This window comes from Bos taurus, chromosome 20, assembly GCF_002263795.3.
Source record: "Bos taurus isolate L1 Dominette 01449 registration number 42190680 breed Hereford chromosome 20, ARS-UCD2.0, whole genome shotgun sequence".
NCBI lineage: Eukaryota > Metazoa > Chordata > Mammalia > Artiodactyla > Bovidae > Bos > Bos taurus.
In genome coordinates, this window is record NC_037347.1 from 60,000,937 (window position 1) to 60,289,294 (window position 288,358).

General features: G+C 37.2%; 1 long non-coding RNA gene and 1 other non-coding gene across 2 annotated transcripts; one reads left to right on the forward strand and one right to left on the reverse strand.

The window, feature by feature from the left end:
* The first annotated feature begins 45,033 nt into the window (after window positions 1–45,033).
* On the forward strand, window positions 45,034–45,140 carry LOC112443051 (U6 spliceosomal RNA). The gene has a single exon (XR_003031326.1). It is a non-coding gene; the product is annotated as a U6 spliceosomal RNA (small nuclear RNA).
* Window positions 45,141–216,732: 171,592 nt separating this feature from the next.
* LOC101902130 (uncharacterized) lies at window positions 216,733–218,024 on the reverse strand. The gene is made up of 2 exons (XR_239007.5): window positions 217,817–218,024; window positions 216,733–216,979 (listed from the first exon to the last, which is right to left on the reverse strand). It is a non-coding gene; the product is annotated as an uncharacterized lncRNA (long non-coding RNA).
* Between the last annotated feature and the right edge of the window lie 70,334 nt (window positions 218,025–288,358).

Genomic DNA, 288,358 nt, shown 5'->3' on the forward strand with positions numbered 1-288,358 from the left:
AGTTTCAGGTGTAAAGCAAAGTGATGCAGCTATATACATACATATCTCATCATCTTTTTTTTAGATTATTATTTCATATGTGAAATATTGGTTTTAGATTTTCAACATGTTGAATACTCAGGAGCTCTCCATTTTTTCCCAAGAACTAAAATATGCCCAGTATTTGAAGGAGGTCTGATTATTCAGGCCAGACAAGACTAAATATATTAAATAAAAGGAAACTAAATAAAAGCTCAGGAAACAAAAAGAAAGAAATATTGACTGATTTTCTTGTTGTTCAATCATTAAGTTGTGTCTGACTCTTTGTGACTACAAGGACTATAGACTATCAGGGTCCTCTGTCCTCCTATCTCTTAAAGTTTGCACAAATTCATACCCAAAGAGTTGGTGATGCTATCCAACCATCCCATCCTCTGTCACTTCCTTTTCCTTTGGCCTTCAATCATTCCCAGTATCAGAGTCTTTTCCAATGAGTGGCCTTTTCCCATCAGGTGGCCAAAGTATGGGAGCTTCAGTTTCAGCATCAATCCTTTCAATGAATATTCATGGTCAATTTCCTTTAGGATTCACTGCTTTGATATCCTTGCTGTACAAGAGACTCTCCACACCACAGTTTGAAAGTATAAATTCTTCGGGCCTCAGCCTTCTTTATGATCCAACTCTCACATCCATACATGACTACTGGAAAAACCATAGCTTTGACTATACAGAGTTTTTTCTGCAAAATGATATCTCAGTCAGTGATGACTGACATTCTAGACAAAATTAATAGCATTAAGACAACAGAAAAGAATGCATGCCTGTGTTTGTCATTTGAAGGGTTGTCTGAGGCTATGGTTTTTCCAGTAGTCATGTATGGATGTGAGAGTTGGACTATAAAGAAGGCTGAGCTCCGAAGAATTGATGCTTTTGAACTGTGGTGTTGGAGAAGACTCTTGAGAGTCCTTTGGGCTGCAAGGAGATCCAACCAGTCCATCCTAAAAGAAATCAGTCCTGAATATACATTGGAAGGACTGATGCTGAAGCTGAAGCTCCAACACTTTGGCCACCTGATGCAAAGAGCTGACTCATTTGAAAAGACCCTGATGCTGGGAAAGATTGAAGGCAGGAGGAGAAGGGGATGACAGAGGATGAGATGGTTGGATCGCATCACTGACTCAGTGGAGATGAGTTTGAGTTAACTCCGGGAGTTAGTAATGGACAGGGAGGCCTGGTGTGCTGTGGTCCATGGGGTCACAGAGTCAGACACGACTGAGAGACTGAACTGAACTGAACTGAACTAGTCATGAAAGCAACATTTTAAGGATGTTATGAATATGCATGCTTTTTTTCACAGATGCATCTATTTTATCCTTTAAAATTTACATTTCACCATTTGTAAAACACTGTAGCCAGCAGAGAAATCTATACTCTCCTGCACTAATAAATATTTGTGAAGTTGGAATGTAGCGATTAGTCAATAAGCAAATGAATACCAACATAATTCACTCGTCATCAGACTCTGGATATGAATTTCTCACAGACTGAATTGCCTGAAATTTCTCTGGTATTAGTTTTTCTTTGTGGTTTCAGAGCTCAAGTATTGTCATTTTTCAGGAGAAGTATGAAGTATATTTTCTATTCAACTTTTGACCTCATTGTATTTTTCCCTTTTTTGTTAAACAAATCAATGCTTCCTTGGATGTAAGGGATTGATTTCATGGTTCACCTACTGTCCGTGACCTATATTTCAGATGGATTGTAGTTTTATCCATTTGAAAACTGTCATGCATTTATCAGTTGAGATAAAGCAAGAAAATACATGCAGATATATTAAAGACAATAGCTTTCTTTCTCTTTGGAAGAAGCATTATTTTCTCATTACTCCCTGATGGGTTATTTTCTAGGCATATTTACTTCAATTTCTGGTATTGATTACAGACTTTATGAGCTGCTGACCCATATGCCTGCATGATCAACTTCATTGTCTGTTACATTCCTAGTTCTCTGTATGCTTCTATATGGAGAACTATTATCTAGGAATTTCTCTGATGGATGAAGGTAACAACTATGAAGTATGTCCCAGAGACTTCAAAATTCAGATAAATTTGGCTCACTCTTTTCTCTGCCTAATATTTTACTTGCACATTTTCTAGACTACCTAGTTCCCTGTGTCTTTTAGTGTAGTTAGCTTTATACTTTTTGGGCTAAATCAATTAAATTGCAAACTCAGACTCAGGGGTCAAATGTTGTTTATTTTTGTGTCACCTAAATTGCCCAGACAGTGACTGACATTTGGGCACTGATGCACAAATGTTGATTGGAAAAAAAATAATGATTTTTTTCTATCTAATGAAGTTTGTTTCTATGAAATGAGGTTTGTTAAAGCAAAGTGTTCTGTTATGTGCTACCTGTCTTTCCATAGTATCTTGTGCATTGTGGTCAAGAAGTGAATATTAATGAGTGAAGTTGGTAAATTTTACTGTGATCTGCTTTTCTAAATGAGCAGTCATTAATTTTTGATTTTGAAAAGATCATTCCTTCAAAATATGTTTTCCTGATCTGCCATGAAATTTATTGTTGTTCAGTTGCTTAGTCTCATCCAACTCTTTGTGACCCCATCGAGCCCATGGACTACTACCACAAAAGAACACCAGGCTTCCCTATCCTTCACCATAGCCAGGAGCTTGCCCAAACAAATGTCCATTGAGTCAGTGATGCCATCCAACCATCTCATCCTGTCGTCACCTTTTCCTCCTGCCTTAAATCTTTTCCAGCATCAGGGTATTTTCTAAGGAGTCAGTTCTTTGCATCAGGTGGCCAAAGTATTGGAGCTTCAGCCTCAGCATCAGTCCTTTCCATGAATATTTAGGACTGATTTTCTCTAGGATTGACTGGTTGGACCTCCTTGCAGTTCAAGGGACTCTCAAGAGTCTTCTTCAATACCACAGTTCAAAAGCATCAATTCTTTGGCACTCAGCCTTATTTGTGGTCCAACTCTCCCATCCATACATGACTACCAGAAAAAAACACAGTTTTAATTATACAGACCACCTTTGGCAAATTAATGTCTCTGCTTTTTAATACACTGTCTTAGTTTGTCATAGTTTCCCTTCCAAGGAGAAAGCGTCTTTTAATTGCATGGCTGCAGTCACTGTCTGCAGTGATTTTGGAGCCCCCCCAAAATAAAATCTGTCACTATCTCTATTGTTTCCCCATCTATTTGCCATGAAGTGATGGGACCAGATGCCATGATCTTTGTTTTTTTTTTTTTTTTTTGATTGTTGAGTTTTAAGCCAGCTTTTTCATTTTCTTTTTTCACCTTCATCAAGAGACTCTTTAGTTCCTCTTTTCTTTCTGCCTAAGGGTGGTGTCATCTGCATATCTGAGGTTATTTTTGTTTTTCCCAGCAATATTGATTCCAGCTTGTGTTTCATCCAGCCTGGCATTTCACAAATGTACTCTGCATATAAATTAAGTAAACAGGGTGAAAATATGCAAACTTGACATACTGCTTTCCCAATTTGGAACCAGTCTGTTGTCCCATGTCCGGTTCTAACTATTGCTTCTTGACATGCATACAGATTTCTCAGGAGGCAGGTAAGGTGCTCTGGTATTCCCATCTCTTGAAGAATTTTCCACAGTTTGTTGTGATCCATACAGTGAAAGGCTTTGGCGTAGTCAATAAAACAGAAATAGATGTTTTTCTGGAACTCTCTTGCTTTTTTGATGATCCAGTGGATGTTGACAATTTGATCTCTAGTTCCTCTGATTTGTCTAAATCCAGCTTGAACATCTGAAAGTTCTCAGTTCACATACTCTTGAAGCCTGGCTTGGAGAGTTTTGAGTACTACTTTGCTAGTGTGTAAGATGAGTGCAATTGTGCGGTAGTTTGAGCATTCTTTGGCACTGCCTTTCTTAGGTATTGGAATGAAAACTGACCTTTTCCAGTCCTGTGGCCACTGCTGAGTTTTCCAAATTTGCTGGCATACTGAGTGTAGTCCTTTCACAGCATCATCTTTTAGGATGTGAAATAGCTTAGCTAGAATTCCATCACCCTCACTAGCTTTCTTCATAGTGATGTTTCCTAAAGCTCACTTGACTTAGGACTCCAGGATGTCTGGCTCCAGGTGAGTGATCACACCATGGTTACCTGGGTCATTGAGAATTCATTTGTATAGCTCTTCTGTGTATTCTCACCATGTCTTCTTAATATCTTCTGCTTCTGTTAGGTCCATACTGTTTCTGTCCTTTTGTCCCTATCTTTGCATGAAATGTTTCCTTCATATCTCTAAGTTTGTGAAAAGATCTCTAGTATTTCTCTTTCTATTGTTTTCCCCTATTTATTTGCATTGATCATTTAGGAATGTTTTCTTATCTCTCCTTACTATTCTTTGCAACTTTGCATTCAAATGGGTTTATCTTTCCTTTTCTCCTTTGGCTTTCACTTCTCTTCTTTAATAACCTTGAAATTGAAGACCATGAAATCATGAGACTGTCTTTAAAGTATATAACCGCAAGATCCCTGGGTCAGGAAGATCCCCTGGAGAAGGAAATGGCAACCCTCTCCAATATTCCTGCCTGGAAAATCCTATAGACAAAGAAGACTGGCAGACTACAGTCCATGAGGTTGTAAACAATTGGATACGACTGAGCACACCTGAAGAATAATTATGCTCTATCCGGTCCAATGCTTCATTGTAAATACATGGGGAAACAATGGAAACAGTGACAGACATTCTTTTCTTGGGCTCCAAATCACTGCAGATGATGACTGCAGACATGAAATTAAAAGTTGCTTGCTCCTTGGAAGAAAAGCTATGACAAACCTAGTGTTAGTGTTAGTCGCTCAGTCATGTCCAACTCTCTGATACCCCATAGACTGGGACCCACCAGGCTCCTCTGTCTATGGTATTCTCCAGGCAAAAATACTTGAGTGGGTTGTCATTTCCTTCTCCAAGTGTTCTTCCTGGCCTGGGGATTGAACCCAGGTCTCCTGCAAGGCAGGCAGATTCTTTACTGTCTGAGCCACCAGGGAAGCCCATGATAAAATTAGACTGTGTATTAAAAAGCAGAGACACTACTTTGCCAACAAAGGTCCATATAGTTAAAGTTATGGTTTTTCCATTAGTCATGTATGGATGTGAGATTTGGACCATAAAAAGGGCTGAACACCAAAGAATTGATGCTTTTGAACTGTGGTGTTGGAGAAGACTCTTGAGAGTCCCTTGGACTGCAAGGAGATCAAACTAGTTAATCCTAAAGAAAATCAGTCCTGAATATTCCTTGGAAGGACTGAGGCTGAAGTTGAAGCTCCTATACTTTGACCACTTGATGCAAAGAACCCACTGATTAGAAAAGACTCTGATGCTGTGAAAGATTTATGGAAGGAGGAGAAGGGGACGACAGAGAATGAGACGGTGGATGGCATCACTGACTCAATGGACATGAATTTGAGCAAGCTTCTGGGGATGGTGAAGGACAGGGAAGCTTGGCATGTGGAGTCCGTGATATTGCAAAGAGTTGGAGACAACAGAGGGACTGACCAACAACAGCAAGAAATGTCTATCTATTTTAGTCTCTCTAGGTTTTGGTAAATTAAATTTCTCAAGTGGTGCTAAATTAAATTAGGTGATGGAAGTTTATTAAGCAGTTAGATCACTGTCAATATAATAAGATACTGAAACATTAATTACTGAACATTGTCTTCGTCTTACAGAGAAACTAAAGATCTTTTATACCATTAATGAATATATTGGTGCCAACTGGAGATGTTCAAGTGGTAGAAATCCATTAAATCTTAATCAGCTAATATTCTTCATTGGAGCTTTCATAGGCACTAAATTGATATTTTCTTTACATTCTATTTGTTCAGTTTATCAAGAGAAGACAGTAGGGGGTCAAAAACTTGTATTTCGCTGTGTCAAGACAGTTTTGGGAGTAAAAAAGTGATATGGGTTCTACATAAGAGGTTTTAAAGGGGATAAATGAGCTTAACCGTTAGCAAAGTGACTGCTGCTGCTGCTGCTGCTAAGTCGCTTCAGTCGTGTCTGACTCTGTGCGACCCCATAGACGGCAGCCCACCAGGCTCTGCCGTCTCTGGGATTCTCCAGGCAAGAACACTGGAGTGGGTTGCCATTTCCTTCTCCATTGTGTGAAAGTGAAAATGAAAATGAAGTCACTCAGTCGCATCCAACTCGTAGCCACCCCATGGACTGCAGCCTACCAGGCTCTTCCATCCATGGGGTTATCTAGGCAAGAGTACTGGAGTGGCTTGCCATTGAGTGAGGACTTTATCCTGGTATGTACTTTTCTTCAAATACTGAGCATGAATTCTGATAGCTGCTGGTAGTCTTGTCTACTGAATGCTGGTATCCCAGTTCTTCTCCAGGAACTGCCCTTGGCTGAGGGAAGCTCTATTTCCCAAGTTAAATTCACTTTCTGGAGTCAGCCTGTATTCAACGACTTGATGTAGGAGTAAAAAGTCATGGTGTTCTGGCCTCATTTTGAACAGGACAAGAACCTTCCCAGCTCCAGTTTCCATAATATCCAATTGAATTCTCTGCTGAAAGTTCCTCACTGTTCAATCTATCTGCACAGTCCTGAAGCACTAACTACTTTCTCCTTTATAAACCACTTGCATGCAAACTTTAGACCTAGCATCTATTTCCTGGTGTGTGTGTGCATGTGCATGTGTTTCTGTGTGTGTTAGTCAGTCAGTCGTGTCCAGCTCTTTGTGACCCCATGGATGGTAGGCTGCCAGGCTCCTCTCCATGGAATTCTCCGGCAAGAATACTGGAGTAACTTGCCATTTCCTTCTCCAGACTATTTCCTGGGACTCTTATTAAGATAATTGGTGCCAGTTATTGGCATAAGAAGGTAAGTTTCCATCCCTGAGTTGGAAAGATCCTCTGGAAAAGGGAATGGCAATCCATTCTAGTATTTTTGCCTGGAGAATTCCTCTGAGCCAGGTGGGCTACAGTGCATAGGGTCACAAAGAATTGAACATTCAGTTCAGTTCAGAGGCTCAGTCATGTCCAACTCTTTGTGACCCCATGAATCGCAGCACTTCAGACCTCCCTGTCCATCACCAACTGCCAGAGTTTACTCAAACTCATGTCCATCCAATCGGTGATGCCATCCAGCCATCTCATCCTCTGTCGTCCCCTTCCCCTCCTGCCTCCAATCCCTCCCAGCATCAGAGTCTTTTCCAATGAGTCAACTCTTCGCGTGAGGTGGCCAAAGTATTGGAGTTTCAGCTTTAGCATGAGTCCTTCCAATGAATACCCAGGACTGATCACCTTTAGAATGAACTGGTTGGATCTCCTTGCAGTCCAAGGGACTCTCAAGAGTCTTCTCCAACACCACAGTTCAAAAGCATCAATTCTTCGGCACTCAGCTTTCTTCACAGTCCATCTCTCACATCCATACATGACCACTGGAAAAACCATAGCCTTGACTAGATAGACTTTTGTTGGCAAAGTAATGTCTCTGTTTTTTAATATGCTGTCTAGGTTGGTCATAACTTTCGAACGTTACTAAACAACTATTCATTTTCACTTTCATTGGCATAAGAAGGTGAGTTTATAATGGGATTTTCAAGCTGGTTTATCCAGTGATCAGTTGGCAGTAGAAGTCTCATTCCTTTGGGAATACGGAGCCCTGATGGGTGGTGGCATGTGGTTGTGGTATGAACATTCAACTTTCACTGGTGCTGAACTGCAGTGCAATAGAAAGGTAATGTGCTGGTTGCATGATAGGTTTGGAAGATGTGGTGATTATATGAAATAGGATTGTTATTTCTGAGAATCATCAATGTATTGATGAAAGATAGCCAAAGGCTCAAGGTAAATAACTCCTACATAAAAGGCAAAGAATGTATGAGGCTGTTAAGACTCCCAGAGCATTTTGATCCTTCCTTATAGAAGTTAACATTTTCTGCCTTAGGGTTTAGGTCTATTTTATTCATTATTTGACTTTGTACGTGTGGGTAGTTTTTCTCTTAAAGGCAGAAACTATGCCTGCCTTATTCTTAATTTTTCATGCGGTCCCATGTCCAATGTAGATGATTGTGACATATTATTTGAAGTTAATATTGTCACTCTTCCCATGGCTCTAAGTCAGTTCTCTGCTTAAAAATTGTCAGTTGATGTTTTATGTATAGTTTGAGTTTTGGTTTCCTCAGCCTGGCTGTCAATACTTTCTAGAATCTGGTACCAATCTGAATTGCCAGATTTATTTCCTGCTTCATGCAATAACAACTCAGTCAAACTTAACTGTTTGGTGTTCGTTGCACATGTTTGCTCTGATTTCTTTGAATCTCATTTTGACATATCTCTTGGTCTTTCTCCCCATACACTGTAGTCAGCTGGCTCTTCCCACACTCTTCATGTCGGTCTCCCATGGAATTATTCATTTTAGAGTCTGGGTGCTCATACTGTTTGGCTCTCAACAGGTAGAAACAGACTTATGTCTGGGTAAGTTTGTTAACTGACTGTATGTTTCTAGGCATGGAGATCAGTGGTAGCATGTTATGGATCAGGTCACTGAGCTAGTGCTGTGGTAGTGAGGAGCTCAGGGTCAGGAAGATAATTCTGCCATCTTTTAAACATGAGTTTTCCTGGAAAAATATACAGTGATAACTGCACGGACAGAATTAGTATTTTGAATGAAGCTATGAGAGGCTTTTCCAAGCATTTTAGGCAGCTAAGGCTGTTGTGTCACATAAATATAATGTTGGGTTTCTCTGGTGGCTCAGATCGTAAAGAATCTGTCTGTAATGCAGGAGACCCAGGTTCAATCCCTGGGTCAGGAAGATCCCCTGGAGTAAGAAATGGCAACCCACTCCAATATTCTTGCCTGGAGAATCCCAAGGACAGAGAAGCCTGGTGGGCTACAGTCCACTGGAGTGCAAAGAGTCAGACACTACTGAGCAACTAATACTTTACTTCATGTGTACTTAGGAGACATAGTCTATAGCTGATTAACAGGAGAAAGAAAAGAACTGAATGAGTTAGAAAGGAACCAAATGAATTACATTTCAAAATTTCAAAGTGTGTTTTTTTCCAACCTTTAGCTACTATAATTTAATTGAGAAGTTCTTATGCAGTCAACATGAAAGGGTTACTAAGATGTAATGATAAATGTTTATTGAGTTCTTCGCAATGTACTGTCTTTCCAGTTTCTGTCCCTTGGGTCTGTATCGACTGGGCCAAGGCCTTGTACCAAGTTTTCTATATTTACATATGCTCAGAAAATCTTGTAAATTTTGATGGGAAAGCTACTTTAACATATTCAGATGAAAGAATTTAAAATTATGATATTAAATTTTTCATGTGAGACAGATTTCTGTAGATATAAAAACGACAGGTGTTCCATGCACATGGATTAGAAAAACCTATTCAAGCTTAATTTTGAGTTCATGAATGTTATTTGGAAGGATCCCAGAGTGAAAGAAGTAAAGTCTCATGCTGTATGAATGCAAAGAGCTAAAAAAGTGAATTTGAAAGGGGTCTACACCAATTCAACTTCAAACATCTAGGTGAAAACTAAAGAATGCTATGAATATCTAGGTAAGTCTCTCCTTTGTGATAAAATATCTGGGAACTTAGAAATACTTGGCTAATTGAACATTATAGTTTTTATCAAAGTGACTGGTATCATGGTAGGATCACAAAAGTTGAGGGATAAGAGGGTTAAAGGAAATCACCTGGTTCAGCATCATTTACTCATAAGCAGAGAAACTCAGATGATACTCCCAGCCTGTGGTAGAGCTGCAACTAGAGTCCGAGTCCCTCAGCAGTTAAAATACCCTCAGTTGTTGCTGTGGTTAAATTGCTCAGTTATGTTCAACATTCTTGCAACCCTATGGACTCCAACCTGCCAGGTTCCTCTGTCCGTGGGATTTCCCAGGCAAGAATATTGGAGTGGGTTGCTACTTCCTTCTCCAAGGGATCTTTCCAAACCAGGGAGGAACCCACATCTCCTGCATTACAGGTGGATTCTTCTATTGCTGAGGCACTAAGGTAGCCCCAAAATACCCTCAATGTCTTCTCAAGTAAGTCTCTATTACATAATTTTAATTGAGTATTTTAAGTTAGTAAAATGTCTGTGCTGATACAGTAACAGGAAACCCTGAAGACTAGCTTATTGTCTCTCAGGACACATTCATGGAAACAGGGTAGAATATGAGCCAACTTCTCAAGCAATTAGAAGCAGGCCAGCATAAGGGCCTGGTGCAAACTTCTCCATCCTTGCCCCTTAACTGTCTTCCCTTGACCTTTGCTCCATCTGTCTCTCTCTGCACACACACTCTCTCTCTCTTTCTCTGCTCCTCAGAGCCATCATGCTTGAGAGTTGTTCCATATGTAGCCATGGTAGCATGTGGCTATCCTAGCCCTGCAGTTCTCTGCACCCACATGCTTTCATTGCCGTAATGTACTCCAGTGCCACCAAGGAGTATCCCAGCAGGAATACGGCTGGCTCTGGCCGGCCAGTTGTGTACTAAATGCGCATAGGTCCAATCAGTTATGGCAAAAATGGAGGGGACATTACTGCCTATGGAATTCACCTTTGGTTAGGGAGGAAGGAGTCAAGGAAAAAAATGAATGTGGACTAGGAAGCATCCCGGAAGTTATCCAATAAAACCCACTTTCTTCATTCAGTAAGCATTTATGTAGGGCCTATACCACGTGACAGGTTGCAGAGGTGAATGAAAGCATCAACATCCGTGCCAGGACATGGAAGCAACCTGAACATCTGTCAATAGAGGAATGGATAAAGAAGGTGTGGTACATATATACAATGCGATATTACTCAGCCACAGAAAAGAATGAAATAATATCATTGGCAGGAATGTGGACGAACCTAAAAATTGTCATACCAAGTGAAGTCAAAGAAAGACAAGTAATGTATGAAATCGCTTACATGTGGAATCTAAAATAGGGTACAAATGAGCTTATTTATAAAACAGAAGCAGAATCTCAAATGTAGAAAACAAACTTACAGTGACCAGGCTGTAAGAGGGGAGGATAAATTGGGAGGTTGGTATTGACATATACACACTACTATATACAAAACAGATAACTAATAAAAACCCATTTGTATAGCCCAGGGAACTCTAGTCAATACTCTGTAATGAACTATATGGGAAAAGAATCTTAAAAAAAAGAGTGGACACATGTATAAGTATAACTGATTTACTTTGGAATAACCCTGAAACAAATACAACATGGTAAATCAATTATACTCCAAAAACAATTTAAAAAATAGTCAGCATACCTGGCTTCATCTAAGTTACAGTCTAACTTCAAGAACACTGAGATAGGTGCTGAGGGGGTGCATATGTCAACAGGATGCATTCTCTGATTTCTGGAAAAATGTTTATACTTACAAGCTAGAACTCAAGTCTAGAAAACTAACAGTTGAAGAGATTCAATATTCTTTATAATTTCCCTTTTATGATGTTACTAAATCAAATCTATCCACATTTTCAAGTACCTACTGAGTAGTATTCTAGGCACTTCATGGGAAACAGAGGAAAAATAATATAGGTCCTACCGACTAGAAGATTAAACACTCTTGGGGAAATAATTTACTCAGAGAACAACTAAAGAATTTAAATATGTGTAATTAAGTTTATGCTGGAAGCCAGAGATGCAAACTGCACTCAGAGAAAAGACAAAATGTCTCTAAGTTAGGGTCCCCAAGGAAAACCATCACAGGACATGTGAACCATTGTGAATTTGAATATGACAACCATTTTATATCCTATAATTTGTGGTCTTCTCTAGTGAACCATTAAAAAATGGTATGCTTTTCTATTAGTACTAATGGAAATACATTAATCATGAATAAACGTAATCTGTAAAGCCTTGGGATGAGAAATGGTGACAAACAGAGCCGACATAGAATTGCAAGATTGTGTGATATTCTAGTTCAGTAAGGATTCATCTCAAAGAGATTTACTGATGGATGAAGGTGGTATACCAAAGGCAGATGATGGAGATTATTTTCACAGGTTAGTGCTGAGTTACCACTTACAGAGGAATAAGTAAATATTTTTCCATTGAGATAGTTGAAAGCAATATATGGGTATTAGGCAGTATTTGGGTAAGAATAAATAACAGCAACAGAGGAGCCTGGCCGGCTACAGTCCATAGGGTCGCAGAGTCAGACATGACTGAAGCAACTTAGCATACACATATACAAGCAAAACAACATGCTCCCTGCTAGGCCTGCCTTCTGGGAAGTTAGGGGCTACCAAGGTAGCTTAGTGGTAAAGAACTCACCTGCCAATGCAGAAGACAAGATGTGGATTCAATCCCTGATTTGGGAAGATTCAGCTGGAGAAGGAAATGGCAATCCACTCCAGTATTTTTGCCTGGGAAATCCCATGGACAGAGGAGTTTGGCAGACTACAGTCCATGGGGTTGCAAAAGAGTCAGACATGACTAAGCAACAACAACAAACACTTAAATGATCCTATGGTCCTTATGTTTCTTGATGCTCTTACTGGTCATTTATGATCTAAATTATAAGTAAAAAATAGCACAAAATTAGATATTATGGAACAGAAGTTGTATATTAAAATAAAAATTTATTTAACAAAAATCTTAAGATGCCCCAGGAGTTCACTTTTCCTTACCAAGAAACATAATATAAATATATATCACATGTGATACAACATATTATTATTGTTATCTGTATCCTTTTAGAATTTGGGTTCATATGCTTCCCATTTAATGAAGCCGGTGCCATGTAACTTTAGCTATATTTCCTTGTTAAGAATTACAAAAAAAATTTTTTCCCTGGTCCTTAGTTTGTTTTCACTTAATAGCTTTGTGAGATGATTGCCTTTTAGGTAACTTTCTGGAGTTCTCAGAGTTTCCAGCAACCTACCTTGGGGACAGAAGAGGAGAAAATGCCATTACCACGACATAAGGGGACTCCTGAGGACTAGAGAGCTTAAGGCTCGTATGATCAGAAGTCTTCCAAGGAGAATGTAGTCTGGATATTGGCTGATTAACACTTGGCACACAGTCCCTAAACCCAGCATCTTGCTCTGGCTTCCCCTTCCCAAATGATGCAGCCTGAAAGTATTTTTCTGATCACTAATTACTGTTCCTGCAGTGTGACTTTTATGACTAATTATCGCCTCAAAAGTAAGTCTCAGCATTCTGTAGCATGGTTATGTTGCTCCCTGGTAAGCCTTGGGCAGAGCTCAGGCTGTTGCGAGTATTCTGATTGACTGGAGCAGTGAATAAAGTCATTTGCCTCCCAGTGAAACCCTCTTCGATTAAATTCATCCATGGGGATTCTCACCAACACTGCACAGACAGACAAATACTCTTCTAAATTAACTCCCTAGCCAATAATTCAGTAAAATAATAAATTATTTATAACTATTAGCTTAAAGTAACCTCTGTTGCTCTTTGCCCTTGCTGCTATGCCTTCAAAGAAATGTATTCTGTATTTAACCTGATGTGATTTAAGTCTTTTAAGAGGAAAAAATATTGAATTGTTTTCTGATTACTTTTTTTTCTTACTTTCCACCTATTTGTTTCTATTAACCCTAGAACGGCAGCTTCCCTGGTGGCTCAGATGGTAAAGAATCTGCCTGCAGTGCAGCAGACCTGGGGTTGACCCCTGGATTTGGAAAAATCTCCTGGGGAAGGAAATGGCAACCTACTCCAGAATTCTTGCCTAGAGAATTCCGTGGACAAAGGAGCCTGGCAGACTGCAGTCCAGGGGGTTGCAGAGTCGGATGTGACTGAGTGACTAAGCACCTTAGCACATGGTAGGAGAAGTTTCTTGCTTTTTTCCTTTAAGTCCATAGTCAGAATTATACAAATCCTGGCATCCCTCCTGGTTTCCCAGGTGGCTCAGTGGTAAAGAATCTGCCTGCAATGCAGAAGACTCAGGAGAGGAGGGTTGGATGTCTGGGTATGGAAGCACCCCTGCAAAAGGAAATGGCAACCCACTCCAGTATTCTTGCCTGGAAAATCCCACGGACAGAGGAGCCTGGCGATTACACTCTGTGGGGTCTTAAAAGAGTCCAGTGAGACTCAGCAACTATACAGCAACTCTCTTCCACCTACACTTCCTACCTAAGATAACTTATCTGTGAACTTTTCTCTAACTCATTATCTGATTTCAACTCTTTACTTTTTCTCAAGAATATAATTTTGCATTTTTGTCATATTCTATGTGAACTGAAACACTGACCATTGTATGACAGAAATGGATATTTTGAACCAACTAACAAAGTTATAACAAATGACTCTATTGCCCTGTGTTCAACACAATTAATGCAGTGGACTATGACCTTATGTTTATTTTACACATTTATTTTATTCATTTTATCTCAGCATAAATCTGAGGACTTCTATACATTTTATTCTTTAAAAAGAATTCAAATTAAGCAATTAATCAAATAGATTGTGAAAGAACTGTGAAGATATTCATACGATATTTTTTTGAATACTGATGAAATTCTTTAGTGAATTTTGGCTTCAGTTGAAGGTAGCTGGAAAATTAATGCTAATTAGAAATATTTGCTTATTCTCAACATTTAATCTCATACATTCAGGTCTTAAAATGTGCAAAGACAATATAAATTATATGTATAATATGACCCAGAGGACTAAATAATATTTGTGATAAATGGCTAATATAAAAATCAGACCTACATTCTATGGTCCAGGTAAAGAAGAATTAAATCACTTTAAGAAATGGAGTATTTATTCCATTAACATGATAGACAATTGAGCAATTCTGATAAAATTTAAAAATTTAAATTTCCTTGAATAAAGCTAGGTTTCAGAAACACATTTTGACAAAGTAGGAACCAAAGGTATTGTATAAAGTAGTGAAGTGAGATGTAAAGAAAACTTCACTTTATGAAATAATATTTTACCATGTTTTGACTCTGCTTTATTAGAAGCTTCCTTTTTATTCTCTTTACTATTCTTGAGAGTAACACTTGGGCAACCCTTGAGAACATGTCTTTTCAAAATTCTGTGTGATAAAATGGAAAGTACAGACTAAGCACAGTTGTTACAAAATGAAATATGATGCTTGTCTTGAATAGAAGTATTTATGCAACTGTTTGAGATTTGAGGCTACACTAGCTTCTTTTTCATGAAAAAATACTTTTATTTCAAACAATGACTGACATGGAACGTAAGATATATTTAAAATAAAGACTAACACAATAATTATTCAGACTTGGGTGTTCAAAAGGTAGTTTCTTGAAATCATCAGGAAAATGAGGTTGCCACTTCAAGGACAATAACTGACAATATTTGTTGCCAAATGATTATGCTGGACATTTCCAGTGAAAATTAGAATTTCCCCAAGTTGGTATCCATCATCATGTGCTTGAGAGGTTTTTAGTCTCAAAGACTTTTCTGATGAGGTCATTGGTGATATTAACAAATGTGATGTCTTGATATTGTATAATAAAATGCATCAACATTTTGATCACCTGTATAATTCAGTGAACCAGTACATTTCAAATGACCAATAACATCCAATAATCATGGATGTTATCCATGATTTAGTACATGGGTAAATGACTCATTTGGAGCTCAGAAAAATGAATTTAATATCAGTTCAGTTCAATCGCTTAGTTGTGTCCGACTCTTTGTGACCCCATGGACTGCAGCATGCCAGGCTTCCCTGTCCATCACCAACTCCCAGAGCTTGCTCAAACTCTTGTAGTAGAGTACAAAAAGTACATTGATCAAATTCAGATTCCACATTGCAGTTAATCTTTAAAAAAACACAACTTTGTTGTAAAAGCAAGCAAAAATACCCACAATTATCTAAAAATTGTTTAAAACACTCTTCCAGGTACGTCTGAGTGGAAGCAACAGATGGAATGCACCAGCAGATATGATAACCCTGCTGTTGTCTGTTAATCCAGACTTTAAAGAGATGTGCAAACTTGTGAAATCATTTCCCCCTCTTTTTTTGAGACGGTTTTATGGTACTTTTAAATAAAGATACATTATTTACACTAAACTCAAATGTATTTTATTGTTATTTAAATTGAATTAATAAATAAATGTATTTTAATTTCTCAGTTTTTATTTCTAATATGGTAGATAATAATATACATAATCCATGTAAACAAAAGCCTTTTGGATTCTCAGTCTCAATATGTTTTAATTATATAGTATTCCTGAAGTTGAAAAAGTATGCTTTAGAGCAGATGGTCCAGTCAGATAAGTAGCATTTCTGGGCTGTTAGATTACTTTTAAATTAATGTTTTTGAAAACATATGAAAATTTTTGTTTTCTCAAAAATCTATTTTAAACATAATTCCCTTTTCTGTGGGGAGTGAAGTTCCAGAGAAGAAAAAATAAGTAAATTTCTGTTTGGATCAATATAAAGTGAATTCAATTGTTTCAGGGAGCATTAAACTGTGAGCAATAAGTATTGTCTCTCTCTTTTGTATAAAATTTCTTTAAAATAGAATGATGAACTATGGTCCATGTAAGAGCTTATTTTCAAGTCTCTTTTCCTCCAGGGCCAATGGTTGCTCAATGCATTACAATGTCGATGAAGTTGCACAAATGAGCTCTTGTAAGACCTGATGTAATTGAAAACTTGCATTAAATTGTGCTGTCTTCCGAAATCATGGTAAATCAAGTTGAACATTTTTTTTTCTAAGTTAGATGTACTACTTGGTTTCATAAAGAGGCAATTGATCAAACAGCAGTTCAGTGAAGTCTGTAAAAAATGTTAATTCTGTTACCTAAAACATAATATCTGTAGGTGCTCTCATCTGGTTATCTGGATTATCTAGTCTACTTTGTGGTCTGTAATGCAAAACTCTCCTACTCATATCTCAAGGTTCCAGTGCAGCAAGTAAGATTGGTGATTCTTAGGAGGCGTCTGTAGCCTACAGAGAGATATGATGGCTACTTTTGTAGAAATCCACAAGAGAGCAATTAGGTCAAGTTCAGCAGAGGGAAAGCATTTTTATCAGAATACACACAAAAAATAAATCTATTTGTGAATGGTGTCTGGGAGCAGTAGGCAAGAACCTTGGGGTGATCTTAGTATACAAAAGTCACTATGCAACAGAGGGTAGCTTAAATTTGTTTGCAAAAGTGTTTCTCTTAGAAATATTCCCAAATTAAATCAAGCTCTACTTATCTTGATTGAGGAGCTCATTTGTTCCATGTAGAGTCTTCCTTCCCTGACATCTATGTGTTTCCATGGACATTCCTCACTACTCTCACTCAGCACATGCAGGTAACACTTTTATTTCTGTTTGTAAAGTTCTTATTGTAAAAAACTTAACTTAAAATCTACAAATTCTGAGAAATAATTCTAAATATCTTATAAGTAAATATCAAATATAACTGTTTGCTTCTATTTTCTCTTTCTTTAAACATAAGGGTATTACATTATGCATATTATTATTTAACTTTTTTTCTTTAAAATAAATTCTGAAGCTCATTCTCTATTATTAGTAGCTTTCCACAGAGTTGAGATCAGATTTTTATTTAAGAACATCGTTTTCAGCACAATATTTGCAAATTATTCATCACTGAGATAATTTCCATAGACTTTTCATTCATTCACTTATTTTATTCATTCATTTATAAAATGCTTATGAATACTCACCATTTTTCAGTATTGTACTAAAAGTTGGAAATACACTGAAGAACTAGAGGTTTTATATTGTCAGTGTGATATAGTCTAACAGGGGCCCCAAAGAGATAGGCCTCTCAGTAGAGCCTGCTAAGGGTTGGATGACTATGTATTGTTTTTGTTTTAAGAAAATGGACATGAGCAGAAGAGAATTTCATTGTGTATGTGGACTATATTTCAAAGCATTTAGATGTGTCCTAATTTGATAGGCATTGTACCAAATGTTTATTTTATAACTATAGAATTTATTTTTCCAACTTTTGAAAACAGGGTACTTATTTATATCAAAAAGAGTCATAGGAAAGATTTTTCTTTTTTGTTTGAAAGGTGATGATCTGTACTAAAAGGAAGTACATGATTTTAGAAATATATGTAGACTCTAAAGCAAAATGTCCTTTAGCCATCAGAAGGAGATGTGAGATTTCAAGCAAACATATTTATCAACATGACTAACACGAATTGGATCCTGGCCAAGACACAATGTTGTTATTGAAAAAACAAAAATGACATCACATTTTTATTCATTTGACTCTTAATTTCATAATGTTTAGAGTTATATCTTTTATATAATTTTCATGGCTTTTACTTGGTTTCTTATACCCATAAAACTTAAAATGATGAAATATAATTGGATGGCATTTCCTCTGTAAGGTTTACATTGATTCTCCTTTTTAAAAAAATGATCATGTTCCCCATCCTGAACCCCACTCCCTCTCCCAATACAATATTGTAAAGTAAAAAAAATAAATAAATAAAATAAAAATAATTAAAAAAGCAAAAAAAAATGATCGTAACTTCTGAGAGAGTAAAGGTATAATTTTTCTAACAGCAAAACAAGGCAACTGGTGGAGATTTATCCCTTTATTAAACATTTTCAACAGTGGAGAGAAAGTTATTACTATAAATATTATAAGACAATATCCTTGTACAAGTGGGGATTAGAAACTAGAAGTTCTCCTGATCCCCAGTGTTAGTTTGAGCTTCATTGATGAGGGGATTAAGAAACTTGAATTGCTATCTCAGTGCAAGCATTCAGTGTAGGCATTCCCAGCTACAGATTCTGACCTGCAATTTCACTTCTCTAATCAGATATCCTCATCTTACTGAAATCTTAATGACTTCTTTTATCCTTTCTTAAAGAATCCATGTGTGTGTGCTCAGTAATGTCTGACTCTTTGCAACCCAATAGACTGTAGCCCACCAGGCTCCTCTGTTCATGGGATTTTTCCAGCAAGAATAATTGCTGGAGAAATATCAATAACCTCAGATATGCAGATGACACCACCCTTATGGCAGAAAGTGAAGAGGAACTAAAAAGCCTCTTCATGAAAGTGAAAGAGGAGAGTGAAAAAGTTGGCTTCAAGCTCAACATTCAGAAAACGAAGATCATGGCATCCGGTCCCATCACTTCATGGGAAATAGTTGGGGAAACAGTAGAAACAGTGTCAGACTTTATTTTTTGGGGCTCCAAAATCACTGCAGATGGTGACTGCAGCCATGAAATTAAAAGATGCTTACTCCTTGGAAGAAAAGTTATGACCAACTTAGATAGCATATTGAAAAGCAGAGACATTACTTTGCCAACAAAGGTCCGTCTAGTCAAGGCTATGGTTTTTCCTGTGGTCATGTATGGATGTGAGAGTTGGACTGTGAAGAAGGCTGAGTGCTGAAGAATTGATGCTTTTGAACTGTGGTGTTGGAGAAGACTCTTGAGAGTCCCTTGGACTGCAAGGAGATCCAACCAGTCCATTCTGAAGGAGATCAGCCCTGGGATTTCTTTGGAAGGAATGATGCTAAAGCTGGAACTCCAGTACTTTGGCCACCTCATGCAAAGAGTTGACTCATTGGAAAAGACTCTGATGCTGGGAGGGATTGGGGGCAAGAGGAGAAGGGGACGACAGAGGATGAGATGGCTAGATGGCATCACTGACTCGAAGGACGTGAGTCTGAGTGAACTCCGGGAGTTGGTGATGGACAGGGAGGCCTGGCGTGCTGCGATTCATGGGGCCGCAAAGAGTCATGGGGACAGGACTGAGTGACTGAACTGAACTGAACTGAACCTGCACCTCCTGCATCTCCTGCATTGGCAGGTGGATCCTTTACCACTGAGGCAGTTGCGAAGGAAATAGCCTTTCTATATAACTTGGAAACAAGTATGCAGATAGTTGCAGTCATATGGGAATTTCAATTTAGTACTATTTTTGGAGATGGAAGTTTGCATTAGTAATGAGAAGGCGACTCAAGCACAGAGTCTTGAGTTTTCTAAAAGTCTTATATATGAGATCAATTAAGCAACATATGTTATAGTACACATGCATATAGCATTTGTTGGGTGATTTAACTTTCAGTTTCAAAAATCACTTCCTCTGGGTGGCCTTTCATGATTGTAATGTTAGTCTCAAGGCCTGCTATATTATGATAGTAATAAAACAATAAAAATACCTTTTTTTTTTTTTACCAAATACAAGACACCATTTTAAGAACTTTATATCTACTAATTCATTTAATTCTCAGACAAGTCCCATGAGATTTTTGCTATCATTATCATTAGCAAATGATGAAAAATGTGAGACTCAAAGAATGTAAACATTTTCCCAAACTCAACTGCTACAGAGAGAGAGTCGGGATTTAAACCCTAGCAGTTTCTCAAGTATTTGTCTCTCAAGTACATTTTGCTTAATTTTATAAAAACTATGTACCCTGCTCTCCAGTCTCATGGTTCAAGGAAACAATAATATAGATGAATTAGTGTAATTATTTTTTTGCATGAATATTGCCTAAAACTTAGAATCTTATTTGTAAATTTTTATGTACATAGGAATGTAGGATGTTTCATGGGATAACTTTTCCTTTATGCTGCTCATTGATTATAGATTTTCTATTCAAATTCTACAGTAATTTTAATTCAGTATATTGTATTTACATATTTTTAATGATAAAAATTCCTTCCTGAACAGAAGAAACAAGTTTCTATTTTAGAAAATTTTCTTCCTTGGTTAATTCATGTTTACTGTGCTATTATTTCAAACAAAGGATAAGTTATTGAAAGTGTTAGACATTTTGCTTTCCTGAGACTTGAAATTTCACTATAATTTAAACAAAATATCTGTTTAAATTTGTCCACTCTGTCTCCCTGTCCTACATGGAGACATTCTCTTATGGTTATCCTTTGAAAATAGCACAAATGTTTTTTGAATTGTCTCTTGATGTTGATTACTTGTGCAATCTGATTAGCTAAATTTTTTTCCTGTGGGTCACAAAAATATGCATCAATTTAATAATTAAGAAGGACTTCCTAATAGAAGCTATGCCCACATGGATTATGTAGATTTGAATTTTAGGAGGATTTTATCTATGTTCATACAGGCCAAAAACCTCTCCAAGCTCAATTTATAAAGTATTGGATTGGCCTGTGTGTATTTTACTGTAGAATAAATGCTAATGGGCTTGCTAGGTGGCACAGTGGTAAAGAAATCTGCCTGCCAATGCAGGAGACTCAGGAGAAGAGATGCGAGTTTGATCCCTGAGTTGGGAAAATCCCCTGGAGGAAGAAATGGCAACCCACTCCAGTATTCTTGCGTGGAAAATCACATGGACAGAAGAGCATGGCAAGTTATAGTTCATGGGGTCTCAAAGAATCAGACACAACTGAGGGACTGAGCGCGCGCGTGCACACACACACACACACACACACACACACACCCTAGTTTGCTCAACAATATGGTCCTCTCATGCAAGAATCTGATTTCCTTCCCCTGGTAGGGATGGAGTGCCCCTCCAAAACCTGCAAGTCCTTGGGCTCAAATTCTTTCTCTTTGATTAATTTCGTTGTGAATCTGTTCTCACCGTACACATGCTCACTTTCTTTTTCTCCAGGTTTAGTTCTTTTCTGTACTAATTATTTTGTCATACTTAGTACATTTTCTATGTGTAAATAGGCTTAGAAGTATTTGTGACTTTGAATATACCAAGAGTTATTGCTTAAACTTTTAGACATATGCTTACCAAGTATAAGTTTACATTGGGAGAAAGGTAAACACAATATTTGAATTAATTTTATTACCTGAATGTAGAGCAGGTTACAGTGCAAAAGGAAAATATGAAGCCCTTTTTAATAAATTATTAAGAGTTCCAATGCAAAACAGGTAGATCATCCAACCAAGCACAAAGGACTTCTGAGCAGGAGGCCCTGTGTGACTGTGCAAGTCACATGTCCATGAAGCCAGCTCTGCTTGGACGTCACCAAGATGGTAGCCACCAAATGAAAAACACTTCAAGGGTGTTTGATTTTTAGGTGTGAGGTTTAACTGATGCTACATTTCCTACATATTCTGTGTTTTATGAAAAATCAATCTTCCTTTCTTCTTTTTCCTTCCTTTCTTCTTTTCAGATGATGTTTCCTGCAAGTGCCTAAGAGCTCTCAGTAAGAACGAGCTCTCACTAAAGATAAAGCAAATGAGCCAGTGTGGTACTATAGTAGTAAAAGTCATAAAGACCAACTAAGAAAACTTAATTTTGAGTATTTTGAAGAAATATCAGGCTTAAATACTGTAAGGCAAGCACAGAGGAAAAGATAGTGAGTCAGGTATGCAGGCCGAGAAAGATTTATTATAGGAAGAAAGAAAGGGACTGACTTTAGAGAGAAACCAGTGCTCTACCTTTGAAGCCAACCCTTTTTATACCCTATCAATGGGAAATTGTGTCCCGAAGGGAGGGGCCTAGTTTATCTTTAGCCCGCAGCTGGGGTCTTGTGATCACGTAGTCAGAGGGGTCTCACAGTCAGGTGATTGAATAGTCTTGAGAAGCTGGCACCAGCAGGGAAAAATAGGATATTGCCTTAAGGAAGAAACAGGATGCCACCAGGGTAATGTGGCCACTGTGACATCATCCCTTGTCAGGTCACCACAATGGGCCATTTTTAAACAATAAACTATGAGCCCCTTGTGGCCCCTAACGAATACAATGGTTTGGATGATCTGAATTTTCATGTATTTGTTATTCCTCATAAATATCAAAGAATCTCATGATCAAATACTGAATCCATTTATCTCAAAATTTGAGTGACTTAAGAGAAACCTAAATTCCTTCAACATTTTTAAATACCAAACTAGTTAGGATTCCCTGTCTAATATAAATTTCATCTGGCACAGAGATTACAGAGATAGATATTATAATTCTAGATTAATGTCTAATGTTAAAAGGTATGTATGCTCAGTTGCATCTAACATGTAGCCCATCAGGCTCTTCTGTCAATGGGATTTCCCAGGTTATAATACTGGAGTGGGTTGCCATCTCCTTCTCCAGGGGATCTTCCAGACACAGGAATCGAACTTGTGTCTCCTGCATCTCTGGCCTTAGCAGATGGAACCTGTACCACTGAGCCACCTGGGAATAGACCCCAATGTTAAAATGACTTGTTCTGAAAACAAAAACAAAAATGTGTTTCATTATAAAGTCTTAAGGTGTCAACTAAAATATACAGTTACAACCTGAAAGTAGAGTTATTTTATCTGGTGGAGATAGATGTTTAGGACTCCGAGACCACGAGATAGCATCTTAGTACTTTTGAGAAAACTGCTTCAAGGAGGCCAGAGGGGTCAGTTCAGTCAGTCAGTTCAGTCGCTCAGTTGTGTCCCAGTCTTTGTGACCCCATGAACCGCAGCATGCCAGCCTCCCTGTCCATCACCAACTCTTGGAGTCTACCCAAACCCATGTCCATTGAGTCAGTGATGCCATCCAACCAACTCATCCTCTGTCGTCCCCTTCTCTTCCTGCCCTCAATACTTCCTAGCATCAGGGCCTTTTCCAGTGAGTCAAATCTTTGCATGAGGTGGCCAAAGTATTGGAGTTTCAGCTTCAGCATCAGTCCTTCCAATGAACACCCAGGACTGATCTCCTTTAGGATGGACTGGTTGGATGTCCCTGCAGTCCAAGGGGGCTAGTCAGGCTGTATACAACTTTGCAACAAAGGGAGCAAGCAGTCTGAACATCAAAGATCAGATATCAAGTTAAGGAACTTGGCATTCTGTGTATGGGAAGATGCAAGCCTCTGGGCTCAGTGAATTCAATCCTTTCATAGGCACCTCAGCTGTTTGGGGCCAAATCCTGTTTCATTTTTCAACTTAAGGAATGTCAGATGGCTACTTCCCAAGAGCTCCTCAGCAATCATAGTGGAGGTTGGTGGCATCTGCTGAATTGAAGTTTAGGGAGCCCTAGCTTCGCTTGTTGGAGAAGGCAATGGCACCCCACTCCAGCACTCTTGCCTGGAAAATCCCTTGGACAGAGGAGCCTTGTAGGCTGCGGTCCATGGGGTCGCTGAGAGTCGGACACGACTGAGGGACTTCACTTTCACTTTTCACTTTCATGCATTGGAGAAGGAAATGACAACCCACTCCAGTGTTCTTCTCTGGAGAATCCCAAGGATGGGGGAGCCTGGTGGGCTGCCGTCTATGAGGTCGCACAGAGTAGGACACAACTGACGTGACTTAGCAGCAGCAGCAGCATCTTCCCTGTGTCTCAGATGGTAAAGAAACCAGCTGCAATTGCAGGAGACCCAGGTTAGATCCTTGAGCCAGGAAGATCCTCTGGAGAAGGGAATGGCAACCCACTACAGTATTCTTGCCTGGAGAATATCATGGAAAGAGCGGCCTGACAGGCTACAGTCTGTGGGGTCGCAAAGAGTCGAACACAACTGAATGACTAACACACACACATTCAGAGGCCAGAGATCGCTCGTGGCTGTGACATTTCTTGTTTATTGATATGGTAGGAGATATTTTCATTTTATAAAGGCAAACTTTTAATTATACTAATCCAGTGTTCTTAAAGTTTGAAGCCGAGGTCAGCAGCATCAGAATCTCTCACAGTTTGGGAAAAATTCACACTCTCAGTTTCCACCCCAAATCTACTGAATGAGACATTTTGGCAGTGGGCTCCAGCAGTCTGAGCTTTGACAAGCAGGGAATACACTCTATAAAGTTGGAGAACATAACTCTAATCTATACTGCTTCTCTCCTGAGACTTTTAAATGAATATTTAATTTCTTTGATAGAATAGTCAAAGTATCATTTAAGTTAACTCACACTTCAGATATAACTTTTTTCTTTAATTAAAGGCAAATAGAAATAAACCTTATATGATAATTGTCATTTAATAAGTGTCATATTAGTAGAGATAGTAAACAAAATAAATTATATTCATATTTTTTCCTGCAGTGAATTAAAAACTAGATATGTTTATTAATAGCATAAATGATTTAACTTTTTGTTTTGACTGGTTATCTTGTGCAAAGACATACCTCTTTATCAAATTACCATTCCATACTGAAATTTGCTCTTGCAAAATTCTCTCTTTTCTCTTCAAGTTGGTAAGGAAGTCCTATTACGGATTGCTTACATTTTGCTAGATGTAGAAATCTAAATTGCAATAAAGATTCAAACCAGAAATAGAAGACTGTTCTGAGAAGAAATTTGGAGCCAATGAATAGCCTTTAAAAAACTTTTTTAGTAAGTTTTATAAAGAAACATCACATACTTTTCTTTATGTGGTGGTTATAATATCAAATATTTCATATTATATATTAACTAGACTAACATAATTTTCTATGCATAGGCAAATCAAATAACATATAATTACAGAATTAAACTTCATTGACAAATTTGAGCTCAGATCTGATCAGATCAGATCAGATCAGTCAGTTGTGTCCGACTTTTTGCAACCCCATGAATTGCAGCACTCATCTTATAGTCCCAATATTTGTAAAAATTTCCTTTGAAAGACAAGAATTTATAAACATGCATATTTAGAGCACTATATCAGATCAGATCAGATCAGTCGCTCAGTCGTGTCCAACTCTTTGCGACCCCATGAATCTCAGCACTCCAGGCCTCCCTGTCCATCACCAACTCCCAGAGTTCACTCAGACTCACGTCCTTTGAGTGATGCCATCCAGCCATCTCATCCTCTGTCATCCCCTTCTCCTCCTGCCCCTAATCCCTCCCAGCATCAGAGTCTTTTCCAATGAGTCAACTCTTCGCATGAGGTGGCCAAAGTACTGGAGTTCCAGCTTTAGCATCAGTCCTTCCAAAGAAATCCCAGGGCTGCTCTCCTTCAGAATGGACTGGTTGGATCTCCTTGCAGTCCAAGGGACTCTCAAGAGTCTTCTCCAACACCACAGTTCAAAAGCATCAATTCTTCGGTGCTCAGCCTTCTTCACAGTCCAACTCTCACATCCATACATGACCACAGAAAAAACCATAGCCTTGACTAGACGAATCTCTGTTGGCAAAGTAATGTCTCTGCTTTTGAATATGCTATCTAGGTTGGTCATAACTTTCCTTCCAAGGAGTAAGCATCTTTTAATTTCATGGCTGCAGTCACCATCTGAAGTGATCTTGGAGCCCAAAAAAATAAAGTCTGACACTGTTTCCACTGTTTCCCCATCTATTTCCCATGAAGTGATGGGACCAGATGCCATGATCTTCATTTTCTGAATGTTGAGCTTTAAGCCAACTTTTTCACTCTCTACTTTCACTTTCATCAAGAGGCTTTTGAGTTTCTCTTCACTTTCTGCCATAAGGGTGGTGTCATCTGCATATCTGAGGTTATTTATATTTCTCCTGGCAATCTTGATTCCAGCTTGTGTTTCTTCCAGTCCAGCGTTTCTCATGATGCACTCCACATATAAGTTAAATAAACAGGGTGACAATATACAGCCTTGACGAACTCCTTTTCCTATAGATAATATTATTTATTGGGAATAATCATAATATTAATATTACATTTAATATATTGATATAATTAGCTCAGACTTCCCTGGTGGCTCAGATGGTAAAAAATCTGCCTGCAAGGCCATGGACCTTGGTTAAATTCCTGGATCTCCTGGAGAAGAGAATGGCAACTCACTCCAGTACTCTTGCCTGGGAAATCTCATGGACAGAGGAGCCTGGCGTCCACTGCATCACAAAGAATTGGACACGATTGAGAGACTAAAGCTTGCTTGCAGTTGCATATTAGCATAATATACATTAATATACGTATATAACATTTAGGCTGTAGTTATAGTATCTGGATATGTTTATTATATCACAAAAGCAACATACCCTGAAAAAATATTTTTTATCTCTCTGAAAATAATTCAATAATCTTCCGGTAATTAAATCCAATTTTGAGCCATACTTTTTTTAGAATAAAAAGGTTAAGATGTCATGTCCTTTTTTTCAATGTTGCTTTTTCGATCAAGGTAAACTTTTAAAAATAATATCAAATGACAGATTCATTGGTAATGCTTAACTATCTAGGATTCATGAAGCAAAGCTTTATTCTAAGCCTTCAGATGCAATAAGAATATCTAAGGTCTTGAAACTTAGATAGTTTGAAATAATTTCCACAAGCACTTACTGCTTTATGGCAGCTCTACAGCAGTGCCGTATTAGTTCCACTGTTTACCAGTACATGCTTATCTTCTAGGTTTTTCTTTTAAAATATTTTGCTTTCTCCACATCATAGCTATTATTAATTAATTGTATGAATCTAACATCTGTATTCTGAATTTTTATTGTGTGAACAAAAACCACTAATTAAAGTAGCAGGGAGGTGTTTGAAGACTATATGCAAATAACTTTTAGGAATAATGAGGATTGTCAAGGAAACATTGCTGGAAATCTGTCAAACAAGAGGAACAATCTGGGACTTTTCCCATATTGAAATGGAAGAACTTATTCTACTTCTAATATTCAGCAATAATTTATTCATCATTGGTCACTACATAAAAAGATTGAGATGTAGACCATTAACTTTAGGCCCAGTTGATGGGATATTAAGATGACGCTTCTGAGACATCAGTACAATATTCACTGAAGTGGGCATTGTGATGTGAAAGTCATTCAGTCGTGTCTGACTCTTGGCCACCCCATGGCCTATACAGTCCATGGAATTATCCAGGCCAGAATACTAGAGTGGATAGCCTTTCCTTTCTCTATGGGATCTTCCCAATCCAGGAATCAAACCCAGGTCTCCCACATTGCAGGCAGATTCTTGACCTGCTGAGCCACCAGGGAAGCCCAAGTGGGCAATGATGTAGCTAATAAGATTGCTTTTGTTCATGCTGATAAACATTTCCAGTAAGAGCAATGCTTATACCTTTGAGGCAGAAACTCAATGGGAATGGGGCCACTGAACAAATGACTAGATCAATCCTGTTTATGCTGATGAACACATCCAACAAAATAAAAAAAAAAAACAGAAAGTACTTTATTTCTTGAATTGAGGTGCAAGCACATCTAGAAGGATCTATATAAGTTTATTTTGAGCAAATTAAAAACTTTGGAAGAAACAACGTAATTCACTTTTTTTTTTTTTTCAATTCAGTGGACACTAATTTAAGACCATGGCCTGTAGTTTACAAAACTTGAGTGAAGGCAGATTCTTTTGTGCCAAATAAATGAGTTAAATGATTGATTTTTCAATCTAGAGCTTTGGGTGGTAGGATGGAGTAGGAGCTATACATGTGGAGATTTTATCAACTATTGAATGTGGACCTAAGTGACTGAAGGAAAAGGAAGGAAAATGGAAAGTTAAGAAAAATATAGTTTCTATTTATAGGAAATATCTAGAATAGCAAATTCATTATATGATTGTAATCTCTAATAAGAAATACATATTTTGTCTTCCATTAGAACACAGCGCTCTTAAAATCCTTGAAAAAAGAAAGTCACTCAGCATGTCCAAGTCCTTGGAATGTCCTAAATGTGGAGAGCAATAAAACTGTACTTTGCTATGTTAATAAGATCACTTATGGACCTCACCTCAGGATGGAATCTGATCGCCAGAGCCCTATGGTTTGAGGATTGGAACTTTCAGTCCTGCACTAACCTTCCTGAGGCAAGAGAGGCTGGAGCCTGAATCAGTGGCTAATGATTTAATGAGTTATGCTTATGTAGTGAAGCTTCAATAGAAACACAAATAGCAGAATCCAGGTTGCTGAACAGGAAGACTTGGGAAAAGTGGAGCATGGAATTTTCATGGTTCTTCCCATTTACTTCACCTTGTGTATCTCTTCCAGCTAACTCTTCTTGTGTTATATTCTTTTATATTTATATAAAATATATAATAATATTTATATATAATAAAATATATATACATATTAATATTTTAGTAAGTAAAGTGTTTCTTTGAGTCTGTAAGGTGTTCTTGTTGCAGAAACCAAGCACAACACTTGGAGAGTTGAAGAACTCGGGTTTATTACGCCGGCGGGCCCAGAGGAGTTAACACTCCAAGCTCTGAGCCTCAAACAAAGGGATTACAGAGTTTTAATAGACAGACTGTAGTGGGCAACACTAGCTGTTAATAGGCTGGTTTAAACTAAGGGATTTCATGCAGGGGAACAGCAGTCATGATGGGGAGGGGGATGCTTGACCTGGACAGGCATGATTAAGCAGGTTTGCAGGGGCTGGGTGATTGCAAAGAGCAGGACAAGGGTGAGTGAGATGAGCTCCAGTTCCTAATATTTGCAAGTCCCCACTTTCTGCGACTAGGTGACCGATGTGATCTAGACTTTGCAAGGGGCAAGCTGAGTTACAGAGGCAGAAGGAGAAGGAGGTTATGTAAAATTTTAACTTTTCCTCTTCACTCTAGCGTATTAATCAAACCCAAGGGAGATGTTATGGGAAGTTTTGATTTACAGCTATTTGGCTAGTACAGGTGACATGGTGGATTTGCAAATGGAGTCTGAAGTCCAAAGAGAATGTTGTTAGCATCTCTGATCTGGACCCCATAAGTCAAAGGCACAGGGGTAAGTTGCCCTGGGGACTGGTATCTGAAGTGGTGTGTGTGTGGGGTTTGGATAGTCTTGTACTGAACCCTTAATCTGTCATGCCTGATAGGTTGCCCAGGTAGACAGCAAGAGAATTGAGCAAACTTGTAGGGTTTCCACCCAGTATCAGAGAAGAGCTTGTTACAGGTTTGGATTAGCTTATTACACTGTGAGGAGAGGAAACCCTTTCCTCACACTGGAAATTGGATCCATGAATCTAAAGAAATAGGAATTTAGGTTAGAGGCTGTCAGGAGCTAGGAGTACAGGAAATGGAGAATTATTTTTAGTGGGGTGTAACTTTCTTTTCAGTGGGATAAAAATTCTTGAAATAGTGATGATGGTGGCACAAGATTGTGAATATCATCTTCAGTGTCACTGAATTTTACACTTGAATGTATAAGGTGGCGAATTTTATGTTACAGACAGCTTTCCAGTATTAAAAAAATAAAAAATGAAGGTAGGAGAGGTAGTAAGACAAACTAGATGCCCTATATAATTTAGCCTAGGGTCAGCCTGAGGTTCTCTCATGTTGGGGTTCTATTCTAAAATCCATGTCAGCAAATGTTGGTTGATGCCTCTTTTCTTTCTCGGCACTGACAATACACAGATTATCTTGTTCTTATATACAGAGGTCTTGTATCCATGTAGATTATTAAAGTATATGAAATAAACATAATCCTGTAATCTGGTATTTGAAATATTGCCTCAGATTTTAATGTCTACATATTATTGAATTTAATAGACAAAGAATATAAAATATTTTAAATACATTATACCAGCATAAATTATTTCTATTCTATCAATAAATTTCAACATTTCTCTGCCTTCAACAATTTATATCTTTATGTTTTTGCTATTATTAAAATATATTTTTTTATCTTAAGTGTTTTTTTATATTAAGTGTTTTGGTATATCTTTTTCACAACATCTGAAGAAATCATTTGTATGTTACACTTTGCTCAGTATTTGATTCCTGAAATACCTCAATTTCTACCTTATTTCCTGGTTATGGGTACAGATTTTGCACACCAGTGTCTGAATACATATTCACATAGATAATCATGACTGAGAAAAAATTAAATTGACATGTTATCTATATATGAAAACTGAAATGAAGATTTGAAGCCACTGTCTGAATAATTCACCATATACTTTCACCAAAATATTGTAGATGTGTGATTTTTAAAGTGAAAATTTGTATGAGTCTTAGGTTGTGTTCATTATTTTTATTGTCCAGGAAGCCACTGCATTCTTGAAACATTTATATATGATATATTCCAAATTAGTCAATAGCCTGAAACTTTGAGGTATTTTGATTTTTTTGTGTCATGATTAGAAACAAGAAATAATACAGTATGCACATATTTCCTTGCCCTCAATACACTACATAACATCTTTCATGTAATTTAGTTATGGTTCCAAATTTAATTCCATATACATTTACAGAAAAAAAATATATATGACAACCTCTGTAAAGTATTCCAGTAATTAGAAGCATCATTTTTTTACCATGTTTTGAAGAATTGGATTATAACAATTCAATTCTGTTTACTTTTTGAGGTGTGAATTCTTTAGGACTCATCTAAGTTGTAAAGAGGAACTGATTTTTTTTTTTTTTTTAAGTTGCTCAGTTGTGTCTGGCTCTTTGCAACCCCATGGATTCCATGGAATTCTCCAGCCCAGAATACTGGAGTGGATAGCCTTTCCCTTCTCCAGGGGATCTTCCCAACCCAGGGATCAAACCCAGGTCTCCCACATTGTGGGCAGATTCTTTCCCAACTGAGCCACAACGAAACAAGAGGAATCGATAGTTAGAATTTATTAATTGTCCAGATGATTCAGCCTTTTGAATACTGTAAAAAATACATTAGTATTTCTCCCTTCATTCCTCTCTCCCTCACTATTTCCATCCCTCCTTCCTTCCCTTCTTCCTTCCTTCTTTCTGCCTTTTAATAAGAACTAGTTTATAACTTAACCTGGAGAAAAACTTGAGAATTATTGAAAAATGATGGGAAGAGTTTTGAGAACCAATAAAGTAGACTAAATTACAAAGTTACAGCTTGAGAATAGTTTGTAAGCCTTTCTCATTTCTTAAAATTGCAGTTTTGAGATATGAGAATTTTAGACTTTATTTCTGACTCTTAAGTCTCAGTTTAGAAATGTCTTAATACCGTTGAGGCTATCAGTGTAGATTATGTTGATGATGATTCAGTGATGTGCAGACCTGGTGATTGTAACCTAAATTGAAATCACAATCTCATTTTTGAAAAGAAGCATTAAATATAGGTTAATATGTTGTACTCATTAACTATCCTCACCTCAGAGTAATTTTCTAGGCTTCTGAGCAAACCAATCATGAAAATAATTATAGATTGCTGGTTAGTGCAGGCTTAGGATCAACTGACTGAGCTTCGGAAAGATAAAAGAGGTTTTCCCACTTTTAAAAACAATGTCATGGTTATATGTAGAGACTTGAAGCTTCCAGTAGAAACTTACAAAAACACCAAGTAGTATTTGCTATATTTATGCAACAAAATAAATATAACCTTTGCTGAAATAACTAGACCTTTCTTTCCCCAGAAAGAATGGGCAGCCATTTCATCCTGTGGCAGGTCTTCCTGACCCAGGGATTGAACCCCTATCCTTTTGAGTCTCCTGCATTGGCAGGTGGATTCTTTCCACTGCAGTACCTGGGAAGCCCTTCTTGATCAAATGGCAGGTGCTACACGGGCCAGTGCTGGAGTGTCATGAGATGAAGATGTTGCTGGGACATACAGGGCACCTTATACTGCATCACGCAATAGTGTCCAATTTCCTTATTAGATTTTGGGGAAACTAACAACAACAACAAAAACTTTCCCATAAAAATTTATGTTGGCAGTCTTCTTAAAATCAAATAGTTGCTTTTTATGGCATAGTGGTTAATTCTGTTAAAATAAATTGCTACATTCTTTGAGGACTTAGCCCTGTTCTGAAGACTTAGCTCTCTCTCTCTCTTCTTAGCTCTCACAGTACAGGATATAGTTATAGAAATGAAAGTGATCAGGTCACATAGGTACCATCCACAAGATATATTGTGAAATTATTTGTGGAAATAAATCTTGATCCATGATTTTCAGTGAATTGCCTTCTACTATTTAAATGAAAGATTAAAAATAAATTGCTCATAGAATTTGTATTCTAGAAAGTTAGCTATTAAAGTATTTAAATAAAAATAATATTAATGCTATCATCAAGTACATAAGTGATATAGTACTTTATATGTTTGGTTGACTTTATTAATGTAATCATACTTTTTTATAATTTCATTTCCTTTAGCTTACAGTTATACGAAATATGCTATAGAAATTATTCATGCATTTACAAAAATGGAAGCATCCTTATAAATGTGGTATAGTTCTCACAAAGCTTAAGACATAGTAAGCAAATATTTACCTAAATTTAGTACTGTCCAATTTTAAAATTGATAATAAAAAATGATATACCTTTGCAATTACCCAAACAAAATTATCAACAGAAATTTCCATTCTTTGTTTGAAAAAAAAATGTTTTTCGCTTGGTTTAAAGTTTTTAAATATTATATGTAAAAATAAATGGTATTTTCTGTTTACTTTTTATGCTAATATATTCCAAGACCTCAATATGGCTTAATTTTTTCTCTAAGCAAAAAGAAGACAGTAAGTGCAAAATACTGCATTTAAAGGCAAACATCTGATTGAATAGAACCGGACATGAAACAACAAACTGATTCCAAATAGGGAAAGGAGTATATATCAAGGTTGTATATTGTCACCCTGCTTATTTAACTTACATGAAGAGTATATCATGCGAAATGCCAGGCTGGATGAAGCACAAGCTGGAATCAAGATTGCGGGGAGAAATATCAATAACCTAAGGTATGAAGATGACACGATCCTTATGGCAGAAAATGAAGAAGTACAGAGCTCTTGACGAAAGTGAAAGAGGAGAGAGAGCAAAAAAGTTGGTTTAAAACTCAACATTCTAAAAGCTAAGATCACGGCATCTGGTCCCATCACTTCGTGGCAAATAGATGGGAAAACAATGGAAATAGTGAGAGACTTTATTATTTTGGGTTCCAAAATCACTGCAGATGGTGACTGTAGCCATGAAATTCAAAGACGCTTGCTCCTTGGAAGAAAAGCTATGACCAACCTAGACAGTATATTAAAAAGCAAAGACATTATTTTTTCAACAAAGACATTAATTTGCCATCTAGTCAAAGCTATGGTTTTTCCAGTAGTCTTGTATAGATGTGAGAATTGGACTATAAAGAAAGCTGAGTGCCAGAAGAATTGATGCTGTTGAATTGTGTTGCAGAAGACTTTTGAGAGTCCCTTGGAGTGTAAGGAGATCAAAACAGTCCATCCTAAAGGAAATCAGTCCTGAATATTCATTGAAAGGACTGATGCTGAAGTTAAAACTCCAATACTTTGGCCACTTGATGCAAAGAACTGACTTATTGGAAAAGACCCTGATGCTGGGAAAGATTGAAGGTGGGAAGAGAAGGGGATGACAGAGGATGAGCTGGTTGGATGGCATTACCAACTCAATGGACATGAGTTTGAGCAATCTCCAGGAGATGGTGAGGGACAGGGAACTCTGGTGTGCTGCAGTCCATGGGGTCTCAAAGAATTGGACATGACTAAGCGACTGAACTGAACTGAACAAAAGACTTGGAGAAATAATTTGCATAGATTCTTTGAATGAGGTCATTAAAACTGAAGAAGTATGGGTAGTATAATTTAGAGTTTCATTTAAGAAGTTACAACAAATATTCAGGTACTTCTTTATGTTTGATCTTCAGTCCAGTCAGTTTAGTTGCTCAGTCGTGTCTAACACTGTGACCCCATGGACTGCAGCATGCCAGGCTTCCCTGTCTATCACCAACTCTCAGAGCTTGCTCAAACTCATGTCCATCGAGTCAGTGATGCCATCCAACCATCTCATCCTCTGTAAATTAAATTATGTAAATTTATATAAATGTATAAAGTTTTATAAATTAAATTATATATGTATAAAATAAGTTTATAATTTATAAATTAAATTATATAAATTTATATAAATGATCTTATATATCTATTAATGTAAAAGTATAAGCATAATGCCTTTACAAAAATATAACACCAGTGATAGTACAAATTTATCTGTACATTTATATTGCAATTTTGCAAATTAATACTTAGAAAAGTAAAAAGTAAAATGAAAATTTGCATCATTTTGTAATCCCAGAAGCTTATATTTCAATTTACTAGCATCTCTTCAGAAATGGACTCTGAGAGTCATTCTACCATGCAATGAAAACATCATGCTGATTCTCAGTTGGTGCCTTCTTTGATTTTAATATTAATACTGTTTCCTTCAGGTGTAAGAAGAAGGTAACAGGTGTATCCCCATATAGTTGTATTTCTCAAATCTTGTAATCCTCAAAATTCCTGGGATTCTTTGAATTTCACTCTAATGGAAACAGAATTCCCCATTCCACATGGCAACAGGCCTGCTAGGACATATTAGTTCTGTGATTCAGAAATTTATCTGTAGATGCCCACAATGATGAATGTTCCATCTAATGTTCATAACTTAAGAGGGAAGGATTCTTTTATTTGTTTTACCCAAAGCCTCCATATATTCTTGAGATTCTCCCAATTATCCCAGCACATGATAGTCTCATAAATCAAATACCCAGAGTGGTCCAAGATATTCCATTTAATGTGACATGTAATCCCCCCAAGACAATGAGATGGGGTAGCTTTTGTATAGCTACTTAAAACAAGGTTTCTCATTGTCATTTCAGAGGTATGATCCTTCTAAACATTTTCAACAGTTTTTGGTTCTGATAACAAATCATCTTAGTGTTTTGCTTCTATGGCTACTTTGTAAAAGTCAATTTCAATAACCTTGGGACTAACTCTCTTTTGCCTGGCTTCCTCTAACCCAAGGGACTATAAGTAGCCTATTTGCTTCTAGCTGGCTCTCCTAAATCTTTCATTCAGCTGTGAAGGTAAGAGTCTTTATCTAGATAGGTGATTGCTGAGGTTGTAGGGGGCAGGCAGGTAATCCAGGGACACATTACATCATATGAATATTTCCACTGGGTCAAGTTTAACAATGGCAGTTTTTTCATACCTTTATGGTTTCAATTATGATCAAACTTCCCAAGACTGCAGGGACTTGAAACATCATTAAGTAGATTCCAAAGGATCTTGGTCATAAAACATGCTGCTTCTGTGATGTGAAATATTAAGATTTTCTTAATTATTCAAAAACTATTTTGTATATTCTTCTGTAGCAATTACATTCAAGTCACTGAGAGATATGAACACGAAGAACAATTTCCTTAAGACTGCCATGTTGTAATGAATCATGACTACATATGCTGTAATCACCAGCTAACTGTAAGAAAATTTAATGTCTGGTGAGCTGACACTTCAGTTCTACAGTCTGACTGTTTACCGTCTAAAAGGAAGCATTTGTTCAGCCAATTATCTCCCTGGTGTCTTCTATCCCATACCTCTAAATGGCAACAGAGTTGTATTTGCACTACCAAAATGAATTTTTTCCTTTTCATGTGTCAGATATATAGCATATGAAATGAACAAGGGGGCAAATCACAGTGACACAATCTAAAGGATGAATGTTCTAATTAAATTTCAGATGTTTGTGGTACAAATCTCAAGAAGCATCTGGCATAAAATGACATATTCCAAAAATAAACGGGAGCTAACTTGCTCTCTCTTTCTCTCTCTGACTAATTAGCAAAGAAAAAGTACAGTCATTTGCTTCTGGAGAGATAAAACTAAGAGTGGAGCAAAGATTTGCATGAAACTGCATATGATTGAGAGTGACCTTTAAATGAAGAGCAATGTTGCCAGTCGGTCTAACTGCAGGCACTGCATATGAGTTGTAGGTTCTGAATGATGTTTAAAAATCACTGTATGTCTGATTTTCATTCTTTTTTGATATCCTCTCCAGATTTCAGAAATCGTATTCAAGCATTAAGGTCTTGCCTTAAAAAATCCTTAGAATAGGAAAAAAATTCTCTCGTGAATCATCATGGTTTATTATTTCAAGTTATTTAACAAAAATGTAAAATCATTTCTCTCAATTTATCACTTGTGAAAATTATAAATTTTATCTACCTTGACTTGTCACTGAGCAAATATACCATGTTAATTTCAAAAAAGAAAATTAAATATGTGAATATATAGGTATAAAACTAGAAATTTAAAATTAAAACTGAAATGTATGCTGTGGTCGTTTAATAGGTTGCATTCATGCTAAGTTGCTTTCGTGATGTTGGACTGTTTGCAGCCCTGTGGATTGTAGCCTGCCAGGCTCCTCTGTCCATGGGATTCTTCAGGCAAGAAAACGAGTGGGTTGCCATTTCCTTCTCCAGGGGATCTTCCTGACCCAGGGATGAACCTGCTTCTGCGGCAGGCAGGTCCTTTGCCAGTGGCGCCATCCAGGAAGCGTGCACTCGAGGACTCCACGTTAAAGTAAAAACAAAAACTCAAAAAACCCAGAATTCCTAAGAAATTGAAGGTCTTCAGTTGGTTTGAATTGTCTTCAAAAAGTCAATTGTTACAGTCAAAGGACTACAGATTTCAAATCAAGAGACTGTGAAAGCCCAAGATTTAGGGTAGAAAGGCAATAATTAAGTTGCATTTCATTTAAATTGTTCAGTTAAAGACAGCTTCCCAGCTAGTGGCAAAGAGTCCACCTGCCAATATAGGAGACTTAAAAGACTTGGTGGCTTATTCTGTAAAGAATCTACCTACAATGTGGGAGACCTGGGTTCAATCCTTGGGTAGGGAATATTCCCTGGGGAGGGCATGGCTCCACTCCATTATTCTTGCCTTGGAGAATCCCATGGCCAGAGGAGCCTGGAGGGCTACAGTTCATAGGATGTCAATGAGTTGGACACAGCTGAAGCGACTTGGCATGCATGCACAAAGAACTCTTTCCATACTGAACTAGAAGCCTATAAAGTATCCTAGAACGTGGCTTGTCACTATGTCAGGATTCTCTTTCCACTAGAACTCTGCCTACTAGAAACCATACCATTGTCTGTAGTTATTTTTGGCATGAATACAGATACTGTTATTTATATACTAGTTAAAGTAGTGTTTTCTTTTTCATGATCATATGTTAAATTTTGGGGTTATATACCTAAGTATTTTCACAAGTACTATTTGACTTTTAAAGAAACCACTTCCTTGTTTTTCTCTATATTTTATAATAGGGTTCCATTTTAACTATTATAGAATCATGCAAGTGGAAACATATAAAGTATTTAATTTTTTACTAAACCTTAAGGCAATGGCACCCCACGCCAGTACTCTTGCCTGGAAAATCTCATGGACAAAGGAGCCTGGTAGGCTTCAGTCCATGGGGTCGAGCAGAGTCAGACAAGACTGAGCAACTTCACTTTCACTTTTCACTTTCATGCATTAAAGAAGGAAATGGCAACCCACTCCAGTGTTCTTGCCTGGAGAATCCCAGGGACAGGGGAGCCTGGTGGGCTGCCGTCTACGGGGTCGCACAGAGTCGGACACGACTGAAGTGAGTTAGTAGTAGTAAGGCTTTTACAATTCATTGGGTTGTTTTCTATAGCTTTGGTCTGTTCATAATTGTGATTATATAATATTTTATTATATAGACATTCTACAAATTTTACATTTTATTATTGTGGACATATTGTTTGGTCCTTGTTGGTCCTATGATAAAAATGATGCTCTGAACTTGCTAGTATGTTTCCTTGTGCACATTTTCATACTTTGCAACCATAAAGTATGATTGGAAAAATGTCCCATTGGTGAATACTTCACAATATAGCCATTCTACTGAACATCAGATAAACTGCGGTGGTTCCAGTTTTAGACTTTACAATTTGTTACACTTGAACATTTTTAACATTTTTTTTGTTGAGCAAATATATGCACTTCTTTTGAGTTATACACAGGAGTGATGGGACAGAGTACAGAGATCAAATGTACAGCTTATACAAGATCCGGATTCTTCTCTACTATTGTCCCCAATTATAATCTCATTCTTTATTCATTGCAAAAATCCATTCTGTAATATTCTATAGGTCTACCTCAAAATAGGAGTCTTTCCATGTCTTTTAAATGCGAATTTTTAAAATTTTAAAATGATAAAATAAGATTTTTGACAACCAGGATGGACATCACACATACCAATGTCAAATGGATTCTTACTACACATACTTAAACTTCAGTTGTGATCCCAAATCACTTCACTCTTGTGTTAGCAAGTAAGGACTATTCTGAAGTTTTTCTGATTCATTTGCTGGTTTCTTTACAAAGTTCTTCTGATAATGGACGTCTCTCTGAATTTACTAAATTAGAATGTTTTACTTACAACAACTAGTATACTATCCTTTAACCCTCCATTATAGCAATCAGTATTACCCATTTAACATTTACCTTCTGCTTTCTATTCTTGGGTCTGAATATGGGAACTTGGACTGTCCATTTGGGACTGTAGCCAATAAAGACACTTTCTGATTTTATATTGATTTTTGGATTTAGTCTGTGACCTTCCACCATAACTTTGTTTACTTCCTTAACTAAAGTTTTCTGTGACTCTGAAACCTCTACTATACATCTCTTCTTATCTACATGATCTTGTTTAAAATTTATGAATCATATTTATTAGTTAGTTTGTGATATTTCTATTTTTTAGTGAAGTTCAGCTTCTTGACGGAGAAGGCAATGACACCCCACTCCAGTACTCTTGCCTGGAAAATCCCATGGACGGAGGAGCCTGGTAGGCTGCAGTCCATGGGGTCGCTAAGAGTCAGACACGACTGAGCAACTTCACTTTTACTTTTCACTTTCATGCATTGGAGAAGGAAATGGCAACCCACTCCAGTGTTCTCGCCTGGAGAATCCCAGGGACAGGGGAGTCTGGTTGGCTGCCGTCTATGGGGTCGCACAGAGTCGGACACGACTGAAGCGACTTAGCAGCAGCAGCAGCAGCTTCTTGACCCAGACTTATGACAGGCTTTCTTAGGGATGGAAATAATGAAAAGATAATAATTACTTATTATAACTTACAGAGTGGTGAAGTGACTTTTATTCCAAGTTGTTACAAATATATGCATACCTTTACAATGACTATGTAGCCCAAATGTGAAACACTATCTTTACTTGCTCTTTATATTGTGTCTTTTTCTTACAATTTTCCAAAAGAGGAGCTTTCTTTTAAGTTCTTATTTTAAAATGTGTATAGTATTTTGATCCTTTACTAACAGTGAATTTAAAAGAAATGCATGCTTTGCATATATATATAATTTTATGGTTTAACTAATTCTAGAGAATATTGTTCTGACTTTAACAAATGCCTGATATTTTGACTTTTACCAAGATGCATTTTGCATTAATTAATAATATAATAATAAACATTATTAAAATATTATTTTAATTCCCTCAGAGAAACAGAGTATTTTATTAGACTGTAGTATACTTGATAAAGGACAAAAATCCTATAGCATTTTTTTTTTTTCCTGAGACACCATCATGGCAAGTAAATAGAAGAATGCCAGTGACATCTACTATTGGACATAGTAAAGTGTAAAATTCAGTAATTCTAATCTCTGATGAGTGATTGCTTTTATGATCTTAGACTTGTCATTTCTGTCTTTTTTATCTTTTATCCTCACACAGAGCTTTTCATGATTCTAATCACACTCGCCTATTTCACTGTAGCTCCACAAGATTAATTGCTAAATGTCTGCCTAGAGCTCAGGGAAAAAATATTAATAAAGAAAAGCTGCCAAAAATGTTGCACTGTCAATTTTTTAAAATATCAGAATATCTAGTAGGCTTTTCCACCCATTTTCATCTGTCAAAATCTGACTTGTCTTCTAAAGCTAGCTTAAATTTTACCCATTTGGAGTGAAGGGCTTCCCTTGTAGCTCAGCTGGTAAAGAATCTCCCCGCAATGCAGGAGACCTGGGTTTGATCCCTGGGTTGGGAAGATCCCCTGGAGAAGAGAAAGGCTACCCACTCCAGTATTCTGGCCTGGAGAATTCCTTGGAATTTATAGTCCATGGTGTCACAAAGACTTGGACACGACTGAGTGACTTTCATACTTCATACTGTCCTTGTCTTCGATCAGAATAAATCAGTCTCCTCCTCAGTACTCTCCAAAACTTTGTTTTCACTTTTGATGCAAGCCTGTTTTTTCAGTCCTTTTGCACCATAGTTGTGCATGTGTTTATACAGAAACACTTTTTTTTTCTATTTAAAATATACTTCTTAAGGTTTGTTACTGAACAAATAAGAAATACCAAAACATTCTGGGCTTCCCAGGTGACACTAGTGGAAAGAACCTGCCTGCCAATGCAGGAGACATGAGACAGGGATTTGATCCCTGGGTTAGGAAGACCCCTGGAATGGGAAATGGCAACTCACTCCAGTATTTTTACCTGGAGAACCCTGTGGACCAAGGAGTCTGGTGGGCTACGACTGAAGCAACTTAGCATGCACTCATGAAACATTCTAGGTCATATTTAGAACTCCAGTTATATTTATCATTTAGTAAATCCCATAAAGTAAATAAAGGCCTCTCGTTATAGCATCAGAGATATGTCCCCTAGCTCAGTGTACACCAAAGTGACATAAGCCGGACTGAGGAAAACATCTGGCAACAGACAGCAATGAAGGTGAAATAAGAGCAATCATTGCTTGTGACTGAGGTGACGAAGGTGGTCTCCTATAGATGTTTCCTGAGGAGTTATATTATTATACTAGCTTTATCCTTTATTTCATTACTTATCTCATAGGAATTGAGTTTAGCAAAAGTAACCAGTAGGGAAAATTAGATTTGTAAACTATTGAAATAAGCACATAAGAATGGCTATTCAAAGTCATATCTAGGACTTACTCTGTTTCCTTATTACAAAGACACTGTAAGATAGTGTTTATCCTTCCTGATGTTAACATTTACTGCCCCACCAAATCTCCATTGTAGACTTTGAATAATTTCTTTTTCTCAAAGTGAATCTTTCCCAAATCTAACACAAACCTATTACCTTTTCAGGAATCTTTCCAGATACAGTAAAACTGGGAACGTTGTATAGTGATTGGAAATATCATGTTTATTAATTATTAATATTTCCTTCATTACATTGTTAGAATAAGAAGAGTATATGTAAAGAAATTAATAAATCTCTAAAGTGCATCTTTTAAATATTCAGATTTAGCCATCAGCTTTTTTTAGTGCCATATGTATTGTTCAACATTAATGTCCTGACATTGCAATCTAACTTGAAATAATAATTTTGTTCTGCATAAGAATAAAAGGAACCCAAAATTATTCAATAGTAAGACACAGACATTGTGTTAAACACTCATAGTACTCTGACAGGAAGTTAAGAATGTTAAGAATGAATTAATGAGTAATATTTAAAAGGAAACTATAAAAATAACATTTAAATATTTTCATAAGTAATTATTGGTATACAATCTCCTTCCCCCCTGGTGAAATCCCACAAAACATTTTTCTTGTCCAATCTGTTTTGACTGATCCTCTAAGTTTATATGATCAATGGTGCTTTTATATGAAAAAAAATGCAGCATATATTTGTGGAAAGTCACTTCTTCAATATTGATAACTTTTTAAAAGAAGACAGAAACAATTTAAAAGAATCTCAATCAAGCAGGAATTATTAGCAGCTAAAGTTAGATACATTTATTGAATTCTATTAAAGTCAAATAGTATGTAATCACATATCATGAATAACTAAGAGGGGAAGTTTAAAAACTCCACAAATAGAAATTGTTATTAAATAAATGAATGTCAAAGTGAAATGTTTAGTAAGGTAAAGTGATGCTAAATTTTAATGTGGTTTTATATTTGGGAGGAGATATAGCTATTCATGATGATGATTATTTCATTTAACATTCTCCCAGTGAAATTGTCTTATTTTATTTGACAAATAATACCAAACCACCTGACCTGCCTCTTGAGAAATCTGTATGCAGGTCAGGAAGAACTGGATGTGGAACAACAGACTCGTTCAAAATAAGGAAAGGAGTGCATCAAGGCTGTATATTGTCACCCTGCTTATTTAACTTAAATGTAGAGTACATCATGAGAAACCTAGGGCTGGATGAAGCACAAACTGGAATCAAGATTGCCGGGAGAAATATCAATAACCTCAGATATGCAGATGATACCACACTTATGGCAGAAAGTGAAGAAGAACTAAAAGAGCTTCTTGATGAAAGCGAAAGAGGAGAGTGAAAAAGTTGGATTAAAACTCAACATTCAGAAAACTAAGATCATGGCATCTGGTCCCATCACTTCATGGCAAATAGATGGGAAACAGTGGAAACAGTGACAGATCTTATTTTGGGTGGGCTCCAAAAATCACTGCAGATGGTGACAGCAGCCATGAAATTAAAAGATGCTTATGACTTGAAAGTAAAGTTATGACCAAACTAGACAGTATATTAAAAAGCAGACATTATTTTTCCAACAAAGGTCCATCTAGTCAAGGCTATGGTTTTTCCAGTAGTCATGTATGGATAGGAGAGTTGGACTATAAAGAAAGCTAAGCACAGAAGAATTGATGCTTTTGAACTGTGGTGTTGGAGAAGACTCTTAAGAGTCCCTTGGACTGCAGGGAGATCCAATCAGTCCATCCTCAAGGAAATCAGTCCTGAATATTCATTGGAAGGACTGATGCTGAAGCTGAAACTCCAATACTTTGGCCACCTGATGTGAATAACTGACCTGTTTGAAAAGTCCCTGATGTTGGGAAAGACTGAAGGCAGGAGGAGACGGGGATGACAGAGGATGAGATGGTTGGATGGCATCACTGACTCAATGGACATGAATTTGAGTAAACTCTGGGAGTCGACAATAGACAGGGAGGCTGGCATGCTGCAGTTCATGGGGTTGCAAAGTGTCAGACACGACTGAGTGATTGAACTGAACTGATTTTGACAAAATTGTGAAGTGGTTATCCTTGGAATTCATAAAACCTTATAAAGCTTGAGTTCTGGGTGACTTAGTTTATACTTACTCAAATAAAGCAAATGGAAATCTTATTCTTATTCACATAACTAAACAAAAATTCTATAATCAGTACATTTAATATTTTATTTGTTCCATCCAAGTTCAATGTTTTGTTAGCTTTATGCAATATTCTATCTTACCTTCAGCAGATTCATAGTCTTGTTTTTTCCTTCCCCCCATGATATCATACCAGTGAGTATTTTTTCCTTTTCTTTTGATTCCAAAGTTATAAGACATTAAAAGTAAGTTTAGCTTACTGGGTTTATATTTAGCATAAAAAATAAATGAAGAATTAATGATTTTTCTTAGAACTCAAGGAAAATCTTACAGTTACTAGAGAATCAGTAAGGGTAACAATCTTTTACAGGTTTATTTTCGGGTTTCCAATCTGTATTTGTGAGGGCTTCCCAGGTGGCACTAGTGGTAAAGAACCCAGTTGCCAATTCTGGAAACATAAGGGATGTGGGTTTGATCCCGGGCTTGGGAAGATCCCCTGGAGGAGCGCATGGCAACCCACTCCAGTATTCTTGCCTGGGAAATCCCATGGGTAGGGGAGCCTGGGGACTACAGTCCATGGGGTCGCAAAGAGTCAGGCACAACTGAAGCGAATTAGCACACTCACACTTTTCTGAAGTGGGTCAGTAAGCTTCTTTGTAAACAATGTGTATTCATTCAACACTTTCTTATTATTTTAGGTAAATAATATAAATATTTGCTTTAGAGTACTGGTTTGTTTTGGGTTGTGCGTCTTTGGGGAGGGGGAGAATGGGGAGAATATTTTGATCGCATTTTAAGCATCTTATTGTATCTCTGTCCCAGGGAATCTCACCCTTTTTCTTGAATCCATCTGCATTTCACAAGGAGCAGCTTTCATCACTTCTTTTCCTCCTCACTTCCTGTCTCTGAGGTGTTCATCCCTTTGCCTCTTATTCCAGTTCTCACATCTCTCCACTTAAACCTATCAGATTATTTGGGCATAGGCTTCTGTCTCCAACATTCTCTCACTCATTTCACTGATTTCTTTTTTTTTAAAATAAATTTATTTGTTTTAATTGGAAGCTAATTACTTCACAATATTGTATTGGTTTTGCCATACATCAACATGAATCTGGCACTGGTATACACTTGCTCCCCATCCTGAACCCCCCTCCCACCTCCCTCCAGCTGTGGTACATACACAATGGAGTGTTGCTGCTGCTGCTGCTAAGTCGCTTCAGTCGTGTCCAACCCTGTGCGACCCCATAGACGGCAGCCCACCAGGCTCCCCCGTCCCTGGGATTCTCCAGGCAAGAACACTGGAGTGGGGTGCTATTTCCTTCTCCAATGCATGAAAGTGAAAAGTGAAAGTGAAGTCGCTCAGTCGTGTCTGACTCTTAGCGACCCCATGGACTGCAGCCTACCAGGCTCCTCCATCTGTGGGATTTTCCAAGCAAGAGTACTGAAGTGGGGTGCCATTGCCAATACAGTATACTAACGCATATATATGGAATTTAGAAAGATGGTAACAGTGCTCACTTCAGCAGCACATATACTAAAATTGGAACGATACAGAGAAGATTAGCATGGCCCTTGTGCAAGGATGACACGCAAATTCGTGAAGCGTTCCCTATTTTTAACACGTGTATACCTGTGGTGGATTCATATTGATATATGGCAAAACCAATACAATATTGTAAAGTTAAAAAATAAAATTAAAAAAAAGAAAAAGAAAACAAACAGTTAATCATAAAAAAAAAAAGAAAGATGGTAACAATAACCCTGTATGCGAGACAGCAAAAGAGACACAGATATATAGAACAGTTTTGGACTCTGTGGGAGAGGGAGAGGGTGGGATGATCTGGGAGAATGGCAATGAAACATGTATAATATCATTGATTTCTATACAGAATATTCACAGCTATGCTTTGTTAAATTTTATCCTGATGCCAATACCAGCTATTCTAACAAATCAGCACCCTTCTAATATGTATATGCTCCCAAATTGTCTAAATCTAATAACTGAGAGAATTGCAAGTATTAGAATCATAATTGATAGACTTATTGTCCTTTATTCTGGAAACTCAACTTTACTTTCTATCCTTGTCCAAAGTAGAGAGAGGGTGGTGAGTTTTCTTCTCACTTACTGTCAATTGAAGTCAAAGGATTATTCAAATATGGGCCATGCAATCACAGTCTAATTTTGACTTGCCATCACAGAAATCATATTTTGTTTACTTTTATAACATGTGTGCACACTGTGTGTGCTGACATTGATGTTGGTAAAAATCTTACCTGACAGAGGGAGATGTATTCTAATGAATAGATAACCATGTACGTTTATCCAGTGACCAAGAGAACAATCAGTCAGTTCAGTTCAGTTCAGTTGCTCAGTCGTGTCTGACTCTTTGCAACCCCATGAATCGCAGCACGCCAGGCCTCCCTGTCCATCACCAACTCCCAGAGTTCACCAAGACTCACGTCCATCGAGTCAGTGATGCCATCCAGCCATCTCATCCTCTGTCGTCCCCTTCTCCTCTTGCCCCCAATCCCTCCCAGCATCAGAGTCTTTTCCAGTGAGTCAACTCTTCGCATGAGGTGGCCAAAGTACTGGACTTTCAGCTTCAGCATCATTCCTTCCAAAGAAATCCCAGAGCTGGTCTCCTTTAGAATGGACTGGTTGGATCTCCTTGCAGTCCAAGGGACTCTCAAGAGTCTTCTCCAACACCACAGTTCAAAAGCACCAATTCTTCGGCGCTCAACCTTCTTCACAGTCCAACTCTCACATCCATACATGACCACTGGAAAAACAATAGATGGAGTAAATACAGACATAAAATAAACCTAATACAAAAGCACTTTAACATAAGTAAGCATAAATTAATTTAGAAAAAATCACAGTGATTGTTTGCCAAAGTATATTTTCCTAAAATTATTAGGTTGCTGTATGAAGGACATCTGTATTAAGGTGAGTTTATAAAAACTGAATTAAATGGATTATGCATGAGATAGTCAAATACCATTACAGTTGAATTTGTCAAAATCTTTAGTTTACTGATTAGTGTGACTGACTCTCCATGTTAGATACAAAACTGTATTTATAAAGGTTATTCACCCATGGATTTCTATGCTTTAGAAAATATCCCATAGAATTTATGTCCCTCAATGTCCACATTTTGGAGTTCTAGTTCAATTAATTAGTTTGAAGAGATACTTGTTTAAATTTGAGAAGTCATTATAGATGCTGATTTCATTTTTAAAAATGTGAACTCTCCCTATTGGAAAACTTCAGGACAAAAGTAGTAGTCTTTTAAAAAAATTCTAGCCTTTCCCTTCCACTATCCTTGGAGAAAAAAAAAATAGAATTTGAGGAAAAGATAGGTTGTAAACATTGTTTTGGAAGAACCCTTTTCTTTAATATAAAAATTAAGCTAAAAATTATATACATGCCATCCATGGTTGAAATACTAGACTGAAATGATACAACAGGGTCTGAATTTACTGCAAAAATACAGAGTGTAAAATTCACCATAAATCCTGCAATCTAACATTGATGTCAAGCATATTGACCTCAGCTGTCTTAACATAAAGGTTTTCATTGTAAATCTTAGGAAAAGTCATTTTACTTTAAATATATATTCATGCAAAAGTCACCTCATTGTCAATGTCATCCTTATTCAATTTAAACACTTTTTCCAGTTAAATGGCTTATTTCATACATCGACTGTGACAAAGGCAAATAACAGAAAATAAGTCTTGAGAGAGAGGTTTCATGTGAATATAAATGAATGTGTATAAAGCAAAGCTAACTGCAAGACTTTTATAGGTGAAATGGACTTGAAGTAACTACTGAAAATTGAAACCAAAATAATTTTGGAAAAAATAAAAACAAAAATGCATTTGGTGAAAATATATTTATAATTTTGTTTTCAAAGGTAATATTATACTAACCCAAAAGGATATTTTGTGGATATTTAAACTCAAAATAATTTTACTGAATTCCATGTTTGTTCATTTTTACAATTTTAAATAAGTGATACTTATTTTGCATTCATATAACTCTCTACATAATATCTTTCATTTTTTTGCCTTTATTAATATTATCTTATACTGCTACTGCTAAGTCACTTCAGTCGTGTCCAACTCTGTGGGACCCCATAGACAGCAGCCCACCAGGCTCCCCCGTCCCTGGGATTCTCCAGGCAAGAACACTGGAGTGGGTTGCCATTTCCTTCTCCAATGCATAAAAGTGAAAAGTGAGGGTGAAGTCGCTCAGTCGTGTCCGACTCTTCACGACCCCGTGGACTGCAGCCTACCAGGCTCCTCCGTCCATGGGATTTTCCAGGCAAGAGGACTGGAGTGGGGTGCCATTAGTAATACTAAAAAATGGCATCGATTTTGAGATACAACCTCATTAAATGGTGAGGATACAAGTCTATTTATATATGAGTTTATATATACTATACTTGTACTTTGATTTTATTTTGACTACTATTATGAATTTTTATGTTAATGAATTCGTTTTCAATACTGAAACTCCATGATGTTAATTGGTTCTTATAAAGCTCTAACCATGACCTTGGTCTTAATATGATGATGCTTTCTGTGTTAAAAAAATATATTTATTTTGTTATTTATTTATGATTCATTCATTCATTCATTTATTCTGTCACCTATGCTGTTATTTACTATATGCCAGATCATGAAGAGAGACAAGGCCTCCACTCAAATGTAGACTGCTTTTAATTGGATGAAAGTGAAAGTGAAAGTCACTCAGTTGTGTCCGACTCTTTGCATCCCATGGAAGATACAGTCCATGTAATTCTTGAGGACAGAATTCTGGAGTGGGTAGCTGTTCCCTTCTCCAGGGGATCTTCCCAACCCAGGGATGGAACCCAGGTGATCCACATTGCAGGAGGATTTTTACCAGCTGAGCCACAAGGGAAGCCCTTTTAACTGGATGAAATGAAATATAAAGTATTGAAAAATGGAATATGAAGTAGTGGTCTGTAGAATAAACAAGGTAATATACTAGGACTTTGACTGAGTAGCTACTTTAGATTAAGAGGTCAAATAAGAACCTCTGAGGAAATGATTCAAATACAAGAAGGTGCTGCCCATGGGGAGATCAAGGGAAATGCCTTATCGGCAGACAGAATTGTCAAGACAGAATTGAGCTTATACTTTTATGAGACTTCTTTTTTTTAAATATAAATTTATTTATTTTAATTGGAGGTTAATTACTTTACAATATTGTATTGGTTTTACCATACATCAACAAGAATCCGCCACAGGTATACACGTGTTCCCAATCCCAACCCCCGCTACCTCCTCCCGGATTTTAAAAAGATGGTAAGGATAACCATGTATGCAAGGCAGCAAAAGAGACACAGATGTATAGAATTGAGCTTATATTTTTAAAGACTAGCATAAAGGACCCTTTAAAAACCGTGGGCCAGGGAAAGATATTCAGTGGTAATATTAGTAAGGTAGCTGGGACCAATTTAGGTAGAGATTGTTAAGTTAGGGTAAATGCTTAGAAATTATTCTAAATCCCATGGGAATTCACTGTCCATCTTTACTCTGGTGTACAGCGTGGTTGGACAGTGTCTTCTGTGTAATCATATTGTTCAAAGATGTCATCAAGTTTGATTTTCATCATAATATTTCAAGAGATACTTAATAGAATAACCTTTAGTATTTTGTGATATTTTCTCCTCTAGTTATGAATTACAATGATAGTTTATGTATGTATAGAATTGTATACTTCATGGAGATTTTCACATATAAATGTGATGTATGATCTTCATGGCTTCCTTGGTGGCTCAGACTGTAAAGAATCTGCCTGCAAGGCAGGAGACCTGGGTTCAATCCCTGGGTAGGGATGATTCCTTGGAGAAGAGAATGGCAACCCAATCCAGTATTCTTGTCTGGAGAATTCCATGGACAGAGTAGCCTGGCAAGTTACAGTGCATGGGGTCACAAAAAATCGGACATGACTGAGCAACTACCATACATACACACAATGGTAAAGAACCTACCTGCCAATGCAGGAGACTTAAGAGACTCAATGGCTTGTTCTATTAAGAATCCACCTACCATGCAGGAGACTTGGGTTCAATCCCTCCGTCAGGAAGATCCCCTGGAGGAGGGTAAGACAGTCCACTCCATTGTTCTTGCCTGGAGAATCCCATGGACAGAGAGGCCTGGTGGGCTACTGTCCATAGTATCACAGAGTCAGACAGTACAGAAGTGACTTTGCACGCATGCGTGCACCATGAATTCCTGAAGACTGTCTTTACCTTCCCTCATAGCTCAGTCGGTAAAGAATCTGCCTGCAGTGCAGGAGACCCAGGTTCAATCCCTGGGTCGGGAAGATCTCCTGGGGAAGGAAATGGCTACCCACTCCGGTATTCTTGCCTGGAAAATCCCAAGCCAGAGGAGCCTGGTGGGCTGCAATTCATGGCATTGCAAAGAGTCAGGCACGACTGAGCGACTAACACTTCAATGAATTCTAATGAATAAGAGGTAAATTCACCTGGCAGTTCAAATTTGACTTTGACAGGGAACACCAGCAATGTCAGAATTACTAGGAGTGCATTAGAGCAAAATGCACGAAATGGGGCTTGATTGGAGAAAATGACTAAGCTGAATGAATTAGGCTACAATAGATTTTCTCCCCTATTAACATTTTTTATTACTTTTTGATCTTTTTTCCCTTTCCTTAGCCTATTCACAGAATGTAAGAGGAAAATACATTGAAAAAATACCTAGTGATGCTTCTTGTCTACTTTCATTAGAAGGCACAGAGATATCTAATGATCAACAAGGTTCTAGAATATATTAATGTAAGATAATCTTAATTAATCAACATATCCTTACTTTATGAATGCAAATAGAATTCTTTCTTTTTTTTTTTACATTTACCTTTACTTGAAATGTTGAGTGACATTTAATTTTGTTTTCAAGTTAGAGTTGCTATTTAATAAATGTAATCAAGTTTTATTCTAATTTAATTATGCCATTTTTTATGGCAATCATACTTAAAGAAAATGAAGAAACTGTTGTTCTGGTAATCACGGGGTATTAATTTTGAGATATTACAAAAAAAACATGCCCCTGGGCATACAGAGCACACATGCCCTGGCTCTCCTGCAATAGAGCTTGAGAAAGTCATTATTATATTGTAATCTGTTTCCTTGTACTCTCATTTTGCTCACTGCCTGTTTACTCTCAGATCCAGTCCTCTATTAATCAATTATTTTCTTACCAGTTAACCAATGAAAGTTATTAGAAAAAAATGTAGGATTAGAGCATGAGGGACTCACCCAAGCTCTTTTTCTGCTTCAGGAATATTTCTGGAAGTAGCCAGATCTCATCTGTGGTTCTTATTTTCACTGGAAGCCCTGGATCCAAGGCTTGTGTTGCTCCACCTCCTCCAATAACTGATAGCAGCTTCCTGCTTTCTTATTACTAAATTGCCTCACCATATGCTCTTTTTAATCTTTCAGCTTTTTAACTGCTTTGTAGCTACTTCACTCTATTGAAATATCTGATGTGAGCTGTTTTTTCCTGAGTGATACACGGAGTTACTACCTAATTGCCCTAGAGTTAATATCTATGTATTTGGCATGTAACAATGCTAAAATCATATTGATTCGGAATACTTATATTTCAGACAAAATATGCTTGCAATAATTTGACAAAAATTCCACAACTTAAACTCACAGTACAGAATTTTCAAGTTAAAATAAACATAAAATTGCCTGAGCTTTTAATGACAGCTGGAAATTGGCGTCTTTATTTTGTTCCTCAAGAATTTGTGTCTGCTTGCATTTGCATTGTTTTAAAAATCAAGACTGCTGCATTAACTAGCATTTTTTGAGTGTTCTGTCTTGTATTCTTCAGCAGGTAAAGGATGTTGCATTTAATGCCCTTAGGAGAATAAAAACATGTCTACTGAATATGAAGGAAGATTACCTTCTCGAAAATCAATGTCATCTGAATCTCTTTCCTACGGGCCAAACAATCCCATCTTTTACGGAATTATAGGTCTGCTATTCATCATGGTTGGAGAAGGAAATGGCAACCCACTCCAGTGTTCTTGCCTGGAGAATCCGAGGGATGGGGGAGCCTGGTGGGCTGCCATCTATGGGGTCGCACAGAGTTGGACACGACTGAAGTGACTTAGCAGCATTCATCACAGGGCTTTGTCATCAATGACATAAAGAGGACCCTAACCTGAACCTTCAGGAGAGGCTAAACTACAGTCACTTATTCTGATCAATAAGGTAGGAAGTTATGCAGAAATCTTTAATCTTGCAGGGCAAAATTCTTTGATGCTTTAAATAATAACCTTCCCATTTTAAAAAAAGTCATCTGATAAATATGCTTTTCTTAGGAAAAATTGATAGCTTGCATTTATTTAGTATATGTTGGTTATGTACTGGATATTATTATAAACATGGCAATTCATTTTTGTATTTAAACGTCTCAAAATCCCTAAAAGGTAAGGACAATTACTACCCAAGTTACAGATGAGAAACTGAAGCATGCAGTTAAGCAGCATGCCCAAGTTCACTGAGCTGGCAAGTGGCAGCCTGACTCCGGAGACCATGCTTTTAACTTCTCCAGTGTCCTTCCTCTCAATGTCCTGGTAAGTTGTTAACAGTCACAACTGAGGCTGGACAAATTCAGGTCATGCTAAACAGCAGGGAAGAAATAGTTCAATAAATACAAATTCAAATCATTATGTTGAACCCATGAAACCAATATAGTTTAACCCATGAAACACAACGATACACAACTATTTATACACACTATATAGTGTGTATATACTATAATACACAACTATTAAAGTGTAGTATAAATACTACACTTTAATATAAGTAGGCTGCTGCTGCTGTGCTGCTCAGTCGCTTCAGTCATGTCTGATTCTTTGTGAGCCCATGGACTGTAGCCCGCCAGGCTGCTCTGTGCATGGGGATTCTCCAGGCAAGAATGCTGGAGTGGGTTGGGGGATCTTCCCAATCCAGGGATCGAACCTGAATCTGCTGCAGCTCCTGCACTGAAGGCAGATTCTTTACCTCTGAGCCACAGGAGAAGCCCTAATAAAAGTATATATAAGTATTTTATATAATATAAGTATTTTGTCCTAGAGACTGCTGAATATGAGTTGCATCAGCCTCATATACAAAAAATCAGGCTTCCCAAAGTATCTACTTAAAATAGTCACATTCTCCTCTCCAATAAATAATGGTAAATGTTCCTTTAACAGTCTTTACCTTAAAAACTCTTGTGAACTAACTGTATACATTAAAATATAAATTTCAAAGTGAAACTAGGAATTTCAGGAAAAGAAAATTTTTGTACTTACATGCATGAGAAAGTTGCTCAGTTGTGTCTGACTCTTTGCAACCCCAAGGAATATTGGCTGCTAGGCTCTTCTGTCCATGGAATTCTCCAGACCAAAATATTGGAGTGGATTGCCATTCCCTTCTCCAGGGGCTCTTCCCAATCCAGGGATTGAACCTGAGTCTCTTGCACTGCAGGCGGATTCTTTATGATCTGAGCCACCAGAGAAGCATGCTGCTGCTGCTGCTAAGTCGCTTCAGTTGTGTCTGACTCTGTTCGACCCCATAGACCACAGCCCACCAGGCCCCACCATCACTGGGATTCTCCAGGCAAGAACACTGGAGTGGGTTGCCATTTCCTCCTCCAATGCATGAAAGTGAAAAGTGAAAATGAAGTCACTCAGTCGTGTCCAACTCTTAGAGATCCCATGGATTGCAGCCTACCAGGCTACTCTGTCCATGGGATTTTCCAGGCAAGAGTACTGGAGTAGGGTGTCATTTCCTTCTCCCAGAGAAGCATGAACCTACTTCAAAACCAAAGCAGCTGTAGAATACTTCAAAGTGCTGAAGATTTTTTATGTTTCCTTTGAGACTGCCATTATTTCAGGTAAAACAAAAATATGTCTTCCTTATAAGCCTTGGAGCTGTGACACCTTTTGTCCTACCTGGAGTACATGGGGTTGAGATGGGATAATTAATTACCCAGTGGCAGTGATTCAACATCCATCACTAGGAGTCAGCCTTTTCATACTGTTCATGTGCTGGAATCAAGATTGCTGGGAGAAATATCAATAACCACCGATATGCAGACGACACCACACGTACGGCAAAAAGTGAAAAAGAACTAAAGAGGTTCTTGATGAAAGTGAAAGAGGAGACTGAAAAAGTTGGCTTAAAACTCAACATTCAGAAAACTAAGATTATGGCATCTGGTCCCATCACTTCATGGCAAATAGATGGGGAAACAATGGAAACAGTGACAGACTTCATTTTGGGGAGCTCCAAAAATCAATGCAGATGGTGACTTCAGCCATGAAATTAAAAGACACTTGCTCCTTGGAAGAAGTTATGACCAACCTAGACAGCATATTAAAAAGCAGAGACATTACTTTACTAACAAAGGTCCATTCAAAGCTATGGCTTTTCCAGTAGTATAGTATGGATGTGAGAGTTGGACTATAAAGAAAGCTGATCACCGAAGATTTGATGCTTTTGAACTGTGGTGTTGGAGAAGACTCTTGAGAGTCCCTTGGATTGCAAGGAGATCCAAACAGTCCATCTTAAAGGAAATCAACCCTGAATATTCATTGGAAGGACTGATGCTGAAGCTGAAACTCCAATACTTTGGCCACCTGCTGTGAAGAACTGACTCATTTGAAAAGACCCTGATGATGGGAATGACTGAAGGCAGGAGGAGAAGGGGACAGTAAAAGATAAGATTGTTGGATGGCATAACTGACTCGATGGACATGAGTTTGATAAAGCTCCAGAAGTTGGTGATGGACAGGGAAGCCTGGCGTACTGTAGTCCGTGAGGTCACAAAGAGTTGGACATGACTGAGTGACTGAACTGAACTGACATGAGGTTCTCAAGGCAAGAACACTGAAGTGATTTGCCATTCCCTTCTCCAGTGGACTACATTTTGTCAGAACTCTCCACCATGAGCCATGTGTCTTGAGTGGCCCTACACTGCATGGCTCATTGTTTCATTGAGTTAGACAAGGCTGTGGTCCATGTGATCAGTTTGATTAGTTTTTTGTCTTTGTGGTTTTCACTCTGCCTGCCCTTACCAAAGTGAAGAAATTAAGTCACTTAGTCATATCCGACTCTTTGCGACCCCATGGACTGTAGCCTACCAGGCTCCTCTGTCCATGGGATTTTCCAGACAATAGTACTGGAGTGGATTGCCATTTCCTTCTCCAGCAGATCTTCCCAACCCAGGGATGGAACCCAGGTCTCCCGCATTGTAGACAGACACTTTACTGTCTGAGCCACCAGGGAAGCCCTCACCAAAAGGTGTGGGAAATTGAGCCATGGTTCTGTTACTTTTACCTTGCTAATCTACACCTCAAGAATTGATGCTTTTGAACTGTGATGTTGGGGAAGACTCTTGAGAGTTGCTGGGACTGCAAGGAGATCAAACCAGTCAATCCTAAAGGAAATCAGTCCTGAATATTCATTGTAAAAATTGATTCTGAAGCTGAAGCTCCAATAATTTGGCCACCTGATGTGAAGAATTGACTCATTGGAAAAGACCCTGAAGCTGGGAAGGAATGAAGGCAGGAGGAAAAGGGGATGACAGAGGATGAGGTGGTTGGATGGCATCACTGACTTGATGAACATGAATTTGAACAAGCTCCGGGAGTTTGGTGATGGACAGAAAGGCTTGGTGTGCTGCAGTCCATGGGGTCACAAAGAGTTGACTGAGCAGCTGAACTGAACTGAACACCTTAATAAAAAAAGAAAGTGTTCAAGACTAATTTGAGAGTTGCTTCAATCTTCAGTGCCTTAGTTATCATGAATAAGCTATCTTGGTGATGGTTTAGTTGCTATGTCGTATCCCACTCTTGCGACCCCATGGACATAGCCCGCCAGGCTCCTCTGTCCTTGGGATTTGCTAGGCAAAGATACTGGAGTGGGTAGCTATTTTCTTCTCATTGCAAGGAAGTTTCCTGCATTGCCAGGGGATTCTTTGTAATCTGATGAATAGCAGATTCACTTGGAGTACTTTTTCTTTTACAGTTTCCTGCTCATTTTCTTTGGTTTACAGATTCCTTGGTTTTATGGGATTAAAATGCCTAAGTGTCAGGTCAAGGAATCTGCATTTTTAAAGCACTCATTATACATTGTCAAGGGCTAGAACCATTGTAGTGCGCTTTGACGTCCTTGAAGGGAGAAACTGTATGTTAACACTGGCCTCAGTATAGATAGTTCTCCATAAATGTGTGTTGAATATAGGAAGTTAGCCTCGGGATATATTCAAGGATTTGGCATCATATCAGATCAGGCAAGGGGGTAACTGTCTTTAGGAAACCATCTCAACTCTAGCAACAGGGATCTATTTGAAGGCCTCACAAGGGGATAATTCTAGTATCTGGGATAATTTGTCAGCTCTCCCTAGGGCGTAGTGAAAAAGCCATCAGGGCTGGAATAAATTCCATAACCTAAAAGTGAATTAGAATTAACAATGGCGCTGATATCAGCGGATAAGGAGACAGATGAATGCATACCACAAGAAGTAGAAGAATAGACAGAAAAGATGACCACAGGTCAAGGAAAGAAGGTTCTGCATATCAGGAGATACCAAAAACCGAGGTCCCCAGGGACTGGCCTTGCACCAAATTTCAAACATGTGAACTCTGCTTACAAACGTGTAATCTCTGTGCCTGTGGGGAAAACCTCTTCCAACCTCACTCCACTGAGTTCCACAGGTGACCAGAAAATCAGAAATAGCTCCCAGTCAGATGAAATGGTGAGAGACAATTCAGGAGATTTGGAATATTTATAATATTAGACAAAAGACAGACTTGATCTCAGTAACATTTGTTAAACAATCTTCTGATTTTATTAGCAATCTTTTAAATACAAGCCAAATGTTCTTATGATTCCTTCTATTTGATTCTGTCTCTGAGTTACATAAACTTGTTTAAAGGAAGGTGTCAGCTGTGGATCATAGAAGTGAAAAAAAGTTACATTTCTCCAATATTCATTTTGTGATATTAAATAATAGAGTTTCAGTGGAATTTCAGTTTTTCCCAGAAGGCCCAATATATTTATTTATATATTACATGCATTAGTAAGAATAGGTATAAATTGAGCTTTCTAATTCATGGCCCTATAAAATTGAGTGCCTTAATACATAAAATGTACAAAAGTGTAAGAAAAATACTGGTTTCAAAACTGGCAAATGGTGCTTTTTTATCCTCTCAATGTGCATTATGTAGATTAACCTAAAATTCCTGCATTTTCCAAATTATGACATAAACTAAGATTACTGGAAATGACAGCTGGGATAATAATGATCCTACTTCAGTTTATTTTATATGAGAAACATTTGGCTATTTTTTAAAGACTTTGCCCATGACAGAGATGATCTTAAATCTAGCTGAAGTAAGGTAACACTATTTCTAACTGGAGGGAAAGCTATACTTTCTTACTGTTATTGGAGTATTTATTTGTTGGTTTCTGAATTTGGAACATTTATTTAGAATATTATCATCTGAAGATTCAGTCTGAGTTCACTGATATGATTAATTTGACCTTCAGTAGTAGAGTCCAGAGGAATGCTCTCTGTCTCTTTGTGTTCATCTCCTGATTCATCTTGTAATACTGCATTTTCTCATATCAGCTTTTTCTCTTTGTCATTGTGCATAAAATATTTAAAATTCTGAATTCTCAGCTACGTTCAATACATTATAAAAATAGATTACAAAGATGTTTCCAATTTGTTTTAATACCTTCTTGACAGAAGCTGCAGTACTTTGGGTAACATAATAAAACACTGAAAGGTAATAATGTATTTTAATATTTTATCTTCCTCGTAGCTATTGCATCCTTCTAAGGCTTACTTATTCTTTTAATTTTTGGTGACTTGGTTAGAAACAATTATGAGTAATGAGTTATAATGAAAAAAAGTTAATACAGGAAAACAATGTCACTGATAAGCCATAGTGTGGATAAGATACATAAAAATAATGGAGTTTTAGCTTATATTGTATTTTTAAGACAAAATGATTTTTTAATTAAGTAATGTTTATAATTTTTCTTTTAATTGCCCTGACACAGAATGAAAGCCTTTAAACAACAATACAGACGATTATTTGTAACTGCTTAAAAAGACTGTTTGCAAATTGGTGCCAATGGACCCTGTTACAGAGAATTAACAGGGTCATCATGAACTCCAGCTTCAACATTATCCTCATGTTTATACAGCTCTTTGAGGCTACTCTTGATTAGATTTGGGGAATAAATATCTTTCTTCCCTCCTGAATCATGATTTAATACACCACCAATTTTTGACTGTTGCATGGTTGTAGCCTAGTTCAGTTCAGTTCAGTTCAGTCGCTCAGTCATGTCTGATCCTTTGTGACCCGATTGACTGCAGTACACTCAGCCCTCCCTGTCTATGATTGTCTCCTGAAGTTTGCTCAAGTTCATGATTGCATCAGTGATGCCATCCAACCATCCCATCCTCTGTTGCCCCCATCTCCTCCTGCCTTCAATCTTTCCCAGCATCAGGGTCTTTTCTAATGAGTCAGTTCTTTCCATCAGGAGGCCAAAGTAGCTAGATGTAAATTCTGATTTCTACAATATGGATCCAAAAGAACATGTTTTTTTTCTTTCCTGTTCTGTAGAAAAGTCAGCAAGAGAAGTAGAATTCTTAGATTTTCATATATGTGAAGTCCTAAAGATCACAATTATACTAAGGGAAAATAATAAAGTAGACCTACTTGTCTTATCCTTCATCCAATGATTCATAATAATTTTGCCCCTGAGTGATGAAGAAAAAGAAAAATCTTGAAAGCACATAATCCCAAATGGTTTTGCAAGTTTTCATTATAAATTCCTACAACTTGGTTAATATAAAACACCTGAAATCCAATATTTACTTTAAAATGTGCCAAGTAATACTGATAAATGCCTGGTAGAAATAAAAAGTAAAAGTCTGCAGAAACTCAATTTGAAACCTGGTTCAAAGAATTCCCATGGAAAACTTCTGTGAATATACTAAGTGAACAATCACAAAACACAAAAGATAAAAAGTAAATGGTATTATTCAGAACCAGCAGATAAAGTAGAAAACAGAATGAGGTCCATAACAAATCAGATATTGTAATTACTAAATGAAATAAAAGTATATAAAATACTTAAAAAATAAAAGTAATTGAAAGTATGTTTATAGGGCAGGACCTATATAAAACAAGTGGATTTGAAAGGAAACTCAAGAGAAAGAAAGAAATCAGTAGTTGTACAGGTTTAATAGAAGATGAGGAACATCTGAAGATGATGTTAATGCGTTTAAAGATAAATCTAAAGAAATTATACAGGATACAATACAATGGGATAAAAAGTTTTAAAAAATAAAGAAAATTGAAAGTTAAAGTAAGAAATATAGCATATCTAACCAATGTTTTCAAACAAATAGATAGTGGGGAAGAGGCACAGTTAGAAGAAGTTTCCATGACTAAGAATTTTCCATAACTGATTATATAAACCAGTATACACGCTTTGGGAAACCCAAGAATAGCAAGCAAGACAAAGTAAACAGAATGCTTCTCCTAAATATATGTCAAGTAAAATTCGGATCAGCATTGAAAGAACTAAAGTCTTAAAGCATCTATCACCAGAAGACAATTTTCAAAGGCATAAGTTATATCCTGACAGCTGAACCACACAACGAATGGTTTCTCAACAACAAAAATGAACAGTGAGAAAAAAGTCATACCGTGCTTAGAGAAGGAAAAAAGCAGAACTCAGAGCTGTATATCAACTGAAAATATCTAATGCAAATGAAAACAATATAAACACATTTTCAGACATAAAAAAGCTTTAGTGTTTACCACCACAAGACACTCTCTCAGTTTGGTTCAGTCGCTCAGTCATATCCAACTCTTTACAATCCCATACACTGCAGCATGCCAGGCTCCCCTGTCCATCACCAACTCCTGAAGCTTGCTCGAATTCATGTCCATTGAGTCGGTGATGCCATCCAACCAGCTCATCCTCTGTCATTCACTTCTCCTTCCATCTTCAATCTTTCTTGACATCAGGGTCTTTTCCAGAAAGTCAGTTCATTACATCAGGCGGACAAAGTATTGGAGTTTGTTTCAGCATCAATCCTTCCAGTGAACATTTAGGACTGATCTCCTTTAGGATGGACTGGTTGGATCTTCTTGGTGTTCAAGGGACTCTCAAGAGTCTTCTCCAATACCACAGTTCAAAAGCATCAATTCTTTGGCGCTCAGCTTTCTTTATAGTCCAACTCTCACATCCATATATGACTATATGACCACATATGACATATATGACATCCATATATGATATTAGCTTTGACTAGATGGACTTTTATTGGCAAAGTAACATCTCTGCTTTTTAATATGCTGTCTAGGTTGGTCATAACTTTTCTTCCAAGGAGCAAGCATCTTTTAATTTCATGGCTGCAGTCTAATCTACTGTGATTTTGGAGCTCAAAAAAATTAAGTCTGTCACTGTTTCCATTGTTTCCCCATCTATTTGCCATGAATTGATGGGACCAGATGTCATGATCTTAGTTTTCTGAATGTTTAGTTTTAAGCTTTTTCACTCTCCTCTTCCACTTTCATCAAGAGGCTCTTTAGTTCTTCATATTCTGTTGAAAGTGTGTGTCATCTACATATCTGAGGTTATTGATATTTCTCCATGCTATCTTGATTCCAGCTTGTGCTTTATCCAGCCCAGCATTTCTCATGATGTACTCTGCATTTAAGTTAAACAAGCAGGGTGACAATATACAGACTTGATGTACTCCTTTCCCAGTTTGGAACCAGTCTGTTCCACATCCAGTTCTAACTGTTGCTTCTTGACCTGCATACAGATTTCTCAAGAAGCAGGTCAGGTGGTCTGGCATTCCCTTCTCTTGAAGAATTTTCCAGAATTTTTTGTGATCCACACAACCAAAAGTTTTGGCATAGTCAATAAAGCAGAAATAGATGTTTTTCTGGAACTCTCTTGCTTTTTCCATGATCCAAGGGATGTGGGCAATTTGGTCTTTGGTTCCTTTGCCTTTTATAAATCCAGCTTGAACATCTGGAAGTTCACGGTTCATGTATGGTTGAAGCCTGACTTGGAGAATTTTGAGCATTACTTTGCCAGCGTGTAAGATGAGTGTAATTGTACAGTAGTTTGAGCATTCTTTGGCATTTCCTTTGTTTGGGATTGGAATGAAAATTGACTTTTGCCAGTCCTGTGGCCACTGCTGAGATTTCCAAATTTGCTGGTATATTGAGTGAAGCACTTTCACAGCATCATCTTCCAGGATTTGAAATAGCTCAGCTGGAATTCCATCACCTCCACTAGCTTTCTTCATAGTGATACTTCCTAGGCTTTCTTGACTTCACATTCTAGGATGTCTGGTTCTAGGTGAGTGATCACACCATTGTGGTTATCTGGGTCATGAAGATTTTTTTCTACAGTTCTTCTGTGTATTCTTGCCATCACTTCTTAACATCTTCTACTTCTATTAAGATCCATACCATTTCTGTCCTTTTTGTGCCCATCTTTGCATGACATGTTCCCTTGGTATTTCTAATTTTCTTGAACAGATCTTTAGTCTTTTCCATTCTATTGTTTAGGGCAAAATTTAAGTAATTCACTTAATGCAAATTGATCAGTATTTGCCCTGTATTTTTTTCAATTTATCCATTAGATTCACCAATATTTTCTTGTTCTCCCACTCAAATTTCTTTTTTCACTTTAGGCACTCCATATAAGATTAGTTTCATTTTTGCATTAAGTGAATTACTTAAATTTTGCCCTAAACAATAGAATGGAAAAGACTAAAGATCTGTTCAAGAAAATTAGAAATACCAAGGGAACATGTCATGCAAAGATGGGCACAAAAAGGAAACTAATCTTATATGGAGTGCCTAAAGTGAAAAAAGAAATTTGAGTGGGAGAACAAGAAAATATTGGTGAATCTAATGGATAAATTGAAAAAAATACAGGGCAAATACTGATCAATTTTACACCAAAAGAATGCTGATAAAACTATGAGAAAAAGTGACTTTGGGGGCACAAATACATCACTGGAGATGTTCAGTGTACAATAGGTTTCATTTCATCAGACACATGTAGCAAGTTCTTACCTAAGAACATAGCTTACCCATATATAACAAAATGTATGAAAACAAGTAAATTGATGAATCACCATCACAGTGAGGGAATTTTGACTTACTCTCTTAATAATAAGGCCTCCCCAAACATTCCTGAGTTAAGAATATCCCAAGATGAAAGAAATGACAACCGACTTCTTAATAACTGGTAGAAAAAAAGGAGACTAAAAATATCAATAGAATCATTGTTGTTGTTCAGTTGCTCAGTAGTGTCTGACACTTTGCAACCCCATGGACTGCAACACACCAGGCTTCCTTGTCCTTCACCAGCTCCTGGAGCTTACTCAAACTCATGTCCATCAAGTTGGTGATGCCATCCAACCATCTCATCCTCTGTTATCCCCTTCTCCTCCTGCCTTCAATCTTTCCCAGCATTAGTGTCTTTTCTGATGATGAGTTGGTTCTTTGCATCAGGTGGCCAAAATATTGGAGCTTCAGTTTAGCATCAGTACTTTCAATGAATATTCAGGATTTATTTCCTTTAGGATTGACTGGTTTGATCTCCTTGCAGTCCAAGGGACTCTTAAGAGTCTTCTCCAACATCACAGTTCAAAAGCATCAATTCTCCAGCGCTCAGCTTCCTTTATAATCCAAATCTCATATCCATACATAACTACTGGAAAAACCATAGCCTTGACTATATGGACCTTTGTCAGCAAAGTAATGTCTCTGCTTTTCAGTATGATGCCTAATTTGTCATAGCTTTTTTCCAAGGAGTAAGTGTCTTTTCATTTCATGGCTTCAGTCACTATCTGCAGTGATTTTTGAACACAAGAAAATAAAATCTGTCACTCTTTCCATTGTTTCCCTATCTATTTGCCATGGAGTGATGGGACCAGATGCCATCAGATTTTTAAATGTTGAGTTTGAAGCTAGCTTTTTCACTCTCCTCTTTCACTTTTATCAAGAGGCTCTTTAGTTCCTCTTTGCCTTCTGCCATAAGGGTGGTGTCACCTGCATATCTGAGATTATTGATATTTCTCCTTGCAATCTTGATTCCAGCTTAGGCTTCATCCAGCCTAACATGTCACATGATGTACTCTGCATGTAAGTTAAATAAACAGGATAACAGTGTACAGCCTTAACATACTCCTTTCCCAATTTGGAACCAGTCTGCTGTTCCATATATGGATATAACTGTTGCTTCTTGATTGCGTACATATTTCTCAGGAGGCAGGTAAAATGGTCTGGTATTCCCATCTCTTTGAGAATTTTCTACAGTTTATTGTGATCTACACAGTCAAAGGCTTTATTATAGTCAATGAAGCAGAAGTAGATGCTTTTCTGAAATTCTCTTGATTTTTCCATGATCCAACAGATGTTGGCAATTTGATCTCTGGCTCCTCTGCCTTTTCTAAATCCAGCTTGAACATCTGAAAGTTCTTGGTTCATGTACTGTTGAAGTCTAGCTTAGAGAATTTTTAGTATTACTTTACTAATGGGTGAGATGAGTGGAATTGTGCTATAGTTTTAAAATTCTTTGGCACTTCCTTTCTTTTGGATTGGAATGAAAGCTGATCTTTTCCAGTCCTGTAGCCACTGCTAAGTTTTTCAAATTTGCTGGTATATTGAGTGTGGCACTTTAAGAGCATCATCTTTTAAGATTTGAAATAGCTCAGCTGGAATTCCATCACTTTCACTAGCTTCATTCATAGTGAAACATCCTAAGGCCCGCTTGACTTCACACTCCAAGATATATGGCTCCAGGTAAGTGATCACACCATAGTGGTTAAAAAGTTCAAATAAACCAGTACATAAGCCAGATATATTAAATAAACATACACCTTAAGCATAGTGAGAACTGACCACATCCTAGGACTTAAAAGCAAGTCTCAAATATTTTTAAGGAGTAAAATATTCTGTGATTACAATACATCTAGCTTATAAAACAAAACGAAAAAAGAACTAGGGAAATAATGTGTTTTAAAATTCAGGAAAAAATAAGCTAATGATCAATAACTCCTGGGTAAATACAGAATTACAGTGTGATTAGAAAATTTTGGGACATCAATGCCAAAATTGCTCTTGTGAAAACTTGTAGCACGCAGTTAAAGTGATACTTAGATGGAAATTCATTGTCTTAAATTATTAAACTAGAGAAGAAGAAAAGGTTAAAATTGATGATCAAAGCATCTAGCTCCAGGTGTTATAAGGAAATAGTAGCAAAATGAATCCAAATAAATCAGAACTCCATATGTAGAAATAGGACATGTGTGTATGTTAACATTTAAGCTTTTGTAAGGTAGGTCTCTATGATTCACATTTGTGAACCTGAGCAGACCAACGGAAGAAATTGTCCTATTTCAGTCACTATTCTATACTCTCATTTCAGACAATGTAGAGATAAATAAAAGTTTAATGAATAGAAAACAAGATGGAAATTGAATCACATCTAACACTGACTGTACTAAACCAGTTAGAGTTATAATCTCCACTGGATTCCACACACCGGTTTAGTACAAGTTTTTCTGGATGCAAAGTGAACTAAACCATGAAGGACCAAATAGCATAGATTTTGAGATTTTCAGATATCAGGACCCAAGGAAGGACATAACAGACTGATATTCCCAGCTGTAAAGCTTGGATAATGATAGAGAAACTACCTTATTTTATTAACTTGGGTATTAATTGGGACAAACTATATATAATTCATAATAAATGTCAGGCTCACTAATATACTACATGATGATAAGTTGCTTTAACTTGCTACACATGAATTACTACTGAAAAACAGTCAGTGAGCAGTTTTTCATTCCAGTTCTAGTTACTTTTGCTTCTTTTCATTAATTCCATTTTAACTTTTGAATATTTTTTATATTCAGTTATAATCAAAGTATTTATATTTAAAAAATAATTGATTCTAGAAGAGGGTGTGAGACAGACTGTGATCTGGGACTCTTTGCTGCAATGCTGCAGTTCTTGCACCTGGACACATCTCTCCTCCAGCAACAGAACACAAAGAAATTATGTGGAACTAAAAGTAAGTGGGTGCATGCTGCAATTCGGTTAAATTCCGGACAAAGATATCAGAAAACCCAACAGCCATTTTTGAAGAGCATAGAGCAAAAACGGGGTGTTGGAAACAAAAATAGGGTACTGAGTATGCCTCCTGCACTCAATACCACCAGAGGGGTGGGAGAAACACCTAAGCCACCCCTCTGGTTCAACCCCTGTACACGCCCTTACACTCATCCCATATAAGGAACATGCTTGCCTTTCCCACCTCCAAGAAGACAGGAAGCAAGTAAGGGAAACTGTTGTTTGTTCTTGCTGCCTCTTGCTGCAGCAGGGTCCCTATAAAACCTTGCCTGATTTTCTTCTCTGGCATCTGTGCTATACACTGTACTCATTCATTTCAGTCATGTCCGACTCTCAGTGACCCTATAGACTGTAGCCTGCCAGGCTCATTTGTCCATGGAATTTTCCAGGCAAGAATACTGGAGTAGGTTGCTATGATCTGCTCCAGGGGATCTTCCCCACCCAGAGATCAAACCCGAATGTCCTGCATCTCCTGCACTGTAGGTGGATTCTTTACTCACCAAGCCACCTGGGAAGCCTTAGTCAATTTCTATGGATTGGGGAAAGCCAAGAACCCTGGTCAGTATTAGCTGGGTTGATATATCATTAACATCTTAGGGCCAGTAGTTTGACTTTTTTTTTTTTTTCTTATTATAATAACCATAGCTGAATTCACATTCCTTTAGAGCAGATTTTGTAACCTAATGAGCTCTGTAAGTCTGTGGTTCAGTTGCTTAGTCATATCCGACTCTTTGCAATCCCATGGTCTGCAGCATATCAGGTTTCCCTGTTATTCACTATTTCATGGAATTTGCTCAAACTCATGTCAATTTAGTTGGTGATGCCATCCAACCATCTTTTCCTCTGTAGTCCCCTTCTCCTCCCACCTTCACTCTTTCCCAACATCAGGGTCTTTTCCAATGAGTTGACTCTGTGCATCAAGTAGCCAAGGTATTGGAGCTTCAGCTTTAGCATCAGTGATAGAAGACTACTACCATTTTAAGCTTCTTTTAAGTCAAATAATACTTTGAGATTATTCTTCCTTGACTGATGAGAATGTAATTTTATTTCTCATGCTATTTTGAATTGCATACATCAATGAGGCATTATTAAATATGTTATACCTTGATTGCTATCTTCATTTTCAGGGGCTCTGGTTGTTTCTTTAAATCAACAAAGATTATTTATTCTTCTGCTCATGACAGGAAAATATTTCACAAGTGCTTGTAAACAAATTACAATATAATATTGAATTGGGAAAATATTCATATAGATTTTAATAGAAAATGTTAAGAAGAACTACTCATTTTTCTGGCAAAGTAGCTTTATACAGAAAGTCAAAATGAGGTGCTTCATCTTTTACATGAACAAGGATACTATTTTGTAGATAACTATGAAATATAGTGTGATTCCCCATTCCTATTGCTTCTTTTTCTAATGCTTAGTTCTCAGAATTGATGTAAAAGTGTAATCTGATATCTCTTCAAATAACCTCACAACCACACTCTGATCCTTAAGATTCATGGAGGCAGTTCGCCCAATACATGTCAGATCTTTATTCTTCCCATGATGATGGCTCCAATTTAAAATCCTTCTCCAAATTTTCCCCTATGTATAAACTGGCCCACAGTTGTCATGGCCATTTTCTTTTGTTGCATGGGTGAGTGTTCAGTCATTCAGTCATGTCTCTTTGCAACCCCATGGACTGTAGCCCTCCAGGCTCCTCTGTCCATGGAATTTTTCCAGGCAAGAATACTGGAGTGAGTTGCCATTTCCTCCTCCTCAGGATATTCCCAACCCAGGGATTGAAGCTGCATCTCTTGAGTCTCCTGTATTGGAAGGTGGAATCTTTACCACTACTACCACCTGGGAAGCCCATTTTTCTATTGTTAAGGCTGCCTAAAGATTTGACTAACAGTACTTTAGCCTTTTCATGTTATGATTCCAGACATTACCTTTATATCATAATGCCTAAGTTGACACGTTATGTTGACCCACAATGTTTTTCTTTTTTTGTTGCTGTTGTTCAGGTATGATTTATATACAATAAAAGTCATCCCTTGTAGTAAATCATTTTGTGAGTTAAAAAATGTATCAGTTATATAATCACTATACTACAAATCAAAGTGTAGTTCTAAAAACCAAACATTTTCCCTAGCCTTATATTTGCAAAATACTCATCTCCCATCTCTTGGCACAGTGATCTGTTATATGTCCTGACAATTCTGTATTTGCAAGAATGTCAAGTAAATGGAAAAACATTAGGTAGCCTTTCAAATCTGTCTTCTTTCCATAAGCATAATGCATTTGTGCTTCATTCAAGTTGTTGGTTTATCAATAGCCCATTTCTTCTCATTGCTGAGTACTGTTTCACATTGGAATTACCTGTTTGTTGATTTCCAAGCTGAAGTGTCATTCAGATTTTTTTGGATGTGTAACATTTACAAATAAAGCCACTATTAACATTCTTATATAGATTATTTGTATAAACTTATACTGTCAGTCTACTTGGAAAAAGTACGTGTATGCTTAAGTGCTTCTTTGTCAGTAAAATGTTTATTTTAAATCAATTCTAGATTAGCAGAAACACTGCAAAGAAAGTATAGGGTTTCCACATGCCTCAAACTCAGTTTTTCCTGGTATTAACATCTCTAGTCAGGTACATGTGTAGCAATTAATGAATGCGATATTGACAGCGTATAGTTATTTATTTATTTATGTTTTTGTTACAGAATCCCATTCAGGATACCACATTGTGGTTAATTTACCTGACTTCTTCTTCTTCTTCTTTTTTATTTTTTTGAGTGCAGCTATGAAATTATTTTTATTTATTTATTTTTATCTTAATTGGAGGCTAATTACTTTACAATATTGTGATGGTTTTTGCCATTCACTTAAGCTCCTTTTAGCTGAAATAGTTTCTCAGACTCTCCTTGCTTTTAATGATCTTGACAATTTTGAAGAGTAATGGACAGATATGTAGATGGTCTTTCAATTGGGATAGGTCTTATGATTTTCCCAAGATTAAACTACATGATTAAAATACATGATTTATGGGAAGAAGACCACAGCAGTAAGTTTCTGTTTTCATCATACCATAGCACACAATTAACATACTTTATCACAAGTGCAATAGATACAATGTTTTTCTCTAACACATTTACTAGATAACATTTTTCAGAAAACCAACATTTTGGAATCTTTAAGAAAAATAAATCAATTTGAAAATGCTTTGTTAATACAGAATTATAACATTATTAGGTCTTAAATCGTAGCTCTTGAAAGTTTTAATTTTTATGTGCTGCTTCTGCTGCTGCTGCTGTGCTTCAGTCGTGTCCGACTTTGTGCGACCCCATAGACAGCAGCCCACCAGGCTCCCCCGTCCCTGGGATTCTCCAGGCAAGAACACTGGAGTGGGTCGCCATTTCCTTCTCCAATGCATGAAAGTGAAAAGTGAAAGTGAAGTCGCTCAGTCGTGTCTGACTCTTAGCGACCCCATGGACTGGAGCTACCAATAACGAAATTTGATCTTCGGTTTTCCTATTTATAAACACTATGTCAGCTAAGATCATTTGACTCAACTCTTGCAAGTGTTGAGGATACTTAAACTAGCACTCGTAACTTAATCTTTCTGAGACTCCTTTTTTAATATGCAAAGTTTAGTTATTTTGGCCGGAGAAGGCAATGGCACCCCACTCCAGTACTCCTGCTTGGAAAATCCCAAGGACAGAGGAGCCTGGTAGGCTGCAGTCCATGGGGTCGCTAAGAGTCGGACACAACTGAGCAACTTCACTTTCACTTTTCACTTTCCTGCATTGGAGAAGGAAATAGCAACCCACTCCAGTGTTCTTGCCTGGAGAATCCCAGGGATGGGGGAGCCTGGTGGGCTGCCGTCTCTGGGGTCACACAGAGTCAGACACGACTGAAGTGACTTAGCAGCAACAGCAGCAGCAGTTACTTTGGTAAGGAAATGTAAACAGTCACTTTAGTATTTAGCATTTACAAGTGTATAGTGAAAAAGTGGTTGAGAAAATGTCAGGTAAATTATGTAGCACTGTAAAAAATGTTATAATTATTTTCACTGAAATTTTTGAAACTCACAGACTTATTTGAATATAAGATATGCATTAGAGTGACTACATACAATATTTGATAGGTTTAAAATCCCTATGAAATATGTTTGGGTTTATCCATCTCTCTAAGCTACTTTTCTAGCATAATGTTGATTTGATAGATTTGATGTACCTGGCACTTGCTGTTTACTTCAAAAAGAAATGAAAAGCATAAATATCCTGTCACAAGGATGCTGAGACTCTGCAGCCTATAGGGAGGAGGGAACCCACAAAGGTTTGTTGTCACAGAGGGTACAAGTTGGGTATCAGTTAAAGAGGGAGTCAGTCAACACTGTCAACAAAGGGAGAGAGTTCCGGTGAGCAGTATGGGAAGGATGCTGTTGCTGCTGCTGTTTAGTTGCTCAGTTGTGTCCAACTCTTACAACCCGATGGATTGTAGCCCTCCAGGCCCCTCTGTCCATGGGATTCTCCAGGCAAAAATACTGGAGTAGGTTTCCATTTCCTTCTCCAGAGTATCTCCCCGACTCAGGGATCGAACCCCTGTCTCCTGCATTGCAGGCAGATTCTTTACCACTGAGCCACCAGGGAAGCCCTGGTACTAAATTAGAGAAAATCCCCTGAAATGTGGGCCAGACATCCTACAGCAGTGGAGAGAGAGGAGTGAACAGGGAATGGCAACTAAAGGTCACGTTTTTAAATACAGGCACATGAAGATAACATTTTCTTCCTCTTTTTCGTCTTCCCCTTCCTCTTACTTCCACTGCTTCTCCTCCTCCTACTCCTTTTTCTTGAAGTTCAACAACCACTGAGCATCTCTCATGTCCTTTGACAAATTCGCTCAGTACTAACTTTCTGGTCCTATGTTGCTGAAGACAGGTATTGTCGAACATTTAAATTCTCCTGGGCCAAAAGGCGTAAGTTCATACTGTTGGTGGTTTAAGTAGTCACCTTTACTTTTCTTGTTGCCTACTTTTTTATGAAAACCTATTTGATTTGACAGTTTAGTCTCTTCAAAATGGATTCCCAACACCCTAGGCAATGTTCTTAAGACTATAAACAGCATTGAAGAGGTGGTTGAACCCTGTTGACTCATATGCTAAGGTGTTGAATTTATCCTTCAAGGCTATGTAGGAAATGCATATAAAAGTAACACTGTCTGTGGATGAGCAGGATCTTGGTTTATTCAAGGCTTCCAAAACTGGAATTAGAAAGTAAAATGTAAAATTACTGAAGCAAGATGGATTTGCGTGATAATAAATCGGGATACATCTATTCACAGCATTTGAAGCTAAGTCAGAACTCACGATTCTCTGTGCAAGCAGCCCTGCATGCTTACTGACCTGTCCATTTTGATGCATATTGTATTATTTTCAAATGGACTAAAAGAAGATTGTCTGCTCTCAAAAATGTTATTACAATCTTTCATATTTTCATTTATGAAAGAGAAAAAAAATGCCACTGAAAGCGTCTGTCTAGTCCTTAACTGCTTATAGGAAAATAAAGCAAAGCCAAAGATTTGAGGGCTAAAATTGCCAAAGTACAATTTCCAGAAGAAATGTTATTTCTAACTTTTTTTTTTACTTTATTGAAATCATATTGGGAATGTTTTACAAATAGGATTTGTGGCTCCCAGGTGGCACTAGTGGTAAAGAACCCACGTGCCAATGTAGGAAGCATAAGAGATGCAAGTTTGATCTCTGGGTTGGGAACATCCCTTGGAGGAGGGCATGGTAACCTACTCTACTATTCTTACCTGGAGAATCCCATGGACAGAGGAGCCTGGTGGGCTACAGTCCAGGGCGTTGCAAAGAGTCAGACAGGACTGAAGCAACACAGCATACATGAGTAGATTAATATTGACTGGTACTTTGCTGTGACTGTGATGAGGTCAGCTACTGGGTAGACTTTGATGAAAAGAACAAATTTGGTTTTGTGCTCATTTCCCCTTAATAGAAGCTTAGGGTTCACACATAGCAAAAATGTTCTGAGAGTGTTCAAAATTTTATCTTACACAACAATCTAAGTCAAACAAAAATATTTTGTGTGACATAGTGAGACTGAATATTGCTTTTAATATTTAAAGAATTGTTGGTCAAACAAGAGGTAGAGAATCCAGGACACTTCTTCACTTGTTTACTTAAAGCTTCCTAATTCGGAACCTTCTGTAAGTCATTTTTGTGTCTATTGGCAGAAAGACTGCTGGTTTTCCAGCTTTAAGACCTCCAACTTTAAGATTAAAAATCACAGCACCAATACCATCAAAGCCTACTGTATGTTGTCTTTTTCTTTTTTTTTAATTTTATTTTATTTTTAAACTTTACATAATTGTATTAGTTTTGCCAAATATCAAAATGAATCCATCACAGGTATACATGTGCTCCCCATCCTGAACCCTCCTCCCTCCTCCCTCCCCATACCATCCCTCTGGGTCGTCCCAGTGCACTACCCCCAAGCATCCAGTATCGTGCATTGAACCTGGACTGGCATCTCGTTTCATACATGATATTTTACATGTTTCAATGCCATTCTCCCAAATCTTCCCACCCTCTCCCTCTCCCACAGAGTCCATAAGACTGTTCCATACATCAGCGTCACTTTTGCTGTCTCGTACACAGGGTTATTGTTATCATCTTTCTAAATTCCATATATATGCGTTAGTATACGGTATGTTGTCTTTTTCTGTGATTATTGTGTTTTAGTTTTTGTGGGACAGTGCAAATCAGAATGCATCAGGGAGGAATGGAGGGAGGTGGAATAAGTTTAAAAGAGTCAAAAGGAACCTTAAAGTTTGGACCTGATAAGCATTTTAATTTTTCTCCTGGGATGATTCTTTGAATCAATTAGTAATATTTTGAATGGATCAGAAGAGATTTTTAAGTTTCTTATTTGATTTCCTTTCAAAGATTTATCTAAGAACTTAGATTTGCCTAGTATTTAAGTTTGCTAATGACTGGATTGATAACTTTCTCTAGAAATTGAGTTTTACAACTTTCCTAGTGATCATTATATTTGTTTCTAATCCAAAATATCATAGTCACAGGTAAATAGGGCCGTATTTTTTTTCTTCCAATTTTGCAGTGTACAAAAATGTACCTTTCACTACCTCATGTCTCAGTGACAAGTAAACAGAAAAAAATAAAAAGGGAAAAAAAACATTCAATGAGAAGAGAAAACTACCTGATCTTTCTGCAAAATGAAGTTAAACCCTCCAATCATACCAAATAATTTCATTCACTAAAAGTATCAGTGGGCTCTGGTTTTATATACATTTTCTTTTCATCATTAGAAGTTTTCTTTCTTTTTTTAAATCACTACCAGTCCCTCTTTCCCACATTGTCTTTTCTAAACTCCGAAGAGTCTGTAATTCATTACCATTTTCTTCTGAAATGATTATGGTTTCTTATAATTCATTTATAATCAAATATAATGGAGTACTGATATTGACTACTATGCATTACTTACTATATTTTACAAATACTAAAACATTTTAAGAACTTTTAAGAACACAAAATGTCAGAAAACAATATATTTCAAACCATACATTTCATCCGACTGTCTTGCAAATAGAATGAACTTGGAAATCAGAATATTGAGGAAGCACTGTTTATTTCAATATTTTGACTTTCCAAGTATGTTGACCCTGCCTTAGAAGAAACATAATGCTTCTAGTCTGCTCTCTGCATTATATGTAATGTTCTCAGCATCCAGAGAGGAAGAAACAAGATTTTCATTAATTACTTAACTTTGTAAAAGTCAAAACAAATCTCAGGCAGGGAGAAGCAGTACAACTTAAGATAGATCTGGTGATGTGAGAGCAGAGTTGAGTAGGATCCCAGCAATCATCACAAGAAAGTGAGGTATCAACATAAATGTAATATATTTAGGCTTATCACAGTATTTATCAGCATATGGTTTTCATGACACAGCTTCAACCAGTGAGGGTTCTGATAGCTATAATTCTGTGAAAATTCTGCCTCTAATTTTTAAGTAAGTCTATATTACAATATAGATTATGAACAATTGCTAGTGACTTATTTTTTTGCATTTATGTTTGTTGTGATTTTTGTTGCAGTGTACTCAGTCATATCGGACTCTTTGTGACCCCATGGTCTATAGCCTGCCAGGCTTCTCTGTACATGGAATTTTCTAGGCAAGAATACTGAAGTGGGTTGCTATTTCCTACTCCAAGAGATCTTCCTGACCCAGGGATCAAACCCCCATCTCTTGTGTCTCCTGCATTCAGGCGGATTCTTTACCACTAGTGCCACCTGGAAAACCCTGTGAGCTTATGAGAGTTCATTTTTTTTTTATTTTTAAAATATTTATGCTTGTAATCTCTGCCGTATATAAATTTATACGTCTGCTAACACCTTTCAATAAAGGAACAAATTTATGCCTTTCTCTAATTATGGTCTCTTTTTGTGTTTCAGCTTTTTTTGATATTTAAAAATGGCTAGATTATGGATCAGAGAAGGCAATGGCACCCCACTCCAGTACTCTTGCCTGGAAAATCCCATGGATGGAGGAGCCTGGTGGGCTGCAGTCCACAGGGTCACTAAGAGTCAGGCACAACTGAGCGACTTCACTTTCACTTTTTCACTTCCATGCATTGGAGAAGGAAATGACAACCCACTCCAGTGTTCTTGCCTGGAGAATCCCAGGGGCAGGAGAGCCCGGTGGGCTGATGTCTATGGGGTCATGCAGAGTTGGACACAACTGAAGTGACTTAACAGCAACAGCAACAGATTATGGATGCTGAAATGTCATCAAAATGGTCATTAAGAGGAGGATCAAATTATTTTGACACACAGAATTTTATAATACTCCATGGAGATAGAGATAGTCACAGATAATGAATCCAATACTGGATCTGAATAATATATCGTCTTCATTTGAAATGAAAAGTCATGGAATGAGAAGTAAATACTTCCATAGGAACTGCAGAGGAGCCAGCTGTTACCAGAGGTAAACGTTTTGAATAGTCAGAATGTGTGAGTTTAAGATGGAAATGTTTTACTCATCCCACCTGCTGTACTTCCTGTTTATTCTGAAAGCAACTTTAAAGGAGTATATCAGATTCCCCAAAGTACCAAATCAATGCAGTATATAGCTTAATAATAAGTCTTTCATTAAACTTTCAGGCTTCCCTTGGTGACTCAGATGGTAAAGAATCTGCCAGCAATGCAGGAGACCTGGATTCGATCAATGGGTCAGGAAGATCCCTTGGAGGAGCAGATGGAAACCCACTCCGGTATTCTTGCCTGGAGAATTCCATGGACAGAGGAGTCTGATGGGCTACAGTCCACAGGGTCACAAAGAGTCAGACAGGACTGAGTGACTTTCACTTCACTTTCACTTGGACTTACTATGCATTTGTGTCTTATGAGAGATGCTCCCTAAATATAACCTAAATGTCAGTCAAAATTTGGGTATTTCTTCTCTTTAAAAAAAAAAAAAAATGTCTCCCACACCTGTGACCAGACTGCTATGCTTCTCAGAAACAATAAAAAGAAACTCTCCTAACCATTGGGAACAGATCTATCCACAGGACCAAGGGGAATCCTGCTCAGGCAGCAGCTGCTCTGTTTAAATCTATCTGGCCCTACAATCCATGTCCAACAAGTTCTCCTGAAAGTGATGCTTACGTCGTTTATTTGCAAACATGTTTCTTTTGTTGGATTATAAAATCACAGTGTGATATTTCCAGTTCAAAATTTCCCATCAAAGTTATAGAGGCTATGAATTTGCAACTACAAACTCCAAGCACTGGGAGGCTATTGATCTTGGTTGAATATTCATTCTCTCTCAGAAGTGAATATTTCCCCTCACACTACAAAATAAAAAAGACAGAAAGATTTCTATCAAAGAAATGAAGCTGAAGGTTTTATCTCTTCCTGGCAGGATGTTTGATCCTGACCCAAGAATCTGCTGAGATCAAAATAAATTCAACTTTTTTGAATATGTATTCCAAATCCTATTTGAAATTCAAATGATCTTCATTCTAGGTAGAATTTGAATATGTTGAAACTGACCTGATTGATTAATATTTGCATTTGAATAGAATGGAGAGAAATTGGTAGATTGGTTTCCTTGATAAAAGGGAGTGCACTGGAAGACACAAGAAGGTCATTGCCAAATTACTTTACCAATTATCATTTCATGTAATTCGGCTAAAAGAAGAGAAAAGCAAATTAAAATCTGAATATTTTGTGCTTTTTCAATTTTTGTTCTAAATGTTTACAAAAGTGGTTTTTTAACACATTTTTGCACACATAGCTTGAAAAAGGAAAACGAAAAAGAACTCAAAGCTGAAAGGTAAGTAATGTTGTATTTTATTTAAAATATAAATCCTTCTGGGCATTTATTTAAGGAGAATTTTATGTATGCATGTCCATTAAAAAAATAAATTGTACATTTACATACCTTTTGGTGGTAATATAGGTTCAGTTCAGTTCAGTTTCAGTTCAGTTCAGTCGCTCAGTCGTGTCCGACTCTTTTCGACCCCATGAATCGAAGCACGCCAGGCCTCCCTGTCCATCAACAACTCCCGGACTTCACTCAGACTCATGTCCATTGAGTCAGTGATGCCATCCAGCCATCTCATCCTCTGTTGTCCCCTTCTCCTCTTGCCCCCAATCCTTCCCAGCATCAGAGTCTTTTCCAATGAGTCAACTCTTCGCATGAGGTGGCCAAAGTACTGGAGGTTCAGCTTTAGCATCAGTCCTTCCAAAGAAATCCCAGGGCTGATCTCCTTGCAGTCCAAGGGACTCTCTAGAGTCTTCTCCAACATCACAGTTCAGAAGCATCAATTCTTTGGTGCTCAGCCTTCTTCACAGTCCAACTCTCACATCCATACATGACCACAGGAAAAATCATAGCCTTGACTAGACGGACCTTTGTTGGCAAAGTAATGCCTCTGCTTTTGAATATGCTAGGTTGGTCATAACTTTTCTTCCAAGGAGTAAGCATCTTTTAATTTCATGGCTGCAGTCACCATCTGCAGTGATTTTGGAGCCCCCCAAAATAAAGTCTGACATTGTTTCAACTGTTTCCCCATCTATTTTCCATGAAGTGATGGGACCGGATGCCATGATCTTCATTTTCTGAATGTTGAGCTTGAAGCCAACTTTTTCACTCTCCTCTTTCACCTTCATCAAGAGGCTTTTTAGTTCCTCTTCACTTTCTGTCATAAGGGTGGTGTCATCTGCATAACTGAGATTATTGATATTTCTCCCGGCAATCTTGATTCCAGTTTGTGCTTCTTCCAGCCCGGCGTTTCTCATGATGTACTCTGCATATAAGTAAAATAAGCAGGGAGACAATATACAGCCTTGATGTACTCCTTTTCCTATTTGGAACCAGTCTGTTGTTCCATGTCCAGTTCTAACTGTTGCTTCCTGACCTGCATGTAGGTTTCTTACGAGGCAGGTCAGGTGGTCTGGTATTCCCATCTCTCTCAGAATTTTCCACAATTTATTGTGATCCACGCAGTCAAATATAGGTTAATAAGATCTATTCATTATAAATGTCAACATGTGAATTTATTTTACACATATATGAAACGAATCGCCAGTCCAGGTTCTATGCATGAGACAGGATGCTTAGGACTGGTGCACTGGGATGACCCAGAGGGATGGTACGGGTAGGGAGGAGGGAGGGGGTTCAGGATGGGGGACACGTGTATACCTGTAGCGGATTCATGTTGATATATGGCAAAACCAATACAATATTGTAAAGTAATTAACCTCCAATTAAAATAAATAAATTTTTATTTAAAAAAAAACGTGTAATAGAGTATATCACGGCATGGTATTGTGTGTTTTTTAAATTCCAGTGTTAAGATTAAAAAAAAAAAAAAAACTAGATCACTCAAAAATAAACAACTAAAAGTATGGCACTATTAAGAATGTATAATCATTTAAATTTCCAAATTATTATTTTAAAGTCTTACTTGTTCCCCATCCTCGGTGTGTATAAAGTAAAAAAATAAAAATAAAAAAATTTATAAAAAAAGAAAAAGAGATGTAAAGTCTTACTTGTTTAATTTCTTTAGGTTTATTCACTACTGACAGTCAAATACTTTACAAATGGTAACAGATGGATTGAAAATAGTGTTTGATTGTGTGCTTTTATGTATGTTAGTCAGTTTTTAGAGTTGAAATAAAACCTTACTGCAGATGACTCCCTTGCTTGGAATTCAAGCATTAGCTTTCTTTTAAAAACAAGATGCTAAAGCACTTAACAAATTATTCAAAATTTAAAGGTCAAATTTCTTTGGAAACTATATTTTAAAAAGAAACTATATTTATTTTTTTCAAGTTATATTTTTTAAAATATTTATTTATTTTTAATTGATTGATGATTGGTTTACAATATTGGTTTGATTTCTGTCATGCATCCACATGAATTAGCCATAGGCGTATATATGTTCCCTCCCTCCTGAAACTCCCTCCCAAGTCCTGCCCATTCCCATCTCTCTAGGTTATTATGGACCCTGTTTGTGTTCCCTGAGTCTTAGAGCAAATTCCCACTGGCTATCTATTTACATATGCTAGTGTATGTGCATCCATGCTACTCTCACCGTCTCCTTCTTCTCCCTGGCGCTTGTCCATAAGTCTGTTCTCTGTGTCTGCACCTCCACTGCTGCTCTGCAAACAGATTCATCAGTACTATCCCAGATTCCATATACATGCGTTAAAATACTAAATTTATTAACATTTAAAATGTCTAAAAGGTTGCTAATTTTCAAAGTACATATACTAAAATGCAATAAAGCTAAATACAATTTAAACTTTAGAAATAAAAGGTTTATTCTCCAATTGAAATCATATTAGAATTTGGCTTTTAATTAAGTTGTTGTTCAGAAACTAAGTTGAGTCTTACAGGCACTTTACGACTCCTTGAACTGCAGCATGTCAGGCTTCCCTGTCCTTCACTGTCTCCTGGAGTTTGCACAGATTCATGTCCATTGAGTCATTGATGCCATCCAACCGTCTCATCCTCTGTCACCCATTCTCCTTTTGCCTTCAAGCTTTCCCAGCATCAGAGCCTTTTCCAATGAGCCAATTCTTCACATCAGGTGACCTAAATATTGGAGCATTAGTACTTTCAGTGAATATTCAGGGTTAATTTCTTTTAGGATTGACTGGTTTGATCTCTGTGCTATCCAAGGGACTCTCAAGAGTCTTATCCAGCACCACAGGTCCAAAGCATCAATTCTTCAGCACTCAGCCTTCTTTATTGTCCACCTCTTATGTCTGTACATGACTACTGGAAAAGCCATGGTTAATTAAATAAGTCAGTTAAAATCATGATGATACTAAGGATAGCTAACATGCATTTGGTGATATTTATGTACTATAAGAACTTTCCGTATATTTTCTCCTTTATTCCTTATGACTCAGAGAGATGTGTACTATTTCTAATCTATTTTATAGATGAGGAACTGAGTGATGGGAAAGTTAAATAACTTGACTAAAGTCACATAGAAGTAACGCATTCAACCAAACATCATCTCACTATTCTTTAATTCATGGTATATTACCTGAGTTAAACATTTTATCTTAAATAATGCTCATTTATAAATATAATATAAGATCAAGGCTCTTTCTTTTAATATGAGTCTATTTGAAGTTTTACTGTGTTTCTTATTTTTCATACAACTTGCAGAAATAACTGCAGTGCTTCATTATTATTATCTGCTTTTTAAAGAAAATTAATGAGAAGTTGGCTTCCCTGGTGGTTCAGTGGTAAAGATCCACCTGCCAATGCCAGAGATGCAGAAGATGTGCATTTGATCCCTGAGTTGGGAAGATCCCCTGGAGGAGAGTATGGCCACCCGCTTGAGTATTCTTGATGGGAAAGTACCATGGACAGAGGAGCCTGGTGAGCTACAGTCCATGGGGATGCAAAGAGTCTGACAGGACTGAGTGAGCACAGAGTGAGAAGTTAAAGTCTCTTACTTTGATTTTAGTGTCTTTTCCTTATAGTTATTTATTTATTTATTTTACCTAACACAACTGGGCTGTATGCTTTTTTAAATTAATTAAACTTTATCAAGGTGCTTCAAAATGGCTCTGTTTTGATAACTATACCTCATTTTTTTCACTCCTATTTAATATATATATATCTTAAAATTAGTTTAAATGATGTAATGCCCATAGAAGAAGCATTTAATGAGCATAAAATATCCTTGTATTTGTCACAACCTCCTCAGAAGTTTGTATGGTACTATAGCTCTGGACCGGAGAAGGCAATGGCACCCCACTCCAGTACTTTTGCCTGGAAAATCCCATGGATGGAGGAGCCTGGTGGGCTGTAGTCCATGGGGTCACTAAGAGTCGGATACGACTGAGTGACTTCACTGTCACTTTTCACTTTCATGCATTGGAGAAGGAAATGGCAACCCACTCCGGTGTTCTTGCCTGGAGAATCCCAGGGACTGGGGAGCCTGGTGGGCTGCCATCTATGGGGTCACACCGAGTCGGACATGACTGAAGTGACTTAGCAGCAGCAGCAGCATAGCTCTGGACAATGATTTTCGGGAGAAATTGTGTAGACACCTGTGGGAAGCCTAGAAGCTCTATTTGTTCTCCACATTTTCTCTTTTCTTGCCTCAAGAATATCAAAGGCACATGTTGAAAAGATAACACAAATGACATGATGGCAACTTGTGCTATCTTGGTGGAATCTAGATTTTTTATGGAGTAGTGCAGTTGACCTTGAATATGCTAGCAAAAGACTTTTGTGTTAAGATTGTGGGCTTCCCCAGTGGCTCAGCAGTAATGAATCTGCCTGCAATGCATGAAACACAGGAGATGCAGGTTTGATCTCTGGACTGGAAAGATACCCTGGAGGAGGAAATGGCAACCCACTCCAGTATTCTTGCCTGAAAAATCTCATGGACAAAGAAGCTTGGTGGGTGGGCTACAGTCCGTGGGGTGGCAAAGAGTCGGATGCAACTGAGTACACACGCACTAAGATTTTAGGCTTGTTTCCACAAAAACTTCCCAGCTTACCATAAGCGATACAAGAAGATTAGAAGCTAATATGGTTAATTTTTGTTAGCCATATCAGTTCACCTGGTGGGAATACATGTATGTCATCACACTTCATTAAAAGAAAGTTCTCAGCCTATCCAGGTACTAGACATCATGTTTTGTAGAAGGAATGAACTATATTGATTAAGAAAGTTCTGTTGCATGCTTTCCCAAATTCATAGATTTACAAGATTTAGTCTATTTAAGTAAGTATTTTAAGTATATTTAATTGAGTTTCTTGGGATAAATCTCCCACACATTTTGCAAATACATTCTCCTTATTCACTTGGTATAATAAACTTTTGAATTATGGTTTGCCACACAGTGAGAAAAAATACTTTAAGCAGCAAGAGATGAATAAAGGAATCCTACTATTTAAAATCTAAGTCAGCTGTGTGAGGTTTTGATGACTGTTTGGAAAGCCCTAATAGTTTTATTATATCCCTTACAGCAATGAATTATGTACTAAGAATGAATAAAGGCAACAATAACACATTTTAATAAACTACATTAATTAACATATGTTGAATGTTAACTAATCTCTTATTCTGGCAGCAAGTTTTATCAGCCAGAGGGCAGTAGAATATAAAGTGAACACAGCGTGCCTCCATCACTAGAGTTTACTTGGAGAAGACAGGCAGTGACTCACAGGCCATGTTAACACATTAATTTCTAAATTGAAATTATTCAACCAGAGTAAGCTCTCATTTATTTATTTAAGGGGTGTTTCTCACCTTAATACAATTTAATGTATGATCAGTAAAAGTGGAATTACAACTGCCATATATCAAAAGTCTCTGAGATCTACTCTATTAATGTGTATTATAATTCAGAACAATTTAGCTCATGGCATTCAGGCACCGTAGTTGAATACCTGCTGATTAATGTTTGCTGTGGAAATGGTAATGTGTGAGTTACGGCTTGGGTAAAGAATGAGTGTTGCTGATTGACTGTACAAGTGGAGTAAATAATAATTCCACCTAGTAACTCATCAAAATGATGAGTGATTCCATGGAGACTTTGCCTGTGAAAGTTAATCACCATTGAATGCAAAAGTATGTGCCAAGTTATAAAGACAAAGATGTTAAAATTCTTAGATTTCTCCATTCTTTTCATCTTTTAGTATCCATGGTAAGTTTTACTCTCTGTGTTATGTTTTTGTTTCTCTCATTCTTTCACCCTCACTGTATTATGCAGTCATTAGCAATGTAAAGAACTAGTTGATTAATTAAATAACTATTTTGACACTGTGTTAAATGTAGTGAAAGTGCAATAATATTTAGTATCTTCTTCAAATATTTTGTAGTTTAGTGGGAGGAAACAAATTTATAATTTTAACATGCCTAAATGCTTGCTAAATGCATGTTTTGGTATATGTAGACATATACAGCTGTGAGGACAAGGAAAGCTTCAAATATACCTTTCGAGATGACGATGATAGAAAAAAGCCAGCAAAAATTAAGCAATTTTTGCTACAGTTCTAGTTGTTGAATACTGAAAAAATTAAGAAGTATCTTCTTCTACTGCTGCTGCTGCTGCTAAGTCGCTTCAGTTGTGTCCAACTCTATGCGACCCCATAGATGGCAGCCCACCAGGCTTCCTCATCCCTGGGATTCTCCAGGCTTCTAGTCCCCTAAAATTGTATTGTTTGTGTTACATTCTATTGCTCAGACTTTTATTGCAGTATCTCTCTGATTAAGAGATGAAGAAAAAAGTTCATTTCCTGAATAACTTTAGCCATGACAGCTAAGCTTAGTCCACTAGGATATGTGCCCCTGTGAGGCATGTATTCTATTGGTATATTTATCAAACTTATTTTTACTACAATTGCTTTCTAATATCTATGTAATCTTGATGATGAAAGGCATTCATTTAATTAATTGTTTTGTACTTCGTATGAAATTATATCAGTTATGGTTGTTCTTCCTAGTTTCGATTTTTAGTCCTCTTAATTTCACATTTCTGTCTTATTGTGGGTCTGTTCTTACATGCAGGGTAAATTTTATATATAGATTTGTCTAAGTCTATAACTTTGCCTGGAGAATCCCAGGGACAGGGGAGCCTGGTGGGCTGCCGTCTATGGGGTCGCACAGAGTCGGACATGACTGAAGTAACTTAGCATAACTTAAGACTATTTGCTGTATACTAGGTTTTAATAAACATCTTTGGCTATTGGGGAAAATAAATACCTTTAATGTCTTATGATATAGAATATACAACAGAATGTCAGATGTGAAAAACCACTCAATATTATTCAAGAAGTAGGTAGAGAACCATACAAATAATCGGTGTGCAATAACTATGTATGGATTGCAGGATGTGTAACAGAATTAAAAACCCAGCAATCCCACTCCTGGGCACATATCCAAAGAAAATCATAATTCAAAAAGACATATATACCCCAGTGTTCATAGTAGCACTGTTTACAATAGCCCAGGACATGGAAGCAGCCTAAATGCCCATCAACATAAGAACGGAAAAAGGATATGTGGGACATGTATACACTGCAATATTATTCAGCCATAAAAAGGAATTAAATTGTGCTATCTGGAGAGACAAGGATGGACATAGAGACTGCATACAAAATGAAGTAAGTCAGAAAAAAGAAAACAAAATATTGTTTGTAACACATATATGTGGAATCTAGAAAAAAAAATGGTACAGATGGAGTCATTTGCAAAGTGGAGATGGAAACACAGAAATAGAGAACAAATGTGGGTACTCTAAGGGAGGAAAAGGTGGGTGAGATGAATGGGAGATTGGGATTAATATATACATATATATCCTATTGATACTATGTATAAAATAGATAACTGATGAGAACCTTGCGTATAACACAGGAAAACCTACTCAGTGCTCTGTGGTGACCTAAATGGGATGCAAATACAAAACAGAAGTTGATTCACTTTGGTGTACAGCAGAAACTAACACAACACTGTAACTATACTCCAATAAAAATTTAAAACATTAAAGAATAAAAGAAATTACATCTAAGCAGATAATGTAGGAATTATTTACTTCTCTATAATCCTACTGCAACTGAAGGGTCTCTATTTAATACTAGTCTGAAGGTTCTTCTGTGTCTGTGGAAAGGAAGCAAAGTGTGTTACTAAGAGTATTTTCAACATGGATTATTGCATGTTAACACAATGCTTGTCACTCAATACACTTAAATTAAGTTGTTTTCTTATGTCAGTTCTTCAAGTCAAACAATAAATGAGGTTTAAATTTGTTCTGTCTTTTTAATATGGAATTCCTGAACACATATATAATCTGAATTCTTTATTACAGCTTGTGGTTTAAAACAATGTACAGATGAAAAGCTTGAGACAGCTACAACTGCTCTTAAAAGCAGAGATGAAGCATTTTCCCCTTCATACCACATTCATCAAATTACTGATTTTGAGACACCAGCTTCCCATGTGGATGACCAGTGCGTGTTCATGCCTGCACCTTTAGTCAAAATATATCAATGATATCTATCAGCTCTTGCTTATCTTCCTCCTCTTGCAGGTTACATATCTTTCAAAGGCAAAGTTTTACTTCGAAGATAGGCATAAAGAAAAAGCAGTGCTGACTTGGTGTAGCTCTGTGACAACTAAGCATTCATTGTCTGAATTTAGACCTCAGTCATGCTCTGTATGTATAACCTGTTCTTTGAATCCTAATCTCAAGTCTAGAAAATGCTAATGAATACTTTAGCTCGAGGGGCTTAGATAGAGACTTTGTTGATTTGGATCAATCAGATCAAGGGGATTTATGCAGACCCAAATCATACTAACAACTAAAAGAAACATACATCCACAGCACTGTACTCAAATCGAACTTAGAAAGATCTGATTAAGGTTGTTCTCTGAAGGTAGGTTGGACATGAGTGAGGGTCATTGATCTTTGAATTGAACAGAGTAGTAACAGTCCTCTGTAATACTAATAAATTTTCACCAAGAAATGAAACAGTGGAAGAACTTGGATAATGTAGCAATTCATCTCAATATATCAAAGGCATAAAGAGTATATTATTTTTTCTTTTTTTTGAAATATGATTAAACTTTAATTATGCTAACTTTATATTAAATGGAAGTTTGTTACCTTGATTCTTAAAACTTTTTTTTTTAAATACAGTTTAGTGTTAATTCCAAAGTACTACCCAGAAGTCTCATAAAATAGTTGTTATTTTTTTCTAAACTTCTATATGTGACTTCCTTGTAGAGTAAATCTTATTCCTAAAATCAGTTGAAATAGCTTTCATAGTTCTATATTCTGCAAATGGAACAAAAATATGTTTAAGAAAACTAAATAAATGGAAAATAAACATAGGAATTAGTTAATAATCAAGTCTGGGAGAAGATTTATTTGGGAAATGGCCTATCCCTTAACAATTTAAATGGTTCTTAGAAGTTGGCTTAAAATCTATCAATCAAGATTCCTAGATTCTAAATTAAAAAAAAAAAAAAAGCCTACAATATTAGACGAAATATTAATTAGTTCTTACCCAGAAGTTCTTTCACATGGATGTTACTCAGTGAGATGTATACAATATGAAGTACTGGGAAAGATGTTGAAGTCATGCATATCATTACCATAAATTCTTCAAAATATTTCCTTGTGATCATTCCTTAGGTTTTTATACTTATGTTGAGGTAATATAATAAAATGCAATTCAATTAAAATACTTCTGTGAAGGGCAAAAATAACAAGATGAAAATTTTATCTGACATAAAAAAAGATTGAAAAATATATTATCCAGGAAAAAAATGTATTATTTTGCTGGTTTTTTGACATATGTAGCACTGCATTTCAGACTAAATTCAACTTGAAACCCACACAATTTTGAGAAAACTTGAAGAGTTAGTAAAACCTGCAAAGACTGCAAGCAGAGTATAAAAAGCATAAAGACATGGAGGGGGATCTCGGTTGACAGAATGAAAGAAAGAATGTAAACTGGAAGCTGGAGGAAAGAAGATCTTTACTATTTCATGTATATTTTGGTAACACTGTAACATGCAGTAACATGAAAAATAAAATATCTACCCAATGAACTGGAATGTAGCTAAGAAGAATTCTGGGCAGAATCAACTCCTTTTTGCTGTGTAGGAAAGATACGGACACAGACAGATGAGCTAAACATAAAAAAAGTCAGGATTTCTCAAATTAAGTAATAAAACTCTTTTTCATTTCCATTGTCCTCAGGTGGCAGAGAATTCCATAATTAAATAACAGCTTCTCAGGCAAAGATCTAATCTAGGTTACTATCAGGGAAAATATGATAAAGATAAAACCAAGGATGGGATGTAAAACAATGTGTTAGGACCTCAGAAATATCTAAGCTGCTTACTTGAAAACATGAGCTACTTTTCATGGAAAAAGATGGCTCAGAGAACAGAGTCCAAGAGGCAGAGAGAACAACTGCCAGGAGCAAGGTTGGAGCCCTAATCAAGGAACTAGGAACATATGCCTAGCTCAATTGGAGATTGTCTATAGTTGAAAACAAACATAAAATCAAACAAAAAATGCTGCTTCACTTTAAACCTTATTCAAGGTTTAGCTATATGTCAAACTCTGGGTTGATGGTTTATTGGCCATTTACATCAAGAATTTGCTGTTATTGATGGAATCCATAAACTGATCTATCTCCCTACCCTCTGGATAGCATGAGCCTTGCAACTTCCAACACTGTCAAGTATTTCTCTAGGTAGAGAAATGTCTGCTCCTCATACCTACAGGTTTGGCATTCCCTACTGCTTTCCTTGACTTATATAAATATATATATTTTTTTAGACACATCATGCACAGAAAAAAATCTTATCAGAAACTCTTATTTTACTAAGGATGGTTGATTTACAGTATTGTGTTAGTTTCTGCTGTATGGCAAAGTGATTCAGTTATATATACAAACACACAAATGTTATGTGCATTCTTTTTCATATTCTTTTCCATTATAGCTTATTATAAGATATTGAATACAGTTTTCTGTGCTATACTGTAGGACTTTCTTGTTAATCCATTCTATATGAAATTGAATGCATCTGCTAATCCATAACTCCCAATCCTTCCTTCCCACACTATCCCTTCCCCCGCTGGCAACTACACATCTGCTTTCTATGTATTGAACACTCTTGAGTTTGAACCTCAGCTTTACTGTGTAGTGAGATGCATGTGGCAACTTACTTAAATCCTGTATGCCTGTGCTTTTAAAAATTTGTTTATCTATTTTTGGCTGTCCTGGGTCTTCATTGCTGCATGGGCTTTTTTCTAGTTGCAGTAATTGGGAGCTACTCTTGGGCTTCTCTGCAGAGGCTTCTCTTGTTGCAGAGCATGGGCTCTGGGCTGCCTGGGCTTCAGTAGCTGCGGCATGTGGGCTCAGTAGTTGCCATTCCTGGGCTCTAGAGCACAGTCTCAATAGGTGTGGCAAAGGGGCTTAGATGCTCTGAGGCATGTGGGACCTTCCCAGGTCAGGGAATGAACCCATGTCTCCTGCATTGACAGGCTGATTCTTTATTACTGAGCCATCTGGGAATCCCTGGCTGTGTATTCTTCTCTATAAACTATTGATTTTTAAAGTCTAAAGAATAACTGTTTTAGAGAAGTGAATAGAATTCATTGTCATTGAAAATTACACCTCAGTTCACTCGCTCACTCCTGTCCATCTCTTTGTGACCCCATGGACTGCAGCACACCAGGCTACCCTGTCCATCACCAACTCCTGGAGCTTGCTCAAACTCATGTCCATCGAGTCAGTGATGCTATCCAACCATCTCATCCTCTGTCATCCTCTTCTCCTTCTGCCTTCAGTCTTTCCCAGCATCAGGGTCTATTAAAATGAGTCAGTTCTTCGCAACAGGTGGCCAAAGTACTGGAGTTTCAGCTTCAGCATCAGTCCTTCCAATGAATATTCAGGGTTGATTTCCTTTAGGATTGACGGGTTTGATCTCCTTGCAGTCCAAGGGACTCTCAAGAGTCTTATCCAACACCACAGTTCAAAAGCATCAGTTCTTCAGCACTCAGCTTTCTTTATGGTCCAGTTCTCACATCCACACATGATTAGTGGAAAAGCCATAGCTTTGACCAGAAAGATCTTTGTTGGCAAAATAATGTCTCTGCTTTTTAATATGCTTTATAGGTTGTTCACAGCTTTTCTTCCAAGGAGCAAGAGTCTTTTAATTTCATGGCTGCAGTCACCATCTACAGTGATTTTGGTGACCCCCCAAAATAAAGTCTTTCACTATTTCCATTGTTTCCCCATCTATTTGCCATGAAGTGATGGGACCAGATGCCATGATCTTCATGTTTTGAATGTTAAGTTTTAAGCCAGCTTTTTCACTCTCCTCTTTCACCTTCATAAAGAGGCTCTCTAGTTCTTTGCTTTCTGCATAAGGGTGGTACATATCTGAGGTTATTGATATTTCTCCCAGCAATCTTGATTCCAGCTTGTGCTTCATCCAGCCCAGCACTTTGCATGATATACTCTGCATATAAATAAAATAAGCAGAGTAACAATATACAGCCTTGCCATACTCCTTTCTCAATTTGGAACCAGTCTGTTGTTCCACGTCTGGTTCTAACTGTTGCTTTTTGACCTGCATACAGATTTCTAAGAAGGCAGGTAAAGTGATTTGGTATAACCATCTCCTCAAGAATTTTCCACAATTTGTTGTAATCCACACAGTTGAAGGCTTTGGTGTAGTCAATAAAGCAGAAGTAGATGTTTTCTGGAACTTTCTTGCTTTTTCAATGATCCAATAGATATTGGCAATTTGATCTCTGCCTTTTTTATTTTTATTTTATTTTTTTATATTCTGCTTCTTTTTTTAAATTTTATTTTATTTTTAAACTTTACAAAATTGTATTAGTTTTGCCAAATATCAGAATGAATCTGCCACAGGTATACATGTGTTCCCCATTCTGACCCCTCCTCCCTCCTCCCTCCCCATACCATCCCTCTGGGTCATCCCAGTGCACTAGCCCCAAGCATCCAGTATCGTGCATCGAACCTGGACTGGCATCTCATTTCATACATGATATTTTACATGTTTCAATGCCATTCTCCCAAATCTTCCCACCCTCTCCCTCTCCCATAGAGTCCATAAGACTGTTCTATACATCAGTGTCTCTTTTGCTGTCTCGTACACAGGGTTATTGTTACCATCTTTCTAAATTCCATATATATGCATTATTATACTATATTGGTGTTTTTCCTTCTGGCTTACTTCACTCTGTATAATAGGCTCCAGTTTCATCCACCTCATTAGAACTGAGTCAAATGTATTCTTTTTAATGGCTGAGTAATACTCCATTGTGTATATGTACCACAGCTTTCTTATCCATTCATCTGCTGATGGACATCTAGGTTGCTTCCATGTCCTGGCTATTATAAACAGTGCTGTGATGAACATTGGGGTATACGTGTCTCTTTCCCTTCTGGTTTCCTCAGTGTGTATGCCCAGCAGTTGAATTGCTGGATCATAAGGCAGTTCTATTTCCAGTTTTTTAAGGAATCTCCACACTGTTCTCCATAGTGGCTGTACTAGTTTGCATTCCCACCAGCAGTGTAAGAGGGTTCCCTTTTCTCCACACCCTCTCCAGCATTTATTATTTGTAGACTTTTGGATTGCCGCCATTCTGACTGGTGTGAAATGGTACCTCATAGTGGTTTTGATTTGCAGTTCTCTGATAATGAGTGATGTTGAGCATCTTTTCATGTGTTTGTTAGCCCTCTGTATGTCTTCTTTGGAGAAATGTCTATTTAGTTCTTTGGCCCATTTTTTGATTGGGTCATTTATTTTTCTGGAGTTGAGCTGTAGGAGTTGCTTGTACATTTTTGAGATTAGTTGTTTGTCAGTTGCTTCATTTACTATTATTTTCTCCCATTCTGAAGGCTGTCTTTTCACCTTGCTAATAGTTTCCTTTGATGTGCAGAAGCTTTTAAGTTTAATTGGGTCCCATTTGTTTATTTTTGCTTTTATTTCCAATATTCTGGGAGGTGGGTCGTAGAGGATCCTGCTGTGATGTATGTCTCTGCCTTTTTTTAAATCCAGCTTGAACATCTGGAAGTTCTAGGTTCACATATTGTTGAAGTCTAGCTTGAAGAATTTTGAATATTACTTTGCTTGCATGTGAGATGGTTACAATTGTGCCATAGTTTGAACATTCTTTGGAATTCCCTTTCTTTGGGATTAGAATGAAAACTGACCTTTTCCAGTCCTGTGGCCACTGCTGAGTTTTCCAAATTTTCTGTAATATTGAGTGCAGCACTTTCACAGCATCCTCCTTTTGGATTTGAAATAGTTCAGCTGGAATTCCAACACCTCCACTAGCTTTGCTTGTAATGATGTTTCCTAAGGCCCTCATCAGAGGATAAGATAGTTGGATTGCAGCACTGACTCTATGGACATGAGTTTGAGTAAGCTCTGGGAGTTGGTGATGGACAGGGAAGCCTGGCACACTGCAGTTCATGGGCTCACAAAGAGTTGGACACAACTGAGTAACTGAACTGAAATGAATGCCCACTTCACTTCACATTCCAGAATATCTGGCTTTAGGTGAGTGATCACACCATCGTGGTTATCTAGATCATTGAGATCTTTTCTGCATAGTTCTTCTGTGTATTCTTGTCACCTTTGCTTAATATCTTCTGCTTCTCTTAGGTCTATACCATTTCTGTCTTTTATTGTGCCCATCTTTGCATGAATGTTCTTTGGTATCTCTAATTTTATTGAAGAGATCTCTAGTTGCTTAATATTTATTGGGCACTTTACTTATTATTTATTGGGCACTTTCCCGATAGCTCAGATGGTAAAGATTGCTGGTATTATTATTATTACTGTTTAATGTGACTTGCTAAATGCTTAGACTTCCTGAGCTAACATGTAACTTCAGAGTAAATCAGTCACTTAAAGGACTTGGCATGAGGTACCTGTGAAAAATTCTTAATAGCATTTATTCTATAGTACAAGGCATTGGCTGGTAGCATTGATAAGGCCTTTGTAAGCTCTCAAAATCATAGAAGACTTCAGCTGTTCAAACACATTTTTCATTTAATAATGTTACTAAGTAGGAGACTACAAAACTTTATTATGTTTATCCTTTAATGGTTTAAGGCATTAATTTTGTTAGTGAAAATCTGTCTACATGGAAAAATAATCCTATTTAACAAAAATATTGAGTTAAATGTGTATCTATTCTCATATTTAAATATTTATTTTTTTGTGTGTGTGTGCTGTTTTGACTGGATGATTTCCACAACTCTATCTTACAGATCACTCCTGTTATTCTGTATTGCTCATTCTGATGTTAAATCCTTCTAGTGTAATTTTCATTTTAGTTATTGTATTTTTTCAGCCACCAAAAGTTTGGACCACCAAAAGATGTGAACATTTCACATCATAACAATGAGTCTTTTTAAACATTTAACTATTTGTTTATTTAAGTAGAGTTAACTTACAATGTTGCATTAGTTTCAGGTTTACCGCAAAGTGATCCAGTTATACACACATAGATATCTATTTTTTCCACATTCTTTTACCATACAGATTATTCAAAAATAACAAATACAGTTCTCTGTGTTGTAGGTTATCTGTCTTGTCAGTTATCTATTTTATATATAGTAGTGTGCATATGTTAACCTCAAATTGATAATTTATACTTCCCCCCTTCTCCTTTGGTAACTATAACTCTGTTTTCTACATCTGTGGGTTTACTTCTATTTTATATATAAGCTCATTTGTATCTTTTTTTAGATTTCACATATATAAGTGACAACATATCATATTTGTCTTTGTCTGGTTTATGATAACCTCTAGGTCTATCCATGTTGTTGCAAATGGCATTATTTCATTCTTTTTATGACCAGTAATATTCCATTGCATATATATGTCACATCTTCTTTATTCATTCCTCTTGATGGACTGTTAGGTTACTTTCATGTCTTAGCTATTATAAATGATGCTACAATGAACATGGTCAGGCATATATCTTTTTGAATTATGGTTTTCTCAATGTGCCCAGGAGTGGAATTGCTGGATCGTGTGAAATTCTGTTAAGAGAAATCAGAAAATATCTAAATAAATGAAGAGATATTTAGTTTTCATGGATCATAAGGCTCAAGATATTGAGTTTTATACTTTTCTGCATATAAACAAATTTCTATTAGATTTTGCACCTAAGTATTTCATTGTCTTAGGTGTTATTGTAAATGCTCTTTTTAAATTTCAAACTTCAAATTTTCATTTGTGCTGTATAAGAAAGCAACTGAGTTTTGACTGTTTAAACTGCACATTGTTATACGTACTTATTACTTTCAGGATTTTGGGGGAAAGTGAGGTTTTTTTTTTTTTTTTTTTTTAATAGACAATAATGACAAAGGTCAGTTTTCATTCCAATCCCAAAGAAAGGCAATGCCAAAGAATGCTGAAACTACTGCACAATTGCACTCATCTCACACGCTAGTAAGGTAATGCTTATGATTCTCCAAGCCAGGCTTCAGCAATATGTGAACTGTGAACTTCCTGGTGTTTAAGCTGGTTTTAGAAAAGGCAGGGGAACCAGAGATCAAATTGCCAACATCTGCTGGATCATGGAAAAAGCAAGAGAGTTCCAGAAAAACATCTATTTCTGCTATATTGATTATGCCAAAGCCTTTGACTGTGTGGATCACACTAAACTGTGGACAATTCTGAAAGAGATGGGAATACCAGACCACCTGATCTGCCTCTAGAGAAATTTGTATGCAGGTCAGGAAACAACAGTTAGAACTGGACATGGAACAACAGACCGGTTCCAAATAGGAAAGGGATTACGTCAAGGCTGTATATTGTCACCCTGTTTATTTAACTTCTATGCAGAGTACATCATGAGAAACGCTGGACTGGAAGAAACATAAGCTGAAATCAAGATTGCCAGGAGAAATATCAATAACCTCAGATATGCAGATGGCACCACCCTTATGGCAGAAAGTGAAAAGGAACTAAAAAGCCTCTTGATGAAGGTGAAAGAGGAGAGTGAAAAAGTTGGTTTAAAGCTCAACATTCAGAAAACGAAGATCATGGCATCCAGTCCCCTCACTTCATGGGAAATAGATGGGGAAACAGTGGAAACAGTGTCAGACTTTTTTTTTCTGGGCTCCAAAATCTCTATAGATGGTGACTGCAGCCATGAAATTAAAAGACGCTTACTCCTGGGAAGGAAAGTTATGACCAACCTAGATAGCATATTGAAAAGCAGAGACATTACTTTGCCAACAAAGGTCCGTCTAGTCAAGGCTATGGTTTTTCCTGTGGTCATGTATGGATGTGAGAGTTGGACTGTGAAGAAGGCTGAGCGCCGAAGAATTGATGCTTTTGAACTGTGGTGTTAGAGAAGACTCTTGAGAGTCCCTTGGACTGCAAGGAGATCCAACCAGTCCACTCTGAAGGAGATCAGCCCTGGGATTTCTTTGGAAGGAATGATGCTAAAGCTGAAACTCCAGTACTTTGGCCACCTCATGCGAAGAGTTGACTCATTGGAAAAGACTCTGATGCTGGGAGGGATTGGGGGCAAGAGGAGAAGGGGACGACAGAGGATGAGATGTCTGGATGGCATCACTAACTCCATGGACGTGAGTCTCAGTGAACTCCGGGAGTTGGTGATGGACAGGGAGGCCTGGCGTGCTGCGATTCATGGGGTCGCAAAGAGTTGGACACAACTGAGCAACTTATCTGATCTGATCTGATCTGAATGACATATGTAAATGAAAAACAAACATTTAAATTCAAATTTATGTCTTTGAATCAAAGTATGTATACTTACAATTTCCCAGATTTTTTATTATGTTTTGTTGAGAAAAATGTAATATTTCTAACTAAATCTTATGCCATTTTAATGGTTAGGTATTTTGGTTGAAATAAAATTTTTTTCTTAAACTTGAATGATATTATAATGAAATAAAAATAATATGAGTTAAAAAGCCATTATATAAATACAATATTATAATACAAGTAAAATTACATTATATGATATAATAAGTTAATTAATTACTTTAATGAGAAGGAAAAGACGACCCACTTGAGTATTCTTGACTGGAAAATTCCATGGACAGAGGAGCCTGACAGGCTACAATCCCTGGAGTTGCAAAGAGTGGACAAGACTGAGCAATTGAGCACAAATGCATCTGTATAAATATATCTATAATACTGTTAATCTACATGCTTACATCTCTCTGGTAGACTATGGTCTTGATTGTTCCAAATGAGTCACAAATTCTAGAATTCATGTCTTTGTGAAGTACCTCCCCGCACTGACTCTGGGCTTTGCCAATAAGGCTTTTGCAAACATAATGAAAACAAAGTTTGACAAATGTTTACACACTGGGGATTTTCCTTTTGCAATGCCCTTTTTTGGAATCTCACTGCCATGTCATGAGGAATCCTAAGCTAATCATTTTCAATGTCCCTAAACTCTCTAACCAAGCCAATGTGAGACATATGTATTTAGGGATATAGCTTCTCAGGTTGTGTTAGTGATAAACAACCCACCTATCAGTGCAGAAGACATAAGAGATGTGGGTTAGAAGCCTGGGTTGGAAAGATCCCCTGGAGGATCTTTCTGGCAACCCACTCCAGTATTCATGGCCAGAGAATTCCATGGACATAGGAGCCTGGTGGGCTATGGTCCATAGTTTCTCAAAGAGTGGCACACAACTGAAGCATAACACACATTCTGTTCAGTTAGGTTCAGTCGCTCAGTCATGTCTGACTCTTTGCAACCCCATGATTCGCAGCACACCAGGCCTCCCTGTCCATCACCAACTCCTGGAGTTCACCCAGACTCATGTCCATTGAGTCAGTGATGCCATCCAGACATCTCATCCTCTGTCGTCCCCTTCTCCTCTTGCCCCAAATCCCTCCCAGCATCAGAGTCTTTTCCAATGAGTCAACTCTTCGCATGAGGTAGCCAAAGTACTGGAGTTTCAGCTTTAGCATCATTCCTTCCAAAGAAATCCCAGGGCTGATCTCCTTCAGAATGGACCAGTTGGATCTCCTTGCAGTCCAAGGGACTCTCAAGAGTCTTCTCTAACACCACAGTTCAAAAGCATCAATTCTTCGGTGCTCAGCCTTCCTCACAGTCCAACTCTCACATCCATACATGACCACAGGAAAAACCATAGCCTTGACTAGACAGACCTTTGTTGGCAAAGTAATGTCTCTGCTTTTCAATATGCTATCTAGGTTGGTCATAACTTTCCTTCCAAGGAGTGAGCGTCTTTTAATTTCATGGCTGCAGTCACCATCTGCAGTGATTTTGGAGCCCAGAAAAATAAAGTCTGACACTGTTTCCACTGTTTCCCCAACTATTTCCCATGAACAGGTGGGACCTGATGCCATGATCTTTGTTTTCTGAATGTTGAGCTTTAAGCCAACTTTTTCACTCTCCACTTTCACTTTCATCAAGAGGCTTTTGAATTCCTCTTCACCTTCTGTCATAAGGGTGGTGTTATCTGCATATCTGAGGTTATTGATATTTCTCCCGGCAATCTTGATTCCAGCTTGTGTTTCTTCCAGTCCAGCATTTCTCATGATGTACTCACATATTAAATAAGCAGGGTGACAATATACAGCCTTGATGTACTCCTTTTCCTATTTGGAACCAGTCTGTTGTTCCATGTCCAGTTCTAACTGTTGTTTCCTGACCTGCATATAAATTTCTCAAGAGGCAGATCAGGTGGTTTGGTATTCCCATATTTTTCAGAATTTTCCACAGTTTATTGTGATCCACACATTCAAAAGCTTTGTATAGTAAATCTATGAAAACAAACAGGATAATTATCACAGATGTAGAGAAGTGATTACCTTTTGAGATTTCAAAGTGTATGAGGAGACATTATCAAGAAGGGCAAAAGGATATACACAAAATGCAGACATTTTATCTTAAACAATGTGTTTTGAATATTGTTATCCTTTAAAATCTCTTGAGAGTCCCTTGGACTGCAAGGAGATCCAACAAGTCCATCCTAAAGGAGAACAGTCCTGGGTGTTCATTGGAAGGACTGATGTTGAGGCTGAAACTCCAATACTTTGTGCACCTCATGCGAAGAGTTGACTCATTGGAAAAGACCCTGATGCTGTGAGGGATTGGGGGCAGGAGGAGAAGGGGACGACAGAGGATGAGATGGCTGGATGGCATCACCAACTCGATGCACATCAGTTTAGGTGAACTCTGGGAGTTGGTGATGGACAGGGAGGCCTGGCATGCTGTGATTCCTGGGGTCGCAAAGAGTCGGACATGACTGAGTGACTGAACTGAACTGATCCTTAAAATATACATGTATGTGATGTACATTTTTCTATGCTACATTTTATGATGAAAGAGTTTTGCTGATTTACTGTCATATAACAGCATGGTAATTAGTGTGAGAAGCAGACTTGGTATAATTAAATTTTACATAAGCATCTTACAGTTTGCTTAGCATTTTCCTATACATAATCTCTGTTAATTCTCCAATAGAATAGCCTCATGCTAAAGGTTTTATTTTTATTATGCTTGAACAATTTAGGAATTGTATAGATAGATTAGACAAATGCCCATGATGAAAAATAAAAGAAAGACATGAACCATGAGATTCTTGTGCCAAGGCAGAAAGTTTCTTTCATGATATTGGGTTGTTTCCTGGAGGCTCAGACAGTAAAGAGTCTGCTTGCAGTGTGGGAGACCCTTGTCTGATCCCTTTGGGTTGGGAACATCCTCTGGAGAGGGAAATGACAACCCACTCCAGTATTCTTGCCTGGAAAATCCCATGGATGGAGGAGCCTGGCAGGCTACAGTCCAGGGGGCCGCAAACAGTCAGACACAACCGAGCAAATTCACTTCACTTCACTTCACAGATGGCCAAGAGGCACATGAAAAGATGAAGCCCATGAAAACATACTCAACATCACTAATTTTAACAAAAACAAATCAAAACTACAATGGGGTATTACCTCACACCAATCTTAATGGCCATTGTCATAAAATTTGCAAACAGTAAATGATGAAGAGGGTGTGGAGGAAAGGCCACCCTTTTGCATTGTTGGTGGGGATGTAAACTGATACAGACATTATGGAGAACAGTATGGAGAGTCTTTAAAAAACTAAAAATGGAACTCTCATATGACACAGCAATCCCATTACTGGGCATATACCTTGAGAAGACCATAATTCAAAAAGACATTGCATTCCAAACTTCATTGCAGCACTATTTACAATAGGCAGGGCAGGAAAGCAACCTGGACATCCATCACAGATGAATGGATAAAGATGTTCTACAGATTTATTTAGATACATTTTTGACCATGCTATTTTAAATACATTTTCAGTAGGTCACCTTTATGACTGGACAGTAAACGATTATAATTTCTTTTTTTTTTAAATTTTTTTTAAATTTATTTTTTAACTTTACAATGTTGTATTGGTTTTTCCATATATCAAAATGAATCCGCCACAGGTATACATGTGTTCCCCATCCTGAACCCTCCTCCCTCCTCCCTCCCCATACCATCCCTCTGGGTCATCCCAGTGCACCAGCCCCAAGCATCCAGTATCATGCATTGAACCTGGACTGGCAACTCGTTTCATATATGATATTATATATGTTTCAATGCCATTCTCCCAAATCATCCCACCCTCTCCCTCTCCCACAGAGTCCAACAGACTGTTCTATACAACAGTGTCTCTTTTGCTGTCTTATATACAGGGTTATTGTTACCATCTTTCTAAATTCCATATATATGCATTAGTATACTGTATTGGTGGTTTTTCTTTTTGGCTTACTTCACTCTGTATAATAGGCTCCAGTTTCACCCACCTCATTAGAACTGATTCAAATGCATTCTTTTTCATGGCTGAGTAATACTCCATTGTGTATATGTACCACAGCTTTCTTATCCATTCATCTGTTGATGGACATCTAGGTTGCTTCCATGTCCTGGCTATTATAAACAGTGCTGTGATGAACATTGGGGTACATGTGTCTCTTTCAATTCTGGTTTCCTCAGTGTGTATACCCAGCTACAATTTCTTATTAAACTTTCCAAGTATGGTGAGGCATTTTTATGATAATACAATTTAATATAAAATAAATCTAATAAAATTATTGCATTTTTCCTGCATGTGTGCTAAGTTCTTCAGTCATGTCCAGCTCTTTGTGACCTTATGAATTGTAGTCTGCCAGGCTTCTCTGTCTATGGGATGCCCTAGACAAGAATACTGGAGAGGGTTGTCATGCCCTCCTGCAGGGTATCTTCCCAACCCAGGGATCAAACTCACATCTCTTATGTCTCCTTCATTGGAAGGCAGGTTCTTTACCACCAGTGGCACCTGAGAAATCTTAATCATTACTAAAAAATTTCCAATTCTTATGACTTTTCTAATACAGTTGTTTTTATGTGAAATCTGTTTTCAAGGATGGATACATCATTACCATTTTCATTGGGGAGTAAAAGTCATGTATCTCATTTACTGAAGAAAGTTATTTTGAAAATATCATTTTATTGTATCCCATAAAGATTTATTCTTAAAATAATATTCTTAACTTTGCTACTTTCTAAGAGTTTTGAAAACATTTGAAACTACAAAGTACACTTACTCATATTAAAACCTTGACATGTCTTGAGCTACCTGTTTTAGAAAAAAATACAGCTTCTCACTCTGAGGGAATTTGTTACATTTCCACTCAATTTTTTTTTTTTTTTTTCCTGAATCAGACCAATTCAATAACATATAAAACTGCAGGCTGATTTTGTGAGCTATTGCAGATACTGTTGATATTTTGTCTATTTTCCTGCACAGGGCTGGCTAATACTAGCAGCATATCATCTATTCTTGACAAACAATGGTTGAAAAATGCATTAAGACCAAGAATGATAGTGCAATGTCACTGGTGACACAGAGAACTCCAGTTTAAATTTGTGTTTTTTCTCCTGAGTTTTATTTTCTGAATGGGTGTTTATGGCCATCTGTATTGTTTCTAAAAGAATGAGAAAAGTCCTTTTCTCCTAATTTATTTTGTCCTTCCTTTCCCCCATCTAAATTCTTTTCCAATTCCACTGATTATTATCCATTTCATAGGGACTCCGAAAAACTCATGAATTAATCATGATGTTTAACAAATTAAATAGTATGTACCCTGAAATAGAGTATGAACTAGTAGTAATATTGTACTTTTGAAAAAATATAGACTTTTTAAAGAGACATTTTAGGTTCATAGCAAAATTGAATAGAAAATACAGAGATTTCTTGTTTGCCTCCTGTTCCTACAAGCCAAACCTCTTCCCTGTTGACATCCCCATCAGAAAGTTATGTTAATTACAATAAATGAACCTAGACTGACAACCCTGAATATTCATTGGAAGGACTGATGTTAAAGCTCCAATAATTTGGCCATCAGATGTGAAAAGATGACACAAGGAAAAGTCCCTGATACGAGGAAAGATGAAGGCAAAAGGCTAAATGGGTGGCAGAAGATGAGATGGTTAGATAGCATCACCAAATCAGTGGACATGAATTTGAGCAAACTCCGGGAGATACTGAAGGACACAGAAGCTTGGCATCTTACTATTCATGGGGTCCCAAATAGTGAGAATTAGTGACTGAACAACAACAATATTGACACAACATGATCAGCCAAGCTCCATGGTTTGCACTAGGGTTAACTCTGGGTTTTGTAGTAATATAAGCTATGGGTTTAGACAAATGTATAGTGGCATAAGAGTCCCTTGGACAGCAAGGAGGTCAAACCATTCAATCCTAAAGGAAATCAACCTTGAAAATACATTGGAAGGACTGATATTGAAACTGCAGCTCCAATAGTTTGGCTACCTGATGCAAAGAGCCGACTCATCAGAAAAGACTCCAGTGAAGGCAGGAGGAGAAGGGGTTGATAGAGGATGAGATGGTTGGATGGCATTTCTGACTCAATGGGCATGAGTTTGAACAAACTCCAGGAGATGGTAAAAAATAGGGAAGCCTTGAATGCAGCAGTCCATGGGGTCGCAAAGCCTCGGACATGACTGAACGACTCAACAATAGCATAGTAGCGTGAATCCATTACCATTGTAGCATCCTATAGAAGCATTTCTCTTACTGTAAGAATCTGCCCTCACCTGTTTATCCAGCAACCCAACTTCTGGCAACCATTGATCTTTTTATTGACTCCAGTTTTATCTTTTTCAGAATGTTAGTTAAAATGATACAGTTTGCAGCCTTCTTAGACTGGCTTCTTTTACTTACAGGTATGCATTTAAGTGTCCTCCATATCTTTTCGTGGACTAACAGCTCATGTCTTTTTAGAGTTGAATAGTATTTCATTGCCTAGATGCATCACGGTATACCTATCCTTTCACCTGCTGAAGAGCATATTAGTTGCTTGCAAGATATGGCAATCATTAATGAAACTGCCATAAATATCTGCATGCAGGTTCTTGTGTGGACATGTTTTCAACAACTTTAGGTAAATAACAAATTGTCAGGTTGTATGGTAAGAGTATGTTTAGTTTTGTAAGATACTTCCAAACTGGCTGCATCATTTTCTTTTTTTTTTACAGTCACATCTTTTGTGAAGTCTTTTTTTTTTTTTCACTTTCTTGTTTTTCTTTTTTTTAATTTAAATATATTTATTTTAATTGGAGGCTAATTACTTTACAATATCGTATTGGTTTTGCCATACATCAACATGAATACACCATGAGTGTACACATGTTCCCCATCCTGAACCCACCTCCCACCTCCCTCCCTGTAACATCCCTCTGGGTCAACCCAGTGCACCAACATTCCAGCTAGAAATTAATGCTCAGCTGTTTGGCTAGAATTTGGTACTATTCATATTTTGGATTTTGGCACATTGAACACTAGAAAAGGTGTATTTTATTTACAGTAACTCATGTAATCATAATCAAACTAAATCCTCACATAGTGAAATGGTAGTGAAAACCTTATCATAATGTTTAATAAAATTGATTAAACTATGTAATGCATAAAAACACATTAATAACTATGATCTTATATATGTCACTCAAAAACTCTTTCCTAAAGACCTACCACCAGTTGTCAAAATTTTAAAAAACATGTTTTTCCTGGAAAAGTATTTATATGTGTATACATACATGCTATGCTATGCTAAATCACTCCAGTCGTGTCTGACTCTGTGTGATCCCAAAGACGGCAGCCCACTAGGCTCCCCCGTCCCTGGGATTCTCCAGGCAAGAACACTGGAGTGGGTTGCCATTTCCTTCTCCAATGCATGAAAGTGAAAAGTGAAAGTGAAGTTGCTCAGTCGTGTCTGACTCTTAGCGACCCCATGGACTGCAGCCTAACAGGCTCCTCCGTCCATGGGATTTTCCAAGCAAGAGTACTGGAGTGGGGTGTCATTGCCTTCTCCAGTATAGTAGCTGGAGTAGCTCAGTTGTAACTCACTCTTTGCCTGTAGCCAGCCAGGCTCCTCTGTTCTTATTATTTCCCAGGCAAGAATACTAGAGTGGGTTACCATTTCCTTCTCCAGGGAGTCTTCTGGATGAATTCAGGGATTGAATCTGTGTCTCCTGCATCTCCTGCATTGCAGGTGGATTCTTTACCACTGAGCCACCAGGGGAGCCCCAACGAGCTATTTAGGAATAATAATTATTATAATGAATGTACCAATTTCAACATGTCTGTTGTATGCAAGTGTGCACTTTTTACATAAATCATCAAAACCACCTGTGTTTGTGCTATCTTGTGCTGTGCTTAGTTGCTCTAAGTACAGTATTAATTCCTGTGTACAAGCAGTGAAGAATAAGGAGAACTGTGACTGCAGAGAAAGGGATATTTCTCTTCTCTTTAAATTAAAATATACTATTAAACTTTGGTTATTAGGGTTTCCAGATTTTAAAAAGCTTATTATTATTGAAGGATAATTATTTGTCATCCTCTCAAAATGTACACTCTCATTGGAAAATACCCTGTTCTGGGAAAGACTGAAGGCAGGAGGAAAAGGGAACAACAGAGAATGTATGGGTAGCATCACCAACTCAATAGGCATGAATTTGAGCACATTTCAGGAGGTAGTGAAGGACAGAGAAGCCTGATACGCTGCAGTCCACGAGAATGCGAAGAGTTGGACACGACTTAGTGACTAAGCAGCGACAGCAAAATACACATTGTCAAAGCTATCTAGAGTCAATCTGGAGGTCTTAGTGAGAATTTAAGGCAGAAAAATATGAAAACATAGTATGCAGATAAAATTTAATTTATAGAAGGAAGCTTCAATGATTTATAACTGCATACTTCCTATTAATGGTTTAGGAAAATAACCATGGTTTTACGTTTGTTCTTTCTTCCTTTTAGACATCAAAGTCATCAAAATGATAGATTCATAACATAATTTATATTGAAGAGCCATAATGAAGAGTCTTCACACTTATTTTCTAAGGTATGCAAGTGTTCATTTAGATGATTCTGGAAAATATTTAGAAACGAAGCATCATGATAATTGATACCTGGAGCTGTGTGATCTCTGATGGATTGTGTCTGTTTGTGCTTTTTTCACTGAGCAGTGAGAACTGCCAAGCTGCCAGTTCTGGCTCAGTGATTGTTGACAGTTTGGTTTCTTTAGAGATAAATTATTAAAGGCTATAATAAACAAAAAGTTAGGTTTTTCAAGAAGAGTGAGCATTTCTTCATTTTAAAATGCATTGCAAGGTAGATGATGACAAGCCCATATTCCCTTTGAACATGATTATTTTCCTTGTGTCATTTTTGAAATGATCTGGCACATCACAAACTTTGCAATAAGCATAAGCAAATTTGATATCTGCGTATGAGATCAAAAGTGGATACACTGTATCGACTACATCCAACTCCAGAAAAAAAAATAATTCCTGAACTTCTACTGATTCATAGCAGTAATATGTGAGCATCTGTTGACTTACTGAATTGTTTTAATCAACCTAATTAAAATCTGTTTATAAATCTTCAATAATAAGATGTGAATAAAAACAAATATTTTGTATCTAATTAACACAATTTAGTAAATAAATCTTGACACATCTGTTGTAATTTTTAAAAATAGCTGATACTACTTTTAATTAATTTGGACACACTTCTGAATCAAAATGACTGTTTTTAAATATTGCTAGGACTTTTAAAAATTCTTGGAAATAAGACTTTTAATAAACAGCTCTCATTATGATTTAATTCAACCAGTGTTCATGCATCGATAATTGCTTCATATCTTATTAAGTCACCTGCTCAAATAATTTGTATGACTTAATTTACTTTGAGAGAATAAACTTATTTATTTCTTAATTACACAAAAGAATTAAGTAGAAATATAAAAGGGTGAAATGACACACAATCAAGCAGCTATGTCCTGCATTTGTCCCACATGCCTATTATCAGATAATTTCCCAGGAGTAGGAGGGCATTACACCAGAAGAGAGAAAAGGTTTTGAGAAATAATAATTGTCCATAATATACAAAAGGGAATTTGACAAGCTGCTAATTCTAAAGAGACAAGAAAAATCCGTCAAAATCAAATTAGAAAATCTGGGAGATAGAAAAGTCATATCTTTGTCCAAGTTTGCCTTTGTTTGAACTTGAAACATCTTCCTTTTTCCAGTGTTCTTAACTGGAACACTGCCTTATTCTAAGACGACCAGATACACTACACACAATTAATTTCCTTAAAGGAATTGGCCTCTTTATACTCTCCTTGGGCTTCTTAACTACTTTGTGTGTGTGTGTGTGTGTGTGTTAGTCACTTAGTTGTGTCTGACTCTTTGTGACCCCATGAACTGTAGCCCACCAAACTCCTCTGTCCATGGAATTCTCCAGGCAAGAATACTGGGGTGGGTTGCTATTCCCTTCTCTGGGAAATCTTCCCTACCCAGGGATTGAACCCAGGTCTCCTGCATCGCAGGCAAATTTTTTACCATCTGAGCCACCAGGAAAGATCCTCTTAACTTCTGTATGTACAATAATTCTAATTTGGGGACATTACTAAGGCAACATAACCTTCTATCTTGTATATCCTGACATAAAAGCAAATAAACAGAAGAAATTTCCCAAATCAATAAAATGTTTGACATTGTTTTAAATTAATATTGATATTTAGTTAAGATCATTAAAATATTTAATAACCTATAATTTATTTTTCAGGAAAAAGGAACAAACAAGCAGTCTGTGGAGAATCAGGAGGTTGGGTTAGCTTTTGGTCAGTTGAGGGGAATCTGTCTTAACATGTGAAAGTAATAATGGCTGAAGATCAGAACTCTTACTGTAACCAGCATTCATTTCTAGGTTCTCATGTGTAAGACAGAATTTTTTTATGTGTTGTTTATTCCATCCAAGACCTAGGCCAAAGTTAATATAGACTTCAATTTTCTTTTTATGTAAAAAAATATTTAAAAGTTATTTGATGACCTAAATATTAGGTTAAATTGAAATTAAACAATTGGGTGTGATTATCTATAATTCTTATATGATTTATTAAGGTAAATATTAATAGTCATAAAATATTTTTGTAAATAATAATTTAAATGCTACTGTATGTTGCTTTTATTGAGAATCAAATCATTGAAAGTATATAACTCAATAGGTATATACATATCTGAGGTCTGGTTTTAAAAACTATTTCTGTAAAACTTTGAGGCCATAACTGATTTAACCTCCCAAATACTTTGCTACACAGTTTATTTTGAATATTTCTACTTTCTTATAAATGCATTACTATGTGAAAAAAACTTTAAAATGCATATTTATTTTTTATGATATAAATAAAGAAAAAATATCATACTCTAATAGCCTTATATATTAAGACATGATTCCAATATTATTTATGATTCCTTTATGGGATATACTATTTTACTTCTTTTCACAGGTTTTCAAGAAAAGAAAATTAAAGCTTTTTAAAGTATTAATGTTAATCTGGGGACGTTGGAATTCTACATAGACCATGTATTTATGTGTTTAACACTGCCAAGTGAAAATTCATTTCTTGTTACTCTATTACAGCACTTCTGATATCTGATAACACAAGCTATGTTTTCCATTATTTATGAGCATACTTACAAACATACTTTCTCACTCCAATATCAACTCAAAGAAATAACACTCTAGTTAATCAAATGCCTAACTGCTGCTAGAATTTTAAATTAGTTAGGCATAATATTATAAAGTAATTATCAGCATGGAAGGATATGGAAAGATTTGCCAACTCGGTGGTATAGTAAATAAGAACTGAAAACACTAGGGATTTAATCATAGCTCAACTAATTGCTACTTATAGAAAATTATAAAAATGAATTTCACTAGGCATTATTGCTTCCACATGTGACTTTAAGTTTTTTATAATTGCTCTTAAACATAATAGAAATACAAGAAATAATGGTACACTAATAGATTTAATAACATTATGTTTCAGAGGCATATGATTAAGATGATAAGAAGGAAATAAAAACAAAACATAAATGCACACATGTTATGATAGAAGCAATAAATGGAAAGAAAAAAGTGGAAAATAATAAAATATTAAAATTGAATCTTGTCTGGATATAAATAAAGAGACAGAAATGAGATATAAAGTAAATACAATATATAAAATATAAAGTATGTAGACAAGAAATAAGAAAAATAAAAGCAACAGAGGGAAAAGAAGAAACAAGAAAAATGAAAGAGACTGATAAAAAGTTTAAACAAGTAAAAAATGAAAATATTCCATTTCTTACACTCCCCTCTATAAAAATCTTCCAATTTCACTAAGCTAAAATGCAGACTATTTCTACTGCTGGGAACTTACTCAAGTTTGATTCAGACTATGATATTTTACATTTAAAATACTTGTATCTGTTCACCTTTTTCTTTCACTCCATTTACACTTCATTTTAACAAAGGAAGGGAAAAGAGCATTATTTCATGGTCTCTTTTGAAGCTGTATCTCTGAAGTGGATTCTGATTAGAGACTGGAGAATGTTTTAAGATTAAATTAAATACCACAACCAATGAAAATATGTTTGAAAATATGCTGCTTTTATCACTTTATAGAGTGGTTAGTGATTCATTCGGAGAAGGCAATGGGACCCCACTCCAGTACTCTTGCCTGGAAAATCCAATGGATGGAGGAGCCTGGTGGGCTGCAGTCCATGGGGTCGCTAAGAGTCGGACGTGACTGAGCGACTTCACTTTCACTTTTCTCTTTCATGCATTGCAGAGGGAAATGGCAACCCACTCCAGTATTAAATGTATATTATTAAATGTATTAAATGTAGCACTTATTAAATGTATATTATTTGCTGTGTTTTGGTGTATGGATGCACTTGTGAAACCATCAGTATAGTCAAAATAAGGCCCATTTTCTTTATCCCCAAAAAGTTTCCTTGTGCCCATTTGTAATCTTTCTTTTTCCCCACTGCTCTTCCTCACTCATCTGCTTTCTTTTACCTAAATTAGATTTTATTTTTCTGAAATTTAATTAAATGAGTTTTACACAGTAGGCACTCAGTATTGCATGACTTCTTTCACTCAGTGTAATAATTTTGTTATTATCTGTACTGCCTCGTGTGTAGTTCATTCTTTTCTATTGCTCGGAAGTTATCTAATGTATGGATATAGCACAAATTGTTTATCCAGTATTCTCCTGTTTGTAATAATTTGATTTCCAGTTATGTTATCACCAATGACATTTTATAAACTTTTGCATAAAAATCTTTATGTGGCTGTTTCCATTTCTTCTATGTACACATCTAGGAATTGAATTATTGTAACTTATAGAAAATGCATGTTTAAAATTTTTAGATTTGGTTTTCAAAGTAGATCTAACCAGTTAACATATCCACCAGCAGTACAGGAGGCTTTCAGTTGCCCCATATACTTGTCAGCATTTGATTTTCTATTTCAAATTTTAACAATTCTAATGAATATGAAATTGATTTTCATTATGATTTTCACTTTTGTATAGCTTAAACACGTAGAACATTCTAATATGTTTAACAATTCATTTATATTTTTAAGTGTGATGTCTGTTCAGATATTTTTTGACCATTTATATTGAATTTTTTTCAAGAGTTCTTTTTATTTCTAGAAAGTCATTTCCTGTGTGTTGTCTGCATTCTAATTTTGTGAATTTAAATATACAAGAGGGAAACAAACTTATCTTTAAAAAAATTATGGTCTGCATATCAAGTGTTTTAAGTAAGTATTTAAGACAAAAAAAAAATGTTACTAGGTAAAAAGAGAAATATCTCATAATGCTTAAAGTTCAACCCACCAGGTATATAAAAGTTATAAACATATATCAGTTTAGTTCAGTTCAGTTCAGTCTCTCAGTCCTGTCCGACTCTTTGCGACCCCATGAATCGCAGCACACCAGGCCTTCCTGTCCATCACCAACTCCCGGAGTTTACCCAAACTCATGTCCATCGAGTTGGTGATGCCATCCAGCCATCTCATCCTCTGTCGTCCCCTTCTCCTCCTGCCCCCAATCCCTCCCAGCATCAGAGTCTTTTCCAATGAGTCACCTCTTCACATGAGGTGGCCAAAGTATTGGAGTTTCAGCTTTAGCATCATTCCTTCCAAAGAAATCCTAGGGCTGATCTCCTTTAGGATGGACTGGTTGGATCTCCTTGCAGTCCAAGGGACTCTCAAGAGTTTTCTCCAACACCACAGTTCAAAAGCATCAATTCTTTGGCATTCAGCTTTCCTCACAGTCCAACTCTTACATCAATACATGACCACTTGGAAAACCATAGCCTTGACTAGATGGATCTTTGTTAGCAAAGTAATGTCTCTGCTTTTGAATATGCTATCTAGGTTGGTCATAACTTTCCTTCCAAGGAGTGAGCGTCTTTTAACTTCATGGCTGCAATCACCATCTGCAGTGATTTTGGAGCCCCCCAAAATAAAATCTGATACTGTTTCCACTGTCTCCCCACCTATTTGCCATGAAATGATGGGACCAGATGCCATAATAGTTTTCAGAATGTTGAGCTTTAAGGCAACTTTTTCACTGTCCTCTTTCACTTTCATCAAGAGGCTCTTCAATTTCTCTTCACTTTCTGCCATCAGGGTGGTGTCATCTGCATATCTGAGGTTATTGATATTTCTCCTGACAATCTTGATTCCAGCTTGTGCTTCATCCAGCCCTGCATTTCACATGATGTAGTCTGCATATAAGTTTAATAATAGGGTGACAATAGACAACCTTGATGTACTCCTTTTCCTATTTGGAAACAGTCCGTTGTTCCACCTCTGGTTCTAACTGTTGCTTCTTGACTTGCATACAGATTTCTCAGAAGGCCCGTAAGGTGGTCTGATATTCCCATCTCTTTAAGAATTTTCCACAATTTGCTGTGATCCACACAGTCAAAGGCTTTGGTGTAGTCAGTAAAGCAAAAGTAACTGTTTTCTGGAATTCTCTTGCTTCTTCTATGATCCATTGCTGCCAAGTCGCTTCAGTCGTGTCTGACTCTGTGCGACCCCATGGACTGCCGCCTACCACACTTCTCCGTCCATGGGATTCTCCAGGCAAGAACACTGGAGTGGGTTGCCATTTCCTTCTCCAATGCATGAAAGTGGAAAGTGAAAGTGAAGTCACTCAGTCGTGTCTGACTCTTAGCAACCCCATGGACTGCAGCCTACCAGGTTCCTCCATCCATGGGATTTTCCGGGCAACAGTACTGGAGTAGGGTGCCATTGCCTTCTCCCTCTGTGATCCAATAGATGTTGGCAATTTGATCTCTGCATTTTCTAAATCCAGCTTGAACATCTGGAAATTCTAGGTTCACATATTGTTGAAGCCTAACTTGGAGAATTTTGAATATTACTTTGCTTGTGTGTGAGATGGTTACGATTGTACAGTAGTTTGAACATTATTTGGAATTGCCTTTCTTTGTGATTTGAATGAAATTGATCTTTTCTTGTCCTGTGGCCACTGCTGAGTTTTCCAAATTTGTGGCATATTGAATGCAACACTTTAACAGCATCATCTTTCATGCTTTGAAATAGCTCAACTGGAATTCCATCACCTCCACTAGCTTTGTTCATACTGATGATTCCTAAGGCCCACTTGATTTCTCATTCCAGGATGTCTGGCTCTAGTTGAGTGATCACACCATCGTGTTTATCTGGGTCATGAAGATCTTTTTTGTACAGTTCTTTTGTGTATTCTTGCCACCTCTTCTTAATATCTTCTGCTTCCTTTAGGTCATACAGTTTCTATCCTTTATTGTGCCCATCCTTGCAAGAAATGTTCCCTTGGTATCTCTAATTTTCTTGAAGAGATCTCTAGCATTTCCCATTTTGTTGTTTTCCCTCTATTTCTTTGCATTAATCACTGAGGAAGACTTTCTTATCTCTGCTTGTTATACTTTGGAACTCTGCATGCAAATTGATATATCTTTCCTTTTCTTCTTTGCCTTCAGCTTTTCTTCTTTTCTCAGCTATTTGTAAGGCCTCATCAGACAACCATTTTACCTTTTTGCATTTCTTTTTCTTGGGGGTGGTCTTGATCACTGCCTCCTGTACAATGTCAAGAACCTCTATCCTTAGTTCTTCAGGCACTCTGTCTATCAGATCTAATCCATTGAATGTATTTGTCACTTTCATTGTATAATTGTAAGGAATTTTATTTAGGTCATACCTCAATGGCCTAGTGGTTTTCCCTACTTTCTTCAATTTAAGTCTGAATTTGGCAATAAGGAATTCATAATCTGAGCTACAGTCAGCTCCTGATCTTGTTTTGTTGACTGTATAGAGCTTCACCATCTTTGGCTGCACAGAATATAATCAATCTGATTTTGGTATTGGCCATTGGTGATGTCCATGTATAGAGTCTTCTCTTGTGTTGTTGGAAGAGGGTGTTTGCTATGACCAGTGTGTTCTCTTGGCAAAACTCTGTTAGCCTTTGTCCTGCTTTGTTTTATATGCCAAGGACAAATTTGCCTCTTACTCCAGGTTATCTCTTGACTTCCTGCTTTTGCATTCCAGTCCCCTATAATGAAATGACATCTTTTTTTTTTTTTGGTGTTAGTTCTATAAAGTCTTGTAGGACTTCACAGAAACATTCAACTTCAACTTCTTCATTATTGTTTGAGGCATAGGCTTTGATTACTCTGATATTGAAAATTTTGCCTTGGAAACGAATAGAGATCATTCTAACCTATATGAGATTGCACTCAAGTATAGCATTTCAGCCTCTTTTGTTGACTATGAGGGCTACTTCATTTTTTCTAAGGGACTCTTGCCCACAGTAGTAGATATAATGGTTATCTGAGTTAAATTCACCCATTCCATTTTAGTTCACTGATTCCTAAAATGTTGATGTTCACTCTTGCCATCTCCTGTTTGATCACTTCCAATTTGCCTTGATTCATGGATCTAAAATTCCAGATTCCCATGCAATATTCCTATTTAGAGCATTGTACTTTATACTTTATTTCCATCACCAGCCACATCCACAAATGGGTGTTGTTTTTGCTTTGCCTCCATCTCTTCATTTTGTCTGGAGTTACTTCTCCATTGACCTCTGGTATCATATTGGGCAACTACCGACCTGGGGAGTTCATCTTTCAGTGTCCTATCTTTTTTGCCTTTGCATACTGTTCATGGGGTTCTCAAGGCAAGAATACTGAATTGGCTAGCCATTTCCTTCTCCAGTGGGCCACGTTTTGTCAGAACACTCCACCATGACCCATCCATTTGGGTGGCCCTATATGGCATAACTCATAGTCTCATTGAGTTAGACAAGGCTGTGGTCCATGTGATCAGTTTGTTTGGTTTTCTATGATTGTGGTTTTCATTCTGTCTGCCCTCTGATAGATAAGGATAAGAGGCTTATGGAAGCCTCCTGATGAGAGAGACTGACTGATGGGCAACTGGTTCTTGTTCTGATGGGTGGGGCCATGTTGAGTAAATATTTAATCCAATTTTCTGTTGATGGGTGTGGCTGTGTTCCCTCCCTGTTTTTTGACCTGAGGCCAAACTATAGTGGACTAGTGAAGATAATGAAGATCTCTTTCAAAAGGTCCAATGCGTGCACTGATGCACTCAGTTCCCCCAACACTGCAGCAGGCCACTGCCAACCCACACCTCCACTGGAGACTCCTGGATACTCACGGGCGAGCCTGGGTCAGTCTCCTGTGGGGTCACTGCTCCTTTCTCCTCGGTCTTGGTGTGCACAAGGTTTTATTTGTGCCCTCCAAGAGTCTGTTTCTCCAGTCCTGTGTAAGTTCTGGTGGCTCTGTGGTGGGGTTAATGACAATCTCCTCCAAGAGGGCTTATGCTGCACCCAGGTCTACTGTACCCAGAGCCCCTGCCCTTGAATCAGTTCACTCTTTATCTGTACCTCCACAGAAGACACTCAAACAAAGTTTCAGCTGTCTCTTTGGGGTCTCTGGATCCTGGTGCACACAAGTTTTGTTTGAGCCATCCGTGCATCTCTGGCGGGTATGAGGTTTGATTATAAATGTGATTTCACCCCTCCTACCATCTTACTGGGGCTTCTCCTTTTCCCTTGGATATGGGGTATCTTTTTTTGGTGGGATCCAACATTATGCTGTAGATGGTTGTTCAGGAATGAGTGGTAATTTTGAAGTTCTTGCAGGAGAAGATGAGTGCATGTCCTTCTACTCTACCATCTTGTAGGAGATCTACTTCTTGTAAATATTCTCAAAAATAAAAATGAGCTTTATAAGTTTCAATAATTTGACATTAAAACCAAATGAGATGATCTCATCTCTGTTTGATTCTTTCCATGCACAAGCTGCACCTTCAGAAACATTCATGAAAAAAAAAAAATGTCTGTGAACCTCTAAATTTCAAATTGATGCTTTCTGAATTTTTACATCCTGTTTCACATTTTTTAATTCTCAACTCTTTGCTTTTCTCTGCTAGAGAAAAGTTTGGTTCCATATAAGATCTTTGCTCTTCATCTAGACTATCTATATCAGAGCATGATTGATACTTTATTCCTTTTCCTATGTTACATTCCTTGAGGTAGGTTTTATATGAATGGTTTTTTACATTCTGTGTGTGTGTTAGTCGCTCAGTCATGTCCAACTCTTTGCAACTCCATGGACTGCAGCACACCAGGCTCCTCTGTCCATGGGATTCTCTAAGCAATAATACTAGAGTGGGTTGCCATGCCCTTCTCCAGGAGATCTTCTCGACCCAGGGATCAAACCCTGGTCTTCTGCATTGCAGGCAGATTCTTTATTGTTTGAACTACCTGGGAAGCCCTTCATTTATGGCCGTGTTTAAATTATATTTGCCCCTTACACCATGTTCATTGTTCTAATATAAAAAGTCTGGAGTGGCATGATATATCACTGAAATAGCTAGGTAAATAATAGTGATATTTGAGGTTCCAATTTCAGCATCAACCATAAAGAGCTTGCATATCTCACTTTCATCATTACAGTAGACAGAGACTTGGAAAAGTGAACAATGATGACTTATTTGTGAGCTATCATAACATAAAACTCTGTTCAGTGGAAACTGTCATCTGTTAATCTGGAGACAGAATCATCTAGAGACACATGCTGAAGAAAAGTTGCTGCTTCCCTGAAGAAAAGTTGCTGAATCTAAAACTAGAAGGAACTCCAAAATGGTACTTTGACGAACTTCTTGAGACAGAGTGTGGAAATAGGTGAATGTGAGAAGTTTTGGGAAGCTGCACTCTTAAAGGGTCCTTGCCCTTCAATGTACTTGACTCACATCATAAGCTTCTCACTCAGAATGAGAAAAAATTATCTCATGTATCTGACAGGGTAAGAAGTAGAGAAAATTTAGAAGTAGAAAAGATTTAGGGCTTCTTCATAATGAAGATCTATATTCTAAGGGGAAATACTTGACAGAGTTTTATGCTAATTGTAGGAAGGGCATTTCTCTTACCACAACTTCACCTCCAAGCCTATCTCACTTAAATGGGATAAAACACCAACAAGAAATAAAGCAAAATAAAATTCATCAGGTTTGCAAGTGTCAAGGAGATACATTAGGGATGCTTGTACCAAGAAACAAAATAAGCACAAAAAGAGAAGATATGCCACTAAAGAAATACACAGGAAAAAAGAACGCAACTCAAAGACACCAGTTCTCTAAAAGCCCAGATAATCCCATCACAGCAAGTCAGGTGTAGATTATTCTCCACACAATGAAATTCTGAAAACTCTTGGGTTTCTGCTGTCACTAGCTCATGATACATTTATAATGGATGATACAGTCATGTGGCACACAGCAAAGAATGCTCTTTCATAAGGGATGAATCATGACCTACCTACTCTTGAAGACAGAGACTCTGTTTTATTACTGTATCTCAAGTAACTCTAATAGGGGTCAAGAAACACTTATTGAGTAAGGGAATAAATAAGTGATAATCTAATATATCAAGAAACTACACGAAAAATCAAGAAGACTTGACTAATCTGTTGACCATGAGATATCATTAATGTATTATTAATGTCTGGGAGATGGAAGTGATTCATGTCCATCTACTTGTTCCATGACTTTATATCATGAGGATTACTGTAGATGCTATGGTCTCTTAAAAAAGGTAAATGAGAATTAATGTAGAATGTTGCTCCTAATTTTCTGAAATGCAATGTATTGGATGAGGATTAACAAATCATAGGGAGGAAAAAGTCACATGATATAAAAATCTTGACACTACTGCCACCATCACTAATTAAAACAACAGTAAAATTACAATAATATTTACATAACACTTTTTTTTTTTTTTTTTGCTTATTCCTAGTAGCTGTATTAACTTGCACACAACAGGTACACAAGTTTTGAGAGAGAACATTTTCATATTTGCTGTTTGGATGACTATGCATTTATTTATTCTATGTGACTTAAGAAAAAGTAATATACATGTGCAAGTTGGTTTTAGAAAAGGCAGAGGAACCAGAGATCAAATTGCCAACATTTGCTCGATCATCAAAAAAGAAAGAGAATTCCAGAAAAACTTCTATTTCTGCTTTATTGACTATGCCGAAGCAATTGACTGTGTGGATCACAATAAACTGTGGAAAATTCTGAAAGAGATGGAAATACCAGACCACCTGACCTGCCTCTTAAAAAACCTGTATGCAAAAAAAAAAAAAAACCTGTATGCAGGTCAGGAAGCAACAGTTAGAACTGCACATGGAACAACAGACTGGTTCCAAATAGGAAAAGGAATAGGTCAAAGCTCTATATTGTCATCTTGCTTATTTAATTTATATGCAGAGTACATATGAGAAATGCTGGGATGGAAGAAGCACAAACTGGAATCAAGATTGCCGGGAGAAATATCAATAACCTCAGATATGCAGATGACACCACCCTTATGGCAGAAAGTGAACAGGAACTAAAAAGCCTCTTGATGAAGGTGAAAGAGGAAAGTGAAAAAGTTGGCTTCAAGCTCAACATTCAGAAAACGAAGATCATGGCATCTGGTCCCATCAATTCATGGGAAATAGATGGGGAAACAGTAGAAACAGTGTCAGACTTTATTTATTTGGGCTCCAAAATCACTGCTGATGGTGACTGCAGCCATGAAATTAAAAGACGCTTACCCCTTGGAAGGAAAGTTATGACCAACCTAGATAGGATATTCAAAAGCAGAGACATTACTTTGCCAACAAAGGTCCATCTAGTCAAGGCTATGGTTTTTCCAGTGGTCATGTATGGATGTGAAGGTTGGACTGTGAAGAGAGCTGAGAGCCGAAGAATTGATGCCTTTAAACTGTGATGTTGGAGAAGACTCTTGAGAGTCCTTGGACTGCAAGGAGATCCAACCAGTCCATTCTGAAGGAGATCAGTCCTGGGTGTTCATTGGAAGGACTGATGCTAAAGCTGAAACTCCAGTACTTTGGCCACCTCATGCAAAGATTTGACTCATTGGAAAAGACCCAGATACTGGGAGGGATTGGGGGCAGGAGGAGAAGGGGACGACAGAGGATGAGATGGCTGGAGGGCATCACTGACTCGATGGACGTGAGTCTGAGTGAACTCTAGGAGTTAGTGATGGACAGGGAGGCCTGGCGTGCTGCGATTCATGGGGTCGCAAAGAGTCGGACAGGACTGAGCAACTAACTGAAGTGACTGAACTGATACATCTGTGTCTCTTTTGCTGTCTAGCATACAGGGTTATCGTTACCGTCTTTCTAAATTCCATATATATGCGTTAGTATACTGTATTGTCGGAGAATGCAATGGCACCCCACTCCAGTTATCTTGCCTGGAAAACCCCATGGACAGAGGAGCCTGGAAGGCTGCAGTCCATGGGGTCGTGAAGAGTTGGACACGACTGAGCGACTTCGCTTTCACTTTTCACTTTCATGCATTGTAGAAGGAAATGGCACCCACTCTGGTGTTCTTGCCTGGAGAATCCCAGGGATGGGGGAGCCTGGTGGGCTGCCGTCTATGGGGTCGCACAGAGTCTGACACGACTGAAGTGACTTAGCAGCAGCAGCAGCAGCAGCATACTGTATTGGTGTTTTTCTTTATGGTTTACTTGACTCTGTATGGGCTTCTCTGGTTGCTCAGTGGTTAAAGCATCTGCCTCTGGTGTGGGAGACCTGGGTTTGATATCTGGTTTGGGAAGATCCCCTGGAGAAGGAAATGTTAACCCACTCTAGTATTTCTGCCTGGAGAATCCCATGGATGGAGAAGCCTGGTAGGCTACAGTCCATGGGGTCGCAAAGAGTCGGATACAACTGAGTGACTTCACTTCACTTGCACTCTGTATAATAGGCTCCAGTTTCATCCACCTCATTAGAACTGATTCAAATGTATGTATAATATCATATAAGAAATGAATCGCCAGTCCAGGTTTGATGCAGGATACAGGATGCTTGGGGCTGGTGCACTGGGGTGACCCAGAGGGATGGTACAGGGAGGGAAGTAGGAGGGGGGTTCAGAATGGGGAGCACGTATACACTCGTGCTGGATTCATGTTGATGTATGGCAAAACCAATACGATATTGTAAAGTAATTAGCCTCCAATTAAAATAAATAAATTTAAATTAAAAAAAAAGGTTTTTTTTTTTTTTTTAATGTTGTCCAATTTTAAGCCTCTGTTGAATTAGTTACAATATTACTTCTGTTCTCTGCTTTGCTCTTTTGGCTGTGCAGCATGTGGGGAGCTCCTAACCAGGGATCAGACCCACATCTTTTGCATTGGAAGCCAAAGTCTTAAACGATGAGCCCCAGGAAAATCCCACTTTTATTTTTTGACAAAATACTGGTAATATATATATGCAATTCTGGTATGATATATAGTTAGTATCCTTCTCTTCTTGGATTTTGTTCTGAAAATGTCAATATTTGAAGAAGCAGCAGAGCCATCTGTAAGTTTTTTTTAAAGTATGTGCTGTGCTTAGTTGTTCAGTTGTGTTTGACTCTTTGTGATTTCGTGGCCTATAGCCTGCCAGGCTCCTCTGTCCATGGGGATTCTCCAGGCAAGAATGGCCATGGACCTCCAGGTGGCCATGCCCTCCTCCAGGGAATTTTCCTAACCCAGAGATCGAAGCCAGGTCTCCCACATTGCAGGCAGATTCTTTACCATCTGAGCCACCAAGGAAGCCTCTTTTTAGTATCAATTCAGTTCACTGAGTCGTGTCTGACTTTTTGTGACCCCATGAATCACAGCACACCAGGCCTCCCTGTCCATCACCATCTTCCGGAGTTCACTTAAACTCATGTCCATAGAGTCGGTGATGCCATCCAGCCATCTCATCCTCTGTCATTCCCTTTTCCTTCTGCCCCCAATCCCTCCCAGCATCAGAGTTTTTTCCAATGAGTCAAGTCTTCGTGTGAGGTGGCCAAAGTACTGCAGTTTCAGCTTTAGCATCATTCCTTCCAAAGAACATCCAGGGCTGATCTTTAGAATGGACTGATTGGATCTCCTTGCAGTCCAAAGGACTCTCAAGAGTCTTCTCCAACACCACAGTTCAAAAGCATCAATTCTTTGGCGCTCAGCTTTCTTCACAGTCCTACTCTCGCATCCATACATGACCACTGGAAACACCATAGCCTTGACTAGATGGACCTTTGTTGGCAAAGTAATGTCTCTGCTTTTAAATATGCTATCTATGTTGGTCATAACTTTTCTTCCAAGGAGTAGCATCTTTTAATTTCATGGCAGTATAATGTTGTTTAATTAACAACACTTCAATATATAATATTACTGAGACATTCAGAATATATATAACATATAATATAATATTATATATATATATAAATTGCACCATATTTATCATTCTGTACTTCAAAAATAAAATTAAATAAAGTAAAATTGGAGGAGGAGAGGTGCCTTTTTAGTTTCCAAGATTCACCATTTTTTTTTCTGGTAGCATCCTTATTCTTGTGCCTCTATCTTAGATTTCTTGATTTAGGAACTTTCTTAATTCTGTTTATGGTACACACTAATGCCTTTCTGAAGTTCTAATCAGAGCTTTATTCTCAAAGCACACCTATATAGTTGTCCCTGGGAACTCATGGGGCATTCATTGGTTCTAGTACTGCCAAAGTTACCAAAATCCATAAAAGTTCAAGTCTTTATAATAATATAAAATGGTATCCTATTTGCATATAAATATATATCCTCCCAACGACAACCCACTCCAGTACTCTTGCCTCAAAATCTCATGGATGGAGGAGCCTGGTAGGCTTCAGTCCATGGGGTCGCAAAGAATCGGACACGACTGAACGACTTCACTTTCACTTTTCACCTTCATGCACTGGGTAAGGAAATGGCAACCCTCTCCAGTGTTCTTGCCTGGAGAATCCCAGGGGCGGCAGAGCCTGGTGGGCTGCCATCTATGGGGTCGCACAGAGTCGGACATGACTGATGCGACTTAGCAGTAGCAGCAGCATATACCCTCCCATATATTTCAAATCATCCATAGATCATATATGATGCCTAACACAATGCAGACGCAATGTAAATAGTTGACAGAATGTGTCAAATTCAAGTTTTGTTTTTTTGAACTTTCTACATAATTTTTTCCCCAAATATATCTGATCTGACATTAGTTGACACCATGGATGCAGAACTCAAGGATAAGCAGGGCCAGCTCTATATCACTTTTTCTGGGCACACATTAGGACTTAGCAGGTGAAGACAACCTTCTTATCTGCTTAACAGTTCTGGAGCACTACTGGGATAAGAAGAAAAACAAAACAAATAGATTACTGTCTCAGAAAACTCACCACTCAATCTCCCCCACTCAGACTTCAAAGAAGTTCCATTTTGCATTATTCAGGGACATAGTGTTTTATTTTAGAGGAAATGATGCTTTCTGCAATTCATTCTAAAATTTTCCAGAACAAAAACTCAAAAGAAACAGAAATATTACAGTGAGTTACAGTGAAATATAAATTTATGACAACTATGTTCATAAATGATTACGTTTATGACTTATTTACTTAGTGTGCAGATAATGGTTTAATTTATTGAGACTTTAAATCTAAACCTTCACATTCATTTTAATTTCAAAGATTTCCCCCCACCACATTTTCACTAGTCATATAATCCTTTCTGATTATTTCTTCTACATGTAAATAAGGTTTCCTGTTTATTTTTAATTTTTAAATTTTATCTGCCCAGCAACTATCACTTCATGAATGCGTTTTTCTAGCTTTTTTGAAGACTGAAATTATTTTTAGCAAGTTATGTTTGTCTAACTCTAAATGTGTTTACACTTTTATTCTCTAAAATACTGTTTTTTGTCCCATTGTCTCTTTTTTTGTTTTTTCTTTGCAACCTTCAGCTCCATTGTTGTGGACTCTTTGCCAACAGCATGCAAGATCCAATGACAACAATCTGCCATGCAATTTGCATGAATTGCTTTCAAGACTTGCTTATAAACATGACAGTTTGCCTAGCTGCTGTCACATGTACTGTGTTAAAATTTCTTCCCATTGACTTCATGTTGGGTGGAAGAAGAGTTACTTGTAATCTAGGGAGCAAGTCTATGTTTCTATCTTATGGTTAAACTATGAAAATTGCCAAGGGTTCCAGTGTCATAACTAATTAGGTCCTAGTATATGATTCCTTAGTGGTTAGGCTTTTCTCCTAGATTCCCAAACAAAAAATAACTAAAAAATGATGAGTTATTTTTTTCAGGCTGCAATAATTCCATAAGGATAATTAAACATTTTTAAAGCTATAGTGAAGGTAAATGGTTATTAGCAATTTCCCCCTCCTTTTACTATACTCAAGAATTTATATGTGTTGAATATGTAGAAAACACTGTTTATGACATGATTTCCTTTAATCTTTACTTAAAAATACAACACATACCAGTTTCTCAAGGATACACCTACAGATGGATCTTATTGTATAATATATGATATTATATGGTTTGTAATGTTTATAACTAGAACTTCATGAGACCCTAGAAATAACTTCGTAACAAGTGAATTAGGAAAAACATCCTATATGATTATGATGAAAGTTATATTACTCAGGAATGATGCTGAGACAGTGTTCCACCCCTTATCCAAGAGGGATATGTCCCAAGACCATGAGTGTTATGTCTGAAACTGTGGGTACTACCAAATCCTATACATTTAGGATAGGATAGGATATACCAAATCCTATACACTATGTTTTGTCCTATATATTTGTACCTATGATTAGATTTGATTTATATTAGTTACAGTAACGGAGAAGGCAATGGCACCCCACTCCAGTACTCTTGCCTGGAAAATCCCATGGATGGAGGAGCCTGGAAGGCTGCAGTCCATGGGGTCACTGAGGGTCGAACATGACTGAGTGACTTCACTTTCACTTTTAACTTTCATGCATTGGAGAAGGAAATGGCAACCCACTCCAGTGTTCTTGCCTGGAGAATCCCAGGGATGGGGAAGCCTGGTGGGCTGCCATCTATGGGGTCACTCAGAGTCGGACACGACTGAAGTGACTTAGCAATAGCAATAGTTACAGTAAAGCTTTAATAACCAATAATAAAATAAAACAATTATAACAATGCTGTAATAAAAGTTATGTGAATGTGATCTCTCTCTCTGTTTGTCTCTCAAAAGGTGTTATTTTACAAATTTAAAGCCTTTTCCATTTTAACTAAGTATTTATCACACGCTGACTGTCATTATTGCAGCTCCAGGTGTGACATCAAAACTAGTACAAATTTATTTCTCCCTCTTCAGGATTTCTCGAATAGAAGATTTGTTCTTATCATAAGCAAATCAAAAAGACAACCCATAGAATGGAAGAAAAAATTTGCAAATGAAGCTACCAACAAAGGATTAATCTCCAAAATATACAAACAGCTTATGCAGCTCAAGATGAAAAAACAAGCAAACAACCTAATAAAAAATGGACACAAGATCTAAATAGGCATTTCTCCAAAGAAGACATACAGATAGCCAAAAGGCACATGAAAAGATGCTCAGCAATGCTCATAGGTAGAGAAATGCAAATCAAAATTATAATGAGGTATCACCTCACACAGGGCAGAATGGCCATCATCAAAAGAATAAAAATAAAAACAATAAGCGCTGAAGAGGTTGTAGAGTAAACGGAACCCTCCTACATTGTTGGAGGGAATGTAAATTGGTACAGCCAGTCTGGAGGACAGTATGGAGATTTCTTTAAAAACTAAAAATAGAGCTACCCTATGATCCTGCAATTCAACTCCTAGACATATATCCAAAGGAAACCATAATTCAGAAAAAATATGCACCCCAAAGTTTATTGCAGCACTACTTGCAATAGCAAGGACATGGAGGTAACCTAAATGTCCATCAACAGAGGAATGGATAAAGAAGATATGCAATACACACACACACACACACACACATATATATATATATACACACATATATATATATATTTTATATCAGTTTAGTTCAGTCCCTCAGTCATGTCTGACTCTTTGTGACCCCAATATTATATATATTAATATTATATATATATGTGTGTGTGTTAATCAGCCATGAAAAAAGAACAAAATAACACCATATGCAGCAACCCAGATGAATCTGGAGTATGTCATACTGAGTGAAGTAAGTCAGAGAAAGACAAATATATGAAATTGCTTATATGTGGAATCTAAAAAAAAAATGGTTCAAATGAACTAATTTGCAAAACAGAAATAGAGTCAAGATATAACAAAGACAAACTTATGGTTACCAAGGGGAAAGTGTGGGGGTGATAATGTAAGAAATTTGTTAACATATGCACCCTGGTATATATAAGATAGATAGCTACTAAGGACCTACTGTAAATCACAGGGAACTCTACTCAATACTCTGTAATGACCCATATGGGTAAAGAATCTAAAAAAAGAGTGTGTATATATATATATATATATATATATATATATATATATATATATATATAATTGAGTTACTTTGTTGTACACCCGAATCTAACACAACCTTTTAAATCAATTATACTTTGATTAAAAAAAGGAAAGTTCTTACCATGGATCTTAGTAACCTCAGCATAGTACAGTTCTTTTTTTCCTTATTGAGAACTTTCACTTTTTCACTTAAAGGAAGCACTTTATGGCTTCTTTTTGGCATATCCAAAGTGTCATAATCATTACCAGTCTTGCACTCTGGGAACGTTATTAGGTAAAACAAGGGTACTTGAACACAAAAGCTGTGAAACCACAACAGTGGCTCTGATAACCACGTGTCTACTAAGTGGTTGGTGGGATTTGCTGAATCAAGGGATGATTCACATCCAGGACAGGATGGAGTGGGATGGCTTAAAATTTCATCACACCTGCAGAATGGCACAAAATTTAAAACATGAATTGTTTTATCCACAAAAGAAATTCCTTTAAACTCAAAAGTACATCAAGACTGTGTCTCTTGCATTGCAGGCAGATTCTTTACCACTGAGCCACGAGGGAAGCCCATAGAAGATTAAGTATACCAAATAATCCTTCATAAGAATATATTATATTATGAACATATAAAGACAGTGGGCAGGGACTAATTGCCTGGGGGATTATCTTTTATATAACTAAATAAGCAAATATTAATAAATATATATTTAAGAATTGTACACAAGAAGTGCAAATGAACTATCAATAAAAAAAGTCACAGAAAACAAACAAACAAACATGAATTGTTTGTTTCTGGAATTTTTATTTAATAGTTTTGGACCTTAGTTGGCTGCAGTTTACAGAAACTTCAGAAAAGGAAACAGAGTCTAAGCAGGGACTACAGAAATGGAAACAGAGGCTAAGTGGGGACTACTATAGTTTTTGAGGAGTGTATAATATTACACATCTTGAGGCATTTGAGAAAATCTGGGTCTATTTCAGATACCCTCATTTCTACAGAGTTGAGAGCAGCTGTTACTTGCTTACAAAAGGTCTTCTGGAAGTGAAGATATCATCTTCAAAGGCTCTGAAAAATTAAAATAAATAAATTTATATTAAAAAAATAAGAAAACACATTTTCATTAAACAATACAATAATTGTATTTCTCAGGGTCTGTACAAAAAAAAAAAAAATAACTCCAGCACCCAAACTCCAAATCAGTGCAAAAGCTTTTGATAATCTACTGCTAACTCAAAAAAGTTGCTCCTGGAGGCCGATAATACAGATTTTTTTTTTTTTTTTTAATTCACACTGTAAAAGTCATACAATTTTGAAGAAATTTCCCAACAAGTTTCCACAAATAACCGCTTCATAACAAATTATAGCTACCACTCCACTATTGTGTATTTTGTCTCATTATTTTATATTTAATTGCTTCTTGCTTAATTATTCCTGAAACCTGAAATAGCGGTTGGTAGCTGATACTGTGCATTGGATGTTTGTTAAGTTAAATCAAATTTGTTTTTAATCTGATTCTGAGTTTTTCATCATGTTCAACTTCAAAAGTTTTCAGTATAGAATTCTTTTATGAAAGACATGTTTTAGGTTACTGGGGTTTCCATGAGAAGTGTATATTTATTGGAACATCAAGATTGACATATAGAGTAAGGGCTGTTTTGGATCCTCTCTGCCCCAAGGATTTGTGTTTATAAAATTCATTTAGAAAGTAGTGTGACGTTCATACCTCCTGGTGCCAAAGTTATTGCAATGTAAGTACAAAATGTCAGTCTGTAAACATACTACTTTGAAAAAGAAGCAATATTAGCTACAGACATTCAAAAACATTTTATAACGTTTTAATGATGTCAGAATATTTTTCATGTGTCTAGGTTCATTTGCCTTTAAAATGCAAGACTGCTGTTGCAAAAATATCATTAAATGCTAAATTCCATTGTTTGTTTCTGATCACCCTTAAATTTCATTTATATCAATGCGCTATTTTATTATCATTTAGAAGTACAAGGTATAATTTTCTTAGTTTCTGTCTTTCAAATTATTTATTGAACTAAAAGAAGCATCTGGTGTTTTGGTTACAGGCCATTTACCATAGAATTTGGAGACAACAAAATAAATTGTTCACCTTTTTTCTTAAAATACCAACTGGTTTGTGTTTCCGAATGGCGTGAAGACAGAAAACATTTTTCCTCAACTTCTGACCAACAGACCCTAGAATATACATTTTAACTCATAATAGCACTAATGAAGTCAACTCTTTTACAAAAGATCAATGAGGACTGTATGCATTTGACAATAAATTATTCTTCTTCAGAACTTGAAAAGTTTATTTGATATCTTTAAGACCAAACTTGAAATTCGCAAAAAGACACACCAACACTTCTACTGAGTTCTTTTCTACTGTTTCTTCCATATGCCTTTCAAACCACGCATCATTGCACCTTATTACAGTTCTAAGATCACCATTTGTTCTGTGAGGTTACACATCCCCATTTAACTTATCAATGTCATTTAAATAGTTCTCTTTTTCTCGTCTTATCTCAAATACCTGAGAAAAACACTGGGGAGATTTCTTTCTTCCTTCCTCCCTCTTTCCCTCCCTCCCTTTCACCTTTCTTTCTTCCTCTTTCTTTCTCCTTTGCTTCCTCCCTCTCTTTCTTTCCCTCTTTTCCTTTCCCCTCTTGTTTCTATTCGTTGTTCAGTTGCTAAGTCAGATCTGACCCTTTGTGACCCCATGAACTGTATTTCTATTTACCAATAATTGAAATCTGCATTTCTATTTACCAGTTAACTCCACCTACCAATGCAAGAGATGCAGATTTGATCCTTGGGTCTGAAAGATCCCCTGGAAGAGGAAATGAAAATCCACTCCGGTATTCTTACTTGGAAAATCCATGGAGAGAGGAGCCTGGTAGGCATGGGGTCACAAAGAGTCTGAACATACACATACACACAAAATCATTTGATACAAATGTCTCACTATTTCTTAACTTTATTTTTAAATCATCCCCAGAGTTAATGCTTTTATTCGATTTTCATGTGATTATTTTAATAATTTAATTAATCCTTTAAATAATTACTAATTATTACATCAATTGAATTATGTAGATGTTCTTACAACTATCCCATCTACCTCCATTCTTTTTTTGTTGTTGTTTTCATCTTATTTCTAAACTGAATGATTTTTCTCAATTGTAAAATAATTCCTGTCACTCAATATTCATGTTAAGCATTATTTTAATGATAAAGAACAACTTCTTCAGATAGAGAGGCACTGAAGGCAAAGCAGTTCCTATTGTGGTTTACTTTATTTTCCCTAGTTATAAATAGAGCTTCCCAGGTGGTGCTAGTGGTAAAGAACCTGCCTGCCAATGCAGAAGACACAAGAGATGCAGGTTTGGCCCCTGGATCAGAAAGATCCCCTGAAGGAGGGATTGACAACCCACTCCAATATTCTTGCCTGAAGAATCCTGTGAACAGAGGAGTCTGGCAAGCTTTAGTCTATAGGGTCACAAAGAGTCAGGTCACAAAGAGGAAGCACACACTCAGTTATAAATGCACACATTCATTGAATTAAGACATCATTTTGCTATTATAAGACTTTGCTTAATTTTTCCTCTGTTCTTGCATTATCCGGAAATTCTACAGCATGTTATACAATGCTAACAATGGCCTAGAGAAGTATTGCAATCTCTTTTGTCACTTATTTTACAAAATAATCAAGAAGATGACATAATAAGCCACAGACTGCGAGAAAACATTTGTAAAAGCACATCTAATAAAGGACTTCTATGCAAGATATATAAAGAACACACAAAACTCAACAATAAGAAAAATAACCTGATTACAAAATGGGCCAAAGTCCTTAACAGACATCTCATCAAAGAAGATATACAAACAGCAAATAGGCACATGAAAACAAGGTCCATCAGAGGAAAGCAGATTAAAACAAAGAGATACAACTACATACCTCTTAGAAAGGCAAAATATGGAACACTGACAATACCAAACACTGGCAAGTAGGTAGAGAAAGAGCAACTCTCATTCATTGCCAGTGGGAATTCGAAAGGGGACAGCCACTTTAGGAGAGATTTTGACATTTTCTTACAAAACTAAGCATACTCTTTCCATAGGATTCAGCAATTTAGTATTTACCTTAAGGAGCTGAAAACTTATGTCCACATATGTTCACACAGATATTCAGTAGTTTTATTCATAATTACCAAAACTTAGAAGCAACTAAGATATACTTCAGTAAACTGAATGTGAAAGTTGCTCAGTCATGTCCAACTCTTTGCAACCCCAGGGACTATACAATCCATGGAATTCTCCCAGCCAGAATACCAGAGAGGGTAGCCTTTCCCTTCTCCAGGGGATCTTTTGAACCCAGGAATCAAACCTGAGTCCTGCATTGCAGGCAGATTCTTTACCAACTGAGCTATCAGGGAACCCCATGTACTTCAGTAGGTAAAGGATAAATCATCTGTAGTACACCCAGAAAATAAATTATTCAGTGCTAAAAAGATGTACACTATCAAGCAATGAAGATATCGAGACCCCTCATATCCATATTACTAAGTGAAATAAGCCCATCTGAAAAGGCTACACATTGTATGATTCCAGCCACATGATGTTTTGGAAAAGATAAAACTGTGGAGATGATAGAAAGATCGATGGCTGCTTGATTGTTGGTGCAGGAGTTTATGTGTGGAGCACAGAAGATTTTTAGGGCAGTGAAGCCACTCTGTATGATACCCTAATTGTCAATACTTGTTGTTTTACAATTGTCTAAACCCATAGTATGTATGCAGAGAAGGCAATGACACCCCACTCCAGTACTCTTGCCTGGAAAATCCCATGGACGGAGGAGCCTGGTGGGCTGCAGTCCATGGGGTCGCTAAGAGTCAGACACGACTGAGCGACTTCACTTTCACTTTTTCACTTTCATGCATTGGAGAAGGAAATGGCAACCCACTCCAGTGTTCTTGCCTGGAGAATCCCAGGGATGGCGGAGCCTGGTGGGCTGCCGTCTATGGGGTCACATCGAGTCGGACCCGACTGAAGCGACTTAGCAGCAGCAGCATAGTATGTATGACACTTAGAGTGACACTAATGTCAATTGTGGATGTAGAGTGAAAAGTGTGTCAGTGTAGATTTATCAATTGTAACCAAGGTACCACTCTGTTAGGGGATCTTGATAATGGAGGAAATTGTATATGGATGGGGCAGCTAGTGGCATTGGAGGAAATGAAGTTCTTTACAGCTACTCTCACATCTTGTCTTGCTTCCTATTCAGACCACTCAGAGATTCTATATTAATTTTCTTTAGATGTAGCAGAGTCATGTTGAATTTTCAGAGAAAAGAAAAATAACTGTGTGGCTGTTCTTTCATTGGTATGATACTTCTTGTACTATATTTGGATAAAATGTTGACATTTCCAGTATGTCAAAAAACTTTTTTGATAATTTCATTTGAAATCAGGAGTTTTCAGAGATGAAATTTTACATTACCATCTTACTATAATTTCTACTTTGAGAAAAATAGCCGTCAGCTCACCATAGAGAAGACAGAAGTGACAGCTAAAGTAGGAAATGATGAGAAGAATTTGAATTAAGCAAGTGCCAGCAAAAACAAAACAAAACCAGACTGAGATACATTCCAGGTACTGTTATGGAAAAATAAACATGCTATATACTTTACAGTCTGTAAAAATGTCGTGGAAAAAAACAGTTTTTCACTGAATGTTCACAGTGACCACCAATAATACTAGAAAAATGTGCTAAAGTTACACATTAATCAATGGAATTAAAATTATTTTAAATTATATTTTTAACCTATCACATAACCAATATTTTAAATGAGCTCAACAATGCCTAGTGTTGGCAAGGTACTAGGGAAATGAGAATTTCATATGTTGCTGGTGAATGTACACATGAACAAAGTCTTTTTCTAAGAAATTTTGGAGATTTGTATTAAAATGACAAATGCATGAATATTTCAAACAGAAATTCCAATTCTAGAGATAAATCTTTCAAAACATTTATATACATGTATAAAATTATATGATAAATGAAGGGCAATATTACTGGAAATCACTTAATGTCACTCCTAGGTAGGTAATAATTATACTAGAAGTATATTATTTAAGAACAAATAACCACTGTTGAAAGATGAAAAATGAGTAGAAATATAGATACTAGGGGTAATCAAACTCTGAAATTCTAGAAGCTTATGAGAGAAGGCTATGAGAAAGAAACCTCTGAGGAAAGGCTTACTTTACATATGTGTTTCTTGGCTCAGAAGCAACAGATGCTGCTTGTACATTATGATTATTGCTGTATCTCATTCTCTCTTGTCAGAGATGAGATATGTGACTGGCTCATATTTGTGAGCAAATAAACATGCTTGTATGGAGAAGGCAATGGCAACCCACTCCAGTACTCTTGCCTGGAAAATCCCAAGGACAGAGGAGCCTGGTGGGCAGCAGTCTCTGGGGTCGCTGAGTTGGACAGGACTGAGCGACTTCACTTTCACTTTTCACTTTCATGCACTGGAGAAGGCAATGGTACCCCACTCCAGTGTTCTTGCCTGGAGAATTCCAGGGACGGGGGACTCTGGTGGGCTACTGTCTGTGGGGTCACACAGAATCAGACATGACTGAAGTGACTTAGCGGCAGCAGCAGCAGAGATGCTTGTAAGGGTGAATATAGTTCAATGCCATTTCAGGATGAGATACAACAAATCCATCTTCATATCATAAATTCCAGTCATTTGGTACTACAGTTCAACTTCCCATTCTTGAACTAAAGATAAATGATTTTAAGCTCCCATTGGCAAGTCTTGTTCTTTTTTTTCTTTTCCTTTGATTAACTTATAAAATTCTCTGATGATATGAGTCATTTTTTTTATTGAATTATAATTTGTTTACAATGTTTTCAGTTTCTGCTGTACCACAAAGAGGATCAGCTGTCCCTTTTGAGTCTCCCTCCCACCCCCATCCCCATCTCACCCCACTAGGTCAGCACAGTGCACCAAGCTGAGCTTCCTGTGCTGTATAGCAGCTTCCCACTAGCTATGTATATACATATGTATATATGCCAATGCTACTCTCTCAGTTAATTCCACCCTCCCCTTCCCCCTCTGTATCTGCATGGCCATTCTCCAACAGCAACTGTGAATCAGTGGAATACAGGTAGGTGTCCACTGGAAGAGATCCAGCACACAAAATAATGGCAAGGTTTATTTAATGCTCATCAGAGACAATAGTTTGGGGCAACACACTGCAATGGTTGGAGCTCCACCTTTTGGGATACCGTGACCAAAAATCTAGCATAGAATTCTGTTTGTCAATGTCTAGAATAAGCAGCTCCGACATCCAAAGTGTGGGCAGAGGGTAGACCTCATCACCATTCAGTTACCCACTTGTGCCCGCTGTGCTGCAGGTGCTCTGCCCGTTGTTCTGGTGCTTGAGGGTTGTGTGAGAGCATGTCTACCAGGGCAGCATGGGCGGCAGAGCAGATGTTCCCCCGAATTAAAGTTAGCATCACTATGTTGTGACTTTCGGCTCCTCTGTCATCTGTAGGGACAATCCCAGGTCCAACACAATGGAAGTAAGGAAGAGTATGTCTGACCTCAGTGGGTCGATGGGGGATGGTCTTGGTATGTCCACGCCCCTTGATAAATGGCCCAGTAAGTAGAAAACAAATAAGGACTCAAATTCATCAAGAACAACAACAACAACAAAAATTCTATTTTAAATGTGAGTGGTCACATTTGTCTCTTGAACAAATATTGAAGTGCACAGCTTTAGAAAGTCATTGTGATTAGACCTGGGTGTCCATGACAGCAACAATTACAGGAATGATTTGATTTCATATGTGAAAATGAAAATTAATTTCATGTGTCCAACTGGTTGGTTCATGGACTATCTAAGAATCTGGCTCAACATTATCTCTGGGTGTGTCTATGAAAGTGTTCCTCAGTACTTTTATTCATAGACTGAATAAAGCAGATGGCTCTCCCCCACGTGTGTGAGCCTGTTGCAACCTCTTGATCCTTGGATAGAATGAAAAGGCAGAGGAAGGTTCTTTGACTGATCAGCTGGGATGTTAACCTTCCCCTGCCCTCAGTACTGTTTCTCAGGCTCAGACTTAGGTTGAAATCTACACCATTGACTCTCCTGCCCTCAGGTCTTCCAACTAGACCATCTGTTTTGCTGGGACTCCAGCTTGCAGACAGAAATTGGGAGAAACACAGCTTTCAGGATTGCCTCACATAATTGTCTCAAGAGTCAATGGCTAGTAAAAGACAATGTCAGATTTGAAATCCAATGCCATGTTACACTAAATTTTGTTTATTCTTCATACCAACACTTCCTGCTAGCTTTATACCCAAAACCAAAAGGAAAAAGAAATAAACATAATATTTGGAGTTAAGATAAACAGTTTCTGTTTTTCCTCAGGGTTCAAGTTTAAAAAATTATTGGTCAATGTCAAAGCAGCTTCCTTCTTTCTTTTTTTCCTTTTTTAAAGAAACATGTAGCTTGAATGTTTATTTTTATACTGATACTAGTTTGAATGTGCCAACTTTGGCACCAAATGTGTATGTCATTTTTTATTTTTGTTTTATAAACATGTAAGTAATAACTTGTTAATAATAATAAATCTTTAAGCAGCTTCCTTTTTGATGTAAGAGTTGAAGAGTATGCTATTAATACAAACACTTTGAAACAATGAAACATACTTTTCATCTTTATCCTATATGCTCTCATTCTTTCGTGGTGCTTTTGGGGCCTTTTCTAATTTCTGATAACACATGTGAAAGGAAACAAATATGGCAAATTTCATCAAAATGTTGAATACCAGAGAGAAGTTGAGACAAGTACTGAAGTAGCATTTTATTATATACCTTTGCACACATCTTCATTTGTAAATTGCTCTTTCAATTCAAAATACTAAACTTTGTTACATTACACTGGCAAGTTCTTTCTTTACAAATAGACATAGTGTAATAGATCATGGTTTAATTTTATGATATTATTGCTTTTCCCTTTTGTATACTTCAGTATTTGTAGCAAAATATACTATGCTTTTGAGCATTTAGTCTTCATAAATCATGCAAGGGTTTAGGAAGTTCAAGAGAAGGAGTAATTAGAAAGCTGTATATGGCATTTACTGTTTGACCCTTAATGCAAACACAAAGATGTAGAAAATAGATGGTATATGCTTGTGATTTAAATCTTACTGTACATACTTCCTATTATGCTAGATTATCACTTATCAGCATGAATGGTTAGATATAAAATATTCTTAGAGGGGAAATAATTATTTGGTTAAGGAATTAAGCTGTTTTCATGAAAGATAACACATGTCAGCCCAGCATGCAGATTCTGGGATCCGAATACAATCAGAATTATTTTTGAAAAGTTATTTCAGTCTTATAAATAATTAAAATCCCAGAAATATTTTCCTCCCTTATCAACAATAGGTATGAAATACTTTTACATGAATTCTGACAAGCACAGTGCTTATCTTTATAAAAGAACAAAAATAACTCTTGAGGATGCTTTCCCCAAACATTCTTTTTGTTCTTTTTGTTTTTTTACCCAAATAGTCATGTCCTTTTTTTGACAAAATAATTATTCCATTATGTTCTTCCAGTGAGTACCTAAAAGATAATGCAGTCCAAGAACATTAAGGTACAATGAAGGATGTTTTCCTTCAGCTTTACTTAAAATTATGTCAGAGACATAAACTTTTTCTGTTAGTAAAAATGTTAGTGGCCTTGTAAGTTGTTTGAGTTGATTCATAAGATGGATGTATTAGTTCAAATTATTAGAAATTAAATTTCTTATTCACATATTATATTTTACCCACATAGTGAAGTGAAGTGAAATCGCTCAGTCATGTCCAACTCCTTGCAACCCAACGGGACTGACTGTAGCCTACCACGCTCCTCCAGCCATGGGATTTTCCAGGCAAGAATACTGGAGTGGGTTGCCATTTCCTTCTCCAGGGGATCTTCCCGACCCAGGGGTTGAACCTGCTTCTCCTGCATTGTAGGAAGATGCTTTACCGTCTGAGGCACCGGGGAACCTTTCGGATGTGAAAGAGCTGGTGAGACAGGGATTAGAATTATTTTAATCTATTTAATCTCACCAGCTCTTTCACATCCTAAAGTGGTACACAGATGGTCTAGAATTTGTGACTTTATTCCAAAGAAAATTTTGAGCCAGCCTTTATTTGAAAAGTAGTGTAATGACAAATGTACACGCTTACACATACAAAGACATGTCAGTTTAAATGTTCATTTGTTTACCTCTATCCTTGTGGCTCAGATGGTAAAGCGTCTGCCTACAATGCAGGAGACCCGGGTTTGATCCTTGGGTCAGGAAGGTCCTCTGGAGAAGGAAATGGCAATCCACTCCAGTACTCTTGCCTGGAAAATCCCATGGATGGAGGAGTGTGGTAGGCTCCATGGGGTCGCAAAGAGTCAGACACGGCTGCGTGACTTTACTTATTCCATCCCAAGAGCCCCTAAATAAGGAACAGAGAAATATTTACTCAGTAAACTGAGTTCATTTTACTAATCGACTCAATCTCTTTCAGATGGCCTGGTCTATCAGATTTCCCTTTCCCATATGTCACTTGCCAAGGGACCAGTTAGTATCACTGGCCTTGGGCATACGCCTACCTTCTGCTCTTGCTGCCCCAGCTCTCACATCACTCAAATCCAACCATGAAATCCCTGGTAAACTCAGCAGTCAGCACCTTTAGTAACTTCTAGGTTCCTCTCACAGTGCTGGGTGAATGCAGCTCCTGGGTATCTTCCTTTTTACATAGAACCCAAGGAAAATCCTTAGAAGCCCAAATCAGATTCTCCTTCTATCTAATTATTCCAGATTCCTTGTCAATTTGATATCTGATAGCGGTTGTTGGTAAACAGAAAATGTATATATGTGAGTGAATGATAGGATCTAGGGAATAGGGCAATGGCACCCCACTTCAGTACTCTTGCCTGGAAAATCCCATGAATGGAGGAGCCTTGGTAGGCTGCAGTCCATGGGGTCACTGAGTCGGACATTACTGAGCGATTTCACTTTCACTTTTCACTTTTCACTTTCATGCATTGGAGAAGGAAATGGCAACCCACTCCAGTGTTCTTGCCTGGAGAATCCCAGGGACGGGGGAGCCTGGTGGGCTGCCGTCTATGGGGTCGCACAGAGTAGGACATGACTGCAGCGACTTAGCAGCAGTAGCAGCAGCAGTAGGGAATAGGGAACCCTCAGCCTCTCACCACCTCCCTTTTTTGCTTTTCTTTCATCCTAACTCAACTGCACCATCCAGGGCCACAGCTTGAAGAGCTGTGACCGCACGTCTGCTTTTTCTGGCCACTGCGTTGATCTCCCTGTTGCTAGGTTCTCTTTCGGTCTGACATGACCTGGCTTTCATATCTTCAAAGAGGCATTTTATCTACCTCTTTCCCTGGTGTGTAATGTGGAATGGCCACCCAGGTAACTGGCTCACAGTGAATAGAAATAAATGCAGAGTTTAGCATTTTCAAAAAGTTGCTTTCCAAACAACTTTTGATGAAATTTTGTTTATATCCTGGAGCAAGATTGTAATTCTCTCTTCCTATGACCGACCATGATTTGAGATATCAAAACCATAGTTCAGGACCCAATTCATGATTCAGATCTTATTTTCCAAAATTCTAGGACAAGAACATTCTTAGTAACAACTGTTTTGGTATCCTAAACTATGTTTGATGACAGGAGTGAATTTCAGCCTCTCTAGAAGGCATTTGCTTTCTGTGAGGGAGAGTATAACCTTTTTTTTTTTTTTCCCTCTTCTTTTTTTGGTCTTTGAATCAATAACACTAAGATAAGGCTGAGTTGAGCAGTTTTTTTCACCCAGTCATAGACCATTCAAACATAGATGCAGAACATTGATGAATCCTGTTACCTGGATACTGAGGAATGGCTGATCTAATTGAGTCACACAGACATCTGGTTGAAGTAGGAAAAAGCCAAGGACAGAATTAGAAAAAGCTTTCTTTAGATGGCTAGTATTTATAGCATATCTAAATCCGAAAGGATTAATTGACTCAGCCCTTTGAAGTTACAATTTTAATGCATCCTTCATTTATGCCACTCTGCCATTTCCCCTTATTTCTATTGTAACTGTTTCTTGCCTTAATGCATTGAGATGAAAGGCATGATTTCCTCAGTGAGCCCACATAGGTTAACGTTAATTTCAAGTAAATAACCTCCAAAAATATGTAATGCAAATAAGCAAACTTCTTAAATGTTTAGTTTTAGAAAATTAAAACTCATGTCTACACAAAGAACATTTAATCACTTCATATTATTGGAAAGGGATGTTTTCCTTTCCTAATGAAATCTTGTGATTTAGAAATTATCTGGTGTGAAAGTGACAACTTGTTAATGAAGGTTTATTGTTTCCAAGATTGAAAACACACTCAAGGTGGAAAATCAATACAACAAGCAAGCTGGCATGATGTTTCTTTAAATTTATGGGGAAACAGCCAGCAGAGTGGGATAAAAACTGTCATTTATTTACAGAGTCACAGAGGTAAGAACTGATTTTATTTGCCTCTGGCTATGCCAGATATTTAGATGACAAGAATATTAACATTTTTGTTGTTGCTGTTGTTTTTTGACAATTAAAGCTAGCCTTCAAAAATTTATATTGAACTTTCTCAATTTGAAAATTTTGAGATTTAATTACAATTTTTAATTGGACTATAGTTGTTTTACAATCTTGTGTTAGTTTCTGTTGTACAACAAATTGAATCAGCTATACATATACATATATTCCCTCTTTTGTTGGATTTCCTTCCCATTTAGGTTAACACAGAGCACAGAGTAGAGTTCTCTGTGCTAAACAGTCAGTTCTCAATGGGTAAAGAAGATGTGGCACATATAATGGACTATTACTCAGCCATAAAAAGGAAAAAAAATTGTGCAGACATATGGATGGACCTAGAGACCATCATTCAGGATGAAATGTCAGAAAGAGAAAACAAATATCACATATTAACACATATATGTGACACTTACACTGATTTTGAGAGTTGAAAAAATATTTAAATTTTTAAATGCAAAATGATTAAAAAAATACATCAGAAAAAAAAAAAGAAATACAGAAAACCATAGAAAGAAACCAATGTTCTCTTCCATTGTCACCACACAGTGTTCTGACATTTAACATTTTGTTATATTTCCTATAGCCATTTTTCTAATGCATGTGTTTTCTTTCCTTCACTCTTCACTTTCTCTTTTCCTTTCTTACTGCCATCACTCCTTCCAATGTTTGCTTTCAAACATAAGATCATGTTCAAAATGTTCTTTTTGTCTCCATTTATTTTAAACAAAAGTCATTTATTTCCTTCATCATGTAACAAACACGTATTGCATGGATCCTATGGAAATGACTGCTGCAAACTACTTATCAGTTCACTTCAGTCACTCAGTTGGGTCCAGCTCTTGCAACAACCACGGACTGCAGCGTGCCGGGCTTCCCTGTCCATCCCCAGCTCCTGGGGCTCACTCAGACTCAAGTCCATAGACTCAGTGATGCCATCCAACAATCTCATCCTCTACCATCCCCTTCTCCTTCCACCTTCAATCTTTCCCAGCATCGGGATCTTTTCCAGTGAATCAGTTCTTCACTTCAGGTGGTCAAGATATTGGAATTTCAGCATCAGCATCAGTCCTTCCAATGAATATTCATGACTGATTTCCTTTAGGATTGACTGGTTGGATCTCCTCGAGTCCAAGGGACTCTCAAAAGTCTTCTCCAACATCACAGTTCAAAACCATAAGTTCTTCGTGCTCAGCTTTCCTTATGGTCCAGCTCACACATCCACACATGACTACTGGCAAAACCATAGCTTTAATTTCATGGCTGTAGTCACAATCTGCAGTAATTTTGGAGCCCCCAAAATAAAGTCTCTCACTGTTTCAATTGTTTTTCCATCTATTTGCCATGAAGTGATTGGATGGGAGGCCATGATCTTAGTTTTCTGAATGTTGAGTTTTTAAGCCAACTGCTTCAAAAAATTTTAATAGTTGGCTTAAAGATATTTATAACTTTAAAAAAGTTAATTGTTTATCATATTATTTTTCTGACTTCTGTAGGTAAGTATACTGAGATTTGTTTTCATTAAATTATGATTATAGAGGTTCAGATTACTCACTATTCATTTTAATTTTTCTGAGATTTATTAAGAACTTTTGTGGAAGTGGGAAGGATTGAATTATGAGTTACTATGAAAGAAGAGCTAAGCACTGATTAAAGATACCCTCGAATTGTGGTGCTGTAGAAGAATCTTGAGAGTCTCTTGGATAGCAAGGAGCTCAAACCAGTCAATCCTAAAAGAAAGCAATTCTGATCATTCATTGGAAGGACTGGTGTGGAAGCCAAAGGCCCAATATTTGGCCATTTGATAAGAAGAGCTGACTCATTGGAAAAGGCGCTGATGCAGGGAAAGATTGAAGGCAAAGGGAGAAGAGGGCAGCAGAAGATGAAATGGTTAGATAGCATTAACAATGCAATGGACATGAACCTGAGCAAACTCCTGAAGGACAGGGAAGCCTGGCATGCTGCAGCCCATGGGGTCACAAAGAGTCAGACACAACTGATGACTGAGCAACAGCAGAGTAAAGAAGAGACATGTTACTTAATCTAATATGTGGTGTAGCCTGTAGCTGAAACTATGTGTGAAATTAGTCCAGTTAGAAGTAAATAATTGGATGATACTTTTGACTTCATAGACATTGCCTTGGAAGCTGAGAGAATCAGTGAACTGCATTCACTCCTTCTAACTCTGCAGTAATGGCTTCTTAGTGGCTCAGACAGTAAAGCGTCTGTCTGCAATGCTGGAGACCCGGGTTCGATCCCTGGGTTGGGAAGATCCTCTGGGGAAGGAAATGGCAGCCCACTCCAGTATATTTACCTGGAAAATCCCATGGACTGCAGAGCCTGCTAGGCTACCGTCCATGGGGTCTCAAAGAGTCAGACAGGACTGAGCGACTTCACTTTCACTTTTCACCTGAAGTTAGCATGAGGTCTGTTTTTCTGGAAGGATGTTTTAAAAACATATTCTAATGTCAACTGGATCATTCTGCAAATCTCCCAAATTTTCCCCAGGCCAGAAAAAGAAACAGATCAAGACTGTGGTGAATTCAGGTCAGACCACTACCTGTGAAGTATTGCAGAGGGCATGAATTTAAATTTCAGCTCTGCTGTTTGCTCAGTTCAGTTCAATCACTTAGTTGTATCCGACTCTTTGTGACTCCATGGACTGTAGCATGCCAGGCTTCCCTGTCCATCACCAACTCCCTGAGCTTGCTCAAAGTCATGCCCATCAAGTCAGTGATGCCATCCAATCATCTCATCCTCTGTCATCCCTTTCTCCTCCTGCCTTCAATCTTTCCCAGCATCAAGGTCTTTTCCAATGAGTCAGTTCTTCGCATCAGGTGACCAAAACATTGGAGTTTCAGCTTCAGCATCAGTCCTTCCAATGAATATTCAGGACTGATTTCCTTTAGGGTGGACTGGTTGGATCTCCTTGCAAGTCAAGGGACTCTCAAGACTCTTTTCCAATATCACAGTTCAAAAATATCAATTCTTCAGTGCTATTTGCTATGTGTATGATTTTCAAACTTTGTGAATCTGATTTTGAGTTTCTAAAATTTTAGGGGTAAGAACACTGTTTTGACTAACACAGGATGATTGTGAGAAAATACTTAAAAACACACTTTGTGTTTGTTAACCACTTAGTTGTGTCTGACTCTTTGTGATTCATGAACTGTAGCCTGGCAGGCTCCTCTATCCATAGGATTACCCAGGCAAGTATGCTGGAGTGGCTTGACATTTCCTTCTACAGATCTTCTTGACCCAGGGATTGAACACAAGTCTCCCTCATTGCAGGCTGATTCTTTACCATCTGAGCCACCAGGGAAATGCCCCAGTCCAAAAAACAAAACAAAAACAAAAAAACACATTTTTAAAAAGCTTAAAAAATGAATATATACGCAATAAAGTATAGATCTATAGATTGGATTAAGCACACTTAGTCTCCATTTTATCCTTTAATTATTGATTGATTGGATTATATGAAGACAAAAAACATCAAATGTTTGTGGGTAATAACACTGCTTTGACTAACTCACAGGATTATTGTGAGGAAGTAGCTGAAAGTACACTTTGTGTGTGTGTTAGTTGCTCAGCCCTGTCTGACTGAGTCAGTCTTTTCACCCCAGTCATACTCTCCGTGACTGGCATTGCACCGTGAACAGTATTCAGAACACCAGCAAACCAGAGTGTCATTCACCCTCAAGAAGTCCACTGTCTGAACAGCGATGTTCTAAAAATTTTCTCTGACACTTGGATTTTGATTCAGCTATAGTATTTCTCTAGGAAAGTGAAAGTAAAATTAGGATTTGTTCTCATCTTCTTTAAGAAAAAGGACAAATAATGTGGTCTCTGGGGTTGCTTTAGAGTTTTAAGTAGAGATGTACAGAATTATGGTGAGTAGCACCAATAAGAGTGTCATGAATATTTAAATCTATCATATGCAGCTCCCTGGTGATGAGCATAGCCATAACTTTAGCATGTTGTTCTGTATTAATAATATGCTCTGGAAAAAAATTCCATAGATTGGGGTTAGCCAAGTACAGCCCACAGACTCAGTCCCACTTGCTCTGCTTTTTGTTTTATGAATAATGTTTCATGAAATACGAATAAAGTTTCATAAAATTGGAAAATAACCATGTTCTTTTGTTTATGTAATACCTATGGCTCCTTTCACACTATGGCATCACAGCTGTATATTTGCAGGAGAAAATGTGGAAAATTCTAAAATACTATCTGGCCCTTTTCAGAAAACTTAGACCATTACTTATCCCAGGAAAAATTGTGAAAGACTTTGAAATGTACAAAAGGTCACTGAGTGTCTTTTTGGTAGGCTGTTGATTTCTTTTAAGATCCTTATGGGTTATCTTAAAAAGAAAAGAATATCTTTTTTTTAAATTATTTTTTCTTCATTTTGACATGTCTTTTTATAGGTAAAGTTAAAAATATTTTTAATTCTGATTCTTTCTAAACACAATTAATGGCTGCATTTCTCTTTCTCCTATATACATCTGAAGCTGGTGATTTTCACTGGCAAACTCCACCCTGGCACACTGTGGAGAGAGAAGTTTGTAGAATAGAGCTCTTGATTTCTCTTATGAAATAAAGAATATCTTAGAAATCAGATTTGAAAATGAAGTGAAATTGTTAGTTGCTCAGTCATGTCCAACTCTTTGTGACCTCATGGTCTATAATCTGCCAGGCTCCTCTGTCCATGGAATTCTCCAGGCAAGAATACTGAAGTGAGTAGCCATTGATTTTTCCAGGGGTTCTTCCCAAGCCAGTGATCAAAACCCGGTCTTCTTCAGTACAGGAAGATTCTTTACCATCTGAGCCACCAGGGAATTCCAGAGATTTAAGACTGATTTTAAGCCACAATATCAAACTAAAATTTATTTTTCAGTCACCTTCACAATAAACTGGAAAATTATGAAAGAGATGGGAATACCAGACCACCTGATCTGCCTCTTAAGAAATTTGTATGCAGGTCAGGAAGCAACAGTTAGAACTGGACATGGAACAACAGACTGGTTCCAAATAGGAAAAGGAGTTCTTCAAGGCTGTATATTGTCACCCTGTTTATTTAACTTTTATGCAGAGTACATCATGAGAAATGCTGGACTGGAAGAAACACAAACTGGAATCAAGATTGCCGGGAGAAATATCAATAACCTCAGATATGCAGATGACACCACCCTTATGGCAGAAAGTGAAGAGGAACTCAAAAGCCTCTTGATGAAAGTGAAAGTGGAGAGTGAAAAAGTTGGCTTAAAGCTCAACATTCAGAAAATGAAGATCATGGCATCCAGTCCCATCACTTCATGGGAAATAGATGGGGGAAATAGTGGAAACAGTGTCAGACTTTATTTTTCTGGACTCCAAAATCACTGCAGATGGTGACTGCAGCCATGAAATTAAAAGATGCTTACTCCTTGGAAGGAACGTTATGACCAACCGAGGTAGCATGTTCAAAAGCAGAGACATTACTTTGCCAACAAAGGTTCGTCTAGTCAAGCCTATGGTTTTTCCTGTGGTCATGTATGGATGTGAGAGTTGGGCTGTAAAGAAGGCTGAGCGCCGAAGAATTGATGCTTTTGAACTGTGGTGTTGGAGAAGACTCTTGAGACTCCCTTGGACTGCAAGGAGATCCAACCAGTCCATTCTGAAGGAGATCAGCCCTGGGATTTCTTTGGAGGGAATGATGCTGAAGCTGAAAGTCCAGTACTTTGGCCACCTCATGCAAAGAGTTGACTCATTGGAAAAGACTCTGATGCTGGGAGGGATTGGGGGCAAGAGGAGAAGGGGACGACAGAGGAAGAGATGTCTGGATGGCATCACTGACTGATGGACATGAGTCTGAGTGAACTCCGGGAGTTGGTGATGGACAGGGAGGCCTGGCGTGGTGCGATTCATGGGGTTGCAAAGAGTCGGACACGACTCAGCGACTGATCTGATCTGATCAATCATTAGATATTTTCTGAAATATTTTTCATAAAGACATGGTTTTCTCAATTAAATTATTATCACCAAACTTTAAAGTAGTCAATCCATTAAATCATTTAATTATTAATTAGCTTATTTTTTAATCTCTGTACTCAGTATGCATTTTACAATTAATTTTTATGAGTTTATTCACCCAGAGTTTTTTTTTTCTGCCCTGTGCTGAAAAATAGGTTCACAGCAAATTTTAAAATAGCCTGGATGTTAAGTGTGATAAAATATTGTAGATTTAGCCCACATAGAAATGTATGTGGATTAGTTAACCAGCAATTCTGAGACAAGTATATTATAGTATATTTTTTGATTTAGTTTTTGAAAGATTAAGCAAAATATTTTGAGGCAGCACCTAGCAAGTTACAGCATTGTGCAATAACTTCCTCCCTCTACACTGTTTCCCTGTTTCAGTGGAAGTGTACTTTCACTGAAAAGAAACATGCCTCAGATACAGTATTTTGTGGATTTATGCAAAAACTAACAGAAAAAAAAAACCCCAAGCCAAAACAATAACTAGAGTGCTCTATCCTAAGAAACAATACTTGCAACACTAGTGTCAAATCGAATGCTGATAGAATTCCAAAAAAAAAAAAGAAAAATAAGATTAAATATTTTTCCATTCAATTCAGTTCAGTCCAGACACTCAGTTTTGTCCCACTTTTTTAAAATTTTTTTATTTTTTAACTTTACAATATTGTATTGGGTTTGCCACATATCAATGCAGCATGCCAGACTTCCTTGCCCATCACCAGCTCCTGAAGATTGCTCAAACTCATGTTCATTGAGTCGGTATTGCCATCCAACCATCTCATCTTCTTTTGTCCCTTTCTACTCCTGGCTTCAATCTTTCCCAGCATCAGGGTCTTTTCAAATTAGTCAATTCTTTGCATCAGGTGGTCAAAGTATTATTGGAGCTTCAGCTTCAGCATCAGTCCTTCCAATGAATATTCAGGACTGATTTCCTTTAGGATGGACTGGTTTGATCTCCTTGAAGCCCAGGGGACTCTCAAGTGTCTTATCCAACACCACAGTTCAAAAGCATTGATTCTTCGGTGCTCAGCTTTCTTTATGGGCCAACTCTCATATCCATACATGACTACTGGAAAAACCATAGCTTTGACTAGACGGAACTTTGTTGGCAAAGTAATGTTTCTGCTTTTTAATATGCTCTCTAGGTTGGTCATAGCTTTTTTCCAAGGAGCAAGTGTCTTTTAATTTCATGGCTACAGTCACCATCTGCAGTGATTTTGAGTCCAAGAAAATAAAGTCTGTCACTGGTTCCATTGTTTCCCCACCTCTTTTCCATGAAGTGATGGGAACAGACACCATGATCTTCATTTTTTGAATGTTGAGTTTTAAGTCAGCTTTTTCACTCTCCTCTTTCACTTTTATCAAGAGGGTCTTTAATTCCTCTTCACTTTTTGCCATAAGGGTGGTATTGTCTGTATATCTGAGGGTATTGATATTTCTCCCTGCAATCTTGTTTCCAGCTTGTGCTTCATCCAGTCCAGCATTTCACATGATGTACTCCACATATAAGTTAAATAAGCAAGGTGACAATACAGCCTTGACGTACTCATTTCCCAATTTGGAACAGGTCCATTGTTTCATGTGCAGTTCTGTTTTAGGAAACTTGATTATGTTCTCCTTTGGGGATTTATAAACCAACTTACTACTGGTACAGACCTTCCAAAATCTAACCATACTGACGTGAGGTTGACTAGAAGTCACCCATCACTCTGAGGTCACATGTTCCTATTCATATCTTAGAATTCATCTTCCTTAAAAAATGTGGGTCACAACCTCTTGGGTTATAATGTGATAGTTCTTTAGAGAATTGATTTTGGAGAATTAAACACTGAGTCTTCTTTGAAAGTATTAATAGTACATTCATTTTGATCCCTCTAAAACTCTGCCTAGTGTGTTGTCTAAGACAACGGGGAGCTGATGCTGAACCAGGCACAGCAGTGTGATCTGCAAGGATGAAAGCATAGAACAGAGGCTGTAATGTTATTGATGACAAGTGTGGTTTAAAACCTTAATAGTCCTTATTCAGAAAGATGTTAACCAATACCAAGCTTCTACATTATTTCCTCCTTCATTAAGATTAAAAACTTTGAAAAATCAAAATATTTGATAACTCTGTCCTACTGACTAGTTTTGATGATTAAGGTTCATATACTTTATCCCATTTTGTATGAATATCCATACATTTCTAGGTAGAAATGAAAATGTGATTAATTACAGGTGTTGCCATAGAGTCCCCAAGGGTATTAGGTATTATATCATGTATAATATATGCACAGTTTTACCTTATGTTTTGAAATGCACCTGTATTGGGTAAGAAAATGAGTACCTACATTAAATACATGTCTTTGCATAATATTATGAGCAGTCAGTTAAATGTACTTCTTAAAATTCAATGTGCAATATACATCTATTAGCATTGTTAGTTTAAAATAGGAGGCAACTCTGATGTATTATTTTTCCAGGGCTGCCCCCCAAAAATCCCAAAGACTGGATGGCTTACATTTATTTATTTTCTCAAAGTTTTGGATACTAAACATGTAAGATCAAGGTTTCTACAGGGTTGCTTCTTCTGAGGCATCCCTCCTTGATATGTAGATTGCTGTCTTATCTCTGTATTATCACACCATTACCTTTCTGTACCTGTGTTCCAATTTCTTATTCTTATAAAGATATGTGAAAATTGTAGGATTATCCACTCTAAATGGCCTTACTGAACCTAACCAACACTTTAAAAGCTCTATCTGAAGTACTGGGGTTTAGGAATTTCAACATATGAAATTTGTGATGGTTTAATTGCTAAGTCGTGTCTGACTCTTGCAACCCCATCAACTGTAGCCTGTCAGGCTCCTCTGTCCAAATGAAATTTGTGTGCCTGTGTGCTAATTGCTTCAGTTGTGCCCAACTCTTTGTGACTCTCTGGATTGTAGCCTGCCAGGCTCCTTTGTCCATGGGGTTCTCCAAGCAAGAATACTGGAGTGGATTACCATGCCTTTCTCCAGGGGATCTTCCCAACCCAGGGATTGAACCTGCATCTCTTATGTCTCCTGCATTGGCAGGCAGGTTCTTTACCACTAGTGCCAAGTGGTAAGTCCGTAAGAAATATGGCAACACACAATTCAGCCTTTAACAACAATCTATATGAAGATCCCTGTTACATAATTGGAACCAAAGAACAATTGCACAGAGTTGGAAAAGGAGATAAAATAAACCCCTAAGAAGGGAACCTCTGTAAGATCTGTTTTCTATCAATACAAATGTTCTTTCACACTGGGTTGTTGCTTAGTCGCTAACTCATATCCAGCTCTTTTTGTGACCTGGTGGACTGTAGCCTGCCAGGTTCCTCTGTCCATGGGATTTTCTAGATGAGAATACCTGAGTGAATTGCCATTTCATTCTCTGGGATTCTTTCTGACCTAGGGATTGAACCTGCATCTCCTGCATTGGAAGGCAGATTCTTTTACCACTGAGCCACCTGGGAAGCCCTTTTGCATTATAGTGGTGATTTAGTTGCCAAGTCGTGCCTGACTCTTGTGACCCCATGGACTGTAGCTGCCAGGCTCCTCTGTCCATTGTAAGTTCATTTGCATTATACTAATCATCATTAATTTTAACTTTTTCTTTTCAGATCAGTTCCTTTATTCATGCGAAACAAAGTAGGAAATAATCAAACTCCAAATGGTGAAGGAACAATGGCAACATCCACAAAAAGAGATATGCTTTTAGTAAGATGGAAATAAAGTGAAAACGGAGGCAATTTAGAGTTCGAATGGATATCTTCACCAGCCATTCTAAAGATGAGATTCCTCTTGTCTTTGTCAATTTGGTTGATAAAATGAATAACGTCATACTACATAAAATTTGAAATATGTCTGCTATCACTTTGAGTCTGGGAGTATAGTTTGTTTATTGAAATTATTTTACATTTTTGAGTCAATCCATTTAGAATGATTATTTGTGTCATTTCTAGGAATCCCAAAGTATGTTTTGTCTTGGAATATGACAAAATTTTCAATGGGCATATGACACCTATCTACTCTTTTGGAGTTAAATTTTATTTTACTTTCACGCTTCTGAAGTTGCAGCTTGTCAAACCTGTGTTTCACAGTATGAATAACGCAAGGTTCTAGTGTGAACTTTTACAGGATTCTTAGGCTTTTGTAATTCATTTTCTCAGTGAGTACCCCGTGACATGATACGCAGTAGGCAAGGGGCACTGGTTGTTTAAAAAATGACTGTTGAATTCAGAGAAAAAATTTAACTTGCTTATTGTCAAGTGTTTTATTGGATTCTTGTGATATTCTAAAGCACCATTATAATTCAGTTGTTTTAGTACAGGATAGTATTTATTTTTTGATGGCATGTTACCAAAAGAATATAAGTTAGGGTAAGGAGAAAACAGAGACAATACCATTGTCTAAAAGACATTGTCTAAAAGAAAATTGGCAAGGCATTATATATTTTTAACTACGTATTTCAAAATAAATGGGTACTGCTTTAGAACTACAGGTAGCATCCCATTTTAATATTTATGTCACAGAATAAGAATGACAATTGTGTGCTGCTCCCATGCCATTGAGATTGAATCACAATATATATATCACTGTGTCGGCAGGAGACATGATTAGACAAAATCTGGCAGATAGAGGAATATTTTAAGTGCCTTGTTGTGGATTTCATGTAAAAATAGCTTTCTGCGTTATCTTGTTGATTTGGTTTTTGACTTGGGACCAGTATTGCTTTATCCTAGATTTTGTGGCTTATGCATAGTGATATTTGCTTTGAAAACTTATAAAGCAAATTTTTCTTTAATATGCATTTTGATGAGAGAATAGAGTGGATTGAATTTCCTTCCTTCATATGCAAAGCAGTATATCATTACATATTCCAAATTATTGTTTCTGCAGAATTTCCGGGAGCCTCTCAGTTACTGTGAACATAAATTCAATAAAATACATATTTTTTTTTATGTGCAAGTCCATAGGTTAAAAAACAAACAATAAAATTCCAGTGGAAAAAGCAAGTAGAAGTAAAAGAAATAAATATGAAATACAGTTCATTGGGGGATGGTTGTAAAAAAGAAACTGCTGGAGAAATGAAAATCAAAAGCAGTATCAATATCATGTAAAAGAAGGAATTGTTAATATCTCCTTTATTCTTCACTGTCTGTGGGAAATGATAGCATAACTAGTGAAGACATCAACACAGATTCCTAAGGTAAACTGAGTTAAATAAAATATTTTAGATCATGATCATATGTACTTTTTTTTAAACCATTGGCATTTATGAAATTAGTTTTAACATGTTCCTCAAACTCTGCAAGCAATATTAATTCAACATGTCTTTTTTCCCCAGCTTTGTTGAGATATATTTGATGCATAGCATTGTCTGAGTTTAAGGTGTATATGTTGATTTGATACACATGCATTGTGAAATGATTTCCCAATGATTAGTAACACATGTGGGTTTCCCTGGTAGCTCAGCTGATAAACAATCTGCTTGCAAGGCAGGAGACCTAGGTTCAGTCTCTGGATTGGGAAGATACCCTGGAGGAGGGAATGGCAACTCACTCCAGTATTCTTGCCTGAAGAATCCCATGGACAGAGGAGCCTGTGGGGCTACAGGCCATGTGGTCCCAAAGAGTCGAACAGGACTGAGCAGCTAAACACAGCACAATGACACATGCATCGTGTCACATATTTTCTTTTTTTTTCTTTTTGTGGTAAGAGTTGAGATCTACTTTCTTAGCAACTTTTAATATATAACACAGCATTATTAACTATAATTCTGCTATACATTAGACCCCTGGAACTTACTTCATCTTGCAACTGGAAATTTGCATTCTTTGACCACTGTATCCCTGTTCCCCCAACACTGAGATGTGAATTAAGTAAGCAGATTTTATAAATTTTAAATTTTCAAGAACTGTGTCATCTATACCAGAGCATTCATAAGTATTCTAAAGTATGTGCTACTTATGAAAGTGAAAAGTGAAAGTATTAGTCCTGTCTGACTCTTTGGGGCCTCAGAGATTGTAGCCCGCCAGGCTCCTCTGTTCATGGGATTCTCTAGGCAAGAATACTGGGGTGGGTTGCCATTCCCTTCTCCAGGGGATCTACCTGACCCAGGGATTAAACTTGGGTGTCCTGCTTTTCAGATGGATTCTTTACCATCTGAACCATCAGGGAAGTGCTACCTATGGCTAGTTGTAAATGCAAACCATTTGGAAACCCCATTCTACTCTTTGTTCCGTGAGTTTGGCTTATTTATTTATTTAACTGTTTATTTGGCTGCATCTGGTCTCAGTTGTGGCACACAGGGTCTTCATTGTATATGTGGGATCAGTCTTTGGAGCCTACGGACACTCCAGTTGTGGTATGGGCTTAGTTGCCCTGGGGCATGTGTGATATTACTTTCCATATCAGGGATCAAACCCACATCCTCTGCATCTAAAGGCATTATTCTTAACCACTGGACTGCCAGGGAATTCCCTAGTTTGGCTTTTTAAGAGTCCACATAGAAGTGATATCACAAAGTATTTTTGTCTTTGTTTTTAAACATGCATTTTATGTTTCCAAGTATTATTGATCTAAAATGTTATTTAAATTGTTCATGAAGATGTGTTTCATTTTCTGAGAAAATATATAAATATATGTCTTTTGAAATTATTGAGATAGTATTTGTTATTCTAGAAAGTATACTATGAAGTTTGGTACATTTGCTATTAGGCATAGATTGCATGCACTTTAGAATAATCATGAATGTTCTAGTATGGATGATACAGACCTGATGTGAGTTATTAAAGTGTTTAACCTTATAAAATATGCTTATTTACTGAATTCACATCTCAATAAATTGTACAATGTTCAAGAATATTTCATGTCTGAAATATTAGTACCAATGAGATATGAATATAATTCATCAACATTAGAGATACTTGTCACTTTATATAAATAGGGTATTTTAATTAGAATCTTTAAATAATAGGTAAAAGTTTTGTATAGTAAATTAGTTACAGTGACCAAAATAATATATTTTCTCCTTAGAATATCAGTGGACACTATAGCATTTATTCTTCGTATTTGTAGAGAAATGATGAATTCTTCTATAAAGTCTTAGACTATTGATTAGAGGTTTTTAAAAGTGACTCAATATAAACCATTCTTCCAGAAGAAGAATCACCCATTACAAAAATTTCATGTCCACCACACTGAAACCAGGTGCTAATCTTAACATTCTATAGTATATAGAAAAAGAACAAGAGACTAGAAGCGACTTTTAATCATACACCTCATAACTGAACATATTTACACACTTCTATTAATAACATTTCCAGAGTAGTTTCCTTATTTTCTGAAATCTCTGTTACAAAGTTCCACTTTAAGAAAAATAAATAGATTTTATATTTTCTTCATCCCTATAACTAACCATGTCTGATTATTTTACATACTATAATTCCAAGCATATATCAGAGACAGTATAATTTTCTCTTCTCTATTATGCATGCATGAGTGCATAGTTGCTCAGTGGTGTCCATCTCTCTGCAACCCCATGGACTGCAGCTCATCAGGCTCCTCAGTTAATGGGATTCTCCAGACAATAATACTAGAGTGGGTGTCCATTCTCTTCTTCAGAGGATCTTCCCCACCCAGGGATCACACTCAAGACTCTTGCATTGCAGGTAGACTCTTTACCATCTGAGTTACCAGGGGAGTCCTCTGTATTATAAACACCCTGAACTTTTCACCTATTCCATGAACACACACCCTCACAGTGCCTTGCTTGCTTTTCCTAGGTGTCTGGCCTGTTTTCTCTTTCCTTTTAATCAACGGAGCCCTACATTTACTTGGAACAGCATTGTGTATAATTTAAAGACCATTTTATAAATTATTTTCAACTAGCTGTGCCCAGTAAATAACATGTTCATGAAAGGTATTGTCTGGAATTTTTAGAAAAAATTATTTCAAGGGAGCCGACAGTTGGGATATGCACCTTTTCCCCCTTGCTTTGTTTTTTTTTTTTTTTTTTCTCTCCTGCTGCCAGGAACAGAAGCATGGAAGCCACCTGCTAATTATTATGAAACAAAGTGGAAATGGCCATGGAGCCACCCTAAATGGGTTAGTTGTCATGCCCTTATCCAGGGGATCTTTCCATCCCAGGGTTGAAACCAAGTTCTCCCACATTGCAGGGGGATTCTTTAAGGGTTGAGCTATGAGGGAAGCCCATAGACTAGCTGAGAAAGAAAAAACAACAACAACAACAACCCAGGTATGTTTAAGCCAGTTATATTTTCTGTTTCTCTAACCAGTAGTTGAATAAAATTCTTAATGATGCAATTGCATGTTTTTTAGTTAGCATCAACCTGTACAAGTAAGAGGAATTCTGTGAATATTTGGTTTTATAGGTGGTGGCTTGGTCACTGTGGATTACAGTCATCAAATTTTCATGTCTGAAACATCACATTATTTAATGATATTGAGGACATTTTCAGTACACAGTTTCTTGTTCATCCAAGTTTATTTCAAAATTCTAGAATTGAAAAAAAACTGGTCTTTGATTTTTCTCGATGAAGATCATATTCTCATTTATTGTCTCTGCCTATTAGCTAAATATCAATAAATGAATAATATTATCATCCTTCTATTAATAAGAGTGATAATTGATTATACATATTTTAAATATCTACTTAGGTTTTATAAGGTAGTAATTCAGAAATATTATTATTTTAATAGACAAATGGAAGAATTAATTGATCACCAACAAAGTAAATATTGTTGCAGGTATTTGGAAACAAATATATACAGCACTAGAGAATTGCGCAGAGGGAAAACCTCTATTAAATATAAAAATTAAGACATAATGTTACAACAACAATGTATTTTAAAATTATATCAATTAATAATGGCTAAAATGTTTTATAAGAAAACATCTTGAATAATGACACTTCTATTTCCACAACATGGGAAATAATAAATCCTTGTTTTTCCTCCTTACCCTGCAGATAAAAGAGTTGCACAAATAAGAAGTACCTGAAGAACAAATGCTTGCCTGTTACCTTCTTGTGTCTTTTCTTTTCTCTCTTGTGTCTTTTTTTTTTTCTTCTAATTTTATTTTATTTTTAAACTTTACATAATTGTATTAGTTTTGCCAAATATCAAAATGAATCCGCCACAGGTATACATGTGTTCCCCATCCTGAACCCTCCTCCCTCCTCCCTCCCCATACCATCCCTCTGGGCCGTCTCAGTGCACCAGCCCCAAGCATCCAGCATCGTGCATCGAACCTGGACTGGCAACTCATTTCCTACATGATATTTTACATGTTTCATTGCCATTCTCCCAAATCTTCCCACCCTCTCCCTCTCCCACAGAGTCCATAAGACTGTCCTATACATCAGTGTCTCTTTTGCTGTCTCGTACACCGGGTTATTGTTACCATCTTTCTAAATTCCATATATATGCGTTAGTATACTGTATTTATGTTTTTCCTTCTGGCTTACTTCACTCTGTATAATAGGCTCCAGTTTCATCCACCTCATTAGAACTGATTCAAATGTATTCTTTTTAATGGCTGAGTAATACTCCATTGTGTATATGTACCACAGCTTTCTTATCCATTCATCTCTTGTGTCTTTTATGAAAAATCATACAAAACAAAATCTCCCAGGAGCACATGGATACGTGAAAACAAAGGAGAACTTGAAGAAAAAAAAATAAAAAATGGTGTCTGGTTGTTTTATGCTTCCCACCTCGCCTTATCCACTGCATTTGAGTACCCCGATCCAAGGTCATTTTTTTATTACTAGATTTTGGACATTGCTGTGCAAATAAAAGTGTCATAAGCCCTGGGAACTCTGACTCACCTGACATGACACAATCACTGTAGAAGTCCATTTGGCCAACTAAGGCTGGAAGTACCAGTTCTTTCCCCATACTACTTCTCTTTGGCCTCGCTCCACCTCAGAGACAGAAATACCTAAGTACTTGCTTTATCATCTTTTTTAGTAGATAAGGAGGTGACGTGACAGTTATGGATAAAGACTTACAAATGCATTCTATTGAATGTTTCTGGGAAAACATTGAATTTCTAGATATAAGAGATAAATGTGATTTGTGTCAATATCCACTCCATCTTCCCTGATGGCCAGATCTAAAGCATTACCTTCTGACTATATCAACATCAATGCCAATAGAGAACAAAGTCAGAAGTATCTTGACCTTTGATTCCTATAAATTACTGCACAGTATTCAGAAGCATCTGTCCTCCAATTTTTTTTTTTTAATGTGAGAAAAATAGTTTAAACCACTAACATTTAGATATTACATTGCTTTCAGTCAGAAAAGCATTTCAAACTGCTACTTCACAATTTTTACTTTCAGATGTCTGTTTCTTTTCTCAGATTAGGGAAGTTCCCATTCCTTATATTTTTAAATATACTAGCTGCCCTTTTCTCTCTCTCCTTTCCTCTGGGACCCCTGGGACCCCTTTACTTTTAATGTTAGTATGCCTGATGTTGTCTCACAGGTCCCTTACACGATCCTATTTAGTTGGTTTTTTTATTTTTTCCTCTTTGGTTTGGGTGATTTCTACTACTCTGTTTTCCAGTTCATTGGCCCATTTCGCTATATTATCTAATCTACTGTTTATTCTTCTATTGCATTTTTTTATTTCAGTTTTGTATCCCTTGGTACAAAGGGATACAAAGGTTAGGGATATTTTCTAACTCTGCTAACATACTCTTTTTATTAATTATTTTTCTGAGTTCATTAGGTATCTTTATAATCATTTCCTTTAATTCTATATCCAATATATTATGTATCTCTACTTCATGTTGTACTTCTTCTGAGCTTTTGTCTTTTGCTTTTGTTTGAAACATATTCTTCTGTCTCTTCATTTTATCTAATTCTCTGTGTTTCTTTTTATGTATGAGAGAGGTTGGTTATTTTTCCTGATCTTGGAGAACTGGATTTACATTGGAGAATTCCTATGGGGCCCAGAAACTTCACTCTAGTTACCAGGTCTAGAGGCTCTAGGATGCCTCTTCTATCGATTGATGGACTCTTCTGTTTTGGCAAGGTCACCTACTGTGGGCATGCTGTAGGTAGGGCCAGCCCTCAGCTGGGTTAGCTGCTGTGCCCTGCCTTCTGGGGTTACCATTATCCCAACAGTTGTTGGGGCTGCGTCCTGCTAAAGCTGACTGCATGGCTAATTGGCTGGGTGGAGAACTTCAAAATCTAGATGGTCAGCATCAGTGCCCTTCTGCTCCCCTCAAAGTCTACATCTACCCCTAGGAGGGGATTCTCAGTTGCTCCTGTCTCCCCAGAAGGCTCTTCAAGGTCATCAAGTGGGTCTGGTCTGATCCAGGCTCCTTTCATTACTGCCTCTGTGCTGCAATTTGGTGGGGGGTAGTATGTGAGATTTAGGGCATGCCCTTTAAGAGTGGAGCCTCTGTTTCTTAAATCCCTCTGACTCTCCTGTATGCAAGCCACATTGGTCTTCAAAGGCAGATATTCTGCAGATTTTTCTTCCTGGTGCAAGATCCCAAGGCTGGGGAGCAAGATATGGCGTTCATATACCCCTTGCTTCTTGGAGATAACTGAGCAAGTATGATTATCCCCTTATCTGTGAGTAGCCTACCTCAGGGCTGGGCTTCCCTGGTGGCTTAGACCGTGAAGGGTCTGCTGGTATGAAGATTCAATCCCTGGATCAGGAAGAGCCCCTGGAGAAGGAAATGGCAACCCATTCCAGTATTTTTGCCTCAGGAATCCCATGGACAGAGGAGCCAGGTGGGCTACAGTCTATGGGGTTGCAAAGAGTCAGACACGACTGAGCGACTAACACACACACTACGTCAGAGCTGGGGGCCTGGACTATACCATGTCTCCATCCCTGTTTCATTGTGGTAACTTTCTTATACCTCCAGTTGTGAAAAGTCTTTCTTGTCAGTGTTCAGGTTGTTCTCTGTATATGGTTGTTATCACATTGTGCCAATACAGGGAGGTGAGCTCAGCGTCTTCCTATTTCACCTTCTTGCCCATACGCTCAGCTGTTCCATTAATGACTTTCGGTAAATTTTCTCATCTCTCTAGTTAATAACATAATTCAGTTATTTTGCTTTTATTATTGCATTTGTCTACTATTGACATCAGTTCAATTCAGTTCAGTCACTGTCTTGTCCAACTGTTTGTGACCCCATGGACCACAGCACAGCAGGCCTCCCTGTCCACCACCAACTCCTGGAGTTTACTCAGACTCATGTCCATTGAGTTGGTAATGCCATCCAACCATCTCATCCCTTGTTGTCCCCTTCTATTGACGTATCCTTTTATTTATTTATTTATTTATTTTTATTTCAGCCATTCAGAAACTTTTGCTTTAGATATGACTTTGGAATACAACACATATTTGAGTTCTGTAATGTGACCCCCAAATTTGAGGATGTTCTTCTAATAAAAGATGTAATAAGATTGGTCTGGGAAATACATCTAGTCTCAGAATTAATTTTAAGTAATTCAAATATTTTAAACATAAAAATTTGCTCACTAAATCTTTATTATTTAAATATACTTTACTATATTAACTATTTTTGTTTCACAATTATTTTACTGACTTGTGTTTTTATCCTTTGTTCTGAGTTTATATTCTAGCATTTATTTTTGAGCATGTAGAAAGTTTATTACTTTTCTTCTAAGATTTTCAGTGCTGTTCCTATTGTTTGACTTTTATCTTCCTATTTGCTACCTTGTGGTATCACTTTTAGTTATGACTTTATTTAATTTTGCATCTTTCATTAGATTAACCAATGTGCTTTTCATTTTTGTGTCGCTATTTCATTAAGCTTTATACTTTTTGACGTGCATATATAGAGCACATTCTTTGTATATGTTTTAATGCATATATTTGGATCCTTTTCAGTCACAATTTTCACCTACTAGTAGGAAAAATATGTATGACTGTTGTGTTCTTTGTTTTAAGAATTTTTACCTTATTTTTTCAATATTTAAAATGCTAACCCAATTTTTCTCATCTTTATATACCTGTATATCTTCCTAAAGCATCTGTTTGCAACAAAACAATTTACAAAGGAGACAGTGAGTGATTTAGTTTACTAAAACATCAGTTTGGCTTACTCTGAAGTTCTTTTGACAAGGAGTGTGTGCGTGCACATGCATGTGTATGTATGCATATATGTATGTATGGATTTCCTGTAGCCATCCATTGGCAACTGCCTTTAATATCATTCTCTATCCTTAGTGGACTGAAACTTGCCAAAGTCTTGTTAGTCTCCACCAAGAATGAACTGTTTGCTGTTCTGTGATTTCAAATGTCACTCAGAGAGGCACTTAGAATGAGTAAAAATGTGTTTTAAGCATGGGCTTTTCCTCCCAGTGTGTTTCCTGATTTGGAAAATCCTGTGTTCTGCAAGCTCTGTCTGTTCTGTGGTGTTCTTATTGCATCCATTCTCCATCTGATCTAATATTTATTGAACTTGTCAGCCTATCTTCATTTACACAGTGTTTGGGGAATAAAGCAGTTTTAAAAAATCATTAAAACTGCAATTTTCATTTCAATTCCATTTTGTTTCATTTTCCTTATTTTTCATATTGGTAGAGAATAGAAGTTGGGAGAGAGAGATTTTCTAGATGACAGCATCAAAAAAACTTTTTCTAAAATACTTGCACATGCAACTTAAAGTTATACACCCCTCTGTCAGAGCAAAAAATCATAACTTGCTTTTTAAAACCCTAATCATGTCTTTAATTGTGTATACATTTATATGTAGTATATAGTATCATAAAGATGTAATATTTAATAAATTGTTCATGAAATACATATTTTCTAATGTGCATTTTTATTGAATGTTTGGCAATATTTTATTATCTAAAATGTATAAGTCACAAAAAATTACTAACTGGTGAACTGATCTTTATAATTTTGCCACATTTGCTTTTTAATTTATTCTGTCTATATGCACATGCACACAATTTATCTTCTGAATAATTTGGGGTAAAATTAAAGATACTGTGACAATTTTCTATAAATAATTCTGTATATATATCCTAAGAACAGGGCAAACCTTGAACGTCACAGTACAGTTATAAAAATTAGGAAAATTATACAAGACTATTATCTCATCCACAATACATATTCCAAAATTTTCCCATCTTACTAATGTCCCTTATACTACTAGCAACATTCTCCCTTATTCTTTTATTCACTATAGGTCCTTGAATCACCTTTAATGATCATGCACCTAAAAATATTTTGACAGTGGTCTGTTTTGATGTGTGTTCAGTTTACTTTAATGTCATAATAACTTCCATTTTTACACTATAACAAAATACAAACAAAACTTGTATCCGAATTTTAAAAATAGTATGATATTGGTACAATGATTTTTTTAATATTCAAAACACCACCTGGAACAATATGAAACTGAAGTGCTCAGTCATAATATATGCATATATTCAGAGTTTTAAATATTAGAAATTCCCCTCTAAAATTTTGATACCAATGTATACTCAACTGAAAATTATTTGGCTATTCTTCTGTCTCTATTTTCTTTCCAGTTCTCTCTGCTTACAGATTTTTTTGTGTGTATATTTTGTCATGAAATTTTTTTTCCATTTCCTTGTTTATTAAAATTGTGTTATTTTTGTTTCTGATTTTTTGAATTTCCTATTTATGTACTTTGTTCATTTATATTGTATTTTGTCCTTATGACTTGAAGGATTAGATTATTATTGACTTAAAAATCTTCTAGTAGTCTCAGAAGTTAAACTTAATATTTATTGGAAACACATTTACCAACTCTGGAGCTTATTGCTTCACTTATTATAATGCATTTATCATAAAATGTGTGGTTTAATATTTATGTATTTAATTGCAATAAAAATATGTTTAATTTACAGATTGCTAAGCACAAGCTGGAATCAAGATTGCCGGGAGAAATATCAGTAACCTCAGATATGCAGATGACACCACTCTTATGGCAGAAAATGAAGAGGAACTAAAAAGACTCTTGATGAAAGTGAAAGAGGAGAGTGAAAAAGTTGGCTTAAAGCTCAACATTCAGAAAACAAAGATCATGGCATCTGGTCCCATCACTTCATGGGAAATAGATGGGGAAACAGTGGAAACAGTGTCAGACTTTATTTTTTGGGCTCCAAAATCACTGCAGATGGTGATTGCAGCCATAAAATTAAAAGATGCTTACTCATTGGAAGGAAAGTTATGACCAACCTAGATAACATATTAAAAAGCAGAGACATTACTTTGCCAACAAAGGTCTGTCTAGTCCAGGCTATGATTTTTCCAGTGGTCATGTATGGATGTGAGAGTTGGACTGTGAAGAAAGCTGAGTGCTGAAGAATTGATGCTTTTGAAGTGTGGTGTTGGAGAAGACTCTTGAGAGTCCCTTGGACTGTAAAGAGATCCAACCAGTCCATTCTAAAGGAGATCGGTCCTGGGATTTCTTTGGAAGGACTGATGCTAAAGCTGAACCTCCAGTACTTTGGCCACCTCATGCGAAGAGTTGACTTATTGGAAAAGACCCTGATGCTCGGGGGGAATTGGGGGCAGGGGGAGAAGGGGACGACAGAGGATGAAATGGCTGGATGGCATCACCGCCTTGATGGATATGAGTTTGAGTAAACTCTGGGAGTCAGTGATGGAAAGGGAGGCCTGGTGTGCTGCGATTCATGGGGTTGCAAAGAGTCGGATACGACTGAGCAACTGAACTGGACTGAACCTATATATACATAATTTATTGAAAGGATTTGTTTTCTGTTGGTATTGAGCCTTTGAATCAGAAATTTATGCTGCATATTGGCAGAGGTAAACATCTACTAACTTTTATTATATGGATAACATTGACAATGCTTATTGTATTATCTATACTTTCTTCATAGATTCGATAATTCTATTTACATCAAATTTCAAATATTCACATCTACATAAATGTCTTACCATCAGGCTGTTCTGTCCTAATGTTATGTTTGTAAAATATATGTAAAAGCATTTTAAATAAAAGCAGCAATAGCATACATACATATTTTATGTCCATGTTAATGGGTGTTACATGAAAATTTTACATTAGTTTTCAATTAATAATTTCAAATTTATTTTTAATATATATTTTCTGTTAAAAGAAATTTAGATACCCCTAGCTGACTGTGTCACTATACGGTGGTGGTGGTTTAGTCGCTAAGCTGTCTCAGACTCTTTGCGGCACCATGGACGGTAGCCTGCCAGGCTCCTCTGTCCACGGGATTTCCCAGGCGAGAATACTGGGGAGAGCTGCCATACTCCCCTCCAGGGGCATCACTATACTAATTGTTTTAAATATATATATGTTTAATTCTGTGAATCTTTTTAAGTTTGACCGTGATGTTTAATACATCATTGCTTGTTTTTAATATAGTTAATGTGACAAAGTGTAAATATACTATAGTATGTCTCCAGGAAAATCCTCATTACAGTTTCTTATTGATTATTGTGATTCTTATTGATTATTATGAGCCCCTGAAGGCTCAGTGGTATAGAATCCATTTGGAGTGCAAGAGGCCTGCGAGGTGCAGATTGCATTCCTGGGTCCAGAAGATACCCTGGAAGGGGAAATGGCAACCCACTCCAGTATTCCTGTCTTAAGAATCCTATGGACAGAGAAGCCTGGTGGGCTACAGTGCATAGTGGTGCAGAGTCGGATATGACTGAGAGCCACATCAAAATTTAAAAAGGAAAAATTGTAATTCTATCTAATTTAATTACTATTTAATTGCATTCTGATTTTTCATTTAATTATGTCCCCTTCAGAGTATTGCAAGTCTCCTTACATGTTGGAATGTGCATTATGTTTTATTTAAGTTTGTAAAATACATAGAAACAATGGCTTTCATAGTAGTCACTGGTAATTATTTTTCGATGAGTACCCATAGAGAATATTTTTCATATAAAATATAGATTTGCACGTTTAATCATGCATAGTAATGCAGATGTATTTTCTGACAATTATTATCAAACCCTTGAGTTCTAATAGTGGTCCATTAGGGTCATGTGTTTGACAAAGTACATACGTCGTTCAGATGCCATGGATGCTTAGATCATGAAAACGTGGAATGTGTTATGCTGATATAAATGTAGAATGTCAATATTGCATATAAAGAGTAACACAAGTATAGGTAGAATGAAACATTTATTTCTAGCCCTAATTATATATACAAATTATATACAACATAAATAGATTAAAAAAATTTTGTTGTTGTCTTCTTCAAAGTAAGTTTTATTTTTTAAATATAAATTTATTTATTTTAATTTGAGGTTAATTACTTTACAATATTGTATTGGTTTTGCCATACATCAACATGAATCCGCCACGGGTACACATGTGTTCCCCATCCTGAACCCCCCTCCCACCTCCCTCCCCATACCATCCCTCTGGGTCATCCCAGTGCACCAGTGCACCAGCCCCAAGTTTCCTGTGTCCTGTATCGAACCTGGGCTGGTGATTCATTTCTTATATGATATTATACATGTTTCAATGTCATTCTCCCAAATCATCCCACCTTTCCCTCTCCCACAGAGTCCAAAAGACTGTTCTATACATCTGTGTCTCTTTTGTTCTCTCGCATACAGGGTTATCGTTACCATCTTTCTAAATTCCATATATATGCGTTAGTATACTGTATTGGTGTTTCTCTTTCTGGCTTATTTCACTCTGTATAATAGGCTCCAGTTTCATCCACCTCATTAGAACTAATTCAGATGTATTCTTTTTAATGGCTGAGTAATGTGATGGACAGGGAGGCCTGGCGTGCTGTGATTCATGGGGTCACAGAGTTGGACACGACTGAGCGACTGAACTGAACTGAACTGAATACTCCATTGTGTATATGTACCATAGCTTTCTTATCCACTTATCTGCTGATGGACATCTAGGTTGCTTCCATGTCCTGGCTATTACAAACAGTGTTGCGGTGAACATTGGGGTACACATGGTATTTTCAGTGGCACGTGATAATGTTTATACACTTGCAGGTCCTGGCTGTTATTTTATTAATAATAAAATAACATATTTACACCAGATAGTGCAATAAATACATAAATACCTAAATAGAGTTAAAATTTATCAAACAGATATGAATTACCTAGAATACTATTACCCACTATTAGTGATACCTATATTATTTTTCTTTTCCCTATAATAATCAAAGGTATTAGCTGAATCAAAGCAAAAAGTACTGTAAAGTTTGTTAACTGAGATTAACCTGGACTTGGAAGGAGGGCCATGTTAATTAAAGCATTGTGCAGGGAGTAATTAGATAATAGTTTCTAAAAATAGTTAAAATACCAAAATTGTATTTATCAGTAAAGAATAAACACGTGGTAATGCTTTCTCATTTTACAAGCAGCATTCTTTTGGCATGAGAGTGTCTGTTTTACTTGCAGGGTTAATTATAATCCAGGCACTTTTCAGCAATGTTGTAGCAAATGGAAAAGTACCTTTATTTTAGCTGGGAGATTTTTTGTGTCTATTGGTGATTCACTGTATGAACTTCCCATGACATCATCATGATATTGTACCAGTGGAAACCCCACTTTACCATGTGCAATGGTGAACAATGTCAGTGAATTTGTTGGATAAGAAAGTAGAAAAATTGGTATTTCTGGAAGGAGAGAGAAAGATGTTAAATAAAAAGTAGTCATTGTTGGAAAGAGTTTTGAGGCATGTCTAAGCAGTAATGCCAAAGTGACAAGGGCAGAATCTTAAGGTACTTGGAAATTAAGGCAACTAATTGGTCTTTGTGGTAAAGAATTCACTTGCAAATATAGGCGATGCAAGAGACATGGGTTCAATCCCTGGGTCAGGAAGATACCTTGGAAGAGGAAATGGCAACCTGCTCCAGTATTCTGGCCTGGAAAATTCTGTGGACAGAGGATCCTGGTGGGCTACAGTACATGGGGCCTCAGAGAGTAGGACATGACTGAATGACTACATGAATTGGTCTTTAAAATATAAATAAAGTGACTTTGTGTGAACCTTTATTGTTCTTGGCTTTGCTGAACTTTTGTTTAACCACTCTCTGATGATGTTAATATGTTATCTTTAGCTATGAACAATATCAACAAAAGTCATATTTTCTAGAAGTCAGTCTCTATATATATAGTTGGGTCTCTAATTAGCTACATTGATTTGTTTGTTTTTTAATATCAAAATAATTTAAGATAACATTTTCTAAATCTTTATCTTGATCTCTGAGCTCATGGCTTCCATGGTGGCTCAGCTGGTAAAGAATCCGCCCACAATGTGGGAGACCTGGGTTCGATCTCTAGGTTGGGAAGATCCCCCTGGAGAAGGGAAAGGCTACCCAGTCCAGTATTCTGGCCTGGAGAATTCCAGGGACTGTATAGTCCATGGGGTTGCAAAGAGTCAGACACAACTTTCACTTTCACTGATCTACTGACTAGATGTATCTGTAAAAGGCATTATTCATGTGCTCTTAGAGCATACTTTAAAATTCTCCTTTTGACTTAGCAAATAAAAATCTGTCTCCCTTTGAGTTCACTGCTTCCAGTTCTAATCTTTCAGTAAATTATGCAACTCAATCATCTTTAAATGCTTATAGAATTGCTCAACTACCATGATTCATTCAAAATCTTCTTTTAAGCTGTAATGTAATGTAATGTCTTTCTTCCAAGTATTAATGGAATTGCTACTATATCAATTATATCCAGACTATGTTCAAATACAATTTTATGAGTATTTTGTAAATTCCTAGTCAAAATTAATATCCCCCTAATTTCTAATAAATTCCATATATTTTCTTACTTTCAAGATCAATTAATTCTTCAATATAGTTTTACGAAATAATTTTTGAGTAATGTCTTATAACAAAAAAATCACAAAGGACATAAAATACTTTCATGATTTTTGATAATGGATATAGCTCTGTGAATGGGCTTCTGCAGCTCAGTGGTAAAGAATCCACCTGCAATGCAGGAGATACAGGGCTTGATCCCTGGGTCAGGAAGATTCCCTGGAGGAGGGCATGGCAACCCACTCCAGTATTTTTGCCTGGAGAATCCCATGGACAGAGCAGACTAGAAGTCTGCAGTCCATAGGGTCACAAAGAATGGAACATGATTCAAGTGACTGAGTATGCATAGCTCTATGAACACTATCCAAAACAAAATTTAGAACATCTACATCACCCTGAAAAGTCACCTATTGATCTTTTCAGTTAACCTGATCTTTCATAGGCAAATAATACCTTATTTCCATCAGCTAAGATTAGCTTATGTTCCTCTTGGATTTTACACAGATAGAATCATGTTGCATGTGCTCATTTGGGCCTAGTTTTTATCCTTAGCATAACATTTATGCTAAGGATAAATGTTATCCATATTTTATGTCTGTAAGTGGTTCATTCCTTCCCATGTTAAGTAGTATAAACACACATTAGCTTATTTATCCATTCACCTACTATTGGACATTGAATTTTGACATTATGAAAAATGCTGTTCTTATTATGTCTTTTTTTATTAGATGTGTTCATTTATCCAGATAAGATATCAATGGATGAAGTTGCTTTCTGTAGAGTAGTTGTATCACTAGCTTTACTGTTACATGCCAGATAGTTCTACAAAATTTTTGCAATATTTTAAACTTTAAACATTTGGGATAACTAGTAATTTTTAATTTCGCAGATCAAATGTCTATAAAATGATACCAAGTACATAGATGTTCAAATACAATCTCAGGTTTATCTATTATTCTTACAATTCTATTTCTATTTACATTGGATTTCCCTCATGGCTCAGATAGCAAAGAATCTGCCTGTAGTACAGGAGACTGGGATTGGATCCCTGGGTCAGAAAGATCCCCTGGAGAAGGGAATGGATACTCACTCTGGTTTTCTTGCCTGGAGAATTTCATGAACAGTGGCGCCTGGCAGGCTATAGTCCATGAGGTCACAAAGAGTCAGACATGACTGAATGACTAACACACACACTATTTGCATTTGATGCCATATGCAGAAGCCGGGCGGACCCCATGCCCGAAGGGCTGCGGCCAAGAGGAGTTACCCCACGTCCGAGGTAAGGGGCAGCGGCCGAGAGTACCAGACTGCAACGGCTCAGGAATGGCGGATAGGAGCTACCCTGCGTCCAAGATTGGGGGTGGGGGGCGGGGCGGCGGCGGGGGCAGCCGAAAGGAGATACCCAGCGTCTGAGGTCAGGGGCGGCGGCTGGGAGGAGATACCCCACGCCCCAAGCCCAAGGCCAGGGACAACGGGCGGGAGGAGCTACCCAACACCGGAGGCCAGGGGTAGTAGCTGGGAGGACCAACCCCACGTGCAAGGAGCCGCGGCTGCGCGGGCGCAGGAGGGCCTAGAGGAGCTATCCCACCTTGAAGGTCAGGAAGGGTGGCTGTAAGGAGATACCCCTCCTCCAAGGTAAGGAGCAATGGCTGCGCTTTGCTGGAGCAGCCGTGAAGAGATACCCACACCCAAGGTAAGAGAAACCCAAGTAAGACCGTTGGTGTTGCAAGAGGGCATCAGAGGGCAAACACACTGAGACCACACTCACAGAAAACTAGTCAATCTACTCACACTAGGACCACAGCCTTGTCTAAATCAATGAAACTAAGCCATGCCCGTGGGGCAACCTAAGATGGGCGGGTCATGGTGGAGAGATCTGACAGAATGTGGTCCACTGGAGAAGGGAATGGCAAACCACTTCAGTATTCTTGCCTTGAGAACCCCATGAACAGTATGAAAAGGCAAAATGATAGGATACTGAAAGAGGAACTCCCCAGTCAGTAGGTGCCTAATATGCTACTGGAGATCAGTGGAGAAATAACTTCAGAAAGAATGAAGGGATGGAGCCAAAGCAAAAATAATACCCAGCTGTGGATGTGACTGGTGATAGAAACAAGGTCCGATGCTGTAAAGAGCAATATTGCATAGGAACCTGGAATGTCAGGTCCATGTATCAAGGCAAATTGGAAGTGGTCAAACAAGAGATGGCAAGAGTGAATGTCGACATTCTAGGAATCAACGAACTGAAATGGACTGGAATGGGTGAATTTAACTCAGATGACCATTATATCTACTACTGCAGGCAGGAATCCCTCAGAAGAAATGGAGTAGCCATCATGGTCAACAAGAGTCTGAAATGCAGTACTTGGATGCAATCTCAAAAACGACAGAATGATCTCTGTTCGTTTCCAAGGCAAATCATTCAATATCACAGTAATCCAAGTCTATGCCCCAACCAGTAACGCTGAAGAAGCTGAAGTTGAACGGTTCTATGAAGACCTACAAGACCTTTTAGAACTAACACCCCCAAAAGATGTCCCTTTCATTATAGGGGACTGGAACGCAAAAGTAGGAAGTCAAGAAACACCTGGCTGCTGCTAAGTCGCTTCAGTCGTGTCTGACTCTGTGCGACCCCATAGACAGCAGCCCACCAGGCTTCCACGTCCCTAGGATTCTCCAGGCAAGAACACTGGAGTGGGTTGCCATTTGCTTCTCCAATGCATGAAAGTGAAAAGTGAAAGTAACAGGCAAATTTGGCCTAGAAATATGGAATGAAGCAGGGCAAAGACTAATAGAGTTTTGCCAAGAAAATGCACTGGTCATAACAAACACCCTCTTCCAACAACACAAGATAAGACTCTATACATGGACATCACCAGATTGTCAACACCGAAATCAGATTGATTATATTCTTTGCAGCCAAAGACGGAGAAGATCTATACAGTCAGCAAAAACAAGACCAGGAACTGACTGTGACTCAGACCATGAACTCCTTATTGCCAAATTCAGACTTAAATTGAAGAAAGTAGGGAAAACCACTAGACCATTCAGGTATGACCTAAATCAAATCCCTTATGATTATACAGTGGAAGTGAGAAATAGATGTAAGGATCTAGATCTGATAGATAGAGTGCCTGATGAACTATGGAATGAGGTTCATGACATTGTACAGGAGACAGGGATCAAGACCATCCCCATGGAAAAGAAATGCAAAAAAGCAAAATGGCTGTCTGGGGAGACCTTACAAATAGCTGTGAAAAGAAGAGAAGTGAAAAGCAAAGGAGAAAAGGAAAGATCTAAACATCTGAATGCAGAGTTCCAAAGAATAGCAAGAAGAGATAAGAAAGCCTTCCTCAGCGTTCCAAGCAAAGAAATAGAGGAAAACAACAGAATGGGAAAGACTAGGGATCTCGTCAAGAAAATCAGAGATACCAAAGGAACATTTCATTGAAAGATGGGCTCGATAAAGGACAGAAATGGTATGGACCTAACAGAAGCAGAAGATACTAAGAAGAGATGGCAAGAATACACAGAAGAACTGTACAAAAAAGATCTTCATGACCCAGATAATCACGATGGTGTGATCACTGACCTAGAGCCAGACATCCTGGAATGTGAAGTCAAGTGGACCTTAGAAAGTATCACTACGAACAAAGCTAGTGGAGGTTATGGAATTCCGGTTGAGGTATTCCAAATCCTGAAAGATGATGCTGTGAAAGTGCTGCACTCAATATGCTGGAAAATTTGGAAAACTCAGCAGAGGCCACAGGACTGGAAAAGATCAGTTTTCATTCCAATCCCAAAGAAACGCAATGCCAAAGAATGCTCAAACTACCACACAATTGCACTCATCTCACACGCTAGTAAAGTACTGCTCAAAATTCTCCAAGCCAGGCTTCAGCAATATGTGAACCGTGAACTTCCTGATGTTCAAGCTGGTTTTAGAAAAGGCAAAGGAACCAGAGATCAAATTGCCAACATCCGCTGGATCATGGAAAAAGCAAGAGAGTTCCAGAAAAACATCTATTTCTGCTTTATTGACTATGCCAAAGCCTTTGACTGTGTGGATCACAATAAACTGTGGGAAATTCTGAAAGAGATGGGAACACCAGACCACCTGACCTGCCTCTTGAGAAATTTGTATGCAGGTCAGGAAGCAACAGTTAGAACTGGACATGGAACAACAGACTGGTTCCAAATAGGAAAAGGAGTACGTCAAGGCTGTATATTGTCACCCTGCTTATTTAACTTATATGCAGAATACATCATGAGAAACGCTGGACTGGAAGAAACACAAGCTGGAATCAAGATTGCCGGGGGAAATATCAATAACCTGAGATATGCAGATGACACAACCCTTATGGCAGAAAGTGAAGAGGAACTCAAAAGCCTCTTGATGAAAGTGAAAGTGGAGAGTGAAAAAGTTGGCTTAATTCAACATTCAGAAAATGAAGATCATGGCATCCGGTCCCATCACCTCATGGGAAATAGATGGGGAAACAGTGGAAACAGTGTCAGACTTTATTTTTCTGGACTCCAAAATCACTGCAGATAGTGACTGCAGCCATGAAATTAAAAGACACTTACTCCTTGAAAGGAGAGTTATGACCAACCTAGATAGCATATTCAAAAGCAGAGACATTACTTTGCCAACAAAGGTTCGTCTAGTCAAGGCTATGGTTTTTCCAGTGGTCATGTATGGATGTGAGAGTTGGACTGTGAAGAAGGCTGAGCACCTAAGAATTGATGCTTTTGAACTGTGGTGTTGGAGAAGACTCTTGAGAGTCCCTTGGACTGCAAGGAGATCCAACCAGTCCATTCTGAAGGAGATCAGCCCTGGGATTTCTTTGGAAGGAATGATGCTAAAGCTGAAACTCCAGTACTTTGGCCACCTCATGCAAAGAGTCGACTCATTGGAAAAGACTCTGATGCTGGGAGGGATTGGGGGCAAGAGGAGAAGGGGACGACAGAGGATGAGATGGCTGGATGGCATCACTGACTTGATGGACCTGAGTCTGGGTGAACTCCGGGAGTTGGTGATGGACAGGGAGGCCTGGCGTGCTGCGATTCCTGGGGTTGCAAAGAGTCAGACACAACCAAGTGACTGATCTGATCTGATCTGTCTTTGTCCCTGATAATATTATTTTTTAAGTCTACACTTTTTAGTATTACTATGGTCACTCCAACTTTCTTCTGATGAATGTTTGTGTGGTATATTACTTACTACCTTTTACTTTTAGTTTATTTTTTCCTTTAGATTTCAAATGAGGTCTTATAGACAGTTTCTAATTCGATCTTTCAAGAGTCTGTCTTTTAACTGTTTTCTCAAATCACTTGCTTTTAATGTAATTATGTATGTTGTCTGGTCGCTAAGTTGTGTCTGACTCTTTGTGACCCCATGGATTGCAGCATGCCAGATTCTTCTGTACTCCACTGTTTCCCAGACTTTGCTCAAATTAATGTCCATTGAGTTATTGACGCTATGTAACTATCTCATCCTTTGCCACTTCTTTCTCTTTTTGTCTTCAGTCTTTCCAGCACCAGGGTTTTTTCCGATGGGTTGATTTTCTTTAGGATTGACTAGTTTGATCTTCTTGCTGTCCAAGGAACTCTGAAAAGTCTTCTCCAGCATTATAATTCAAAAGCATCAATTCTTTGGCACTCAGCCTTCTTTATGCTCCAACTCTCACATTTGTACATCACTACTGAAAAAAACCATACCTTGACTGTAAGGATCTTTGTCAGCAAAATGATGTCTCTGCTTTTTAATATACATATAATTGCACAAGATATTTCCATCTTAGTAGCTGTTTTTTCTTTGTTACATCTTTTCTCACTGTATTTTTTTTATTGTTCTGCCTGCTTTATTTTTAAGGTTTATGATTACATTTTATTTCCACTGTTATAATTTGAATGTAATTTTTCTATATTTTTGGTCATTGCCCTAGCATTTATATTATATATCTTTAATAAATCACAGTCTAATTTCAAATGACATTATATCATTTCACGAATTGTTTACAACTTTAAAAACATATACAAGTGTGTGTATATATATATATTTGTGTGTGTGTGTGTGTGTGTGTGTGTATGTTTGTGTGTATTCACTCTTCTTTCCCATTTTCTCTTCTGTTGTATAATATAATACACAAATATTATATTTTGTACATGTCATATGTCTCAGGGTGCTATTATAAACTATCATAAACTAGATTGCTTAAGCAGCAAACATTTATCTTTCACAGTTCTGGAAGCTTAGAAGTCTACTTTCAAGGTGTCCATATTCTGCTGTCTGATGAGAGCTTGCTTATTGGCTTGTAGCCTCCCAAGGCAGAGAGCAGTGAAAAACTCTCAAGTCTCTTCTCATAGTGGCACTAATCCCATTTACGAGGGCTCTACTATCATGTTCTGATTATTTCCAAAGGTTCCTCCTCCTAATACCATCACTTTGGGGGGTAAGACTTTAATGAATGAATTTGAAGTGGGGGTACATTTAGTCCATACAACCATAAACCAGAATAACTGCTAGCTTTATACGAGACAACTAGGTATCTTTGTGGGTAATTAAAATGTGATAAAATATCTCATTTCTGTTATATTAATCATTTCAACATATCTTTTTTCTTTATGTAGATGTATGCTTTTATTGCATATTCATTTTTCATTAAGAACACATTTTAAAATCTCTTATTGTGAGGGTTGCTAGCAGTAAATTCTCTCAAATTGTTTTATAAGAATGCATTATTTCTCCTTTATTTTTAAAGGATAGTTTTGCTATACTATGGGATGGTGGGTAATGTCTATATTTAGTAATTTAAAGGTCTTTTCCCATTGTCTTCTGGATTTCATAGCTACTGAAAGTCTTTTCAAAGACTTCTGTGCATGTGGTATGTTTTATTCCATGGTTACATTCATGATATTCTTTTAACCTTTGGTTCTGAGTAGCTTAAAAATTATTCTTATAGGTATTTGCTTCTGAGTAGCTTAAAAATTATTCTTATAGGTATTTGCTTTTATCTCTGGTTTTGATAGTCTGTCTTTTAATTTATCCTGTTTCAAATTTTCTGAGGTTTTTACTTATATGGCTCATATTTTTCAATGTTTTTGAGAAACTCTCAGCAATTATCTCTTCACTACATTTTTTGAGCTTCTTTTTGTACTTTTGAGATTACAGTTATATGTGTGTAACACTGTTTCACCTTGTCCTACAACTACCATAGGTCTGTTCTTTTAAAATTTTTATGTAATTTTTATCTTTACTTTTCAAGCATTTCAGTTTAGGTTTTTTTCTGTTTACCTGTCTTCAAATCCATTAATTCTTTCCTCAGATATGTCAGATCAACTAATTTATTATTCATCTCTATTATGGCTCTTTAGGTTTGATTTTAATAGTATATCCAATAATTGTTTCATAAAATTTTGATCTCTCTGCTAAAATCTTCCACATGCTCATACACATTTTCCTCTGGTTACTATAGACTTTATCACATCAATCATCATTATTTTAAATTCTCAGCCTGATAATTACACCTCTGGACCATTTCTAAGTCTACTTCTGTTGATTTTTTGTCCCTTTACGGTGAGTTCATTGTTGTTGTTTTTCCATGCTTTTTCATGTGTCATCTGACTTTTTTCAGAAGGCTAGACATCATGTACAAAAGAGTGGAGACTGAAGTAAGTAGTGTTTATGCCCTGAGTTGGGCATCGCTTTTGATGGACTGGGTTCTTGGCCATTATGAATGGAGGTTGATTCTAGTCAGGAGCTGAGCTGGGTTTGGGTTTTGCAGTTGCTATTGTCAGCTTGTGTGCAGCACCAACTTCACATTCTCCAGTCTTACTGTGTACTAAGTGTGGCAGCTGGCAGTTTTGGAGTCTATTTCTCAATACTCCTCCTCTATTATCAGCTATTTGTCCTCACTGCACACCTGTACATCAAAAGGAGTCTCTATTCACACTGTCATTTCTCCTTCAGTAGCAGACCCCTGTTTGTTACTCAGTACCTCCCCCTTTAGGGACTTCAGAAGGATGGGGTGAAGACTCAGTCCCAGGCATTCCCTGTTCTATGGATCTGGCTCAAAAGTTTTCTTCAGTGATTAGCATTCTTTCCATGGCAACCATAACTGTCTTATGCCCCTGACGAACTTTATTCCCCCAAAAGTTTCCAGTTGCTCTCCTAAGGGTGTGAAACACACAATGCTTTCAGGGTGTATCCATTGACCTTCATTTGCCCAGCATTATTTCTAATCCCTCCCTTGTCCATAAAGAAACCTTTTTTCTATTTCCCAGTCAAAATGCATTTTCATTTGTGTGCTGGGGTAACAGGGCTTGTTAGTTCTCTTCCATGGCATAAGGCTTCTATTCTGTAGAGGATAGAAGTCTGGTAGGCTTCCTGTGTTTCCTGCATGGATAGTCACTTCCCTTCTCTCTGTGTTTGCATGATGAGAGAGAATTTAGCTTCTTTCTCTGCTCTTACCTTTCTCTTAAGCATCTTGTTCAGGTGTATGGAAAAGAGCCCATAAATAGGATTCAATTCTTCTTATATATGTAGTTCCCAGAGGGTTTTACATTCTCAAAGAAAAAAGTGTGGAACAAAATTAACAAAGCGTTTATTCATAAACTAATAAAAAATAACCCACCTGTTGTTACTTTCATTTCAGCAAAGATTCAAAAATATTGGAAAATAGCATTTAGTCTTGTAGAGAAAAAAAAAAAAAAAGAAGAAGAAAAGAGTATACTAAGACAGACTCTGATTGGCAAACATGCCATTACCTGGTCCTCAGTAGGCTGAAGTGGAGCCAGTAAGAAGTTTCAAGACTCTTTTTTTTCAATGTTTATTTATTTATTTATTTAGCTGTATTGAGTCTTTGTTGTGGCATGCATGATTTGTTATTATAGTTGTAGTATCCCGGTTCTTTAGTTGCAGCATTGGGATCTAGTTCCCTAGCCAGAAATCGAACCCTAGCCCCCTGCTTTGGGAGTACAGAGTTTTACCCACTGGACAGCCAGGGAAGTCTCAAGACATTTTAACTGAGGAAGCATTGTTCAGTGTTAGGAGTGAAGTTGATTCTGTAGCTAGCCACTGGAATCAAGAAAGGGGTATTTTTTATGGACACACTGTCATAATGGTTCTTGTGGAGGGTGGACTCATGATTTGGTGAACTTGCCCACATTCAGCTTTTGGCAGTTGGTTAAAAGTTCTTCCTGAATTCCCATGTGTTTGAACAGTTTTCATTGGTTCCTATTATGGTCTCTAAGAGTAGAGCCCGAGACTGCAATTGGTCTCTCTGAGCATGGACTTTTCTTTTCTTAAACTTTAGGCAATTTTAAACTGGCTCTTTGATGGTTAAATAAAATGATCATTTACATTATCTGAATTTTTCTTATTGTGAGAGTGGGAGCAAGCCTTTTTCTATGCGTTTCTTCATTCAAAGTGGAAGTAGGACCCCACATCATTGAAATACTCTGTGTTGCACAGATTAAGGAAACAGAAGTTAATTCACAAGCAATATTTTTAGGGTTGACTTTTTCTTTTTTTTTTTAACATCAAGAACTTTTTATGTCAGGACTTTCGAACTTGATATTTTATCTCTATTTTTTTTCCATGAACATGATGTCTTTCCATTTATTTATACTTTATTCAATTTCTATAAGCAATATTTTGTAATTTCTAGTGTACAGCTTTTTATGCATTTTGTAACATTTATCTCTAAATATTTTACATAGGTTGATGTTGCTGTTACTTTTCAAGCAAACTTTTGAAACAACATGAAGATAGAGATGATACATATTCTTCTGGCTCACTGAAAAGGACAAATGCTTGACAGAGTAAGTGCATGTAAATAATGGTCTTGTCAGTAGGTGAGAAAAGAAAAAAAAAAATGCTTGAAAAAGAAAAAATAGCAAACTTGTTCACACCTTGGTACTTTCTCATTTTCAACCAGAGGATGTAAATGTTGAATGTAAATGTAATTTCAATAGTAAGGAAACATATTATTATAGAAAGTTTTGGATTAAATATTCACTATTAAATTTTATTCTCCCCATCTGGTCAGAACATTTTACTAAAAGTTTCCATGTGACTCTGCTGTAATAGAAAAATGTTTAAACTGTATCTGTACCTTCTACATTCCTTAGAATAATCAAATATACTGTCAGCATAGCATTCTTAGATCTGAAGTCCCAGAAAAAGAAGAGATGCCGTGGTATCAACTTAGATATTAGCATAGTACTCCATTCTTACTTAACATTCTGTTGATTTGTTGAAGGTTATTTATCAACTTCTTAAAATATAGCCTCTATAAGAGTCTATCTATTGTTATAACATGCAAAAAAAGCCCTAGGACTTTTGAACATTTGACCGTATTTGGTAGACACATTTGTAATGGTTTGAAATGTATATCCGTGATATTCATTAATGGAAGGTAGGAAACAAGAAGGTGTTTCTAAGACATAAGGACCCATTTCCCAGATTACTTTGTCCACATCATAGTTAATTGGGAAAGCATTTCATAAATATTAAGACTTTCCAGTGACCCAGTGGTAAAGTTTCCACCTGCCAATACAGGAGACACAAGAGATGCAGGTTTAATACCTGGGTCAGGAAGATCCCCCTGGAAGAAGAAATAGCAGCCCACTCCAATATACTCTTGCCTGTGAAATCCCACGGACAGAGGAACCTGGCAGACTATAATCCACGAGGTTGCAAAGAGTAGAACATGACCGTGAATGCACACGCAGTGCAACACACACAGCATCATAAATATCAGATGCCACATAGAAAGAACATAGTTCAATAAGGATCGGAAGTTTAAGGTTTCAGCCCAGACTCTCTAATCATAGGATATTGGTTTATAAAAGACTTGCTTCTTCCAAGAACAGTTTTATAAAGAATGCTTCAGATAACTAGACATCATGAAAAATAAACTTAAAAATCTTCAAATATCGGTGACTTGGTAAGATCCTAAATAGACTTCAATAATGACTTCAATAATGGTAGGTTTCATTCACACAATTAGTTGTACGGGAGTTATAAAATAAGAAAAAAAAAAAGTAGAAATGAATATGGGATATTTAATTTTGATTTTTCCCCTTTCTCCACTTTTTAACTAAGCTTACACCAAATATACTAAACTTCAGAGAGCAATTATTTATTTTGTAATTCACAAAAATTAAGGACACATATACTGGAATCTAGTTTGCATCACTTTCTGAAAAATATCATGCCACAGTATAAGATGAGCCCAGTTAAAAGGGTCAAATTTGTTAATAGTAAACAGAATACTTGCATTTCTATATAAATATACCTCTTGTTTTCACGCAAGAGTGCTGACACTTGCAAATAATATTTACACTCCTTTCTGGGTCCAACTTAAATCAGAAATGAGAATTCAATTTTATTGTTTTACTGTTTGGAAGATAATGTAAGTAGCATAAAGATGAATGCAAATCACATGTAAGAAGAAATTATCTCTGAAGCAACAAAAAGTCTCCCTATTTTTAGAGCATTTACTTTGTTGCTGTTCAGTTGCCAAGTTGTGTTCGACTCTTTTTGACCTCATGGACTGCAGCGTGCCAGGCCTCCCTGTCCCTCACCAACTTCTGGAAGTTCATGCCATTGAATCAGTGATGCATCCAACCATCTCATCCTCTGTCACCCTTTTCTCCTTCTACCTTCAATCTTTTACAGCATCAGTGTCTTTTCCAGTGAGTCAGCTGCTCGTATCAGGTAACCAAAATATTGGAGCTTCACCAGTATCAGTCCTTCCAATGAGTATTCAGGTTGATTTCCTTTAAGATTGACTGGTTTAATCTTCTTGCTCTCCAAGGGATTCTCAAGACTTCTCTAGCACTACAGTTTGAAAGTATCGATTCTGTCTTCTTTATGGTGCAGCTCTCACATCCTTATGTGATTACTGGAAAGACAATAGTCTTGACTATATGGATCTTTGTTGGCAAAGTGATGTCTTTTCTTTTTGTGTGTTTTCTTATTGTTTTTATTTATCAATTTTTTTAAATTTTATTTTATTTTTAAACTTTACAATATTGTATTGGTTTTACCAAATATCAAAATGAATCCGCCACAGGTATACATGTGTTCCCCATCCTGAACCCTCCTCCCTCCTACCTCCCCATACCATCCCTCTGGGTCATCCCAGTGCACCAGCCCCAAGCATCCAGTATCGTGCATCTAACCTGGACTGGCAACTTGTTCCATATATGATATTAAACGTATTTTAATGCCGTTCTCTAGATTGGTCATAGCTTTCCTTCCAAGAAACAATCATCTTTTGATTTCATGGCTGTAGTCACCATCTGCAGTGACTTTATTTTATTTATTTATTTATTTTTATTTTTTTAAATTTACAATATTGTATTGGTTTTGCCATAAGAGCGCAAGAAGAGGAAATCTGTCACTGCTTCCAACTTTTCTCCTTCTATTTTCCATGTCATGATCGTAGTGTGTTTTGTTTTGTTTTAAACTTGTTTTTTTACTCTCCTCCGTCTCCCTCCTCAAAAGATTCTTTAATTCTTCTTTGCTTTCTACCATTAGAGTGATATCATCCACATATTTGAGGTTGTTGATATTTTTCCTGTCAATTTTCATTCCAGCTTGTGGCTCATCCAGCCTGGCATTTTGCCTGAGTGCTTTGCATATAAGTTAAGTAAACAGGGTGACAATAAACACCCTTGTCATTCTCTCTCACTCCTGAACCAGTTGTTTCATTCAAGGTTCTAACTGTTGCTTCTTGACTTGTATACAGGTTTTTTAGGAGACAGATAAGATGATTTGTTATTCCCATCTCTTTAAGAGTTTTCCACAATTCATTATGATCCACACAAAGACTTTAGCATAGTCAATGAAACAAAGGTAGGTGTTTTTCTGGAATTCCCTTGCTTTCCATTGGATTCTGTGAATGTTGGCAATTTGATCTTTCTTTCCTCTGCCTCTTCTAAGCCTAGTTTGAATATCTGGAAGTTCTTGGTCCACATAATGCTGAAGCCTAGCTTGAAGGATTTTGAGCCTAACCTTACTAACATGGGAGATGAATGCAATTGTCTGGTGGTTTGAACATTCTTTAGTACTTCCTTTCTTGGGAATTGGATTGAGGATTGACTTTTTCTAGTCTTGTGGTCACTGCCCAGTTTTCTAAATTTGCTGACATATTGAATGCAGCACTTTAATGGCATCATCATTTAGGATTTTAAATAGATATGCTGGGATTCCATCACCAACATTAGCTTTATTGGCAGCAGTGCTTCCTAAGGCCTTCTAGGCTTCATGCTCCAGAATGTCTGGCTCTGGGTGAGTGACCACACCATCGTGGTTATCCAGCTCATTAAGATCTTTTTTTGAACAGTTCTTCTGTGTATTCTTGCCGTCTCTTCTTGATTTCTTCTGCTTCTATAAAGTCTTTACAAATCTTTCCTTTATTGTACCCATCTTTGGATGAAATATCCTTTTGATATTTCTGATTTTCTTAAAGATATTGCTAGTTTTTCCCCTTCTTTTTTTTTCCCCCTATTTCTTTGCATCTTTCATTGATGAAGGCCTTCTTTTGTCTCCTTGATATTCTCTGGAACTTTTGTACTTCAAGGACAAACTTGCCTGTTATTCCAGGTATCTCTTGATTTCTTACTTTTGCACTCCAATTCCTATGAAGAATAGGACATCTTTTGGTGTCAGTTCTAGGAGGTCTTCTAGGTCTTCATAGAACTGATCAACTTCAGCTTCTTTAGTGGTTTGGGTATAGACTTGAATTACAATGATGTTGAATGTTTTGCCTTGGAAAAGAAACAAGATCATTCTATCATTTTTGAGGTTGCATCCAAATACTGTCAGACTCTTGTTGATTATGAGGGCTACCCCATTTCTTCTATGGAATTCATGCCCACAGTAGTAGACATAATGGTCATCTGAATTAAATTCATCCATTTCCATCCATTTTAGTTCACTGATTCCAAAGATATTGATGTTTACTCTTACCATCTCCTGTTTGACCAGTTCCAATTTACCTTGATTTATGGATTTAACATTCCAGGTTCCCATGCAATACTGTTCTTTACAGTATCAGACTTTACTTTCATCATTACACTTTGGCCCAGCCACTTCATTCTTTCTGGAGCTATTAGTAGTTGTCCTCTGTTCTACCCCAGTATCCCATTGAAGACCTTCTGAACTGGAGGACTCATCTTTTGATGCCATATCTTTTTGCCTTTTTATATATTCATGGGGTTTTCGTGGCTAAGATACTGCAGTGGTTTGTCATTCCCTTCTCCAGTGGATCACGTTTTGTCAGAACTCTCCACTGTGACCCATCTATCTTGGGTGGCCCTACATGGCATGCCGCATAACTTTATTGAGTTATACAAGCCCTTTTGCCAGTGACAAGGCACTGATCCATGAAGGCAGCATTTACTTTTGGAAACTTGTAATTGTGAATTCTTTCTCTGCCCCTTTGAGATGGATGAAAATTTTTTAAAGCTAAATAACCTATTGACAGCTTTATAAAATCTAGAGTGTTTTCTCAAGAACCAGGAAGCCATCTGTTCGAAATGAGAGGAAGATAGGATCTCTCTTAGTTTTCATAAGAGAGTAAAACCTAATCTCTGGGTGTCTGACTCGAAGTTGCAAAGCTACATACTTTTACAAATAGACTGGAAGTTCATGTTTTCCTTTAGATAAGGGTAATCAGCAAATGCAAATTTCCATCTAATTACCAGTTAAGTTTAGGATGAACTAGGTGTGACAAATAATGCTGTCAAGTCCTACCTTACTTGCAGACTAATTATCATTTATTTTGAGAGCAGGTACTGGGTTGCTCTAGCTGCCTACATAAAAGGGTAAGATTTCTCTCTGTCCCGATTTTTAGTGAACTGCCTGTGATGAGCATCACATTCTGGTGTAATGGTAATTCAATAATGAAAATCTTTTCTTCTCTTTTACTTTTGTGGAAAGATTTTCCAAGATTTTGTTTTTATTCATATTTCCCCAACAGTAATGACCCACTAAAGAATAGTTACAAATAAAAAGTAAAATGACTAAAGTCTATGTTCCCTCCTCTGTCCCTCCCTCAAATTTGTTTCTATTTTTGATGATATACCTGCTTTTTAATTATAATATTAACTATTGTCAACAGTCTGTGACAAGGCCTCACTAGGAATGATGAAGAATTTATGACATTTGCAATCCCTTCAAATTGTACCTCCAAGTCCTATATAACTCATTATATTTTGCTCTTTTATTTTTATCCTAAAATTTTAGATTTTAATTTAGAATTTAATTTTTAAGTAAATTTTCACAATCTTTTTCCTCTTCACTATGTGAGGGTTCTGGTGTTATTAGATTGTTTTCTACAATGAATTCTCAGCATCCTCACCTTCTGTTCTGTCTACTAATTCATTAAATACTATGTTTATATAGTTACTTAACTATGACAAAGTCACCAGACCTCTTGCTACTGGTTTATTTTGAAGAATACAAAGGCAGGAGGTACATTTATGTTCTTATGTGGGTGTAATCCTGATACTGCCTATCAACATATGTTTCTCTGTGCCACACCTTGTGTATTGTACTCTGCATGCTTCTCCTGCCTAATCTTCATGACAACCCCTGAGTAGTTTATTATTAAGTTTATGTACCTCCTATGTTTGGAGAAGGCAATGGCACCCCACTCCAGTACTCTTGCCTGGAAAATCCCATGGATGGAGGAGCCTGGTAGGCTGCAGTCCATGGGGTCCCGAAGAATCGGACACAACTGAGCGACTTCACTTTCACTTTTCACTTTTGTGCATTGGAGAAGGAAATGGCAACCCACTCCAGTGTTCTTGCCTGGAAATCCCAGGGACTGGGGAGCCTGGTGGGCTGCTGTCTATGGGGTTGCACAGAGTCGGACACGACTGAAGCGACTTAGTAGTAGTAGTAGTAGTACCTCCTATGTTTATTTGGCCCTTACTTCCTCTCAGCCATCAGATGTTCAAAATAAAGCTAAAAGCTAAGCCATCCTTCAGTCTACAGTTGGTCTGTGGTGTTGGAGAAGACTCTTGAGAGTCCCTTGTACTGCAAGGAGATCCAACCAGTCCATGCTAAAGGAAATCAGTCCTGAATATTCATTGGAAGGACTGATGCTGAAGCTGAAACTCCAGTACTGTGGCCACCTGATGCGAAGAACTGACTCATTGGAAAAGACCCTGATGCTGGGAAAGATTGAAGGCATGAGAAGGGGACAACAGAGGATGAGATGGTTGGATGGCATCACTGACTCGATGGACATGAGTTTGAGCAAGCTCTGGGAGTTGGTGATGGACAGGGAAGATTGGTGTGCTACAGTCCATGGGGTTGCAAAGAGTCAGACGACTGAGAGACTGAACTGAACTGAAGAGGATAAGGAAATGAACCAAATGGATGCCTAGTTAAATTTCAGATAAACCATGAGTGATTTTTAAAAGAAATTCATCTATCTGTCTATTCATTTATTTATCTTAATTTTTTAGCTCTTGCCCTAGCATTTGCAGTATGCATTTACAACTGATCCATGGCCACTCTTATATAATGCTTTACTATTTCATGGTAGTGGAAGTATCATATAATAATATGATATACCTAATTCTTTTCTCCTGTCTTGTATCATTACCACTGTTTCATTTATACATAATCATACATAGATATATATGTGTATGCACACCAGATACATAATCAAATACACTGTTGCTATTATTATATTGAACTGTTTTTTGTAAAGTCAGTTAAGGATAAACAAATTAATTTTTTTCACTATTCTTTCTCCAGTACTCATCTTTTCCCTTTGTATAATTGTGTTTCTGATGTATGTTATTTTCCTTCTCTTAAGAACGCCTTTAATATTTCTTTCAAAGCAAGGTCTGCTGGCATCAAATTGTGTGGTTTTTTTTTTTGGTCTGAGAAACTCTTTATTTCTCTTTCAGTTTTGAAGTGTAATTTTACAGGGTACAGATTTCTAGCTAATGATGTTTTTTTCCTTTCAACATTTTCAATGTTTCACCTCACTGTGTTTGCCTGCCTGGTTTCTGAGAAGGCAGATGGAATTCTTATGTTTGATGCTTTATAGGCAAGCATTTTGTTTGTTTGTTTGTTTTGTTTTGTTTTTACGTTTGGCAAATTTTTACATCATTTTTGATTTCCTGCAGTTTGAATGTGATATGCCTAGGGGTGTGTGTGTGTATGCATGTGTGTGTGTGTATATATATATATATACACACACACTTACATTTATCTTGCCTAGTGTTCTCTGAACTTCTGGATCTGTTGTTTGATATCTGACATTAATCTGAAAAATTCTTAGTCATTTTTGATTCAAATATTGTTCCTGTTTCTTTCTTCTTCCTTTGCTATTTCCATTGCATATATGTTCTACTATTTTTAGTTATTCCCAGTCTTTGTATATTCTATTCTGATGTTTTTGTTTTGTTTTGTTTTCCCAATCTTTTTTCTTTTTGGTTTTGGAAGTTTCTGTTAATATGTTTTAGAGCTCAGAGATTCTTTTCTCAGTGGTGGAAATCCCATTAAAATCATTCTTCATTTGTGTTATAGTGTTTTTCATCTCTAGCTTAAAAAGAATTTTTTTAGAATTTCTAAATTCTCTCTTTCTGCTTACATTTTCCATTAGTATGCTTAACATATTTATTATGACTGTTTTAAATTCCTGGTCTGGTAATTCCAGCAACACTTTCGAATGGTACAATCAGTCTGAGTCAAGTACTGATACTTGTTCTGTCTCTTTAAATTGTGTTTTGCCTTTTAGTATGCCTTGTAATATTTTATTGAAAGCTAGATATGATGTACTAGGTAAAGAAATGCTGGTAAATAGGCCTTAATGTGTCAGCAAGATGTGGGGGAAAGCAGGCATTCTAGACTCATATGACTAGGTCTCATTCTTCTAGTGAACTTGTGCCTCTGGACTGTAAACTTCACACATGCTTCTCTGTACCCCTTCCTATCCTTAGATACTTTCCCCAAAAAATCATTTTCTCTTGGAATTTAAAATTCTGTGTCACTGATAAAAAAATATACCATAACATTCATTTTTAAACTTTAAACTCTCTAGCCTCTATTGTGACAGTCACCTTTAGTCTCTGGAGACAGCATAATTAAAAATCATTAAATATATCACACGTTCTATGAATCAGAAGTCCACAATTATGTACTTGCCATTCCTAGAATTGCAGTTGATAAAAAAGCTTTTACTTTACATTTCTTTTATGAAAGGAAGAAAGTGACAGCTGTATCTACATATATGCCGTTTGTTTGAAGGACTCCCAGGTGAGATTATTTTTCAAACAAAAATAAATGTCATAAGTGTGTTGTTAAAATTTTTAACATTGCATTACATTGAAAGTAAATACGCCTACATATTTATAGCTCATTACCCTTGGGTATCCTAGTATCCAGCACATTTTAGGAGAGTTTCAGCTGACATAGCATGTTAACTGTGCATCTGCATTCAACTTCTATTCTTTTGCCAATGGATTATTGCCTTTATACATTTAAAGAGCACAAATTTCTGAGGCAGAAGGTAGATGGGCCCTCAGAGTAAAGTGATTGGAGATTCATTCCCTGTAGACTGAAAGTCTAAGATTAGAATAGTGGGACAATTAAGAGGGAAGGAGGAATCTAAACCAGATAGAAGATAAGAGACCTTATACTTCTCATTCTCCAAGCTAGGAGACCTCCCTGACTACACATGCACAGAAACCTCCTTGGAGGGGAAAAGGGGAATGATGCCAAGTGATGTTCACTTCCCATAGGCCTCTATGGTGGAATCCATCTTAACTAAGAGATGCGTGCACACATAATGGGAGGATCCTGTTCAGTTCTGCTCAGTTCAGTCGCTCACTTGGGTCTGACTCTTTGCAACCCCATGGACTGCAGCACACCAGGCTTCCCTGTCCATCACCAACTCCCGAAGCTTGCTCAAACTCATGTCCACTGAGTCAGTGATGCCATCCTACCATATCATTCTCTGTCATCCCCTTCTCCTCCCCACCCCCTTCAATCTTTCCCATCATCAGGGTCTTTTCTAATGAGTCAGCTCTTCACATCAGGTGGCCAAAGTATTGGAGTTTCAGTTTCAGCATCAGTCCTTCCAATGGATAGTCAGGACTGATTTCCTTTGGGATGGACTGCTTGGATCTTGTTGCAGACAAGGGACTCTCAAGAGTCTTCTCCAACACTGCAGTCCAAAAGCATCAATTCTGCAGCTCTCAGCTTTCTTTATAGCCCAAATCTTACCTCCATCCATGACTACTAGAAAACCATAGCTTTGACTAGATGGACCTTTGTCAGCAAAGTAATGTCTCTGCTTTTTAATATGCTGTCTAGGTTGGTCATAGATTTTCTTCCAAGGACCAAGTGTCTTTTAATTTCATGGCTGCAGTCACCATTGGCAGTGATTTTGGAGCCCAAGAAAATAAAATCTGCCACTATTTCCAATTTTTCCCTATCTTTTGCCATGAAGTGATGGGATCAGATGTCATGATACTCATTTTTGAATGTTGAGTTTTAAGCCAGAGCTTTCTCTCTCCTGCAAAAGAGAGATACACCAAATATAGACTCTGAACCAGGCAAATCAAAATGACTGGCCAAAGGAAAACCAGGAGAAATACCCAGTAAATGTGATTCAGACTACCACAACAGTGAGACTCATTTTCATATTTTTAGGTGTGATAACATTTGACTGTTCAAAAGTCCTTTAACTAAGATTGGTTTTCCTATTGCCACCTATATTTAAAAACAAACAAACAAGTCCAAAGCAATGCAGCCCCTCCATTTCAATTTTATTCAAATTGTGATATGGTTCTTGCTGCTTTGTCTGGAGAGCATTGCCCTGTTTCCACTTTTCCCAAGTTGGCATCATTTCCTCAGTTAAATTTGTTACCTCAGCACTGCTGCCACATCCACTTCAAAAGATAATTCCCTGGAGGACCGAGGAGACCGCCTGCCTATCTAAAAGACAATACCTTCTTTAGAAACCTGGTCAGATGCTTCAGCTCAGCACGATTGATTTGAAAACCGTGGTCTGTAGATATGGGTCAAATTAAGTTCTGTGAGCTTAAGCAAGGTATTTGTTGTCAGAAATCAAACCATTCACACTCACCAAATACATTTCTGGAGTTAGTACTTCGGTTCATTTCTTTTGAGTTTTTCTGCTAAGTAGCAGTCAGAATTACCTTCGTGTAATCCTCTGAACAAAAGTGTCCTGTTGCAAACAGGTTAAGATTTTATCTTCCTTGAATAACATTTGAAGAACACGCAGTAAAAAAGTTTAAAAAAGATTCCAAAATTTTAATAACTAACAAGATATTTTAAAAATATAAATGACATGGGTTTCACAGGTGCATTAAAACTGAGGAATGATTTCTGTCATCAGAATTCGGGCAGTGATACCATCAGATAACTGATAAGTTGAATTTTTTTTGTATAATAGAGGGAAATTTAAAGTGAAGTGAAAGTCACTCATGTGTCCAACTCTTTGTGACACCATAAAGTGTAGCCTGCCAGGCTCCCCTATCCATGGAATTCTCCAGGCAAGAATACTATAGTGGGTTGCCATTCCCCTTTCCAGGGTCATCTTCCCAACCTAGGGATCGAATCTGGGTCTCCACTGTTGCTGGAAGATTCTTAACTGTCTGAGCCACCAGGGAAGTTTCTTACCATAGCATATTTGTTAACAATTAATGAACTAGTAATTGGTATATTATTATTAACTGAAGTTCATAGATTATGTAAAGTTCATTTTTTGGTGTTTTACAGCTATGAATATAGAGAATAGTTTGTTTTTCTCTTTGCATATTTTACCAGTTTGTATTTTTAAGGAATTGCTCCATTTCATCTAAGTTATGAAATTTTCAGCCATACCTCTTTTACATAATATTCTATTACTGACAACCTCTTTCATTTCTGAAATTAGTAATTTGTGCTTTCTTTTTTCTTGTTTATCCTAGCTACAGGTTTGTAAATGTTATTAATCTTTGCAAAGCACTAGCTTTTGGTTTTATTGATTTTTCTCTGTTTCTGTGTTTTCAATTATATTGATATGCTCTTATTTGTAATATTTTATTTCTTCTGCTTTCTTTACTTTTATATTGTTTTCAATCTGTTGTTTCCTAACGTGGAAGCATATGGGTTTCCTAGGTGGCACTTGTTGTAAAGAATCCAACTGCCGATGCAGGAGATGCAACAGAAATGGGTTCCATCACCAGGTGGGGAAGATCCCTTGGAGGAGGAAATGGCAACCCAGTCCAGTATTCTTTCCTGGGAAATCCCATGGACAGAGGAGCGTTGTGGACTACAGTCCACGGGATTGCAAAGAGTCAGACATGATTGAGCCCACAATACTGGGTCCTGGGGATGTGGCCCACAGAAGTGTTTCTTTTTAACTCTCTTTTGTTCCCCCCATAAGTCAAGAGGGGGACAGAAGTTGTTTCATTGTCCCTATCTTTGGTCTGATAAGGCTCTGGTAAAGTAGTCTTGCTTTCAGGTCAGACCACTGTTAAAATGAACAACAGTGTAGGAATATTTCAAACTGACTTTTTGCCCCACCCTTGTCTGAAACCCAAGGGGACGTTCTCCCTTCTTCATTGTCAGAACTTAGTGGAGCCCCTATAGTAAAAGCCATGATCGTATGGTGACTCTTAGGACAGTGACCCCAGGAGTTCTTAACTCTCAAATTAGTCCTCTCTCAGCCTCCAGCAATTCATCAAATTTGCCTTTCAGTATTTATATAGCAGTTACTTATTCTAGAATTTTCTTTCCAGTAAGCTGATCTTAGCTGATTCTTGGTATATTTATCTCCCATTCTAAATTACAGGTGACAATTGCTCTATTACCTCAGTTTTCTGTTGATCTAAGAAAATTCACTGATTTTCAGTGTATTCATCTGCATTTTCTTTTGAGAATTGAAGTGATGACTCCTCTATACATCTCTTTTTCAAGGAATTTCTCACATCCAAGACACCTTAAAATCATACCTGAGAGTTATTTTTGTCCTGATGGTAACATATTTACAGATTGTAGGTTTTAGATAAGAACATTTTTGGGGGAGTCATTATTCAGCCTATAACAACTAAATTTAAACACCTTCTCAGATAAAATACATGTTTCTTATTGATATTAATAACTTTTATGTTTTTAGTAACTTTATTTTGCTTATTTATTTCTGTTGAGATTTTGAAACTTATGTAGCTTGTTCCTCTATATACACCTTGATCAACAATTTTGAAATGTGAAGTGGTTGGTAAAAAAATTTCAAATTGAATGTGAGCATGCTATTTTTATATGCTGTTGTTATGACATATATACTTGAATTCTAAGACCATTGAATTTGCTGAGCAAGTGGAAACTAATCTAGATGCATGTTAAATAATCAGACTGTCATCAAAACTATTGGCATGGGGGAACAACTAAAAATTCTTTACTGACATTATTGTAGTTGCTCTGAGCCTGCTAAATCAGTTATATTAATAATATTAGGCTGAGTGTTGTAGGAAGTGAAACCTGGTATAATTTTCTTTGTTCAGTCATTCAAATCTGTCTGACTTTTGGGGATCCCATGGATTGCAGCATGCCAAGTCTCCCTGTCCTTCACTATCTCCTGGAGCTTGTTCAAACTCATGTCCATTTAGTCAGTGATGTCATCCAACCCTCTTGTCCTCTGTCATCCCCTTCTCCTCCTACCTTCAATATTTCCCAGCATCAGAGTCTTTTCTAATGAGTCAGCTCTTCCCATCTGTGGCCCAAGTATTTGAGCTTCAGCTTCAGCATCAGTCTTATTAATGAATATTCAGGATTGATTTCCTTTAGAATTGACTGGTTTGAACTCCTTGAGGTCCAAAGGACTTTCAAAAGTCTTCTCCAACATCACAGTTCAAAAGCAACAGTCTTATGGACTCTGTGGGAGAGGGAGAGGGTGGGAAGATTTGGGAGAATGGCATTGAAGCATGTATACTATCATGTATGAAACGAGTCACCAGTCCAGGTCCGATGCACAATACTGGATGCTTGGGGCTGGTGCACTGGGACCACCCAGAGGGATGGCATGGGGAGGGAGGAGGGAGGAGGGTTCAGGATGGGGAACACATGTATACCTGTGGCGGATTCATTTCGATATTTGGCAAAACCAATACAATATTGTAAAGTTAAAAAAAAAAAACACCAAAACAAAAAAAATAAAAAATAAAAAACAAAAACCAAACAAACAAACAAAAAACAAAAGCATCAGTTCTTTGAAACTCAGCTTTCTTTATGGTCCAACTCTCACATCCATACATGACTACTGGAAAATCATAGCTCTGACTATACAGACCTGTGTTGGCAAAGTAATGAATTTGCTTTTTAATATGCTGTCTAGGTTGGTCATAGCTTTTCTTCCAAGGAGCAAGTGTCTTTTAATTTCATGGCTGCAGTCACCACCTGCAGTGATTTTGGAGCCCAAGAAAAGAAAGTCTGTCAATGTTTTCATTGTTTCCCCATCTATTTGCCATGAAGTGATGTGACCAGATGCCATGATTTTCATGTTTTGAATGTTGAGTGTTAAGCCAGCTTTTTCACTCTCCTCTTTCACCTACATCAAGAGACTTTTGAGCTCCTCTTCAGTTTCTGCCATAAGGATGGTGTCATCTGCATATCTGAGGTTATTGATACTTCTCCCTGGCCATCTTGATTCCAGCTTGTACTCATCCAGTCCAGCATTTAGCATGAGGTACTCTGCATATAAGTTAAATAAGTGGGGTGACAATATACAGCCTTGATGTACTCCTTTGCCAATTTGGAACCAGTCTGTTGTTCCATGTCCAGTTCTAACTGTTAGTTATGGAGCTGCATACAGGTTTCTCAGGAGGCAGGTTAGGTGGTCTGGTATTTCCTGTCTCTTTAAAAAAAATTCAGTTTGTTGTGATCTACACAGTCAAAGGGTTTAGTCATCAATGAAGCATAATTTTTTTATGCTTGCTTAAATAAAATTTTTATTTATAAAATGTATTTTTATGTGAACTGTTCCTATGTTTAGACTGCAAGAAGCTAATTTTTAAATGATTTGCAAATAGTTCATTAGATATTAAATATATCAACATGTTGCTTCATATATTTCAAGCTTTTCCTGATACTTGTCATTTGTCTCTTAATTTTGTTCATTTTTATGATTTAGCGGTCATTAATCATTTTCAGTCAAACTCATCAGTCTTTCATTGTTCACATTTTACACATGAATATGTAAATAATTAATTCCTCTAAATGTATGTGAATATTGTGTCTTTTTTGTGAGATTTTATTCATTTTATAAATCTTGTTAGATTTTAAAATTAAATGCAGTTATTTTTTGTGGTGTTTGATGTAAGTAAATAATTTTATATATGATTCTCACATGTTCACGTAATTATCTCAGCATAATTAAGTGAATAACATTTTGCTGGTACAGTATTAAAGTTTATATTTAAGAATATATACCAACATTTTTTTAAATGTACTGAAAACATTAAAGCCAGTCTATTTTTTGTATGGTTAAGTTCATTTTTATCTTGTCTGGATGCTCATAATTTTTATATGTTTTTGAAGTTCAAGATATTTATCACATATTTATAGGAAATAGTCATTTATTATGCCTTTTGAAATAGAGACACAAATTTCTAGTATATTCCTTATATGATATACTGATGGTAAACTTTTCCTATATTAAGTTCTGACTCCCGTATTTATACTACGTAAGTAGGTACTCAAAAAAAATTATTTTTTCCTTGAAAGAAGGTTTTGCTTTCAAGCAAATTAACCTTAGCCATACGGGTAAGGGAGTAATATACTCTCCAGACAATGGGAATGGCAAATATAAATAACAATAAAATAATATCTTTCAGGATTACAGGCAGTTACCATTTCCAAGAGTGAAGGTGAGTGGAAGAGGGTTACTGAAGCTCTGGTAGTTTTATTTTTAACTTTATGAGGAGTCCCCACACTCTTTCCCTCAATGGCTGCACAAGTTTATAGTCCTACCAATAGTTTGCTGCTGCTGCTGCTAAGTTGCTTCAGTCGTGTCCGACTCTGTGTGACCCCATAGATGGCAGCCCACCAGGCTCCCCTGTCCCTGGGATTCTCCAGGCAAGAACACTGGAGTGGGTTGCCATGTCCTTCTCCAATGCATGAAAGTGAAAAGTGAAATGAAGTCACTCAGTCATGTCCGACTCTTAGCAACCCCATGGACTGCAGCCCACCAGGCTCCTCCATCCATGGGATTTTCCAGGCAAGAGTACTGGTGCCGGGTGCCATTGCCTTAGAAGAGCCTTTTTCTCCACATACTCATCAACATCTGCTAGTTTTCATCTTTTTGATAATGGCCACGCTAACTGGTGTGAGGCGATCTTTCATTGTAGTTCTGATTTTCATCTCCCTGATGACTAGCTTTGTTGAACACATTTCAATGAACCTGTTAGGTACTATTAGCCTGTGGTTCTGTGGTGACAGGAACAGGCTCATGAGAACCAATTGTGCACACCTCATTCCAAAGTCGCATTCCCCAACATCATGGTGGTAACTTGAACTCAATCATGGTGTAAGAAATTGGCAAACACTGAAAATCACAGCTTTTTTTTTTTTCTTTTTGGAGAGTCAGTTTATTAGAACATTACTTCTCTCTTCTTCCCTTACTTTCTTCATGTTCCTTGTGTTTATAGCAACCTTTCAACTTAGGACTTTTGCATTTGCTATTCCTCTCCCTGAAACGCTCTTTCCCAGAATTTCCCAAAGCTCATCTTCATAGTGAAGTGAAAGTTGCTCAGTCATGCCCGACTCTTTGAGACCCCATAAAGTCCAAAGAATCCTCCAGACTGAAATACTGGAGTGGATAGCTGTTCGCTTCTCCAGGGGATCTTCCCAATCCAGGTCTCCTGCATTGAAGGCAGATTCTTTACCAGTTGAGTCACGAGAGAAGCCCAAGAATACTGGAGTCAGTAGCCTATCTCTTCTCCAGCAGATCTTCCTGACCCACGAATTGAACCAGGGTGTCCTGCATTCCAGGTGGATTCTTTACCAACTGAGCTACCAGGGAAGCCAAGGTCTTATCCACAGGTTAATGTATCAAGCAAGCCTTCCTTACTTACAACAGTAATGTTCTTTTCCCCTCTCCTCCCAGGTTGTCCTAGTAGTAAAGAATCTGCCTGCCAATGCAGGAGACTCAAGGAGTCAGTGAGTTCAATCTCTGGATCAGGAAGATCCCCTGGAATAGGGAATAGCAACCCACTCCAGTATTTTTGGCTAGAAAATTACATGGACAGAGGAACGTGTCCAGCTACAGTCCATGGGCTTGAAAGAGACGGACATGTCTGAGCATTTATAGCACACACCTTCAGACATGCAAACATAATCTGTATCTTATTCTCCTACTTCTTTTAGTATCTCTGGTTTAATACTTTAAATAATGTTTATTGATTGCTCTGGTGCACTTTATACATATTTCCACTGTTTGGAAAAAAATGCTGAATGCACAATTACCAGAAGAGTATCACTCAATAATTGCTTGTAGAAAGAATGAAGTAATGATACGATTGACATGTTTATGTATATTTAACAAATTTTGATTTATTTTTATTGCTTAATATTCCTTGAGAGTGTGAAAACCTTATTGCACTTTTCTCTATTTTCTTAGTGCTGGCTTCCCTGGTGGCTCAGATTGTAAGAAGTCTGCCTGCAGTGTAGGAGACCCTGGTATGATCTTTGGGTCAGGAAGATCCCCTGGAGAAGGGAAAGGCAACCCACTTTGGTATTTTTGTCTGGAGAATTCTATGGAGAGGAGACAGGAAGGCTGTAGAACATGGAGTCACAAAGACTCAGAGATGACTGAGCAAATTTGCTGTTCTTGTTCAGTCACTCAGTCATCTCCAGCTGTTTGCAACACCACGGACTGCTGAACTCCAGGTCTGCCTGTCCTTCTCCATTTCACAGATTTGCTCAAACTCATGTCCATTGAGTCAGTGATGCCATCCAACCATCTTGCCCTTTGTCCCCTTCTCCTCCTGCCTTCAATCTTTCCCAGAATTAGGGTCTTTTCAAATGAGTTGAATCTTTCAATCAGGTGGCCAAAGTATTGGCGCTTTAGCTTGAGCAACAGTCCCACTAATGAATATTCAGGACTGATTTCCTTTAGGATTGCCTGGTTTGATCCCCTTGTAGTCCAAGGGACTCTCAAGAGTCTCCTCCAACACCACAGCTCAAAAGCATCAATTTTTTGGTGCTCAGCATTCTTTATGGTCCAACTCTCACATCCATACAAGACTACTGTAAAAACCATAGGTTTGACTATATGGACCTTTGTTGGCAAAGTAATGTCTCTGTTTTTTAATATACTGTCTAACATGGTCATAACTTTCCTTCCAAAGAGCAAGTGTCTTTTAATTTCATAGCTGCAGTCACCATCTGCAGTCATTTTGGAGCCCCCCAAAATAAAGTCTGTCACTGTTTCCCCATTTATTTGCCATGAAGTGATGGGGCTAGGTGCCATGATCTTAGTTTTTTGAATGAAGAGTTTTAAACCAGATTTTTCACTCTCCTCTTTCACCTACATCAAGAGGCTCTTTAGTTCCTCTTCACTTTCTGCCATAAGAGTGTTGTCATCTGCATATCTGAGGTTATTGATATTTCTCCTGGCAATCTTGGTCCAGCTTGTCCTTCATCCAGTCCAGCATTTCACATGACGTACTCTGCATGTAAGTTTATTAAGCAGGGTATAACATACAGCCTTGATGTATGTCCTGAATTGAAACCAATTCATTCTTCCATGTCCATTTCTATCAGTTGCTTCTTGAACTGCATATATGTTTTTCAGGAGGCAGGTAAGGTGGTCTGTTATTCCCATCTCTTTAAGAATTTTCCACAGTTTGTTGTGATCCAGAAATTCAAAGCCTTTAGCATAGTCAATGAAGCAGATGTATTTCTGGATTTCTCTTCCTTTTTGTATGATTCAACAGATGTTGACAATTTGATCTCTGTTTCCTCTGCTTTTTCTAAATCCAGCTTGAACATGTGAAAGTTCTCAGTTGAGGTACTGTTGAAGCCTGGCTTGGAGAATTTTGAGCATTAATTTAATAGCATGTGAAATAAGTGCAATTATGTGGTAATTTGAGCATTCTTTGGCATTGCCCTTCTTTGGGGCTGGAGTGAAACTGACCTTTTCCAGTCTTGGTGCCACTGCTAAGCTTTCCAAATTCTCTGGCATATTGAGTGCAGCACTTTAACAGCATCATCTTTTTAGGATTTTTAAATAGTTCAGCTGGAATGCCATCCTCTCCACTAGCCTTGTTTGTAGTAATGAATTCCTAAATGATGCTTCCTTGACTCTCACTCCAAGATAAATGGCTCTAGGTGAGTGATCACACCATTTTGGTTATTTGGGTCATTAAGATTTATTTATTTATTTATTTTGTATAGTTCTATGTATTCTTGCCACCTCTTCTTAATATCTTCTACCTCTGTTAGGTCCATACCATTTCTGTCTTTTATCGTGCCCATCTTTTCATAAAATATTCCCTTGGTATCTCTAATTTTTTTTGAAGACATCTCTAGTCTTTCACATTATATTGCTCTCCTCTATTTCTTTGCATTGTTCACTTTGGAAGGTTTCTTATCTCTCCTTGCTATTCTTTGAAACTGCATTCAGATGCATATATCTTACCTTTTTTTTTTTTTTTTTCTTTTTTGCCTTTCGCTTCTCTTCTTTGCTTAGCTATTTGTAAGTCCTCATCAGACAACCAATTTGCCATTTTGCATTTCTTTTTCTTGAGGATGGCTTTGATCACTGCCTTCTGAGCAATGTCAGTCATCTCCATCCATAGTTCGTCAGGCACTCTGTCTATCAGATCTAATCCCTGGAATCTATTTGTCACTCCCACTGTAGAATCATAAAGGATTTGATTTAGGTCATACCTGAATGGTCTTCTGGTTTTCTATACTTTCTTCAATTTAAGCCTGAATTTGGCAATACGAAGTTCATGATATGAGCCACAGGCACCTCCTGATCTTGTTTTTACATCTTTGACTACAAAGAATATAATTAATCTGATTTTGGTATTGAATATCTGGTGATGTGTAGAATTGTCTCTTGTGTTGTTAGCTATGACCAGTTTGTTCTCTTGGCAAAACTGTGTTACCCTTTGCCCTGCTTCATTTTGTACCCCAAAGTCAAACTTGCCTGCTACTCCTGGTATCTCTTGACTTTCTACTTTTATGTTCCTGTGTCCTATGGTGAAAAGGAAATCTTTTCTTGATGTTAGTTCTAGAAGGTCTTGTAGGTCTTACAGACCCATTCAACCTCAGCTTCTGTGGCATTAGTAGTTGAGGCATAGACTTAGATTACTGTGATATTGAATGGTTTTACTTGAAACAAACAGAGATCGTTCTGTCTTTTTTGAGATTGCAACCAAGTACAGCATTTCAAACCCTTTTGTTGACTATAAGTGCTACTCCATTTCTTCTATGGTATTCTTGCCCACAGTAGTAGATATAATGGTCATTGAATTAAATTCACCTATTCCAGTCCATTTTAGTTCACTGATTCCTAAAATGTCAATGTTCACTCTTGCCATCTCCTGTTTGACCACTTCCCATTTACTTCGATTCTCGGAACTAACATTCCAGGTTCCTATGGAATATTGTTCTTTAAAGCATCAGACTTTACTTTCACCACCAGGCATATCCACAACTTTAATCAGCTTCTTCATTCCTTCTGGAGTTATTTCTCCTCGCATCTCCAGTAGCATATTGGGTACCTACTGAGTTGGGGAGTTCATCTTTCAGTGTCATATCATTTTGCTTTTTCATACTGTCCATGTGGTTCTCAAGGGAAGAATGCTGAAGTGGTTTACCATTCCCTTCTCCTATGGGTCATGTTTTGTTAGAACTCTTCATCATGACCCATCTGTGTTGGGTGGCCCTACATGGCATGGCTCATTGTTCACTGAGTTAGACAAGGTTTTCATCTGTGTTATTAGTTTGGTTAGTTTTCTGTGATTGAGGTTTCCATTCAGTCTGTACTCTGATGAGGATAAGAGGCTTGTGGATGCTTCCTGATGGGAGGACTGGCTGTTGGTAAAACTCTGCTCTGGTGGGCAGGGCCATGCTCAGTAAATCTTTAACCCAATTCTCTGCTGATGACTGGGCCTGTGTTTCCTCCCTGTAGTTGGGCTCAGGCCAAACTATGGTAGGGATATGATGGTAACGGTAACCTTCTTCACAAGGACTTAGTCCAGCAAGCTGTGGCTCCCAGGACTGTTGTAGTCAGTGACCTTGACTCCGTGGTAGGCCACTCTTGACCCACACCTCTGCCAGACACTCCCAGACACTCACAGGCAAGTCTGGCTTAGTTTTTTTTGAGGTCACTGCTCTCTTCTTCTGGGTCCTGGTGCACACAACTTTTGTTGTGCACTCCAAGAGTCTGCTTCTCTGGAGATTATCAGTCCTTTTAATGAATCCCAAGGTTGGAAAATCTGTGTGGGCCCTATAACTTTTGCAACAGTGTGAGAACTTCTTTGGTATGATGTTCTCCAGTTTGTGGGTGGTCTGCTCAGCAGCTCTATAATGGCACTAATGGTGACCTCTTCCAAGAGGACTCATGCCACACACTGCACCATCCAGGTCTGCTGCAGCCAGGGTCCCTGACCCTGTGGCAGGTCAGTGCTGAGCCATGCCTCCACAAGAGATGCTCAAACAGTCAAAGGCAGGTCTGGTTCAGTCTCTCGTGGGGGTTCCCTGCTCCTTTTCCTGGGTCCTTCTGTGCACAAAGTTTTGTTTGTGCCCTCTGAGCATTTCTGGGGCATCTGAGGTTTATTCTAAACGTGATTTTGCCCCTCCTACCATCTTGTTGGAGCATCTCCTTTGCCTTTGGACGTGGATTCTTTTTTTGGTGGGATCCAACATTTTCCTGTTGATGGTTGTTCAGCAGCGAGTTGCAATCTTGGTGTTCTCGAAGGAGAAAATGAGAGCACATCCTTCTACTCCGCCATCTTGAAATAATCTATTTTGTTATCTCTTTGCAATAAAATTTGAAAAGTTTTAAAATCAGTAAGTTTTTGTATCATGTAAGATGTTAAGTAGGGCAAAGGCTGTTCTTTCCATTAAATTTTGATATAATAATTCTAAGTAAATTTATCTCACTCAGACAAATCTAGAAAGATAACCCCATTCTCATTAACAAGGCTTTATGTACTTTTTTTTTTCCAGCAGCATGTGGAATGGAGCTAGTGCATAGGGACTGTGTGTTCACTGGAGTACTCCTGTGAGAAGTGTCTCATGTTGGCAGTGATCAGTTTGCAAAACTATCATTCAAATATTCACCACATAAATTTATAGCAATTGGTTATTGTCATGAATCCATAAAAGAAGTGTTTTCTTGAAGAACCATATCAATTGTGAACACATAACATATGTTGAAAATGTGCTTCTTACTTGCATTCATTTTCCTGAACTGTATTATTATTATTTTATTCTCATGACCATGAATTGTAAACCAAAATTTACTTGATGGCAATCTGCTTGCTTCTGTAACAGTGAATTGAGTCAGTGCCATTTGGTATTTGAATAAGCATTTGATATAGCTATATAAAAGGGGAAAAATATGTACATATCCGCATTATCTTCCAAAAGCCAGTACTGTTAACATAAATAAATAGAAAAAAAGGACTCAAATGTGAAAGCAGTATATATGCAAAGCCATATGAGCAAGGGAAAGGCAAAAGCAGTATGGAGGGAAAAAAATCTCATTCCATATTAAATTCTCTCTTTGAAGAGTCAATTCAATTACATTTTAATCTAAACTCAGGTCATTCATGAGTAAAAATGAGTTTAATTACCTTAACATATCAAGTTTATCTTGGAGCATTCTATTAATCAAACACCTACATTTTACAAATATTATCTTCAATCTCTCAACTCTAGGTCTTTATTTATCCAGTTTAATGTGGCACAAAACTGCCACAGATTTTGTAAACACACACCACACATAGTTCATACATGTGCCTATGGCCACACATATCTGGTTTTATAGATTTTGAGAATGACCCTTGGTTGACAAGCAGCCAGAAAATGAAAACCCAAGTGTTACAACCACACTGAACTGAATTCTGCTAACAATATGAAAATCCTGGAAGACTGGTCTCCAGAATATCAGAAAGGAACACAGCCTTGCTAACACCTTGATTTCAGTTTTGTGAAAACTTTGTCAGAATTCTGACCTATAGAATAGCAAGAAAATAAATAAAATTGTGTCAATAAAATAATTCTAGAGAACTAATAGAGAAGCAATGACTTGTCTCCTGTTTACAGGGAAAGAAACATTAGTCATCCAGTGTTTCAGTTAAGACTTATTAAACTAGGAATGTTTCCAATGGCTAAATACAATGGTGAATAGGATAGTCTCTGCTCTCATGGAACTTGAATCTTTTTAAGATCCCATTTTACTAACGGGATCAACCATTTTATCACTAATCACTTGCCTGAAAACAGAAACCCATTATAGTGCATATGGAGATTTTAAGGTTATCAAGATTACAACATGGACCCGTGATGGCTCAGCAGGTAAAGAGTCTGCTTGCTCTGCAGGGGACACAGGAGACATAGGCTTGATTCCTGGGTCTGGAAGATCCCCACAGGAGGTAATAGCAGCCCATTCTAGTATTCTTGCCTGAGAAAGCCCATGGATAGAGGAACCTGGTGGGCTACAGTTCAATGTGTATGTATGTATGTATGTATGTATGTATGTATATATATATATATATATATATATATATATATATATATATATATATAAATTTACCCCAGAGGCTCTATTTCCTATGACCTTTAATTTAGGATTCATGTTCACACACCCAACCAGGCCCAGATTCTCTGAAATTGTTTTGCCCCATTGAATTTATTGTATACTATTTTTTAATAATGTCATTGTGCTTTTCCCCCCAGGATTATCTTGAGAAATTACATTGCCTAAAGGTAAGGGACAATTTAATCTTGCTATTGAGTTTTTTTCCTTAACATATATTTGCCTACACAATTTCTCAAAAACTGTCACATTTGCAAATATGGAACTTGACTTTCTTTCATTTTCTTCAAACTTCATATTATTTCAGCCCTTTCCTACACGAGGATATTTATATATTTAGTCAGTAATATACTCAACACTAAAATAGTAAATTCTCTCTAAGATAAGATGTTTAAAAATATGATTGGTCCAGCCAAAAGTTTGTTCATTTTTTCCATAAAATGACTCTAATAAGCACTTAATTTTCTAACTTCATTTGAAACAACTTTGTTATATTGTATTGTGACAACTGTCATATCAGCATGTACTTTAAAAAAGACATCAAAATTAGTGAATTTCTGTGTATTCATTTTAATATTGAAAGAAAAAACCTTTTGGAAAGATTATGTTTAATTATTTCAAGAAAGATAATGGAACAGTCTTATGGACTTTGTGGGAGAGGGAGAGGGTGGGAAGATTTGGGAGAATGGCATTGAAACATGTAAAATATCATGTATGAAACGAGATGCCAGTCCAGGTTCAACGCACGATACTGGATGCTTGGGGCTGGTGCACTGAAACACACAAAAAAAATTTATGCAGTGTATGGAGAAGGTACTGTGACTGATCAAATGTTTCAAAAGGGGTTTGCAAAATTTTGTCCCGGAGATTTCTCATTGGACAACACTCCACAGTCAGGTAGACCTGCTGAAATCTATAGCCATAAAATTGACACATTAATTAAGAATAGTCAACATTATGCCACGTGAAAGATAACTGGCATACTCAAAATACCCAAATCAAGTACTGAAAATTATCTGAACCAACGTGATAATGTGAATCAGTTTATGGTTATGTTCCACGTAAGTTAAGCAAAAAAAAAAAAAGCTTCTTGACTATATCTTTTCCACATGTGATTCTCAACAGAAACGTAAGGAAAACATTTTATTTTTAAAACAAAATGGTGATGGATGATGAAAAGTGGATATTGTACAATAATGTGGAAAGGACGAGATTGTGGGACAAGTGAAATGAACTACCACCAACCATACCAAAGACCAGACTACATCCAAAGAAGGGGGTGTGTATGTAGTGGGAATGGAAGGGAGTCCTCTATTATGAGTTCTTTTCAGAAAACCAAAGGATTAATTCTAACAGTACTGGACCCAATTAGACCAATGGAAAGCAGCACTTGATGACAAACATCCAGAATTAGTCAACAGAAAGTGCACACCTTTTGTCAGAGTAATGCAAGGCTACATGTATCTTGCCTGGTCTTTGATGACCAGGCAAGAACTGTTACAGCTTGGCTGGGAAGTTCTGATTCATCTCCTGCATTCAGCCAGACACTGCACTTTTGTATTCCTAGTTATTTGGTCTTTACAAAAGGAAAAGAATTCAATTCTCTGGAAGACTGTAAAAGTCACTGGGAACAGTTCTTTGCTCAAAAGATAAAAAGTTTTAGAAAGACAGAATGATGAAAATGCATTAAAAAATGGTAAAAAATAGTGGAGCAAAATGATGACTATGTTGTTTAATGAAATTCTTGGTGAAGATAAAAACTGTGTCTTTATTTTTACTTAAAAACCAAAGAAACTTTTTGGAAAGCCCCCACAAACATTTTTCTTTTTTTGCTTCTAAAACAGTTTTATCGTGATGGGTTTTCAATGACTGCTTTTTCTTTTTTTTTTTCATTCATTTGTTTATTTTTGTTAATAGAAGTCTATGTGTTTATACATTTAAAAAAAAAAAACAAAACACTAGTGCACTGGAACGACCCAGAGGGATGGTATGGGGAGGGAGGAGGGAGGAGGGTTCAGGATGGGGAACACATGTATACCTATGGCGGATTCATTTTGATAATTGGCAAAACTAATACAATTATGTAAAGTTTAAAAATAAAATTTAAAAAAAAAAGAAAAACAAAACAAAACAACACAATTTTACACAAAACATCTTTTCTTCCCTGCTTTAATTATGCTATAGTGTTTCTCAGAATTATGCTTATCTTTCATTTCTGACCAAATGATCAAGGCTACTAGACGGCCCTTGGGCTTTTTAAACTTTTGTTTTTTAATTAATTTTTTTTGGAGTGTAGTATGCTGTTTTAGTTTCTTGCTGTGTAGAAAGTGACTCAATTACTTTATACACACACACACACATATATATATATATCTCCACTCTCGGAGAAGGCAATGGCACCCCACTCCAGTACTCTTGGCTGGAAAATCCCATGGATGGAGGAGGCTGTGGTCCATGGGGTCACTAAGGATCAGACACGACTGAGCGACTTTCCTTTTACTTTTCACTTTCATGCATTGGAGAAGGAAATGGCAACCCACTCCAGACTTAGCAGCAGCAGCAGCATATCCACTCTTCTTTATATTTTCTTCCAATTTAGGTCACCATACAGCATTGAGTAGAGTTCTCTGTGCTGTACAGTAGGCTATCATTAGTTAAATACTTTATACATAGCCGTGTATTTATATCAGTTCCAATCTCCCAATTCATCCTCACTTTGATAACCATAAGTTTGCTTTTGACATCTGTGATTCTATTTCTGATTTGCAAATAAGTTAATCTCTACTGTTCTTATAGATTCCACCTATAAATAATTTTATCCAATATTTTTTTTTCTGACTTCCTTCACTCTGGATGACAATCTCTAGGTACAATCATATCTCTGCAAATGGCACTATTTTGTTCCTGTTTACGGCTGAGTAATAGTTCATCATACATATGTATACATTCGCTTTATCTATTCCACTGTAGCTGGACATTTAGGTTGCTTCCATGTCCTGGCTATTGTAAATAGTGCTGTGATTAATATTGGAATACATGCATCCTTTCAAATAATGGTTTTCTCTGAATACATGTCTAACAGTGGAATTGCTGGGTCATAATAACTGAGGTTTTTTGTTTGTTTGTTTGCTTGCTTGTTTGTTTATTCTCTCTTTTGGATTGAACAGATGGGAAGAAGTCAAAGATTAGGACATTATTGAATTCATGTAAAGAGAAAGAAATCACAAGGATTATATAAAGTTAGGATTAGAAACATTATAGAAATAAGATAAAAGATTTTGAAAGCAAAGATAGAATAATGTTAAGGTCTTTTTCATGTTTTGAGAAAGGATTTCCTAGAACTATTTTGCTTTAATTAGTACATTAAAGGCCTAGCCTAGAGGATTTGGCTCATAAAGTTAACCCCTACTGTGAAGAAGATATCTTCTCAACTATATGATCAGAGGCTAGAGATTTGCTAGTAAGTAGAGGATGTGTCAGAAGAGATGGAAACAGACTTACTTTCAGATAATTGTGAAAAAGTCAGGAGAAAGGAGGGTCAAAGTTGCTTAACTATCATATTTTTGTTCAAATTTCCTTCTTTCATACCTTGGCCTAGAGATGAAAACTTTTAGATAATTTAAATCATTAGCTCCAATGGTTTTTTTGTGGAGACTTCAAGCTTTTCTATTTATAGTGTCTTGTCATCTGTAAATAGTGAGTATTTTAGCTTTTCTCTTCTAATTTGGACACCCTTTATGTTTCTTGTCTGATTGTTAGGGTTAGGACTTATTAATACTTTTTAAATAAAGTGATCAGAGTGGGCATCCTTGTCTTCTTGAATTTAGAGGAAAAGCTTTTAGCTTTTAACCACTTGAGTATGTTATTAGCAGTGAAAGTAAAAGTGTAGGTGGTAGTCACTCAGTCCTGCCAGACTCTGCAACCCCATGGACTGCAGCCTGCCAGGTTCCTCTGACATGGGATTTTTCCAGGCAAGGATACTGGAGTGGTTTGCCATTTCCTTCTCCAGGGGGTATTCCAGACCCAGGGATCTAACCTGGGTCTCTTCCACTCCAGGAATAGTCTTTACCTATTGAGCCACCTGCTTAATTTTTACCTATTGTCATCCTGCTTATTCAACTTATATGCACAGTACATCATGTGAAATGCCATGCTGGATGAAGCACAAGCTGGAATTAAGATTGCCGGGGGAAATATCAATAAATTCAGATATGCAGATGACACCACCATTATGGCAGAAAGTGAAGAGGAACTAAAGAGCCTCTTGATGAAAGTGAAAAAGGAGAGTGAAAAAGTTGGTTTAAAACTCAACATTCAAAAAACTTAGATCATGGCAAACTTAGATCACTTCATGGCAAATAGATGGGGAAACAGTGAGAGACTTTGTTTTCTTAGGTTCCAAAATCACTGCAGATGGTGACAGCAGCCATGAAATTAAAAGATGCTTGCTCCTTGGAAAAAAAAGCTATGACAAAACTAGTATATTAAAAAGCAGAGACATTACTTTGCCTACAGAGGTCTGTCTAGTCAAGGCTATGGTTTTTCCTGTAGTCATGTATGGATGTGAGAGCTGGACTATAAAGAAAGCTGAGCACCAAAGCACTGATGCTTTTGAACTGTGGTGTTGGAGAAGCCTCTTGCGAGTTCCTTGGACTGCAAGGAGATCCAACCAGCCTATCCTAAAGGAAGTCAGTCCTGAATATTCATTGGAAGGACTGATACTGAAGCTGAAACTCCAATACTTTGGCCACCTGATGCAAAGAAGTGACCCACTTGAAAAGACCCTGCAGCTGGGAAAGTTTGAAGGAGGGAGGAGAAGGGGACGACAGAGGATGAGATGGTTGGATAGCATCACGGACTCAATGGCCATGAGATTGAGCAAACTCTGGGAGCTGGTGATAGACAGGGGGGCCTGGTGTGCTGCGGTCCATGGGGTCACAAAGAGTCAGACACAACTGAGTGACTGAACTGACTGATGGTTTTTCCAGTAGTCATGTATGGATGTGAGAGTTGGACTATAAAGAAAACTGAGTGCTGAAGAATTGATGCTTATGAACTGTGGTGTTGGAGAAGACTCTTGAGAGTCCTTTGGACTGCAAGGAGATACAACCAGTCCATCCTAAAGGAGATGGACTGATGTTGAAAGTCCTTTCATTGAAAGGACTGATGAAGCTGAAACTCCAATACGTTGGCCACCTCATGCGAAGAACTGACTCATTTGAAAAGACTCTGATGCTGGGAAAGATTGAGGGCAGGAAGAGAAGGGGACGACAGAGGATGAGGTGGTTGGATGGCATCACTGACTCAATGGACATGGGTTGGGTGGACTCCGGGAGTTGGTAATGGACAGGGAGGCCTGGCCTGCTGTGGTTCATGGGGTCACAAAAAGTCCGACATGACTGAGACTGAAATGACCATATTGATCTACTAGAGAAGCCCCCTTGATATTATTAGTGGGTTTGTCAAAAATGGCCTTTAGTATATTGAGAGGTATTCCCCCCATTCTAACTTTGATGATAGTTTTTACCATAAATGGGTGCTACATTTATGTCAAATGCTTTTTCTGCATTTATTAAAATGATAATGGGATATTTATCATTTGTTTTGTTAATGTGATATATCACACTGATTTGTTGATAATGAATCATCCTTTTATCATTAGAATAAATCCCACTTGATCACAAAGTATGATTCTTTCTATATATTGTTGAACTTAGTTTGCAAATATTTCATTGAGAATTTTTTGCATCTAACCTCATCAGAGATATTGGCGTGTAATTTTTCTTTTTTTGTAGTGTCTTTGTGTAGCCTTTTAGTATCAGAGTAATAGTGGCCTTATAGAGTGAATTTGAGACTGTTCCCTCCTCTATAATTTCTTATAATAGCTTGATAAAGACAAGTAGTAGCTCTTTTTAATATAGTTGATAGAATTCCCTTCTGTACCCTGGAGCAGGTACTCAGTGCGGGCCAGGGCATGTGCTGGGGTCCTTGGGTATATCTGGATGAAGTCTCAGGCAGTTTCAATCTGCTTCCTTTGCCTTGTTCCCAAGAGTAAGCAAGTGTGTACATCCTTTTCCTTAGTGGAGTCATCGTGTCTTACAGCCCTCTTGTTAGTCCCATCAGTTTTCAAGCTAGCTAAGAGGACTTGTCTTTCTGGTGGCCAACCCCAGGGCTGGGGTGCTCAGTATGTGGTTTGAACTGCTTACTCCCCAGAAAGGATATCCAAGTCTGTATATTTCCCCTCCATGCTCTGTTTCATCCTAAGAGGAAGGTTGCAACCCGATTGCTTCTCTTCCTTTTCTACCTGACTCTGCGGATCTTTCTTTACAGCCTTGGTTGTAAATGTGTTATTCAGTGAGTCTTCAGCTTGTTTTCAGTGAGCATTGCTCCACATGTAGATGTGTTTTCAATGTCTCATGAGGGTGCTTAGCATTTTCCTGGTCTGCCATCTTCATCTCCTTCTCCATATTTTCTATCTCTTTAGCAATCGTATCCTCCATTGCTTCAATCATCTGATCCCAGGGCCATATACTTGGGCTTTAATCACTCTGAGATAAATTCACATAATACAAAGGAATCACTTTCTTATAGAACATAAATGGAAGAATGTCAGCAATTTTTTGATTCAGTATAATAATACCAGTACGCCAGTTATAAAACAAATCAGGGCACTCTATTCAAGTTTCTTCTTCTTTTTTTTTTTCTCATATGTTATCATTTCGCATTATGTTTTTCTTCTTGCATGTATGGTTGGGGCAACCCAGGTGGCGCTAGAGGTAAAGAATCCACCTAGCAATGTAGAAGATGAAAGAGACGTTGGTTCAATCCCTGGGTCAGGAGGGAAGGGAAAGGCAATGCACTCCATTACTCTTACCTGTAAAATCTCATAGATAGTGGATCTTGGTAGGCTACAGTCTATGGGGTCACAGAGTTGAATTCGATCGAACACACACACACATGTTTTTCTTCTGGCACATATGCTCAGGTGTAATCATCTAATATTGAAACATCCTTTAACCAATATCCTTATCTCAATGTTATCTTTCAGCCACATAAATATGGCAACAGTATTACTCATCAATTTCAGAGAAAAGTTGCAAGTGAACAGATGAGTCACTCTCATCTGTAGCCCATACCTCGGACACCAAACAATAACCTTACTCAATTCTCCTGTTCAAAGCTCAACCTCACATTCAAAATAAATATTAAAATATTTGCCTTTTCTTTAGCTCTGTCTCCTCTGTTCTCAGTAATTAACTTGATATTGTATATTGCAGCAAACATAAAAAAAAAAGCACAAGAATTTTCTTAAACTTTCTGTCATTAACCTGAACACCAAATGGCATACATGCCTCCACTTTCACCCTCCTATCTAGTTCTAATTGAAAGTTATCATCTCTACTATGGAAATCAGTATTTCTACTCTACTCTGAATTTAACATCTGCTTTTTCTAGTATCTAAAATGTTATGGATCAACTATGTCCAGTGTCCTCAGACTCTTCTTTTCTGCTGCCTGGTTTCCACCAGTCAGTTTTCTCCCACAGGGTACAGTCACCTTTGATCTCAACTCTACCACCAACTTTCAACTTGCTCTCTTCTCTCCTTGAGTTTTGTTTGATGTTGTGGAAATGGAGTTATTATTTTAATGTAACTAAGTTATTTGCTTTTGTACATACGAGCACAGCTGAATTTTAGGGAATGGGGTGAGAATGATTGCATAACTTGGTTTATTGTGTAGCATTCATCTTGTACCTCTTTCCCTACTTCCTGGATTTGAAGAATAAAACTCCCTGAATTATACAACTGCCAGGAAAAATGGCATCAACAGCTATGCTATTGGGGAAACAGTTTCTTCCTAGCTGAGCCTCCACTTGAGGGCCCATTCCTGTGGATGATATGAACCCAGCTTTGTGAGACACAAAACAGAAGACACAGCTAAGCGGTGCCTGAACTTTTGGTCCACAAAACAGTGAGAAGATAAATGTGTGCCCTGCAATGCTATGTTTGTGGAAATTTATTACGCATCAGTGGAAAATGAATGCAGCATTAACCCATGATTTATGTTCAAACTATCTGTGTCTTTACACTTTTGTTGTGTCTCTATAGACAAAAAAACATTGGAGCTTGCTTTGTTATCCATCGTGAAGCACTCTTCCAAATGGTGACACTGGGACTCATAGTTCTTCTATATTGTGGTACAGTCATTTCAAAATGTGTTTCTAAGATTTTAGCGGCAGGAGAGAGGGATGGAAGAAGAATTGGCCTTTGACTGCTTCTGTTAGAAGTGACATGATTCAAGCCTATACAGATCATTAGCCAGAATGCATGCATGGTCCCAACCTGTTCCCAACAGAGGATGATATTGCAGAGCACCACAGAGAATACATAATAAGCCTTATCTATGCCAAAGTGCTTAATGGGGAACCACTTGGAATAGTAATTTGGATTATCAATTTCACAGTTTTTGTGTGCTTTTATAAGTTCTAGTGAATATAATCAAGCAATAGAGAAAAAACTACAGTTATTTAAATACACTAATAAAATAACCCTAAACTATTTGAAAATGAGAGGTTTGTATATAGGAAAATGGAAACAAATCCATCAGGTTCACAGTGATTATTTGCTCAATTCTCTTTTCCTTTTTGCTTTAATCAGGATGCAATGGATTTGCCATCAGTCCAGTGAAACTAGTTTTTGAAAGTGAAAGTGAAAGTTGTTCAGTCCTATCTGACTCTTTGTGACCCCATGGACTATACAGTCCATGGAATTCTCCAGGCCAGAATACTGGAGTGGGAAGCCTTTCCCTTCTCCAGGGGATTTTCCCAACCTAGGGATTGAACCTAGGTCTCCCACATTGCAGGTAGATTCTTTACCAGCTGAGCCACCAAGGAAGCCCAAGAACAGGGGAGTAGGTAGCCTATCCCTTCTCCAGCGGATCTTCCTGACCCAGGAAGTGAACTGGGGTCTCCTGCATTGCAGACGGCTTCTTTACCAGCTGAGCAACCAGGGAAGCCCTCGTTTTCAATTTTGTCAATTGTCCATTCTTTGTCTCCATATTAATAGAGCCTTCAGAAGTAATATATAGAAGTATAGATATAGATATCCCTTATAACTGCATATTCACAGCACAAACACACAAACTGAATATATAATTTTGGCTTTACCGTCTGCATTATTTATCAGGTTTCATGTATGGCTAGTTTTATATACTTTATATTTTATACTTATAACTCTCTGAATTTTGGAGTTCCCTAAATCTCTCAAACACAGACTCTGTTCTTTCTCTACAGTGTCACTAGATGATCTGACCCAGTATTAAGGCATTAAATGCCATCTAAATGTAAGTAGTTTTGAAATTTATCTCTCACAGTAGTAGTGTTTAGCTTGAAAACTTTTAGAATATCTTCTTTATTATAGATGTATAAAATTCTACCAGGATATATCTTGGTAAGAATCTTTTTTTATTTATACTGCTCAGTTAGACTAAAACTCCCCTCCTCCATTCATTTTAAAATCACTACTGGGCTGCAAATGTGGTAAAATGTGGATTTTATTTTATAACCTTCTATGTTTTCTTTGGGAGAAGGCAATGACACCCCACTCCAGTACTGTTGCCCGGAAAATCCCATGGATGGAGGAGCCTGGTAGGCTGCAGTCCATGGGGTCGCTAAGAGTCAGACATGACTGAGCAACTTCACTTTCACTTTCCACTTTCATGCATTGGAGAAGGAAATGGCAACCCACTCCAGTGTTCTTGCCTGGAGAATCCCATGGACGGAGAAGCCTGGTGGGCTGCAGTCCATGGGGTCACACAGAGTTGGACACGACTGAAGCGACTTAGTAGTAGTAGTAGTATGTTTTCTTTAGTTTTTATACAAGATCTCATACTGTATTTTAAGGTGTATGTTATCTTGAATCTGGTGATATTGATTAGAATAACTGTGGGTGTGTGGAGCTTGACAATAGTTGTTGTCCATGAATATTTTTGGATGAAAAACTGTGTTGAATACTATAAGCTTCTAAAGATCTCACCCAAAGCTCACCCAAGGCTACTTCATCTTCTTCCCTAATAGATCATTTTAGCAAATCAAAACGATGAATGAAATTTCATTTCAGAGTGAAGTGAATCACGTGGCTAAGTTCTCCCTGTGGTGTGAGGTCCTAGGGCAGGCAACCAGGCTGGGAATTCCTGGAACTGTCAACATAATAGATTTTCCTGTGGCCTGGAAGACATCTCTGAAACACCTTCTTAGATAAAACTGCCCCCTCCTTTATTTTCTTTTCCAGTTGATCCCATGAGGGTTTCTAAAGTTTCCTTATATTTCTGCCATGACTATCCTACACGTCCCAATCCTACCTTGATATCTCTTAAATTATTAGGTGGAATATACAGAAAGGAGTTATAACAATTAATGATAATAGATTAAATGGACTTGCAACTGCTTAGAGTTTGTCTAGACATATTAGGACTTCTCTTCATAAGAACTGATAACTTTGCATAAAATTAATAATGTGTTTACTCCCACAAGTGAACTGTACATGCTACAGTCCCGAGAATAAGAGTAATGCACCCAATATTCCTTTGTTGTATGTGTCCTATAGTCAGTGTTATTTATGTGTCTTGGATTTGTAGCATATAATGCTGCTGCTGCTGCTGCTGCTAAGTCTCTTAAGTCCTGTCTGACTCTGTGTGACCCCATAGACGGCAGCCCACCAGGCTCCCCCATCCCTGGGATTCTCCAGGCAAGAACAGTGGAGTGGGTTGCCATTAATACTGATGGAATATTTGTTTTCCTTAGGCAGTAAACTGCAAGAAAAAAGACATAAAAACTACATTCAAACAGAACCTGATTTATGAATTACTTAAATATTTTAACTTGAGACCATTCTCAGTGACAGTCAATATAGTTACTGTAAACTCAACTTTGCTAATCAGAGAGACACTTTAAAAATAATATATTTTAGCATTTTTGGATCCATACACTGAAAAAAACTGAAACATTTGCTTATTGACATGAATACAAGACTGTGTTACCACAGTGCATTTTTTTGCCAAAAAACAAAACAAAACAAAACAACTCTGTCTTTCTTCAATATATTAATGATAAACTTTCATAAAATGACCACCACAGGGGAGAATATGATGTTGAAAAATATAATGACTTTTCTATGTGAGAAACAGTAAATCAAACAATTTTCATGCACAGAGCACACAATACAGGTAGACAATTTTCTAATTCTGTCATCTCCTACATATACATGTGAATAGTGTTTGTGGATTCCACACGATGCAGATGGCAAAAAAATAACGAGTCTCAGTTAGTCGCTGTCCTTGCTTGGGACACAATTCTTGTCAGTAGCAGGCTGTATATCCTCAGTTCAGTTCAGTTCAGTTGCTCAGTCATGTCAGACATCTCATCCTCTGTCGTCCCCTTTTCCTCCTGCCTTCAATCTTTCCCAGCATAATTTTCTTTTCCAATGAATCAGCTCTTCATAACAGGTGGCCAAAGGATTGGAGTTTCAGCTTAAACATCAGTCCTTCCAATGAACACCCAGGACTGATCTCCTTTAGGATGGACTGGTTGGATCTCCTTGTAGTCCAAGGGACTCTCAAGAATCTTCTCCAACACCACAGTCCAAAAGCATCAATTCTTCCATGCTCAGCTTTCTTTATAGTCCAACTCTCATATCCATAAATGACTACTGGAAAAGCCATAGCCTTGACCAGATGGACCTTTGTTGGCAAAATTATGTCTCTGCTTTTTAGTATGCTGTCTAGGTTGGTCATAACTTTTCTTCCAAGGAGCAAGTGTCTTTTATTTCATGACTTCAGTCACTATCTGCAGTGATTCTGGGGCCCAAAAAAATAAAGTCTCACTGTTTCCATTGTTTTCTCTTCTGTTTGCCATGAAATGATGGGGCTGGATGCCATGATCTTAGTTTTCTGATATTATTAAAAATTTATAAAATTTTAAAAAATATTATAAAGTTATATTTTGCATATAACTGCAAATTTAAGGTGTATAGCTTCTAAATTTGTTACAATTAATTGTAAAATGATTGCCATTGTAGAGATTGTCAGCACCTCTATTATGTCACATAATTTTTATTTATTTTTTTACTGTGGGAATAGTTAAGAACCAATTTCTTAACCAGTTTTGTGATTATAATACAATATCATTGTCTATATTTTTAAAAATATGTATGGAAGCATAAAATTTTGAATAGTCATTACCATCCTGAGAAAGAAGGAAAAAGTTAGAGGTATCACACTTCTGGGTTTTAAGCTATACTACAAAGATATGGTAATTAAAACAATACAGTACTGGCATAAAAATAGAGGCATGGAACAATGGGGCAGAACAGAGAACCCAGAATTAAATCCCCATATTTATGATCAGTATTGGAGCCAAGAACATCCAATGGCAGAAGAATAATATCTTCAGAAAACAGTATTGGGATTATTGTATAATCATATGCAAATAACTGAAGTCAAACAACTATCTTACACAGAATTGAACTTGAAGTGGATTGAGCATTTAAACATAATGTTTTAAACCACAAAAACTTGCAGAAGAGAATGTAGGGAAGACTCTCCTTAACTTTGGCCTTGGCGTTATTATTTTCCTTTTATTTATGACAGTAAAAACACAAACAACCAAAGCAAAAATGAAAAGTGACACTACATCAAACTTGCATAGGTATATATTAAAAAGAAAATTTCCTAAGACCATTGTTGGTGGCAAATAACTTATTGTTTATGTTGGGGAATTATCAACTATTATGTGACTGCTTTCAGATGTGATGTGCTAAACATTACTATTACTAATTATCCTGAGCATTTTTTGTTTTGCAATTCTGGCTAGCAGTAGAACAGCAAAAACTATATTAAGAAATGAAACGATAAAGCTGAAAAGAGAATGATGGATTAACATATTGAACTATGTTGATATTGGTGTTTCTGAAATTATTCCTGAAAAGAAATGAACTAAAATTTCTGTACTTGGAGAATTTTTTCACAATGCATCATCAAGCTATAAAAGATAGCAAACAGATTACTATATAGGATGAGCTTGCCCTGGAAGAAAAATAAAACTAACTATTGCACTGAAAAATCTACTGTGTTCGTAGGGGAAAATACTACAAATTCAACTATTAAGTATTGAAATCAGAAATTTGTATAATTAAAATTACTATTGCATAATAAAATTAGCCTTTCTTTAATGAGACAATATAACCAAAGGATGATTTAAAAAAATTTTTTTAGTTGCTTCATTTGCTATTATTTTCTCCCATTCTGAAGGCTGTCTTTTCACCTTGCTTATAGTTTCCTTTGTTGTGCAGAAGCTTTTAAGTTTAATTAGGTCCCATTTGTTTATTTTTGCTTTTATTTCCAGTATTCTGGAAGGTGGGTCATAGAGGATCCTGCTGTGATGTATGTCAGAGAGTGTTTTGCCTATGTTCTCCTCTAGGAGTTTTATAGTTTCTGGTCTTATGTTTAGATCTTTAATCCATTTTGAGTTTATTTTTTGGAAGCAACCTAGATGTCCATCAGCAGATGAATGGATAAGAAAGCTGTGGTACATATACACAATGGAGTATTACTCAGCCATTAAAAAGAATACATTTGAATCAGTTCTTTTTTTTTTTTTAATTAATTTTATTCTATTCTCAAACTTTACATAATTGTATTAGTTCTGCCAAACATCAAAATGAATCCACCACGGGTATACATGTGTTCCCCATCCTGAACCCCCCTCCCTCCTCCCTCCCCACACCATCCCTCTGGGTCGTCCCAGTGCACCAGCCCCAAGCATCCAGTATCGTGCATTGAACCTGGACTGGCATCTCGTTTCATACATGATATTTTACATGTTTCAATGCCATTCTCCCAAATCTTCCCACCCTCTCCCTCCCACAGAGTCCATAAGACTGTTCTACACGTCAGTGTCTCTTTTGCTGTCTCGTATACAGGGTTATCGTTACCATCTTTCTAAATTCCATATATATGCGTTAGTATACTGTATTGGTGTTTTTCCTTCTGGCTTACTTCACTCTGTATAATAGGCTCCAGTTTCATCCACCTCATTAGAACTGATTCAAATGTATTCTTTTTAATGGCTGAGTTCTAATGAGGTGGATGAAACTGGAGCCTATTATACAGAGTGAAGTAAGCCAGAAAGAAAAACACCAATACAGTATACTAACGCATATATATGGAATTTAGAAAGATGGTAACAATAACCCTGTATACGAGACAGCAAAAGAGACACTGACGTATAGAACAGTCTTTTGGACTCTGTGGGAGAGGGAGAGGGTGAGATGATTTGGGAGAATGGCATTGAAATATGTATAATATCATATATAAAATGAGTCGCCAGTCCAGGTTAGATGCACAATACTGGATGCTTGGGGCTGGTGCACTGGGACGACCCAGAGGGATGGTATGGGGAGGGAGGAGGGACAAGGGTTTAGGATGGGGAACACGTGTATGCCTGTGGTGGATTCATTTCGATATATGGCAGAACCAATACAATATTGTAAAGTTTAAAAATAAAGTAAAATTTAAAAAATTTTTTAAATTTATTTAAATTGGAGGCTAATTACTTTACAATATTGTAGTGGTTTTTGCTGTACATTGACATGAATCAGCCATGGGTTTCCTTCAAATGTGTCTAGAATATTTTTTTTTAAAAATAATCTTTGAAATTACCTTTGTAGTAACTACCTCCTCACTGATTTGCCATACATAATATGTCCCTATTTTTCAGATATTTTCATACCTTCTATCGTTCACTTGATCCTAAAAGCATTTGGTTTTATGACATTATTACCAATGGGTAGGGGTTTACTTGAAAAAGTGAAAACACACTGTAACAGATTGGTCATGACCAAAACCATTATACTTTCCTATATCTACAATCTTTGCCATATGATTTTGCTCACTTATCATCAAGCAGTAATATCAGTTTCACCAGAGTTTTAACTTGTGACTTATTTCTTCCAACAGAACATGATTGTATTGATATTTTGTCATTTATGAGACTAGCTTCTTAATGAGGCAGGTAGAGCTTGAGACTGTCTAATAGCCTACAGCCAAACATGAGACAGAGCCCAGCCATTGTTAGTTTAGATTCTTACCCAGGGATGCATGAGTATGCCCTGTTGACATGCAAAGATTTCTCCAGCTGACTCACAGACTAATGAACATTAACGTACACTTCTTGCTTATTTCACTGAATTTTGGTGTAACCACATTCAAAAAATAGTAGCCAGAAACTGGTATCAGTCAGTTCAGTCACTCTTTGTGTCCGACTCTTTGTGACCCCATGGACTGCAGCACACCAGGTTTCCCTGTCCATCACCAACTCCTGGAGCTTGCTCAAACTCGTAATGCCATCCAATCATCTCATCCTCTGTCATCCTCTTCTCCTCCTGCCTTCAATCTTTCTCAACATCAGGGTCTTTTCCAATGAGTCAACTCTTTGCATCAGGTGACCAGAGCATTAGCATTTCAGCGTCAGTCCTTCCAATGAATATTCAGGACTGATTTCCTTTAGGACTGACTGGTTTGATCCCTTTGCATTCCAAGGGACTCTCAAGAGTCTTCTCCAATACCACAGTTCAAAAGCATCAATTTTTGGCTCAATACCACCTGTTAATTGTACACAAAGACATCAGCAATAAAAGATAAATCAAATAGATACGTAGTATTATAGAAACCTCTAAATATTTATAGTGTTTATAGCTTACTGTTGATAATCTCTAAATCATATGGCCTAGTCTAAAATGACAACATTCACTTTTTCAATCCTTGATTTGTTTCTAATGGCAATTTTCTCAAACAGAACCATGCCATTCCTCTAAAAATAAGTAATTTTTTAAAAAGTTCCATGATTTTTTATTGCTGAGAACACTATATATTCACTTTCTTTCTTTTTCTTTTTTCACAAAGTATTCTGATACAAACTTAGGGGGTCACATCTTCCATTAAACTCTAGGCATCCTCTTGATGAAAGTGAAAGTGGAGAGTGAAAAAGTTGGCTTAAAGCTCAATATTCAGAAAACGAAGATCATGGCATCCAGTCCCATCACTTCATGGGAAATTGATGGGGAAACAGTGGAAACAGTGTCAAACTTTATTTTTCTGGACTCCAAAATCACTGCAGATGGTGACTGCAGCCATGAAATTAAAAGATGCTTACTCCTTGGAAGCAAAGTTATGACCAACGTAGATAGCATATTCAAAATCAGAGACATTACTTTGCCAACAAAGGTTCATCTAGTCAAGGCTATGGTTTTTCCTGTGGTCATGTGTGAATGTGAGAGTTGGACTGTGAAGAAGGCTGAGCGCCGAAGAATTGATGCTTTTGAAGTGTGGTGTTGGAGAAGACTCTTGAGAGTCCCTTGGACTGCAAGGAGATACAACCAGTCCATCCTGAAGGAGATCAGCCCTGGGATTTCTTTGGAAGGAATGATGATGAAGCTGAAAGTCCAGTACTTTGGCCACCTGATGCGAAGAGTTAACTCATTGGAAAAGACTCTGATGCTAGGAGGGATTTGGGGCAAGAGGAGAAGGGGATGACGGAGGATGAGATGGCTGGATGGCATCACTGACTTGATGGATGTGTCTGAGTGAACTCCGGGAGTTGGTGATGGACAGGGAGGCCTGGCACGCTGCAATTCATGGGGTCGTGAAGAATCAGACACGACTGAGCAACTGATCTGATCTGATCGTTGTCACAGTATATAACTTCATGATGCCTGAAAGCACTATACTCATTTTTCTTCATACCTTTGATCATACTACCTGTCTTATTGATAAGAATTCTCCAAAATGAGGAAAAAGTGGTTATGTAAAGTCTTCTCTCTGTTGTGATGCCATGCTTGGCTTTAAAGCCAATAAAATTGTCTTCTATTTTGTGTTGTCAGAGTCTTCAGTTGTTTTCAATTGCTTCATGAAAAATCATCACAATTAGACAGCTTAAAATAATATCCATTAACTGTCTCATTGTTCTATACAGTGAAGTCAAGACAAGATAAAGCTGGATTCTCTGTTATGGTGTCACATGGCTGAAATCAAGGTCAATCCACTTTCACCCTCATTCAGGATGTTGGTCAGATTAAATTCCAGTGGTTTTCAGACAGAGGACTCTCTTTTGCTGCTGGCCATCAGTAAAGGACCTCTATTAGTTTCTAGAAGCCCATGCATATACCCCATTACATGCTTCTTCCATTTTCAAGTCAGCAAGGACACACCAAATCCTTCTCATATTCAACTGTATCTTCTAATACCAGCTACAGAATACTCTCTGCTTTTTAAGAATTCATTTGTAATTGGAAATTGAAAAGTCTTCATGTAAACCATTATCCATGTAACCAACCACATAATCTACCTGGTGATTAAGCAAAAATCAATTGATTAGTAATTTTAGTGGCATTTGAAAAATCCCCTTGGACATAACACAACATAATTAGAATGCTCTATCTGGTCATATTCCAGCTTTTGGGAATAGGGTGAATAATTTAGGGCCATAAGAAACTGGGGGATAGGGAGGTTCTGTTAGTATTCTATGTAACAAAAATACCTTTCTATATATTGGTCTGGTACTACATATAGTCTTATGGTGGAATTGTTTAAAATACATTTCTCATTAGGTCACTGGTTCCTATAACCCAAATATTATGTCTGTGTTCAACAGCTCTTCTCAGCTTCTAGCATGTATGATTCCTGGTATGGGGTAAATTCATAATAAATAACCATTAAAACAGAATTAATTAATGGTAAAGAAATGAATATTGGACTGCATTCTCATGATATAAATAAATTCTAAACAGACCTTTGTTTCAGAAAAACAAATTGATCAATTTTTTGGAAGAAATGTCACATAAGCTGCTTTATCAAAACCATAACTTTCAACCTAAATAGGGCATTTAAATATTTTAAAGTAAAGGAAATTAGTTTTTACTTTGTTAAACCTGGGCTTAGCTGTGGATGTAGTGAGTATGTGCTGTGCTTAGTTGCTCAACCCTGTCTTTTTGTGACTGCATGGACTATAGCTCCCCAGGATCCTCTGTCCATGGGAATTCTCCAGGCAAGAATACTGGAGTGGGCTGCCTGCCCTCCTCCAGGGGCTCTTCCCAACCCAGTGGTCAAATCCAGATCTCCTGCATTACAGGCAGATTCATTACCATCTGAGCCACCAAGGAAGCCCATGAATACTAGAGAGGGTAACCTATCCTTTCTCTAGGGGATCTACCCGACCCAGGAATCAAACCAGGATCTCCTGCATTGCAGGTGGATTCTTTACCAGCTGAACTATCAGGGAAGCCTATAGTGAAAGTAGTTCTGTCTAATTCATATAACCTACATTCTAATTTTTAAGTCTCAAATGTCTTATAGAACTAGTCAATCTATTATAAAATGGAGCTACTTTGTGTATAGGAAATAAGAAATGAAAATAAAATATACAGTTCAGTGTAAATACTTGTAGATTTTTTCAACAATTAATCAATTCAATAAATATTTACTGAATTTCTGCCAACATGCATGTATCAGACATATTTGTGTTCACCATTTGAATATATTAAGGCAGATGAATATGAGTTGTTCTATGTCTTTAAAAAGCTCACTCTTATAAGTAAAATCATTGTGGGGAAAGAACTGTAAATATGAAGGGCTTATAGATGCTATACTTACTGGACTTTTAGTTTAACAGGAAAGCTTGATAAGTACTTGAATAACAAAATTAGAATATAAAATTCCATGAAAATGTTGATAAAGCACTGAGAAACCATCTGGATGGAAAGGAAATTTGCCAGTAATTTAACTGGATGGAACAGGGGTTGGTGACAGAAAATATAATTTTCCCAGTAGCAAATGTAATGAACAGAAGAACCACAAACTATAAACCAAATTAAAGATTTTTTTCCTTTTGAATATTGTTGATTTTATCAAGTAGGCAACTTATGTATTGCCTACTTGCTAGGAAAGATATACCCATTTAAATTCAGAGTTCCAAAGAATGGCAAGGAGAAATAAAGAAAGCCTTCCTCAGTGATCAATGCAAAGAAATAGAGGAAAACAACAGAATGGGAAAGACTAGAGATCTCTTCAAGAAAATTAGAGATACCAAGGGAACATTTCATGCAAAGATGGACACAATAAAGGAAAGAATGATATAAATCTAAGAGAAGCAGAAGATATTGAGAAGAGGTGGCAAGAATACACAGAACTATTCAAAATAGATCTTCATGACCCAGATAACCACAATGGTGCGATCACTCTCCTAGAGCCAGACATCCAGGAATGAGAAGTCAAAGGGTCTTAGGAAGCATCACTAAGAAAAAAGCTAGTGGAAGTGATGGAATTCCAGTTGAGCTATTTCAAATCCTAAAAGATGATGCTATGAAAGTGTTGCACTCAATATGCCAGCAAATTAGGAAAACTCAGCAGTGGCCACAGGAGTGGAAAAGGTCAGTTTTCATTCTAATCCCAAAGAAAGGCAATGCCAAAGAATGTTTAAACTACCTCACAATTGCACTCATCTCACACACTAGCTAAGTAATGTTCAAAATTCTCCAAGCCAGGCTTCAACAGTATGTGAAACTCCCACAGTCAGTAGATGAAAGTGTTGGTTGTTACAATTTTCAATCTTTACTCTTTCAGTATTTTTAATTTTAGATTTATGAAGCATTAGTAGCTTTATGTGATTTAAAATTATGTTTCTTTGATGATCAATGCTGTCAATAAGCTTTTCATGTGTAGTTAATGATTTTTTTTCCAATTGTCCCTTTTGGAGTTTGTTTTCTTTTAGTCATTAATTTATTTATATATCCTAAATGATGGAGCTTTTTTTCACATGCTGTGATATATTTTCTCCCAGGATGTGACTTTCCTACTCATTCTCTAAAGAGAGACTTTTGATTAGCAAAATAATTTAGTTTTGATGAAGTTTAAATTATCTTTTTTTTTCCTTTATGGTTATTACATTTTGTATTTTAAGGAAACTTTGTCAATCCAAAACTAATGAGATATTCTATTAAACTATTTTTTTCTGGATATATTATGACTTAGTTTTAGTTTACATTTTATTTTTTGTATGGCATGAGCTGGGATTTGAGCTTAATTATATTCTAAGTGGATGTTCTGTTTTTATAAAATCTTTATTGAAGCAATTTTCCTTTTCTTTTTGGGTTGCTTTGGAAACTGTTAAATATCAGGTGGTCACATAAATATAACTTTAATTTTGTGTTCTCTATTTGGTTCTAGCACAGACATCACTTTGCTGACAAAGGTTCATAATAGTCAAAGCTATGATTTTTCCAGTAGTCCTGTACAGATGTGGGTTGGACCATAAAACAGTCTGAATGCCAAAGAATAGATGCCTTTGAACTGTGGTGCTGAAGACTCTTGAGAGTCCTTTGGCCAGCAAGGAGATCAAACCAGTCTATCCTAAAGCAAATCAATGCTGAATATTCACTGGAAGAACTGATATTGAAGCTGAAGCTCCAGTACTTTGACCACCTAATGTGAAGAGCCAACTCATTGGAAAAGACCCTGATGCTGAAAAAAAATGAGGGCAGGAGGAGAAGGGGACAAATAGAGGATGAGATGGTTGGATGGCACCACTGACTCAATGGACATGAGTTTGAGCCAACTCTAGGAGATAGTGAAGGACAGAGAAGCCTGTTGTGCTGCAGTCCATGTGGTTACAAAGAGTCAGATATAACTGAGTGACTAACACGCATGCTTTTCTAAGATTATTTAGGAAAATTTAGGTCTCTTGAATTCCTGTACACGTTTTAAGAACAGTTTCCCCAAAAAGCACCCACCCCCCAAAAAAAAAGCTTTGGCGTTATGATTGAAATTGTGCTAATTTGTAGATTATTTAGGAGAGAAATTACATTTTACAGCATTGACTCTTTCCAAAACATGAACCTGGCATGCATTTCCACTTATTTAAGTATTTTTAATTTCCCAATGTTTGTAGTTTCCAGTGTAGATATATTGCACAATTTTTGTTATGTTTATTCATATGTAACATATTATTTTATTTAAATGTATGCACACCTTGGGCTGTCTCTTCACACATATTCTCAACTTTTAGTCAAAGGATCAGAAGCAAACATGATGCTAGCAGAGATTTGGAAACCATCACTCTGTTGAAATTCTGCTGCTAACTCATGAAGACTGAGCTATTCTGCTGCATCATTTGCTGAGGAGTTTGCCATTTGGTTGATATTATTTCTCTAAACTGCTTTGGAACATATAACTACACAACTATACCAGACATGCCTTGGACTCTTCTGGAAAAACCACTTTCCTGCCTATATTCTAAGAAGCAAAGGTGAACCCCCAAAGTTGTCTCTTTCTCTTCTTAGTGGAAGTTGAAAAATTCAACTAAGGTGACTCAGTGGTAAAGAATCTGCCTGCCAAAGCGGGAGACACAGGAGATGCAGGTTCGATCTCTGTGTCAGGAAGATCCCCTGGAGAAGGAAATGGCAACCCACTCCAGTATTCTTGCCTGGAAAATTCTATGGGCAGAGGAGACTGGTGGGCTACAGTCCGTGGAGTCGCAGAGTTGGACATCACTGAGCAGCAGCAGTCAGCAGTCACTTTTTCAAAACTTCCCATTTTTGTATAAGGACACATTTAAATGCCAAGACTGGAGCAATAGTTGATTATCTTTTTTGCCTCTAGGTTGCTGGGTGTGCAATGATACTTCAGCTGATGGACTCAGATACAGTGTGTCTTCTCATATTTCTTAGGATTGGCACCACTACACTCCTTCTCTAAACCTACATGTAACAAGAAATAGACCGCTGACAACATTTATCTTTTTGTGACCACTACTTTCTTGGTTCTGTTTAAAAAAAAAAAACATTCTTCAAACTCAGCAAAGCTATTATCCCCTCATCTTTCCTTTTTTCTTAGACTGGTGATCTCAAAGTTACTTATTCCTTTTCTTTTACAGCCAGAGCTTTTGATTCTCTATATCCACCATCCTTTTTCACCATCCAGCATCCTGACTCTCTTTCTCTTTTTTATGTATTCACTCTGGTGTTCTGATATGTTCTCGGGCTCTTCTCCTGTACTGTGAAGAAATACTTTACGTATGGTAGTGTACATATGTCCGTGCTACTTGCTCAGTTTGTCCCATTCTCCTTCCCTGCTGTGATCACAAATCCATTCTCTACATTTGTGCCTCTCTTGTTGTTGCTTAGGCACTAAGATGTGTCAGACTTTTTTGTGACCCCATGGACTATAGCCTGTCAGGCTCTTCTTTTCATGGGGTTTTCCCAGGAAAGTTACTGGAGTGGGTTAACATTTCCTTCTCTAGGGAACCTTCCCAACTGAGGGATCAAACCACTCCTCTTAAAAAAACAAACAAATAAACAAACAAACAAACAAAAAACCACTCCTCTTGCATTGGCAGGCAGATTCTTTACCAGTAAGTCACCTGGGATGCCCTGGGTCTCTATTTCTGCCCAGCAAATAGATTAATCAGTACCATTTTTCTAGATTTCACATATATGTGTTAAAATATGATATTTGATTTTCTTATGACATCTCAAAATACAATTGCAAAGGAAAAGAGATGTTGTGATAGTTTACAGACTTCCATTTCCCCTTTCATATAAGTATTCTTATACATAAAACATTTTTGTTTTTCTTCTATGAAACAGCATGTTTCAACAATCTCTGACCTCTTGACAACATGTAATGCCATTTTAGCTTTCAGTATCCTTAAGCAAAGCTATTATCCATGTTGAGAAAATAGCAAGTTAGCATTTTTAATGTAATTCTTTGAGTTGATATGTATTGTATTTTACTTGGAAGCAATTTCTTTCTTGACATTTTATGCAGTCAAAAGCTGGGGGAAAAGCTAAAATTATCACAAAAGTAAAATAGTAAAATATCATTCCTGTGAATCTGCCTTGGGGTAATGTGATGAACAATTTTCTTCTGTAGCATTAGTAAAATGACCTAACCTGACTTATTTTATTGTTTTTTCACAGTAATGTAAGACTAACTAGACATTAAAAGCATGTATTCTCAATTACCATGCCATCTTTTAAATATTCATTTTTGATGGTTATATATTCATGTTGATACTGGCAAAAACGCCTCACTAATTTTACAAGACATGTATTGTTGCCTTTCTCTTTTCAGACAATTCTTCTGTCATTAAATTGAAATATAATGTTGGCCAAATTTTATTTAACACATTAAGGACTCCGTAATCCATTTTACAAAAGGAATAGCTTTCCTACTCCTTAATAATCAAAGTGGTACTATTAAAAATTCTAATAGTCACTATACTATCTGATGGTTATTTATTTTATTCTATGTAATGTATATCATTTCACACATTTAAAATTTCATATTCAGCATACAAATTGTCTTTCCTTTCATCTTAGATATTTGCCCAATAAATAAAAGACTGTGTAACTTAATCATCCGGACATGGCTGTAAGATGCTACAGGATGGTTTAGCTATGAGAAAATGAATGAAAAATTAGTATGCTCTGTAACTCAACAAGTCCAGTACTAAAAAATTTTTCAAAAGAGTGATGAACAAAAAAAAAGGTAAAGCTATAACCATCTAAATGCTTCAGTAAGTAGTCTAGTTAGATAGTTTTCTTTGTACATATAGAGGCATTATCTTTTCTTGTTAACCAGAACTATTGTTTTTATAATAAATAAAATAAATAGCATATACTAGTTACTACAAATATAGAAAACATAAAATCATAAGGAAAGAAATGAAGTGTTTAGTTGAGTTCAGTTGCTCAGTTGTGTCTGACCAAGATAAAATATTTGAGAAAGAAAGAAGAAAGGGAAGAAAAAAGGAGAAAAAAATGTGCAAGAGGTAAACAAATATAAAAACCTTAGCCAATTTTCCTGAACAGACTGGAATGCACCAGCCAGCCCATATGGCAGAAAGTGATATGTGGTCCCAGTCTGACCCTCTCACATGCCTTCAGGGGTGGCAGCTAACTTATTTGACACAGAGCTCATCCTATATTCTTAGCACAGAGGACCACATTCTTGGCAGAAAGAAGCATCCGTTTTGGAAAACTTACTCAAGAATTTTCCATTGCCTGAGAATATTGGAGATTCTGTGTCTCAATATGTTAAAGAAAAACAAAACAGCCAAAGAAATAAACACACAAAAAGCCTTCCTCATGGGATACGAAGCAAATAAACACACAAAAAGCCTTCCCCATGGGATACGAAGCCTAATTCGAGCATCAGCATTTTCTGTAAGTTTTTTTTTTTTTTTTTTTTTTACCTCCAACGTGTGAAACGAAGCCTAATTCCTTTTCTCCTTATTACTACAATTTGAGCATCAGCATTTTCTGTAAGTTTTTTTTTTTTTTTTTTTTACCTCCAACGTGTGAAACTCTAGGGAATATTGCATGAATTGATGTGATCTTTAGTAGCAATCCTTTTAGCTGGATTTAAGTCTTGATTTATACTTTTAATTATATATATATATATTTCCTGAAAGAGTCTCATTAAATGCTGAATCCATAAACTTATCTTTATGAAGTATTTCAAACTGTAGCTAAGCCTTTCAACCCTAAGGAAACAGATGAAAGAGAGGAGGATTTTGTCAGGAATGCTTAAAATACATTTATAATATATGCCTTCAGTCTTTAGGTTGCTGTATCAAGCAAAAATATACTAAAAGCGACTAGTTTTCTGGATTCCATTTAATTATTTTCTTCTTGTGGTAAAAGTTTTCCATTTAACTTTATCAGTTAAAATATTCACAGCTGTTAATTTCTGTTTTAACCAAAATTACCATTTCTACCATATTTGTTTCCCATAAAGCATCATGCATTTGATTGCATTAATAAATAGATATTTATTCCCTCATAGCTCTGGAGGCAAGAAGTTCAAATTCAAAGTGTTTGCATGACCATCCTTCCTCTCTCCTTGGAAGAATCCTTCCTTACTTATCCTTCTAGTTGGTAATTACTGGCAGCCCTAGACCTTCTTTGGCTTACAGCTGTATCACTCCAGTCTCTGCCTTTATCATCACATGGTCTTCTTCCTTCTACATTTCAGTGACTCTGGGAGTCTTTTTCTTATGAGGACACCAGTTATTGGATCTAGGACCTCATTTTAACTTAACTAATTCCATCTGGAAAGACCATAAACCTCAAAACTTTTCTGGGGTTCTATGTGGACATGAATTTGTTTGCAGAGGGGGCATTATTCAAACCAATGTACCCACTATGCATCAAATATGGAAATGAAGACACTTTGAAAAGCATATTTCCAACTTTATTGGGGGTGTATGCTTTTGAGAAGAGGGAGAACCCCCACCAGAGGACTTCTCTGGGACTTCTCATGTTCTCCAAGGAAAGGGGCCGTTGGAGGGGTCTTATGGGAATGGGCTCTGTGAATGAACACGGAGGCAGCTTTCCTCTTCTCAGAGGGAGCAGGCTTGAGCAAGTGTCCAACAGCTGGTGTTCCCCAGTTGGTTTGCATCTGTTCATAGACTGATTTCTGCAGAATTTTAAAATGAACAGATAAAATCTATGAATTCTCCAGGAAAACCACCCTAGCTAAGAGAGATATGCTTATGTTCAAAGTAAATTTCACATTTTTGGTAAACTGCAATTCTGCCCTGCATTTTCATTCTCTTGTGAGTAGCTTGTAGAACCTTGTTCTTATGTGATGAACGCTATGCAGGTATTTGGAAGTAGTGAATTCCTTAAGCTGTAGAGCCTGTTTTATTCATTTACGTATTCACAAAATCCCTCAGCTTTTCCAGCATGGCAGGTGTGCCATATGTGCCTATGGAGAATGCGTGAATGAATGGATGAATTGAGACACGTTACTCTTCTCTCACCACTGCTTACACTATTTTTTCTCTTTCTTTTGTTGAAATGGATAATGCTCAGTATAACTCAAAATATTTATGCTGTGAAGCAAGTCACGGGTTTTTCTATTATATAATTTAGCTAAATATATAAATATATACATGACAGCACTTTTCAAATTTGTTCTCACATTGCCTAACTATAAAGTACAATTAATTATCTTTGGATGTGTGTAGTTTTAAACACTGAACCGAGATATGACTGAAGACAGTGGGAACAGAGTGCTCCCAAAGGTAGAGTTTTAATCTCTTCTTACACTTACTGATGTTCATCAGACTTGTAGATTAAATAGCCCATTTATAGGTAAGAGCATAAATCTGCATTCTTTTCCAGATATCTTTTACTTAAGTCGGACCATGATTTTATAAATTAAACTTTTCTTAAATCACTTATGTTCAGTTGTTGAACTCTGAGAGCTACTTTTGTGGAGAAAGGAGCAGAAAACAGAGTCATGTCTTACCAGTTATCTCTGGGATGATCTGAAATCCACCCAGTAAACTTGGCATCATTGATGTCAGCCAAAGGAATCATACTCTGTAGCTTCACATTCTTGGCATGAAACGTAGGAAGTTTGTGAAGTCTACCAAATCTCATTCAAATTGGGCAGAAATACGGAATGCTCCCAAACTGGTCAATTGGTAAATCTTCTGACTGTATATCAAGAAACACTTCCCTGTTCTTATTACACACTCACGCATCATAATGCACTTGTGCCTGCCGAGAGCCCCAGAACATCCCTATGGAAATTGGGACAAATCATTTGAAATTTTTAATATAATCAAATGTATACAGTATGATAAAAAAAAACTAATCAACGTTTTTAGCCATCTTGATCTGTTTATAGAAAAAGTTAAATGTAGAAAAAATGCCATGAAAATGTTACAATGTGGTATCCTTTGAAATACCTTGATTTTGGGGGGCATATGGTATACATTAGCAACCCGCTCCAGTATTCTTGCCTGGGAAACCCAGGAACAGAGGAGCCTGGCCGGCTGCAGTCCATGGGGTCACAAAGAGTTGAACAAGACAGCCACTGAACAGTAGCAGCATGCGTCAGTAACTCATGTACACTCAGACCCACACGCATACATTCACCCACCACACATGTGACGCCATTAACAGCGGGAAGATATTTAGAAAGGAGAAATTAGCTACATAGTATTCCTTAGAGAATGGAACTTGAATAATGTACATTTCCTTTTGGAAGTGTTTCCCACTTGCTTATAGGTGCTTCATACACAGAGCTGACCAAGAACTAGTTCTTTGCTAAAGGATACATGAACAGGTGTTATGTTTTATTCTAAAAATTATTTTAAAACCTAGGGAGGTGACTCAATTCACCCTTTGAAAATATATGGGAAGTTCATTATAACATAATCTTAAATATTTTGTGTCTGTAACCTTTCTCAGCTATGGATTTCTACATGAAGACAACAGCATATTTGATTTTGTGTCTTCCTACAGACCTAACTTACATATGTATTGCTTACAGAAACTATATAACTTATTAAATTTGAATTTGAATGTGAGTCTCTGAAGCAAGTTTAACAAAATTATCTTATAAAATTTTTCATGTATTTTCTTATATTCAGGAGTTGCCTGATTGGAAAAAAGAAAATAAAAGCTCAGTTCCAGTTTGGGTACAAATAGTGCTTAAATATGATTGCAGTTTCAAGACAGTAGTTTTTTTTTTTTTTTTCTTTTATATTCTTTATTGTTATATGTTTTTTACTTTATTGATATACTTTTTTGCTTCACATTTTTGAAGTAATCTGCACAAATTTAGCATGGTTAAAGCTTCCCTGGTAGTTCAGCTGGTAAAGAATCCACCTGCAAGGCAGGAGACCCCAGTTGGATTCCTGGGTTGGGAAGATTTCCTGGAGAAGGGAAAAGTTACCCATTCCAGTCTTCTTGGGCTTCCCTGGTAGCTCAGCTGGTAAAGAATCTGCCTCCAATGTAGGAGACCTGGGTTTGATCCCTGGGTTGGGAAGATCCCCTGGAGAAGGGAACTGCTACACACTCCAGTATTGAACCACACACTTCAGCATGGTTAAAAGGTCTTTCTTACTCAGAAAGATCAGAGGGTAGAGAGTCTGTAAACTCTATATCTCTGTGATCTATTTCTTAAAAGCATTGATGTTTTCACATTCAATGTATAATTCTTTGACTAAAATAAGATCTATTTTTTTTCACGTTGATTTATGATTTCTCCATGTGTATAGTTAAAATGCTCTGAGTTTTCTACTCTGTCTAAAAAAACTTTTATTAGTCATATTTCTTGGACCAGGTGTTAGCCATTATGCTGCAGTTATAAAAATGAGCCAAGTATAGGTCTCTACCATAAGGACAGTATAACCTAATTAAGAGAGAATAAACTATTTTATAAATTACAGTTTTCTCTTGACAAGATGAATTAGGAAAGACAACTGCGTTTATATCTGCTGAGATAAATGAATGGCATGTAGGTAGAGAAAATGGAAATAAAAGGCATAGGTTTTAACCAATGTTTGTTGTACCACAGGAATAAGATTCAGCCTTCCTCATCTTCTGTAGATTAACAGTAAAATATTAAATTATACATGCATATATGAGGCCGATAATGAAGAGCCTTAAAATACAATCTTTGGAGTTTTAGCTCTGTTCTTTTGGCATAAAAAAGAGAGGGTTTTCAGGGAATTAAATGGTCACCTTTTAAGTATTCTCATGGTAATTAAGTTGGAGCCACTCTAAAGTTAGACTGTTCAAAGACACACACATCAGAAAATAACAAGTCTATGACATGAAGAAGCAACCAGTTATTAATTTCACAAAATGTGTGTATAAGACAAAAATCTAGTACTGGTAACAAACAAAACAGGTTAGTTGTACGTTGCTAGAGTTACCGTAAAATTGTATGTTATGGAAAGGAACTTCACAAAAGATAGAGCCATAAACTCAATCACTTATTTGGTTCTGCTGACTCCACTTTGGTAATAGAAGCGTGCTTTACACATGGATATGCATGTTGGGGCCAGGTCTGACCCTCCTGTGTCTGCCTGAAAGCAGGACATACATTTCTCTGTGAAAAGTGAGTTCCCTAAATCCACAGGTAGAAGGGTACCCTTATTGCCAGAGACAGGGAATTTGGGGCCAACAAATGTGTAAACAAAACTTGTTACTTCATTAATTCACTACTCCAAGCCCAAATTTTATAGATTCTTCACCAATTAAACACCCCAAACCTAAGTTTATTTGGGAAAAAAAAATGCTGATTATGCTGATCAAACAAAATATTTTTGTTAAGATAGAAGAATGTACTTGATCAGGTTAATTACAAATAGTATAGAGCTACATTTTAGGTTGTTGTTTTTATTGCATCATTTTTACTTTAAACCATAGGAGAATGTCCACAAAATATTATATGTAATAATATGAATGCCAAATAGGTGGGCTTGTTGGAAATGTAAGCCATGTCTTACCACTATCTTATTCATTTTTATATTTCAGAACCTGGAACAATGCTTGCTCAGAGTTTGTATATAACAAATACCAACTAAAGTGAAAGTAATAAGTGGCTAGCTACATAAGTAGTGATAAGTGTTGGAAGAATTAAAAAAGTTATATATACTGGAGATATTATGTAGATAGTACTGTATGTGTTATTATCAGAGATGATAAACTCTGTGTTATTTTACAAATGGGAAATTCAAGAGGATGGATTTGAAAACATGATCTTTTATTCCCTTACAATAATTTACAGATAAAGGGACCTTACATTTAAGGTCCCAAGTGTAGTTGAAAATTCTGGACTAAATCACAGAAAGTAAAGGTATCCACAGATTTGGGAGTTACTCATGTAATTAAATAATAAGGGACAGGGAATGCTTAAAGGTAAATATATGGATAACATGGAGAGAGGTTGATATATAGAAGATATGGACCAAATATAAATTTAAAATTTGGCATTCAATTTGACATACATGAGACATGATACAGAGCCTAGAAAAAAGGTCAGACTTAAGAGGATATTTCATGGTCAGAAGTTGTGGCCATGAAGATCAAATGGTTAAGGTCAAGGAGTTAAGATGACAGGAATGAATGGTGTCATCATTACTCTTCTTCATTAAAAAATTTATTAAACGAGCGTAAAGAAGTAGGAGCATTTGTTGTGTACTAATTTGAACAGATAATTGGCAATGAAAGGGAAATAAGATGAGGGACTATAGTTGAACATAATTCATTGTTAGTCCCTGGGCTTCAAAAACAAAAGGGATAATTGATTAAAAAAGGCCAAGGGGAAGCAAAGAGAAAAAAAGTTTTATTTTTTCCAAAACAGCTTTCTCCAATATGGAAAATGAATTCAATGGAAGCAAAAGATAAATTGCCTTCCTTGTCAATGATAGCTTAAATATCAAGCTTTACTGCCATAAATTTGGTTTATTGGGCAGTTGGAGATATATGCCCCATTGTTCAAACACTTAACATAAAACCATGTATTCAGAACACGTCAAGGAGAAAACCAATTATGCTCTATTGCAAGCAAATGATCTGTGAAGCTGATCAAGAAAGAAAAAAGAAAAAAAAAATCATGTAGAGTGACAGAAAATATGAATGTATGAAAGCTAAGAATGATCAGAAATATAGGGGATAATGGCTGATCCATATATCTCTGGGACCTATGTAAAATACTAAAATTTAGATTGGCATAAAAGTTGATTAATTTTAAAGATTCAGTTCAGCTCAGTTCAATTCAGTTTCTCAGTTGTGTCTGACTCTTTGCAACCCGATGAACTGTAGCACACCAGGCCTCCCTGTCCATCACCAACTCCCAGAGTCTACCCAAACTCAAGTCCATTGAGTCGGTGATGCCATCCAACCATTTCATCCTCTGTCATCCCCTTTTCCTCCTGCCCTCAATCTTTCCCAGCATCAGGGTCTTTTCAGATGAGTCAGGTCTTCGCATCAGGTGACCAAAGTATTGGAGTTTCAGCTTCAACATCAGTCCTTCCAATGAACACCCAGGACTGATCTCCTTTAGGATGGACTGGTTGGATCTCCTTGCAATCCAAGGAACTCTGAAGAGTCTTATCCATCACCACAGTTCAAAAGCATCAATTCTTCGGCACACAGCTTTCTTTATAGTCCAACTCCCATCCATACATGACTACTGGAAAAACCATATCCTTTACTAGAAGGACCTTTGTTGGCAAAGTAATGTCTCTACTTTTGAATATGCTGTCTAGGTTGGTCATAACTTTCCCTCCAAGGAGTAAGCATCTTTTAATTTCATGGCTGCAATCACCATTGGCAGTGATTTTGGAGCCCCAAAAAATAAAGTCAGCCACTGTTCCCACTGTTTCCTCATCTATTTCCCATGAAGTGATGGAATGAGATGCCATGATCTTAGTTTTCTGAATGTTGAGCTTTAAGCCAACTTTTTCACTCTCCTCTTTCACTTTCATCAAGAGGCTTTTTAGTTCCTCTTCACTTTCTGCCATAAGGGTGGTGTCATCTGCATAACCAAGGTTATTGATATTTCTCCCAGCAATCTTGATTCCAACTTGTGTTTCTTTCAGCCCAGTGTTTCTTATGATGTACTCTGCATATAAGCTAAATAAGCAGGGTGACAATATACAGTCTTGACATACTCCTTTTCCTATTTGGAACCAGTCTGTTGTTCCATGTCCAGTTCTAACTGTTGGTTCCTGACCTGCATACAGGTTTCTGAAGAGGCAGGTCGAGTGGTCTGGTAGTCCCATCTCTTGCAGAATTTTGCACAGTTGATTGTGATCCACACAGTCAAAGGTTTTGGCATAGTCAATAAAGCAGAGAGAGATGTTTTTTCTAGAACTCTGTTGCTTTTTCGATGATCCAGCAGATGTTGGCAATTTGATCTCTGGTTCTTCTGCCTTTTCTAAAACCAGCTTGAACATCTGGAATTATTATTACACATTTTATTACACCCTTAAGAAAAATTCAGTTTTATTTTTAAATTCTGAGGAGCTTGATGAGAGAGTGTTAAATTTGAATCTTTCTCTCTCTTTCTCTCTTTTTTGTTTTCTGTCTCTTTAAGATCAGTGATGGAGAAGGCAATGGCACCCCACTCCAGTACTCTTGCCTGGAAAATCCCATGGGCGGAGGATCCTGGTGGGCTGCAGTCCATTGGATTGCGAAGACTCAGATACGACTGAGTGACTTCACTTTCACTTTTCACTTTCATGCATTGGAGAAGGAAATGGCAACTCACTCCAGTGCTCTTGCCTGGAGAATCCCAGGGATGGGGGAGCCTGGTGGGCTGCCATCTATGGGGTCGCACAGAGTGGGACATGACTGAGGTGACTTAGCAGCAAGATCAGTGAATCACTGTGAGGATATTACTTTATCTTTTTTAACAATTTATCTTCTTAAAAAATTGTACATGATACAGTTTAGATACAGTAGGAGATAATTAAGATTATCTAATATGTTAATAATCAGGAATCATGCCTCACAACAACACACAGCTAATAAATACGGGATTTGTGTTCAGTTTCTCCTTTTAGAAAAGTAAAGGTAAAGGCAATTCTATTTTTATTCTTTAAGGAAACTCCATAATGTCCAGCGTGGCTGTGTAATTTACATTGCTTCCAACAGTGCTCAAGGCCTCTCTTCCCCTCTCCCTTGCTATCACTTATCTCTTGTTTTTACTTGTTTCTTTAATGGTAGACATTCCAACAAGTATGAGGTGATATTTCATAGCAGTTTTGAGTTATCTTTTCCTAATAATTAGTGATGTTGAAGATCTTTTCTTGTACCTGTTGGCCTCTGTAAGTCTGCTTTGGAAAAGCACCTCTTTAGTTCCTCTCTGCCCTTTTTTTTAAAATCAGATTTTTATTTCATTTTTGCTATGGATTTACATGAGTTCTTTGTAAATATATTTGCAAATATATTCTCATATTCTGTAGTCAGAGTTTTAATCCCACTGTTTCTTTTGCTTTGCAGAAGCTTTTCAGATTGATGTAATTCCACTTATTTTTTTCTACTTTTGTTGCTTGTACTTTTGATGTCACACAGGAAGTCACTGTCAGATCAATGTCAAGGAAGTTTATCCCTATGCTTCCTTCTGAAAGTGTTGCATTTTCATCTTATTTAAACCTTTAATCTATTTTGAGTTCATTTTCATGAGTGATGCAAGATAAGGGTCTCATTTCATTCTTCTGCATGCAACAACCATATGAGTTTGATGGAGCACCTTTCCCCAGTATAGCCTCAAAGGAGATCCCATTTATGGCAAATAAATTGTTTGGATTCTTTTGAGGGATCCTGAGTGTCAAGCCATTCTTGGGTTTCTGACTCTCACAACTCTGAGATATTGAATAAGTGTTGTTTTATGCAGCTAAGCTGGCTCTGTGGTAAGAATCCACCTGCCAAGCAGGAGACATGGGTTTGATCTCTGGGTCAGGAAAATCCTCTGAAGAAGGAAATTGCAATCCACTCCAGTATTTTTTTTTTAATTTTATTTTGAAACTTTACATAATTGTATTAGTTTTGCCAAATATCAAAATGAATCCGCCACAGGTATACATGTGTTCCCCATCCCGAACCCTCCTCCCTCCTCCCTCCCCATACCATCTCTCTGGGTCGTCCCAGTGCTCTAGCCCCAAGCATCCAGTATTGTGCATTGAACCTGGACTGGCATCTTGTTTCATACATGATATTTTACATGTTTCAATGCCATTTTCCCAAATCTTCCCACCCTCTCCCTCTCCCACAGAGTCTATAAGACTGATCTATACATCAGTGTCTCTTTTGCTGTCTCATACACAGGGTTATTGTTACCATCTTTCTAAATTCCATATATTCTTACCTGGAAAATACCATGGACAGAGGAGCCTGGTGGGCTACAGTCCATGGGATCACAAAGAGTTGAACAGGACTTATACAACAAACAAGAAGAACCTGGAAGTGGAAGTGCTACTCTAATAAGTAACCAAACATGTGGCAGTGACTTTGGAATGAGCAGTGGACAAGGGGTGATAAATGTTTTGAAAGCATGATAGAGAAAATTTTAATATACTTGAACAGACACTGTCGATCAGAACTTTGAAGACATTGCCAGTAATGGCGCAGAAGGACTGAAGAACCTTTTATTAGAAAGTAGAGTAAAGGCGCTACATGCCATGCACCAGCAGAGAGTGGAATTAGTGAAATTCTCTTCAGAAATTATGTGGAAAGGAGAACATGGAAACAACAAACTCGGTTCTTTCATTGGGAGGTCTCTAGGCAGGAGGCCCCAAGCAAAGCCTTGAAGATGCCACTTGGTTTCCTCTCTCTGCTTGTAAAAACATAAGAGGAGGAAGATGACTTAAGGAAAGAACTGTGAAAAAGAACTTGATAATTTTGAAAATTCTGAGCTTTTCCATATTAAAAAAAAAGTGCTAAAATTAAGGAATTGTTTCTAAGAACTGTCAAAAGGACACGATTTTTAGAAAAAACTTGGTCTAGGGAAAATACTGAGGATGTGACTATGCAACCTTTTCTTAAAACCTCAAAAGATCTATTGATTCTTTTAAAAGACTGAAGGTTTGTCTCAGATCCTCTAAATTTAACATTAGGACTTCTTGGAAGCTTCTAGGAAGCCTTCCCTCATAGCTCAGTTGGTAAAGAATCTGCCTGCAATGCAGGAGACCCAGGTTCAATCCCTGGGTCAGGAAGATCCCCCAGAGAAGGAAATCGCAGTCCATTCCAGTATTCTTGCCTGGAGAATCCCATGGACAGAGGAGTCTGGCAGGCTACAATCCATGGGGTAGCAAGAGTTGGACAGGACTTAGGGACTAAACCACCAGGAACCTTAATCATGTTGCCTCTACATCCTTTCAGCATGTTCTAGGAATTATCTAGAAGCAATTTGTGGATATAGGTCTTGTCCTGTGAAATGATATCCTGTGTAATCCTTAAAAGATTTACATCACTTTTGAGAAAGTTAATTTAGGGAATACAGGGCCAGCTTAGACAGAACAGAAAAAGGAGAGTGGAAAATGAAAAGAGACTTTCATACTTCTGAAATTCTTCAGGCAGGAAGCAAGCTGATGTAACTACTTAGCCACCAAACCAGACTGTTTTCATGGAACAAGAATGATGAATGGGATGCTGGAATGAAGTATACAGACTAGGGGCAAAAGTCATACAGAATTATTCCCAGGATTTGAAGTCTAATGAAAGAACATCTAACATGTTTTTACTTTAGTTTAAAATCACTACACGCCAGTGAATTCTTTATACCTTTACTGTTACCTTTTTGAGCAGATGTGTGTATGTCCCTCATCTTGACTCTTTCACCACTGTGCATTGAATGAGTGTGGGAACATACAACTTTTTATTTAGTTGTACATTAATAGATTGACAGGTTGAAAAGAACTACACCCAGGAGACTCATCTTCACCTGGACCTAATTTTGGTGTTGAGTATCTGAATTTAGAGCAAATAGTTTAATGGTATGGAACTCATACGGACCTGGGGAAGAGGTGAATGCATTTTTCCTGTCACAAGGATATGGATCACTGGTGGCCAAAAGACGGACGGAGACAGAGAGACTCTACCATGTCCCAAACCATCCCTACCTCTTGGTATTCACACCTGTATTGATCTTCTCCTTTTAAGTAGGGGGGCAACCTGTGAATTATTTCTACTAGAAAATGGCAAAAATGATGAGATGTCATTTTATAAACTAACCTCTCCTACTTTGGTTTTCTGATTTGTTGATTGTGAATGGTTATTGGTGTCATTCAGTTCAGTTCAGTCACTCAGTCATATCTGAATATTTGTGACCCTCATGGACTGCTACATTCCAGGCTTCCCTGTCCATCACCAACTCCCGGAGCTTGCTTAAGCTCATGTCCCTCAAGTCAGTGATGCCAACCAACCATCTCATCCCCTGTGATCCTCTTCTCATCCACCTTCAATGTTTCCCAGCATCAGAGTCTTTTCCAATGAGTTAGTTCTTGGCATTAGATGGCCAAAGTATTGGAGTTTTCAGTTCCAGCATCAGTCCTTCCAATTAATATTCAGTACTGATTTCCTTTAAAATGGACTGGTTTGATCTCCTTGCAGTCCAAGGGACTCTTAAGAGTCTTCTCGAACACCACAGTTCAAAAGCATTGATTCTTCAGTGCTCAGCTTTCTTTACAGTTCAACTTTCACATCCATACATGACTACTGGAAAAACCATAGCTTTGAGCAGACAGACCTTCATCAGCAAAGCAAAGTCTTTGCTTTTCATTGTGCTGTCTATGTTGGTCATAGCTTTTCTTCCAGGAAGCAAGCATCTTTTAATTTCATGGCAGCAGTCATCATCTGCAGTGATTTTGGAGCCCCCAAAATAAAGTCTCTCACTGTTTCCATTGTTTCTCCATCTATTTACCATGAAGTGATGGGACCAGTTGCCACGATCTTAGCTTTTTGAATGTTGAGTGGCATCACTGGCACCATTAAAGGAACAGTAATATAAGAGTTGTGTAGGTAGAGTTCATAGACATTCCAAGGACAACATCTTCAAATATAATGAATATTCAGTCAAGATTAGTGCTTGAACCCTTAAAAAAATTTATTTCCTATCCCCCAGAACCACCATACCTACTAATTACAATTTTATTTCTTTGCTTTCTAAGTTTGGCTTTTTAAGATTCCATGTATATGTAATACCATTCTTGTCTTTCTCTGTCCAACCTATTTCATTTGGTAAAATATTATCAGTTTGCATCCATGTTGCAACAAATTGCAGGATGTCCTTCATTTTCATGGCTAAACAATATTCTATTCTCTTTATATATAGACCACATTATCTTTATCCATTCAACTATTGATGAGAATTTAGGTAATTTTCATATCTTGGCTACTGTGAATAATGTTGCAATAAACATGGAAGTACAGATATTTATCAATATCCCATTTATTTCCTTTGGTTGCATACCTGCAAGTGGAATTGCTTACCATATGTGAGACCTATATTTAATTTTTTGAAGAACTGTTATATTATTTTACATAGTGGTTGACTCAATTTACTTTTCCATAAGACCCACATAAAATGCACAATTTAGCAAATATAAACAACAATGTTGAACTGTATCAACAAACTTGCTAAATGAACTGAACTTAAAGATTCCAACCACTAAATGGAAAGGACAGTCATATAATGTGATAAGGAAGCTAATTATTCTACAATGGTAATCATATTACAATAAAAATGTATCAAATTAATATTCTGTAAGCCTTAAATGTATACATTGAAAGTGAAAGTCACTCAGTCAAGTCCTATTCTTTGCCACCCCATGGACAATACAGTCAATGGAATTCTCCAGGCCAGAACACTGGAGTGGGTAGCCTTTGCCTTCTCCAGGGGATCTTCGCAACCCAGGGATCAAACCAGGGTCTCCTGCAGTGCAGGTGGATTCTTTACCAACTGAGCTATGAGGGAAGCCCAAATGTATGCATTGCTCTATATCAAATATATATATTTATTAAAAAAAAAAAAAGCCTAGCTGTTCTTTTTTGTATACATTGCTCTATGTCAAATATATTTTTATTTAAAAGACAGCCTAGCTGGTTTGTTTTATTTTTTTTACAGTTCATGCCATTATTATCATTATTATTAGGTTTATATTTAAGTTATATGCCATATTAGATGGATTAAAAATACAGACAGAAAGCTGTAATTGAATAGGCATATGGGAAATGTCAAGACAGAAGCATAGCTAAATTTAGCAGGAGAATTTTGGTAGCAATCAGTGTTATTGGGAAAATATTCCAAGAAAAGTTACCATTTGTTCCAGAACTGATGTAATGCGCTTCATTTAGAAACATGTTACCCTAAGGCGGGGGTGTTCCAAATGTTGGACATACAAAAAGCAAGTTCAGGGAAATAGCACAAAAATTGTAATGGAAAGATGATTGTGGAGGAGACTGAGAAGAAGTCCTAAAATATCAGATTAAGGATATGGATGTAATTTTTTTATAAAAAGTATAGAAGCATGTGACTTCCTTAGTTTCTATAGGAAATTCAAAACAAACGATCTCCATAGAAAATGGTTATTCAGAGTAATTTGAAGGTAAGATCAGGTGTATCTATCTTTGCATATCTCTGTTCTAGCACCCTCCGCACAGTATTTTAACTTTGGAAGCTTCTGTTTCTTTCAATAGAGCGTGAATGGCAGTCTTCTTTTCATTATTGTATTACAAGAGTGTGAAATTATTTCATTCTGAGGATACCATTGTAATATGTTAATGCTGAATGAAATTAGCAAGATTGTTGTAAACATGTTTATAAAGGATGATCACAATGCTTTGGAGTATCTAAGCAGTTAATCTACAATAATGTCTGAAAGAAAGTGAAAGTGATAGTTGCTCAGTTCTGTCCAACTCTGTGGGACCTCATGAACTGTAGCCCACCAGGCTTCTCTGTCCATGAAATTCTCCAGGCAAGAATACTGGAGTGGGTTGCCTTTCCCTTCTTCAGGGAATCTTCCCAATCCAGGGATTGAACCCAGGTCTCCTGTATTGCAGGCAGATTCTTTACTGTCTGAGTCACCAGGGAGGCCCATGGTGTATTAGTAGTGTCTAGTACACTAAAATAAAAATCTGCAATATTTGGAGAAATAAAAAGGATGGCAGACAACATAAAACTCCTCAATGGCCATGCATTCATCTGTGTACCCAGGGGACAGTATTTACATTGTCAGAAGAAGACGGTCAATTATAGTTTGTCTTGAACATGATGGACTGGGGCTCAGTCTAGTGGTACATGTAATATTCACCTAAGACACTATTTAAGTGTCTTTACAATTCAAGTAAAAAGAAATGGGAGTAAATAACATGCATCGACTTTCAAAAAATATATTATGGAATAAAAATGATATTTCAAAGCAGGCATGGCTTCTTGTCATAGGAAGAAAATTGGCAAACGTTATCCAGTTATCCTTTCTGCAATTTAGAAGATGAGGCTAGGCTTAACATTTGGCTCATCACTTCCCTAATCTACTGATTTTACCTAGTCATTTTCTCATAACTATTAAAATATATCCATGAAGTTAGGTACCTTGAGGGCATTGAATTAGGGACTGTGGTTCTTTACATGTTATGAAGGGTTATGTTCCAGTGAAACTAATTTTATCAGATTTCATGAAACTGTCATTGTGTGTTATCCATCGATGACCATTATATAAAACTGAGCTAGGAGGTTGTATTGATCTAAAGATTTATTATCACTGCAAGCATTCAGCTTCAGCTTTATGACGTTAACTTCATTTTGACCCTTGCCCAGTTTGCCTGTGACTAACTTTCCTCTCTGATCTACGTGACTGAACTATACTTACTGTTCATTGCTTCACCTAAAACAATTATTTTTTTTTCCAAATCTTCCTCATTACTTCATGTTTACTGTACAAATAATGACATATAAAGGTGTTACTTTTATACCAGAAGTTACAGTGAGTCAGATTATTGGGGGTGGCATGTCTCTGTAACTATCTCATTCTTTTTTCTAAATAATGATATGAAAACCATGAAAGATACCAAACTGTGTTACTTACTAACATGGCACTCAGAAGGTCTTGGATTATTCATATTTGCCTTCCAAAATAATACTAATTACTATGTAGTGTAATAATATATCAAAAAAGAATTGGTTAATTGGTATTTCCAACCTGGATATTAACATTCCACTAAATAGCTAATGCATAATAAAAAAATCCCAGATATTGAAAATGTTCAAAATATCAACTGTACTAAATTGTTTCAAATAAATATCCACCCCTTTTATGGTATAGTCTATAAATATTAAAGAAAGAAAATGTTACAATTATATCATTAAAATAGACAATAATTTTATTTAATTATAAGTAAATATACCATAAAAGGGCTTTGTATTTCCTCTCTTATTTTAGCTCCTTTCTTCAACTGACAAGTTCCTTGAAACATCAATCTGTAGTCCCTTCTGCATGCACATTAAGGTATTAAGAATTTGTAACCTCCATTTTGTCTCTATCCCAATAAAACCTCTTTCTTATAGTATCTAAACAATTTTCATAGGTTTATATATTTTGATCTCTGCAGTTACCAAACCTTTTATGCAAACAAAATGTAAAAAAAAAAATTATGGTAGATTTATCTATGTTGTGAAATTCAGTAGCCTTTTTTGTATACTTCTGTCTTTAAATGGATAGAAAATTATATTCTTTTATTCATATTTACAGTGAAGCTTTAAATGCATTATGAATTTCTTTTGGAGTATTATAAAATACAAATGTGATTTTACTCTTAGCCAACTGGTTTAACTGTTTTTTTAATATATAAATTTATTTATTTTAATTGGAGGCTAATTACTTTACAGTATTGTATTGGTTTTGCCATACATCAACATGAATCCACCATGGGTGTACTTGTGTTCCTCATCCTGAACCTCCCTCCCACCTTCCTCCCTATACCATCCCTCTGGGTCATCCCAGTGCACCAGCCCTGAGCATTCTATATCATGCATCGAACCTGGACTGGTGATTTGTTTCACATATGATAATATACATTTCAATACCATTCCCCCAAATCATCCCACCCTTGCCCTCTCCTACAGACTCCAAAAGACTGTTCTATACATCTGTGTCTCTTTTGCTGTCTTGCATACAGGGTTATTGTTACCATCTTTCTAAATTCCATATATATGTGTTCATATACTGTATTGGTGTTTTTCTTTTTGGCTTACTTCACTCTGTATAATAGGCTCCAGTTTCATCCACCTCATTAGAACTGATTCAAATGTATTCTTTTTAATGGCTGAGTAATACTCCATTGTGTATATGTACCACAGCTTTCTTATCCATTCATCTGCTGATGGACATCTAGGTTGCTTCCATGTCCTGGCTATTATAAACAGTGCTGCGATGAACATTGGGGTACATGTGTCTCTTTCAATTCTGGTTTCCTAAGTGTGTATGCCCAGAATTAGGATTGCTGGGTCATAAGGCAGTTCTATTTCCAGTTTTTTAAGGAATCTCCACACTGTTCTCCACAGTGGCTGTACTAGTTTGCATTCCCCCCAACAGTGTAACAGGGTTCCCTTTTCTCCACACCCTCTTCAGCATTTATTTAAACTGTTTTTAGGATTAGTATGTATATGTTATAGAAAGGGGATTCAATACTTGTGTGAATTAATTATAAAATATAGTTTTTATATTTGTAAAACCATTGAAGAAAGAATTATGGTTATAATTTATAAAATATCCTATATTAATTCAAATCTGTTACCAAGTTTATTTCAGCTTCATTAGATCATTATGGAAAATAAGATTTTATTTCTTTTATAAAAGCAGTCAGATATTTACTTTCAATACAAATGGAAAAGTTACAAACAACAAAAGTTTCATTTGTTATGTAACCAAGAGCACTTTTCCTTGGTGTAGGTATGTAGCTGTTATATTTCTTGAACTGAATATCTAAAAGGTGCTATTAGTCACAGATAAATGTATAATTGAAAAGTATTACATTTAGAATAGGAGGAATTACAATTTTATTAAATAAAATAATATAGTCAAACATCATCCAAAACACTTAAAATTTTTAGAATTTGACACATTTTATTTATAACTAAATTTTTGTTCTTGTTTGAAAATACTTTTTCTGTTTTTCTATTGAGTCATTGTTCAAAGGTCAGTAAGTGAACTGATTTTTCTTTTCATGAGTTATAAATTAAATTAAAGCTTGTTTTTATATTTTTGTTTCATATTTTTGAAAGATGACATTTAAAAAAATGTTTAAATAGAAATATGATAAATAGATTGTTATTAAGATTAAATTAAATTGTTAGTTTATGGCTTTATACACAGCTAGATAACACAAAATGTAGAAATTATTAAGGATATTGAAAGCATTAAATAATTATCAAGTTCATTATGTCTCATTGTTGTGATCATAAATTATTCTAAATGTATACCTATACATTAGCTACATGTACAGCAGTTCTAAATATAAGAATATAGAAATAAAAATATTATATGAAACCCCAGTTTTTTTCTTAGAGGTTTTACACTAAAGAGCAAGATTGTTTTCAGAAGTGGTGGAGAATAAACCACCTTCTGTATCCCCCATACACCATGTAAGCCCAGATGGTAGAAAGAAGGCCATTTATATGTAGATGAATATCCCTTGAAAATACATTTTTAGGTAAAAAGGCAGTAAATTTCAAGTGTTCCCTTTAGGTGACCTCTAAATTTCAAGTAAAGTACAACACAGGAACATTTCCAAAAAGAAATGGTAAAGATCATGTTTGACACCCATAGATAGTAGGAAACGTGACAGGTGGACAGGTAGAGATCAATGAAAGGATTTCTGAAAGTCAAAGAGAGGAGGTGATATGGCAAACATGAATCATTAAAAGATATGTAAAATAGACACATAAATAAATATTATAGAAATCAGTATACACTACTGCCTTCTCTTAGCTGTTAAGCAAAAATATTTTGTGTGTTTTCCTACAGAGGAGTTGTGGTTTAAAAGCATCTTGTCTTTAATTATGTGTGCATATTTGAGCTCCCTATAGAGAACAGTGGATTTAGCACTGTTTTCAAACATTATTGTCCTTAGCATTTGGCAGTAACATCCAATCGATATTGTGACAATGAACATTTTATTTCTAATTTTTATAGTAATTGTGGCTACTTTGAGTCAACTAATTATAGCAAAGATATTTACAGGCTAAAAAGGAATAAAATGTATTTACCATTGTGTGATTTTCTATGTTTCTTTTTGCTTATCACCAAGTTACACTTAAGTATTTCTTTGATGAAAGGAAGATGTGGTTTTCAGTTCCTTTGTAATTCTGTGATTGTTAACAGCATAACAGAAAAAATAAATGATTCAGTCACATCAAGTATATTTATTGCAATCTTTAAAGTTACACTTGCTCAGTATTTTGGAAATATTTTAGACAGTGAGAAATCAACAATGTTGGGTGTATGAAGTTAAAATAATAAAATATTGTTAATATTAATGTACATGTGCAAATTGTAGAGGTATTTTTTACATATCACAAGGTACTGCATTTTTAGAGCAAACTTTCACTTAGAAAAAGTGAAAAAATACAGAGTTTCCATATACACTCTCACATTTTTATTAACTAAGTCCATATTTTCTTCAGATTTCCCTAGATTTTAAACAGTGCAGTTTTTGTTTTATCAGTTTCAGGACCTTACAGAAAACACCACATTATATTTACTTGCCATGTCCTTTAGACTCTTTTAAACTGTGGCAGTTGTCACAGATGGGATCAATGATGAATTCTACCAGTGTTTAAAGTAGAAGGAACATCAGTCTGTCTCAAATCCTCCCAGCAAACAGAATGGGTAGGAAGTTTTCTAAACTCTTTCAGTGAGGCTAGATAGAACTTCCCTGATACAAATGAAAGAAAGAAAAGAAAACCTCAGGCTGATATCTCTTATAACTATAGATGCAAATATCCTCAAATATATTTTAAACAACTTAGTGCAGCAGCATATTAAGAGAAAAATATACCCTGACCAAGTGGGATTTATTCCATAAATGCTGGGGCAGTTCAACATAAATGAACTACCTTAGTGTAATATACAACAGAAAGGAAAAAAACAAACAAAAACAAAAAGTGTTCACACAATTTATACTATTGAAATATTTCAAGAAATCTATGTCTTCTCGTAATAGTACATGTGTGTGCGCTCGGTCATGTCCAACTCTGCATCCCCATGGACTGTAGCCTTCCAGGCTCCTCTGTCCATGGGATTCTCCAGGCAAGAACACTGGAGTGGATTGCTATTTCCTCCTTCATGGGATCTTCCCCACCCAGGAATTAAATCTGTGTCTCCTGTAGCTCCTGCTTTGGCAGGAGAATTAGCTCCTTTCACCTTTTACAATTTGTTCAGTTGCTCAGTTGTGTCTGACTGTCTGCGATCCCATGGACTGCAACACACCAGGCTTCCCTTCACCATTTCCTGGAGTTTGCTCAACTCATGTACATTAAATCTGTGATGCCATCCAACCATCTCACCCTCTGTCATCTTCTCTCTTGCCTGCAGTCTTTCCTAGCATCAGAGTCTTTTCCAATAAGCTGGGTCTTCACATTAGGTGGCCAAAATATTAGAGCTTCAGCATAAGTAATTTCAATGAATAGTCAGGGTTGATTTCCTTTAGGATTTGCGGGTTTGATCTCCTTTCTGTCCAAGAGACTTTCAAGAGTCTTCTGCAGCACCACAGTTCAAAGGCATTAATTCTTTGGTGCTCAGATTTTTTAATTGTCTAGTGCTCACATCCATACATGACTACTAAAAAAGCCATGGTTTTGACTATATGGATCTTTGTAGGCAAAGTAATGTCTCTGTTTTTCAATATGCAGTCTAGCTTTGTCACAGCTTTTCTTCCAAGGAACAAGTGTCTTTTAATTTCATGGCTGCAGTCACCATCTGCAGTGATTTGGGAGCCCAAGAAAATATAATCTGTGAATGTTACCATTGTTTCCCCATTTACTTGCCATGACAATGGAACCAGATGCCATGATCTTCATTTTTTTGAAAGCTGAGTTTTAAGCCAGCTTTTTCACTCTCCACTTTCACCTTTATCAAGAGGCTCTTTAGTTCCTCTTAGCTTTCTGCCATAAGGGTGGTGTCATCTGCATATCTGAGGTTATTAATATTTCTCCCAACAATCTTGATTCTAGCTTGTGCTTCATTCAATCCAGCATTTCACATGATGAACTCTGTATATAAGTTAAATAAGCAGGGTGACGATATACTTTGATATACTACATTCTCAATTTTGAACCAGTCCATTTTTCCGTGTCTGGTTCTAAATGTTGCTTCTTGATCTGCATACAGACTTCCTAGGAGGCAGATAAGGTGGTCTGATATTCTCATCTCTTCAAGAATTTTCCACATTTTGTTGTGATCCACACAGAGTCTTTTGCATAGTCAATGAAGCAGAAGTAGATATTTTTCTGGAATTCTCTTGCCTTTTCTATGATCCAATGGCTGCTAGCAATTTGACCACTTGTTCCTCTGCCTTTTCTAAATTCAGCTTGAACATCTTGAAGTTTTTGGTTCACACACTGTTGAGGCCTAGCTTGAAGGATTTTGAGCATTATTTGGGAGCATGTGTAACAAGTGCAATTGTGTATAGTTTGAATATTCCTTGATTTTACCCTCTGTGCAATTGGAATGAAAACTAACTTTTCCAGGCTTGTGGCCTGCTGAATTTTCCAAATTTGCTGGCATGTTGAGTGCAGCACTTTAGCAGTATCATCTGTTAAGATTTGGAATAGCTCATCTGGAATTTCATCACCTCCACTAGCTTTGTTCATAGTGATGCTTCCTAAGGCCTACTTGAGTTCACATTCCAGGATATCTGATTCTAGGTAAGTGATCACACCATCATGGTTATCCAGGTCATTAGGATCTCTTTTATATAGTTCTTCTGTGTATTCTTACTGCATCTTTTCAATCTCTTCTGTTTCTTTTAGGTCTATACCATTTCTGTCCTTTTTTGTGCCTATCTTTGCATGGAATATTCCCTTGGTATCTCTAATTGCCTTGAAGAGATCACTAGCTTTCCCCATTCTGTTGTTTAGCTCTATTTCTTTGCATTTTTCACTTAAAAAGGCTTTCTTATCTCTCCTTGCTATTCTCTGGAACTCTGCATTCAGAAAGGGTATATCTTTCTTTTTCTCCTTTGCCTTTCACTTGTCTTTTCTCCTCAGACAGCCATTTTGCCTTTTGCATTTCTTTTTCTTGGGGCTGGTTTTGATTACAATGTTACAAACCTCCATCCATAGTTCTTCAGGCACTGTCTATCAGACCTAAAACCTTGAATCCATTTGTCACTTCCACTGCACAGTCATAGGGGATTTGATTTAGTTCATACCTGAATGGTCTGGTGGTTTTCCCAACATTCTTCAAATTAAGTCTTAATTTTGAAGTAAGGAGCTCATGATCTGAGTCACAGTCAGCTCCCAGTCTTGCTTTTGCTGACTGTCTTATAGAGCTTCTCCATCTGGCTGCAAAGAATATAATCAATCTGATTTCTGTATTGACTATCTGGTGACGTTCATGTGTAGAGTCATCTTGTGTTGTTGAAAGGGGGTGTTTACTATGACCAGTGCATACTCTTGGTGAGTGTCTGTTAGCCTTTGCCCTGCTTCATTCTGTACTCCAAGGCCAAATCTACCTGTTACATCAGGTATCTCTTGACTTCCCACTTTTGCATTCCAGCCCCCTATGATGAAAATTATATATATATATATATATATATATATATATATATATATATATATTGGTGTTAGTTCTAGAAGGTCTTCTAGGTCTTCACAGAACCTTTCAACTTCAGCTTCTTAGGCATTAATGGTTTTGGCATAGACTTGGAGATTGCTGTAATATTGAATGATTTGGCTTGTAAACGAACAGGATCATTTTGCCATTTTTGAGACTATACCCAAGTACTGCATTTCAGACTCTCTTGTTGACTATGAGGACTACTCCATTTATTCTAGGGGATTCTGGCCCACAGTAGCAAATATAATGTTCATCTGAAATAAGCTCACCCATTCTTTTCTATTTTAGTTCACTGTTTCCAAAAATGCCAGTGTTCACTCTTGCCATCTCCTGTTTGACCACTTCCAATAAGATCCATCAATACACCAGGGATACAAAAATATTTTCTTAATATGATAAGGAGATTTTACAACAAAACTGACAGCTAATATCATAGTCAAGGATGAAAAAAAAAATGATGAAAACATCATAGTCAATGATGAAAACTTTCCTCTCCCAAGATCAGGAATAGGACAAAGCCACCGACTTTGCCTACTTCTGTTCAACTTTGCATTGGATAATGAAACCAGAGAAAATTGGATGAAAAAAAAAAAAGCTATCTTGTTGGAAGAGAAGTAGGAAAACTTTTCCAATCCATAGTTAACATGATGTTGTATATAGAAAATCTGAAAAAACATACATATAAACACCAAAGAGTAAAAACATTACAAAAACTGAAAGCTCATAGTCAAACGAGGCTCACTGTTAAAGCCAATAAACATAGTCAGCAAAGGTAAAGGATTTAAGACCAACACACACAGATCAGATGCATTTTTTATATAGACTAGCAGTGTACAATCCAAAGGGATATTTTAAAGCTTTCCTTTCCAATAGCATCAAAATGCACAAGATAGTTACAAAAAATGCAATCAAGGAAGTGAAAGATATGTACAGTGGTAAATAAAAAAACCTATTGAAATAAAGTAAAAATCAAAATAATGGAAAGATATCCCTTGATTATGGATTCTAAAAATCAATGTTGTTAACATGGAAACACCCTCCAAATAAATACATATATTCAATCTAACTCCTATGAAAATTTTAATGGCCTTTTTTTTTCTGAAATATTAAAAATCTTCCTAAAATTTATAGGATATTGCAAGGTATGATGAATAGCCAAAATTATTTTGAAAAACAACTAAGTTGGAGGACTGACAAATCTCAAATTACAAAAGAATGTAGTTAGACCTTTATCTTACCAAATTTAGCTCACACTAGATGAAAGATCTAAATATGAGTTGAAACACTGTAATTTAAGAGAAAACACAGGGGTAAATTTTATGACTTTGGAATTAGTAACAGTTTCTTAGACATCATGTCAAAAGTAAATAACAAAAGAAAAAGTAAATAAGTTGAGTGTCCATCAAAATTCTGTGCATTAAAAACATTATATAAATATAAAAAAGTATGAATGATTTTGATCATATAATGTAGTTTTAATTACAAAGAGTAAATTTAAAAAATATATGTTGACTTAAAGGACAATTTTAAAATAAACAAAAAAATATAGCACTTGAATCTATTTATGGATAAATATATGTATATTATTAAGAACAATAAAACAAAAACACTTTGGTAATGCTATCCAGCAATGTCACAATGTTGCTTGTTCAAGGAAAAAAGAAAAAAAGAGAGAGATTTGTTTAGAAAGATTTTAAAAAGTTCCAGTGTATTTGTAATTGTTTTCCTTCAGTTCAGTCTCTCAGTAGTGTCCGACTGTTTGCGACCCATGGACTGCAGCACACCATGGCCTCCCTGTCCATCACCAACTCTCGGAGTTTACTCAAACTCATGACCCTTGAGTTGGTGATGCCATCCAACCATCTCATCCTCTGTCATCCCCTTCTCTTCCTGCCTTCAATTTTTCAAGCATCAGGGTCTTTTCAAAAGAGTCATTTCTTCCCATCAGGTGGCCAAAGTATTGGAGTTTCAGCTGCAGCATTAGTCTTTCCAATGAATATTCAGGACTGATTTCCTTTAGGATGGACTGATTGGATCTCCTTGCAGTCCAAGGGACTCTCAAGAGTCTCCTCCAACACCACAGTTCAAAAGCATCAGTTCTTTGGTGTTCAGCTTTCTTTATAGTCCAACTCTCACATCCATACATGACCACTGGAAAAACCATAGCCTTGACTAGATGGACCTTTGTTGGCAAAGTAATGCTGCTGCTTTTTAATATGCTTCTAGGTTGGTCATAACTTTTTTCCAAGGAGTAAGCGTCTTGTAAGTTCATGGCTGCAATCACCATCTGCAGTGATTTTGGAGCCCCAAAATATAAAGTCTGTTACTGTTTCCACTGTTTCCCTGTCTATTTGCCATGAAGTGATGGGACCAGATGCCATGATCTTCGTTTTCTGAAGATTAAGTTTTAAGGCAACTTTTCACTCTTCTTCTTTACTTTCATCAAGAGGCTCTTCACTTCCTCTTCACTTTCTGCCATAAGGGTGGTGTCATCTGCATATCTGAGGTTATTGATAATTTTCTCGGCAATCTTGATTCCAGCTTGTGCTTCTTCCAGCCCAGTGTTTCTCATGATGTACTCTGCATACAAGTTAAATAAGCAGGGTGACAATACACAGCCTTGATGTACTCCTTTCCCTATTTGGAACCAGTCTGTTGTTCCACGTCCAGTTCTAACTGTTGCTTCCTGATCTGCATACATATTTCTCAAGAAGAAGGTGAGGTGGTCTCTTATTTTCATCTCTTTCAGAATTTTCCACAGTTTATTGTGATCCATACAGTCAAAGGCTTTGGCATAGTCAACAAAGCAGAAACAGATGTTTTTCTGGAACTCTCTTGCTTTTTCAATTATCCAACGGATATTGGCAATTTGATCTCTGGTTCCTCTGCTTTTTCTAAATTCAGCTTGGACATCTGGAAGTTCACAGTTCCTTTACTGTTGAAGCCTGGCTTGGAGAATTTTGGGCATTTTTGAAAATTTTGAGAATTTTTCCCCTTAGAATAGTTAAAAATAAAGCTTTAAGGGTAACTATAATATAATGAGTACCTCCAATATTACTCTTTCCATTTTTTCTATTTTTAAAGTATGTACAAATTTTTAAAAAATATTTTATTGAGACAAAACAGGACTGTGCATTATAGAAGTATTTTTTGTTTCCACTACAAGGACAAGAATATAGAAACTGAAACAAGAAATTGATATATATTCAATCCCTTAAAATTATATTACATACATTTTTAACTAAATCTAATCTCAACCTTAGTGCTTAATGTTAACATATATTTGTATGTATTATAAACGTATCTCAGTTTACAGCATTCATATAAAGTTAGAGATTATATGCACAATATTAAAAAAATGAAGTTCCCTATTGTGTTTAGCTATATGATTTCATATGTTTATCTCAGTAGGAGAAATCATTGTGTTTTATTGTTCTCTGCTTTGTTAACTTTTTAAACTCTACCTGAAAATCTTAAACTGCATTCCATGGATATTCTTATTTATTAATAATGATTTTTTTTTGATAAACCAAGTCTGGCAAATTTGATATTTATTACCTGTTGTCCTTGAAACTGAATGTATTATGAATCAGTTATTTCAAAACTACAAGAAACACTATAAATCCCATGTGAATTAAAAACTGATTTTTATCTAGGCAATGCATTTACTTTGTTCATAGTTACTTTTGCGTTCTACATAAAAACACAGAAAAAAAGTTTAGAAATAAGTTAAGAGTTTATATAAGCTCCCTTCTCAGTTTTAATACATGTTATTTTGTGGTTGTAAATTTTAAGCTGATGAATAAAAATACCATAGCCTGCAGTCTGAGACCTATATGATAGGCATGCACTTATATATAATATGATAAAAATACACTGGCCTCTGATAATACATTATTTAAAAAATGTTCAAATTTATTTTCTTCTAACATTTAGAAAGATTTGTATTCCACATCAAATGTATGCTTTTTTCCTTCCAATTTTTGGGCTCAAGCCACATTTTAATTGAAATAAATAGATTCATGAATGGAAAACTTTGTAAGTGACCAAAAGTAACACTGAATGACATTTAAATATAAAGGGAGAAAATGACTTTCTGAGACCCTATATCAAGCTAAGTATATATCTAGGGAGTCATTCATTAAAGTAATTTTTATTTAAGATACCTTTGAACAGCTTCAAAAGAAAAAAAAAAAAAACAGCTTCTAAATATTATTGAAGTCAATTGGAAAGAGTTACTATTTAAGCTTATTAATTCATTTACCACAAACCTATTGGCTTTTATCCTGACCAGACCTGCAGCATACAACAGTATGCAAAAATGCTTTTCTTTCAAAGACATTCAACCATTGTTCCACAGTGTACTTGAAGGCTGGAGTGGAATTGTCAGATTTTGAACCTGAGTATTGCATCCAAACAATTGTTTCTCTAACTTTGTGTAAAATCGCTGTTGTTGTTCTGTTGCTCAGTTGTATCCAACTCTTTGTGACCCCATGGACTGCAGCACGCCATGCTTTCCTGTCCATGACCAACTCTCAGAGCTTACGCAAACTCATGCCCATCAAGTCAGTGATGTCATCCAACCATCTCATCCTCTGTCAGCCCTTTATCCTGCCTTCAGTCTTTCCCAGCATGAGGATCTTTTCTAATGAGTCACCTCTTCGCATCAGGTGGCCAAAGTATTGGAACTTCAGGTTCAGCTTCAGCATCAGTCCTTCCAATGAATATTTTGGACTGATTTCCTTTAGCATTCACTGGTTTTATTTCCTTGCAGTCCAAGGGACTCTCAAGAGACTTCTCCAACATCACAGTTCAAAAACATCAATTCTTCGGTGCTGAGCCTTCTTTATGGCCCACCTCTCACATCCAATCATGACTGATGGAAAAATCATAGCTTTGACTAGACAGAACTTTGTTGGCAAAGTAATGTCTGCTTTTTAATATGCTGTCTAGGTTTATCATAGATTTTTGTCCAAGGAGCAAGTGTCTTTTAATTTCTTGGCTACAGTCACCATGTACAGAGATTTTGGAGCCCAAGAAAATGAAGTCTGTCACAGTTTCCATTGTTTCCCCATCTATTTGCCATGAAATGATGGGACTGGACGCCATGATCTTTGTTCTTTGAATGTTTAATGTTAAGTCAGCTTTTACACTCTCCTCTTTCACTTTCATCAAGAAGCTCTTTAGTTTCTCTTTACTTTGTGCCGTACGAGTGGTGTCATCTGCAATTTTGAGGTTATTGGTATTTCTCCTGGCAATCTTGATTCTAGCTTTTGCTTCATCCAGGCCAGCATTTCTCATGATGTACTCTACATATAAGTTAAATAAGCAGGGTGATAATCTGCAGCTTTGATGAACTCTTTTCCCAATTTGGAAAATCAATTGCCTCCTTTTTATCCATGTGATATAACAATAAGTAGGCTTGTCTGTAAAATCTCTGAAAAGTAGTATAGATTAAAAAATATTGTATCAAAGTAAATATACAATGATGGACTAATGTAAAATAGTAAATCAGTAGCCAAGAAACAATAGTTCATTCATTAAATGATTACTGAAATATTCACAGTATAACTTTCTTGGCAATAAGAACTACTTTAAGTTATCATATGTATGGGGAAGTTTTAGTTAAAACAAAACAGGAACAAAAACTTGTAAGTTTCTTTATAGAGAATTACTCAGACTTCACCATTCTGAGAATGTTGAGGATCTTGAAATTCAGTGGTTATTTTTTCCCACAAACATGTTTTTGAAATATAGTCCTCTTATCTTTTATACACTTCTCTCATGAGTGACATATTTAATAGCATGTAGTCATTCAGGTTTGATTTTCCTCTGTGTGCATGTCTTACATTTTTTGTTTTTAATTTTTGTTTCATTGTGGTTTTATGCTTCTTCCTGTTGCTGTTGTAGTTTTGCTTCAAGTTCAGAACTTAAATATGTGGATCCTTTTAAATTCATCTTGCTTGGTACCATGTCTTAAGATTATTTTGAATACACATTCTGTTGCTTTTAGTATTTCCATCTTAACGTCAAAACATCCATGCATTTTATTTGATGTACCTTTTTGTGTCATTGAAAATGTCTAACCCATTACGGCCAGAGTCAAGTTTTCAATGTGTCATTGACAGCAATTGCTCCAATTTTACAGGAAGAATTTAATGGGCAGCTCTTACATAAGTATAAGCCTTTTTTTTTGTTGGCATCATCCTATCAATAACCCTCTGTTTTCTTCTCCATATTATAAATTCTTTCATACCAGAAATATTTCTCTTTTTGAAGTTGAGTGTGACCTGGCCATAATACAGAGCAGGCAATGGCAAACCACTCCAGTACTCTTGCCTGGAAAATCCCATGGACGGAGGAGCCTGGTAGGCTGCAGTCCATGGGGTCGCTAAGAGTCAGACACAACTGAGTGACTTCCCTTTCCCTTTTCACTTTCATGCACTGGAGAAGGAAATGGCAATCCACTCCAGTGTTCTTGCCTGGAGAATCCAGGGACAGGGGAGCCTAGTGGGCTGCCATCTATCGGGTTGCACAGAGTCGGACACAACTGAAGTGACTTAGCAGCAGCAGCAGCTTGCCATAATAAAATTGTGAAATTGGCTTTGACACCAAGTAGCATGTGGTCCTTAAAAACTGATGAATGAATTATTAGCAAACAATGCAAAAGAAGTAAAAATAGTGTATGTAATTGGAATTAGGAAAAGTGGCATTAATAGTAGTGAAACAAATGCCAAAGATATTACCTGAATTATCTTAGAAGACATAAAATGTGCTAAAGAAATTAGATTTGGTTAAAGATAGATCCAGGTAGATTGCTGAAAATGACAATTGGGTGCACAGAGCTGACTCTGATAAAGTGTTGCAAGAGAAACCTGAGCTAAAGAAGGAATGAGAGTTTTTAAGCAGAATTTAAATGGAATATATGGGGTAGTTCGGTGGGTTTAGAAAATCATGTCTTTAATGCCTAGTTTTCTAAGTTGATAAGAGATTTTGAAGTGAAACAAGACCTGTAAGCAAGGATCAAACCAAGAGCATGATGATATGTGTCTTTGAAATAAGATGATAACTGTTCAAAAATGAGATGTCAGTGTGGCTTTTGATAGATGAAGCGAACTTCATTCAAATATATTCACACAAATTTCAAAAATTTTAGAATAGCAGTGTTAGTGGTTAAGAACCTACCTGCCAATGCAGGAGATGTGGATTTGACCCCTGGTTTGGGAATATTCCCTATTCTTGCCTGGAGAATCCCAGGGTCAGAAGAACCTGGTGAGCTACAGTGCATGGGGTCTCAAAGAGTCAGACCTGACTGAGGCGACTTAGCACACAGCACACGGGGGTAAAAACCTTACTACTGACTTAGACTGAACGTGTCTGAGGTAGTTCAAAATGTACAAAGGCTTCTGGACCCTAAGTATAAGTAAACAGAAAGCAGGATACTCATATACAAGCTCATATACATAGGCCAATTCTTTGATAAAATAAAACTACTTCTAGGAAGGCAGAGCCCAGAATCCTGGAGAAAATCTCAATGAAATCTGCATTAGGAGTTCATTCTCGAGAATTAAAGCTATTCTAAGAGCTATTCTCAGACAGCAAAACTGAATCCTAATCAAGGAACATCCGGGTCCAGTTTTAAGGGATGTGGCAACATTCTCCTTTTGAGATTTCAGTCATTGCTATGGACCAATGACTGTTATATTTAGATTTGTCATAAACATTAAATAATTTAATATGTGTAGCATGCATAGGATAATGTCTGCCACTTTCACTTGCAAATAAAAGCATTGCATTTATTGGTTGTCACTGTTCTCATGTATAAATGAGATGTCACAAATGAAATGCCCAGCCAGATGTCACAAACCTAAAAAAAAAAACAAACAAAAAAACTGTACCTTGTACCTCTGATGATATAACCAACTCACTCCAATTTCTTCAAAAACCTATAGATTAATTATATGCAAGCCCAGCTGTGTTTTTTTGTTTTTCGTTTTAACAAGAATCCAATCTTCATCAAAGATTATAATTTATCACCAATGGTGCATCTACATGCTGTTTTAATTACAGTTAAATGCACACATGAATGGGCTTTCCAGGTGCTACAGTGGTAAAGAAATTCCCTGCCAAGCAGGAGATGCAGGTTCAATCCCGGGGTCAGGAAGATCCTGTGGAGAAGAAAATGGCAACCCACTCCAGTATTCTTGCTTGAGAAAGCCCATGGAAAGACAAGCCTGGAAGGTTACAGTCCATGGGGTTGCAAAAGAGTCTGACAGGATATAGCCACTAAACGTCCACAGCCATGAAAACAAACTCAAACACACAGAGTTAAAAAACAAAAATCTGTAGTAATATCCAATCTAGGTAAACTTCCAGTCATGTCGAGCCACTTTATAAGAATGTAGCTGAGGAAAATAATTTATTTTGGGGCAAAACATTCAGATTAATATCTATCTAGGAAGATGTTATGCACTACTTCAAGGTCCAATATAGTCAGTTAAATTAGTATGCAAGAAAATATTCCATTAATGTTCTGTGTAAGATGGTTCTTTTCCAACTCCTCTCTATTGATTTACACCATCCACATGTTTGATGATGAGAAATTTTCAAATAATATGCTGCTGCACTAAATTTGTGCAGAAATAAAAAAAGTCAAGGACAGGCTTCATAGGAAACTGAAATAAGATGGTCATAAGCAGAGTAGATGGATGATTAAAATCACACATAAATCAGCCAGTGCGTGTGACTGAGAAACTCCAGTGGCAGATATACTGGTAGAAGCATATTTTAAAATATTGAGCTAGTCTCCCTCAGTTGTCTATACAAGGAGGGGTGAAGTTTAAGTTTAGGAAACAACAAATAGGAAGAAGACAGAACTATATTGGTGACACATTTCAAAAAGATTGGAAAAGCAGCAGGGAGACCAAGGTGGAGAAATATGACTGTAAATTGAATTCTCAGAAATTATATTCTCACTCTATCTCTTGCATATTTACTTTTCCACCCAAGCCTACAAACATTCTGTTATTTAACTCTTCTCAAAAAGTTTAAAAAAAATTCTTGACTCTAATTTCACCTTTTAGCTACCACTCCTACTTTTTTCTCTTTTTAATAATAAATCTCCTCATAATAATTGTCTGTAATTGTAGTATACAACTGCTTATTGCTTATTGACTTAATCATCCTCTGTAATTAAGCTTCAACCCTACCATATAATCAGCCTTCTCAGGTAGCTTAGTGATAAAGAACCTGGCTGCCAATGCAGGAGATGCAGAAGATGGGGGTTCCATCCCTGGATTGAGAACTCCTGGAGGAAGAAATTACAACCCACTCCAGTATTCTTACCTGAAAATCCCATGAACAGAGGAGCTTTTGTGCTATTTTCCATAGGGTTGCAAAGAGTTGGACATGACTGGCTACACACACACACATGCATGCACACCATATAATCAAAACTACACCTGTATAGGCCATCAATGACCTCTGGGTTGATAAACCAATGGTTTCTCAACATTCAGAAAACAAAACAAAACAAATTCTCAGTCTTCCAGTCTCACTTAACTAGCCACATATTTGAAACAGTTGATTGTTGCCTCCAAACAAAATGCCTTCTTCCTGTGGCTTGCAGGTTACCACAAATCTCACTTTTAGCCCATGTTAGAGAGCTCTCTATGGCCTCTTTTATTGGCATTTCTCTTTGTGACCATGAGTTTCAAAGTGTCCAAGCTTCAGTTATTAGGCATTTTCTATTTGCAATATAAATAATAATTGGACATACATGCTTGGAATTCAGAGAAATTCAAGCAGATCATATGTATATTTATCAGGTTGTTAATATATTGATGATACTTAGAATTAAGACAGGATGAGAGATGATCGATGAAGTAAGTTACATAATAAATACTATTAAGATTGCCGTGATTAGCAAATAAACATATTCTGCTATTTATTGAGGAAGACCAAAGCAAACAAACAACAAAAAGCTAGTTGAATTATATCACTTTTGGAATATATTACTTTTCTGGAATATATTATTAATTTTTATTTTTGAATATCTTTTATATATTAATTTTGAATGAAAAGCAAACATAATATGTCAGTTATTTCCAATATTCTAGGCTATATGGATGTGGCTCTTCATCAGAAAAGGCTTCCCAGGCGGTGCAAGTGGTAAAGAATTCACCTGCTAATACAGGAGACTTAAAGAGACTCTGATTCAATCCCTGAGTCTGGAAGATCCCCTGGAGGAGGAAACGACAACACACTCCAGTACTCTTGCCTGGAAAATGCCATGGACAGAAGTGCCTGGTGGGTTACAGTCCATGGGGTTGCAAAGAGTCAGACATAATTGAGTGAATGAGCACACACACACACTCATCAGGAAGTATTTTTTAGTTATTTCATGTAATTTTCTGAAGGGAAAAAGCAGTAGTAGCTTTAAAATGTTTCAAATAACAAGTATCAACATGAATATTATTATTGTATTAACTTACATGGTCTGATTGTATATGAGTACATAATTATAAAACAATATCTGATTATTATAACTGCTACTGAAAATCATTCTTTTATTGTGAATATCAGTAAAACTAAAACAAATAAGTGATAAATGAATGTGGAAAATCTGTAATTATTAATGCTTTGGGGATAATCTGGATTTTCAAGGGATGATGCCAACATGTTAGTTTTTTTCTTTCTTAAATTTCATGCTCTGTGATCATCTTCGATTCTGCATTGTGTATTTATAGCAATCACTGAAGAGTCTGAAAATAGCTTCTAACTGTGAAGAAATATTAGGCAAGGACACAGCTTCTGAGAAGTTGGCTGTCTTGGATAATATTAGCATATATCAAGACAAATTTTTGGTTGCCGTCAGGAGACATCAAGTGAACAAATAATGGCCTTATTTTTCACTCAGTTATCGTGTCCTCTTTACCATGATCTGAAAGTTTAATTCAGACTCTTGCTGGCTTGATAGCTTTCCTGATAGCTCAGTTGGTAAAGAATCTGCCTACAATGCAGGAGACCCCAGTTCAATTCCTGGGTTGGGAAGATCCCCTGGGGAAGGGAAAGGCTACCCTCTCCAGTATCCTGGCCTGGAGAATTCCATGGACTGTATAGTCCATGGGGTCACAAAGTGTCACAAAGAGTTGGACTGAGTGACTTTCACTTTCACTTGCTGACCTTTCACAATTGTTGGTAATTCTGTGAGTTGACAAGCTGTTTCATTCTCATGTGTACTGGAAATCTCCTTTCTTAGCTTTTCCAGTCCCTCTAACTGCAACTCAAAAGGCCTCTACCACAACTCAAAAGGCCTCTACCACTGACACCAATGACTTGGCACTCAAGGATGTGCAAGTCCCTGAAGCAGTCCTCAGGACACAGCAAGATCATCACAGCAGTGGCCTCTGAGTCAGAAACTGAGAGATGAATTTAGCACCATCCTTAGCTGTGTGGTCTGAGACTGTCACCTAACTCATCTCAGATGTTCCATTTAAACTGTCCACATAAACAAAAATAAGTAAAACACTAAAACAGAAAAATAGGATTGTAAGCTTCTTTATAGGTTCTACATCTTATTCCCCTTTCTCATCCCATTATGGATCAGAGCAGATGCATTATTAATTGTTGACTTGTTATTCATTATTTCTATTATATAATGATGAAATCGCTACAAAGACACAATTCTAGATCTTAGAAGATTAAATGCTGTATTTCATTATAGTAAGGCTATAAGGAGAGATAAGAAAGCCTTCCTCAGTGATAAATGCAAAGACAGAGAAGAAAACAACAGAATGGGAAAGACTAGAGATCTCTTCCAGAAAATTAGAGATACCAAGGGAACATTTCATGCAAGGATGGGCTTGATAAAGGACAGAAATGATATGGACCTAACAGAAGCAGAAGATATTAAGAAGAGGTGGCAAGAATACACAGAAGAACTGTACAAAAAAGATCTTCATGACCCAGATAATCATGATGGTGTGATCACTCATCTAGAGCCAGATATCCAGGAATGTGAAGTCAAGTGGGCCTTAGAAAACATCACTACGAACAAAGCTAGTGGAGGTGATGGAATTCCAGTTGAGCTATTTCAAATCCTGAAAGATGATGCTGTGAAAGTTTTGCACTCAATATGCCAGCTAATTTGGAAAACTCAGCAGTGGCCATAGGACTGGAAAAGGTCAGTTTTCATTCCAACTCCAAAGAAAGGCAATGCCAAAGAATGCTCAAACTACTGCACAATTGCACGCATTTCACATGCTAGTAAAGTAATGTTCAAAATTCTCCAAGCCTGGCTTAAGCAATATGTGAACTGTGAACTTCCAGATGTTCAAGCTGATTTTAAAAAAGGCAGAGGAACCGGAGATCAAATTGCCAACATCCACTGGATCATGGAAAAAGCAAGAGACTTCCAGAAAAACATCTATTTCTGCTTTATTGACTATGCCAAAGCCTTTGACTGTGTGGATCACAATAAACTGTGGAAAATTCTGAAAGAGATGGGCATACCAGACCACCTGACCTGCCTCTTTAGACACCTGTATGCAGGTCAGGAAGCAACAGTTAGAACTGGAACAATAGACTGGTTCCAGATAAGAAAAGGAGTACATCAAGGCTGTATATTGTCACCCTGTTTATTCAACTTCTATTCAGAGTACATCATGAGAAATTCTGGGCTGGAAGAAGCACAAGCTGGAATCAAGATTGCCAGGAAAACTATCAATAACCTCAGATATGCAGATGACACCACCCTTATGGCAGAAAGTGAAGAGGAACTAAAAAGCCTCTTAATGAAAGTGATAGAGGAGAGTGAAAAAGGTGGCTTAAAGCTCAACATTCAGAAAACAAAGATCATGGCATCTGGTCCCATCACTTCATGGGGAATAGATGGGGAAACAGTGGAAACAGTGTCAGACTGTATTTTTGGGGGCTCCAAAATCACTGCAGATGGTGATTACAGCCATGAAATTAAAAGACGCTTACTCCTTGGAAGGAAAGTTATGACCAACCTAGATAGCATATTCAAAAGCAGAGACATTACTTTGCCAACAAAGGTTCGTCTAGTCAAGGCTATGGTTTTTCCTGTGGTCATGTATGGATGTGAGAGTTGGACTGTGAAGAAAGCTGAGCGCTGAAGAATTGACGCTTTTGAAGTGTGGTGTTGGAGAAGACTCTTGAGAGTCCCTTGGACTGCAAGGAGATCCAACCAGACCATTCTAAAGGAGGTCAGTCCTGGGTGTTCTTTGGAAGGACTGATGTTGAAGCTGAAACTCCAATACTTTGGCCACCTCATGCGAAGAGTTGACTCATTGGAAAAGACTCTGATGCTGGGAGGGACTAGGGGCAGGAGGAGAAGGGGATGAGAGAGGATGAGATGGCTGGATGGCATCACCGACTTGATGGGCATGAGTTTGTGTGAACTCTGGGAGTTGGTGATGGACAGGAAGGCCTGGCATGCTGCAGCTCATGGAGTCACAAAGAGTTCGACATGACTGAGCAACTGAACTGAACTGAACTGAAGGCTATTCGGGGGTCTTTAGTAGGACTGACTAAAATTATGTATTTGTGTTTTTTTTCTTTATTCCATGCGTATGTGTTCAGTAGCTCAGTCATGCCCTACACTTTGCCACCATAACGACTGTGGCCTGCCAGCCTCCTCTGTCCATAGGATTTTCCAGGCAAAAATACTGAAGTGGGTTGCCATTTCCTTCTGCAAGGGATCTTCCTGACCAAGGGATTGCGCCCGGGTCTCCTGCATTGCAGGTGGATTCTTTACCACTGAGCCACCAGGGAAGAACCTTTGATTCCATAAGTTACCCTAATTCTTAAAAAGTATATATGCTTACTAGTAATTGTGCCATATTGACTCCCAAATTTTATTGAATCATGATGCCTTAATTAGCCAATTTGTTATATGTAGTTTTAAATCAAGATGTCTTAAAACTTACTAGCTTAGCAAAGGACACATTTAATATATTATTTACTGAGGGTTTCATGAGGGCTTGGCTGGACTAGTTTTTAGGTCTATGGTATGGATTGAATCACCCAATAGTATGATGCTGGCAACTGATCTCTGCTGGAAAGTCACTGCTGGCTATGCTCACAATCCTGGCATCCTGGCAGGGATAGTTGTAAATGTGAGTCCTCTAGAACTCTATGTTTGTCTATGTAATATTAAGTTTTATTTACATAGCCTCAGCAGTGCAGCAGTTGTGTTTCATAAATAAGGGCTCAGGTAAAAGAGCAGAGTGGCTGATTGTGGTTACTCTATTGATATTTGTCAAAGGTGTCATAGGGTCAAAAGACAGAGAATGCAGACAATCATTAAGATGGAGATCATTCACAGAAATAACCTGTGGCCATTTTTTTAGCACCACATACATTTTTCCAGTAGTCATGGATGGATGTGAGAGTTAGGCTATAAAGAAAGCTGAGTGCTGAAGAATTGATGCTTTGGAACTGTGGTATTGGAGAAGACTCTTGAGAGTCCTTTGGACAGCAAGGAGAACCAATCAGTCAATCCTAAAGGAAATCAGTCCTGAATATTCATTGGAAGGACTGATGTTGAGGCTGAATAATTTGGCCACCTGATGTGAAGAACTGACTCATTTGAAAAGGCCCTGATGCTGGGAAAGATTGAAGATAGGAGGAGAAGGTGATGACAGAGGATGAGATGGTTGGATGACATCACCGACTCAATGGACATGAGTTCTAGTAGGCTCCGGGAGTTAGTGATGGACAGGGAAAACTGGTGTGCTGCAGTCTGTGGTGTCACAAAGAGTCAAACATGACTGTGTGACTGAACTGAGCTGAACATATTTCCTGAAGCACTTTTAATTTGACTATTGTGACAAAATTAAGTCAACTTTCCAGTATGGGCTTCCCTGGTGGCACAACTGGTAAATCATCTGCAATGCGGGAGACCTGTGTTCAAGCTCTGGGTTGGCAAGATCCCTTGGAGAAGGGAACAGCTACCCATTCCAGTATTCTGGCCTGCAGAATTCCAAGGACTGTGTATCAGTGGGGTCACAAAGAGTCAGACATGACTAAGTGACCTTTACTTTCACTTTTCAATATCTATTTTTTTCAAGAACTTCTAACGAGGTTTAGCATTTTAACTTTTGAATGTTAGACAATTCAGATCTAATTTTCTTAATGTTTATATTATTTTGACCCTTATAAACATGTAATAACAGCTATTTTAGTTCATCTGCCTAGCAAACCATATGTCCCCTTCTTCTCTTAGGCTCCATGAACAGTGCTCCAACATTTAGCATTGGTCAAAGTGGGTGACACACCTTTAAAACAGTTGGGGTATTTTTAGTCAACAATGTCCAAGTTGCTCTACTCCATGCTAGAACCTAAAAATGAGCTTTCAAATAGTGTGTACATGCATATATGTGTACTTGTGTGTGTCTGTGTGGTTCAGTCACTCAGTTGTGTCCGACTCTTTCTGAGACCATGAACAACAGTACAGCATGTGTCCCTGTCCTTGACTAGCTCCTGGAGTTTGCTCAAACTCATGTCCATTGAGTCAGTGATGCCACCCAACCATCTCATCTTCTATCACCCCCTTCTCCTGCTCTCAATCTTTCCTAGCATCGGGTCTTTTCCAGTGAGTCAGTTCTTCACATCAGATGGCCAAGTATTGGAGTTTCAGCTTCAGCATCAGTCCTTCCAATGAATATTCAGGACTGATTTCCTTTAGGATTGAGTGGTTTGATCTCCTTGCCATCCAAGGGACTTATGAGTCTTCTCCAGCACCACAGTTTGAAAGCATCAATTCTTCAGTGCTCAGCCTTCTTTATGGTCTGTGTATTATGTGCAAACAAATGGCTTCAGGGTTTTTCTTGCTTCATTTTTCTTACTTGTAATCACATGCCTTGCACTTCTAATTTCTCAAATAACCATTTAACCCTGATGGCTAATATGACTCATGTTGTTGTTCAGTTGCTAAGTCCTGTCCAGCTCTTTCCAACCCCATGAACTGAAGCATGACAGGCTTCAGTGTCCTCTACTATCTCCTGCAGTTTGTTCAAGTTCATGTCCTTTGAGTCAATGATGTTCTTCAATCACGTCATCCTCTGCAGCCCTCTTCTCCTTTTGTCTTCAGTTTTTCTCAGCATCAGAATCTTTCTCAATGAGTCAGCCCTTCCCATCAGGTGGCCAAAGTATTGGAGCTTAAGCTTTAGCATCAGTCATATGTTGTCATTAGCATACTATCAAATGATGTCATATCTATTACCAAAATTTAATTTAGGATGCTTATATTATCTCTAGGTGCAGACCAAATATCTTACTATTTCCAACTCTTCAATGAAAGATTTGTCTGAATTCTGAACATTCTGAACATTCTACACTCAAGGTGACACAATAGTGTACCTATAGTTCCAGTCTCACCTGTGGTATAATCATACATTCAGGAGTTTTGAATGAATGCAATTTTTGACGAAAATGGAAAACAAGTCAAATATTATTTATATATATGCTATGTACCAAGATTTGTGCTAGGAATTTGATATTTAACAGTCACTACAAATCTGTGAATCTTCCTAGTTTGTGCTAGTGGTAAAGAACCTGCCTGACAATGTAGGAGACACAAGAGATGCATGATGGATCCTGGGTTAGAAAATCCACTGGAGGAGGGCATGGCAACCCACTCCACTATTCTTGTCTGGAAAATCCCCATGGACAGAGGAGCCTGGAGGGCGACCATGGGGTCTCACAGAGTCAGACACTACTGTAGTGACTTAGCACGCACTCAGAAAATTGAATTAAAACTGTTCTGTACCATTTTGTAGTTCAATAAACTAACCACAATTATATTAATTCAATTTTCAATCTATGTTTGTTTGTCTTCATGGCCACTTACCTTATTTGGGGGACACAAACGTATAACATTTTTTTGTTGTTGTTGTTATTTTTCGACTGCAGTACAAACCCAAGCACCAAGGCATTAAAATGACTTAATCATGGAAGAATCAGTATGTGAGAAATAGGTTTTCAGTATTTCAGCTGGCCAAATGCCTTCTTAAAGAATAAGGATTCCTTTGCAGTATAACTGGGGAATTATATTAATGCATGGCCAGCTTTCCAATACAGAAATAGTAGACCAAAAAATCCAAATTTTGACAAATGTATACATAGACAAAACTGGAGAAACATGCATGTACAGATATGTTCATCCAAGTGATGCAAATTGGAGAGTTTCTGGGGTTTTGAAATGCCTGTTCTTTAGCTGATCTGGGTCAATGAAATTAACAAAAATGTGCACTTGCACTTGCATATTCTACTAATTCATCAGTGTTGCTATGTGGAAGAAGCATGGGCTTAGATAAGGCATTGGCACTAATTCTTATGTCTTATATGAAATTTCCATGGAATTTAACAATCTAGTGTTGGATTGTGGTTTGGCAGATTCTAAGTATACTTGCCATGACCTGAGATTTGAGACTCATTGAGAAGAAAACTAACAGAAGCATTAATATCACAATGTCTGAGTTGTTTTCTGCAAATAATATAGAGATATTGTTCAGCACACATGTTCAGTTAGGGAGATAGTAGGTCAGAAAAGTGTGCAAGGAAAGATACCAAGAGAATGGAATGCACACTTAAAATGAACAGTCCTAGCTAGACTTCCTGCTAGGTCAGCATGCGTTGGTTACAGTTGATTTATTATAGGATGACTTCAGGAATTGAGTTTTAATTTCTGGGCCTTGAAGAACCCTGGAAGCAAATATCTCTAAGAGTAGGTGTGAAGAGACATGGTAAAAGGAAAAAAGAAAATGATTCACAACCTGTAATACTGGGACTAAATAATCATGCCACAGTATTTGGCCAAGACCTTGGGGGGATGTAAGTCCATAAAGACAGCAATGCTTCCTTAATTTTAGCAGACATCACAAAGCACGCTTTTCTCCTTGGCAGTGAGAGGGAAGGGGTAGTAGTTAACCTAGCTAGAGTAAGAGCTGCAGGACTGAGGAAAAAAGTGTATGAAAAAAGGAATCCTCAGCTGTAACTCAGAGAAAGCTTGATTCCAGGAGCAGTAGGGAGTTGCAAGTGACTGGCACGAGAATCAAACTAATCATCTTTCACAGCTTCTGCCATATGTGTCAGGTCACTGTTCTGATTGCCTCCTATCCCATCCCACTGGTGAGAGAGGGATTCGTCACCCCCAGTAGCAAAAGATGTTCTAACACATGCCATTCAACACAGGACAGATGAGAACAGCAGCAGCTTACCATCACATACACTCCCTGCCCAGGTAGCTGGACGCTGCTTACCACGCAGGTCCACAAGGTGTTACAATGAGGTACTCAGCAAACAAGAAGTGTTTAGAGGGGGCAAGCTTGTAATAACAAAAAGATAAGGTGTCCCTGGTTCCAACAGGAAAATGTGGTTTGCTTGCTGGAATAATTTTTAGGTACCATATTATTTTGGTCTTCCAAGTTTCCTGAAGTGACATTTTTCTAACCTTTATTTGCTGTTGATTAACACAAGCTATCATCTTACACTCAGCTCTGTGAGTTTTCTTGGACACGTGCCACATGTTTCCAAAGCCAATATTGCATGTTTTGTTTTCATAGGAAATAAATACCCACTTTTAATAGTGTCCTATTATTCAGCCATGTCTGCTGTAAAGCAAACCCACTCAGTGCTCAAAATACAGCATGTGTTTAACCTTCAGTCATGGGCTGTGGATTCCTTGGCTAGCCTAGATTTCGGGCTCTGAGCTCCTAGTTCTGGGACGTGATTCAAGTGTGCTCCACAGAGCCTTCACCCTCCCTGAACAAGCAATTAGTTACATAATAGTATCAAGTGCTTCCCCGGTGGCTCAGTAATAAAGAACCTGCCTGTACTATAGGACACCTGGGTTCAGTCCCTGGGTCAGGAAGATTTCCTGGGGAAGGACATGGCAACCCACTCCAGTATTCTTGCCTGGAGAATCCCATGGACAGAGGAGCCAGGTGAGCTACAGTCCATATTGTAAAAGAGTCAAACATGTCTTTATTGACAAAAATGTCTTTATTGTCAAAAATGTCTTTATTGACATTTAAAGAGTCAAACATGACTGAGTGACTGAGCACACACAGAAACACACACATGTGCTTCTAGTAGAGAATGACAAGAATGCAAAAGGGCAAGTGGAAACCCAGGATGCCTCCTGAAGGCTTCCCTGGGAGCTGCCATGCTGTCACTTCTTACAGTCTATTGGTCAAATAGGCCACAAGGACAATGACTTCATCAATGGAACAGAACTACACAGTTCACCTCTAAGTGGGAAGGATTGTAAATCACATGGACAAAGGGGACATATTTACTTCCAGTGCAGGAAAGGCATAGGGAATGAAAATAAGAGATTCAATATGCCACACAGTTCAGGGTGTGAGAATTTAGAATTTGTAGAGAAGAACTGGGTTAGTGTAACACAGAGTAATATGTGCATGCCTGAGGGCATGTAGGAAATTGGATTTCAGTACTAAAAAGAATTGCAAGAAAAACAGAGGATGACAGCCTCATAAAGCATATATATAAAATTCTCATGAAGTGGACTTTAAATTGAGCAAACCAGTTATCTCCAATAAAAACATGAACAGCAGTTTTTGTCTATATTCTGCTTTTCAGTATCTTTTTATGTAAATAGGCTCTATTGCCAATATGTCTTCACCAGGATTTGGGGATGCTCAAGATGCAATGGCACCCTACTCCAGCACTCTTGCCTGGAAAATCCCATGCGCGGAGGAGCCTGGAAGGCTGCAGTCCATGGGGTCGCTACAAGTCAGACACGACTAAGCGACTTCACTTTCACTTTTCACTTTCATGCATTGGAGAAGGAAATGGCAACCCACTCCAGTGTTCTTGCCTGGAGAATCCCAGGGACGGGGAAGCCTGGTGGGCTGCCATCTCTGGGGTTGCACAGAGTCAGACACGACTGAAGCGACTTAGCAGCAAGATCATTCTGGAGCAAAGTTTTTCAGCCTCACCAACCGCTGACATTTTAATCCTCATGATTCTTTGTTGTGTGTATGTGTAGGGGGATGGCTGTGCATTATTGGGTATTTAGCAGCGTTTCTGGCCTCTACCCACTAGATGCTAGATATGACAATAAAATATATCTCGAGTTATTGTCTACTGTTTCTTAGGGGGCAAACAAGATGATCTAATATAAAAATATAATATATGTATAAATATAAAATATATTGATGTACTCATATATTTATATACCTCAGAAAAGTATATATATACACACATCATATGTATATACTTATGTATGCACATAATTCTTATACGGTTAAAGGTGCATCTACATATATTGACCCCTAAGGTACATGTATATAAATAAAAACATTTATGTATATATGATGTACTAAAATATCATTGTTGGTGTTGGTTTTAGCAATAGTAGTAACGTTGCTTTTGCTGTTATTTAGGAATTACTAAGAATCAGAAGAAGATGATGATAAATAGAAGGTAATACTTGTTTTAGAAAAGAAAATCAAATATTATAAGCTTGATATTGCATAATTCTGAATAATGAAATTGGAGTTTTAAAATATATTTCTAAAGTAGGGAACAATAGGATTATTTAACAATGGAATATCTAAAGAAGTCATTAAAATCTTTTCTTTCTATAATTCATAATATAGCCATCAAAATAGAAAAATATAGTTTGATAATAGATAACTATTACTAATTGAATATAATGGATGTTCAATATAAATGACCAATAAATAACTCATTACTATGAAGTGGAGACTTCATATTACTTACCAGCTTTGAAATATATGAATACTTATAGAGTAATTATTTAATGGGCACACTGAAGGTAAGTTTATGAGCAACAGCACGTGCATGCCTGCTAAGTCACTTCAGTCTTGTCCCACTCTTTGTGACCCTATGGACTGTAGCCCACCAGGCTCCTCTGTCCATGGGATTCTCCAGGCAAGAATACTGGAGTGGATTACCATGCCCTCCTCCAGGGGATCTTCCTGTCCCAGGGCAATCCCAGTCTCTTATGTCTCCTGCATTGGCACATGGGTTCTTTATGACTAGCTCCACCTGAAAGCCTGAGAAACAGCACAGGGACTACAAAATGAATTTTAAAATCCATATATGATAGGCTGATTTGAGAGTTTGTGAATTGAAATTAAAAATATACCTTGAGCAATCGATATAAGCTAGAAACTTTCAAATACTAAATGGTGTGATAAATACTATATTCAACAGGTTTTTGGATATCTCTGTTCTAGTCAGCATTGTCCAGATCAACCGAACAAACATTCCTTACAACAAAAAGAGATCTATTACAGTAAATTGGTACACACAGTTATTGAGACCTAAAACTCATAAGATGTGTACTCAGCAAGTTAGAGACCCAGGAGGGCTGAAGGTGTAGTTCCAGTGAGCATTGAAAGGCTGAGAATCAGAAGAGGAGGAAGCTCCAGTACAAAGGCTGTCAGGCTCAATATCAAAGTGAGAGTGAAAGTGAAAGTTGCTCAGTCATGTCCAACTCTTTGGAACCCCATGGACTATACAGTCTGCGGAATTTTCCAGGCCAGAATACTGGAGTGGGTAGCCTTTCTCTTCTCCAGGGGATCTTCCCAACCCAGGAGTCAAATCCACATCTCCCGCATTGCAGGCAGATTTTTACCATCTGAGTCACAAGCGAAACCCAAGAATACTGGGGTGGGTAGCCTATCCTTTCTCCTGGGGATCTTTCCCACCCAGGATTTGAACCAGTGTCTCTTGCATTGCAAGAGGATTCTTTACCAACTGAGCTAATATGAGCCAATGTTTGAGCTTGAGTCCAGAGGCAGGTAATTTTATTCAGAGGAGGATCAGTCTTTTTGTTCTATTCAGGACTTAAAAGGATTGAAGGTGGCCCACCTACAGTAGGAGGAGCAGTCAGCTTTGCTTTACTGATTTAAATGTTAAATCATCTGAAAAACAACGTCCTTAAAGAAACACCATAATATATTTGGCCCAATATCTGGACACCCTGTAGCTCAGTCCAGTTGGCAAGGAAAATTAGGCGTCATGATTTACGGTTTTCATGCATTTGTGTTTATTATTTCCAGGGCCAAAGAAAACACAATAATCAAAACCCATTTCATGTAGCATCCACTAAGCTTCGTTCAGAGACTTAAAATAGTATTTTTTAATTAACCTGCAGATATTCTCAAAAAAGGAAACTCTATTACTGTAATGTGAGGATTAAACTCATGTCCATGATCAAACCCACAGAGTTTGATGTGATTTTGGCTCCATATTTTCTTTTCTTCATTGTTCCCACATAATATATTTTATGAAATCAGTAGTGTGTCTCTATTATTTCTGTTTCTTCTTTTCCTTCTGCTTATTTTTCATAATTTCAAAAATTTTAAATAAGCATTGTATCTAAAGAAATGACAATTTCCATTTTAAATAAATCTCTTTCCATTAACACTATTCTGTATTCTAGAGCAGGCTTCTCTGTAACTCTTTTTCACTTTATAATTTGCTACAATATTACCTACAAAGACTGCAAGATAATGGACCATTATTAAAATTACCCAATTAAATTACTAATGCATTTATAAATCCTTATTAATACTTTTGATACAAACCTCTTTATCATTAAAAAGTCTTACTTTATAATGTGACTCAAATATAATACCTTAGCTCAGAGACTTGCCTGGTGGTCTAGCCATTAAAAATCTGCCTTCCAGTGCAAGGGATGGAGGTTAGATCCCTGGTCAGGGAACTAAGATCCCACATGCCACAGGATAACTAAACCTGTCTGCTTCAACTAGAGAAAGTCCACAAAATGTAATAGCAACAAAAGCCTGCACACACTGCAATGAAGACCTAGTTAAGCCAAAATAAAAACAAACAAACAAAAATAGTAACAACAACAACAAACCCCAACAATTTAAGTTTTTTTTTTTTTTTAAGGAAAAATATCTCAGGTCAGGTATGGCACTGCTCTGTTGTTCAGTCGCTCAGCCACGTCCCACTCTTTGTGACCCCATGGACGGCAGCGCACCAGGCTTCCCTGTCCTTCACCACCTCCCTGAGTTTGCTCAAATGCGTGTCCATCGAGGCGGTGATGCCATCCAACCATCTCTTCCTCTGTTGTCCCTTTCTCCTCCTGTCTTCCATTTTCCCCAGCATCAGGGTTTTTTCCAATGAGTTGACTGTTCGCATCAAGGTGGCCAAAGTATTGGAGCTTCAGCTTCAGCATCAGTCCTTCTGATGAATATTCAGGACTGATTTCCTTTAGGACTGAGAGGTTTGATCTCCTTGCAGTCCAAGGGACTCTCAAAGTATTCTCCAACACCACAGACCAAAAACATCAATTACTTGTTGGTCAGCTTTCTTTATGGTTCAACTCTCACATCCATAATGGATATTAGTTTTTAAGAATATTATTATAAATGTTTGTGTTTATGCCTTAATGTTTTTCTTTTGTTTTCCTTCTTTATTTTGTTTGACTTCTACATGGAAGAAAAAATTCCTGTAAGATTTAGTGGACAAAAGCAGTCTCTTTATTAATTTGCTTCACTTCAGACTTAGTGCTTAATTCTTAACATATTTTTTGAATAATTTTTCTTAGTCCCCTTCTATAGGGGATCTTCCTGATCTAGGGGTTAAACCTTGGTCTCTAGGATTGCAGACAGATTCTTTACTGTCTGAGCCACTAGGGAAGCCCTCGAAGAATTTAATACTTTTATATTTCAAAATAATAATAATATTCTCTTCACTTTTGCCAGATATAATGTAAAAATTCAAAATATTCTATTCTGCTGTTAAAAAATGTCTTCTTGGTTTATATGCAAATTATGCTAATAGGATTCTTCATATATTCATATGAAGAATGTACAGATATTGTATGCTGCTGCTGTTAAGTCGCTTCAGTCGTGTCTGACTCTGCGCAACCCAATGGACGGCAGCCCACCAGGCTCCCACCTCCCTAGGATTCTCCAGGCAAGAACACTGGAGTGGGCTGCCATTTCCTTCTCCAATGCATGAAAGTGGAAAGTGAAAGTGAAGTCGCTCAGTCATATCCGACTCTTTGCGACCCCATGGACTGCAGCCTACCAGGCTCCTCCATCCATGGGATTTTCCAGGCAAGAGTACTGGAGTGGGGTGCCATACAGATATTGTATACTAAGACAGATATATATATATATATATATATATATATATATATATATGCATACTCAATCACTTCAGTCATGCCTAATTGAGTCACTGAGTGAGTTTCCATGACCTCCTTCAGGGGATCTTCCTGACCCAGGGATCTAAACTGGGTCTAAACTTCCCTGGATCTAAACTTCCTAACCCAGGGATCTTATGTGTCCTGCATTGGCAGGCAAGTTCTTTACCACTAGCACCACCTAGGAAGACCATACAAATACATACCTGCAATAATACTTCCAGTATCAAAGCAATGCATGAGAAAGGGATTTAGTTCTATGCAACACAAAATAGTTCCTTAAAATTGGAAGAAAATATTTCTGTATATATTTTTCTAGAAAGCACTATTTCACTGCTTACTAAAATTTTCATTCCCCCCTACTTATGTAATTCTTTAATCATTGAGATCCCGTGCACACCTATAGCATTATGTATTATACAAAGAAAAATATATAAATGGAAGAATCTGACCTGTTATCAATCTAAAACATCAAATATATGTTAATTGTTATAAGTTGCAACATGTTTTAGCAAAGAAGCATCTTTAATGTTGCTTCACCTTGTATTTGGTATTAGAACATAAGGCAATCAAGATGAAATATTTTAAGATATCAGCTAAATGTTTCTATCTTTAAGGTCCTTTTTGATGATCTTAACTACGTCTGATTCTTATGTGTGTGTGGGTGCTAATTCACTTCAGTCATGTCTTACTCTTTGCAACCCCATGGACTATAACCCCTCAGTCTCCTCTGTTCATGGAATTCTCTAGGCAAGAATACTGGAGTGGGTAGCCATTCCCTTCTCCAGGGGACATTCCTGACCCAGGAATTAAACCCAAGTCTATTGCACTGTAGGCAGATTCTTTGCCATCGGAGCTACCAGGGAAGTCTGTGTGTGATTCTCAGTCACATGCAATCTAGGGATGAATTCATGGAAGACGTTATTCATTTTTATTACTCTTCTTAGTTTCCAGGATTTCTTCTGATGATTAGTTTTTATCTCTGCTTAGATCATCCATCTGTGCTTTCATGTTGTCTATTTTTTATTTAGGGTCCTGTACATATTAATCATAGTTATTTTCAACACTATATCTGATAATTCCAAAATCTTTGTCATGGATAATTTTGGTTTTGATAATAGCTTTGTGTCTTCTTTGAGATAGGAATGAAACTGAACTTTCCCACCAATCCCAAAGAAAGGCAATGCCAAAGAATGTTCAAACCACAGCACAGTTGCGCTCATCTCACATGCTAGCAAAGTAATTCTCAAAGTTCTTCAAGCCAGCCTTCAATAGTATGTGAACCGAGAAGTTCCAGATGTTCAAGCTGGGTTTAGAAAAGGCAGAAGAACCAGAGATCAAATTGCCAACATTCACTGGATCATGGGAAAAGCAATAGAGTTCCAGAAAAACATATACTTCTGCTTTATTGACTATGCCAAAGCTTTTGACTGTGTGGATTATAGTCAGTTCAGTCCAGTCACTCAGTTATGTCCAATTCTTTGCAACCCCATGGACTGCAGCATGCCAGGCTTCCATGTCCATCGCCAAATCCCAGAGCTTGCTCAAAACTCATGTCCATCGAATAGGTGAGGCCATCCAACCCTCTCATCCTATGGAAAATTCTTAAAGAGGTGGAAATACCAGACCATCTTACCTGCCTCCTGAGAAATTTGTATGCAGGTCAAGAAGCAACAGTTAGAACTGGACATGGAACAACAAGCTTGTTCCAAATTGGGAAAGGAGTATGTCAAGGCTGTATATTGTCACCCTGCTTATTTAACTTACATGCAGAGTACATCAAGTAAAATGCTAGGCTGGATGAAGCACGAGCTGGTATCAAAATTGCAGGAAGAAATATCAATAATCTCAGATATGCAGATGACACAATCCTTATGGCAGAAAGTGAAGAGGAATTAAAGAGCCTCTTAATGAATGTGAAAGAGGAGAGTGAAAAAACTGGCTTAAAATTCAACATTCAAAAAACAAAGATCATGGCATCACTCCAGTTGCCAGCATCTGAAATTAAGCAAAATTTCTTTTCCACCAACCTGCCCTGCTCATTGGCTTTTAAAAGGTGATTTGCAAGATCCCACACCTTTAAGAAACGCCTATAGGCACATCAGTTCCATTCAGTCGCTCTGTTGTGTCTGACTCTTTGTGACCCAGTGGACTGCAGCATACTGACCAGGTTTCCTTGTCAATCACCAACTCCTAGAGCTTGCTCAAACACGTGTCCATCGAGTCAGTATTGCCATCCAACCATCTCATCCTTTATCCCCTTCTCCTCCTGCCTTTAGTCTTTCCCAGCATCAGCATCTTTTCCAGTGAATCAGTTCTTCACATCAGGTGGCCGAGGGACTGGTATTTCAGCTTCAGCATCAGTTCTTCCAAAGAATATTCAGAACTTATTTCCTTTAGGATGGACTGGTTTGATCTTCTTGCAGTCCAAGGGACTCTCAAAAGTCTTCCCCAACACCATAGTTAAAAAGCATAAATTTTTCAGGACTCAGTTTTCTTTATACACCAACTCTCACATTCATACATGTCTATTGGAAAAACCACAGCTTTGACTAGGTGGACACTTGTCGGCAAAGTAACATTTCTCATTTTTAATAAGCTGTCTAGATGGGGAAACAGTGGAAACAGTGTCAGACTTTATTTTGGGGGCTCCAAAATCACTGCAGATGGTGACTGCAGCCATGAAATTAAAAGACACTTACTCCTTGGAAGGAAAGCTGTGACCAACCTAGATAGCATATTCAAAAGCAGAGACATTACTTTGCCAACAAAGGGTCTGTCTGGTCAAGGCTATGGTTTATCCAGTTGTCATGTATGGATGTGAGAGTTGGACTGTGAAGAGGGCTGAGCACCGAAGAATTGATGCTTTTAAACTGTGGTGTTGGAAAAGACTCTTGAGAGTCCCTTGGACTGCAAGGAGATCCAACCAGTCCATTCTGAAGGACATCAGCCCTGGGATTTCTTTGGAAGGAATGATGCTAAAGCTGAAACTCCAGGACTTTGGCTACTTCATGCGAAGAGCTGACTCATTGGAAAAAACTTTGATGCTAGGAGGGATTGGGGGCAGGAGGAGAAGGGGACGACAGAGGGTGAGATGGCTGGATAGCATCACTGACTCACTGGACGTGAGTCTGAGTGAACTCTGGAAGTTGGTGATGGACAGGGAGGCCTGGCGTGCTGCGATTCATGGGGTCACAAAGAGTCAGACATGATGGAGCGACTGAACTGAACCGAATGGAACTAGATTAGCTACAGATTTTCTTCCAAAGAGCAAGTGTCTTTTAATTTCATGGTTGCAGTCACCATCTGCAGTGATTTTCAGTTCAGTTCAGTTCATTTCAGTCTCTCAGTTGTGTCCGACTCTTTGCCACCCCATGAACCACAGCACGCCAGGCCTCCCTGTCCGTCACCAACTCCCGGATTCCACCAAAACTCATGTCCATTGAGTAGGTGATGCCATCCAATCATCTCATCCTCTGTCCTCCCCTTCTCCTTCTGCCTTCGATCTTTCCCAGCATCAGAGTCTTTTCCAATGAGTCAACTCTTTGCATCAGGTGGACAAGTATTAGAGTTTCAGCTCCAACATCAGTCCTTCCAGTGAACACCCAGGACTGATCTCCTTTAGGATAGACTGGTTGGATCTCTTTGCAGTCCAAGGGACTCTCAAGAGTCTTCTCCAAGACCACAGTTCAAAAGCATCAATTCTTTGGTGCTCAGCTTTCTTTTTTTTTTTTTTTTAATTTCATTTTATTTTTAAACTTTACATAATTGTATTAGTTTTGCCAAATATCAAAATGAATCCACCACAGGTATACATGTATTCCCCATCCTGAACCCTCCTCCCTCCTCCCTCCCCATACCATCCCTCTGGGTCATCCCAGTGCACTAGCCCCAAGCATCCAGTATCGTGTATCGAACCTGGACTGGCAACTCGTTTCTTACATGATATTTTACATGTTTCAATGTCATTCTCCCAAATCTTCCCACCCTCTCCCTCTCCCACAGAGTCCATAAGACTGTTGTATACATCAGTGTCTCTTTTGCTGTCTCGTACACCGGGTTATTATTACCATCTTTCTAAATTCCATATATATGTGTTAGTATACTATATTTATGTTTTTCCTTCTGGCTTACTTCACTCTGTATAATAGGCTCCAGTTTCATCCACCTCATTAGAACTGATTCAAATGTATTCTTTTTAATGGCTGAGTAATACTCCATTGTGTATATGTACCACAGCTTTCTTATCCATTCATCTGCTGATGGACATCTAGGTTGCTTCCATGTCCTGGCTATTATAGATCAATGGAATAAAATAGAAAGCCCAGAGATAAATCCACGCACATATGGACACCTTATCTTTGACAAAGGAGGCAAGAATATACAATGGATTAAAGACAATCTCTTTAACAAGTGGTGCTGGGAAATCTGGTCGACCACTTGTAAAAGAATGAAACTAGACCACTTTCTAACACCATACACAAAAATAAACTCAAAATGGATTAAAGATCTAAACGTAAGACCAGAAACTATAAAACTCCTAGAGGAGAACATAGGCAAAACACTCTCTGACATACATCACAGCAGGATCCTCTATGACCCACCTCCCAGAATATTGGAAATAAAATCAAAAATAACCAAATGGGACCTAATTAACCTTAAAAGCTTCTGCACATCAAAGGAAACTATTAGCAAGGTGAAAAGACAGCCTTCAGAATGGGAGAAAATAATAGCAAATGAAGCAACTGTCAAACAACTAATCTCAAAAATATACAAGCAACTCCTACAGCTCAACTTCAGAAAAATAAATGACCCAATCAAAAAATGGGCCAAAGAACTAAATAGACATTTCTCCAAAGAAGACATACAGATGGCTAACAAACACATGAAAAGATGCTCAACATCACTCATTATCAGCTTTCTTTATAGTCCAACTCTCAGATCCATATATGACCACTGGAAAAACCATAGCCTTTTCTAGATGGGCCTTTGTTGACAAAGTAATGTCTCTGCTTTTTAATATGTTGGTTAGGTTGGTCATAACTTTCCTACCAAGGAGTAAGTGTCTTTTAATTTCATGGCTGCAATCACCATCTGCAGTGATTTTGGAGCCCAGAAAAATAAAGTCAGCCACTGTTTCCACTGTTTCTCCATATATTTGCCATGAAGTGATGGGACCAGATGCCATGATCTTCGTTTTCTGAATGTTGAGCTTTAAGCCAACTTTTCCACTCTCCTCTTTCACTTTCATCAAGAGGCTCTTAGTCCTTCTTTATTTTCTGCCCTAAGGGTGGTGTCCTGAGGTTATTGATATTTCTCCCGGCAATCTTGATTCCAGCTTGTGCTTCTTCCAGCACAGTGTTTCTCATCATATACTCTCCATATAAGTTAAATAAGCAGGGTGACAATATACAGCCTTGACATACTCCTTTTCCTATTTGGAACCAGTCTGTTGTTCCATGTCCAGTTCTAACTGTTGCTTCCCGACCTGCATACAGATTTCTCAAGAGGCAGGTCAGGTGGTCTGGTATTCCCATCTCTTTCAGAATTTTCCACAGTTTATTGTGATCCAGACAGTCAAAGGGTTTGGTATAGTCAATAAAGCAGAAACAGATGTTTTTCTGGAACTCTCTTGCTTTTTCCACGATCCAGCGGATGTTGGCAATTTGATCTCTGGATCCTCTGCCTTTTCTAAAACCAGCTTGAACATCAGGAAGTTCACGGTTCACATATTGCTGAAGCCTGGCTTGGAGAATTTTGAGCATTACTTTACTAGCGTGTGAGATGAGTGCAGTGATTTCGGATCTACTCCAAAATAAAGTATCTCATTGTTTCCATTGTTTCTCCGTCTATTTGCCATGAAGTGATGGGACTGGATGCCATGATCTTCATTTTTTGAATGTTGAGTTTTAAACCGACTTTTTCTCTCTCCTCTTTCACTTTCACCAAGAGGCTCTTTAGTTCCTCTTCATTTTCTGTCATACGGGAGGTGTCATCTGCATATCTGAAGATATTGATATACCACGTAGTTGTGTAATAATCTTACATTCCTTGTTCATGACACAAAAATATTTTCTCCTAATGGTGTTTATGTTGAAATAATCATTCTAGAAAAGTGCTCATTGTAATGTAGTTACAATACATTGAATATATGCAAACTAAATCATCCAGCTTTGCTTTAGTTCTTAAAATGGACATTCCATATACTGGTCTTAATACACTGATTGTGCCATTGGATGTTCTTCCTTTTTATCTAGAAACGATTTGTTGCTTCATAAATATATAAGCTGTTGCTAAGTCACTTCAGTAGTGTCTGACTCTGTGCAACCCCATAGACGGCAGCCCACCAGGCTCCCCCATCCCTGGGATTCTCCAGGCAAGAACACTGGAGTGGGTTGCCATTTCCCTCTCCAATGGATGAAAGTGAAAAGTGAAAGTGAAGTCGTTCATTCGTGTCCGACTCTTAGCGACCCCATGGACTGCAGCCTACCAGGCTCCTCCGCCATGGGATTTTCCAGGCAAGAGTACGGGAGTGGAGTGCCACCGCCTTCTCCGGAAATATATAAGCTAGCATCGTTCTATTCTATGCACAGAATTCTATTTTTTCCTTCATGTTTTCTATTATCCAGCTTCTTGTATTCCTTTGTTCATGGAATACTTTTTAATGTGCTGCTTCATTTATGTTCATTCCCATCTTGATAGACTGAGGCCTTCTGCCAATCATTTCATGGCAGTCTCAAAATTAGCATTAGCAATTTAGATACAGTATGAATAAAGAGCATCCAACTGCAAAGAATCACAACAAAGGCAGAGAATGAAAATGCTAACTGTGGGCACTAATGCAGCACAAATTTTATATTTTACTCAGGGGTGAGTGTTATGCCTGGCATAAACAGCAAACGGGGGTATGAGCAGTTTATTTCTGAAATTTTACAATAGGTTTATAAAATAAAAAAGTATAGCTCAATGGGAGATACACTATATAAACATTGAACTTATAAAATGATACTCAAAAAGTTGGCAATTTTTACTCCCAAATATTGCAAAGGATAGTCCTATTAGATGGTCCCAAGTTGATGGAATATGACATAAGGTAACTTTTGTTGTTACATAATCAAGATTGAGTCATAAAGATGTCATATAACAAATAAATATAAGAACTTTCATATTCCAGAATTTCAAAATTCATTAGCTGAAAGTTTGTAAAATTTTTCGTTTATAAAATCTACTAATATAGAAGACACCATTATTTAAAATGTTATGGTAGAGTAAAACAAAGTTTCCAAGTATGTGTTACCGCTAAAGCTAGTTCTGTTTAAAGTAAACTAGTATTGTATTATTTCCTATGCTGAAACTTAGGAAAATAATCCATTTTAATAGATTCCTATACCTGATCAAAAATGAAATCAAGAAAACAGTATAAATAAAGTATACTTTATACTTTAAAATATATATGGGATAAATATATGGGGAAAATATAATTTCTCCAATGAGTTGGAATAGTACTTAAAATGATAAGCTAATCAATGGATTTGTGTATGTGTGTGTATGTTTATGTGTGTGCATGTGGTGATATATTTTTCTGTTCTTTACAAGGAAAATGTAGCTACATAAAGATGTCTATTTTCTTTTTATTCCTTTTTATTTTCAAAATTTTACTTGAGCTTTAAAGGATCTCGAGTTTTTACAAATAAAATGTACTAAACCACATAGAAAGTTTTAAAAGTAATGTTAAAAATTTACACAGTATGAATACATTTTTACCCAAAATCTAGTAATCAGCACATTTGCAAGCCATTTATTTCTGAAATCAACATATAAAGCAACTAGCACTATTTCAAGTGAGTGCAGAATGTATGGATCTTTATTTAACATTGGATTGTAATCTTCCTGTTGAGAGAGTCATTAAATCCTGGCAATGGGAATTTCACCATGGCCTTGAAAATGGCTTACCCACAACCTGCCACCTTTATTATTCCTGACAACATGGACTTTGTCAGCAATATTCCCTTCTCTATACTGAAGAATACAGAAACACCAGAATGAGACAATTAATGCTTATCCTTTTACAAAAACTTCTATTTAAATCTTTACTTATTGAAAATAATGGACTCAGGTTTCCCTCATTCAGGGAAAAGTGAAAGTAAGGGTTATCTTTCTACCTACATAGTGATTTTTCTTTTTTGTTTAAATTTGTGCATTATACGGGCTTCCCAGGCAGCTCTAGTGGTAAAAAAACCCGACCGCCAATGCAGGAGACATAAAAGATGCAGGTTCAGTCCCTGGGTGGGGAAGATCCCCTGGAGGAGGGCATGACAACCCACTCCAGTATTCTTATCTGGAGAATCCCATGGACAGAAGAGTCTGGTGGGCTACAGTCCATGCATCTCAAAGAGTTAGACACAACTGAAGCGACTTAGCACCACGTGACTTTATAGCTTATATTAATGTAATTTTTGGAGAAGGCACTGGCGACCCACTCTAGTACTCTTGCCTGGAAAATCCCATGGCGGAGGAGCCTAGTAGGCTGCAGTCCATGGGGTTGCTAAGGGTCGGACATGACTGAGTGACTTCACTTTCACTTTTCACTTTCATGCATTGGAGAAGGAAATGGCAACCCACACCAGTGTTCTTGCCTGGAGAATCCCAGGGACGGGAGCCTGGTGGGCTGCCGTCTATGGGGTCGCACAGAGTCAGACACGACTGAAGCAACTTAGCAGCAGCAGCAGCAATGTAATTCTAAAAGCTAGACTGAAATAATATTCACAATTAGAAGAATAAAATATATGAATCTTTTTCTAAAGGGGCATGCTGGTTTTGTGGGGCCTGAATTCTTGTTTTGGGAGTCCTCCTTTAAGAAAAGAATACAAAATATTTCACTTTGGCAAATTTTACAAATTTTGTGTTGATTGAACACTTCCAAGATAACTTCTGTTTGTTTAGTAACTAAGCCGTGTCCACCTCTTTTGCATCCCCATGGACTGTAGCCCTCCAGGATCTTTCTCTGTCCATGGAAACTCCTGGATAAGAACACTGGAGAAGGTTATTTCCTTCTCCAAGGATAATTCCAAGATAACTTTAAGGCTTTGGAATAAGTCATATGTGTAAAGAGTACTTGTCTTTAGGATTTATTAGCTTCATACCAAGTCTATCTCTGAATTCTTTGTACAAATGGACCTGTAATAAGAACATAGTTTGTAGTGGGTTGTATTAGAACATGAGAGGAAGATTCATATTTAAGTGATTTATTGAGGAAGAAAGGATGGAAAACACACAGGACAGATCAGGGGACTAACAAGCAAGAATGCAGTCTTGGCCAGAGACCAGCCCAATCCCAAAGGTAACACACAGAACTGGTCTCATCTCAAGGTCAGGGAACACGCTTCATTCCCCAGATCAGTCATTCCTGTCTATGAGTTGCTGGAGGGGAAAAAACCATATTCCCTCTGTGAAGACTTCTGTTCTTATAGGCAAGTCTCCAGAAAAATGGAAGTTCTGAGCTGTTTACAGCCAACATTCACAGCAGCTAGGGGATGAACCTGGCAAGACACAAATAGCACCCACCAGAGGACATCTTTGTATTTAAAAATATTTCAAAGCACCTTTCAATACTAAGTGAACTTTTAGTATTGATATACTAATATGATATAATGATCCAATGATATAATAATAATTTTGGTGCCATGTACTCAACTCTTTGTGACCCTATAGACTATAGCCTGCCAGTCTCCTCTGTCCATGGAATTTTCCAGAATACTGAACTGGATTACCATTTCCTCCTCTGGGGGACCTTTCCAACCCACAGATTGAACCTGTATCTCCTGTGTCTCCTGAATTTCAGGCAAATTCTTTACCCTCTGAGCCATCAGGTAAGCCCAATAATTATTACTGAACTAGTATTAACTGAGGGGAATTCCCTGGTGGCTTAGAAGGTAAATTGTCTACCTGCAATGCAGGAGACCTGGGTTCAATATCTGGATTGGGAAGATCCTCTGGAGAAGGAAATGGCAATCCACTCCTGTATTCTTACCTAGAAAATTCCACTGACAGAGGAGCCTGGTAGGTTACAGTCCATGGGGTTGCAGAGTTGGACATGACTGAGGAACTAACACACACAACACTTTAATAAGTGATAGTTCTAGAAAGCATCAGGCATCTATCTTGTTATTTTTGCCAACATTCACTTAACTTGCACAAAACTGTGCAAGTTGGGTATTCCATAACCTTCTAGGAAGTCATTCAGATCTCAAACATTGAAAATAAATTATTTGTTTTAACATTTTCTCCAAAGACAGACATACAGTAACTTGAGACAACAGCATCTTTTTCCAGCTGGATCAGAGCTGCCATCTAGGCTAGCAGTAAGCCTGATCATTTATAATTATGATGTCTCTTCAGGGTACTGGATATAATTATTATCTGGTAACCAACAATGTTATAGAGATCATGCTGGTGTTCCAGCACAGGAGTTTATCACAGGGTAAGCTTTCTTCCATTTTAAGATAAAGTCAAGTCTATCAGAATATAGTATTAAAGTTCAATTGCTATGCAACGAAGTACCTCAAACTTAGCATCTTAAAACACCTCCAGGTTTTTGGGTCAGAGGTATTGGCTGGACTCAACTGAATGTTCTTGAGGTCACACACACTTAAGCTGTATATTCCTATATATAGGAATTGCAACACTAATCAAATTTTATGTGATACACACACATTCAACATTTAATCAACAACAATTGTAATTTTTCCACTAACTTAATTATAGTTTGTCCAGGCACTGTTTTAAAATTTGGACATATAAGTGCAAATATATAGAGAATTAGAGGTATAAGTAGATATAGAGTTAGATAAACAAGTAGATATAAAGACAAGGTATGATATATCTATTATATATATATATATATATATATATATATATATATATATATATGTATGTATGTTTTATTACTAAACTGCCCTCATGAACTTATTCTTCAGTCCTCTTCCTCTTACAGGCTTTTCATGATTAGTAAATGGAATTATATGACTAAATGTATCAGAGTCATTTCAACTAATCTTTTCCCCTTCTGTCTCACAGTCAGTCTGCAAAACTTCCTGGCAGTAAGATAGTTTCAAAATATACTCAGACTTCAGCCCCTTCTAATCACTTGAATTGTTACCAGGTCAATGTAACCATCATTCCTCATTTGACAAATTGAAATAACTTTATCTTCCTGTTTCAACCCCCACCCACACCTCAACCACAGTCTACTGTCTACACAGCAGCCAGAATACTCCTGTAAACATGAAGACACATCAGGTCTGTCCACTCAAAATGCTGCAATGGTTTTCCACCTGATTGTACTGAGTTAAATCATCCTCCATTTAACAATCTTTGACCATCCCCATTATACCCTCTCTGTCCCCACCACTCTCTCATCTAGCTCTGACCATCATAGCCTCTTCATGTCTTTCCTCTGACATGCTAAGCAATGCTTTTCCTTCAGGACTTTTGTACCTGCACATCCCTTATCTGGCGCACTCTTCCCCAGATATACACATCTAATGATTATCTTTTTAAAATCTTTGCTCAAATATACCTTCACAATTAGACCAACCAGTCCAGGATATTTGAATTTGAAATTGCACTCCCATCCTGAAGCCATTTTTATTGTCCTTTTTGTCTCACCATAGCATTTATTGTCATGTAACATAGTATGCATGCACACTTAGTCACTCAATCGTGTCTGACTCTGCAATCCTGTGGACTATAGCCCATCAGCCTTCTCTGTCCATGGAATTCTCCAGGCAAGATTATTGGAGTGGGTTGCCTTTTCCTTCTCCACTAACATAGGATATAGTTTTATCATTTGGAACTTATCACCTGTCTTTAACTTTAGAATGAGAATAGTTACATGAGAATAAGGGATATTGGCTTTTTAAAATTCAGAGCAGTTGATACAGCACTTTGAAAAATGACCTTTCTCAATCTAGTTATATTAAAAAATATGTAATTGATTTGTTGATCAAATAAACATAAATAGAAAGCTATAATTATAGTGATATAGCATACTGTTATATTCATGAATGACTCTGTTTTCAAATTTTTTATTTTCTAAATCAGTTAAGTAAATAGTGAGTGTATGGAAACCAATTTGAAAAGTAATGATTCAAAGGGGTCTTTTAAATACACAAGTCACTGAGTTTTTTTTTTTTTAATATCAAATGATATAATACTAAATTAGTTGCAGAAAAACAATATTAACTCTCTAGTAAAATTAGTATTTGGATTTTTTTCAAGAGAGAATTGCAATTCATTTTCATAAAGTTCAAACATTTATTTATTAAATTCTAAACAGATATATGGGTTTCCCTGGTGGCTCAGACAGTAAAGAATCATCTGCAATGCAGGACTGGGTTCCATCCCTAGGTTGGGAAGATCCCCTGGAGAAGAGAATGGCTATCTACTCCAGTATTCTTGCCTGAAGAATTCCATGTACAGAGGAGCCTGGCAGGCTGCAATCCATGAGGTTGCAAAAATTCAGTCACGACTGAGCAACTAACAGTTTAAGTTTTTTTTTTAAACAGATGCATACACTTTAAACCAAACAAGTACTGATAAAAATATCTTCCTATTGAAACCATCCAAACAATTTTAAATCTTTGAATATAGAAAGCGAATTACACATCTGCAGACTTTATCTAAAATCACTTTCTAAATTAGGAAGTAATTGAAGTAATGAAATCTTTCTATCTTTATGATGTACTTACATTTATCTCAGTTTTAAGCATAGCACAATGTTTTGTAAAAAAAAAAAAAAAAAGCGCTAATGAATTAAACCTTTGCATCTGTATACAACATGTCAGGGGAAAATGTATATGTACCCCAAAACTATCTGCCATAATAAATGCCCCTTATTTGCCAAATTTGCTATCTCAAAAAATGTCCAACCGTCTTCCAGAATTGCATGTCACAGTGGGCTGGCCTTTCAATTATCAAGTCTCATGTTTGCAAGATCATAATGCAAAGGGAATACTTGGACTTTCCTGACTTGTAATGCAGGTGACAGTTGATGAACCCATTTCTACTGCAAGTTGGGTAATGTCTTTGTAAGACCATACTGTGTTAAGAGTTCACTTGCGTACAACAGCTAAGGCTAAGGTAGGTTAATGGATGATTGAGGAGAGTGGCTTTTATGAAGTTTGGTGTTATATATATATATATATATATATATATATATATATATGAAGGAAATGACAACCCCACTCCAGTATTCTTGCCTGGAGAATTCCATGGGTCAAGGAGCCTGGTGGGTGGCAGTCCAAGGAGTTGCAAGGAGTCAGACATGACTGAAGCAATGGAACACAGCACACACACACAATCACACTCACACTCACACACACAGACACACACACACTCACACATATGGGCTTCCCTGGTGGCTCAGCAGTAAAGAATCTTCATGCCAATGCAAGAGACGTGGGTTCAATCTCTGAGTCAAAAACATTCCAGTATTCTTGAATGGGAAATCCTACAGACAGAGGAGCCTGGCAGACTACAGTTCATCGGGTCGTGAAGAGTTGGATATCACTTAACAACTAAGCAACGACAAAGTATACACACACACACACACACACACACACACACGGGGAAATACTAAGAATATATCAATCAGTTGTAATTGAATATCTGACATAAAAATCACAATTCACATTAAACAAATTATACTCGTGCATTTTCAAATATTGCAAAATATCAGAAAAAGATGTTATTAATGAAAGTAAAACACCCAGGTTTCATTTGTATATAAAATAATCCTTGTTCCACAGGTCAAAGCAGCATTAACAAACATTGTTCACAAAAGATGCTTTGTGAATTTTGCAAGTATTAATACTTAAAAATAAATTTCTGAAAACATTCATTTTTGATTTAATATTGTCAAGTAAGTACATGACACAATTTGGATTATTTCTTAAATGACATTAGTGAAATAAAATTCACATGATGAAGACACTTTAAAAGGCCAATTTCAGTCCCTTGGACTTCAAGGAGTTCAAACCAGTTAATTCTAAAAAATCAACCCTGAATACTCATTGGAAGGACTGATGCTGAAGCTGAAGCTCCAATATTCTGGCTACCTGATGCAAAGAGCCAACTCATAGGAAAAGACCCTGATGCTGGGAAAGAGTGACGACAAAAGGAGAAGGGGTGACAGAGGGTGAGATATTTAGATAGCATCACTGACTCAAGGGACATGAATATGAACAAACTCTGGGAGCTAGTGGAGGACAGAGGTGCTTGGCCTGCTGCAGTCCATGGGGTCGCAAAGAGTTGTACACAACTTGGCAACTGAACACAACAGCAAATAACATACAGAAGATGAGACTGGTTACACATCAATGAAATAAAAGTGAAAGGGAAAGTGAACCTAACACTAATGTACACATAAAAATATTTAAGATGTTAAATTTTATAGTGTACTTATTATCATAATTAATTACATTTTTCATAAAGAAGGGGATTAAAAGAGAGACAAAGAAGAGCAAAGATAGAGACACATTACTAGGAACAGGCAATGTGACCATAGTGGTTTAAGTATGGAGCTAGGAATGTCAGGTAAAGTCCGGAGTCCACAGGAGCTGGAAGAAGCAGGAAGGACCCTCTCTGAGAGCATCAGAGGGAGTATGGCCCTGCTGACACCTTGAGTTCAGACTTCCAGCATCCAGAGCTGTGAGGAAATAAATTTCTGTAGTTATAAGATACTCAGTATGTAACAATTTACTGTGGCAGCCATAGGAGATAGTATACCCTTCGAAACCAATTCTGCTTTGATTAAACAGGGAAAGGAAATAATGAAAAAGGTAAACAGTTCTTCCCTGGTGGCTCGGATGGTAAAGAATCTGCCTGCAGTGCAGGAGACCAGGGTTCATTCCCTGGGTTAGGAAGATCCCCTGGAGAAGGGAATGGCAACCCACTCCTGTACATGATGTTGCAGAGTCAGACACAAATGAGCGACCTTCATCACTACTATACAATAGCTCAAGGAATAACTGGGATGGCTGGAGAACCAGTTTGGAAAACAAGCACTTGTCAAGACATGCTGAGAACTAAGACCACAGACTTAATCACTCGACAGGCAACATCCAGAGAGGGAGTGTGTTAGCTGGCAGAATTCACACAGGAGGCAGAATTGGACACTGGAAAATGGACACTGGACAAATACCTTGGTAGAGTACTGACCTCAGTCCTCAGAAACTGCTGCAGCAGTGGCTGCCTACCTAGTTCACATATACAAACTGGGGACCTCCTCAAAAGCAAATTGATTAAAAATTGAAGTCCCTTCTTATAAGCAGAATATTGTCTCTTACAAAAGGAAGTAAATTAATCCATCCAGCTTTTCACATTATGATAAATCACACCTAGGTAATACTTCATTACTCTTGAATCTCTAAGAGAGCATTAATCCTATAATTATAATTGATGTCAGATTTGTACCCTTCATAGACCCCAGACTGAAACTAGTCCAATTTGCAGTGTGCAGATCTAGTTACAACTGCTTTCAACACTGTCAAACATCCTCATTTATTCTAAAAGGTAAAAATGAAATTAAAAATAACACACTATAAAAAATTTGTTTATGTGGCAATCTGTAGAGATGGCTGAGAAAGTGAGTGATTTGAATTATATATTTTAATTAATTTATTTATTTTAATTGGAGGCTGATTGCTTTACATATATTATAATGGTTTTTTTGCCATACACTGACATGAATCAGCCATGGGTGTACATGTGTCTCCCATCCTGAACCCCCCTCCCTCCCCATCCCATCCCTCAGGGTCATTCCAGTGCACTGGCCCTGAGCACTCTGTCTCATGCATCGAACCTGGATTGGCTATCTATTTCACATATGATAATATATGTGTTTCAATGCTATTTTCTCAAATCATCCCACCCTCACCTTCTCCCACAGAGTCCAAAGGACTGTTCAATACATCTGTGTCTCTTTTACTGTCTCGCATATGGGGTCATTGTTACCATCTTTTTAAATTCCATATTATATGTGTTAATATACTCTACTGGTGTTTTTCTTCTGACTTCCTTCACTCTGTATAATAGGCTCCAGTTTCATCCACCTCATTAAAGCTGATTCAAATGCATTCTTTTTAATAATTGAGTAATATTCCACTGTGTATATGTACCACAGCTTTCTTATCCATTCATCTGCCAATGGACATTTAGGTTGCTTCCATGTCCTGGCTATTGTAAACAGTGTTGAGATGAACATTGGGGTACACGTGTCTCTTTCAATTCTGGTTTCCTCAGTGTGTATGTGCAGCAGTCAGATTGCTGGGTAGTATGGTAGCTCTATTTCCAGTTTTTGGATGAATCTCCACACTGTTCTCCATAGTGGCAGTGCTAGTTTGCACTACCACTAACAGTGTAAGAGGTTCCCTTTTCTCTGCATCCTCTCCAGTATTTATTATTTGTAGACTTTTTGATAGCAGCAATTCTGACTGGTGTGAGGTAGTACCTTATTGTGGTTTTGATTTACATTTCTCTGAAAATTAGTGATGTTGACCATCTTTTCATGTTTTTGTTAGCCATCTGTATGTCTTCTTTGGAGAAATGTCTGTTTAGTTCTTTGGCACATTTTTTGATTGGGTTGTTTATTTTTCTGGCATTGAACTGCATGAGCTGCTTGTATATTTTTGATATTAATTCTTTGTCAGTTGCTTCATCTGCTATTATTTTCTTTCATTCTGATGCTGTCTTTTTACTTTGCTTATAGTTTCCTTCATTGTGCAAAAGCTTTTAAGTTTAATTAGGTCCCATTTGTTTATTTTACTTTTATTTCCATTACTCTGGGAGGTGGACCATAGAGGATCCTGCTGTGATTGATGTCAGAGAGTGTTTTGCCTATATTTTCCTCTAGGAGTTTATAGTTTCTGGTCTTACATTTAGATCTTTAATCCATTTTGAGTTTATTTTTTGTATGGTGTTAGGAAGTGTTCTAGTTTCATTCTTTCACAAGTGGTTGATCAGTTTTCCCAGCATTACTTGTTAAAGAGCTTGTCTTTTCTCCATTGTATATTCTTGCCTCATTTGTCAAAGATAAGGTGTCCATAGGTGCGTGGATTTATCTCTGGGCTTTCTATTTTGTTACATTCATCTACATTTCTGTCTTTGTGCCAGTACCATACTGTCTTGATGACAGTAGCTTTGTAATATAGCCTGAAGTCAGGCAGATTGATTCCTCCAGTTCTGTTCTTCTTTCTCAAGATTGCTTTGGCTATTGGAGATTTTTTGTATTTCCATACAAGTTGTGAAATTATTTATTCTAGTTCTGTGAAAAATACCATTGGTAGCTTGATAGGGATTTCATTGAATCTGTAGATTGCTTTGGGTAGTATACTCATTTTCACTATATTGATTCTTCCAATCCATGAACATGGTATATTTCTCCATCTATTTGTGTCATCTTTGATTTCTTTCATCAATGTTTTATAGTTTTCTATATGTAGGTCTTTTGTTTCTTTAGGTAGATTTATTCCTAAGTATTTGGTTCTTTTCATTGCAATGGTGAATGGAATTGCTTCCTTAATTTCTTTTCTGTTTTCTCATTGCTAGTGTATAGGAATGCAAGGGATTTCTGCATGTTAATTTTATATCCTGCAACTTTACTATATTCATTGATTAGCTCTAGCAATTTTCTGGTGATGTGTTTAGGATTTTCTATGTAGAGGATTGTCGAGACCACCTCAACAAGCAGGGTTTCCAAAAGTGCAATACAGCAAGAGAATGAGAAACGAGATGCAAGAATACAGAGAAAAGTGAGGATCAGGGGACCAACACCACTCCAAGGTGAAGGTGTGGAAACTGAATCCAAGCCAGCTTTATTATATTTTCAGCCGAGAATGAAAGAATATGTGGGGAGTTAAACTATGACTCATGTGGCCTTCAGGGCCAGAGAACAAAATGATCATTAACCATTAAGTAATTAGGAAACAGTAATCAATAACAAATCAGTAACTAAGACTAATAGTCTTATCTATAGATTTTCCACCAGATACGTAAAACATGTGACACCAGTTGAGAAACAGTCTGGGGTCAATTTTACGACCCCAGGATCATATCTTGTTTTCAAGATTATGAACTGTTCCCTCTGGACTTGTTCCAAGAGTCTCATGCCTTATAGCATCCAGTTTATCAATAATTATAAATTTCTCTCTTGGCCCTTGCTGGGGCCTGCTTTTCTTTTATGCTTCCTGTCTTCTACAGAGGATCATGTTATCTGCAAACAGTGAGAGTTTTACTTCTTCTTTTCCAATCTGGATTCTTTTTATTTCTTTTACTCCTCTGATTGCTGTGGCTAAAATTTCCAAAACTATGTTGAATAGTAGTGGTGAGAGTGGACACCCTTGTCTTGTTCCTGACTTTAGGGGAAATGCTTTCAATTTTTCACCATTGAGGATAATCTTTGCTGTGGGTTTATCATATATGGCCTTTATTATGTTGAGGTATGTTCCTTCTATGCTTGCTTTCTGGAGGACTTTTATAATTTTAAATTAAATTACCTTCCTATTAATTGTAGTTTGTTTTGTAATTCAGTCATGTCTGACTCTTTGTGATCCCATGGACTGCAGTATGCCAAGCTCCTCTGTCCTCTTGGAGTTTGTTCAAACTCATGTCCATTGAGTCAGTTGCTTGTATTAATATTTCTGGGAAAGAAAAAGCAATGGAGGCAAGACATGTTTAAGGTTGGACACTTTTCAGCATGTCAAGAGCATATTAAGAGGATTCCTATTCACTTAGGAAATATATCTGTATCATGTTTTACAAAAGCATAGTTAATGAAACCATGAGAGGGAACTAAGAAAGGTAAAACAACATTACTAAATGGTCTGATGCCATATTAACCACCAGAATATCTGAAACCTCCATCAATGTTACCATTGCTATGTATTTAATTATATGTAAATTATACAATTACTTTGTATTTCTTCAGAAAAGGGAGAAAATATTATTGCTTATTTTCAAATATTCTTATAAGAATCATCTACTGTCCACACATCAGTTCTTATCTACATTCTTTCATTGAGTTTGCAGTATATCACTTTAATTGCCATAAATATATATATAGATATAGATATATATACATACATATGAATAATCACAAATAATTCTTCCAGACTAATAAAGACAGTTATGTAAATAAACATTTGCTATGCAATAGATGGGTGTTAAATTAGGGCAAGCTTAGATAACTTGAGAAGCCAAGAAACACATGGATCCACAGCATGAGGAATCCAAATTAAAAATCTCTCTCCATGCACAGTGTGACCAAATGGATCTCAGACTCCTTACAATTTTATCAGCAAAATTGATGAAGTCTTTTTCCTAGAAAAAGTGTAATGGATGGTTAGTGTAAAAACACAACTTAATATTATACTCTCCCCTCTTTGAAATATTAGCAATAGTAAGATGACATCTATCCTTTTTTTTTTTTTTTTTGCTCTAAATCCATTGCAATTAAACCTAAGCCTATTTTCAGTTATTTGAATAGTAGCCTCACGAGAGAAAGATAAAAATTTGGGGGGCACAACCTGTGTCTGTTTTTTAGATGACCAATCCACTAGCAGCCACCACCTCTTCCTGGTACTATAAACCATTCCTTCAAAACAAAGAAATGAATTAAATAATTCATTTAATTCATTAATTAAATAAATATTAAAACCACATTTTAAGACAGGCCAACAATTCATTTCCTACTCTACCTCTTAGTTAAATTTTGGCCATCTCATCCAAGTTTTTAAGTAGTTGTTATTTAATAAATACAAATGACAATAATGAGTATGCAAATTATACCACCACCTTCCTACTGGTAGAAAATTTCTAGGAACAGTAGTTAACAATAATTACTAAAATAAGTTGGTTTTAGTCTTCCACCCTTCTTAGCTTTAACTTCTATTTAAAAAAATATAAACCACAAGCTTGTATTCATATAATCTAAATGGAGCCATATTTTTACCAGCTATATATTGGTATTCTTCTATTCACAACTGTATACTTCTTTCAGCATTTGCAAAGCTAAATTAATACACTCTGTGGCTGCCATGTGTCCTATTATTTTGAAGAAACACAATTTTCATGAAAATGATTACTGGTACATCAGACCCATAGCAGGAAAAAAAAAAAAAAAAAAAAGCCACGGAAAATCATCAATCTCTGAAATAATTTTCTGAATCAAAATTATGTTTCTCAAACTCAGAAAAGAATTCAATCAAAATACCTATTTCTGGAAGTTGCCAAGTATATTAGAACAATTTATTTCTATTTGAAGGAAGGTAGGCAAACAGAAAATAACAGGAGAAAAGAAAAAAATTTTCTTGATTTCCATTTCAGTAGTATGTAGGTCAGAAATCCAAATACTCACAACACAGATGATGCTGGAAAGAGTCTCCCATCATACGAATATTTCTCCTTCCAGTAAAATTGAAGACATGCCTCTACTCAGATGATTTAGGCAATTAATAAAAGTACATCATTCAGGCCTTAAGTCCTTTTGTTTCCCCTCAGGGAATTAAATGTCCAAATTTCCATTAATAATTTGATATCTGACCTTCTGCTTTTTCAGAGCTGAATCTAGTGCAAGTTTATCTAGCAACAAACTTGTTTTTTTGACACAGTGCCACACTTTTCCAAGTACATTTCCAAGTAATCAGATCAGATCAGATCAGTCGCTCAGTCGTGTCCGACTCTTTGCGACCCCGTGAATCACAGCACGCCAGGCCTCCTTTTCCATCACCAACTCCTGGAGTTCACTGAGACTTACGTCCATTGAGTCAGTGATGCCATCCAGCCATCTCATCCTCTGTCATCCCCTTCTCCTCCTACCCCCAATCCCTCCCAGCATCAGATTCTTTTCCAATGAGTCAACTCTTCGCATGAGGTGGCCAAAGTACTGGAGTTTCAGCTTTAGCATCATTCCTTCCAAAGAAATCCCATTCCCTTAAATTCTTCTCTATTTCAATATCGTATTTGAAGGTACATCAAAGAATATGGCTCTACATTTTTCATAGTGAGTAGGAGTCTATAAAAAGTCATCTATTTATCGGTGGCATTACCAACTTCTTTCTGAATTGCACAATTCTACTCAGGATATATGCTACTATAAATTCAACACCTATCCCAAGCCTTGACAACAGCATATCCTCCAATTCTTTCCCTCATGGACATGACCCCATATATTTATTGGCATGTTCCCTCAAAATGCGTGACAATTCTGTTTTGGGGTCCATGATTACTATGCATTTTTTATCTTTGTAACAATAATAACGCCATAATAATGCCTAAACTCTCAGAACTGAACTTCTATTCACTCTCTCAAACATTTGTAAGAGTCTCTTATACTGTATTTTGGGGAAATTACTTGAGATTTCTTTGAAAGAGCTTCTTTTTAATTGCTTTATTTAGCTTTCCTAGGCTCTCCTCTTCCCTCTAGATAGATTTCCATATTTCCTTGGAATAGTTTGTATTTTTTTCTGACTATAGGGCTAAAACATTTTTAAAAATAGGTTGCTACCTTTCAGTTTCTCTCAGTGAACTTGATTCCCAGTAAAAATATGTTTAAGAGCAAACACTTTCCCTTTGTAATATTTGGTTGTTTATGGGAGTTGGTGATTGACGGGGAGGCCTGGCATGCTGCGATTCATGGGGTCGCAAAGAGTCAGACACGACTGAGTGACTGAACTGAACTGAACTGACTGAAGTTCATTAAAATTGCTATCTCAACTCAATAGAAATGCAAGGATTTGTTCACAGTAGAAGAGTTACAGATTGGCATCAACAATGGTAGATGGTGGTTTAAAAACTGATGCTTTTTAAGATTCAGGGGTGTGGAGTGTATTCAGATGTTCTTGAGAATGATCTAGTTTAGAGTTGTAAATATCCTGAAGTCATGATGTAATTGAGGTCCTAATGGGCAAACAGTGTAAACAGTGTCAGACTTTATTTTTTGGGGCTCCAAAATCGCTGCAGATGGTGATTGCAGCCATGAAATTAGAAGACGCTTACTCCTTGGAAGGAAAGTTATGACCAACCTAGATAGCATATTTAAAAGCTGAGACATTACTTTGCCAACCAAGATCCATCTAGTCAAGGCTATGGTTTTTCCAGTAGTCATGTATGGATGTGAGAGTTGGACTCTGAAGAAAGCTGAGCACTGAAGAATTGATGCTTTTGAACTGTAGTGTTGACGAAGACTCTTGAGAGTCTTCTTCAAGACTGCAAGAAGATACAACCAGCCCATCCTAAAGGAGATCAGTCCTGGGTATTCATTGGAAGGACTGATGTTGAAGCTGAAACTCCAGTACTTTGGCCACCTCATGAGAAGAGTTGACTCATTGGAAAAGACTCTGATGCTGGGAGGGATTAGGGGCAGGAGGAGAAGGGGATGACAGAGGATGAGATGGCTGGATGGCATCACCAACTCGATGGATATGGGTTTGGGTGGACTCCGGGAGTTGGTGATGGACAGGGAGGCCTGGCGTGCTGTGATTCATGTGCACCAACAGAGGAGCCTGGCAGACTGCAGTCCATGGGGCCGCAAGATTCAGACACAACTGAGCAACTGAACACACACAAGGAAATATAGTGAACAGCATTGTGACCAAAAAAAACCCCCAGCAACACTGATGAAATTGACAAAAAGCACAACTTGCTAAAATGAAGACAGAAGAAATAAGAATTTTTGAATACCTTTCTATGTATCAGTGATGTTATATTCATACTTAAATCAGCGTTCAAAATAGATTCAGTCTGATAAACATTCCCAGGTGAATTCCTTGAGTACAAAATAGTGCCAACCTTCCATGAATGTTTTGAAAGTATCATGAAGTGACAAATAGTTCTAAACTCGTATGAGACATGATATACCACAGCACCAAAAATATACTTAGATATTAAAAAATGAAAGACATAGATAAATGGCCTTCCAGATTATTTACACAAAATTTCTTAGCAAAATATACTTGTATTAGCAAAGCATTTCCAAAAATATATAAGTAGGATAGTTCATTGTGACTAATTAGATTTTATCTGAAGAATATTAATTTTGTTTAACATTTGAAAATCAAGTTTATACTTGAGTATAAGTTTATACTTATCAGAATAAAGAGAAAACAATAAAACCTTTTCAATGGATATAAAGAAAGCGTTTTCCTAGATGTTACAGCCACACATAATATAACCTCTCAGCACGTTAGAAATATAAGGGTGTTTCTTCAGCCTAATAAAGGATATCTACAAAAATCTTACAGCTCATATAACACTTAGTTGTGAATTAAATGCATCAAGAACAAAGAAGGTCAGAGAAATCATCCCATATACTGAAAGTTTTATCTCTTGATTAACATAAAGAAACAGTAAAAAAATATATACAGCATACATATATGGGGACATAATCAAATTTTCTTTCTTAAAATTAACATGATCATTTGTTTAGGAAATCTTAGGAGGAGGAGTTGTGTTCAAAACTAATTAGAATGAATAAAGTTAAGAAGCTAACTTTACTTCTATATACTATCAACTCCCATCTAGAACTGAAATTAAAAACTCAACACTTTCAATGGCATCAAAAACGTAAAATGTTTAGGATCATATTTAAATACATGAAGATTATACTCACTGAAGAAATATTGTAGAGAGAAATTAAAGGATATTTAACTAAGTGGAGTTACAAAATGATGAACAGGAAAACATTGTTTTATAGCTTGCTCTCAAACATATAAAATCATGGAAATTCTGTGAAGAAAATGTTATATTTTTAACAAAATGCTGAAAAATGCTTTTACTGGAGGAAAAAAAAAAACTTGCTCTGGGACACAAATAATGCATAAGTTAACTTTAAATGGATTATAGACCTAAAGATAAAATGAAAACAATAAGATTGTCAGGAAAAATAGTGACTAAGTCTTCACAGCTTTAAAGTAGGCAAATTTTACTAATACCAAAGAAAGCACTAAGTCTCAAATGAACAAAACATAATAAATTGGATGTTCATACAAAGTTAAACACTGTTCTTCAAAAAATACTCATAAGAAAGGGAAAATGTAAACCAGAGACTGGGTAAAATATTATAAAACACATTTCTAACAAAAAACTTTTATCAAGAATTCATATATGTGTATATTTTTTTTTAAATAAGGAAAATATTTTATAAAATAAGACATGAATGACTATCATGGGCATGTAATGTTCTTTAAATGATCAGTATCTTTAGTTAAGTAAAAATTAAAATCACGCAGAAATACCACTTTACATTCATAAAGTAGCTAAAATATAAATTCTGATCAAGTTGATGAAGAATTTCTGCAATTGAAATTCACACATTCCTGGTGAAAGTGCAAAAGTACAACCACTTTGTAAAACAGTTTGGCAGATACATATATAAGCATATGCATACCATATGACTCAGATTAATCCTACACTTTAAGAAAAACCAAAGCAAATCTACACAAAGTATATACACAGTAATGTATGGAAATTTATCACTTTTTTCATAATAACCTAGAACTCAAAACAGCTCAAATATCTGTTTACAGAAGAATAGATAAAATAACTTGTAGTATATCCATACAATGAGGTCTTACTCATGAATAAAAGTGAATGAATTTCAAACACAAAAAATATTAAAAATATTTTGCTTAAGTAAATAAGGCAGTCACAAAAGAGTACATACAGTATAGTTTCATTTATATGAAGTCCGATAACAGGCAAAAATAATAAATTAGCCTAGAAATCAAATATTGGTTACCTGTGGTTGGCAATGGGAATGATTGATTGCAAAGCTCTTGAGGAAACATGATTGGTGATTGAAATGTTCTGTATACTAATTGGGATGGTGATTACGTGGATGTATATGTTTGCAAAAATCTGAATTATGTGCTTAAAATTTGTACATTTTAAGTAAATTATGCTTAAATTAGTTGATTTAGAGAAATCCTGACAAATTCCAATATTGGTGAGGATGTGAAGCAACTGGACATCTCATACACTGCTGCTGGGAATAAGATTTGGTACAGATATATTGTAAAATGATTGGGCATATACATTATAATTATGTATATTCATGCAAGAGATGCAGATTTGATCCCTGGGTCAGGAAGATACCCTGGAGGAAGGCATGGTAACTCACTCCAGTATTCTTGCCTGGAGAATCCCCTGAACAGAGGAGCCTGGAGGGCTATGGGCCATGGGGCCACACAGCGTTGGACACAACCTAGTGACTGAATAAAGCAAAACTGCATATGCAAAGTTACAGTCTACTGTCTAGAAATTCTAATCCTTGATATAAATGCAAAAAATGGCAGCACATTTGTACAAAAGATGAGTTTATAGTATTGTCATAAATTAAAATCCATGATTAGGAATTGTCATTAAAATGCTCTGCTGTGCTGTGCTTAGTTGCTCAGCTTCTCTGTAGCTCAGCTAGTCAAGAATCCTCCTGCAATTCAGGAGACTCCACTTCAATTCCTGGGTCAGGAAGATCTGCTGCAGAAGGGATAGGCCACTCACTCCAATATTCTTGGAGTTTCCTGGTGGCTCAGACAGTAAAGAATCCACCTGCAATGTGGGAGACCTGGGTTTGATCCCCTGGTTGGGAAGATTCCTTGAAGGAGGGCATGGCAACCCATTCCTTTATTGACTGAAGGATCCCATGGACTGAGGAGCATGGTGGGCTATAGTTCATGGGGTTGCAAAGAATTCACCATGACTGAAGCAGCTTAGTACACACTATGGAGTAATATACAGAATTAAAATGAACAACTACTGCTATACAAAACAACCTGTGTAAGTCTCTCAAATATATGCTGAGAGTTAAAAAACAAAAGCGAGACAAGATAGTACTATAAAATTAAAATTCAGTTCAGTTCAGTTCATTTCAGTCACTCAGTCATGTACGACTCTCTGCAACCCCATGGACTGCAGCTTTCCAAGATTCCCTGTCCATCACCAACTCCTGGAGCTTGCTCAAACTCTTGTTCATTGAGTTGGTGTTGCCATCCAACTGGCTCATCTTCTGTTATCCCCTTCTCCTCCTGCCTTCAATCTTTCCCAGCATCAGGGTCTTTTCCAATGAGTCAGTTCTTCACATCAGATGGCCAAAGTATTGGAGTTTCAGCTTCAGCATCAGTCTTTCCAATGAATATTCAGGATTTATTTCCTTTAGGAAGGACTGGTTGAATCTCTTTGCAATACAAGGGACTCTCAAGAGTCTTCTCTAACACCACAGTTCAAAAGCATCAGTTTTTCAGGGCTCAGCTTTCTTTATAATGCAACTCTCACATTCATACATGACTACTGGAGAAACCATAGCTTTGATTAGACTTTGTTGGCAAAGTAATGTCTTTTAATTTCATGGCTATAATCAACATCTGCAGTGATTTTGGAGCCCCAAAAAATAAAGTCTGACACTGTTTCCACTCTTTGCCCATCTATTTACCATGAAGTGATGGGACCAGATGCCATG